Consider the following 281,042-nt stretch of genomic DNA (forward strand, 5'->3'; position numbering starts at 1 on the left):
GCAGAAAGGGGTCTCGCAGTGACCTACAAGCATGAAGGGATGTCAGTGACCCTCGAGCCCGGCCTCCCCATCATGGAGGGGGCAGGGACATCCAGCCAGGGGAACCGAGGCAGTGCGGGTCAGCTAGCTGACCACAGAAGCAGAAGGCAAGGAAAGCTCAGCCCCTGCCTCCCCCCTAAGAACCCAGAGGGCCCATGTGCCCCCCCAGCCAGAAGGCCCCACCATGCCCCTCCAGCTTTCCATCCTTGTGGGACGTTCCCGAACCCACCATATGGGGGATTGTCCAGCCCCGACAGCCCCTCAGCAGGCCGGGAGAGGGGAGCAAACAGCCGGCCCCCCGCTAGCTGGGCGCTCTGGGCTGTGGGCGGTCTGGGACCAGGCTGCCATTAAGGCGGCTGTTCCTCCTTTCTCTAGGACACGCTTTCTCATTATATTCAGGCCAATGGGTCCCAGAGACCCAGAGGCGACACGTGGCCTGGAAAGGCTGTTCCCAGAAGGACCAGAGCCAGCGGGCTGCTGGGGGCACTTCCTGGGGCAACGGGGAGGAGCCCCAACGAGGGTCACAAGTCCTTGTCCACATCTGGCCTTTCGTGGTGTCAGATGCTGCCAGGCCACAGGACCAGAACGCCCGTCCCAGGCCTCTCGGGCTCCCCGGGAGCTGCTGCCTCAGTGGGAAGAAGGAGAGCTGCCATTGAGCCTGGGGGAGGGAACGGAGCCCACTTGGCACTTGGTTAGGCTGTGCTGCCCGGCAGGGGTCTCATGCCCTCTCCTCCCCCTCCCACCTCACCGTGGCACGCCACCAGAACAACTGAGAGGAGGACGGCTGGGACTTGGGAGAACCTCAAGCACTCTGAGTCTGGGATGGGCCTGCAGTCCGCAGAGAGGGGCCCTGGGAAAGGGAGGGGGCAGGAAAGGAGGTCAGAGGATGCCCAAGAGGAAGAGCGGTTTCATCCCCCTGAGGTCTGGCCCCCCTGCCCACACACACACACAGTCCTGTGCCCCTTGGCACCACTGCCCCCATGCCCATTGTCCTCTACCAAGCAGTCCCAGCCCTATGTGTCAACTCTAATGCTCTGATAGTTCAGGGGGTTTAGGGGCCTGGGAACCCAACAGAGTTTCTATGGGAAAATGGGTTCTGAAGATCAAGAAACTGACTTCCAAACAAACCTTAGGAACGAGGCTGGTTCATGAGACGAACCAGCTTGTAGAGTAAAGGGGAGGGGAATGAGGAGGAAGAAGAGGAGAAGGAGGAAGAGAAGGAATAGGGGGAGGAGGAGGAGGAGGAAGGGGAGGAAGAAGAAGAGGAAGAGAAGGAGAAGGAGGAGGACAAGAAAGAAGAGAAGGAGGAGGAAAGGAAGAGAAGGGGGAAGAATAAGAGAAGGAAGAGGAGGAAAAGGAGGAGGTGAGGGGGAGGAGGAAGAAGAGGAGGGAGGGGGAAGGAGGCAGCAGACTTCAGGGAGGGGCCGGGGGGCCTCAGCAGCCAGATCCTGGGCAGGGGGTCATCTGGGCTCTGCCAGTGAGCCTGACTTGAAGTCCTGGGAAAGTCCTAGAAGAGATCTCTGGAGAGGCAGTAGGGGAACGTCTGGGAAGCTAGCTCAGCTCCGTCCCAAAGAGACGGCGCCTTCTTTCCCCTTTGGATGGGGAAGGGCACCGACTGCTCAAAGTCTCCAGGTGTTCGTTTAGTCTCTCATGCTAGGGGATGAGTCGAATCCAAATGGACTTGGACCTGGTTAAATGAGAAGGGAAGGAAGAGGAGGGGAGTTGTGGTGACCGCGTTAGCCCCCTGGATACCTTAGAATCAGCCGGAGTCAGGATAAGCCAAAGTCCTTATTCCTGGTCTTTAGTGGTAGAAGTCAAGGGGAACGAGTAGGATCTCCCCGACCTCACCTCTTCCTCTCCCGCCCAGAAGTGACCCTGGCTAGTCCTCCCTGCCCCTCCTAGTCCCTCCCACAATTCTTGTATACACCAAACAATTGGGCCAGCACAGGATTGTGGGAAGGGCCATTTTCCAAGCATATTCTTATAGAGTGTTGTCCTATCGGTAATTAGCCTCAAGTCCTCGATTGTCCATCCCCAGTGCATTGACGCAAGAGTTTCAGTCCTTCACAGGAAGTAGAATTTATGAAGTGCCTACTGTGTGCCAGGCACTGTGCTAGGGGGGCACAAACACCATCTCATGTGTTCCTTACAGCAACTCAGGTCTGGGGTCACTGAGCAATGTCCAAGGCTAGATCTGAACTCAGGTCCGTGCTCCCTGCTGCCCCTAGGTGATGGCTGCCCTTTCCTCGTGGAGCACTCATTGTCAGCATGGAAGGAGGTCTCCAGGGAAACGCCCCCAGACCTGTGAGATGCCCTGGTCGGTGATGGGAGCAAAAGCACCGAGGGCATGGTTGTCAAACTGGCAGGTGATGTAGGCAAGAAGGAGGGCTGTGTTCTGGGTCCCCTGTATCCCCCCCCCTTCAGTTCCCTGGCTCCTTCCCAAGTTCAGCTCAGGAGAGCCACTGCCCCCATCTTCCCCAGGCCCGGCACCCCAGGTCCTTCCAGCAGCCTTCATGTGGCCTGGCCGAGGCCCTTCACCCTTCTGACTTCCTTTGGCTACTCAGCAGCTCCCTAAAGATTGGCCACAGGCATCCAGACGTGCTGTGGCCAAGGCCGAGAGCAGAGAGACCATCACTTCCCTGTTTCTGGACCCTGTGCCTCTGAATAGAGACCCAAGCAGCCTTTTGGGGCTGCTACTTTATAGTGCTGACTCCTGCTGAGCTGGGGTCCATTCAGACCCCCAGGTCTTTCTGAAATCAAATGCTGTCTAGTGACCTCGCGGACATTTTGTTCTGTACTTGTAAAACTGGGTGTTTTCCACTTAAAGGTAAGCTTTTCCATTCATCCCCGGTTGATTGCTTTGTGTTCCATGTTGCCTGATGCTTTTAGGGACTTCTAGGCCAGCCGGTTGGCCAGCATGGGAGAGCCAGTTGGAGGCCAGGCCTCCCAGCTCCGTTGTCCCCAGATCCAAGAAACGCTTTTGTCCCTTAGCCAAGTGGCGGGGACAAGGGCTGACCGGAGGAGTCACGGGAAGTCAGGCGCACGAGCGAGTTGGTTATCCCCCAAACTAGTCTAGCTGTCCTGAAAAACAATGGCGAGAGTGTGAGCGGACTGCCATCCAGAAACCCTCTCCCCTCCCCCCCCCCCTGAATCAGGGAAAAATCCCTGAGATTCCCACACTGTTTGTGTGGGAGCCCTTGCGCGGAGGAATGGCTAACGGTGTATGAATACAATGGGTCTGATGATGGTGGTAATGGCTAGTGACTGATAAAGCATGGGAAAGCAGGAGTGGATGCAAAGTGAAAGAGCCAGGAAGGTCCCGTGGGAGAACAAGGGAAGAGAAAGAGCCCGGGGGAGAACCAAGAAGGCCCCTCACGAAGACGCCACAAATGACAGCTAATGTCTGAGGGGGATTCAGGGCCCGGAGGAGAGCCCCTCCCTTGTTTGCGGGGCAGCTGAGGGCCACGAGCACGGAGCCCACCTGAGACACTCCTCCTTTGGATGAACTAGTTTCTGTGGCGCCCTGTCTCTTTTCTCTTTGTTTAGTGACAGCTCCGAGGGGGCGGGAGCTATCCTGAGGAATGTAGGTGATACAGATGGGGACCAGATCGCGGCTAGGATTTCATTAGCACGAGGCTCTCCCAGGTGAGGGAACTGTATCTGCCCAAACAGGTCAGCCTCCTCTCTGGGGGAGGGGGCGCCATCACTCGCCAAGGATGCGCAGCCAGCGCTTGTCTCGCGAGCGCCATCTCCGCTGCATCAGAGGCAGCTCTCCGCTCCGGGATATAAATACAGAGGACCGATCACCGACATTTAAATGGTGAAACACCTCGTGGCCGAGCAGCGGCCCCTTTACTGGAGGCCGCTCCGCTCCCGTCCCGGCCTCCCTCCCTGTTCTCCCTCCCTCCCTCTCTTCTCTCCTCCTCACGTGGCGTCAGAGCCTGGCTGGCAGCTGCCTCTCAGCCCTGTTCCGGAGGGGGCCGGCGGAGGGGGCCGGGCCGAGCCAAACAGCCTTCCCTGTATTATGGGAGCTCCACAGAGGCCGCGCTGCTCCACTTATAAGTAGGTAATTCACATTTCAATTTGGAAGAGATATTAAAAAACTTCCCTGGAGAGACTTTCAAAAGCTTCACTGGCAAAAGAATAAACGCGGTCCGTGGAGCCTTCCCTGCCAAAGAGAGCATGGGCAGAGGGGGTTGCTCAGTGACCCAGATTCCGCAGAGAGCCCCCCCATAATCACACGGCCCCTCACACTCAGGCGCCCTTGCTCCACGGCCATCTCCCAGATAGCCCCAGGCTGGGAGGGGAGGGGGAAGGGGGAGACTCCATGTCCATGTCCCGCAGCTGCAATGATCCTGGGTAGGGGACTGGGAGGGCAGCGATCGGCCCTCAAGGAGCGTCCGCTCTAATGGTGTTTGGAGTGTGGGCCTGGGGCAGGGATTGACGTAAGCCACGTGCCCCGCCTCAGTCAGGCTCCTTCTGACAAGCCATCCAGGCTGCTAAGGAGCCGGCGGGCCCCAACGGGCCTGAGAAAGGGAGGGGGAGGCATTTCACCCTTAAAGATGGGCCAGCCCCTGGAAGCTCGGTCCTGCGGCTTTGGGCGCATTGGCCCCCGCGGGCCAACTTGATCAGCTTCATAACGGTGGGCAGCTAAAAAGACTGGGGCCATCAGAGAATCAAACCCGTGCATCCCTTCTGTGTGCGAGCACTGTGCCGGCTTCCGGGAACGTGAGGTCGGACCAACGTGGGCCGGGCCTTGCCCTCACCCAGCTTGCGTTCTCAGGAAAGATTCATGCAACGCTTCCTGTGGACGGGACACCTGAGCCGGGTGGCCAGCCCCTGGCTGCTTCTGATGGGTGACATGTAGCGGGTGGGTGCTTGGGGCAAGAACCCCTCCGCCTGGCCACGCGGGATCCAGCAGCCAGAGCAAGCTGCGGTCGCGTTCTCATCTGGGGGGAGGGGACAGGCCGCATGTCCCTGGGATTAGCCGGAAGAGAATGGAAATTTGTTTGGATTTGGGGATGTGTCAGAGAGCTTAAGAGAGAGGAACACGGTGAGAAGGACATGGGGAAATCAGCAAATGTCCAGGGGTTCTGTGGAAAACAACAGCCAGATGCTGCCTTTTGGAAATGCGGTAAAGTAAACATCTGGGCAGATGGTGAAAATGCTGGGAAGAGGAAACTGTCAAGTCTTGGGGAAAGCTACTAGAATAATGAGAGTCATTAGGAAAAGGAAAAGCTCTTTTTTCTGGGTTTGGCTCTCCAAGTCTGAAAGTCTGGGAGAACACTACATACAAGAAAGAAAACGCTTTCAGTCAAGAAGACGTCTCGGAGGGCACTCGGAGACCCGTGTGTGCCCTCTTCAGGAGGGGGCTCCCGAACGCGCCCTGGGCCAGAATCGTGCTCTCGTGAAGGGGACGGTGTGTGAGCCCTGCTAGAAACGTGGCCTGGAGAAAGGCTGGCCGTGGCATCTCCTCAAACTACAGCCAGTCCTCCCTTGCCGTCCGGTGGCCAGGACAGAGTGGGCAGTGACACTCGCTGGGGGATGGGGAGCTTCATGACGAAGACCCCGCCTCCCTGGTCTCCACTAGGGCTCCACACTGTATCTGAACCGGACCCCATCCACTGGAGATTCTCCTGGTGAATGGTGCCAATGGCGTCACTACCATCCCACAGATGAGCGTCAGCCTTGGCTTGTGCGGTGAGGTGGCCCCTGGGAGCCACAGGCTCAGGGCGCCATAGGCTGTTCTCTCTTCCTTGACCGGGGGCACTCTCAGGAGTGATGCAGGTCAAAGCGCTGTGCTGCTGAAAGGTCACTCTGAGTTCCAAGACTCAGGTGCTCTCATGCATCGTATCCCTCATACAGTCAGAAGCTGATGCATCCCTAGAGCATCCACAAGCCCTTAGGAAGCAGTGACGCTGTGCCAGGTAACGTGCCAGGCAGGGATGCTCTCCAGATAAAAATCCAGGGCATGCTGTTCTGTCAGGAGGCCATATGTGCTCCTGGAAAGCTTATATAAAGACTATAAAAAGACAAATGGCAGGACAAGAACAGCTGGGGGATCAGCTAGGGTGTCACATGGCCATCATTTGCACACTTTTGTTTTTCCATTGATTTTGGGTTTCCCCATGCCTTTTCTTTTTTAAATTCAAAGTCAATTCTATTTTATAATTGGTTCCAAGTTCTCTCTCTCTCTCTCACAACTTCCCTTCCCCCACTGAGAAGGCAATACAAACAAAACCTGTCACAAATAAGTATCCTCATTGCACACCTTATTCTCACATTAGCCATGTCAAGAAGGAAAGAAGGGAGGAGAGAGGGAGTGAGGGTGAGGAAGGAAGGAGAGAGGAAGGAAGAAGGGAAGGAAGAAGAAAGGAAGGAAGGAAGGAAAGGAGGAAGGAAAGAGGGAAGGAAGGAAGGAAGGAAGGAAGGAAGGAAGGAAGGAAGGAAGGAAGGAAGGAAGGAAGGAAGGAAGGAAGGAAGGAAGGAAGGAAGGAAGGAAGGAAGGGAAGAAACAAGAAAATCTCCCGACCTGCCATTCTATGATAGTGGAAGAGACAGGAGAATATTATCTGAAGATCATTTCCCAAAGGAAGACAGGGGAATGGTTCATCAATGAGAATAACAATGAAAGTACCTTCCTTCCTTCCTTCCTTCCTTCCTTCCTTCCTTCCTTCCTTCCTTCCTTCCTTCCTTCCTTCCTTCCTCCCTCCCTCCCTCCCTCCCTCCCTCTCTCCCTCCCTGCCTCTCTCTCTCTCTCTTTCTCTCTTTCTCTCTTTCTCTCTTTCTCTCTCTCTCTCTCTCTCTCTTTCTCTCTTTCTTTCTTTCTTTCTTTCTTTCTTTCTTTCTTTCTTTCTTTCTTTCTTTCTTTCTTTCTTTCTTTCTTTCTTTCTTTCTTTCTTTCTTTCTTTCTTTCTTTCTCTTCTTCCTTCCTTCCTTCCTTCCTTCCTTCCTTCCTTTCTTTCTTCCCTCCTTCCTTCCTTCCTTTCTTTCTTCCCTCCTTCCTTCCTTCCTTCCTTCCCTCCCTCCCTCCCTCCTTCCCTCCCTCCCTCCCTCCCTCCCTCCCTCCCTCCCTCCCTCCCTCCTTCCTTCCTTCCTTCCTTCCTTCCTTCCTTCCTTCCTTCCTTCCTTCCTTCCTTCCTTCCTTCCTTCCTTCCTTCCTTCCTTCCTTCCTTCCTTCCATATCATATCAGACCGTACAGAGTGAAGGAACTCTCCCTTTGGGAGCAAGGGAACTCAGCCAAAGCAAGAGAAAGCGTCCCAGATCTCACGGAAGGGAAAATGAACTCCCCAAAGTTTCTCCTGGGGATGGAGCCCTCATGGAGACCGCCGCTTCTTCCCAGACTGCTTTCCTTCCGCACCTGAGGTCAGGCTGGCATCCGCGTCTCTTAATGTTGGCCGCCTGAAGTCTGAAGGGAGCCTGGAGATGCCCCAAAGGCCTCCTGTCTCCCTCCCCTCGGGAAGGGCAGATTGGTAGAAACTATGGTGGGAAATGCTGCTCCTGCACCGGGGAGGGGTTGGGGAATGCATAAGTGAGAACCCGCTTGTAAACGCCCACTTGACAGAGAACCCACGACTAGTTATGGGGAACTATGACCAAATAAGGTGAAGGCCAACGGGCCGTGTCATGGGGCAGATTCTCACACTCCCTGGGGGGCTCCACGTGTATCCTCAGCCGATGGGGAATCCAGGGAAGGTTTGGGTTTGGGGCAGGGCACAGAGTCAGGGTGCTTTAAGGGATGTGCCTCTCTGTGACACTCATTCTAGCAAAATCATGAAGAGAAATCTTCTCAGTGAGTTCGGAGCTCCTGGTAAGATGCTGGCTCTTATATCAGCAGCCGTCCCGCCGAGGGGCTTTGGAGATGGGTAACGCCCCGTGGAGCCCGCCCCGCTCCCTCCTCCCCTTTGACCCAGTGGAGCCCGCCTCGCTCCCTCCTCCCCCTTGCAGTCCCCAGCAAAGATCAGGGAGGCAGGACCCGAACCTGTAACTCCACCAGGCAGAGGTGAACTTCAGCACTCCACAGGGGGTTTCCTGGCTCCCAACTCTTTGTGCTGGGGAAATGTAAACAAAACTAACAGCCCCTCCCTCCCTCCTCCTTCCCTCGCCGCCTTTTGTATGTTGCCTTTCTTTATTCAAATACAAGCTGCTTGGGGAGCAGGAACCGTTCTTCCTTTTTCTTGAAAATGTATTCCTAGGACCCAGCAGGGACCAGCACATGGAGAGTTCTCAGGAACTTTCCCTCTGTCTGCTGCCTGCCTGTCTGTCTCTGTCTGTCTCTGATTTTCTCAACAAGGCTCCATTTCTCAGGAATATAGCTTTGGAGGCGAACGCAAGCATTCACTGCGCCCCAGGCCTCCTGGCACCTACAGTTGAACTGGTGGGGAGGTGACTGCCTGGGGAGGCGGCTAAGTGGCGGATGGATGGAGAGGCTGTGCGCACAAATGGTATTCTCTGGATCACCAGATACAAGACTCTCTGAAGCCATTTCCAGAAGCCATTTCTGTTTTTGGTTTTTGTTTTTGCTGAGGCAATGAGGATTAAGTGACTTTCACACAGTCAGGAAGTGTTAAGCGTCTGTGGCTAGATTTGAACTCAGGTCCTCCTGACTTCAGAGCGGTGCTCTATCCACTGAGCCCCCTAGCTGCCCCCCAGGAGCCATTTCTTCAGACTCGCCAGGCCCCTATGCTGATGTCTTCCCAATTAGATCTACCTCCCCCTATGGGGCCTGCTGATCCAAGAAACAAGAGGAAAGTCACAAAAATGTGGCTTCCTGGCCCTGACTCAAGGGTGAGCTGTGTGTAGTTTCAGGGTTTTCTTTTAAAAGTCCCAATTAAATTTTGAACCCCCTTGTTCAGGGAACACCAGTCAGAGTCTGGGGTCTGCGTGCCAGTCTCTGCTTTGCCATTATTGAGGTTATGAGATACAGTCACACTCTCCCCCTATCAGTCCTCTAAAATGATGGGGTTAGTCCGCTATCATAGGGCACAGGGTGATACCCCAAAGGCATATTGGGGTAACTGGCCAGTATCCTGGGTTTTCTAAAAAAGAATTTGTAGGATTCCACTTCCTCCAAATCAAGGGACAAAGATTTTATGATGCTGTCAGGGTGGGCTGTATCCATAAGGATCTTTAACAAGGAAAAGGAGTTTTAGCAATTTACAAGGGATAGACAAGTTCTCTAGCAGAGATGGCATCAAGATACGGCCAGCAAGGGGGCACAGGACGAACTCTAAAAGGAATTTAGGGTCCTAATAGGTGTTATTGTTGTGATGCTTAGTGAGTGACCTAACCCCAAAAAGGAGCTGGAGGGAGGGGGGTTACGCTAACCTTAAAAGAGATTTAGCCCTAAAAAAGTTATCTCTATCAAGGAGAAAGATGCCCTAAAGAGGGGTGGTCAACTAAAGAGAAGTTGGCAAAGAACCTACAGGAGAGTAGGTCTTTTATAGGGGAAATATATCCCTGGGATTGGCTTTCTGACTGGAGAGCATCACTGGAGTTATGTGGGTCTGTCCATACAATGTAAGAATTCTTCCAGAGACCTCCACCTGGGGTCGGGCTGGATTAAAGTCCACTTAACACAAGGCCTGATCAAAATCAAAACATCCATTTACAATCCTATTGGTGTTCCTCCTTCTAGCCTGAGGGAGCAACTAGGCTTCCAGACTGCAGTAATTCAGGCTCTCTCTATTCACTCCCATCTGACAGGGCTCTTCCTACTTTTCTCTGTGGCCCCGGACTTCACTTTCCTCTTCCACTAATTCCAGCAGTTTTTGTCATTCAGCTGACAATTTCTGTGGGCCTACTATGTGCACGGTTACCACTATAGCTCATCTCACTCCTAAGAAATACTTCCTCCATCTTCTCACCCTTGGCCACCGCGCTCCCCTGGTGAAGAGGTCGCCATCCCTGCAGTCCATCTTCCCTGCCGATGGACCTTCCTCAGAACCTTCATTCTCCATTTCTTTGAAAGATTGACCCAGGCCAAGATCTAATTAGACAGTACAAGGAGTTCTACGCTTGGGCTAATGTTCCCGCTCATCATGTTTGCTTGGACATGTTATCAAAGGACCCAGAGGAACTCAGCAGTGTCGGGGAGGAAGCCTGGGACAAGCTGCCCCTGCCGGCTGTTTCCCCAACTGCAAACCAGTTCAGGATCAGGGTTACAACCAGTGCTCTCTTAGAGGAGGGAGAGAAGAATCTTTTATTCCTCAATTCTCGCGAGTGTGCTCCCTGGTGAGACTAATGAATCCCAGCGAGCTTTCTCCTGGGAGGGTGCTTCCCTCCCTTCCTTGTTGGGTTTGGTCCTATTTACAATCAGGGTGAGTTACAATTGGCCAGTTTTGAGGTGAGAGTGAGTTACAATTCCTTGGATTTACAATGGGTCAGATTTACAGTCTCTTTCTTTGCCCATATTCCCTAAATCAAAAGCTTGCTCCATCACCGACCCCGGTGGGCGTGGGCTGGTATAGACGTGGGCCCTTTGTCAGAACTTGGTGGTTCAGCCAGTTCCTTGCCTCCCACGGTGAATGGTCGGAGACATCTTAACAAGGTATTTCAGCACTCCCTCTTCCTGTTCCGATGCTCTCTGGAAACTCAGCTTCTCAGTCTCCCCACAGACAGGTCTGGGTTAAAGTTGATCCTCTTATCAGGAGGAGTCATATGAACACTGATGTGCCTTTGACCAAGATTTGAGAGACCTGAGTCACGGACCCCCAAACCTTCATTTACATAGAGTCCCCGCCTCTCATTGAGCCAGCCAATCAGAGCTGACTGCCATCCCTGGACGCCTCCTCTCAGAAGAGAATGTAATCTGTGACCCACCCCCTGAGGACCTTTGGTCTGAGAAAGAGTCCTCCTGGCCATCCTTTCATTACTCTCTGGTCTTATCCATTAACTGATTAAGTTACCTAGAAATATATCAAACCTTTTCTTTTTCTTTTAAATTATTTTATCTTCCAAATACAGGCGGGTCTTCTCCCCCTCTGTTGCTTTTGGGTTGGGGAGAAGAGACTTCTGGGTTTTTTTGGTCTCCTCAGAGGAGCTAGGCGACAAATAAAAGAATGGCCAGAGCTTCCAGAGTGTTGAGGCTCACTAAGTGCTGCACAATGCGCGGGGCCCTCCCTGCAGCCCCCCCAGGTGGGAGGTCACGCACCCAGATGTCCTCTGCAGCTGCATTTGAACCCTGGCCCTTTGCTAGCCCCCAGTGGACTGACCGATCTCTTGACTTTAACCGTAAGCATGGTTTAAGTTGCGTTGCGGTTCAGAGACAGTGGGGGCCACCCGGAGAGCTCCAGCAAGGCCCCTGGACCGGGCTGGGGGCGCACAGTAGGTGCTTAATCAGCCTCTGAGCTGGGCCTTCTCCTGTCCCCAGGGGCTGGTTATCCTGGGCCCTTGGAGGCCCTTCCAACTCTAGGAAGAGTTAGCCAGCCCCAGGAAGTCCTTCTCTCCAGGGCAAATGGCAGCTATCCCCTTTGTGCCCACAGGGCAGCGGGAGGCACTGGGAAGCAGATGGGCCTGAGAGACAGACCCTGGCTTCCCATCTACCTGCGACACTCACATCTGTCACCCTCCAATCCTCAGGTCCAAAGGGACCTGTCTGAGTAAGACCACTACCCTGGCGTGGTTGGGAGGCAGCAGTTTCTTTTCGCCCCAGTCTGGGGGGGGTGGAGGGGAGGGGGCTTCTCGGGCTTGGGGCAGACTCCCCCCAACTCACAGATGGGCCTGAGGCCTGAGGTCACCCTCCACCTGAGTTAGCGCGTCTGCCAAAAAGACTTCCCATGGACTGCTACTACAGCCCTTGGAGCCAAGGTGAGAGCGACCAGGCTCCCGGAACGGAGGGAAATATCCTCAAACCTCCGTGTTTTATTTGTTTGTTTCTCAGATCTGTGTGAAGCTGGTGGTCCACTGAGGCCTCGGGGTCACAGAGTTGTCTAAGAGACTGAGAACTTCAAAGACTTGTCCAGGGTTCCAATGGGTTCCCTTGCCGGGTTCCCCAACTGGCAGCCTCCTCAGGCTGCCTCTCCTAAGCTGTGGGAGTTTGCCTCTTACAGTCTGGAGCATGAGCCAGGCAATAAGCATATATTAATCACCTACTGTATGCCAGGCACTGCGCTAAGTGCTGGGGATGCAAAGAAAAACCACCGCCAGGGCAGGGAGAACTATGGTCAAGGGAATGAAAATGGAAGCGCCGGCCATGTATTGGGTGGGGAAGGAAAGGGCATTTCGGTGGCTGGGGCCGGACTGGAGCACTTGGCTTGTCCCGGGAGGAGATACGGGCTCTGCTGGGAAGGGTCTGCCCCCAAAGGCAGGCAGGCATGGAGGTGCTGCCCGGGGTCCCTCTGCCTCTGGGCCAGAAACGCCCTCCGAGTTCTGCTCCCCCCCCGCGCCCGGCTCCCCCAACCGAAACCGCCCTTCTTTCTGGATTCTAATCAGCACTGGAGAGAGGCTCTTAAAGCAGCCAGGGCTAAGGCTGGAGTAGAAGCTCTCCCAGAGCAGCCACATTTTCCCGCCCGGGGGAGAGGGCAAAGCCAGGCTGAGATTTCAAAGCTGGCAGCGGGAAGGGGGAGAGATGGGGGTCCTCCGCAAAAGCCTCTCATTCCCACTGTCTGGGGCCGGACCTGTGAAACGTCCAGAATTCAGCAGGGGGGGGGGGGGGGGAGGGCGCGCTCCTGCTGGCCCAGTGACTCATGGCCCCTCACAGGCGAGGCCTGGGGGGGGGCTTTTCCATTCTAATGGCGGAGACCAGGAAAGCCCCCAGAGCTGGCTGGGAAGCCAAGTTCTCTGCGTTTCCTCCGGGGCTTGGGACACCGGACAGGACCCAGGAGTCCCGGCTGTCATGGAACCCTCCTGGCCGCTATAGCGTGGGGCCAGTGGGGCCATTTTCAGCAGCTACCCCAAAGGCGGCGCCCCGTCTGCCCGGCGTGCCCAAAAGCCTCCGGGCCTTCCCCCAGGACCCCCCCCCCCCCCCGCCCTTCCTCGCACCACTCATCTTGTAGGCCCGGTGTCTGCGGCCCGGGCGTCTCTGCCCCTCGCGCTCTTCTCAGGACCCTGAGCAGCCTCTGGCCCCGCTGAGTGATGGGTACAGCCCCCAGCACTAGCGCCTCCCACTGTGCAGGAAACGCCCTTGCAATCGCGCCTCTCACCCTTCCCTTCCTGGGCGCTGAGTTCCAAGGAAACAGGCTCGCCCTCCTGCCTGGCCCAGGTCCCTCTGCTGTTGGGGGGCTCCCGAGTCAGCTCTGGGCCCCTGCTGGGCTCGCACTCGGCCTCTGGGAGAGGAGAGGGGGCGCCTTCAAGGGGCCCTTGCGCTCATCTTTGCACTCTGAGCCTTGCGGACAGACCTCACATGGAGTCAGGACCGGACTTCGGCGCTCAATTCTCAGCACCTCTCTGCGAGCTCTTGGGAGGATTCTGGGAGGTCTCCTCATCCTAGCTGGCCTGGACCACCCTCCCTCTGGCATCCCCAGCACACAGTCCCGGGTTGGAGAGCTCCAGGAGGGGAGCTGGGGGGCCCTCAGGGGGAGCTCGGGCCCAGGGCAGCATGAAGGGTGCCCTGAGCAGAAACCTGCCTCTGCCAGCGCCCCTTGTTGCCCCAAGGCAAGCAAGATGAGGTCAGGACAAGGCCCCTCAAACACTTGAGCACCACTCGCAGACCCCACTCTTCCCTTCTCCGGGTTAAACGTCCCTGCTTCTTTCTATCCATCCTTACATGTCTCCGACTCAAGCCTTTCCCATCTTGGCCGAGCTGGATACCCCCAGCTTGGGAGAGTCCTCGCTAAACCCCGGACTGGATCCCAGAGTCCTCTGCCACACGGGCGAGAAAGCAGGACTGTTACCTCGGTAACCCCGGGGCTCTGCCTTTCTGAAAGCAGTCTAACCCTTGGAGTGGTAGGACCTCCCCTCCCTCCCTCCCTCCTTCCTTCCTTCCTTCCTTCCTTCCTCCCTCCCTCCCTCCCTCCTCCCTCCCTCCTTCCCTCCCTCCCTCCCTCCCTCCCTCTCCCTCCTCCCCTCCCTCCCTCCCTCCTTCCTTCCTTCCTCCTCCCTCCCTCCCTCCATCTTTCCTTCCTTCCTCCTGCCTTATATCACATCATGAAGCCCATTTTCTATCAGACTGACTGTGAGGTACACCCAGCACCCTGTACTTCCTCTGCACACCTGTTGCCCCTGATTTCTGAAGCCTCGGCCGGCCCCTCTGTTTAGCCGTGAGTGGCACGGTGCATTGCGGTGGGGGGGCGGCAGAGACGAGGGGGCTGGGGCAGCCCCCCACGCCGTCTCCCCGGGTCCCTGCTGCGTCTCCCGACAGAGCAGATGGACGGGATGGCCGCTTCTCACAAGCCTGCTTGCCGATGACATCAGCCGCTCTGTTCCCCATCAGCCGGTGTCAGCCTTGGGGGGTCGGGTCAGAGGCTCTGCAGGGGGGCGTGGCGAGCAGCCTCCCTTTTCCTCCGTCCCTTTGGGGCTCCCAGGCCCATCTCCGGCTCTGAGTGGCTCCCGGTGGGGTCGCCGTCCCCCGTGGGGCCACGCTCCTGCTATTTTTGCCGAGCTCTGAGTGGGCTTGGCTGCAGCAGGATTGGGGTCAGAGTGCACATACTTGTCAGAGGCTGGAACGCCTACCTCACTTTTTCCATTGCTCGGCTTCCATGTGCCGGGCCAGCTCTCGTCTCCTGGGGGAGAGCGGCCGAATTTCCCCAGAGTGGAGATGTGCCCGCTCTCAGGCCCAGGAGCCGTCCCTGAGGGGTGGGGGCCCCAGCTGGCTTCAGGCTGTGGGGGATGAGGCAAGGAGGGGTCTCCTCTCCCACCCCTCTCCGAGGGATGCAGGTCCCCCCCCCCCTCCTGCTCTCTATGTGTGGCCTCTCTGATTGGCTGTCCTGCGGCTTAGGGTTAAAGGGGGCTTTAAAAATAGCCCACCACAGTGTGTGGTGAGTTCATATTTGGAAGCTGTTATTAGGGAGAGCCAAAATCCCAGCTTCCCAAAGTCTGCGCTGCCTCCGCCCCTGCCTGGCGGCCTGCCCCCTCCCTGGCCTCCTGTCAAGAAGCCGCCCCTCCCAGCTCCCCGCTGCTGGGACGCCGGAGAGGGCCGAGCTCTGGGCCCCGGCTTAGCCAGAGACGGAGCCATCGTTCTCGGGGCACTTAGGGAGCTCAGGCCAGCTTGAGCTCGTAGACTCAGGGACCCCAGAGCCTTTGGGGCCGGGCGACATCAAGGGCTCCCACTGGGCAAGTGGTCCTCCGGGTCTGTCCAGGCCCTGACGGTCACCGATGTGCTGTCCTGGAGGCGAGACTCAGACCACCTGCCGCTGAACCCCAAAGCTGCTACCCCTTATTCTTCTCTGGCCGTCCTTGGCCGAGCCCCCGAGGTGCTGGGCGGAGCTCGGTCTTGGCCGAGGTTCTGGGGGCCCCTCCAATAATCAGCCACAGACTCATAACCTCTTAAGGCTCATGGACTTGGTGAAGCCAGCATTAGCTGGAAGGTGATGATGGCAAGCCCAGCACTGTCCACTAAAGCAGCCATGAGGACCCCGAGGGCACCCGCTGCTGAGTCTGCAGACGTCCCATCATCCTGGACCTCTGTGCATTTGGCCTGGTCCGGCCTGGCCCATGGGGCCGTGGGCTGCATCTCTGCCCCAGGACTCCTTCGGAGTTCCCACAGCTGGTCCCCTGCTTTAGGGGAGCCGATGGAAGTCCACGGCTCGGCATCAGCTCACGTGCCGCGGTGCTCACAGAGGCACAAAGGCTGGAAGTGATTTGCCCTAAAGTAATACAATTTGCTGGGCTGGGGACCTCCATCAGTACTAGTTTTGCTTCCCACCCGCCATGGAGGAGAGCTCCCTTCCCCAAACTCTTCACCAAGAGCAGTGTGGCCGTGGGAGGCGGCTGAGCTTGCAAGAGGAGAGCTCTGGAGACGGGGTGGCGGGCTCATAACGCCCGAGAACAGGAGCTCTACCCCCCAGGTCTGCTTATGACCAGGGGCAGGGTGACCCTTCCCCCCTGGGGCCCCCACCAGGGACGTTGTGACCCTTCCCCCCTGGGGCCCCCACCAGGGACGTTGTGACCCTTCCCCCTGGGGCCCCCACCAGGGACATTGTGACCCTTCCCCCCTGGGGCCCTCACCAGGGACGTTGTGACCCTTCCCCCTTGGGGCCCCGGTTTCTCTTCTGATTTGACCAGATGACTCCCTCCTATGTCTTAGAAACCAGGAAGGCAGAGCACAGAGAAGACTTGCATTTTTTCATAGTCAAATATATATATGTGGAGGTGCTTTGAGGGCCGCTCACACGGGCAGACAGTCCCCCACCTACTCACAACCCGTCACGCCTCGCACCGGCACAAGCCGTGTGGTCACTGAAGTCCCAGGTCACTGTGCGGTCTGAACGGGGCCTGCTCACACAGGCTGCTAACCCAGTCTCAGAGAATGGGAAGGAGGAAAGGGCCGGGCGGGACTGAGCTTAGCTGGGCCCCGGGGCTCGGGCTCTGCCTCCCTTTTGGCATCAGAAGGGATGGGACTCCCCGGCTCAGCCTCTTCAGGGAGTCTCGAGTCTGCCTCCCCCACCCATTCACTGAGGCAGTTTTGTTTCCTCTCTGCAGAGGCGTCAATAAAGGCCTTGTCTCCCTGATAAAACTGTTGGGGGAGAAAAGGCTTTCTTTGTGAGGGGACTGACAAGATCTGGAACATCCCGGGGTTCTGGCGAGACCTGGAACATCCCGGGGTTCTGGCGAGACCTGGAACATCCCGGGGTTCTGGCGAGACCTGGAACATCCCAGGGTTCTGGTGAGACCTGGAACATCCCGGGGTTCTGGCGAGACCTGGAACATCCCGGGGTTCTGGCGAGACCTGGAACATCCCGGGGTTCTGGTGAGACTGGAACGTCCCGGGGCTCCTCCAGTGAGAAGAGGGGACTGTGAGTCTGGAATTCCATCTCCAGAGAGCCCCCGGAGGGTTCCCCAGATCTGGAGAACCGGAGCCTGCCTCACCCTTCCCCGAGGGTGCCGGGCCCAGGGGGGACGAGGGACTGTTCCCAGACTCCCAACCAGAGCCCTGCCCAGTCCCAGGCTGATCTTGTGGCAGCCAGCCGGCCCACGACAAAGCCATTTGTCAGCACTGGAACTCGGGGGCTGCCTCGAGTCTTTGGCCAAGGGCCAGCGGGTTTGCCCCCAGCAGGGCTGTCACTGGGGCTGCCACTGCTGCAGCTGAGTGCCCTCCCTAAAGCCTTTTGCTTATTTGGAGAAAAATGGGAAAAGCCCAAACTAAGAGGTTCCATGTGCTCTCCGGCCCCCGGCCTTTCTCCCCCAGTGTTCTGGGGCCTTCTTCCCCAGGGAGGACCAGGTGGCAAAGGCAGTTGCCGGGCACAACCCAGACCGGGGGCGCACATTCATTCTGGGAAGAGGCTTAAGGTCCAGTGCTCTCATTCTGTGGGGGAAGAGCCCGAGCCCTGCAAGGGGCAGTGATTTATTCAAGGTCACAAGGCCACAAAGGGCAGAGCTGGGAGGAGCCGGGCAGCCCACAGGCCAGCTCTTCCCACCCCAGCACCCTGCCCCTGTTTGTGCAGCATGTGCGCCTTGCCTGAAGGAGAGCTTAGCCATCAAAGAGGCAGGAAAACGGGGTGGGGGACCCCAAGCTCTGGTTTGGAAAGTGAAGTGTCTCTTGAAGGAGAGAAGCTCTTCTCAGGGAGCACCTTCTCCCTGCTCTGCCTGGTGTGGCCCACAATGCAAGGAGCTCCAGGGCTCCCCAGGCCAGCTGACCCCTCCTCTCCGACAGCCCTGCATAAGTCCCCCAGTGCTGAACCCCAACATACAGCTGGCAAAGCCCCCCAAATCAGAGAAAAGATTAGTTAGGTAGCTTTGAGCCCCTCTCACAAAGTGCCCAGGAGCCACGTGGGAGTCTCCCTTGGTCTTCCACATTCACCATCAGACGGGCCTGCAGCCTCCCTCCCCTGAACCTGACCCCAGGTAGGGAAGAGCATCCTCAGGGACTCGGGAAGGGGTCGGACCCCAGAACAGATGCCAGCCTTAGGTGAAGCTCCTGCGGTCTAAAGAGAGGAAGGGAGGACAGGGCCGGGGAGAACGAGGGGGGAGACGCGGCCTTTGTTATCTCTCCATCTTGCACACTCTAGCCATGTGGTCTAAGTTTGAGCCTGCTCGTCCCTCGGGTGCTATGGATGCTGGGAGGATGGCGTGGCCCAGATTTCAGCAGGGAGGGGCTGAAATTCTCTTCTCTCCATGTCATCCTCGTAAATGTCTTTGCTGAGAGCTCATTAAGTGTACTGGCTGATTGTTAAGAGAAAGCTCACCACTGGGGATTCGGAGCTGCAGTAACAGGAGTTGTTGTTTGTCCTTCATGCCCAGGGAGGCCTCGGACGATCTCACTCTGTCAGGGTCCGGGTCTGTCAGGGTCCGGGTCTGTCAGGGTCCGGGTCTGTCAGGGTCAGGGTCCGGGTCTGTCAGGGTCAGGGTCCGGGTCTGTCAGGGTCCGGGTCTGTCAGGGTCAGGGTCTGGGTCTGTCAGAGTCAGGGTCCGGGTCTGTCAGGGTCCGGGTCTGTCAGGGTCAGGGTCCGGGTCTGTCAGGGTCAGGGTCTGGGTCTGTCAGAGTCAGGGTCAGGGTCTGTCAGGGTCCGGGTCTGTCAGAGTCAGGGTCCGGGTCTGTCAGGGTCTGGGTCTGTCAGAGTCAGGGTCCGGGTCTGTCAGGGTCCGGGTCTGTCAGGGTCCGGGTCTGTCAGGGTCAGGGTCTGGGTCTGTCAGAGTCAGGGTCCGGGTCTGTCAGGGTCCGGGTCTGTCAGGGTCAGGGTCCGGGTCTGTCAGGGTCAGGGTCTGGGTCTGTCAGAGTCAGGGTCAGGGTCTGTCAGGGTCTGGGTCTGTCAGAGTCAGGGTCCGGGTCTGTCAGGGTCCGGGTCTGTCAGGGTCCGGGTCTGTCAGGGTCCGGGTCTGTCAGAGTCAGGGTCCGGGTCTGTCAGGGTCCGGGTCTGTCAGAGTCAGGGTCCGGGTCTGTCAGGGTCAGGGTCTGGGTCTGTCAGAGTCAGGGTCAGGGTCTGTCAGGGTCCGGGTCTGTCAGAGTCAGGGTCCGGGTCTGTCAGGGTCTGGGTCTGTCAGAGTCAGGGTCCGGGTCTGTCAGGGTCCGGGTCTGTCAGGGTCCGGGTCTGTCAGGGTCAGGGTCAGCTGATCCGACCCATGCAAGCTCAGGGCAGCAAGAATAGTCCATAAGGCCATTGGAGTGGAGATGGCTCCGAGCTCCTCCCGTTTCTTTGGAGCTAGTGCAATTCTTTGCTCAGGGAGCACGGTGCCTTCTTTTTTAAAATTACTTAATTGGTTTTCAACATTTACTTTTATATTTGGGTTTCCATTTTTCCCTCCCTCTTTCCCACCAGAGAAATAACGAAACCGTGAGATGGTTCGGGCGATGCCTTCTGCCTCACTCGTAAATCGGATTCAAGTGGGCACAAAGTCACGGGGCTCACTCGGTCTTCCTGAGTCAGCAAAGCCCAGAGGGGGGCAAAAGTCAAGACAAGGGGCGATGGTCTAGGCTGCGGGGACCGCCTCGGGATCTCTGATGTCTGGCCAGGCTCCAGCACTCCACAACACTCGCTCCGTGACCGCTGGAACAAATTGTCCTCCTTTGTCCATTCCTCTGGAGTGGTTCACGTGTCTGTGATGCGGTTTGAGTGGTCGCAAATTGAGTGGATATAAAGCAGTTGCTACATAGCACTGAGGAAGGGGGGGCCCTTATCCAGATCTTACCGCTCCCCTTCCTGCTCACAGTTCCTGGGGAGCTCGGAGAGGCTTTCTGCAGGAGAGGAGACGTGGGCTAATTGAGGGCAGCATGGGGCTTAATGGAGGCACTGAACAGCCAGAGGTGGCCAACTCACTGGGAGGGGAAAAGGTCTGAGGAAGGAGCAGAAGTGCATCAGACTTCAAGGGAAACAATAAAGAAGAAAGAAAGAAAGGTTGTAGCAGATTGGGAGAACCTTGGGCGCCAGGCAGGGGAGGCAAAGCCTTCTGATGGGAGAGCGGGGAAGGACCTTACGTCCATCTTGCCTGATCTGTCCTTGAGAAGAATCCTCGAGATCACCTCTGAAAGGACCCTCAGAAAGGGAGGCTCCTCCCCTGCAAAGGTCACCTCCGATTGTTAGGAAGCTTCGGCCAAAACAAACCCAAGTTTATCTCTTGGAAAGACCCAAGCAGTGCTCCTGGCGCTTTCCTTTTGTGCGAATCTACACCCTCTTGCCTGTGACAGGTCTCAAAATACTCTGAGGCAGCTGCCATTTGCCTGTGAGTATTGAACTGTTCAAGTTCAAGATTCTTCAAGAGACCCTGATCTTGAGCGCGGATGCAAAATTCTTCCTCTTTCTGGTCACTCTCGTCTCCCAGTTAGTTACCCAACACCTTCCTGACCTGTGGGACCCCGATGTAAGTTCTGATGCGGGTAGAGGCTGCCACGATCCCCCTTGCCTCCTTCTAGAGGTTGCCTGGGAATAACTAGAATTGCACCGGCCTTTCTGCAGCCGTAGGGCTCCATTCACTCAGGCTGAGATTGTAGCCCACCCAACTCCCGGGTCTTTTCCCAGCATTCTGCTCCGTGGCCACATCTTTCCTGGCTGATTCCGGGACGAGCCTCGGTAGGTTTTGCACGTTAACTTGCTGGGTTTCCTCCTGTGTGATTTAGCCGTAATCTGCAGTGTTATCTAGCCCTAGGTCACGTGCCAATCTGATAAATGGACTCTCATTACAATTGTTCATAAAAACAGGTAGCAGAAGGCCCGCATTCCCAGGTTCCTGGGGGGCTCCCTAGAGAGCATCTGATGCGGGAACAAGGTATCATCGGTCAGCAAGACCCAGGCGCCTCTCTAGGGGAGCATTTTCTTTTTTTTTTTTTTTTTTCTTTTTTTTTTTTTTTTTTAATTTTTTTATTTTATTTTATAATTATAACATTTTTTGACAGTACATATGCATGGGTAATTTTTTTTTACAACATTATCCCTTGCACTTACTTCTATTCAGATTTTTTCCCTTCCTCCCCCAACCCCCTCCCCCTGATGGCAAGCAGTCTTATATATGTTAAATATATTACAGTATAATTTAGATACAATATATGTGTGTAGAACCGAATTTTTTGTTGCACAGGAAGAATTGGATTCAGAAGGTAAAAATAACAGTTTACATTCATTTCCCAGTCCTTTTCTGGATGTAGCTGGTTCTGTCCATCATTAATCAATTGGAATTGGATTAGCTCTTCTCTATGTTGAAGAAATCCACTTCCATCATCATACATCCTCGTACAGTATCATTGTTGAAGTGTATAATGATCTTCTGGTTCTGCTCGTTTCACTCAGCATCAGTTGATGTAAGTCTCTCCAAGCCTCTCTGTATTTCTCCTGTTGGTCATTTCTTATAGAACAGTAATATTCCATAACATTCATATACCATAGTTTACCCAACCATTCTCCAATTGATGGACATCCATTCATCTTCCAGCTTCTAGCCACTATGAAAAGGGCTGCCACAAACATTTTGGCACATACAGGACCCTTTCCCTTCTCTAGTAGTTCCTTGGGGTATAAGCCCAGTAGTAGTATGGCTGGGTCAAAGGGTATGCACATTTTGATAACTTTTTGGGCATAATTCCAGATTGCTCTCCAGAATGGTTGGATTCTTTCACAACTCCACCAACAATGCATCAGTGTCCCAGTTTTCCCACAGCCCCTCCAACATTCATCGTTATTTGTTCCTGTCATTTTAGCCAATCTGACAGGTGTGTAATGATACCTCAGAGTTGTCTTAATTTGCATTTCTCTGATCAATAGTGATTTGGAACACTCTTTCATATGAGTGGAAATAGTTTTAATTTCATCATCTGAAAATTGTCTGTTCATATCCTTTGACCATTTATCAATTGGAGAATGGCTTGATTTCTTATAAATTAAAGTCAATTCTCTGTATATTTTGGAGATGAGGCCTTTATCAGAACCTTTAACTGTAAAAATTTTTTCCCAATTTGTTACTTCCCTTCTAATCTTGTTTGCATTAGTTTTGTTTGTGCAGAAACTTTTTAATTTGGTGTAATCAAAATGTTCTATTTTGTGATCAATAATGGTCTCTAGTTCTCCCTTGGACACAAACTCCTTCCTCCTCCACAAGTCTGAGAGGTAAACCATCCCATGTTCCTCCAATTTATTTATGATTTCGTTCTTTATGCCTAAATCTTGGACCCATTTTGATCTAATCTTAGTATGTGGTGTTAAATGTGGGTCCATGCCTAGTTTCTGCCATACTAATTTCCAGTTTTCCCAGCAGTTTTTGTCAAATAATGAATTCTTATCCCAAAATTGGGGATCTTTGGGTTTGTCAAAGATTAGATTGCTATTTTTATTCACTATCTTGTCCTGTGAACCTAACCTATGCCACTGATCAACTAGTCTATTTCTTAGCCAATACCAAATGGTTTTGGTGACTGTTGCTTTATAATATAGCTTTAAATCAGGTACACTTAGACCACCTTCCTCTGACTTTTTTTTCATTAGTTCTCTAGGGGAGCATTTTCTAATCCAGGTCTCTCCATATTTTTGATAAAGGCAAGAGAGGAAGGGAAGGAGAAAGAGAGGGAGGGAAGGAAGGAAGGAAGGAAGGAAGGAAGGAAGGAAGGAAGGAAGGAAGGAAGGAAGGAAGGAAGGAAGGAAGGAAGGAAGGAAGGGAGGGAGGGAGGGAGGGAGGGAGGGAGGGAGGGAGGGAGGGAGGAAGGAAGGAAGGGAGGGAGGGAGGGAGGGAGGGAGGGAGGGAGGGAGGGAGGGAGGGAGGGAGGGAGGGAGGGAGGAAGGAAGGAAGGAAGGGAGAGAGGGAAGGAGGGAGGGAGGGAGGGAGGGAGGGAAGTCCATAATCTGCACAGTTCAAGAGCATGCTCAAGTCTGTGTGATCCCAGATCCTAGGAGGTCTTACATTAGGGATGTGTTGTGAATTTTACTGGGGGTGCCCTCATTCCCTGCCCAGGCCTCCCTACATACTGAAGGGCGGGGGGGGGCAGTGGTAAGGATTGATTCAAAGGCCGTTCTGAGAAGCACACAGTGTTCCTGTGAAATGCCCCCGGGATGCCCTTCCTCTCCAAGGGGGACTGGGGAGAGGAGTGGCTCCCCAAAGCTCCCGACCCCCCTCTACTTCCCTTCAGAGCTGAATCCTTTTAGGAGATTCTTTTGAAAATGCCAAGTCTTCTGAATCTAAAGATCTTCTCCCCCCCCTCCCCAGATTTGTGGCACTGGGTGAAAATTAACCCGGGCGAAGACTGAAGCGTGCAAGGCTCCGTGTGGTCCCTGTGGCGCGTTTGCCATCCAGCCTTGGCAGAACTCGGACCCTGGGCCACTCAGAGTCAATGCCCTGGTGGCCAGGAGCAGCCCATGGCTTTGTCCACCTGCTGTGTGCCACCCATCAACCAATGTGAATTCATAAAAGGCTCACGAAACACCAAGCGCTGAGCTAGACAGAAGGACCCAAATACAAAGCAAGAAAGAATCCCTGGAGCCCCCAAAGATAGAGACAAAGATGTCCAGTTGCGACCTGATCCTGACCCCATTTGGGGTTTTCTTGGCAGATACCAGAGGGCTTGGTTATTTCCTTCTTTAGCTCATTTTACACATGAGGAAACTGAGGCAAACAGGGTGACTCTCTCAGGTCACACAGGTAGTGAGTGTCTGAGGCTAGACTGGAACTCAGGTTCTTCTGGCTCCAGAGCGAATACACTATCCACGCACCACCTAACTGCCCACATGTGGCGCATGGGAGGTGCTTACTAAATGTTCACTGAATTCGATCAGGAAAATCACTTTCACCATAGAACAGAGATTAGTTGGAGTGCGGAAAGACTTGAGGCAGGCAGACCTCAAGCAATAATTAAGACAACTAACTAAATGTTTAATAAATAAAAGATGGAAGAGGTTGAAACAAAATTTGGTTGAATGCACAAGAGGAAGAAGGAGGAGCTTGGATAACGCCAAAGTTATGAGTCTGGGTCTCCCAGAAATCGAGGAAGCCTAATGGAAGGGAGAGCCAGCGGGAAGAACAGGCTCCTCTTTGTTAGAATTCTTACAAGGTGCTGAGTCGCTTGTCTAATTTAGCATGGCACTTAACAGTTCCCTAGGTCAGAGTTCACACCTTTGAAAGAGCATATAAAAGGACAAGCCCACTGGAAACTCCAGAGCCAGGATTCAGCCAGGAGTTAAAGTCCGGATCCTTTATTGTGTCCTTCAAAGTCCTGAATCTTTTCCTGGGCCCGGTTAACATTCTTAGAGGCCTCTCTCTCTTCTTGGTTCCCCGAGAACTCCCTCTGAATCTCTCCAGCCAGCACAAAGGTGGAAGTTGGAATGAATCAGACTCCGCCTCTGAGAGTGTGGGATTGTGGGTTTCTGTGGGCTTGTGAATCTCCCAGAAGTCAATCCTGGAAGTCCATGCGTGGGCTTGAATCCTGGCTCTGAATCTCCTGGAGCTTCCAGTGGGTTTGTCCTTTTATATGCTCTTTTAAAGGTGTGAACTCTGAAAGGTGTGAACTCCGAACTAGAGAACTGTTAAGTACCATGCTAAATTAGACAACCGACTTAGCACCTTGTAAAAATCCCAACCGTCTTAGAGATATTTATTTCTACAACATCCCGGCGACAATTGGTGCTGAAGCTTCTGGGGAGCCTGGGACTGGACACGGACACCAGAGGTCACCAAGAGGGGCAGAGAAAGGGCACATAAGATCAAGCACAGAACACTGGGGAAGAACGAGGCAGGACACAGCGGACTGAGAAGGAGCGGTCCGACAGGCAGGGGAGAGCTGGGAGAAAGCAAAGCTCTAAATACCAAAGGGGAGAGAGTATGGGAGAAGAGCGTAGAGCACAGTTCCAGAAGACTGAAGATTGACCAGAGGATGCTGAACTTGGCTACAAGAGATCATTGGCCACTGCAAAAAGACTAGTTTCAATCAAGAAATAAACACGAAGCACCTACTATGTGTCAGATGCTGTGCTAATTGGTGGAGATATCAAAAAATTCCAAGTACAAAAATAGCAGAGACACAGAGACAGAGAGACACAGAGACAGAGATAAAGATAGCCACAGAGAGAGACAGAGAGAAAGGGAGAAAACACAGATAGAAAAATAGAAAGAGACGATGAGACAGACAGAGAGACTCAGATAAACAGAGACACACACAGAGTCCCGACCTCAAGGAGCTTACAGTCTAAAGGGAGAAGACCACGCAAAAGAAGGCAGAAAAGTGGGGGAGAGAAGGAATGGGAAGGGGCGTGAGGGAGAGGCCCCAAAGCAGCGCGGCCAAGTGAGAAGAGTTTCTGGGTGAGGAGGATGCTCCCTCCCTCCCTCCCTCCTTCCTTCCTCCCTCCCTCCTTCCTTCCTTTTTAATACACATTGCTTTTGGGATCATGTTGAGAGAGAAAAATCAGAACAAAAGGGAAAAACCAGGGGAGAGAGAAAAGAGCAGAAAGAAGAAGTGAGCATAGCTTGTGTTGGTTCCCCTTCACTCTCCATTGTTCCCTGTCTGGATGAGGATGGTGTTTTCCACCCCCCCAAAGTCCAGGGGATTGTCTCAGGTCACTAAACCACGGAAAAGCTTTTCCATCGCTGATGGTCGCACAGTCTTGCTGTCACTGTATACGCTGCATCCCTGGTTCGGCTTCTTCAGATCCAACCTTGCTGAATGTTCGGGTCCTCCCTTGGGCGCCGTGGGGCATTTGCACCCAGAAGCGCTGGCGGCATTGGCTTTGCCTGGGCAGCACCGGCTCCAGGGCCAAGGGGACGCCCGTCTTATCCCCAATCTTGAGGTCTGTCGGGAGGGGGATGCAGAAAAAGCTAACGGCATCTTTTGAGGGTATTGATGTCATGGTTGTGCCGGAGAATGAGGCCTTGGTCGCCCCTGACTCAGCCCACATCTACCAGGCAGAGCCCAGACCAAACGATGGCAGCAACCAGGAAACAGAAGCTTTGGAAGAAAGAGTGGGAGCGTTTCCGTGAACCACAGAGGGCCTGCCCTCACTGGGAGGCTGGAGCCCTTCACCAATGAAGGCATTGGACCAGCGTATGAGAGCCTGCTCGGGCTCCAGCCTTCCTCCGGTTTAGGTCTGACTCTGTCACCCCTCTTGCTCAAGGACTTTCAGTAGCTCCCTCTTGCCTTCCAGATCAACATAAACTCCTGTTTGGCACTAATATTCTTCATCATCTGTTCTTTCCGACTTCTCCAGTCTTTTTTCCCTTCCTTTTATTTTTCCAAATACATGTAAAGATTTCAAGATTCATATTTGTAAGAGTCTGTGTTCCCAATTTTTCTCTCCCTCCCCGGGACAATAAGCAATCTGGCATATGTTATACAATACAATCCTTTTAAACATATTTCCATATTTTTTATGTTGTGCAAAAGGGCAAAAACCACGAGAAAGAAGAAGCAAACAACAACCAAACGAAAACACTCCGCTTTTCTCCACGTCGGTCCCTGTTGTTCTCTGGGTGCAGATGGCATCCTCCATCCCACATCTTCTGGAATCGTCCCAAGCGCCTCCTTGCTGAGCTAAGTCTGTCGTGGCTGGCCAGCACCTGATTGTCCTGTTCCCGTGTCCAACGTTCTCATGGTTCTGCTCACTGTGCTCTTCCTCACGCTGCATTCCTTCCCTGCGTCTTCAATCCAGGAACTCTGGCCTCCTTGCCGGTCCTGGGACAAGACATTCCACCTCCCAACTTCGGGTGAATTCTCTGGCTGTCCCCCTCAAGTCCCCAAATGCCTGAGTTACTCCCCCTTCCTCCTCCCTGCCTCGACTTCTCCAGCTGCCTTCAGGTGCAGCTAAAATCCCTCCTTCTACAAGGACCCTTGACTCCTCCTCAGGTTCTAGGAGGTCTTGTTTCCTCTCACTCTTGCTTTTTGCACATGTCCTCCCCCTTCCCCTCCCCCCGTCATGCTGGGAGCTCTTTGAGAGAAGGGACTATTTGGGAGAGGGGGAGTTCCTTGATTTTGCCTCCTTTTGTGTCCTTAGGATTCAGCCTGGCACACTGGGGGGCTTCCTAAGGATTTGTTGACTGGAAAGTCCTGAGCCCCATCCCGGGCTCCAGCTGGGTCCCTGGTCTGGGCTAAATGGCCAGGCTCGGGCTAGAGCCTGGTGGGGAAGGGAGAGTTCGGGCCAGTCTTCCTGAGAACTGGCCGGGGCCGAGTGTCTCTGGGGCAGACCACTGCCCCGAGCTGTTTTCAGCCTTTCCGCTCCATGCACGCCCACGCTGGACCAGGCGCTTGGTGCCCGCGTGAGGCCTTGGAGAGGGCAGCGTCTCCATTGCTCGTCGCTTGGTCACCGTCCCTCCCCCCTCCTCGGCTCTTTTTGAGACCACTCTTCTCCCTCCCTGGACGAAATGGCCATTTCCCAAGTGCTCTCCAGGGCACCGCAGCCAGCTTTGTCAGGGGGAGAGCAAGCTTACGCCCGCCATTTTGTTGGAACCTGGCTCTCTGGCTTTGCTCATGATTCTGGGGGAGAGACACATCCCCTCATGTATCACAACAGCAACTGGGAGAAGCCCACCCCCAGCCCACCCCCCCTGGGATGCAGCCTGTGGTCCACGGGATGCCCCTCTGGCCCTGTATCAAGGACTGCCCAGGGGGATGTTACAAGAAGGATGGGAGAGCGCCGCTCTTCTTCATTATCTTCCAGCTCCATTCTAAGGGAGACTGGGAGGGGGCAGGATTCAGGCTCCACAAGGGCCCGACTTGAGCCAGCGGGACAAGCTCTTCACGGCATCCTCAAGAGCACTCGTGCCCCTCACGCTGCTGGGATTGGCAGGCTGGATGTGCCAGCCCACTCAGGGCAGCCTGGCTTTCCTTCCCAAACATCTGTGTCCCACTCAGGAATATAATTGGCCCGCTAGAACTGGCTTTCTCTCCCCTCCTTCCCCCAGGCTCTGCCAGCAGGCAGGCAATGGGAGCTTCCCATGGTAAAGGCTGGACACCTGGCACCCGGGTTTGGGTCTGTCCCTTCTCCTTGCCCCAGGCTAGTGCCCACCCAGCCCCACTGCACACCAGGGAGCGGCTGGAGACAGCCCCAGCTCCCACACGGGCTGGCTGGGGCACTGGGCCAGCCCCTTCCCCTCCCTGGGTCTGAATTTCCTCTGTCTGTCTTCCCCTTCCAGTGAATGTAAGTTCCTGAGGTCAGGTGGCCCCTCAGGGGTTGCTGGGTAATAAGGGGAAGGGATCTGGGCAGGGCGGACCCCCTGTGACTCCTGAAGAACTTTCTTCTCTTGCTGGACCGGAATCCTGCTTCCTCATCACAAGGCAGGGAAGGAGTCTCCTCACCACGTTCCCTTCATCTGTGAGAGAGCATCCTGAAAGCAAGAGCCTGTGTTCCCCGACCTTACAACGGGCCTTGGAGCTTCCCAGCAACCTCATCGTAAGCTTTGCTGGCCCCATTGCCCAGAGGAGAAAACTGAGGCTGAGAAAACTCCTATAATTTGCTCAGGGACAAACCCGAGTCTCTCCCCATTGCTCCGGAGCGGCTTCTCTCCTTTCCCAGGCAGGACGGGGTGAGGAGGGCGGCCTTCTCACTGTCCAGTGGAGACAGGCAGGCGCCCCTGGAGAGGGACTGTACCCGGAGCCCGGGGGAATGCTGGGAGCAGAGCAGGGAGGAGACTCTTGAAGGGACTTGCTTCCTTCGGAGGGGCCGGACCATGGGAAGCAGCTTTGGGCTCCCTCCCAGCTCTGGTCCCCTCTGTCCTGTGCCCTCACATGGGAGGTGGAGAGTCAGGACCAGGGCTGGACACGTTTGGGTGACCTTGGCCTCTGGTCACTCTCCCTTCAGAAAAATGTGAACGTGACAGACTCTTCCAGCTCCACATCCATGCGCCAGGGCTCCTCCTCTGGACCTCAGCCTATCCATCTGTAAAATGAGTCAGAACGAGCCCCGAGGTCCCGTGTGACTCTGGGGTCCTACTCCCTACCACCCTCCCTCTGAGCAGTCGGAGCTCAGACTGGCTGGGTTCCTGGCCTGCCCAGGGGCGGGCAGGCAGGCAGGGCACCGGTGCCCAGGAGGTGCCCAGAGCACCCCTGAATGCTCTCTGCACCGGGGTAACAAGGTCGCCACAGAAAAAGGCTTCTTTTCTTCTCCTCAAGTCTAAGCTCATAAAGATTTTATTTTTGGCTTGGGGAGTATTTCATGTCAAGCTTAATTAGCTTCAGTCCTTCCTTTGCTTCTAGTCCAAAAAAAAAATCTGTGTTTTGTATTTCATAGGAATCCATTTCACTTGTCTCTTCCTCCCCCCGCCCCCCATCCTCTGTGTTTAGTTTATTTATAACGGTTAACGTGTTTATCATATCAAACAATTGGCTTGGGAGCAGCAGGAAGGCCGATCTTGGGAGCGGATCCCAGAGCTGGGGAGCCCTGGAGTGCAACCTTTGTCCAGGCCTGGAGCTTCTGGCCCTCTCCACTTGTCCCCCAACTCCTGGCCTTCTCCTCTTGACCTCAAAGGGCCTCCCAGCTGCTGGCAGCAGGCCCAGTCACTGTTTGCAGCGAAGCCCAGTAAGACGGTCCCGCCAGCCCAACTGAGAGGATTCATTCGTGGGGAGTTCTAACTCATTCTGGGGCCCAGGCACAGAACGTGAAGGGAGTCTCCTCCCTGGCTCTGTAATTAGCTGGTCCCCCAGTTACTGGTCAGGCCAGTGCTGAAGGGGCAGCACATTGACAGGCTTTCTTATGTTGGACAGAAGGGCTTATCTGAGTCATGTGAAAAAGCCTCTAAATCAGAGAAATTAAGACAACTCTGAGGCACCACTACACACCTGTCAGATTGGCTCAAATGACAGGGAAAGATAATGATGATGGTGGAGGGGACGTGGGAAAACTGGGACGCTGATGCATTGTGTGTTGGTGGAACTGTGAACGGATCTAACCATTCTGGATTGCAGTTTGGAACTCTGCCCAAAGGGCTAAAACTGTGCATCCCCTTTGATCCAGCACTCTCATTATTAGGGCTGTATCTCAAAGAGATCATAAAGGAGGAAGAGAGAGCCACATGTGCAGCTCTCTTTATAGTAGCAAGGAACTGGAAAACTAGTGGATGCCCTTCAGTGGTGAATGGCTGAACAAGTTGTGGTATATGACGGTAATGAATATTATTGTTCTATAAAAATGAATTTTAGGAAGCCCTGGAAAGATTGACATGAACTGATGCTGAGTGAAACAAGCAGAACCAGGAACACATTGTACCCAATAACAGCAAAATTGTGCGATGGCCAACTAAGAAAGACTCGGTTCTTCTCAGTAGTTCAGTGACCTAAGGCAATTCCAATAAACTGTGGATAGAAAATTCCTTCTGCATCCAGAAAAAGAGCTAAGGAGACTCAACGTATGGGTGTGTGTGTGTGTGTGTGTGTGTGTGTGTGTGTGTGTGTGTGTGTGAGAGAGAGAGAGAGAGAGAGAGAGAGAGAGAGAGAGAGAGAGAGAGAGTGTGTGTGTGAGAGAGAGAGACAGAGAGACAGAGAGACAGAGAGAGACAGAGAGAGACAGAGAGACAGAGAGAGACAGAGATAGAGAGAAAGAGGGAGAGACAGAGAGAAAGGCCTTCTGCTCTCTGCAGGGTCTGAGAGTTGTAATGAAGACTAGGAGCCACAGATATGTTGGGAAAGGGGAGATAGAAACAATCCCAGGGAGGAAGCAGGTAATGCTAAGGTCTTGAGCAGTCATAAGTGTGAGCTTTTGCTCTCCAGTGAGATGCAGATTGTGCAGCAGGTACATTTTAGCCAGGCACCGCTGTTATCAGGAGAAGAAGTATCATTCTCTGAATCTGGGTCACGAAAGGAGTGGAGATGAGGGGCAGTTATGGTCATTAACTTCTTCCAGTCCTGGCTGAAGGAAATCGGTACTATGGTCTGCAACAAATAAAGCGCAGTAAGTACTTTGAGGAAACCAGTGGGCGACAGTAAGACATTAGTAACACAGCATTAAGTGGAGCCATCCTCACCCCACCATAAGTGAGACCAACGCCAAGCGGCCCGGCGGCCTGGTCTCCACCAGGTGAGCCCCTTGAAAGCCGAGGTGTTTGGGCCAGACCAAGAAAAGCAACAGCTCTAACGGTGCTGGTGATCTGATCGAGCCCAGCCCCTTGCTTCACATCGTCAGCAGAGAAGCTCTGCCATTGCTCCACACTCATTCATTCAAGGTTGATGGCCTCAGGAAAGTTCTTCTTGCAATAGTTCCAGTTCTAGTCCTTTTCCTGGAGTTCCAAGGATGGCCTGCTTCGGTACCTTCTAGAAAACAGAAAATGGCAGTGGACCCTCTGCTGGTCTATGTTTCACTGTCGTGTACGATGGAACTTGAAGTCTGGCCGGGATTAGTCAGGATTTTCCAGAAGGCAACCAAGCTGGTGATCCAGTTGCCAAGAAATCAAATTTGGCTCCTGCCTGAGAGAATGCTACTTATGCTAGCCTGCCTCTGCTTCCTGAGAATTACCCACAGGAAGGACTATATTTTCCTATCAAGTTGTTCCCTTTTGCAAATTGTTTTTATAGGAAAGTATGCTCTGAACTCTCTCTCAGAGTCAGTCTGGCAACATAATCTGTGTGTGTGTGTGTGTGTGTGTGTGTGTGTGAGATATAACATACTATGTTATAGCTTGTATGCATACATGAATATCTTGTACGTACATACATAAAACTTGGTCATTTACACAAATATAGCACAGGTAACATTTACACACATCATAGTTGTTTGCCTAGTGGAATGTTGTCTCCTCCAATAGAATGCACAGTCCTTGAGGGGATGACCATTTTTGCCTTTGTTTGTTTCTTCAGCCCATAGCATCATAAATGGCATACAGTAAGCATCCAATAAATGCTTTTTGACCAACTGGCTTTGCTTAAAGACGATCAGTGAGGACGGTTTACCTCCTGAAACATTCTTTTCTACTTGAAGATCATTCAAATTACTAGAGTTTTTCCTTACATCAAATCCCAAATTCAGCTTTTTGCCTTTTCAGACTCAAAATGCCTACATCCTTTCCCCAGTCCTCATCGGGTAAAATCTTCAATGTTCTCTAGGGGTTCTCAAGCTCATCTGCATCCTTCTTAAAGGATGGCACTCCCCACTGAACACAATTCAGGAGGCAATCTATTCAGGAAAGAATAAAAGTGGGTGGCTGGTGCACTGGTCTCCCTCCAAGACTTGGAACAAGGAATTTTTGCATTTGCATTTGAATGCTGTCTCCCTAAGTGGGTGATCTTGGGCAAGTTAGTGTCTATATTCCTTAGTTTCCTCATTAGATTATAACAGCACCTCATCCCAGGGTTGTCATTAAAAAAAAGAGTTAGCAAATGTAAAGGACTTTGTAAACAACCTTGAGCACTATATAAGTCTAGCTGTTAATAATATTCAGCTGAAGTCTTTCTATGAGATACACATGGTCCTAGATCCCCAAATCTGGGAAGGATAAAGCAGATAAAAATAATGGTAGACTAATATGACTAAGGATGGTTCAAAAAACATCAAATATAATATTGGCAAAGAGATCATAGTGATATATTCCAAAATCTTGAGTATGACCAAGTTTTATGTGACACACACATACTTATCAACATTCCAACATGCAAATAACTACATCTATATACAAGATATCTTTTTACAATGCATTTCTGTTTTATATTATTGTTATATTTATGCTGAATATGCTTCTAAGTGTACACTTGTGTTTTATATATAACTTATCTTAAAAGTACATAGCTTTTGTCATATAGGGACATATATTTAACCTATATACATACATTCATAGAATACACATACATATGTCCATGTATATTTATATATGTGGGAATGAAATATCTAGATTTCTCTATATATCATGTAAATGAAAGTTTATCTCAGAGGGAAGGCATGAGGAAAGCCTGAGAACCCAATTATTGATTAATCGAGTGTGTTCCGATTTGAGAGCTTGTTGAATTCAATAGCCTGTGAGACCTTCTGACTCTGAGATTCGGTGATTTTATGTAGTAATAGGAATGCCTTGTGCAGACTCAAGGGGAACTGGGATGTCATGAGAATATATTCCAGTTGGGAAGATCCATTCTTGGCTCCTCTCTTTCATACTCGTCCAACATGCCCAATCTATTGGCAAGTCCCATGTTTTCCACCTTTGCAGTATCCTCCCTCTTATCTCCACCTCCTTATTCTATCTGTATATCTGACCTTTGTAACTTTAGTCCCATACAAGGGATGATTCTTTAGGGAGATTGTGCCTCTGTCCCAATTCTGTGCTGTCCCCCAGCTTCCAACTTCTACGTCATCCTCCTGAAGGGGATCCCTGGTTTCTAACCTAGCCAAGCTTTGGCTTTAGCTTTCCAGACTCCATGATCCCACCCCTTCCTTTTTTCTGGAAGAAAGGGCTCCCAGCTCAAGGACCGCCCTAGGGGGAAACTCCAGTCAGAACTGAGAGTTCAAAGTCATTACCCTGAATGAGGCAAGAATCCCAGACCAAATGGGAGCCTGGAGTTCTGTTTCTGTGAATCTACAGAGCTTTCCAACTAGCTGAGAGGGAGCAAATCCAGCAGCGTATATTGTTGTTCTGACCCAAACCCGGTCAGGAACTTGCAGAGCTCAGAACAGGAGAGCAACGATCAGACACTGCCCCAGATCAGATCACATTGGGAACGATGAAGGCTTGCAGTTACCTAAAGTCCTGAAATAACATGATTCATTATCTTAAGAAAGCAGCAACAGGACCTAGCAGACTTTCCCTCTAAAAGTGTAAAAAGCCCAGCCCTAACATCAAGTCCAAAGTCAAGAAATAGACTGGAGGGATGGGCAACCAGCCAAACAAAAAGTATCCTTCCATAAAACATTATTATAGCGGCAGGGAAGCTCAAGATACAACCCAGGAAAAAAAACCGATTCCAAAGTTTGTACAAACAAAGCCTTAGAGAAAAAACATGGGCAAAAAATGGGCAAAAACTACACTACAATTCCCTGAAGAAGTAGAGCAAGGATTTTTAAGAATTTAAAGCCATTTTAATAAGTGATTTAATAAGTGAAATGAGGCACTCGCAGAGAAAAATGAGAGCCATGGAGAAAAAAATGAGAAAGAATGGTTTGGTATCAGAGGTACAAAAATGACTCAACATTAAACTCCCTGAAAATTAAAATGGACCATATGGATTCCATCAGGCAACAAGAAATACTAAAGCAAAACAAAAGGATTGAAACTATAAAAGAATGTGTACGTTTTTTTTTTTTTTTGTTTTTTTTTGTTTTTGTTTTTTAGTGAAAACAACCTGGATAACAGATCAAGGAGAAAATAATTAGGAATTATTTGACTATCTGAACACCACAGAGTCTAGAAATCTTAAAAGAGAACTAATCAGATTGCTTAGTACTGGAGGGCAAGGTAGAAATAGAAAAAAAAGTCTGCTGGCACCTTCTGAAAAAAAGAAAAAGTTCTTAACAAAGCCTCCCAGGAACATCGTAGTAGAAATCCAGAGCTTTGGGTCAAAGCAAAAATGTTCCAAGCAGTCAGCAAGAAAGACTTCAGGTACTAAGGAGCCACAGTCTAGATCATCAATGACTTTGCAGAAACAGAGAACTTGGAATGTGATATTCTAGAAAGCAAAAAATATGAACTTACAAACAAAAATAATTTATTCTGCAAAACTGAGTGTGCAGAGGGGAAATGGACCTTTAGTGAAATGGATGACTTCTAAACACTGATGGTGAAAAAAAGAACATTGAAGACAAATTTTGAAGTTTAAGCACCGAAGAAACATAAAAACAAAATGTGAATGAATTGTGCTAAAGGATTAAATAAGGATAAGCTGCTTATACTCCAAGTATATTTCTGAATCCCATTATCTTCACGGGTCATAGAGGCAGTCTAAGCAGACATGGGCTTGAAGGAGCTTTGTTATGTTTTACTGATCTTAAGAGAAGAATGGAAAGAGAGAGGAAGAAGAATATTTGGGGGGAGGCCCAGGGAAAGGAAAGGGAGGGGAAGTTATTTCAGAAAATGAGGATGTGGGAGCATTATATAGGCAAGGTAGAGGGGATGGGGAGGACAAGCTGACCCTTGAATCTGAATTGATCAAGGGAAGAAAGAATATGGACAAAGAGTGGGGATAGAAAATATATTTTGCTCAACAGGGAAATGCTAGAAAAAAGGAAGAAGGGGGAGAGGTAATTAGAGGGAGGATAGATTAATGGAGGTATGAACAAACCATAAGGATACACAAAAATATTTATAGGTCTTTGTGAGGTGGGAGAGAATGGAAATCTGATGAAGTGCACCGATATTGGGGGATTAGGAACTCTTTATCGATGTAATGACTAACCACAATTGCAGAGGACTAAGGATAGCATAGGATACCTTCCTTCTCATAGAGAAATGGAAAACTCAGAGGGCAGAATGAAACTTTTTGTTTTGGACATGGCCAACATTAGAAATGTTGAAATGTTGAAATGTTGAAATTTATTTCAATCGACTATATATGTTTTTGCGTATAGTCTTTCTTCCAAGATTTTGTTTTTAATTTGGGGACTGACGAAGATTTTTGCTTTGTGTGTGTGTGTGTGTGTGTGTGTGTGTGTGTGTGTGTGTGTGAGAGAGAGAGAGAGAGAGAGAGAAAGAGAGAGAGCATTTAATAGTATTTTTCCAATTATACACAAAGACAATTTCTAGCATTCATTTTACATAAGATTTTGAGTTCCATATTTTTCTCCCTCCCTTCCTTTCTTCCCAAAATGGCAAGCGATTTGATGTAGGTTATATATGTGCAATCATGTAAAACACATTTCCATATTAGTCACAGTTGTGAAAGAAGAAACAGACCAAAAGGGGGAAAAACATGGAAAAAATAAAGTTAAGTAAAAACAATTATGCTTTAATCTGCATTCAAAGTCCATCAGTTCTTTAACTGGATGTGAATAACATTTTCCATCATGAGTCTTTTGTAATAAATAAAATATATTTTTAAAGGAATTGTTACTAAAAAAAAACTTGTTCCTTATCAGACACATTTTAAGAAATGGCTAAATCAAAGCTGTTACTCCACAAGTGGTTTATCTAACAATAACCTGGGAAGTGGGAGGGCAGGTTCTGGGCCAGAATCTTTTTTGGCATAAAGGGTGTAAGGAGCAAGTTAGATAGAATTGAGACCCCAAAGGTTCAGACTATGGTCATGGAAGGCCCCAGGAAATGGGAGCCTTGCAGAGTGCCCCACTGGGCCATCCCTGATTCTGGGGCCAGGCCCTACACTCACCAAAGAGATTCACCACTTTCCTTTTTAAGTTTATTTGGCTGTAGAGACTTCTTTTAAAATGTGTTTGCAGTAAAACTTTCAGCATGGTGACAGTCCCCTTGTTGCGTCTTAGAAGGGAGGGCACATAAAGGGCATGACTTGGCTCTCCCACTGAGCTCCGTTTCTCTCTAGTGGCTTGTGTCCCATGAGTGCAGGTTGGAGGCTTGGTCTGGATTCAACGTGGTTTTTAGGAAAGGTGCTTTCCGAGCCGAGGCCAGCTGGAACTGCTGCTGCCTGCCTCACTTGTTCAGGAGGTGAAGCTCCTTCTGGGCTCCAGTCACAGCACAAGGCACCTCAGCCCCTGTGGAGGTTAGACCTATGGTCCTTGCCTCTGCAGAGCTTCAGAAGATGTGGCCGGGATGACCCTGGCTCGGTCCCTAATTTCTCCAGCCCTCTGCTTCCTGCTTTGCAGAATGGAGTGTGGAAGGTCCCTATCTCACACCCGTGAGGTGGGTGATATTATGATTCCTGTTTTACAGAGAAGGAAACTAAGACACAAAGATCTAAGTGACTTGGTCAGAAGCCCAGAGCTAGTAATTCTGGAGGCAAGATTTGAACCCCTAGCCATCTGACTTCAAGCCCCACCCTCTCCTCACTTTGCCCTCTAGCTGCCCATGAGCTCTATAGTATCCTCCAGCTCTGTGCTAGCCCCAGGGAGGGCAGACAAGGAGTGCTCATGTGGATGAGCAGGATGATGTCAGAGAGGCCTGGAGAGAGTTACATGAACTGATGCTGAGTGAAATGAGCAGGACCAGGAAATCATTGCACATGATAAGACTATACAACGATCAGTTGTGATGGATGTGGCTCTCTTCAACAATGAGATATTCAAACCAATTTCAATTGTTCAGGGATGAAGAGAACCATATACACGCAGAGAGAGGACTGTGGGGACTGAGTGTGGAACCCATCATAGCATTCTCACTCTCTCTGCTGTTATTTGCTTGCATTTTATTTTGCTTCTCTTTTTTTTTTTCTTTTGTGGCACAACAATTGTATAAATATGTATGCATATATTGGATTTAACATATATTTCTACCATGTTTAACATATATTGGACTACTTGCCATCTAGAGGAGGGAGTGGGAGAATAGGGGGAAATTGGAACACAGGGTTTTGCAGGGCTAATGTTGAAGAACTGTCCACATATATGTTTTGAAAAATAAAAAGATTTCATAATTAAAAAAGAATCCATGTTCTTTCCATAGCCACGAGAGCTATATAATGTTTCTTTCCTAATTTTTAAAATGCTGTGATCTTTGATATTAAAACCAAATGTCCATTTTGAGTTTATTGTGGAATATGATGTAGGATTTTGATCTAAGCCTAACTTCTGTTTTCCAGTTTTCCTGCAGTTTTTAAAAAAGCAAATATGGAATTTTTAACTGAGTCATTTTTTTTAAACATTGGATTATTATGTTTCATGGTTTCTAACTTTCCTTTGTCTAGTCTGTTTCATTGACTTGCTTCTCATTTAAAAACAATTTCAAATAGGTTTGATAACTGACTATATATACAAATTATGTATAACATAGTTTGAAGCTATTCTTTCTTCATCTCAACTTCTTTTCATTATTTCTATTATCTTCTAGAACTTTGTTTCTCCAAAAGCATTCTCTTGTTATTTGATCAAGTTCCATAATGTATCACTTTAATACTTTTATTGGTATAACATTAAAACTATAAATTAACTTTGGGAATATTGTAATTTAAAAAATTACATTAGCATAGATCCACCATGAGCATTGCATATTTCTCCAGCTATTTATGTAGTTTTTTATTTCTTTAATGATCACTTTTAAATTGAATCTTTAATGGTATTTTTTGAGCCTTAGTAGAGTAATGCCTAGATATTTTATGCATTTTGTAGATGTTCGGAATGGTATTTTTCTCTCTTGGATTTTATTATTATATAGAAATATTATTTATTTTTGTGGGCTTATTTTGTATCCTACAGCTTTGGTCCAGCTATTAATTTGCCTTGCTCAGTATCTTTGTTGATTTCCTAAGTTAACACTTATATCTTCAGCAAATGGGAAATCATTCTCTCTTGCCTATCTTTATTATTATTTTCTTCTTTTATTTTTCTTGCTATCATATCTATAAATATGTTAAACAGTACTTGAGAGAGTGACATCCTTGCTTTACTCTGTATTTATTGAGAAAGCTTCTAGGAAATCTCTATTGAATATTGTGCTTGCTCTTAGTTTCATGATCTCTTTTATGATGCTATAAAATGTTTCTCTTTGCCTATAGCTTTGGATTTTAAAGAATTAGCTAACCTTATTTTCACTTCTCCCTTTGGAGAAGTATTGACACATTATCAAGGAATGTTTGGATTTTTGGATTTATTCATTCAAAATCCGATTAGATTTCCTATTTTCTTGTTTAGCCTTTCCACTTCCTAAACATGACATTTGTCTCTAAATCCTTTTCTCATGACATTTTTCAGTGACACAATGTCATTAGACTTCCATGGAACCAAACAAACTTCTTGGTTACTGTATGGTATGTTTTTTACTCTTAGCATAGTACCAATAAAGAAACAGGATACTATAAAGGAAAATGAATAGTAAGAAAATATCTATCAAGTAGTTGTCTAGCTCTCTAATTTCTAGATATGAGAAGCTCCTCAAATGGTAGAATTGATGTTTTAAATCATCACATTTGAAAGGGATTTGGTCCACATTTTGGAAAAAGACAGGTGGAGGTGGATGAGAAGCTTGGAAAAAGACAGGTGGAGGTGGATGAGAAGCTGGGACAGTAATCCCTACCTGGTATCTCACTGGTCTACTTAGTGTTTGAAACAAAGAATCTTCTATAAATAAAACTACAAAATACTTTCCACACAAATAAAGTCAGATCTAATCAACTGGAAAAATATCAAGTGCTTATGGGTAGACCAAGTGAATATAATAAAAATGACGATAATACCTAAATTAAATAAATATATAAAGAACTGTGTCAAATTTATAAGAATACAAGCCATTCTCCAATTGATAAATGGTCAAAGAATATGAACATAAATTTTTCATATGAAGAAATTGAAATTATTTCTGGTCATATGAAAGGGTGCTCTAAATCACTATTGATCAGAAAAATGCAAATTAAGACAACTCTGAGATACCATTACATACCTGTCAGATTGGCTAAAATGAAAGGAAAAGAGAGTGACAAATGTTGGAGGAAATGTGGGAGAACTGGGACACTGATACATTGTTGCTGGAGTTGTGAACTGATTCAACCATTCCAGAGAGCAATTTGGATCTATGCCCAAAGGGCTATCAAACTGTGTATACCCTTTGATCCAGCAGTGTTTCTACTGGGCCTGTATCCCAAAGAGAGGTTAAAGGGAGGAAAGGGACCCATATGTGCAAAAATATTTGTGGTAGACCTTTTTGAAGTGGCAAGAAACTGGAAACTGGGTAGATGCCCATTAATCAAGGAATAGCTGAATGTTATGGAATATTATTGTTCTATAAGAAATGATCAACAGGTGAAATGAGCAGAACCAGGAGATCATTATATATGGCAACAACAAGATTATACAATGATCAATTCTGATGGACGTGGCTCGTTTCAACAATAAGATGATTCAGGCCAGTTCCAAAGATCTTGTGTTGAAGAGAGCTATCTGCCCCCAGAGAGAGGGCTGTGGGAACTGAGAATGGATCACTCTTTTTTTTCTCACTTTTCCTTTTTGATTTGATTTTTCTTGTGCAGAAGATAATTGTATGCATATGTTGGATTTAACATATATTTTTCACCATGTTTAAAAAAACAAACAAAGAATCTTGAGCAAATTCTTGAACCTCAGTGTTGACACATGGGATGCTTAATGGTGACTCATATATAAGAATTTTAGAGATTGATAAATGATCCCAAAGCAATTTATAGCTAGGAAGGACTTTGTAAAGGCTTGTAAACATGTCTGCAGGTTTATTTGAGGAATTTAGACTTTATGCCACTAAAGGATGCCCATAAATGCTGATCTCCCTAGTTGTTAATCTTCTCTCCCCCTTTCCTAATTATCATGTATTTATACAACATGTAGAAGAACTCTGAAAAATAAAAACTTGGTAAAAAACCAATATCTCATTATCTCATTAGCACTTAGTAAGAACCTAACAGCTAAGGGTTTTCTTAAACGACTATAAAACAAAAAGAGAATATGGACTGGCCACCAGCCAGAATTGATGGGTGGATGGTGTGAGGGCTTCCTATTGGGTGGATGCCCTAAAGGGAACTTGGAGAAAAGTATAGGTGAAAGTTTAGCAATATTGGCAGGGTTGAAAAATCCCATATCAAGGAGATCACAGACCTATTGGAGTATTTGTGAGTGTGCATGCTGTAGTGTTAGGATTACTAAGTGAGAACTCAGGTTGTCTGGACAGTGACAAGGTGAGAATTCAGGTTTTCTGGACAATTACAAGGTGAGAACTCAGGTTGACTTGATAGAGGGGGCAAGCTCATTGGCTGGGGTGGTTCTTCCCAGAAGCCCTTGCATTATCCCACGCCCATTCTCTGGGAGGATAAAAGACACAATATTGGGCCCAGAGAGCAGATCGGCCTGGAGAAGGATAAGAGCTGGAGGAGATTCAAGAAGAAGACTTTGCATTACATCTGGCTTGACGGGGCTCTCTGCAGGAAGGGAAGTCACTTCTAAGGACAAGAGTTAACAGCAACTGCCTGGAGACAACGGTTTACTACAGGAAGAAGAATCTGTCTTAAAGATTTGAGTAGACACAGCAGATCTCTTCCCAGAGAGCGATCCGGCAGCTTCTAGAGACGACAGCTTGCTACACTGTAGCTTCCCAGGAAACTGGAAGCTTCTTGAGGGCAAAAAAACCATTTTGTTTTTTTCTATATATCCCTTCCTCCTAAAAGCCATGTGCCCAATATATAATGTGCTTAATAAAAGTTTGCTGGCTTGAGTTCGATAATCCCATCTCATTACCATTTTAAACTAGACAGGAGTCTGATTATTCCTGGGCTAATGGACTGTTTCTTTTTAGAGACATTACGACATGCTGCTGTTTAACAAACAGAATGGGCCAAATTCTCCCCAAGGGAGCCTTGAGACCATCTAAATAAATTGCCTGGCTCAGAAGTGGGCTGCCTCTGGCTGAGATATCAGTGTCAGAGCAAGAGATAAAGCATTGAGTTGGATCTGGCTGAGTTCCATGCTCCCTCTCTGGTGTCTCAGTTTGGAATGGCACTCCTTGCCCTGAAGACCGTGGCTGTGGCCCAGCTCTTTCCCTGGACATGGCTGCCCACCAGGGGCAAGCCTTCCACAGCAACCCCTGGACGCGGGTTCCATGGCCTCTGCTTAAGGGGAGCCCCCTCCTGAATGTTAGGATAACTCAGACTGTGACTTGCTGCCCTTGCATCTGAATCTGTGCTGTTGCTGTGCCCCCAGCTCGTCTTCTTCGGAGGTATCCCCTCCAAGGCCAAGTTGAAATACTTATAGCCAACCAGCCTTTGATGTCCTGCTCCTCTCCTAGGGAAGCAGATTTCCATGCAGCAGTGATCTATACAGGCAAGCCAGACCACCCCCGCGACATCTGTAGGAAATCGAGTCTCCTTTAGGGAAAAAGGAAAATAGCGATTACTTAGCAAATAACTAGCCTCTTTTCAACGCCCTCCTGAACTCTTGGGCCTTTACCTCTGAGGTGCGCACCTGCTCCAGAAATGAACAGTTTCAAAATGAAAGTGAATTAAAATGACTTTTTGTGGGGATTTCCTGAGCCTCCCTTGAAATCCTCCGGACCATTAAAAACAAGCTAGACAACCTTAAAAATACACTGAGGGAAACAAAAAGCAACAATCCCTAATGGTTGCCACAACAGCAGCAGCAAAAGATACAATAACAACAACAGCAACCAGCACAACATCAACAACCTCAGCAGCAGCAAGAGATACATGAGCAACAGCAGCAGCAGCAGCAAACCCAGCCTGGGAAGGGGTGCTCAAAAGCCTGCCTCTTCCAAGGAGCCTTCCCAGCCCCTCTTTGTTCTTGGGCCTTCTCTCTGCTAATTATTTGCCATTTATATTTTACGAGGCTTGTTTATATGCATTTGTTTGCATTCTGTTTCCTTGTTAGACTGGGAGCTTCTTGAGGACAGGGATTATTCTCTTTTGCCTCTTTTTGTATCCCCAGTACTTTGCACAGTGCCGTATCATAGGGGGCACCTAATAAGGGTTTTTGGGGGGCTGGCTAACTGATCTTCTGTCTCTTGTAGTCCACAAGCTCTCAATGGAGCCCCCTTACTATCCATAGCTGCTTCTTTCTGTGATATGAAAGGGAAGCTCCCTCCCCCATTTATGTTTAAAAGCAAGTAGAGAGGATTGGCCAGCATCCCTCAGATGAACTTTTATTTTATTTTATAAGGCTGGGGTTAAGTGACTTACCCAGGATCACGCAGCTAGGAAGTGTTAAGTGTCTGAGACCAGTTTTGAACTCTGGTCCTCCTGAATTCAAGGCTGGTGCTCTATCCACTGCTCCACCCAGCTGCCCCCAGATGAACTTTTAAAAAAAAAAGTTATTTGAGCTACAAGGCAAAGATGGCACAGATGGGGACAAACCGGGAGAATCTGGTTCCTTGTAGAAAGCTGACTCTCTTGGGGGGATCTGCTAGTATCAGATGGAAATATCTCTGTAGGTAAATAGTGAGCTAATAAGCTGGCATCTCCTTTAGAAAACTGTCTCAGACCCTTGCTTTAGTAGTTTTTAATTTATTGGCTGGAAGATTGCAAACCCTCAACAAAAAACCCTCAAACCCTCCTTCAAACTCCCAAATCAAAACAATTAAGAGAGACTCCTGTGAGATGGAAGAGTGGAAGCAGAACAGAACACAACACCCGGGGCAGCTGCCATATTGTTTTTGCTTTATAATTTTTGAAATAATTTTTTTAGTTCTTTAGTGTTCCTTTCCAAAGTTTTATCATTCTTTTCACTTTCTAATCCAGGTGAGTCCTCCAAGACTCTATCCTGGGCTTCTCACTTTCCTTTGCCCCTCTCCCCCTCCTCTTCTCTTTCTTTCTCTCTTTTAATGTCTTCCCTCCTTCCCTCCCTGCCTCTCCCCGATTCTCCCAGAATCTCCGAGTCGGAAGGAACTCAGAAGTCCTTCGGCCCAGGTCGCTCAGCCATCCCTCCCTCATCCTGTACTTGTGAGATTCATTTTTGGAGTCCAAAGGTAAGACTCATGCTTATGGGAGCACAAGCCAGTGACTTCCCTAGTGTGGGTGATGCTTTGCTTAGGAACCTCTATTTCTCTTTAACCTGAAGTCTTTCCAAGTTGCTTCAGGCTCAGAGGTTAAGGGATGCATCTATGGCCCCCTGGGTGCTTTCCTGACTCCATATCAGCTCACTAAGCTGCTCCCTCAGGCCTCCCATTCCTGTGGTCAAATCTGCCCCCAGGGGCTGGGGTCCCCACTCTGTCCTCCAGGGTCTTTGTTCTGCCTTCCTTGACTTCTGTGACTCAAATGCCTCTAGCCCCAAGGCATGTGCTCAGACTTAGAGGATCATGGGTTAGAGCTCAGAGTCCTTCTTCATTTTATTACCAAAAACCTGAGGCCCATCAAGCAGCTAAGAGGTACCAGAGTTCTGGACCGAGTCTGGACGATGAGGTTCAAATCCAGCCTCAGACACTGGGATTCTGGGTAAGTCACTTAACTTCTGTTAGCTTCCATTCCACATCTGTGAAATGGAGATAGGATAACTCTCCCTTCCAGGCCTGAGAAAAAAGTGAGATGAATTTTTGTACAGGCTCCGTGGATGTCAGCTTTTGGCTATATGGATCAAATGGCTTGCCTGAGCTCATGGAGACACAAGTATGGAAGGCAGGCTTTGAACCCAGCTTCGCCAACTACAAAGCCGGCAACCAGTCTGTCCCCTTCACCTAGCTCCTTCTGTCCTGCTCTGTCCTTTGTTCCTACTTTGTAGAGGCTATGAGTGTGTGTGTGTGTGTGTGTGTGTGTGTGTGTGCTCCAGTGCTCCAGCAAGCATTGTCTTTCCAGAGAGAAGGTGGGCTCTGGAAGTACAAGGGCTTTTAATCATCTCCCTAGGGTCTAGCACACAGCAGGTACCTAATTACTGCTTGTCGGGTGACTTGTTCAGGCCATCGATAAGTGCAGAGCCAACGTCCAGATCCCCGGGGCGCTCTCAGAGAGAGCTGCTCCGGGCCAGCCTGGCCCCGGTCCCGCGTGTTCTCTGGAAGCAGACTTGCAACATGGTGAGAATGCCCGCCCTGTGCGGCCTTCTACCCACAGTCTCCCATCTTTCCACTGGATACTTCTCTATTAATGGCCAGTGCTGTACAAGGAAATTAATCAACCAGTCAGTCAGCTTTTTTGGGTCCCGGCTCTCTGAGAGTAATCCACTCCGAATGGGAGATAACAAAAGTGATCTGCAACATAAATACAGAGGCAGCGATTGCAAAGAAGGCAGTTTGGGAGGGAGGGCCAGGACTAAGGGACTGGGGAAAAGGCTTCCTGAGCAAGATGGGGGTGGGAGTGGGGGAGCCTAAACTACATCTTGAAGAGGGGGACTCCACGAGGTAGAAAAAGGAGAATGCTTATTCTAGGGGTGAGGAGCAGGAGAAAGGAGGGGAGTAAGGTTTCTATAGCATCTGCTACAATATACTCTCACTGGAGACTCCCAACCCCTGAGACGTAGGTGACGTTATTTTCCCCATTTTACTGTTGGGAAGACTGAGGCAGCCAGCAGTTAAGTGATTTGCCCACGGTCACCCAGCTAGTGTCTGAGGCTAGTTTTGAACTTAAATATTCCTGATTGGAGGGTCAGCTCTTGGGCGCCGTGGCGCCACCTAGTTGTCTCTTTGCACAAGCAAAGGCATGAAGGTGGAAGACGGGAGTCCAGAGAGAAGGATGGGGGGGAGAACATCCGGGGACTGGCCCAGCTGTCAGAGGAGCTCACGTTGCAAACTGGTGACCCTTTGATCGGGGCTGGGATTACTCGGAGGAAGGCCCCAGAGCAGCTCTCAATGACCTTCCTTCCTGTCCTGGATACAATGTATACAGAGACAAGTAGCTACAATATATCTAAAAAAGGGACACAAAGTAATTTCAAGAGAGAGACAGAGTCTGTGACTGAGGGGGTCAAGGAGAGCCCCAGCAAGGAGTTGCTGAGCTCTCGCGGAAGCTCCGGCTTGGGGGAACTGAGTACCGCCATTTGGGGCAAGGACGGAGGGGCATGGCTGCGAGGGGTGCTGGGAAAAGCCCAGTTTTGGCACCTGATTGGGTGTGAGGCCAATGGAGTGTAGGGAGTGGGACCAAAAGCACCAACGTCACCAAAAGGGCTCGCTTTGTTCTGAATGTACTGAAATCAGATTCCGCCATGATGTGGGGGTGATTTCCTGGGGGATATAGATAAGTCAATACTGGGGTTCGGAGCCATGTGAGGTGGAGATCTAGGGGTCCCGTCCATAACAAAGCCAGCAGGAGACATTATCAAAAATACTGACAACTAAGGTTGAGATAAGCTCTATCTACTGTATTCCCCATGGACAAGGTGAGTAAGCCCAAAAAGGGCACAGAGTGATTTGGGTGGGACTTAAGGAAGCCCTGCTAACAATCTACAACCCGCACTTCTTAGGTGGGCTGCTCTCTGTCCCTTTAACACATTCTCAGGTCTTAGCAAGAATGCTCACGTCCAACACCCTCTAATCTGCAAGTTCAATTCTCTTCCCACTTTTAGGAAACTGGACTCCGTGGACACTTCTTTAGATCAGAGGCACTTTTCCTCACGTTCCACAGTTCCTCAAACACCACTGTTGGTGGCTTCCCAAGTCCAGGACTTTGGGTAGCTCATTTGGGCCTGCTCACTTGAGCTCAACAGCTACAGTGAAGTTTTCTCCCTAATTACCCTTGGGGACCCATTAAAAGCTGTTTGTCCTGCCCTTTCCAATCACTCTGCTCCCTCTCCTTGGGAAGGGAGAGACAGAAGAAGCCTGAAAACTGGGCAGCTCCGGTTTCTCCCTGGGTTCAGGTCTCCCTGTCCCATCCAAGCCAAGTGGGCTCCCCCAAACCAAACCACAACTGCTTTTCTTGGTTTTTCTGAATCATTCTCTACTTTTTAAAAAATTGCAATTAACATTTTATTTTCCCCCAATTACATATGAACATATGTATATATTGATGAAGAAAAATGAACAACTTTTAACTTCTTTTTAAATGTTGAGTTCCAAATTCTATTTCTCCCCCCTCTCATGAAACAGTAAGCAATTTGATACAAGTTATATATGTACAGTCGTGTAAATCATCTTCACATTACTCATTTTGCGGAAGAAAACTCAAACTTAAAAAAATACATAAAAGAAAACCATAAAGTGAAAAATAATATGCTTCAGTCTGTGTTTGGAAGATACCAGTTCTTTCTCTGTAGGGAGATAGCATTTTTCATCGCGAGCCCTATGGGATCATCGTGGATTTTTGGGTTGATGAGAAGAGCTAAGTCATTCAGTTGCTCAGTTTCACAACGCTGCTATTACTGTGTACACTGATGTGCTGGTCTTGCTCACTTCCCTCTACAGCAATTGTGCAAATCTTTCTAGGTTTTTCTGAAGCCATCCTGCTCACTGACATTATTCCCAAGCCTCACTTTTGCATTCATCTTGTAACTTTTTCTTACTTCCCTTTTTAGTCCACGTAAAGCTCCAGATCCCATTGTCTATCCTGATTAAAAAAAAACCTCATAGACCCTAACATACGAACCCAACCACACTACCCTTTCTGGTTTGTCTAATACTGTCCTCTATGTTGTTCTACTCTCAGAATCAAAACCAAAATGGAGACTTCTGATAGCAATCAGGCACCTGTAGTTAGATCACCCAAGAATGAGGCTAGATCTCTCGATATGAAGAACTAGACAGTCAGGCCTCGGAGCCCACACAAATCTGGGACAATTCTCCCCCTTTCCTCCAAAATGCCTTCTGTATGTTATTTTCAAGAATTTCCCTTCCCTTCCAGGCTGCTGTTCTCTGAATAATAGTGAGCATTTATGGAGCTTTTAGATTTGAGTGCTATTATCATCCTGATTTTACAGAAGAGAAACCTGGGGCTGAAAGAAGGCAGTAGATTTGCTCAGACGTATACAACTAAGTAAACAACTGAGGTGAGACTGGAAGCCATGTTTTCTGTCTCTGAGCTCAGCACTCTATCCATTGTCCCATCCATGGGGGGAATTCTACTTAGCTATCTGGGAGATCTTTTCATTCTGCTCCCCGCCAACAAGGGTGCCCCCCGGACTGCCTGCTTTCCTTTTCCTGCTTCAGTGGCTCCAGAAAAGATTATTCCTTGTAAGGTTCTCGTCATCTCTTCTCCGAGGACTAATTTCTTTTTGATAGTGAGAATCAGATCCAGATTAGAATTCTGTCTGGTCTCCGCCACCTTTGGAAAAAACACTACTCTGCCCAGCCAGGGAGAAGCGTCGTGTGTTAGGATAACGGAAGTTACCCTCCCTGGAGTAACATGCCACTTTGGGATCTGCCTGTGTATGTCCTCTGCCTCTTTGAGTGGACTGAGATCTGCTACAAGAACATACTCTTGATTCTTCCATTGATCTTCTCGAATGATTCTAGTTCTGGGAGGGGAGATAACCAGATCTTTTTAAAATACAAAGACAACAACAAACCAAAAATGCTTGATCCCCTCCTGCAGATGGTGTGTTGGGGGCAGGAATGACCCATGGAAAGCCGGCATAATTTGTTGTTATTGTGACCCTGTGGGCCAGATCATCCGTGCTTGTTGTTTTTATTTTGGTAGGGATGCTGGAATGGCTTGCCATTAAGGCAAAGTGGGTTATGAGTCTTGCCCAGAGTCACGTGGCTATTCGTGTGTGAGGCTGGATTTGAGTCCCCTGACTCCAGACCAAGCCTCCTAGCAGTGGGGTGCTCCCTGGGTAATTTGTTGGTATTCCCACAATCCAGTTGTTTAGAGGATACCGCTCAGCACGCTGGGTGAAGAAGACACAAATGGAAATATTGCTGGATGGAAAGGCTTGGGGAGAGCCAGCCTGGGAAGGGGGTGGGGAGTCAGGGCCCCGGCAGCTCCCATGGGTTGGGGACTGAACTTCTCGGGTGGTGACAGGCAGAGGAAAGAACCTCCCGGGAAATCTCCCCGGCCCAGTAGCTGGCCTTGTCTCCGCTTCATTTAACCAGAAGGCATCTCTTTCCCAACTTTCCCCACCTTCATTTTGTCCCCTGGGGCAAAGCTGGAGCCTCTGGGTTGGGGCTTTAGAAGGGATACACGAAACACACTGACCCAGACCCGTATTTACTCCCCACCGCATCCATTTATATCCAGACACACACCCTCATATTTACACCTACATCCCCCAACACATGTATTTAGACCCTCATACACGGCCCCCCACAATACAAATCTATCCCCACACACTTACACCTAGCCATGCACAAACACATGCAGCAACAGGACACACATTCACACCCACAGCACAAGTGTTTACACAGACGCGTCCATTGGCACTGAGACGCCCAAAGCCCACTTACCCTCTCCACAAACACACGCATACAGGTACACTCACTTTTACACCCCCTCACGTACTTCCACCCCGACACAAATGCAGACACGCATCTACACCCGGTCTACACCCCCCCCACTTCCACGTCCACACCGAAACATTCCCAAGCAGCCACAAACACGCATTTACACCCTGCCCCACATATACACAAACCCACATTCACAATCCCACGCACACCCAGACCCGCGAACACGCATTAACCGACTCACATCACAAAGGCGCACGGAACACTTTGCCCCCTCCCGCCACCCCCGTCACGCATTTCCCCTCAGACACTTGCACACAAACACGCTCCCCGCCGGCCTTCTTCCTTTATTCGCCTCCCCCCCCCTCCAGCAGGCAGCCGGGAGGCAGTGGCGGGGGAGGGGCCGGCCATTCCTCCTCTCCCCCTCCTCTCCCCGCCCCCGGCCGTGGGGTTGGTGGCGTGGCCCCTTTAAGAGCGCCGCAGCGGTCTCAGACCGGCCGTGACGTCACGGGGCGCAGAGCCGAGCGGAGCCGAGCGGAGCCGAGGAGCCCCGGAGCCCCGAAGGCCGGGACGCCCCCCGCCGCGATCGCTGCAGCCGAGGAGCCGAGGCGCGAGCACGGGAGGAGGGGGCGGCGGGGCGGTGGCCCACGCGCGGCCGGCCGGACCGGAGGCCCCACGCAGGAAGGCCGTACGTACGCACGCACGGCCGGCCCGGGCCGCTGGGCCTCCAGCGCCCCCCCCCCGCCCCCCCACCCGGAGCTGCCGGCCCCGCCTCTCGAAGACCCCGCCCACTCCGGGCCCCGCCCCCGCCCCGCCCCTGCCTCCTCCCCCTCCTCCTGCAGGAACTTGCCAAGAGCAGGGACACGGCGGCGGCCGCGGCGGCAGCGGGAACTTTCCTGGCAGGCACCGAATGGCTGCGGACCGGGAGCGCTGAAGCAGGCCGGGAGTGTCGAGTCCGGCCGGGCGGGAGGCTCCGGGACGGGCCAGGAGGGCCAGGGAGCCGAAACCCGGGAGCGGAGCGGGCCCAGCCGGACGCGCGATCCCGCAGCCCGCGGGCCGGCCCGCCCCGTCCGAGGGCCCTGTCCGTTCTCCCGCCGCCGCCGCCCCGGTCCCAGCCCCGAGCGGGAACCTGAGCGCGGCCCCGAGCCGCCCGCGATGCGCCCGGGGCGCAGTCCCCGGCTCCGCCGCCGCCGCCGCCGCTGCTGCCACCGGCGCTGCCCGCTGCCCGCCGCCTCCGCCCGCCCCGTCGGGGCCGCCTCCGCCTGAGCTTGCTCTCCAGCCCCGGCCTGGGCCCCGAGCTCGCGGCCCCGCGGACCAGAGTCAGCCTTCCGGGCGCCCCCCGGCCGAGCCCGGGGCTCCGGGCCGCTCGGCGCCCCCCGCCGTCGGGCACAGCTTCCTCCGACCGCCTGCACGTCCCACGGCCGCCCCGCCCGCCCGGCGACCACCCGGCCCGGCGCGATGGCCGGGAAAGCGGCGGGAGCCGGCGGCACCGGGATCCTTCTCGTCACGGCCAACGTGGGCTCGCTCTTCGACGACGTAAGTGGGCGCGGGGGGCAGCGGGGCGGGCGGGCGCTGTCCGGGCGCCGGGGGCCGCCGCTCCACACCTGGGGCAGCGGAGGCCCCGCCCCGAGACCGGACGGTGGCGAAGGGGGGTGGGTGGGGCGGAGCTGGGGAGGGGACGCGCCTGAGCCCCCTCCCACCCCGCCCCCGGGAGGCTTTCCTGCGTCTGGGGGATCCTTGGGAATGACAGCCCTGTCTTCCTGGGGCTCGGCCCGTGCGCCAGGCCGCTTGGCCCGGTCCGGCGCTGGGCAAGATGTGGCCGCCCCTTCCCGGGCCGGCCCGGCCCCGCCCCGCCCCGCCTTGCCCGGCGTTTGTGCCAGGGAGCGGCCCCTCCCTCCCGGCTCCCCCCGTCCCTCCCTCCGGAGTGGGGCCCGGCCGCGCTGCCGGGGGGGGGGGGGGGGGGGGGGGGGGCCGGGGTCCGCTTCCCCCGGACCGCCCCCTGCCCCCGCCGTTCCCGGCCCGCCGACCTTTGCCTAGGCTCGCGCCAGCTTGGGAGGGGCGGGCCTCACCCCAACTTCCCTCTCCCCGGCTCTCCCTTAACGGAGAGCCCCAAAAGCTGCAGCAAAGCTGGGCTCGGGGAGGGCGGCCCGCTCCCTCCCGCTCCCCCCCAGCCAATTAGCCGCCGCGGCCGAGGCAGCCCCCGCCCCTCCCTCCCTCCAGCTGGCCCAGGCCTCGGGCTGGCCAGGCCTGCCTTCCTGCCCGCTCCCAAGGAGCGCATCCCCCTGGGATCCGGGGAGCACTCGGCCCTTTCTGCTGCCCAAGCGCAGGGCCCTCCCCTCTCGCGACCCCTCCCTCCCTCCCCGACAACCTCAGCGCCCCCACCCCCAAGCAGAAGCCTGCTGCGGCTCTCCCGCGCTGAGCTTGCCCCACTGCTCTGGCAGAAAAGGGAAACCGAGGCTTTCCTGTAGAGCCCTGCCCGGAGCCCCCGCCATCTCCTGGCTCTGGGGGTGCCCACTTGCTCGGATCCTCCTAAAGCCTTCCCCGCTCTGGTTCCTGAGGGGCCCCACCCCCACCCAGCTCAGCCGCCTCCTTCTGGGCCCAAAAACTTGCCTTTTACTTTGAAAGGTGCCTCATGGTGGGGGGAGGGGCGGGCTGCTGCCTCCCCCTCCACAGCCATCCTCCGAGGCTAGGATCTGGGCATTTCAGAACGGGGGCATGTGGGGGGTTTGACCTGGCCCCATGGCCCAGCATGGCCCGGCCTGTGAGTGCGCGCTTAGGTCCTGGGAAATGTTGGAGGGGAGGGGGCGGCTTCTCCGTCCCCCTCCCTGCCCCTCTCCGTCCCAGCCAGCACCCCCTGTGCCAGCCCGCCGGTAGATTGGGGCTCTCTGGGCCTCCCCTCCCCCTGGTCTCTAGTCCCGTTCCAAAGGGAAATGGGACATTTTGCACCGTTGTGTCTGAAAGAAACTTTGAAGCATTTTTGCCTGGAGAAACATTTGCCTTGTCCGGAAGCCAGTTGGAGGTGAATGGGCTCCTGAATGGGCCGGCCGGGGCCAAGGCTGGGGCCAAGGCCGGGGCCTCCGCTGAGGACCGAAGTTCTGGGTCAGGGCCGGGGCCTCTGCTGAGAGCCGAAGTTCTAGGTCAGGGCCAGGGCCTCCACTGAAGGCTGAAGCTCTAGGTCAGGGCCAGGGCCTCCGCTGAAGGCTGAAGCTCTAGGTCAGGGCCGGGGCCTCCACTGAGGGCTGAAACTCTAGATCAGGGCCCCATGCCGGCCCCGCTTGCGCCCAAGCAAAATGAGTTTGTGTCTGAGAAACTGGAATGCCAGTCTGACTTTGAGACCCTCAGCCCTTTGTGACCTTTGCAAAGGGAAGGGAGGCAAGCAGCGGGCCGGGGCAGGCCGGGCTGGCACTCCGGATGCCACAGGCTTTCTTCTGTTTTCTTGTGATTCGTTGGGGTCCCTCCCAGGTGCCCCTGCCCCCTCTCCCCTCCTGTCTCCCGAAGAGCTTGCAGGGGCCTCTGCCCGCCAGCCTCCTCATTTCCCAGAGAATAGGCAGTGCTGAGCCCCGAGCCCCAACACGAGCTGGTCCCCGCTGCTGCGGCGGCTTCCCCATGGGCTTCTGGGAATCCAGGCTTGTTGTTGAATGAAAGCCTCTGGCTCTCCTGGGTTAATGGCAGGGCAGAGAAAGGGTGTCTACACAGCTGAAGATGTGGGGGCTGGAAGAGCCAAATCTCAAATGTGGAGGCCCATGGGTGGGACCTTGGGAGCCTAGGCTTGTCCCATGTCTGACTTGTCTTTGGGGTGGCCCTCAGGCTGAGGCTTGGTGAGAGGACCGGGGAAGCTGGGAAATTCTATCTGAGAGTGGCCTAGAACAGCACCAGGTGCCTCCTGGGCCTCTGCTCGCTGGTGCCCGGCGACCGAGTGCCCTTCTCCTGTGAGATGGGCGGCACTCCGGGTGGGATGGCGACAGCGTAGACATGTTCAAATATCCCTGACTGTTGTCTGTCTCGTGTGGGGGCTGCTGATGGAAAGGCTTCTGAGGGAAAGCCTCGAGGCCTGGGAAAGGAAGACTTCCTGAGGCTGGAGCCTCCCCAGGGAGGCCTGCGCTGGGGAGGATGCTGGCAGCAGCCAGAGGGCGGCTCTCTGTCGTCAGTCTGGCAGCACTTATTAAGTGCCTGCTGTATGCCAGGCAGGGGGGGGGAGGGGGGAGGGGGGAAGCTGGGGAGGCAGGCTGCTGCTGCAGGCTGTAAGTCAGTGAACCACTTATCGAGACCTTGCTTAAATGGAAAGCTGGCCCCAGGGAGGCGGGGCTGGGCGAGGACACGGGCCTGACTCAGGGCAGACAGGGCACCTGAGCTGGGGGAGGCTCCGTCCTGGGGAGCAGGGAATGAAGAAGCTGGGACTCCAGCGTGGCCCCTCATCACCTGAGAATCCCTGGTGCTTCCTCTGGCACTAATGGCAGGGCTGGAGGAGGGGAAGCCTGATAGCAGGGGGATGGAGGCCCTGGGGTGGTGGAGACCCTGGGGCCATCGAGGCCTTGGGGCAGTACTCGGACTGGAGTAGGAGATTCCCGATGCCAGTGAGAGAGGCCGGTAAAACTTGGCTGCGGCCCACCGGGCCCTCAGTGAGGATGGCCTCCTAGGGCGAAGCCTCCTTTGTGGCGTCCAGTCTGGATTTTGGCTCCATCCAAAATGGGGGGGGGAGGCCAAAGTTCATATGTTTGTGTCTCTGTGGGCTGGGCAGACCCCAATTTTGCAGGCCCCCTAATTTTATAGGGGGTCAGTATCTGGAGGGGATTGAGGACATCCTCTTGCTCACAGTCATTCAAATCCCCTTCAGTCAGCGCGAGCCGGTGGAGGCTGGATTTCTGTCCTTAGGAACGACGTCAAAGCTTTTCTACCTTGTTGGGAGACTGGCAGGCGTGGCCTGGGGGGCAGCATAATTAGAGTCCGCAGGGGGTTGGGACTCCCCGCTTCGTGCTTTCTCCTCAGCCTCCCCATTGTTTCTATGCTGGGGTCCAGGGCTCCCCTCTTTGGTGCTTTCCCCTCAGGGATGTCCAGTGTCAGTAGCTGGCCTTGGGAGGTGATTGGACATGTTGGGGAAACTAAGTCAGTCTGGGCTTTATAGCCCTTTCCCGTCGCACTGTGGGGCACAGGAGCTACTCGGGATCTTCTGCCTCTGCGGGGGTTTTCCCCCTGAGACCCAGGATCTCGGATGCCATCGGGGGCCCCTTCCTCCCATTTGTCAGTGAGTGCTGGTGTGCCAGCTCCCAAAGCTGACCCAGGGTCGCCGGCCGCTCGGCGTCCCCACAGAGCTCTTCATGGGCAGTGCGGCTCACGGGGAACAGGTCTCTCCTCGCAGGGCTGGCCAGCGAGTGAACTGTGTGCTTGTGCAACCCAGGTGTGCTTGCAGGCTTTCGTGCGTGCTGATGCGTGTACTGCACACACGTGCACAATCTGCTTGTGCAGCACATATATGTCTGTGTGCTCACGTGCGTGTTGATGCAGGGATGCATTATACACAGTACAGTCTGCTCGTGCATGCACACATATGTTTGTGCTCACACAGTTCGTGCAGGAGTGTGTGCTGTACACACGTACCATGTGCTTGTATGGCACAGGTGTGTTTACATGCTTTCATGCATGCTGTGTGCATGTGCTCGAACCCGGGGCCGGGCCGTCCTTCCCTGCTCCACAGGCACATCCTGCCTCCCCGGAGGGGGCTCACCACTTCCCCGCTCCGGACCCGCTTGTGGCCAGGCCCTCTGACCATCCCCAGCCGCCTCTGGGCTCCCCTCTCTGAGTGCAGATGACCCTCTGGAGGAGGCGGCTCTCCTGCTCCATCATTCACCCTCAAGGCGGGTTGGGTCGGGCTCCTCCAGTCCCTCCTTCCACGGCATGAACTTCCGTGGGGAGCCAGGCTTTCTCCCGGAGAGGCAATTCTTAGTCTCCCAGACCCTGCCCTTGTGGCGTGGGAGGCGGGCTGAACGTCCAGGTCACCAAGCCCATGACCTCGAATCCAGGCCTTCTTGGCCCTCGGGCTGGCCCTTCCTCCCTCTCCCTCCTCGGGGTCCCCGCATGGCCGCTCCCTCAGGCCCCGCGGACAGCACCCGTCCGACCTCCCTTTGGAGACGCAGCCCCCTTGGGGGTGCTCTGACTTCCGAAGCCCCGGGACGCTCGGCAGGGGAAGGCTTGACTTGGGGCAGCCGGACCGGTGTGGGGCCAGGGCGGCCGCCTCCCGCTTTAGTCTGCTTCTGCGGGGGCTCGGCCTGGGATCAGAAGGGTTAGCAGCGTCCCTGTGAGGGGTGAAGTGTCATACTGGCTCTCCCGGCTCCCGGCTGGCCCGGCCAGGCCCAAGCTCTTCCTTCCCTCCCTGGGCGGGGCTGGGCGGCTCAGGGGGAGATGCCACGGGAAGCCTTGCGGGAGGCCTCCTGCTTCCAGGAAGGGGACGTTGTGTGTGTGGGGGTGAGAGCTGCCACTCGGCTGCCACTGCCGCTCCTGTCCAGGGGGCAAGTTCCCCCCAGGTTTTTTTTTGTTTTGTTTTTTTAAATAATAATAGTTTTTATTTACCAGATATATGCATAGGTAATTTTACAGCGTTGACAATTGCCAATTTTTCCCCTCCAACCCTCCCCGCCAATGGCAGGTCGACCAATACATGTTAAATATGTTAGAGTATAAATTAAATACAATAAATGTCTTCATGTCCAAACAGTTGTTCACCCCCAGGTTTTAAAGGATCCCCCCAGCATCTTGTGACTGTTGGAGTTTGGCCAACGCCAGGTGACAGGGACGGCCTCCCAGGAGGCTCTTGGGATTAAGTGACTTGCCCAGGGTCACACAACTAGGAAGTATTAAGTGTCTGAGGCAGGATTTGAACTCATGTCCTCTGGGAGGTTCTTTTTTAGGTCTCTTGGAGTGTGGGGAAGCAGGTCAAAGGTGGGCGTCTGCACACGCTCAGCCCCATTTGAAAACGTGGTGGGAACCTTGGCTGCATGGGCTCCTCTCAGGCAGGGAGCGGGACCTCGCTGCAGACGGCTCTGCTGTGTTGTGGCCCCGGGTGGGCAGGGAGGGCCCCGGGCCTGGCCCTTGGAGGAGTCCCCGCACCCGCCAGAGTCTCTTGTGAAGCTTCCCTGCTCCCTTTCTCTCCTGCGGGGTGGGTGGGAAGCTGACCAGAGAACCGGCCGAAAGTGCGCGCTCGAGGCGGGGGTTCTCGTGGGGAGGCGCCATTCCTGCCCCCAAAGGCCTCACGAGTCCAGGAGCCTTCTGGGAGACCCAGTGGCTTCCCTTGTGCTGGACTGCTTCCTGGACCAGGAAGGGAGGAAGGAGGGAGGGAGAGAGAGGCAGAGGCAGAGGCAGAGGCAGAGACAGAGACAGAGACAGAGGCAGAGGCAGAGACCGAGAGGCAGAGGCAGAGGCAGAGGCAGAGGCAGAGGCAGAGGCAGAGACCGAGAGGCAGAGGCAGAGGCAGAGGCAGAGACACAGAAACATGCATTTGCACACATAGGAAGATAGACAGGGAGACTGACAGAAACAGAGACAGAGACAGAGCGAGACACACACACACAGAAAGACAGAAAAAGACAGTGAGATGGAGACAGGCACATGCACACTCTCTGCCTCCCTCCCGAGCAGCTTGTTAGCAGGTTCTGGGTGTGTTATCCCACCAAACAGCCCCCAGCTGGAGACCACCTCCCGCCCGCTGGAGCACCCCCTGGCCTCTTCCTTGTCCCTCCTCAGGGATGGGCGATACCCACAGGACCGAGCCCTCTTCCTGCCCGCTGCTCCCTGTGGATGTGGCCAGAGCTCCCAGGCACCCAGCGCCCGGTTCAATTAGGAAGGCCCCAGCCTGAGGTGCGGGGGCCGGGTGGGGCGTCACGGGGGCACTTAGGGAACTTCTGGGTTTTTTCCTCCGTTATCACCAGGTTACGGTTTTTGAGTCTGTTACAACTTCCTGTTTTTGACAGAACCCCGCTGCAGGAGGGCCAGGGCAGCCAGGACCCCAGCTGGCAGGCAGGTGGGTGGCTCCCCTGGGGCCCGCTGGCAGAGCCCCTTGAGGCAGCTCGGGCAGTCGTGTCTCTGGGAGCCAGGCTGTTCTTGGCCCGTGGCCCTGGGGGGGTTCTGTGGAGGCAGCGGGTTCACAACCAGCCCCCACCGGGCCTGACTCCTCTGGTTGGGGCCGGGCCAGAAGGCGGGATCCTTCCGTCTGCAGATCCCGCCTTTGCTCGGGAGCCGCTCGGCGCTTTGGGCTTTCCCTGGGGAGCGCTGTTCCCTTGTTTCAGTTGGGCACCCCTTGGGGTTTTCTGCACAGAGACGCTGGCGCCCTTGGCCACTGCCTTCTCTAGCAGATGGGGAAACTGAGTCACACAGGGAGGAAGTTTCTGAGGCTGGATTTGAACTCTGGTCTCCCTGACTCCAGACCCGGAGCTCCACCCACGGTCCACCTAGCTGCCTTTCTGTAATGCTAGCTTTGAGATGGCGCAATGCAGTGCACTCGATCTCAGCGGGCTCTCACAGGAAGGCAGGCGGCTTGGCCGGAGTCTCTTGACTCCAGTCCGGGGTGGTCCCACCTTGCTTCCCCTCGGGCACAGATTGGGAGAATTGGACATTGCCTCCTATATCTGTTAGTGTTGTGTCCTTGGCCAAGCCTTTTGATTGCTGCCTGCCTCAGTTTCCCTTTCTGTGAAATGGGGATACCTACTTCCTAGTGGTTGTGAAGCTAAACTGAGATTCCCCCCTCTGCAAACTGCGTGTTCTTGTTGTTGTTAGCTGTTTCCGGGAGCTCCTGCCCTCTCCAGGAAATGCATGTATCTGATCCCCAGCAAGGGCTGCTGGGGCTGCAGGGGGGCGGGGGGGGGGGGAAACAGGGCACTGGGGCTGTGGGGGATTATGGGGTTGGAGGGGGTCACAGGGCATGGCTGCAGGGGATTATGGGGTTGGAGGGGTCACAGGGCACTGGGTATGCAGGGCATTATGGGGTATAGGGGGTCACAGGGCACTGGGGCTGCGGGAGCCCGTCTGTGATGATTTTCCTTTGCTATACCAGACTCTAATGTTAGTGAGTTTGCTGGACCTGCTGGGCTCAGTGACAGAGACTGAACCAAAGTGCCCCCCAGGAAGGCCGGGAGCTGCGGGCTCCTGCTTTGCCCCCTTTGGCCTTACATCTGGGCCAGCCTTGGCGCAGGGTCCCTGCTGGGAAGTGGAGGCAGAGCCGTGAGCTCCGGGGAGCGCTGGTCCCTTCCGTCCCTAAGCATCGGCTCATTGTCTGCTAATGCGCCGGGTGGTCAGGCCAGAAGGAGCGAGGCTGGCCGTGATGGCAAGGCCGGTGGGAAGGGGAAGAAAAGCCTGCAGTCTCCGTGGTCCCTGGGGACTGGGAGACATCAGCCATGTTCTGTCAGTCGCCCCAAGGTCTCCTTAGGCCCCTGAGGACGGCAAAGCTGAGACAGACTTTGGGACTTGGGGGCGACCTCTGGAGCTGCTGGCCCTTCTTGGGGAGCCTCTTCAGGCCGAGCCCGGGAATCGGTTGGGGCGGTTATGGTGGGGGGGAGGGCAGCTAGGTGAGCTCTAAGGCCCCTCCCGGCGTCCTTGGATCCCTCTGGCTTGCCAGCGGGACATTAACTCAGCTGGATTTTCTAGGCTAACCCCCCTTCACCCCCATGACTTCTGAGGCCCAGCATGGAAGGGGCTACCCACAGCATCTCATCCAGCCCATGCCTGAAAAAGACACCCCTTATTCCCCACTGGAGATGGGGGATGGGAAGGGGTTCCCCTACCCCCGGCTTAGGGTTCTTGGGCAGTCTGGTTGAGCCTAGGAACCCTTCTCGGAATTGTGGGGATTTGATTTTTATTTTAAAATTATTTTTAAAATTGCCATGTAAACATAAGAGCAGATTCAATATAAAACAATATACTTCCACATAGTAAATCCTCATTGTTTTCAAAACTGCTCCGCTTTTCTTTGCTCCCTTCTAGGTTTTCTTTTGTTCGATTGGGTACTTTTGACTTTTCTTTTTCCCCAGAGAAGGTTAAAATATACAAAGATACACCTAGATCTCCATCTCCATGCACACTTATACACATGCACTCCTGTGCTTAGTGCCTTCTTTCACTTGTTTCTCTGAAAGCGGACGACAGCATCCTGCACCACGAGTCCAGATCTCCCCGTGTTTTTCTGAATCAGCCGGCTCCCCGTTTCCCATAGCACAGCCACGTTCCTTTCTGGATTGCAGCAGCATCTGTCTCCATAGGATCTCTGATAATCTGGGCATTTATCATAGTCAGAATGACTTAATTGCTCAGAGTTCTTAAAATACTCCTGCTGTTACTATATACGGTAACAATGCCGTGGTTCTGCTCGGTTCACTCTTCATTAATTAATTATTTATTATTATTTATTTTGTCTCTCCGTGCTTTTCTAAAATCACCGAGCTCATTTCCTATAGCAGTGATGTTCCATCGGGAACATACACCACGTTTTGTCTAGCCGATCCTCAGCTGACTGACATCCCCACAATTTCCAGTTCTTCGCCACCACGAGAGCTGCTATAAATCTTTGAGAATTTGTAGATCTTTTCTATTTTCCCTAATCATCTTGGGAAACAAATCTAATAGTGGGAATGCTGGGGCACAGGGTTAGGCAGTTGAATAAGTCTTTGGGCATGATTTCCCATTGCTCTCCAAAATATTTGATCCTCTCACAGAGCTATCACCAGTGAATGAGTCACGATGTTTCCGGTCCCCTCCAACATTCTTTCAGGTTAATCAGCCTTATAAGTGTCAAATGGTGTCACAGAGTTGTTTTAATTTGCATTTCTCTAGTCAATAATGACTTAGAGCATTTTTTTTTTCCATGTGAGTGCACATTGTTTTGGTTTCTTCATTGGGTAACTGCCTGCTCATGTCCTTTGAGGCTTTATCAATTGGGGAATGGCTCATAGTTTTACATATTATATACTTATATATTTAGATCTTTTTCTGAAGCATGTCAATTCTTCACGCCCCCCCAATTTTTGCTTTCTTTTTGATCTTGCCTAATTTGTTTTATTTTCATCTTTTTAATTTAATGTAATCTAAAGTATCCATTTTATATGTTCTGGTTTGTTCATAAATTGCCCACCTGTCCAGAAGTCTTCTATGCTCATCAAATTTTCTCATAAAACCCCTCTTTGTAGCTGAGTCTTGTATCTCATTTTGACTTTATCTTAGTAAATCGTGTAAGATATTGGTCCGTAGCCAATTCTGTCAAACTGCTTTCCAGCTCTCCCAACAATTTTATTTATTTTTCTAACCAAATGAGTTCTTATCCCCCAAACTTGTCTTTGTTCCTCTCAAACACTGGGTAACTGTATTCATTTGCTGCTGGATATTGTATACCTGCTCTTTTCCACTGATCCACCTTTCTGTTTCTTAGCCGGCACCAGTTAGTTGTGATAATTACAGTTTTATAACATAGTTTCTAAGCTCTGGGATTGCTAAACTTCCTTCCTTTTCATTTCCTTCCCATTAGTTCCTTTGACATTTTTGCTTTTTTGTTCTTCCAAATGAATTTTGTTATTTTTTCTAGCTCATAAAATTACTTTTTGGTAATTTAATTGGGATAGCATTGAATATTATCTTGATTGATTTTGTTAAAACTCATTTTTAGTATATTGGCCCTGCCTACCCATGAACAATCAACATTTATTTATATCAGATTCTATTTGTCTATAAAGTTTTTTATGATCCTGTGTTTTTTAGGGTAAGCTTATTCCATGGTATTTTATACTATCTAGAGTTATTTTAAATGGAGTATCTATAGCTATCTTTCTGAAATATCCTGTTGGTAATATACAGACATGCTGATGACTTAGATGGGCTTATTGTATATTTTGCTACTTTGCTAAAATTATGAATTTTTTCATTGTGGGTTTTTTTGATAGAAGGAAATGGGGCCTTTCAGTTAAAGGTCAGTGCAAGGTTTCTCCATCCCAGTTCCCAGAGCCTTTTGGGCAGGGCTGGTGCTTGGGCTTAGGTGCTGTTTCCCCTTCTTGCTCTGATTCTTTGCCTTGAGGCTAGGCAGGAGAAGTCTCACCCTTTTTGGCTCCAGATGGGCCTGCAAGGACTTGAAGACCACCTGAGACCTGAGTGGGCGCTCTCTTCTCTTGGCTCCATTGCTCAGTTTTCTGCCCATCTCTTCTGTTTCCTTCACTATGTGTCTGATTTTTTCGTGCCCTGGGTTGTTCCATTTACCACTTTCTCGGTGTCTCTGAGCTTGATGCTTTTCTGAAATGGAATGAAGGGGATTTTTCCAAGCTTTTCTGATGGAGGAAGAAAATGGACAACAGTTGTGCACGTGCTCTGTATGTGGCCTGCGTTTCATGGATAACACAGTCCAAAAAGGACTTTACGCTTTGTTAGATTTGGCCCCAGATGGTGCTGAGTGGTCTTGGAAGTCAGGAGAAGTGGTGGGCCAGGCAGCCTTAGGGAGCTTCCCAAGACATTTTGGGGGATCCCTGAGCCTTGGTCTCAGTGCTTGAGCTCTGCTTCTCTGCTTGGCAATCAGGCGTCTCTGCAGGTGTAGCAGGAGTAGGCTGGGGAGATGCTCACTCCCATCTACATGTACATCCAGCTTCCTTGGGGTTGCCCTGTGGCCCGGACAATCCTGGTACTCTGGCCAAGCCCCCCGGGCTCCTTTTCTAGACCACTGGTTTATGAACCAGTGAATGTGCCCAGGGAAGATTGGAGGGGGCTCTCTGAAGACACTCAATTGTAAGACTAGATCTTCCTTAGGAACCAAGAGCTCTTGGGCTCCACTGAGGTGCAGCTGACTCTGCCAAAGTGTCTGGTTGTCCACTTGGGTTCTTATAAGCAGTTGTGTTCAGATGTTGATGTAGAACTTCAGGTTGGTGAAACACCTGCCCCTTGAGAATCCTGAGGAGGAAGCTAGTATTGCAGTCTCCCCACTCCCATTTTACAGAGAAGGAGATGGAGACTTGGAGGCATCCCAAGATCACCCAGGGGTGGAATTCTTTTTTTTTCCTGTCAATTTAAAAAAATATATATATTTTAAAGTTTCGAGTTCCAAATTCTCTCTCTCCCCTCTCCTCTCCCTGAGACAGTAAGCAATGAGACATGGGTTATTCATAAACAATTATGTAAAAATTTTCCCTATTAATCATTTTGTACAAGAAAATTTGAATAAAAGAAAAAAGTGAAAGTGAAAAATAGCACGCTTCCCTCTATATTCAGTTAATAACCCATCTTTCTCTGAAGGCAGATAGCTTCTTCATCATCAGCCTTTTGGGATTGTCTCGGATCATTGTATTGCCAAGAAGAGCCAAGTCATTTGTGGTTCTTCGTCGAACAATATGGCTGTTACTGTGTGCAGTGGTTCTGTTCCCTTCACCGTGCATCAGTTCAGGTTTTCCTGAAATCATCCTGCTGGTCGTTTCTTAGAGCACAATGGTATTCCAGTGCAATCAGCCATACCCCATTAATGGGCATCCATTTGCTGTCCAGTTCTTGGCCACTACAAAAAAGAGCTGCAAGAACTAGACACAAATAGGCCTTTTCCCTTTTCTAGATGTTTTCAGGCTGTAGAGTTAGTAGTGTTATCGCTGGATCAAAGGGTGTGCAGAGTTTTATAGTCCTTTGGGCTAGTTCCAAGTCTCTTCTCTCCAGAAAGCTCAGATCAGCCCAGAGCTCCACCAGCCCTGCGTCAGTGCTCCAGTTTCCCCACCCCCCCTTCGACATCCAGCGTTTTCCTTTCTTGTCGTACTTGCCACTCTGATGGACGTGTGATGGTGTCTCCGAATTGTTTTCATTTGCATTTCTCTGGTCTACAGTGATTTAGAGCATTTTTTTCATATGACTGTAGATAGTTTTGATTTGACCCTTTATCAATTGGGGGATGACTTGTATTACAAATTTGACGTACCTCTCTATATATTTGAGAAAGGAGGCCTTTATTCCCCCCTGCTTTTCTTATAATTTTGGTTGCATTGGTTTTGTTTGTATAAAAACTTTTTAATCTTCTATAATCAAAATTCAAAATTCACTGTTTCATATTTTGGGATGCCTTCTGTATTTGCTTTGGTCCTGAATTCTTCCCTTATCCATAACCCCGACAGATAAACTATTCCCTGCTCAGTCAAGCTTTCAAATGAAAGGGAATTCTGTCAACTCTTTGTAAAGGCTGGAAGTCCGGGCCTGCTGCCGCTGACACTATTTGTGGGCCCTCCCTGAGCTGCTGTCGCCCCAGAAGCGTCCTCAGTGCCCCCCTGGCCCGCACCACTCCCAGAACCTCCATGTTGAGGAAGGGCCCAGGCTAGTCCTTCTCACTTCCCCCTGCCCCTGCCCCAGGGCCTCATTAGAATGAAAGCTCCTTTGGGCCTCTTACCCATAAGGGCTTCATTTCCCTCTGAATTTGGAGGTCCCCATGATCTTGTGGGGTGGGAAGAGGCCCCTCACCCGCAGCTTCACACCAAAGCCATGAGACTACTCAGCGGGCCTTCTCTGGGGTCAGAGGTTCACAGAGATGAAGGGGCTTTCTTTTGCCCTCTGTCCACATTTCATCGCCGAGCTGGCTCTCTTCTTGTCTGGGGATGAGACTACTATAGACTTAGAAGCCTGTGGTGGGCTGAGCGGCCTGGGTGCACTCTACCTGGCCAGGCAGCCAGAGGGATCCCCAGCTGTTTGCTCCAAAGGGAAGTGGATCAAGACTAGGATGGCTGGAGCCCCAGCCAAGAAGTGTGAGCCCCTTGTCCTTCTGGGGGCAGCCAGGGAGACTCTGGGAGAGACTCTCCAGGGTATTTGAGCCAGCTTTCCACAACTGCCCAAAAGGCCTAGATAAAAGAATCCCCCAGAGGTCAGGTGCTTCTATGGAAAGCCCCCTTACTATTTGGGCCAAGATGGGGTCTTGACCTCTAGAAGCCTCTACCAGATGAGAAGGCTCAGCTGGCCTGGGCCCCCTTTCCTTGGCATAGGGGAAGGGCACTGGGGCCTGTGTCCTCAGGGTGTTGGAAAATGAGCCCCCATGACCCCCAACAGCTAGGGAGAGGGAGCAGTTACAGTTGGGAGTCTGCTTCCTCAGCCATCTTAGGTTAATAGGTGTTGGCTTAGGAGAAGGCCCCCTGGTCAAGATCCCTTGGACCCCTAGGCTCGGTACAGTGGAGCCCTGGGTTGAGCTTGGCCCAGTTCTCCTTCCTGGCTGTGTCTCTGCATTCTCCCATCTGCCCTGCCCTGTCCTCGCTCTGCCACAACTTGGGCCCGTTCTGGGTTCCCAGCCCAGATGCCGCCACAGCCATGGAGCCTCCCTTCATAAGGGCCTTTCACCCTTGCCTCACAATGAGCCTCGCTTTTCTGTACACGCATATTTCCATGGCTTTGCTCTAGGATCTCACTTGGGTGGCCTCTGGTACTACTGGCTCTGGTGCCACGGGCCTGGGTCACAGCCAGTTCCTTCCCTCTGTTCCTGGGGGACTTGTCAGAAGAAGGGAGCCAGAGCCCCTTAGCCATCCTTCCTTTAGATTCTGGCTTTCCCTGCAGCATGGCCTTCTCCCGTGGACATCCTTCCCTTGAAATCCTTCCCCACCTCCCTTTCCATCATCAGGCCCATCCACAAACATTTCCTAATGGGCCCCCACTCTGCTGGGTGATGAAACAGAACAATCACTGGCTGTCCGGAGGCTACAAGCAAAGGAGTCGAGATGGGCTTGGAGGCTCCTCATTAATTAACGAGCCTTGTTGGGATGGTGGGTAAGGCTGGAAGGAATAACATTCAATGCCAAAGGAAGTGATTGGCTTGTGGGCATCTCTTTGGAGTGGGGGGGGTGCCTTCCTTTCCTCCCTCCCTCCTTCCTTCCCTCCTTCCTTTCCTCCCTCCCTTTCTTCATTTCTTTCCTTTTATACTTAATATTATTTTTTTCAATTACATATAAAGGTAGCTTTCAGTCTTCATTTTGTTAAGATTTAGGGTTCCAAATTTTCTTCTCCCTGCTTCCTTCCCCTCCCTTCTATCCAGGACAGTGCGCAATCTGGTATAGGTCATAGTCATACATTCATTTTAAACATTTCCATATTAGTTATGTTCATTTCCCTATAACATGTTTTGTTGATTATTTAGCAAATATTTGAAGGCTACTTATGTGCAAAGTAGCCCGGTGGGTGCCCTGGAAAAATGCCGAGAGATACCAAGAAACAGTAACAATGGTCTCTGTTTAAGAGAGGAGATAATGGAACTGTCTCAGGGGCTTGTTTCTTTGTGGAAAATAAGAGTTCCTGGAATCACCCCTCTTGGATTGGAGGACGTAGCTGCTTCACTCTTCAGCTGTAATTTATTCTCTCCCTCTCCCTTCCTCCCTTTGCTTCTCCCTTCCCCTCCTCTCCTTCCTTTCCTTTTTCTCCTCTTTCACAAAGTGAAGAGGACATAAAGTAAGCTTAACTCACTTAATTCACTTTACAGAGCATCCCGACCCCCAAACAAGTATCCCAAGCAGGTTTTACACCCCGCTCCCCGACTCCAAGGTCAGCACTTGGTCCAGCAAAGCTCTTTTGACCGCACTTCGTTTGGACTGCGGCTCCAGGCCGTCCTTCCGTTGACAGGGAAATCTGTTGCTTACCTTGCCGATTCTGCTCAGGAAAGGGGTCTGTGGATAGGGATGTGTGCTAGAAAGAAGAGGACTCGGTGGTGATGACTGGAAAAATTGCTGCCCATACTTCGTGAACTGTAAAATCTTGTAAACAATCAAGCTCCCTCTTCCTCATCTCCTGTCACTTAAATGCTTTCCACCACTACCGCTTCCTTCCCTGGCTCACATGCCAAGGCAAACCCTTCTCCATATACAAGTGATTCCATTCCCTCCGATCTTCTTGACTAGGCTATCACCTCTGTCCACACTTTCTTCCCACTGACTAGCTACAAATATGTCCAGATCTCCGCTCTTCTCAAAAAAGGCAGCTGAGTGTTCTAGGAAGTAGAGAGAACACTGAGCCTGGAGTCAGCGGGAGCTGAGTTCGAGTCCAGCTTCCTTCTAGCTGTGTGATCCTGAGCAATTTATCTCCAATTTAGAGCTGAGGAAATTGAGGCAGAGATCTTACTAGTGACTTCTCAAGGTTGTTAAGAGAAGGAAACAAGATTATATTTATTGAGGACTCGGCACAGTGTCTTGGTACATGGCAGGCTAAATGTTTGTTTCTTTTCTCAAAAAAATCCTAACTCGTTACATCCATCCATGCTAGCTCTCATCCCACATCTCTCCACCCTTTGTGTCTACTCTTGAGCAGGCTTGGCTCCCTTTCCACTCAGTCTCCTTTTAACTCTGAGACCTTCCAGTCTGCAGGGGGCCGTTCTCCCAGGGGCAGGAACTAGGCTGGGATGTAATTGGAAAAATATTTAATAATAAATGAGTGAATAAATGCAATAACAAAAACTAACCAAAACAGCATGAATAATGTTAAGCTGCAGTTTTCTTTTTTTTTTTTTTGGCTGGGATTAAGTGACTTGCCCAGGGTCACACAGCTAAGAAGTGTTAAGTGTCTGAGACTCGGGTCCTCTTGAATTCAAGGTTGGTGCTCTATCCACTGCGCCACCTAGCTGCCCCTAAGTTGCAGTTTTCTGACCATATTTGACCACCAGGAATCCTTTTACAGTTTAGTGGTTTCACTTTGACACCCCTGATTGACAATCTGGATTCTGACTTCATCCTTCCAGTTTTCCCACCAAAGTTACCCACGATTCCTCGTTGCCTGATCTGATGCCCCTTTCTCTATCCTTTCTCTGAGATCTCCGTGGGCTCCGGCCCCCCTCCTCAGGCTGCTTTCTTCTCTTGGGGTTTGGGATGTTGCTTTCTCCTGGTTCGCCTCCCCTTTCTCTGATCATTCATTTTCAGTCTCCTTTGCTGAGTCCTCATCTAGGTCACGCTGTGGTGCCGGCCCCTATCTTGGGGCCTCTTTACTCTGTAGACTCTTTGGTGATCTCATCAGCTCTCATGGATTCAATTATTGTCTCTATGGAGATGGTTCTCAGATCTTGTGGCTCAGCCCCAACCTCTTTTCTGATCTCCATTCTCTTGTGTCCAGTTGCCTTTTAGGCATGTGTTATTCTAGAGACATCAGATCCAGCATGCCCAGAACTGAATTCATTCTCCTTCTCTCAACCCTCCCCCTTTCCTAACTTTCCTATTATGTTAAAGGTTCCTTTTTCCTCTCAGTCACTCAGGCTTGAAATCTTGGTCATCCTGGACTCCTCACTCTTACCTGCCAGAACCGGGGCCAAGATCTGGTGATTTCACTTCCTGCAGCATCTCTGGTCCTGTTCACCTCTTGTTGATTTTACTTGTTCATCTCTTGTCCGTTTCACTTTTTGTTTGTCTTATCTCTGCAGCATCTTTTGTCCATTTCACTTCCTGCAACATCTCCAGTCCCCTTTCACTTCTTGCTGATTTCACCTGTGCATCTCTTGTCCTTTTCACATTTTGTTCATTTCACTTCAGCATCTTTTGTCCATTTCACTTCCTGAAGCATCTCTCCTTTAATTTCACTTCTTTGTTGATTTCACTTGTTCATCTCTTATTCATTTCACCCCTGCAGCATCCCTAGTCAGCTTCTGCAGCATCTTTCAAATATGCCTCCTCTTCTCCCCTGACCCTGGTGTAGACCATCCCAGTGTAGACCCTCATCATCTCACACCCGAGTCTCTCTGTCTCAAATATTTTCTCCGTGCCAATTCGTCCTCAGCTGTTAAACTAATATCTATACTCTTATGAGGTTATTCATCTCTAATGACTCCCTGTTGTCTCCAAGAACAAACAGAAAAGCTTCTGGCTAGATTTGAACTCGGTCCCTGACTCCCAGCTGTGCTCCCTACCCCTTCTGTGGCTCCTCTCGTCCTGTCTCCGGTTGATCTTTGGGCTTCTCTGCGTGGAGCTGCTGCACGGGCCTCTCCCAGTGGACCCTGAGCGTGGCACTGGTTTTTGCCCTTTGTGGTGGCGCTTACTACATTCTCACTGTCTGGAGGTCGGGCAGCTAAGCCCAGGGGAGGAGGACGCTGCTTGAGCGCGGCCATGACAGAGAGGGTGCGGGTGGTTGTGGTCCTCCCTCGGTGCTCAGGTGCTTGGGAGAGCCGTGATGGGAACAAGAGCGAGGTCCTTCCTCAGGGCTTATTTACTCACCAAACAGACTTCCCGGCCCAGGGCCTGCTTTGTTTGTGTACAGTAGAAGCCTGATTTTTTTCGTGATGTCATAAAACAGATCCCAAGGACCATGTGTGAAGTTTTACAACCACGATAATATATGATAAATAGTGTGGAGGATTTCCTGAAGAACCAACCAGGAGAACTATCGGGACTGAGGAGAGGGCGGGCCTGGCCTCCCGACTGGGTGCGGTGGCCCCGCTTCCCTCCCTCCCTGCGTCTCTTCTTCCCCGTGGCCAGAGCGCTGCTCTCCAGGCCGTGGCTCTGGTCCCCTCAGGTCAGTGAGGTCACTCTTGCCCAAGAGCCGTCCCCTGACTTTCTGAAGGTGCGCCTCTTTCAGAAATGAGGGTGCCTGTTCTCACCGGCTCCCAGCAGACTCGGGGTATTCCGGGTGCTGCTGCCTCACTCACCCGCCCGCCTTGTATAGATCCCAGGAAACGGAGGGGCCTGACCCAGAGAACTGTGCCCTTGACCTTTTGACCTACAGGTGGCAGGGCCGGGTTATGTGATCCCCAGTAAAGGCAACGGGTACTTAGTGTCTGGGGCCGCCCCCCAGGCCTGTTCTGGAAGAAGCCAGTCCTCTTTGGAGGAAAACGGATGCCTGGGAGGAAGAAAGCATGTTTCTCAGGGGCATCAGAAAGGTCTGGCTTTGGGTATTTGCACCCTGATGTAGGTGGCTGGGGGGCGCCACGGGGGGATAGAGTGCCAGGCCCAGAGCCAGGAAGAAAGTCTTCCTGGGTTCAAGTCTGGACTCAGACCGCTGTGTGACCCTGAGCCAGTCTGCAAAGTGAACGGGAGCTGGGAGTCTCCGCCAAGGAAGGCCATGGGTCCCGAGGAGTCAGAGCTGGCTGCCGGAGGCCGGTCGGCAGGCACAGGACCCCTGCTGAGCCCCTCCCCAACCCTCGTTCCCCAACCCTCGTCCTTCAGCTCCGCGGCCCCATCGACATCCTCAGCTTCTCCGCCACTGATCAGTGGCCCTCCCCCCCTCCACTCCCGGCCCGGCCTCGCTGCCGGAGCCTTCCTGTGGGTCTCCCTGCCCCCAGGCTGCCTTCTCTCCCCCCTCACCCGACAGCTGTGGAGTAGTGGTCCCGGGCCCGAGTGTGACTCTCAGCCTGGCTCCGAAGCTCCCGGGCTCACTGCTGCTCCTCAGATCGGCCTCGTGCTTCTGCCCTTTCAGTCTGCCTTCCTCTTGGGACAGACCTGGCACGTTGTTGGAGGAGAGTGCTCTGGGGGAGCGCCCTCGGGTCCTGTCCCCGTAGAGTGTCCCCTGGGTGGGCGAGCTGGCCCGGGCACCCCGCGGGGGCCTCGAGTCTCCTGGATCCAAGGCCAGCTTCTCCTCGACTGCTCCTTGTTGCCTCCCGCTGTGGGAGGGAAAAGCTGGACGTAAAGGGGGAATTATTGGGGAATTGGAGTGTTCATAAGAGACAGTGACTGCGCCGTAGGCAGGACAGAGGCTGCCCGTGCTCTGTCGGACGCTCCTGCCCCGGGTCGTTGTGTTCTGTGCGGCTGTGGAGCCGGACTTAGACAAGGGCTCCAAGTGTGCGGGGCAGGGCCCAGAAGCGTCTGCTCCATCCTCCTCCTTCCCCATCCCCCCATGGCGGCCGGACCCTGGCCAGGCTCGGGGGGCTGCCGGGCGGACGCCAGGCACAGAGGCGGGCACGGGGAGGCTGCTTCGGCTTTAAGAACAGAAAAACTCTGATCGGGCTGGGGTCCGCTCGCTTGGCAACGGTCGTGCGAGCGAGGCTTCCTGCCCCAGAGGGAAACAGGGTCACCGACCTTGGGACAGTTTGGGGCTTGTTACCAGGCCCCCAGCCAGGCAGTGATGGCCCCCCTTCCCGGGCCCTAGGGGGCAGCGTCAGGGGGTGATGGCAGAGCCTCCTTTCTTGCTGCTGCTGCTCTGGATCAGATGAGGAGGAGGAGGCCCGCCCTGCCCCCACCTTGTGGCAGCCATTTGGAAGAACTGGAACACGGAGAGTCCCCAGCCAGGCTCAGGCCTTCCTTGCGCCGGCCCTTTGTGCTTTCCTGGAGTGAAGGCTCTTCTGGGCCGTGTCCATCGGTGCTGCTGCCCTTGTTCCCTTCCTGCGTCTGGCCCCCCCAGGGTGTGTGTGTGTGAGTGTGTGTGTGTGTGAGAGTGTGTGTGGTGTGTGTGTCTGTGTGTGTGGTGTGTGTGTCTGTGTGTGTGTGGTGGGTGTGTGAGTGTGTGTGGTGTGTGTGTCTGTGTGTGTGTGTGTGTGAGTGTGTGTGTGTGTATGTGTGTATGTGTCTGTGTGTGTCTGTGTATGTGTCTGTGTGTGTGTGTGTGTGAGTGTGTGGTGTGTGTGTGTGTGTGTGTGTGTGTGTGTGAGTGTGTGTGTGTATGTGTGTATGTGTCTGTGTGTGTCTGTGTATGTGTGTGTGTGTGTGTGTGTGTGTGTGTGTGAGTGTGTGTGGTGTGTGTGTATGTGTGTGTGAGTGTGTGTGTGTGTATGTGTGTATGTGTCTGTGTGTGTCTGTGTATGTGTCTGTGTGTGTGTGTGTATGTGTGTGTCTGTGTGTGTATGTGTGTGTGAGTGTCTCTGTGTGTGTCTCTCTGTGTGTGTCTCTGTGTGTGTGTCTCTGTGTCTGTGTGTGTGTGTGTCTGTGTGTCTCTGTGTCTGTGTGTGTGTATGTGTCTCCGTGTGTGTGTCTCTGTGTGTGTGAGTGTGTGTCTCTGTGTGTGTATGTGTCTGTGTGTATCTGTATGTGTGTCTGTGTGTGTGTCTGTGTGTATGTGTCTCCGTGTGTGTGCCTCTGTGTATGTGTGTGTATGTGTGTGTCTGTGTGTGTATGTGTGTGTGAGTGTCTCTGTGTGTGTCTCTCTGTGTGTGTCTCTGTGTGTGTGTCTCTGTGTCTGTGTGTGTGTGTGTCTGTGTGTCTCTGTGTCTGTGTGTGTGTATGTGTCTCCGTGTGTGTGTCTCTGTGTGTGTGAGTGTGTGTCTCTGTGTGTGTATGTGTCTGTGTGTATCTGTATGTGTGTCTGTGTGTGTGTCTGTGTGTATGTGTCTCCGTGTGTGTGCCTCTGTGTATGTGTGTGTATGTGTGTGTCTGTGTGTGTATGTGTGTGTGAGTGTCTCTGTGTGTGTCTCTCTGTGTGTGTCTCTGTGTGTGTGTCTCTGTGTCTGTGTGTGTGTGTGTCTGTGTGTCTCTGTGTCTGTGTGTGTGTATGTGTCTCCGTGTGTGTGTCTCTATGTGTGTGAGTGTGTGTCTCTGTGTGTGTATGTGTCTGTGTGTATCTGTATGTGTGTCTGTGTGTGTGTGTCTCGTGTGTGTGCCTCTGTGTATGTGTGTGTCTGTGTGTATCTGTGTGTGTGTGTGTGTATGTGTCTGTGTGTGTATGTGTGTGTCTCTGTGTATGTGTGTGTCTGTGTGTCTGTGTGTGTATGTGTGTGTCTCTGTGTGTGTGTATGTGTCTGTGTGTATCTGTGTGTGTGTGTGTGGGGGAGAGACCTCCCTTGCTGAACCTGCCCGGCCCCGGTGTCTCTTGACTTCTGGGAATGGGCTCGGTGGGGAACTTTCCCCCGGCCCCTTCCGCACACTTGCGGCGGGCCCCCTGAAGCTCCCGCCCGGGAGCTCTCCCATCTGGGTGCCAGGGCCAGTCTCCTCGTACCCCTGGCTTTGGGGTGTGGCCGGGTAGGAAGGGGCCCGATGGGAGCGAGCCGCGGTCTGCCGGCCTGGTGAGAAGAGTCATAGAGGAAGCCAGCGGGCCGAGGGGCGCGAGGTCGCCGGCTGACAACGCGCTGACGCTCAGCCTTCTGCCCGCCCGGAGGCCGCGTCCAACAGCCTTCCTGTTCCCTCCCTCCTTCAGAAAGCTTTTAACATCTTTTGGGGGTGGCAGAGGAGGAGGCCGCCGCTGCTGTTTGGGGAGCCCGGCCTGAGGCGCCCCGCTCTCTCCTGATGGGTGGTCTCGGAGGCCCGAGATCCGAAGGTCCCAGCCCCGCTCCCCGGGGCATGGCTGGTGTGAGCCCTAGTGCTGCTCTGCGCTCTGTCCCCTGCGGTGGGTGCCCCGGAGCGGGCAGACGTCCTGAGCTGCCGAGGACCTGGGAGTGAGGGGTGGGGAGGGCGGTCTGCAGGGTGGGGACTCGTCCTGGCTCGGGAGCGCGGACCCTCAGCTTTGACAGTGGGACTGATTTCTTTTTGAATGGGCGGGACGGGGCTGCGACTGTCCCCTCTGCCCTCCCGAGTTGTGTCGACCTGTTGGAGAAGGTGGCGCGCTGTGGCATCGCGCACAGGGTCTCCCGGCCTTCTCTGAGGGGCCCTGCCATCCTGCCGGCTCATTCCGTGCCCTCCCTGGCTTAGCCGCAAGCTGGGGGATGGGCACCGGGGGGTCAGTTGCTGGCCTGCAGACGGCCCTTTCCGTGTGTGTCTCATCTCTGGGGGGGACAGGCCCGGACATGGGCCCCTAGGCCAGAGGGAGGCCCGGATGGACGTGGGCAGAGCCCCAGAAAGGTGGGGCCACTTCCCAGCTCTCCTCGGGCCGAGTGCAGGTCTCGCCGGGGGGTCGCAGGCCCGAGGCTCCCCGGCTCCCTCTGCGTGGCTCCAGGCTGGGGCCTCCACGGGCAGCATTTGGGGAGTCATTGCCCGGGGCAGATCGGAACTGGCGCTTTAAGGGCCCTCCTGGACTATCTGGGCCAACCCCTTATTTGATGGATGGGGGACGGAGGGATGAGGCAAACAGGGGGCTGTGGCTTGCGCAGGATCACAGGGTAGCAAGCTCCGGGGCCAGGCCCCAGGTGTTCCCCGTTCTGGCCTGGAGGCCGGTGGCCTCTTTGTCAGCGGAACAGCCGAGTCTTCAAGAAAGGAAGTGGCTCTCCCCGCGTCACGCTGGCGTCCCCTGCATGGGACACAGGACTCTGCCACTGGAAACCTGCACTTGGGCCTTGTCTGTGTGCCAGCCAGAGCCTGCCCAGCCCCCCCAGGCCTCTCTCCATGATGAGTCTGGGCAGAGGCTCCCGGGGCTGGGGGCAGGGGCACCACCCCAGAGCGCTCGGCGCCCAGCACCGAATAACGGGCACCCCGGGCTCTCTTTGGTTTGGGTTTGGAAGTGGTCGTGGAGGGTCCCATTTCCCTGAAGGAGTTAGGAGAGCTCAGCTGGGGCATTGCTGGCGACAGGACCTGAACCCGCCACTGCGGGTTTTCCCGGGCTCGGTGACGAGCCAGGGAGGGAGGAAGGCTGGCTGCCAGGGTGCGGCGCAGAGCGCCCGAGCGAGGCGGCCCTGCCCTGGGGTGCCGAGCACGGCCTCGGCCACTCACTCCTTGAAGCTTCGGGCCCTTCGGAACCACGTGGCGATGGTGTCCAAAAGCAGCCCCCTCGGCCAGGCTGCCGCTCCAACGCTCCGTCCTTAGTCATGGGATTTTGCCTGTAAGGGCATTCTTCCGGGGCGAGCGGCTGAATCCTCCTGGGAGGCGGCGGCCCCTCAGCTCCCAAAGGGCCTGAGTCGGCATGTTTTACCCCCAGAGTTCAAGACCGCGGCTGTTGTTGAGGTCTGGGCTGGCCAAATAAGGCCACTGTCCTGCTCCCTCGTCCAGGGGGGTGCTGGGCTATTTGTGCCTTGGCCCAGTGCCTCCCTGAGGTACACGATGGTGCGGAAGCCAAATGGAGGGGCCGTGATGGGAGCTGGGAAGCTGGCCGGCTGGCCGCTCCGGGCACTCGGGCCTCCTCCTCTGCCGCCCCTCTGTGGCACGGTGTCCACTTCCCCAGGTGTCCCGTCCGAATCCCCTGTGCTCGAGCTCTGTGGGTGCAATGGTGGGGGGCTGGGGCCGCAGACTCTGGTATGAGAGAGTGTGTGTGTGTGTGTGTGTGTGTGTGTGTGTGTGTGCGCGCGTGTGTGTGTGCGCACTGATTGGGGGTGGGCAGCTGCCTCATCACCTTCCCCTGAGCGAGTACCAAGGCTTGCAATGGCTGACATGGTCAGCTGCACCCCGACAGGTCTGCAGGCAGCCTTCCTTCTTCCGATCTCATGTTGGTGCCGGCACTTCTCCCTCGCTGATTCCCCCAACCCGCATGGACGTAATTTGGGAATCATCGTGATGCGAGCCCTCCAGAGTTACTGTGGCGGCCCAGTGCCCCGCTCCCAGTTCCTGTCTGTGCCACCCCTGCCTGGCCACTGACCGCACCATCCCTGCTGTGGCCACTGACTGCACCATCCCTGCTGTGGCCACTGACCACACCATCTCTGTGTGGCCGCTGACCACGCCACCCCTGCGGTGGCCGCCTCCCACGCCGCCTCGGCCGTGGCCACTGACCGCACCATCCCTGCCGTGGCCACTGACCACGCCACCCCTGCGGTGGCCGCCTCCCACGCCGCCTCGGCCGTGGCCACTGACCGCACCATCCCTGCCGTGGCCACTGACCACGCCACCCCTGCGGTGGCCGCCTCCCACGCCGCATCGGCCGTGGCCGCCTCCCCACCAGAAGCTTGGGCTCCGTCCTGGACTCAAATCAGTGACCTGTCCTGTCCGAGGAGATGTCAAGGGAGGGGCAGACCTCCCCATCGTGGGGAGGGGGCCCCATCATCTGTCAGACGCAAGGACGCATGCGTTACTCACGGTGGCGAGGAAGCAAGGGGGTGAGAGCACTGGACTTGGATTTGGGAAGGACCCGAGTTCAAATTCTCCACCAGACTCTTAGTGAGCCCTTCCTGTGTGCCATGTACGGTCCCAAGTGCCAGGGATGCAAGAAGAGGGAAAAGCCAGCCCCTGCTGTGCCACAAGCCGCTGACTCCAGTTTCCTCATCTGTAAAACGGGGACATTCGCCGTCCCTCTGGGGTGAGCTTATGTTTGCTAGCTGGAAGGGTTCTTGGGTGCCCGTTGTGTGGATCAGAAAAGTGAGGACCTGCCCACTTACGGGATCCCCCATGAAGCTGGGATTGGGATCCGGAAGCAAGGCGATGGCCGGCGACCTTGGGGTGTCCTTCAGGGACGGGAGGGCACGGAGATCCCCTTGGCCCCTTCCTCGGGCCCGGGAGCGCCGTCCCGGTGGGGGGAGGCGGCGTTGTGCCGGGATGTGCCTGCCCTCCTAGCCGCGGACTTCCAAGTGGGGGACAGCCGGGTTGGAGCCCGGCCCCGGCCCCTCCAGGCCTCCATTTCCTCAGCGGGGAAATGGGATCAGACCCGCCTGGTGGCCTCGGCCGGGGTCCAAGTCAGGAGATGGCCTTGGCTTCCGGGGGGGTCGGGCCCTGCCAGCTATTCTCCATGGCGACAATTTAAAGCCCTGAATAAATACTGTCGGGCCCACTCTGTTTTACCTGTTTGTTTTCATTAGCAACTGAATCCCAGCCCGGACAGACCCAGGTCTTGTGACTTGGGAGCCGGCCCGGCCTTTCAGGGCGATGGGAGAAGGCGGCCGTGGGGAGCCGGTTCCTCTGCCTGGTAGTTGTGGAGCAGGTTGGGCTTTGGGGAGGGTATCCCGGAAGGTATGAGGGAGGAGGGGTGCCCCGGGGGAGGGGGAATGCCTGGGGGGGGAGGGTGTCCTGGCGGGGAGGGTGCCGTGGGGGGGGTATCACAGGGGAAGGGCTGTTGTCTCATTGGCGCCTTTTGGTTTGGTAGCTCTGGCTTCCCCCGCGTGGTACCCCCTCGCTAGTGAACCCCCTGTCATAACGAGGGTGGGGCAGGCTCCCCCAGACTTTCTCCCACCGCGTCGTCGTGGCGGAGGCAGACCGCTTCCCGGGGCTTTCCAGGCCTGGCGGGCCGTGGTCCGGGAGCCCGGGCACTGCCCTGGGCACTTTTGGGGCACCCCCGACTGTGTTCCTTTTTTCCTCCAGCCTTCAGGGCGTCGCTCCATGATTTCCCTTTGGGCAGGGAGCTCACATCTGCTTTTGTTTCCTTCTGGCGGGAGCACCAGATCTGGGGGGGCTCTAGCCTCTCTTCTGAGCTTTCTGCTTCGGAAGCCTCAGAAATTCGGCTGAGGCTGGTGCCGCCTTCGCCGCTTCTCCCTGCTCCTGTGGCCACGTGGCAGAGGGAGCATCCGGCCTCGCTGCCCCTTCTTTCAGCTAGGAAGCCGCTAGCTGGGGCAGGGTATTCCCCGTGCCGTCCCGGGAGGGCGCCACCTCTCTGCTCTTCAGGCTCTGCCCGTTGCCGCGTGGGTGGCCCCCGCTGGCTTGGTCCCCCTCAGCTCAGCACTCTTCGGTTGAATTGCCCGGGCTCCAGCCCCCAAGTCCCCGGGCTCTGTCAGCGGGCACATTTACCAGCTTGGCTCAGTAAGATCAGCTCCCGAGAGGAGAGGCTCACTGCTGCAAACGCCCACAGTCTCTGCCCCGGCAGGGCGCACACCCACACACGGAGCAGGAACGGGTTTGCCCGGACGGGGCAGTGCCCACCTAGCAGGACCTGACTCCCTTTGGCTGACTGGAGGCTGGAGCCTCCACTGCAGAGGCTGCCCGGCCACCAACCTGCCCTCTGCTGGGCTTCTGTCTTTTTAACACTCCCAGGTTGTAGCATGGTACACAGGAGGTGCTTAATAAATGTTGGCTGGGTGCCCTGGGGGGTCTTTGCTGGATGAGGTGGTATCTCCATCAGAGAAAGTCCCGCTTCCTGAAGGGGTCATGGCGTGGTGCTGCTCTTGGAGGCTCCCGCCCGGGCTCCCGGGACGTCGCGCGGCACATGCGCCTTTTTGCCAGTGATACGGTGTTAGGCGCCCACCCAGCCCCCCCGCCAAGGGCCGGGGAAGCCTGGAGAACCGCTCCGGCTCTAACGGAAGGAGCTAAGAAGTGGGGACGGGGGAGGCGGGGGCCTGGCCGGGAGGACCCCAGGATGGCTGAGTGAGGGCCGCGTGCAGAGAGTGCAGGAGGCCATCCTGGAGGCAGCGGCCCCTCCCTGGGGGCTGCGGCTCCCTTCCCTCAGCTCAGTTTTCCCTTTCTTTCCATTTCTCCTGGTTCGGGCTGATCTCCTCCAAAAAGGCACGAGTGCGAGTGAGAGTGAGCATGCGGCTGTGAGGGACTCCTCAGCTGCTTAATCACCACCGGCCAAGGGGATCCTTGGGGAATGAGGGGCTTGGGGGCTTCCATGCGGGGCGCGGGCATGAGCCAGCACGGCAGAAGCGGACCCGAGATTCCGAGCGCGGGTCTGGGATCTCCGCCTCCGGCCCCAAGCAGAGGTTTGGGCCGTTGCAGGGAGTCCAGAGCGTTTCCGTACAGCCTTTTGGGGGGCTCCGTGGTCCCTCCTGTGGGGCGCCTCTAGAGCCGAGGCGGGGGCTGGTGCCCGTGTCCTCCGAGCCCCTTCCCTGCTGCTTCTGGGCCCCAGCCCCTTCAGGGCCAGCTTTCGGGGAAGCCGCGGGACGCCAGGCCCGAGGATGGCTTTCGGCGTCCCCAGGTGACCGACCGCCTGCCCTCCCAGTCGCCCCGCTCACTTGCAGCGTTTTCTTGCTTGTACCAGCGGCCCCCCAAGGGGGGTGGGCGGCTCTTGGCAGTTCCAGAAGCGCAATGTCTGCAGGGTGGGTTTGGAAATCCGGCCAATTCAAGAGAGTGGGCCTCAGGGGGGCTTTTCCCCAGCTCAGGGAGCTTTTCCCTAACTTGGGGGCTTTTCTTTGGTTTGTGGGGCTTTTCTTCAGCTCGGGGGGGCGTTTCCCCGGCTTAGGGGGAGCTTTTCCCCAGCTCATAGGAAGCTTTTCCCCGGCTCGGCGCCTTCCCCCCAGCTCAGGGCTCCTTTGGAGAAGCTGTGGACAAGGCCCCTCACGATCCTGGTCCCGAGCTCCCCAGCGCCCTGCCCGCAGCGGGTGTTGGAAGCAGAACCATGGCTCTGCCCATCAGTGGTCACTGTGAAGTGCCCTCCCCGTACCGGGCCTGCGCCAAGCCCTGGGGGTTCGGAAAGGGGCAGGAGGCAGCCTCCGGCCTCAGACGGGAAGGCCCCGCGCAGGTCTGTATAAAACGAGCTCTTTGCCGGATAAGTGGGAGTGGGCGCTGGGGAGGCTCTGTCCGGAGTCTGGGAGGCGGTCCGGGGGTGGGGCTTGCCCACCAGGAGCCCAGGGATGGAGGGTTTTGCTCATGGAAGCACAGAGATCGCTGGGGATGGAGGCGTAAAGAGCCTGGAGAGGCTGCAGGGGAGGTAATGAAGGGCTCCGGGGGCCCCCAGTGAGCTCGGGCCCGTGCCGGGGATGACCCCTCGGGTGGCTACTGGAGCAGGGAAGGGGGGGCCGACAGAGGCTGGGGCCGCCGCCCGAAGGCTCACCCAGCGGGCAGTGACGGGCACGGGGATGTGCCGGGGCAGGGTGGGCAGCGAGAGGCCGCTGAGGGCCGGAGGCGAGGGCCTGGGGGGGTGGAACGGGCTGACGCCCTTAGCAGGAAGGGGGCAAGCCTCCAGCGTGGCCACAGCACGGTCCCCCTGGGCCCCCCCACTCCCCGCTCCAGAGGAACCCACAGTAGCCGAGCCATCGTCCGGGCCCTGGACACCATTTGGCCCGTCATCCAGCGCGGCGAGCGGCCCATCCGTGCCCGTGGCTGGAAGGCGGAGCATGTTGGCGGCGTTGTGGGGAGGCTCACGTGGGGTCTCCCGGGACCTTCCGGAAGTCAGTGGGAAGCGAGACCCACGTTTCGGACCGGGGGAGGACAGACGGGCTCCTCTCGGACCCGGCAGATGTCCGGCCCCTACTTCTGGGCTTCCCACCTGGTCCCAAGCTCTTCCGGGAGGCCGGGGCCGGGGCCCCCACCTTGCCCTTTCCCCTCCAAGCAGGCGTTCCCGGGCAGTTCCTGGATGGATCCAGTGGGGCAGGGGGGGGGGGCTTCCTCAGGAGGGCCGTGGGGAAATGGCCTTAACTTGCTTCCAAACAGGATATCTCAGAATAGCCGGGGCCTCTTCCCCGGCTCTGCCCGAGGCCCAGGAAGCCCAGCCCCCGGAGGGGGTGCCGGCCTGTTTTGGGGTGTTCTCCTTTCCGAGGAGGCCATTTTCCCTGCAGTCCCTGGGGCAGACGCTCCTCCTCCTGTGTCACCCCATGGGGGTGGGGAAGCCCTCAAGCGGGGGACCCTGCTTGGGCCTTGGGGTGCAGGGGGTGGGGAAGCTGGGGCGGGGGTGCACGGAGAGGGCCGGTGCGGGGGAAGCGGCTTTGGTTCCCTAGGAAGGAGGGTCCCCTTCGAGCGACCCTGGGGTGAGGGAGAGGGGCGGGAGCTCGAGTCCCGGACACGGGGGCTGGGTCAGCCCGGTTCGTGCTCAGGCCAGGCCCTTCCGCCCATGTGGGGTCAGTAGTCCCGGCCACATCTCCCCCCCCCCCGGGACTGCAGACCGGACCCTTCATCTTCCCTTCCACGTGCCCCTTTGCTACCAAACTTTGACCTCCGCGTTGTCCTGGTCTCCTCCCTCCCCCTTAGCCCCCACACATAGTCTGTAATCAGGCTGCTCTATTTCAGCATTTATTAAGCACCTACTGTATGCTGGGCATTTCCTGCCAGTTGTGTACTGTGCGTTGCCATAAATAATGAGTCGCCACATAACGCACTAATGTCGCTCTTCAGTTTGCAAAGTCCCTTGTGAGTGCTCCCCGGCTTTGTCCTCACGACTGGCACGGAGAAGGAACCGGAGGCAGCAGAGGCTGAGCGGCCGGCGCAGAGTCTCCGGCGGTGTCTGTGGCTGGACTTCACTCAGGGTTCCTTGCTGCGGGTGTCCCCTGGCCTGAGGAGGCCGGATGCGGGCCCGTCCTCACGGTCTGGCTCCGGCCAGCGGGGCCGCGGCGCCCTGGGCAGACGCCCGGCTCTTCCCGCCTTCCATCGGCTCCTTTACCGCCCCGGTCTCCCCGTGGCCGCCCGGTTTCGTCCAAGCCCTGACGCTCGTGGCTGCTGGGGTTTGCCAGGCTTCTCTGCCCGGTGCCCCCTCAGCAAGGGGCCCCGCCCGAGGTGGGCGATGGAGCCGAGTTACCCCGAAATCCCGGGCTCTCCCGACCCTCGCCCTCAGGGGCCGGTGATGGGGAAGGATCGGGCCGCCCAGGTCGTCCGCCGGCGGGTCCTTGATGACTTGGCCCGGGAGCTGCAGGGACCCCCTGGCAAAGGGGCCGGCGACCGAGCTGGGGGGAGTTTGGGCCCCCTCCTCCCTCCGCCTGTGCCCCTCTGCTCTGCCCCAGCCCCGCCCAGCTCTGGAATTCCTCCCGGGGCTGGGGGTGAGCGCGGGGGCACGCCCGCCTGGGCACACCTGCCTGGGCACGCCCGGCCGGCCGCTGGGCTCCTCCTGCTCCGGGGGCCCAAACTCAGCCCTTCCAGCTCCAGGCAGGCTGGACCTGGGTTTCCTCCGGGTGTGTGAGCGTGTGTGCATGTGTGTGTGCGGCAGCCTTGGGGCTCGTGCCCCCCCCAGCTCGGGGCGCTCACGGCACTGCCGGCCCGCGGGTGAGAGGGGTCAGCCTTGCACCAGAGGTCAGCAGGACGCCCTCTGCTGGCCGGGGAGCCCCGCCGCCCCTCCCCGTCCTGAGGTGGGGGCCCCGTGGACGGCTGTCTCCCGGCCCTTTTGGTGTAACGAGGATCCGTCTCCTTGGGAGGACCGTCTCCTTGGGAGGACCGTCTCCTTGGGAGGACCGTCTCCTTGGGAGGACCGCCCCCGGCCCAGCCCTCGTGCCCAGCCGGGGAGGGCGCCCTTCTCGGGGCGTGCTGGGGCCCGGCTCCCTGTGCCTCGCTCTGGCCCAGACGGTCTGAGGCCCGGGTGCTGAGTCTGTGTAAGGAGCTCACTGGGACGGGAAGGGGAGCAGGGTCCCTGCACCCGACTTGTGCTCACGCTGCGCTCTCCCTGCAGCCCCGCCCCCGCCCCTGGGGCCCGGGCAGAACGGCTCTGTCTATATGGCCCCCACTGTGGAGAGCCCGGCCCCGGGGGGCGGCCCGAAGTCCCCGCTGCAGTCTGGCCCAGAAGGCTTGGCCAGAGCCCCGTCCTGGGGCCGGCTTCGCTCCGCGTGAGGCGGGATGTGTGCTCCGGATAGGAAGGGAGGTGGGGGGCTCCCCAGGACCCCTGGGCGGGCGGAGTGTGGGTGCACAGGGTGCGTACGTGGCTGTGCCCACGTGAGGATGCGCGTTTGCCCACATACGTGTGCGCGCCCTCAGCTCTGCTCCCATTTTAGAGGGAAGGAGGGCGTGTCCGCGGACATTGATTCTGAGCGGGGGCGGGCCCGGCCCCCCGGAGCCCCCGGCCCCCCGGAGCCCCCGGCCCTGCCCAGCCTCGGTGGGGGACAAGGACCGGCCCGGAGGCTGCTCCGTGAGGGGTGGGGGACGACCGTGGCCTCCCCGCTGTTCCAAGAATGAGACCCTCCCTGTCTGGGCTCCAGGGGCTCCTCCGCCTGCTCCCTGCCCCCTGAAGTCATTAGGGTTATTTCTAGATGTTCCTGCGCGCATGAGACCCGCCTGGGTGGCTGCGGCAGCGCCCGAGGCTTTCCTCCTCTCCGGGGGCCTCGGTCCCATTTGGGGAGCCCCTGCCCGAGGCCTTTGCCCTAATTTAAGGGAGTCTCCCCGGCGTCTTCCCCGCGTTTGCTTTTGCAGTTTTCCGGGGTGGGGGTGGGGGGACAGGCCTGGCCCTGGCCCCGTGTCCGAGGCGCCCCGGCCCCCGTGCAGGCCCTTTCCAGCCGGGCCGTGTGGGTGAACAAGCCTCTGTTTCCTTCCTCCAAAGACTATTTTTAGCCCGGAAGGCCCCGGGCCCGCCGGCTCTCCAAAGGAAGCGTCCTCGGCCGGGATAAGCGGGAGCCGGGGCAGGATTTCCTGTGGAAACTTGTGTTCATCTTCCAGGACGGCGGCCCCAGACGGTGGCAGCCGGTGCCCGAGGGAGCGCCAGGGAGAGCGCCAGGGGCGGCTGCCGAGCCTGGCGGAGGAGTGGGGGATTCCCTGCGCCCACTTTAGGCCCCAGCCCCATGTCTCCCCCGGGGGCTCCTCTGGTCCCTGCCCTGGTCCCTCCGGGGCATCTCAGGCCGGGCAGCAGCTTGTCCCTGGGGGGGGGGCTGGTCACCGGGGGATCTCTTCACTTCCCTCCCGGCTCTCACTCCCTAATGTGTGGGAAACAGAGTGATGGGTGGATTGGGGGCGCAGTGGGGAGGGAGAAACCTGGCCGTCTGATCTTTGCCCTACGCCCTGCCTGGCCACGTCCTGAGGAGGAGGATGACCCGGACTCAGGCCCTCCCTCACGTGGGAAGCTGGGGACATCAGAGCCTGGCCAGCCCGGACGGCATGGGGGCTTCCCTTTCTGACTGCGAGGGGCAGTTACTGCAGGCCGGGGGGGGTGTGACAGGGGGCAGTTATTGCAGGCCAGGGGGGGTGACAGGGGGAAGTTACTGCAGGCCGGGGGGGGGTGACAGGGGGCAGTTACTGCAGGCCGGGGGGGGGGGGTGACAGGGGGCAGTTACTGCAGGCCGGGGGGGGTGACAGGGGGAAGTTACTGCAGGCCGGGGGGGGGTGACAGGGGGCAGTTACTGCAGGCCGAGGGGGGGGGGTGACAGGGGGCAGTTACTGCAGGCTGATGGGGGGGGTGGCGACCTGCCCGTGGCCGTGGACCTGGGCCTCCTCCAGCCAAGGCCACCTGGAGCAGATGGGGCCAAGGGAGATGGGGGGGATCCTCCGGCCGAGGGCCTCTCTCAGGCTAGAGCCACCAAGAGCGGCTGCTTTGGTGGGAATAAAGATCCTCCAGGTTCCACTGCCTCCTTTTAGCTCAGCCCTCAAGGGCCCCGCCTCCCGCTGCTCTCTTCCTGATGGTCCTCCCTACGGTCCTCCAGCTCTCCCTGTGGCGACTTAATGGTCGGCACAACCCCTTGGACCACCTGGAGCTTGGCAGAACCTCCCCCCGCCCCCCAGGAGGCCTGGGATAAATGGCACGTTTGAATTTGAATTCGGTTATTTCTACTTAAGGCAGAAGAGTTTGGGGGTCTCTCGTCCACGGCCCAAGCTCGCAGGCTGGCTCCCCTCGGGAATCCCAGTGGCCAGGCTGGGCGGCCGGGCTGGTGAGGGGCCGGGGGGCCCCGGGGGGGGGGAATCTTTGCTGCTCGGGGGACTCGTGAGCCCCGCTGCGTCTGAAGAGCACGGAGAGCGCGGGGGACAGGAGGGGGGCAGCGGGCAGAGTGAGCTCAAAGCCAACCCCATCCACGAGCCGGCTGGGAGGCCTCCGGCAGGGCCCTGCACCTGTTTGATCAGTGGCGTCTGCCCATGACAGGAGTCTAATGAGTGCTGGTTCCCTCCTCCCTCCTCCCTCCTCCCTCCTCCCTCCTCCCTCCTCCCTCCTCCCTCGCTGGTGGGTCTGCGTTTGTGCTTCTGAGAAGGCCGGTGAGTGGAGCCAGCTCCTGCAGGGGTAATGGAGAAGGATCTTCAAATGAAAGTCCTCGAGGGAGGATTTATCCAGCCAGTCAATCAGCAGACATTGATTAAGCACTTGCTGTGTGCCAGTCAGGGGCTGGGGCTGGGCCAGAGATGGATCCTTCTGCCGCATCCTGGAGACCACTCCCCACAGCCTGCCAGGGCCACCCTCCGGTCTGCCCCTGAGGTCTCTCAGGAGCCAGAGCCAGAACTGGAATCAGAACCTGAGCTGGAGCCAGAGCTGGAGCCAGAACTGAAGCCGGAGCCAGAACCGGAGCCAGAACTGGAGCTGGAAACTGAGCTGAAGCCAGAGCTGGAGCCAGAGCCGGAACCAGAACTAGAACCAGAGCTGGAGCCAGAACCAGAGCCAGAACTGGAGCCGGAGCCAGAGCTGGAGCTAGAACTGGAGCTGGAGCCAGAACCGGAGCCAGAACTGGAGCCGGAAACTGAGCTGAAGCCAGAGCTGGAGCCAGAGCTGCAACCAGAACTAGAACCGGAGCTGGAGCCAGAACCAGAGCCAGAACTGGAGCTGGAACCTGAGCTGGAGCCAGAGCTGGAACCAGAACTAGAACCGGAGCTGGAGCCAGAACTGGAGCCGGAAACTGAGCTGAAGCCAGAGCTGGAGCCAGAGCCGCAACCAGAACTAGAACCAGAGCTGGAGCCAGAACCAGAGCCAGAACTGGAGCCGGAACTGAAGCTGGAGCCAGAACCGGAGCCAGAACTGGAACCAGAACCTGAGCTGAAGCCAGAGCTGGAGCCAGAGCCGCAACCAGAACTAGAACCGGAGCTGGAGCCAGAACCAGAGCCAGAACTGGAGCCGGAACCTGAGCTGGAGCCAGAGCTGGAACCAGAACTAGAACCGGAGCTGGAGCCAGAACTGGAGTTGGAGCCAGAACTGGAGCCAGAACCTGAGCTAGAGCCGGAACCTGAGCCAGCCGGGCTGAGGCCGTGGTCTCCCCGAGGCTCCTCACTGAGGGGGAGGCCGGCTTAGGGGCCCGCGAGCTTTCTGCAGCTCAGATTCGTCGTGGGCCCTGGATGAGGCCTCGGGAGCCCGGGCTCCCTCATGGGCCAGCGGTGGTGGCCAAACCCTGGGTGCTCCTGCACCGCAGCCTGGTCCGGGCCTCTGGAAGCGGTGACAATGCTCAGGGAAGGGGCTCCCGGGGCAGGGGCTGCCCAGGCCGCCCTGTGCTATGGGGAGCCCCGGGGACCAAGGCCTGACTCGGTGTCCCAGAGAAGCCTCAGTGCGCCTCTTGTATTTCTCCCCAAGCTGAGGGTGACTTTTCCAAGGGCGCCGAGCCCGTGGCAGTGAGTGCCCCTTCGCAGCTTCTGCCGCCTTTGAGGGCAGCGGCCACTGAACTTCCTGGTCCTTGTTTCCTCCCAAGGGAGACGAGGGGGATCGGGGTCTTCTGAGGTCCTCAGTGCTGTAGGTCAGTCTCCTTGCCCCGCCCCTCCCCCGGCACTTCCCGAGCCGCCCTGTGCCCCCCAGAGGCCTTGGGACGCCCCAAGAGCAGAGGGCCGGACGCCTGCCCTGTGGCCAGCCCTTCCTTCTCCCTCCTCTTCACCAACGTCCACGGGCGGGCCGACTCGGGCCCCTTCGCAGATAGCCGCCTTTATTTACTGGCATCTGGGGCAGAGCAGAGCAGGCCGGCTGGGTCTGAGCCACGCGCCCCCCGTGAGCGCGGTGACGACCGTGGCAGTGTGGGGGGCCTTGGCGGAGAGGGGCACGAGGCTGGCCAGGACCCGCCTGGGAGAGCAGGCCTTGGGGAGGGCCCGAGGCGGTGTCTTGCAAGACGCTCCTGCGCTGGGGAAGCCTGAATTTCTGCGCGGAGGGTGGGCGCACTCCGCCGTGCTGTTAGACGGAGCTGACGCCCTCCCAGTGAGACCTGATGTGTCGGGCTTGGAGCCGGACTGAGAGACTTGGAAGTCGCGGGCGAGTTATCACTGCTCAGCTGGAAAAGAATTCACCATTCCTCTGCGTGTATTTGTGAGTGTGTGAGTTTGTGTGTGTGGGGGAGAGACGGAGAGACACAGAGACAGAGTGAGACAGAGACAGAGACAGAGTGAGATAGCCACAGAGAGTCCCCTTTTCTTCACCTCTCTGCTCTGGGGGCGGGTCCCAATTTGTTATTCTTGATAACGACCCACCCTAGGGGACGGTAATAGCTTCCAGTGGGAACTCTGCCGAGGAAGAGCCCTTTGGGCTGGGCCCTGCACCTCCAGGGAGCCAGAAGAAATGGCCTCTGGTTGCTTAGCGGGAGGGGGGGAGCGCCTCTCTCTCCCCTTTGGGCCGAGGATTGTTGGGGGAAAAAGCGGCGTCTCCTGGTCCTCCAGAGCTCCAAGGCGATCTCTTGGTTTCTTACAAACATGGGCCACGGGTTGGGCCAGGACCGGAACCGCCACTAACTTGGAGTTGCTTCCTGGAGTCAGCAATCGTGAAAGCCCACCCTGGATCTGAGACTGTGACAGGAGTGCCCCTTTGCTGGGAGTGTTGGGGTTCTGCCCATTTTCCAGATGAGGAAGCCCGAGGCAGGAGCCATTGAGTCTGGCCCTTGGTCTAAGATCCATGGCCAGCCAGAAGTTCCAGTTGCCTTTCCTTTGGTAGAATAAGGGACCGGGGGTCCTTTGTCCAGGCTTGCGTGTGGAATAATCTGGGGCTGGTGGTCCATGACTCAGGCCGTCCGTGGCTCAGGCTGTCTGTGGCTCAGGCTATCCGTGGCTCAGGACATCTGTGGCTCAGGCCGTCCGTGGCTCAGGCCGTCTGTGGCTCAGGCTATCCGTGGCTCAGGACATCTGTGGCTCAGGCCGTCTGTGGCTCAGGCCGTCCGTGGGTCAGAACGTCTGTGGCTCAGGCCGTCCGTGGGTCAGAACGTCTGTGACTCAGGCCGTCTGTGGCTCAGGCCGTCCGTGGCTCAGGCCGTCTGTCGTTCAGGCTGGTGAGGCGAGCAGACCCTCCTCAGGACCACCTTTCAGAGAGTTAAAGCAGATGGTAGATGTGGCTCAGAACAGTGGACCGGGCCAGTCTCCCTCCCCCCTTCCCCGCTGTCCCAGGTGAGGGACCCCCAGCAGGCTCCTGCCTCCTCCAGTCCCTGAACCCAGGTTACACTTTCCTTTCTCCTGGGACCCACGGAATGAGTATCAACATTGTATCCTGAGCCAGGCCGGGCTGTGGCAGGGAGGCCTGGAGAGGCCGCCTCCTCTTCCCGGCTGCAGGAGCCTCCGTCTCCTGTAGTGGATGTGGGGAGGTGAGCGCCAAATCTCTAGAACCAAGTGTTCCAGGCGGCGGGGGAGAGAGCTTTGGCTGAGGCTCCTGGCTGGAGGAGGGCAGGGGGAGGGGCGGGACAGGGGCGGGGCGGGGGAGGGGCAGGGGCAGAGTGCCGGGCCTCCAGGAGCCCAGGTTGGTTGGTTCAGTGGCCCCACTTTGGATCTGAAGACTTGAGTGTGAGTCTGGCTTCATTCACTCAACAGCTTATGACCCTGGGCAGGGGATCCAAGCCTGTCCGCCTCCGTTTCCTCAGCTGGGAAATGGGGGTACGAGCACCTACCTTGAGGCGGGAATCCGCTGAGAGACTGGTCCGTGCTGGGCACACAGTGGGTGCCACATAAGTGCCCCCCCCAGTGTCCAACAGCCCGAGGCCCTTTTCTTCACAACATTCCTTCCGTTTAAAAATAGCCCGGGCAGAAATGGTCTCCCGAGGACGCACCTCCTCCGGGTGTGGCAGGAGGCCCGCCTGTCAGGAGCGGGAAGGTGCCCGGCCGCCGAGGCCGGACGAGCCAGTCAGTGTTTCTGTCCCGGCCCGGCTGCTTCCGGCCGCCTTTCTTAGGATTAGAGAAAGGACACGGCTCTGTGTGTGAGAGAGACGGAGACAGAGACGCACAGAGAGACCCAGAGAGACCGTCAGAGAGAGAGACAGACACACAGCAACAGACGGAGAGATAGAGAGAGACAGAGACAGAGACAGAGAGAGACAGAGAGAGAGACAGAGACACAGAGCAACAGATGGAGAGATAGAGAGAGACAGAGACAGAGACAGAGAGAGACAGAGAGAGAGACAGAGACACAGAGCAACAGATGGAGAGATAGAGAGAGACAGAGACAGAGAGAGACAGAGAGAGACAGAGAGAGAGACAGACACACAGAGCAACAGATGGAGAGATAGAGAGAGACAGAGACAGAGAGAGACAGAGAGAGAGACAGACACACAGAGCAACAGACGGAGAGATAGAGAGAGACACAGAGAAGCAGAGAGAGACAGAGAGAGAGACAGAGACACAGAGCAACAGATGGAGAGATAGAGAGAGACACAGAGAAGCAGAGAGAGACAGAGAGAGAGACAGAGACACAGAGCAACAGATGGAGAGATAGAGACACAGAGAGACAGAGACACAGAGCAACAGATGGAGAGATAGAGAGAGACAGACAGAGAGGGAGACAGAGAGATAGACACAGAGACAGAGACAGAGCAACAGATGGAAAGATAGAGAGAGACACAGAGAAACAGAGAGAGAGACAGAGACACAGAGCAACAGATGGAGAGATAGAGAGAGACAGAGACAGAGAGAGACAGAGAGAGACAGAGAGAGAGACAGACACACAGAGCAACAGATGGAGAGATAGAGAGAGACAGAGACAGAGACAGAGAGAGACAGACACACAGAGCAACAGACGGAGAGATAGAGAGAGACACAGAGAAGCAGAGAGAGACAGAGAGAGAGACAGAGACACAGAGCAACAGATGGAGAGATAGAGAGAGACACAGAGAAGCAGAGAGAGACAGAGAGAGAGACAGAGACACAGAGCAACAGATGGAGAGATAGAGACACAGAGAGACAGAGACACAGAGCAACAGATGGAGAGATAGAGAGAGACAGACAGAGAGGGAGACAGAGAGATAGACACAGAGACAGAGACAGAGCAACAGATGGAAAGATAGAGAGAGACACAGAGAAACAGAGAGAGAGACAGAGACACAGAGCAACAGATGGAGAGAGAGAGACACAGAGAGACAGAGACACAGAGCAACAGATGGAGAGATAGAGACAGACAGAGAGGGAGACAGAGAGAGACAGAGAGACAGAGACACAGAGCAACAGATGGAGAGATAGAGAGAGACAGACAGAGAGACAGACACAGAGCAACAGATGGAGAGATAGAGACAGAGAGAGACAGAGACACAGAGCAACAGATGGAGAGATAGAGAGAGGGAGACAGAGAGAGACAGGGACAGAGACAGGAGAAGAGAGACACAGAGAGTGGACACAGAGAAGTCGTGGACAGAAATGACTCTCCAGCCTCATTTCTCTGAATAAGAACATAGCGAGCCAGCAAAGCTTTAGGAGGCTGGTGCCGGCCCAGTCCAGCAAACATTAAGCTCCTCGGGAGGTGATGGAGCGGGGTCCGGCCCCAGGGGCTTCTGTCCCCCTGAAAGGGCAGCCTGTGCTGGGGTACGGGGGAGGGAGCCTCTGTTGCTCCTGGGGCCGCCAGGCAGGGCTCCCGCACACAAAGGGAGGCCACGTTCACTTTGGGTTCTTGGAGCTGCCTCCGAATGAATCCGGAGGAGAGACTTGAGCCTGCCCGCTGCCTCTGTGTGGAGGGAGGGCGCAGGCGGGCAGTGTGGGGGGCGTGCTTGGGGGAGGGGGAACTGGGCCTTGCCTGTGAGAGTCCGGGCGCCTCTGGGTCCTTCCCGTGCCTGGCACTTCCCCCCGCATTTCTGAGGGTCTCACCCAGACGTTGGATGCTCCGGAGACCAGCAAGCCTTGGGCTTTGCCCCAGAGGAAGGGTCCCGGCCTCGAGCCCCTTTCTGCTCCGGGGTCTGGGGAGGAGCTGGGAGCCTGGGAAGCCCCGAGGGAGCCCCGGACGCCAGTCCAGCAGGGTTTCCTGGCCCTGGACCTACTGAACCGGTGTCAGGACTCTGGAGATTCTTGAGGTGCAGGGTCGGAGGTTGGCAGGAGAGCGTGGGTCCCGCTGGGCCTCCCCCTCCCACAACTTCTTTTAACCTTTTTATTTTAAAGTTCTGAGTTCCACGTTCTATCCCTCCCTCCCCTTCCCCCCCTCGAGATGATCCAAGTTGACAGACGCAGAACATTTGTGAAGCAGTCGTTTTGTACGAGAAGACTCGAAGAAAGGGAAAAATGAAAGAAAAAAGGAAACCCGCCTGCGTCAGCCTGTCCTCAGTCAGGGGAGGTGGAGGGTGCGCTCGAGGCCGGGATGGGCTCAGCTCCCTGTGCGGCTGAGAAGAGTCACTCAGCTCGTCCTCCGGCGGTCACCGGTGCCGCCTTGTCCCGGTTCTCGGCACCCACGGCGCGCGGTTCATGTCAGTCTCTCCGGCTTTTCCCCAGTCGTCCTGCTCGGCACTCTCCTGGCGCAGCGGCGGCCCAGCACGCTCCTCTAGCCAGTGACGGGCCTCCCTTCGCTTTCCGATGCTTTATCCAGCACACAAAGAGCCGCTGTCCACAGCTTTGTACAAACAGGTCCTTTTTCCATTTTTGGATGCCTTTGGAAATAGACTTAGCAGAGGTATCAAAAGGTCTGGGACCAAAGCTGGATCAAAGGGTCTGCGCAGTTTTAAAGCTCTTTGGGCATAGCTCCAAATTGCTCTTTGAAATGGTTGGATCAGTTCGCAACTCCACCAACAATGCACCAGCATCCCCCTTTTCCCACATCCCCTGCGGCAGTCAACTTTTTTCTTTCTTGTCATATTAGCCATTCTGACAGGAGTGAGGTGCTGCTGGAGCTGCTTTAATTTGAATTTCTTTGATCAGCAGTGGTTTAGGACTTTGTTTTTCTTTTTTTAAGGAGACTATTGATAACTGGGTTTTTTCTTTTTTCTTTTTTTTTTTTTGGTCTGAAAATTGCCTCCTTGTATCCTTTGATCATTTATCAATTGGAAATGACTTGTATTCTTATACATTTGACTCAGTTCTTTATATATTTGAGAAATGAGGCCTTTATCAGAGATACTAGTTTCAAATTCTACCCTGTCCTTACCTCCAGCACTTTTGTGTTTTCCTTATAATTTTGATTGGCTTTGTTTATACTAAAGCTTTTTACATTTTATGTAATCAAAGTGATCTATTTTACATTTTCTAAAGTTCTTTATATCTTCTTTGGTACTAAATTCTTCTGTCTATAAATCTGACAAATTATTCCATGCTTTCTTAATTTATGGTATCACCCTTCATCACACCCAGTTTGACCTTTTCTTGTTATACAGTGTGAGATATTAGCCCATAACTGGTTTCTGCCATAGTTTTCTAGTTTTCCTAGCAATTTTTGTCAAATAATGAGTTTGTATTCCAAAAGGTTGGCTCTTTGGGTTTATCATATACTTGATTACTATGGTCATTTACTATCATGTATTTCATATTTCATCTATTTCATTGATTTATCAGTCTGTTTCTTAACCAGTACCAGATTGTTTAGATAATTACACTTTTATAATGCAGTTTGAGATCTAGTATGGCTAGATCACATTCTTTTGCCTCTTTTTTTTTTTTTCTAGTTGATTCCCTTGATTTCCTTGAGCTTTTGTTCTTCCAAATGAATTTTTCATTTTTCCTAGCTTTATAAAATAATTTTTGATAATTTTATTAGCATGGCACTGAATAAATGAATTTAGGTAGAATTGTAATTTTCATTATATTGGCTTGGCCTACCATGAGCAACGAATGACTTTGTGTGAAAAGTGTTTTGTAAATGTATTCATAGAGATCCCAGGTTTGTCATGGCAGGTAGATTCTCAAATACTTTTTATTGTCTTTCTAATTTCTTTCTATTTCTTGCTGTTTGAGTTTGTTGATAATATATATAGAAAGGCTGATGATTCATGCGGGTTTATTTTGTCTCTTGCAACTTGGCCAAAGTTGTTAATAATATCAAGTATTTTTTAGTTGATTCTCCAGGATTTTCTAAGCTTAATATATCATCTGAAAAAAAAAGTTTTCTTTCCTCATTGCCTATTCTAATTCCTTTAATTTCTTTTTCTTATTGCTAAAGATAACATTTTAATACAATATTAAATAATAGAGATGATAATGGACATTTTTGCTTTACCTCTGATTTTATTGGGAAGGCTAATTTTAGCTTATTCTAACTATTAGAGATAATGCTTTCTGATGGTTTTAGGTAAGTATTACTTATTTTAAGGAAAGCTCCATTTATTTCGATTTATTGTTTTTAATAAGAATGGATGCCTGTATTTGGTCAAAGTCTTTTTCTACATCTATTGATGCTGTTAGTTTTGTTATTGATATAGTCAATTATGCTGGTAGTTTTCCTGGTGTGGAACCAGCCCTGCATTCTTGTTATAGATCACAAAGATCATAATGTATGATTTTTGTGATATATTCCTATAATCTCATTGCTAGTATTTTTTTTAAATTGCATTAATATTCATTAGGGAAATTATTTTATAATTTTCTTTTTCTCTTTTGGCTTTTTCTGGTTTAGGCAACAGTATCATATTTATGTTATAAAAAGAATTTGGTGGGACTCCTTATTTGCCTATTTTTCTAAATAGTTTATATAGTATTAGGATTTTTTGTTCTTTAAGAGTTTAGTAGAATTTGATTTTGAATCCATCTGGTCCTGAAGATTTTTTCTTAGGAAGTTCATCGATGGCTTGTTCAATTTATCTAATTTTGGGTTAAGTGTTTCTACTTCTGTTGAACTGGGTTATTTATATTTTCGTATGTATTCATCCATTTCATTTAGACTGTCAAATTTATTAGTATATAATTTGGCAAAATAATTCCTAACAATTGTCTTAATTTCCGCTTTATTGATGAATTCATTCCTTTCATTTTTAATGCCACTAACTTGGTTTTCTTCTTTCCTTTTTTAAATGAGATTAACCAGTGGTTTATCTAAAAAAAAAAACAACAAACCCAACCCAATTAGTTTTGTTATTTCAGTGGGGTTTTTTTTTAGTTTTGAAATATCTCTTTTGATTTTTTTTGATTTCTAATTTAGTGTTTAATTGGGGATTTTTAATATTTTAGTTGCATGACCAATTTGTTCTGCTTTTTTCCTCTATTTTATTGATGTAAGCAATTACATTATATATATATATATATATATATATATATATATATATATATATACATTTCCTTTAAGTACCTCTTTGGATGTTTCCCATAAATTTTGGTTTGTTGTCTTATTTCTGATCTTTGACCCACTTGTTTTTTTAGGATTAGATTATTTAAATTCCAATTTTTAATCTCTTTCCATTGTTCATTATTGAATTTTTTTTTTTTTTTGCAGTTATGACCCACAAAGGATGCGTTACGTATTTCTGTTTTTCTGCATTTGGTTGTGAAGTTTTTATGTCCTAATGTAGCGTTTATTTTTGTGTAGGTACCACATAATGCTGAGAAAAAGGAATGTTCCTTTCTATTCAATTTTCTCCAGATAATTTTATTCACTTAACTTCTTTCTTGTTTATTTTTTGGTTAGACCTAACTAGTTCTTAGGAAAGTTGAGGTCTCACACTTATATAGTTTTATCTAATTCTCCCTGTACCTTGTTCAACTCCTTCAAAAATTTAGATGCATTTTCCTTAGGTGAACATGTGTTTAGTATTGTCAGTGATACTTTTCAATGAGATATAGTTTCATTTTTTTTATCTCTTCTAATTTTTGGGTTTTGCTTTGTCTGAGGTGATTGCTAACCCTGCCCTTTTTTGCTACAGTTGAAACATAATAAACTCTGCTTGAGCCTCTTACCTTTACCCTGTGTGTACCTCTCTCCTTCAGAAGTGTTTCTTATAAATAACATATTATAGAAATCTAATATTTAATCCATTCTGCTAATTGTTTCCATTTTGTGAGTTTATTCTATTCACATTTATAGTTATAATTGTGTATTTCCATCCATGATATTTTTCACTTATCTCTTTGTCTCTTATTCTATCCCACCCTTTCCCTCCTCAGTAGTTTCCACTTCTGACCCCACCTTCCCTAATATACCTTCCTTTTTGTCAGTCATCTCTCCCCCTTCTGTTATCCCTGTCCCTTTTTTACTTCCTTATTGTGTAAGACAGATTTTTCTATCCAACTGAATGTGTCTGTTATACCCATTTTGAATCAATTTTACTTTGCCAGTAAACTCCTTTCTTTTCCATCTTCTTATTTTAATAATTTTCTTGTGTCTTTTGTGTAAGATAATTTATCCTATTCATTATCCCCCTTCTTAATTCCAGTGCATTTTTCTTTCTATTTTTTTTTTTTTTGGAGTGGAGTATAGTCACCTTTTATCCACACCCTCTATGTTCATAATACTTCTGATTGCTCATATGATAATAAAATTCTTAAGAATTACAAATATTATCTTGCCCTATAGAAATATAAAGTTTAACCTTATTGGATTTCTTATGTTTTTCCTTTCTTGTTTCTTTTTGACCCTTTATATTTTCCCTGAGTCTTGTATTTGGAAGTCAGCATTTTTATTCGGCTTTGTTCTTTTAATCTGAAAAGCTTGAAAGTCCCTTAATTTTGTTTCCCTCTTGAAAGATTACATTTAATTTTTATTAGGTAGGTGATTCTTGGTTGTAATTCTAAAAATTTGCCTTCCAGTATATTGTATTACAAATCTTCCATTTCTATAATGTGGAAACGGTCAAATTCTGTGTAATCCTGAATGGCTCTATGACATTTTATTTTTATTTATTTTGGGGCAACTTGCAATACTTTCTCCTTGATCTGTGAGCTCTGGAATTTGACTGTAATGTTCCTGGTAGTTTTCATTTTGGCATCTCTTTCAGGCAGTGATCGGTGAATTATTTCATTTTCTATTTTTCTCTCTGGTTCTAATATATCACCACAATTTTCTTTGACAACTTTTTGAAAGATGTCCAGACTTTCAGGAAGTCTAGTAATTCTTATATTATCTCTTCCGAATTGGTTTTAAATGTTTTTTTTTTCTTTTAGTCCTGTTTTTGTAGCGAGAAATTTTGCATTTTCTTCTTTTTAAACTTTTGAGTTTCTTTTTATCATATCTTGATGTCCCATAGAGTCATTAGTTTCTTGTTCAATAATGATTTTTAAGGACTTATTTTCTTCAGTGAACTTTTGTACTTCCTGCTCCATTTGGCCAATTCTATTTTTAGGAAATTATTTTCCTTGGCAAATTTTTGTGTATCATTTATTGTGTCATTGACTTTTTTCATGTTTTGTTATGTTTTTCACTGCTCTCATTTTTTCACAGTTTTCCTTCTACTTCTTTAACTTGCTTTTTTTTTTTTTTAATTAAAGCTTTTTATTTACAAAGCATATGCATGGGTAATTTTTCCAATATTGACTCTTGCAAAATCTTTTGTTCCAGATTTTTCCCTCCTTCCCCCACCCCTTCCCCTAGCTGGCAGGTAGTCCAACAAATGTTAAATATGTTGAAATACATGTTAAATCCAATATATGTATACATATTTATACAGTTATCTTGCTGCACAAGAAAAATTAGATCAAGAAGGAAGAAAAAGAAAAACTGAGAAAGAAAATAAAATGCAAGCAAATAACAAGAGAAAGAGTGAGAATGCTACATTTTGTTTTACACTCTGGGTGTAGATGGCTCTCTTCACCATTGAACAAGTGGAACTGATTTGGTTCATCTCATTGTTGAAGAGGGCCCCGTCCATCAGAATTGATCTTCCTATAGTCTTGTTGCCATGTATAATAATCTCCTTCCTGCTTCTGCTCATTTCATTCAGTATCAGATTCTGTCAGTCTCTCCAGGCCTCTCTATATTCACCCTGCTGATCATTTCTTACAGAACAATAATATTCCATAATATTCGTATGCCACAATTTATTCAGCCATATTCCAATTGATGGGCATCCACTCGGTTTCCAGTTTTTTGCACTAAAAAGGGGTGTCGCAAACATTCTTGCAATGTGGGTCCCTTTCCCTCTTTTAAGATCTCTTTGGAATATAAGCCCAGTAGAGACACTGCTGGATCAAAGGGTATGCACAGTTTGGTAACTTTTTGAGCGTAGTTCCAAATTGTTCTCCAGAATGGCTGGATTCTTTCACAACTCCACCAACAATGTATCAGTGTTCCACTTTTCCCACATCCATTCCAACATTTGTCATCATCTTTTCCTTTCATCTTAGCCAATCTGAGAGGTACCTCAGAGTTGTTTTAATTTTCATTTCTCTGATCAATAGTGATTTAGAACACCTTTTCATGTGACTACAAATAGTTTCAATTTCTTCATCTGAAAATTGTCTGTTCATATCCTTTGACCATTCATCAATTGGAGAATAGCTTGAACTATTATAAATTTGAGTCAATTCTCTATTTATTTTGGAAATGAGGCTTTTATCCGATCATTTGGATGTAAAAATGTTTTCCCAATTTATTGCTTCCCTTTTAATTTTTGTCTGCATTAGTTTTGTTTGTACAAAAACTTTTTAACTTAATTTAATCAAAATTATCTATTTTGTGATCAATAATGATTCCAGTTCTTTGGTCACAAATTCCTGCCTTCTCCACAGATCTGAGAGGTAAATTATCCTATGTTCTTCCAATTTTCTTATAAATTTGCACTCTATGTCTAAATCATAAACCCATTTCTACCTTATTTTGTTTCCGGTATTAGCTGTGGGTCTATGCCTACTTTCTGCCATACTTCTTTCCAATTTTCCCAGCAGTTTTTGTCAAATAGTGAGTCCTTATCCCAAAAGCTGAGGTCTTTGGGTTTGTCAAACACTAGATTGTTAGAGTGATTATTTTGTTCTGTCAATCAAACGGATTCCACTGATTGACTACTGTACTTCTTAGATAGTAGCAAATAGTTTTGGTGACCGTTGCTTTATGATATAGTTCTAGATCAGGTATAGCTAGGCCACCTTCATTTGCTTTTCTCTTCATTAATTCCCTTGAAATTCTCGACCTTTTCTTCTTCCAGATGAATTTTGTTGCTATTTTTTCTAGGTCATGAAAATAGTTTCTTGGGAGTCTGATTGGTATAGCACTAAATAAATAGATTAGTTTAGGGAGTATTGTCATCTTTATTATATTGGCTCGGCCTGTCCACGAGCACTGAATGTTTTCCCAGTTGGTTAGATCTGACTTTGTGTGGAAAGTGTTTTATAGTTTTGCTTGTATAGTTTCTGACTTTCCTTTGGCAGATGAATTCCCAAATATTTTATGCTACCAACAGTTATTTTGAATGGAGTTTCTCTTTGTATCTCTTGCTGTTGGATTTTATTAGTGATGTATAAAAATGCTGAGGATTTATCTGGGTTTATTTTGTGTCCTGCAACTTTGCTGAAGGTGTGGATTATTTCTAATAGCTTTTTAGTAGAATCTCTGGGGTTCTCTCAGTATATATATATCATCTGCAGAGTGATACCGTGGTTTCCTCATGCCCCACTCTAATTCCTTCTTTAACTTGCTTTTTAAAATCCTTTAAAAGTTCTTCCAGGTTCTTTTTTGGGCCTTAACCATTTGGACACCATTGTCCTGTTCTAAGCGAGTTCTCGGTTCTCCCCTCTCTGTAATAATTTTATGTGGTCAAGTTCTTTTTTGCTTATTGTTTGCTCATTTGATGTGAGGGGAGGGCTCTGGTCCGCAGTCCCAAGCTTTTGTCTCCGCTGGCTCACCGGCTGGGAGGTGCAGCTGCTGGCTTTCTCCGTGGGCTCCCCATTGGTCCCCCCTGGGCTTCAGCTGCTGGTCTGCCCCGAGGCGGGAAGGGGGGGCTTGCTGTGGAGCCGGTCTCTGCTGGGGACAGGGGTGGGGGTCCAGGTGGGCCTTCGCTGCTGGTGGGATGGGGGCCCTAGGGTGTGCCTGGGGGCTCTGAGTCACAGGAGGGGGGGCCTCATTGGGGGATCCCCGGGCTTCAGCCCCTCCCTCCGCTCCCGGGCCAGCCCTGGGTGGTTTTCTGGAGTTGTCTGGAGGGGGTCTGAGAGGCTTCGGAGGGGTTTTCTCAGGAAGTCCCCAGGAAGCCATCTCCAGAGAGGGCCCGAGGCTGGGGGGGGGAGGGAGAGGCTGGAAGTGGAGGGATAGAAAGAAAGGCCATGGGCAGGCCCGGGCCCTGGGAGGTGTCTCCCCCCCCCTTCTCAGGAACTGCTCCAACCGGGGTCCGCCCCCGCCCCTCCCCCTCCCGGATTTCATCACCTGCCAGTACCGAGAACTCAGGGGCTTCGGGCCGGATGACGCCCTTTTTCCACTGAGCTCCGGCCCAGACCTGAGCGCTCCGAGTTGGCAGCTCCGGGGACTATTTTTAGCTTTTGATTAACATTTAACTCCTGAAGTTCACGTATTCCCTGCTGGGAGCAGATGCTCTGGGGGGTGAGGGGGGAGCGCCGCATCCCCCCCAGGCCAAGAGAGGGGGGCTTGCCCAGCCCCCCTCCCTTCTCACTGCGAACTTCTCAGGACCCTGAGCCTTTCCCTCCCTTGATGTCAGAGCCGGGGACAAGGGCGGTGCTCCGGCCCTTCCCAGGCCCGAGGAGCTGCCCCCCCCCACCGCGGTCTTCTGGGGGGGCCCTGGGGGAAACTGAGGAATGGGGTGGGCAGAGCCAGCCCGGCTCCCCCCCTCCCCTCTCCTGTGCCCTCCCTCCATTCCTTGTCTCCCCTCCTTTCTGCCTCCCTCCCCTCCCCCCTTTCCTTCGTTGTGGTGGCTGACAGTGGGTCCGGCCTGGGGGCCAGGTGAGAACTTTGCCAGAGCGAGACTGGCCCCGGCTTGCCCAGAGCGGGCTCCCCGCTTCCCACTGACTCAGACCGGTTGGACTGGTTCTCACTGGTCCCCACGGGGCCCACGCTCCATACTGCTTTGGCCTTGGTCCTGCTCGGAGATGGGGAGCCCCCAGTTCTCGGGGCTGAGACCCGTCCTCTGGCCCGGCCGCTTCTCTCGGTGGCTTGTTGGTCAGAAGAGGAGCGGGCAGAGTGATGGCCCCGCCCCCGCTCAAGTCTGCAGTGGCCCCCAAGGGCCCCCGGCCCCCATTACCCTGCTGGGCTCAGGAGAGCAGAGGCTAGGGGAGAGGAGCCTCCCTGCCCTGGGCCTCTTCCTCCTGGGCCTCCCCGCCCTGGGCCTCCTCCTCCTGGGCCTCCCCGCCCTGGGCCTCCTCCTCCTGGGCCTCCCTGCCCTGGGCCTCCCCTCCCTGGGCCTCCTCCTCCTGGGCCTCCCCGCCCTGGGCCGCCTCCCCCTGGGCTTTCTCAGCCTGGGTCCCCTTCTCTCCCTTCCATGTTCCGCGCCTGTCTCATCTCAGGACCGGGGACCATCCCAAGGTGGGGGACTGGGGGGGCGGGGCCAGCCGCTCCTGACCTCGAGGCTTCCCAACAAGCGCTTGGGGTGGGGGGCCGTGCTGGGGGGTAGGGCTGGGGAAGCCTGCAGGCCTTGGGTGGGGGGCCAGGCCCTCCCTCCCTCCTTCCCAAGGGATGTGCCCCGTCTCAGGGTGGGGGGCGTCTCCCTCCCCCCTCCCCTATCCTGTCCACCCCGTGACCTCTCCCCGGGCCGCCTCGGTCTGACGCTTCTTTCTTTTTGATTTGCAGCCTGAGAACTTGCAGAAGAATTGGCTTCGAGAATTCTACCAGGTAAGTGGAGGCTCAGCCTGAGCCCGGGATCCGCGGGGGGTGGGGGGCTTCCCCAGAGAGGGGTGGGCGCTGAGCCCCCCGCACAGGGCTGCTGGTGCTGGGCTGGGGGGGGGGCTGGGTCGGGCCCTGCCTTTGATTGGGCTTTTCTAGGGGGCTTTAAGGAGCCCCCCGGCCCGGGGCCAGAGCCTGAGCGGGGGACAGCGGGCCTGTGTGGGCCGGAGCCGCTCATGGCCTTGTTGGGGAAGCCTCTGGCTGAGCCTCGGGACGCTGTCCTAGCAGGTCATTGGGGGGTCCCTAGGTGGGCTGCGGTGCTCCGTCCTCGCCTCGGTCCTCGCCTCCATCCTTGTCCCCAGTTTTAATTTAGACCAAGAAGCTCAGGATGAGGGAGCCCAGGGACAGGGAGGCCCAGGATAGGGAGGCCCAGGATGGGGAGGCCCAGGATGGGGAGGCCCAGGATGGGGAGGCCCAGGATGAAGAGGCCCAGGATGGGGAGGCCCAGGATGGGGAGGCCCAGGATGGGGAGGCCCAGGATGAAGAGGCCCAGGATGGGGAGGCCCAGGATGGGGAGGCCCAGGGACGGGGAGGCCCAGGATGGGGAGGCCCAGGACGGGGAGGCCCAGGATGGGGAGGCCCAGGATGGGGAGGCCCAGGATGAGGAGGCCCGGGATGGGGAGGCCCAGGATGGGGAGGCCCAGGACGGGGAGGCCCAGGATGAAGAGGCCCGGGATGGGGAGGCCCGGGATGGGGAGGCCCGGGATGAAGAGGCCCGGGATGGGGAGGCCCAGGTTGAGGAGGCCCAGGATGGGGAGGCCCAGGATGGGGAGGCCCAGGATGAAGAGGCCCAGGATGGGGAGGCCCAGGATGGGGAGGCCCAGGATGAGGAGGCCCAGGATGGGGAGGCCCAGGATGAAGAGGCCCAGGATGGGGAGGCCCAGGATGGGGAGGCCCAGGATGGGGAGGCCCAGGTTGAGGAGGCTTGTCAGATTTTCAGCCTGTCACGGACTTGACCTAGCCGTGCTGTGCAGGGTCCACCCTGGGAGGGACGCCCCCGGAGCCGGGTATTTGGGTTTGTTTTCCCCCTCCCCCAGTGAAGCCAAGAAGAGACCCTTCCTCTGCTCGTGGGGGCTCGTGGGCGCTGACTGACATCTGGGGCGGCCTCCTCCTGCGCCACCCCCTCCCCCCACGGGGCTTTCTCTTTCTTCCCCTGGGGCTCTCCCTGTAGTGAGAGCTCCTTCGTTGGTCATGGGGAGATGGGGGGGCAGTGCCATCTTGGGCCCAGTCTGGGGTGTAGCCAGTTCATCTGGCAAATTCTCCAAAACTTGCCAAGCTCTGTCGGGAGCCAGGAGGCTGAGCCGGGCAGGGGAGCGGCTTCCAGGGGACCACAGGCATTTTACATAGGAGGAGACAGATGGGGGAAATAAGTGGGCTTGACCAGGGTCCCTCAGCTCACAGTCAGAGGCAGTATCTGACGGGTCAGTCCTGGGAGGACTGAGAGTGACCCAAGCCTGGAGTGCCGGGTGCCCGGCGGTCATGGAGAGCAGAGGCTGGAAACGAAGGGGCCCCGAGTGCGGGCTGGGGGGCCCGGGCCCAGAGTGGGAGCCGGCAGGCTCTGAGGGGCTCCGGGTGTGGGCAGCGAGTGAGAGCTGCCGTTGGGTAGTGGCGGAGGTCCCTCCCAGCTTGGTAGTCTCCCCCCTCATATTTCCGGGCCAGGCGCTGCATTGTATACAGTAGGCATCTTATAAATGCTTCTTCCTCACTTCTGTCCTCCTTTTGAGGTTACTGCCATCCCTGTCCTGACCCTCCACTTCTTTCCCCCACTCCCTCCCTCTCCCCTGTTCTCCTAAGATCCACCTCGTTGGGGGGCTTTGGCGATCCCCAGGTGGGTTTTCAGCATTTTCTCCAGCTCCCCATCTCCCATTGCCTGGCCTTTGTAGTGGCCGTCTCCCAGCCTAGTCTCTCATCCTTCTGCCTCAGGGCCCCCTCCCCATAACCCATACAGACTCCTTTGGCGGAGAGATATGCTCTTCGTGGGCCTGGCATACAGTAAGTGCTTAATAACTTCATGTGCAGGGCGGCCAGGTGGCGCAGGGCCCAGAGCACCAGCCCTGAAGACAGAAAGGACCCGAGTTCAAATGCTGCCATGTAACACTTGCTAGCCGTGTGACCTTGGACGGCCTTAGAGGATTATCTGTGGAGAGAGCAGGGGGAGAGTGCTGGAGCCGTTGCAGGGAGGCGGGCACAAGAGCTGGCCCAGCAGAATGTGCCCCGAGGGCCGAGACTTTATGTGAACGGGGCATCAGCCCAGGCCCTGTGGTTTGGGAACCTTCTCCAGCTGTGGTCAGGAGCTTGAGAAGAGGCCAGTGAATGGGCCCAATGCGGGCGGTTAGGAAAGGGGGAGCTTTGGAAACGCAGCTGTCTGTGGTCCATGAAAGGACCTGTCATGTTCCTAAAGAAAAAATGCCCCAGGGTCGCAGAGAGAAGGGAGGGGGGAGGGGGGGAGGAGAGAGAGAGAGAGAGAGACAGAGAGAGAGACAGAGAGAGAGAGAGAGAGAGAGAGAGAGAGAGAGAGAGAGAGAGAGAGAGAGAGAGAGACAGAGACAGAGACAGAGAGAGAGAGAGAGAGAGAGAGAGAGAGAGAGAGAGACAGAGAGAGAGAGACAGAGAGAGAGAGAGAGAGAGAGAGAGAGAGAGACAGAGAGAGAGAGAGACAGAGAGAGAGAGAGAGAGAGAGAGAGAGAGAGAGAGAGAGAGAGAGAGAGAGAGCGAGCACAGAGACAGGAGAGAAACAGAAAGAGTGAGTGTGAGCACAGGAGAGGCGAGCACTTGGCAAGTGTCCACAGAACTGCACTAAATAGGTCCTGGGAAGCCTAACCCAGCAGAACTGGGCCTCCCCCTGTCTGAAGGACCCATCACTATTTTGGAGAAGACGGCGTGTGCAAGAGGGCTCAGAAGGGGCTCGTGAGGCAGGAGTGGGAATGCCAGGAAGTGGTCAGTTCTCATGAGGTGAGGGGCTCAAAGGCCCTGGAGGTGGCCCCTGTGCAGAGGCCCTTCCCCACCCACATCCCTCCTTCCTGCCACCCTCCTAAAGAAGCCCAAGCTCCATCACCTGCAGCTCTGCTGTCCTCCCGGGGCTGCTGAGGGATCTTTTGTTATTTCCACCTGGATACCAGCTGCGGGTTTAGAGAGCTGCGCAATGTGGTCCCCTGCCCACCCTTTGAGGGAAGTGATTTTATTGTTCCTATTTTACAAACAAGGAAACGGAGGCTGAGACACTTTGTGGAGAGAGCAGAGGTTCGATGACTGACTAGGAAAGCTGGACAGAGGGAAAAGTCAAATCCAAGCCCAGGGCTTTGGCGGGGGGAGCCCAGGAGGAGTGAGCGGCGGCCCCACAGGCAGCTGGAGTGAATCAGAAAAGGACCGAGGTTTGGAGGGCGAGGTACAGCCTCAGCCTGGGGTGGGGTGCGGGGCCAGGTGAGAGCAGGGCTGAAGAAGGGGCATCACTGTTCAAAGGCCATAGAGGAAGCCTTGTGCAGATGAGCTCTAGGATAAATGGGAGATAAATGGGGCATCTCCCATAGGGGAGGCCTGGAATTTGGGGGATCAGAAGGAAGGAGACTCAACTAGAGTCCTGAAAAAAGTTTGCGAGAGTGGAGGTGTGGAGGGAGAGCTCATGGCCTGGGAGCTTCAGAGAGAAAGCCTGGAGAGATGGACACAGCTCGAGGAGCTGGGATCACGGAATTGGGAAGCTCTAGGGTACACGAGGGCTGGAAAGGCAGGAAGAGCGGATGAGAAAGGGTGTTGAAGGCCAAAGAGAACTTTTGTATTTAACCCCAGAGGTGACAGCGAGCCTCTGGAATTTATAGAGTATGTGGTGAGTGGAGGCTGTACTGCAGTCAGGGAGACCCAGGGGGCCCTTCTCCCCAGGTGATGAGGACTTGTCTCAGGGTGGGGGTGGGGTCAGAGAAGAGAGGGAGTCTTGGTGGAAAGAGTCTGCAAAGGTGAAACCAACTAGAGATGTTACAAAGGTGAAACGAATCAGGGATGTTACAGAGGTGAAATGGACCAGGGGTGCAATGGACCAGGGGTGTTGTAGAGGTGAAATGGATCAGGGGTGTTACAGAGGTGAAATGGACCAGGGATCCTGCAGAGGTGAAATGGAACAGGGATGTTACAGAGGTGAAATGGATCAGGGATGTTACAGAGGTGAAATGGACCAGGGGTGCAATGGACCAGGGGTGTTGTAGAGGTGAAATGGATCAGGGGTGTTACAGAGGTGAAATGGACCAGGGATGCTGCAGAGGTGAAATGGATCAGGGATGTTACAGAGGTGAAATGGATCAGGGATGTTACAGAGGTGAAATGGATCAGGAATGTTACAGAGGTGAAATGGACCCAGATGCTGCAGAGGTGAAATGGACAAGGGATGCTACAGAGGTGAAACTGACCAGAGATGTTACAGAGGTGCCATAGATCAGGGATGTTACAGAGGTGAAATGGACCAGGGATGTTACAGAGGTGAAATGGACCAGGGATGTTAGAGGTGAAATAGACCAGGGATGTTACAGAGGTGAAACTGACCAGAGATGCAGAGGTGCAATAGATCAGGGATGCTGCAAAAGTGAATTGGACCAGGAATGTTACAGAGGTGAAAACTGATCAGAGATGATAAGAGGTGAAATGGACAGATCAGAGAGGGTCAGGAAGACACCTAGCTTACAAGCCTTTTCCCCTCATTCTCCCTTCCTATTGAGCAGGGCCTGGACTCAGGAGGACCTTAGACACCTACTAGCTGTGTTACCCTAGATAAATCATTTCACCCCAAGCAGCTTCAGTTTCAATAATGGCATCTACAAACCAGCATTGTTATGAGGAACAAATGAGAATGTAAAGTTTCTTGCATAGTACCTGGCACATCCCAGGAATTAGCTCCATGTTTCTTTCTTTTTTCCTCTTCCTTCCCCTCTTCCCTTAAGTACAGAAGGCAGGGAGGCTCTCCTTTCCTCTCCTCCTGTCCTTTCTTCCCCTTCCTCTTCCTCTTCCCCTTCTCCTTTTCTTTCTCTCTCCTAAGTTAATTAATTAAAGCCTTTTATTTTCAAAGCATATTCATAGGTAATTTTCAACATTCATCCTTGGAAAATCTTGCATTCCAAATTTTTTCCCTCCTTTTCCCCTGCCCCCTCCCTTAGATGGCAAGTAATCCAATATATGTTGAATATGTTCAATTCTTCTATACGTGTTTCCACAAATATCATGCTGCACAAGAAAAATCAGATCAAAAAGGAAAAAAATGAGAAAGAAAACAAAACAAAAGTGAACAACAATAAAAGAAAATACTATGTTGTGATCCACACTCAGTCCCCACAGTCTCTCTCTGGGTGTAGATAGCTCTCTCCATCACAAGACCATTGTAACTGCTCAGAACCATCTCATTATTGGAGACAGCCCCTTGCATCAGAGTTGATCACCATATAATCTTCTTGTTGCCGGGTACAATGATCTCCTGGTTCTGCTCATTTCACTCAGCCTCAGTTCCTGTCAGTCTCTCCGGGCCTCTCTGAAATCAGCCTGTTGGTCATTTCTTATAGAACAATAATATTCCATAATATTAATATACTACGCTTCAGCCATTCTCCAGCTGGGGGGCATCCACTTACTTTCTAGCTTTTTCTCTACATCTGGCTAATTACTGACCAGTCACTCAAGAAGCATTTATTAAGCACTTTCTATCTGCCAGGAACTGGTTAAGAGCTCAGGAGATGAGGAAAAGCTCTTGTCCCTGGCCACGAGGAGCTCCCAGTTTGATTCAGGAGACACCAGGCACCCAATTCTGCTTGGATAGGACCAGTGGGTATTGGTCAGTAGAGGAGAGGCCAAGGTGAGGGGGAAGGGGCCAGTGGTCTGCTTCTTTAGGACTTTGGCTGACTGAACGTCACCGGGTGTGGGGAGCAGGGTGGTGATATTAGAATTTAAATTCTAGAAGGACGGTCCCAAGACAAGGGAGGCAGCCCGGCCCACGACGGCCCCGAAGGGCAGAAGCCACGGCATTTTGGGTCACAGGGCTCTCAGAGCTCTCGGGCATCTTATCCCAGATCCTAGGGCTTAGTCAGATCACTTGCTCATTGTGCCGCAGGTTGTGAGTCTCGGGGGCCTCCAGATCCCTGGCAGGAAGGGATCTGAAGCCGGGTTGCAGGGGCCAGACTGGACTGCTTGCCTTGGGGTGTGCTCTCCGGGCTGATTTACCATGACCTCTCCCAGGGAGGCTGCTGCCTTTCAGCCGCGGGGGAGTTTCCAAGGGAGACCTGCTGGCCCCTTGATCAGCAGGCTAGGAGCCGGAGTCTGGCTTGGCCCGGGCGGCTGCTGAGGGCCCTTTGGACTCTGTGCGAGGGCCGACCTTTTGCCAGCGCCCGACATCCAGGCGAGGTGTGGCCCGGGCATGTGGCGGCCTACAACGTGGGCTGGGGCCACGGGGGGGGGGGGGGGGGGGGTCCTGCTTTCGGGAGTCGGGTCGCTCCTCAGGCGGGCGGGCTGGGATTTTCCATGGACGCCGACTGGGATTCCCTCGGCTTTTTCCTGCCTGGCCCTGACAGTTGGTTGACCTTCAGGCCGTGGGGGGAGAGGAGGGGCCTTCGCACGTTTGTTTGCCTTGGCCAGCGCTCTGGTCCCATTTCTGAAGTTTGATTAATTCCTTATTGTTTGTGTGTCAGGGAGTATCTGCCCGGGGCCTCAGACATTTCCAACACGGGTGGGTATTTCAGCCTCTCTTGAAAAAAGTTATTATTAAACCATAAAAAAAGCCTCCCCGGGAGGCCCCGTGTGGGAAGGCTCGGGGCCATGTTTCCATCAGCGCCACTGGCAGGAGGCTGTATTTTTAGCCTCTTCGGAGCAAGGGCGGCCTTCGCTGCCTTGTTTGGTTGGGTAGCGCCGGAGGGACGCTGCCTTCCTGCTCCCCGTGAGGGGGCCGAGCCAGACTTTCCAGCTCGCCAGGACGTCACAGAGAGAGCCCCGGGTCTGCTGGTCTCTGCCCCCCCCCCCCCCCATGGATCGGGCCACTGCCTCATGCCCAGTGGGAGCAGGAGCGAGCCTGAGCGGGGCCAGGGAGCCGTGGTGGCTCCCCAAGCCAGAGCAGGGCCCCGGCAAAGGCTGTGGAAGTCCGGTGGGCCTCTAGCTTGGGAAGGAAGGGCTGGGAAGGCTGATGGTGAGCTGACCTGGGCTTGGAGGGGGCTTGGAGATCGTGGAGGTCAGCCCCTCTCTTTACAGATTTAGAAGCTGAGGTGATTTCCCCAAAGCTTCTCAGCTCTTAAGTAGCAGAACAGGGGGTGAAGAACCCCCAGCCTGAGCCCTGCCCCTCCCCCTGTGTCACCAGCTGGCTCTGGGAGTCGGGAGTCGCGGGGCGGTTCAGGTGGGGGGCCTGTTGTTCCAATTCAGAATCAAGGAAGCCCAGTCCTTGCACACGTAGCTGTGGATGCTGCCTCGGTGGTTCCCTGGAGCCCCCCTCGGGGTCCCAGCACGGGAGGGCCCAGACCGCCCGGCCCCGGCCCTTTGGAGGCTCGTCCTAGGGCAGGTCCCATTGAGGTCTCCCCTGAACTGTGGGGTCATGGCTGGGCGAGGTCACTAATGGGACCCCGGCCCGGGACAGCTTGTTGGGTGAGGGCCTCAGTCCCCGGTGAGACCCTGGTGGTCCCGGAGGCCGAGCAGCCCCTGGCCCTCAGGGGAGCTCTTCTTCCCTTTGCCCTCCTCAGCCTCTTTGCAGCTTTGCCCCATTGACCCCAGGTCCCTCCTGGGGCCAGACAGCAGCCCCAGAGCGGCTCTCGTGTGCCCGCCGGCCCTCTGGCTCACTGGGTCCTTGGGCAGCGCTGGCGCCGAGCTTTTCCGCAGTAGCTCGGATGCCCTCCTTACCCTGTTCACTTTCTTTGGCCCTGGAGGGGCGACCAGAAGCTCGGTGAGGGCCTTTTCCAGTGTGGCAGAGGCAGCAGCGGTCCCAGAACTTTGCTGTGCCCGGCTGGGGATGGGCCAGTGGTCCCGGGCCAGGGCTGCTCTCCCACCGGACACACCGCCTCTGCGGCACTCCCTGGAGGGGGAGCAGCTGGTGGTCTCCGACCGGGGCTGGGCCCCAAGTGAGCCTCAGCAGGCTGAGATGGAGGAAAGCAGCATTTTGTGGCAAGTTCTTTACAAATATCACCTCACTTGATCCCCACCTTGGGGGGCTGAGCTCTTGATGTTCCCATTTTACTGTGGGGGTAGACTGAGACCCAGAAAGATTCAGGGACTTGCCCTGGATCTTCCAGTTAGTGAGTGTGTGAGGTCAGATTTGAACTCAGGCCTCCCCTCCCTTCCTCCCCCCCTTCTCTCTGTCCCGCCCCTCCCCCCTTTTCCTCCCTTCCTTTCCCTGCTGTCCCGTCCTCCTCAGAGGCAAACAGCCAGGGCTCAGGCTTTTCCTCTGGCCTTTCTCCATCCCCTCTGAGGCAGGGCAGGCTCTGCCCGGCGCTGAGGATGGATCAGGGACTGTGAGGCCGTGGGGGAGAGCTGGGGAGAGGGGGGATAGCAGTGCCCGGCAAGCGCGCCGCCCCGGAGCCGAGGCTCAGGCCGAGGGAGGCCCAGAGGGTCTCTTAGTGTGCGACGCCCCACCCTTCACGTCATCTTTAAGAAATAGTCTACATGAACAAAACAGGCGGCCCCCCTTCCCCCAAGTCCCGACCCCTTCGGAAAGCTGAAGTCTCCCATCTAAGTTGTGGCACAATTCCCCCATTCTAACTTTGTTTCTAGAGGAAGAGGGTGGGTGGGAGCCTCTCCGTTACCACCCGCCGCTTGAGCGGGCGCCCTTCCCCTCTTGTGCCCGTTCTGGACCAGCTGGGGCACACTGAGGTGGCGGGGCCGCTCCCTCCATGGCTTCCCACCTTGGAAGGCGGGATTTCCCTCGTCTCTTTTGCTTCATGCTCACAGCAGGACACAAATTTCCATTTTCGGTGGGTGGGCCCCGAGCCTCTGTCGGGAGCCTGGGCGCCAGACACGGGAGGGGGCCGGCTGTCCGGACCGTGTCTACGGGCACCAGATGAGGCCTGTGGGATGTGGGCCGTCAGGGAGGCTGAGAAGGGGAGACTTTCAGGGAGGCTGAGAAGGGGAGGCTTTTAGAGCTCCCCCCGTTGTTAGTAGAAGTGGTTTGTAAATTCTTCCGGTTGTGCTCATGCTGCTCTGCCCTGCACTGGCCACATGTGTCTGTCCGGGCTTCTTGGGGCCCTTTCTGCGTGCCAGCTGTGGGCACATGTGTGCCAGCTGCTGGCACACTGGCGGATCCGCCGCCTTCAGGCGCCGTGAGTCTTCCAGCCGTGGAGAGGAACTTGCTTTGATTCCAAGTATCTGCTGCAACCAGAAGTGTTGCTGGGAATATTTTTGTGCGTCTCGATCATTTCTGTGGCATTTTGTGTTATAAAAGGATGAATGGGTGATGAAAGAGCATTTAATAAATATTTATAGCATCCAAAGCACTGGGATTAAGTAGAAAAGGAAGACGGTTCTCACTTTAGAGCGCTCCCATACTAAGCAAAGAACTGGCGCGAGGGCTGGCAGCTTCAGGTCAGCTGGAAAGGCCCCGTGGACCCTGGACATAATTTTTAATGGCATTTATGTGGATGAAAGCATAGATAGTACTGATGTGGCACAGTTTAGAAAGGGTTGGCTCAGAGAAGAAATAACCTCAGTGGGGTCTCCACAGCTCCACCAACAATGCATGAGTGTGATTGTCCTCCCACAGTCCCTGCCTCTCTATTGGCAGCCGCGGGAACGGAGTTTTATTTGATCTGTTTTGATTTTTAGAAAGCTCTCTTTGGGGGACTTGATTTGTTTCATCCTCTCCTATAATTCTGGGGTCCTGGCTATTCGGCCAAATTTGTCATTCCGAGAGAGGGAACAGGCTTCCCACGCTGCTCCTTTTTGGAGTCGAGGGCTTGTCAGTGTGGAGACGGCCCAGAACCTCCCAGGCCCATGTGGCATTTTAGGCTGGGATCCCACTGGCTGGGAGAGAGCAGGTCATTAGCAGGGATGGCAACATGAGTGAAGAGCAGGAGGAAACAAGTGAACCAAAATGTTACCTCCAAGAAAGGAGACACTTTCCCTTCCACCCTCCCTGACATCAGAGGAACAGCACGATTCCCTCCCTCTGTCCCCCTCCCCCTTCCTTGCCCTCCCCTCTTCACCCTTTCCCTTCTTTCTTTCTTTTTCTTTCCCTTCTTTCTCTTTCTTTCTTTCTTTCTTTTTTTTTCTTTCTTTTTTCTTTCTTTCTTTCTTTCTTTCTTTCTTTCTTTCTTTCTTTCTTTCTTTCTTTCTTTCTTTCTTTCTCTCTTTCTCTTTCTCTTTTTCTCTTTCTCTCTCTTTCTTTCCCTCTCTCCCTACTTCTCTCTCTGTCCTTCCTTCCTTCCTTCCTTCCTTCCTTCCTTCCTTCCTTCCTTCCTTCCTTCCTTCCTTCCTTCCTTCCTTCCTTCCTTCCTTCCTTCCTTCCTTCCTTCCTTCCTTCCCTCCTTCCCTCCTTCCCTCCCTCCCTCCCTCTCTCCTTTCCTTCCTCCCTCTTTTCCTTTTTACTTTTTCCTTTTTGCCTCTTTCTTCTTTCTGAATTCTCTGTTGTAAGGGATAGCTCTATTCCAGAAGGAAAGGCGACAAAGGGAAATCTGGGAAGGATGAAGACCAAAGATAACAATTAAATTTTGTAAAAAATACTTTTCCTTGAACACAGACATCAAATGACTTATTTGCGGTCATGGGGAAAGTGCTTGAATCCACATTCCTCTGACTTGGGGGGACCCTCTGCTCTCTCTGCCACAGGGCCCAGCATGCAGAAGGTGCCCAATAACTGCTCCGGTCATCCACCCCCTCCGATCATTGTGCCTCGGGTGTGCCCAGGGCCCAGGACAGTGCCTGGCATGCAGAAGGTGCCCAATAATTGCTGCTGTGGGTGTGCGTTGTTGTTCATCCCTCCCATGTCCGCGTGTTGCGCCACTGCTTCCAGAACAGAGTTCTCCTGGGGTCTCCCCACCAGGCCGGAGACAGAAGTTTCTCTCCTTCATTTTCCGGGAGGTGACACGGGGCTGACGGGCGGGAGTCATCCCCCTGCCTCGGCCGCCCCCTCTGGCCGATGGCCCGGCTCCCTTCCCCGTTTCTGCTTTGGAGAAGAAGCAGACTGAGCTAGGCCGGCCCGCTTTCTGAGCCCGGCTGGTGTTTTGGGGGCCCCTGCCTTTGGGGGAGCTGGGCCCTCCCCAGGGCATTCCCCGTCCTCGGCGCTCGGAGCTCCCCGGGCCCGGGCGGCCTGCTTTGCTGCGCCCGTGGCGGGGCTGGCTGGGCTCTGCTCAGAGCTGGGCCCCAGCCAGGCCTGCCAGTGATGTCATGGAAACTGCGGCATCCTGTGTGGAGAGAGCTGGCTGCCCACAGAGCTGGCGCCGGGCCACCCTCCGTGTGGCAGGACTGGGCGGGCCCGGCCGGGAGCACGCCCCCAGATCCTGGTGTTTGGTGAGGGAGGCGGCGTTCGTCCGGCCTGTGGGAGGGGGCACGGCACTCCGGTCCTGTCTGAGGGGCCTGCCGGCCAGGGCAAAGCTGCTCACGGTCAGCGTCTGCCCCTGAGGGTGCCAGGGCTTCTCTGGGCCAGAGAAAGGCCTCCAGGAGCCTGAGGAAGGAAGGCTCTCAGCCTGTGGAGAATGGGAAAGGGCCTGGGCTGTGTCCGGGACGGGGGCGCCCGGGAGGGGTCTGCAGGGGTCCCTCCGCCTCCTGCGGCTGCCAGAAGGGGGATGGAGGGGGCGCTCTCCGCTGTGTCTTCTTCATGAATATGAAGGCCCGGCTCAGCCCGGTGCTTCTCCGCTGATGCGGAGGGGCGGCCCCCCCCCCCCCCCCGCAGGGGGCTCCACCCACACCTGCCCAGGCGGGGAAGAGGCGGCCAGGGAAGGGTCTTGTTGCCCCCCCCCTCCTGAGCCAGCCCTGGAGTCGCGCACACACACGTGCGCACACACATGTACACATGTACACACGCACACATGCACGCACACACGCACACATGCACACGCACATGTACACACACTCATGCACGCACGCGTGCACACGCACACACACGCACACGCACACATGCACGCACAGCTCTTCCGAAGAGCTTTTCCTGACCAAGGGGGTGCATGTGCTTTGCCCGGTAGCGTCACATTCGCGCCGCTGGGACAGAGCCGTGCGTGCAGACACGCGGCTCGGAGCAGGAAGACGGACGTGTGCTGTGAGGGCAGCCTGTGTGCTCCATGTGTGCGCGCGCACGAGGTGCGTGGGCGGCTGTTGGGCACACGATGCATTGCCCGGCGCTGTGGGGCTCGTGTGCCATCTGGCAGCGGCTGCGGGGGGCGCTCGCCCACCCCCGGCCTCGCGGTCCTGAGTCCAAAGCAGCAGCTCCCCCAGGATGTTGGCGGAGGGAGGGGGGGCAGGAGTTGCCCCTCCAGGCCCACGGGCTCTCCCGGAGCCCAGAGCGCCTGTAGGCCGAGCCGGGACAAGGAGCCCCGTGCCGCAGCCCCCGGCCAGGCCCTCGGGTTCTCGGCCTGCCTGCCTCGGGATTGCTCGCCCCCCCCCAGGGCTTTTCAGAGGGGGGAGGGGACGCAGCTTCTGCCGCCAGGTCACGCCCTCCTGTGGGCCCCTGGCGGCGGAGCCCGCACCTTTGTGCTTCTCCCGCCCTTGTCATCCCTCTCTCCCGCCCTCACTACTTGTGCCTCAGAGCCCGGGGAGCCCCCCTCCCCCTCCCACGGGGACCTCTCTTCCCTCCTCGTGCCCCCCAGCCCGCAGGCAGCCTGTGGCCCTTTCCAGGGAAATTCTTTGGAACCCTTAAAATGCATCGGATTATTAGAGGGAGCCAGTTTCCATAGAAATACAGGCATGAACAAAGAGCCGCGGACCCCAGCTAGGAGCCCCTGCTCCAGTCCCTTCTCTGCCCTCCGGAATCATCTCCCGAAGCCCCCCGGCCTCCTGCTCGGCCTTTCCCAGGCTCCTTTGCTTTAAGCCTCCCCGAGGCCCGGATCCCTTGCATTTGCTCTGGGGAAGGGGCCTCCAGGCTGGCTTGGAACTTTCCCTGAAGTTTAGCCCGGGCCTCCTCTTGGGGAGCACTCCCCCCCAGCCGTGTCCATTTACTGATCTGGGTGCCTCCCCCCAAGCTCTTTGAGCCCAGGGCATCTCCCTTTGTTTTCTGTGCCCTGGGGGGGGAGCTCCCCCTCCGGAACCGGGCATCCTGCTCCGGGCCTTCCCAGCAGCCACTTCCCTGCGGCCCAGGAAGAAGAGAAAGGCCTTCCCCCAGGAGCCCCAGGTCCCCATGGCTGGCTGTAGCCCAGGGGCCCTGAGCCCGGGCTGGTGGGGAGACCTCCAGGGCGGGGCTGGGGCTGCAGGGGGGGGGGGGAACCTCCAGGGCGGGGCTGGGGGAGACCTCCAGGGCGGGGCTGGGCTGGGAGGGGGGAACCTCCAGGGCGGGGCTGGGCTGGGAGAGGAGACCTCCAGGGCGGGGCTGGGGCTAGGGGGGCCTCCCAGGGCTGGAGTCCTTGGGGGGGCCATGTACTTCGGGGTATGCAAAGACCACTTTGGCAAAAGGGATGCAAAGCCCCTGGGTTTTCTTGGGTACAGCGAGCCTTGGGACAGAAATAGGGGAGCCGGGGACTCGCTGTCCAGCCCCATATTGCGCCCCCTGCTCCCTCTTGCAGGGCTGCAGAGCTGAGGCGGCCCCCCCCTGGGAGCAGGGTGAGGGCGGCTTCCAGGGGCATCGTCCTTCCTGTGCCCCCCCCCCCCCGCCCGCACAGAGGGCCCCCCCCCCCCCCCCCCCCCCCCCCCCCCCCCGGGCCCCCGCTGTCCCGGCGCCTCTGTCTGCTAGCTGTAGAAGGGGCCGGCCCCGCTGGGCTGTCTCCAACCTCTGGGAGTGGGGGGGCTCCTGGAGGTGGCCTCGGGGCATCCACCTGTGTCCTTGGGGGGTCCCCCCCACTGTCGGGGACCAGGGTGGCGGGAGCATCCGGTGACAAGCTCTCAGGGCTTGCTTCTCTTTGGGGGGCCAGCAGCTTCCCCCCCTCCCCCAGCAGAAGCCTGCCTGTAGCAGACCGGGGGCGGCTCTCCACTGGCCTGAGCTAGTCCCTGAGCTGTCTGTGTCCCTGCCAGTGATTTCCCCTTCCCAGAACCCTCCCCTCTCTTTGGCCTTCGGGGCATGGAGATTCTAAGGCTGGGGAGGATGGGGGGGGGGCAGGGGGGGAGGGGCTCCTTACCTCAGCACCCCTGCTTTTCTTGCCTTGTCCCTGCTGTGCCCCTGGCTCTCCCTGGGGCAGAGAGCACCCGAGGGTCTCTCCTGGGGGGGGGCGCTTTTCCTGGGCCTCCCTCTCTCTGCTGCAGGTCTTGCTGCAGGTGGGCTGGGGTGCAGACACGGGAGGAGGGCCAGGCCCTTGCTGTGGGACACAGCCAGTGTAGAGCAAACCTGGAGTCAGAAGGGCCTGAGTTCAAATCCAGCCTCAGACATTTACTACTGTGTGACCCTGGCTGGGTCGCATCACCTCTCTCAGCCTTAGTTTCCTCATCTGTAAAATGGGTTGATACTAACCCAAAGTGCCTCCTGTGAGACCCCGAAGCCCTCTGGGAGCACTGGGTGAATGCACACCCTTGGCAGCTGCTTCTCTGGGTGTGGAGGGGATTCAAACTCAGGTTCTGCCTCCTGGGAAAGCCCGGGGATGCCAGGATTGGGGGGCGCTGGACACGGGAGGGGAGAGGGCAGCGAGCGGGAGAGTCGGGGAGGGGGCCAGGAAGCTCAGGGGCCTCCACTAAGGAAGAAGTGACTGGCAGCTAGGCGGTGACCTCACAGGCATCCCCCACGTGGGATCTGGGGCCCTTAACCCCATTTTGCGGATGAGAAAATCAAAGTTTGGCACGCTGAAATGCTTTCTCCCGGGTCACGCTGCCAGTGAGTGCGAGGCTTGAGCCTCAAGTGAATGGCTGTGCCATGTGCCCTCTCCGGAAAGCTAGGTGGGGACAGGAGGATGTGGGCGCGCCCCGCCCCCTCGGGACCCCTTTCTTTCCAAGTCTCTGTAGCCAGATTCCTCGGCTGGCGTTTCTCTGGTTCTTTGTGCTTTTGTGGCAGTGGTGGCGGTGGGGGGCTGGTGGGGAGGGGGGGCTGCACGGCATTGTGGGTAATTAGGGTCTGCACCACCCCACCCCACCCCAATATTCTTCTGCTTCTTAGCATCCAAGCCTGCTGACTCCAGTGCAGGAGGGCCTGTCCTGGACAATCTAAAATGTCTCCTAAGCCACCGAGGAGAACGAGACCGTCCAGGGGCACTTGAGTCCTGGGGGGCGCCTGGGCAGGAAGCACTGGGGTGGGGGCAGGGAAGGAGCCGACCCAGATCTGTGTCTGCTCCTCAGGGACCGGCCGCATTTTAGACAAACCCCTGCAGGGAACAGCATGAAGGCCATCGGGATCCGGGTCATTGGGATCTGGGCCATCAGGATCCGGGTCATTGGGATCTGGGCTGTGAGGATCCAGGCCATCAGGATCCGGGCCATTGGGATCCGGGCCATCGGGATTTGGGTTGAGCACTCAGAATTCAGGGCGGGCTTTGTCCCTTCTGTCTCTCTGTTGGGATGGCTGCTAACCCCAGGGACACGGGGAGCACCTGGAAGGCGGGACTGTGAGGTCGGGGTCTGTGCATTTCTGGGGCCTCCCTCTTAGGCCCGGAACGCGGATGGCCAGCTCCATTTGGGGAGCACGAATCAGCAGCAACCAGGAGCCGGGTTCTGGGTTAGGCCCGGGGATCCAGACTCAAGGACCCAAACAGTCCTAGAACAGATGGGATGGAGGACAGCCTCTGTGAGCAAGTAAATACCAGAACCCAGCGCGATTTCTGGCAGGAGAGAGCAGGGAGGCGGCTTGGAGGAGGTGGGTCCTGAGCCGCGCCGAAGGAAGCTGGAGACCTTGGAGGTGGGAGCGGGAGCCGGGCCTGGCCAGTCCTGTGAAGGGCACAGACTGACTGGAGAGGCGGGCAGGAGCCTCTGGGCGCAGAGGCGAGTGGGAACTCTGGAAGTCAAGCAGAGCGGGCCAAAAGGGGCTGCTGTGGAGGAGACCCGGAACCCTGGAGCCAACCGGGGAGAGGGAGCTGAGAGGGGCGGAGGCCGGCCCACGGCCGGGTCTCGGTGTTTGTGGATCGGGCCTCCGGGGTCCATCCCAGGATGGAGACTGGAGGCCGGCTTCCTATAGCCTGCCAGAGGCTCGCGGTGGCGCCACGGGCGTGCCCCCAGACACAGAGACGGGAGCCGGGGCCACATTTCTTGTCCCTTGGGGCCTCTGCGGCCGTCCTGGGTTATCACTAGGGCTGCGGGCAGACCGACCGTCGGACTTGGGATCAGATGGGCCTGGGCTGCTGGGCTGAGGGAGACGGCAGGGATCCCCCAAACTCGCCAGGCGCAGTGGCCGTATAGGAGTCCCAGTGCCGTGCTGGTCCCTGGGTGCTCGAGCTCCCTCTCGGGGGAGCGGAGGCAGAGCTGTGTGCGTGAATCTTGTGCCTTGGAGCATTTGCCCGTGCCGCCACCAGCAGCCTCGGTCCTGCTGGTCCCGAAGAGGCAGCTGGCTCTGCAGGGCCACGTCCTGAGCTCCAGGCCCCCCGCAGGGGCTGGCCTGTTGGGGGGGGGTGACCCTCAGCTTCCTCATCTGTAACGTTGGGGGTGCCTTCCTCGGGGGCGGGTGCTTTATAAAGCTTGCCCCGGCTAAAGCAGTCAGAGGTCTGGCCGGCCCTGGGGAAGGGTTATAGGGTGGCCACAGGGCAGGGCTGAGAGCTTGTGGCCTCCCGGGCCGGTTAGCCTCCGGCCTGAGGGCAGCGGCCAGCCGACTATTTTTAGTCCTTCTCATGTGATGGAAAAGTCTTGGACCTAGGCGGGAACGTGAACATTTGCAAGGCAGTCGATGCTGCCGGGCCCCCTTGGAGCTCAGTGGGCCCAGGTCCGGCTAAGAAAGGACCAGGGACCTTCCCAGAGCTTCTCTGAGAGGGACCAGGCCTGTTCTGCTGACCCTCACCCAGCGCTCACAGCGCGCCTCCTCCTCGCACGTGGTCCTTGGTTCCCTCAGGAAGCCATGATCAGAAGCCCACTGGGCTGGGGGTCCCCGCGAGGCTGGGGGTCCCTGTGAGGCTGGGCCTCCCCGCGAGGCTGGGGTTCCCCATGGGACTGGGCTGCTTCTCTGGTTTGGAAGGGTTTTCTGCGATTCATGCACAAAGGCTTGGAAAGGGGCCGTGAAGGCCTCGGGCTTCTGGTCACTCTCCGGCTCTCCTTCCTCAGAGCCTCATCTTCCCCAGCCACGTTTCCTTTGGGAGTGCCCTGGGACGGGCTGGCACTGATTTGGCCTTCGACTTCGGGGCTCTCCCACACCCTCGTCGCCTCCTCCTTTTGTGGCCCTTCCCTCTGGCACTTGCTTTTTGTTCCCCATGTGTCCAGGGAAAGGCCACATGACCTTTCTGGGCCCCCATTTCCCCACGTAGACTCCATCTTCCACGCCATGGCCGGCGAGGGGTCCCGGGCTCTCCTTGAAGCTCCCTGTTGTAGCTGGGGCTTTCCTGGGCCTCCTTCCCCCCTGGCTGCCGCCCTTCAAGGTGGTGTCCCCCGAGCCCAGCATGACGGGCACACACTGGGGAGCTTACATTGGTTGTAGGTGGCCCCGCCACTCCAGACGCCCGGCTCCTTGGCTGGGCTCATCTGCTTGGGCGCGATCGTGTGGCGGGTCTAGATTCAGGGTCGTCGGCCCGTCCCAGGTCAGGTTCTGACGGTCGTGTCCTCGCTTTTCCAGATCGTGCACACGCACAAGCCGCACTTCATGGCCCTCCACTGCCAGGAGTTTGGCGGAAAGAACTACGAGGCGTCCATGTCCCACGTCGACAAATTTGTCAAGTAAGTAGCTGGGGGCTGAGACCTCAAGTGGGAATCCTTGGTGTAAGGGGGGAGTCCAATAGTCACAAGTCTGCTTTTCAGGGCCCGGCTGGCAGACGCCCGCCCCTCTATATCAGGCAGACCCCCTCTATATCCCAGTCAGCAGAAATCCCCCGCCTGGGGCCCAGTCAGACCCCCCCCCGCATATTCCAGCCAGCAGAGGACCCTCCTCTCCTCAGGGCTGGCCTCCTGGGGACCTTCCTGCCCCTAGAGGGATGGGGCCAGTTCAGGTACCAGAGAGATGATGTGGCAAGCACTTGGCCGGCCTGGATACCCTCCTCGTCCTCACATTGCTCACCCCACCGTAGCCTGACTCCGTCTCGGAGCAGCACTGAGGGACACGTCTCCTCTTTCACCCTCTCCACTTCAGACAAACCAAGCCAGGCGTGGGCACCTTCCGGCGGGTGTGTCAGCCCTTGAGGCCAGCCCTCCCTTCTGCCAGGGGGCGCCTGTGGGATCTGAGGGTGGTGATCCGGGCTGCACAGCCAGGACCGACCTCCCTAACGGCATTAGTGGCTCATGCGCTTTCTGGGAAAGGAGGGGTTTCTTGGTGAGAGCCACGTCTTCGGGGACCTTGTTCTCCATCTTGTGGTCTGGGGAGCTGGACCCGTTCCCAGTGTGGCTGCCCATACCCTAGGGTGGTGGCCGGCAGGGTGTGGTGAGCAGCAGCTGCAGCTGTGGGGCCACGCTGACCTGACCAGGTGTCAGCTTGTCTGGTCGGAAGGGGAGTATGGGCCAGGCTTGCCCACAATCCCTGCAGGTCTCTTGATGGGGGTCATTCTCACCTTTTGTACCCTTCAGGTAGGGGCATTTTTTTCTCTGGTCCAAAGCTCCAGGCAGATTTTCTAGGCTCAGGGTCCATGCTCTGCCCCCCTCCTTCAGCAGGCACGGAGCAGGTCCCTGTAGCAACTTGTGTCTTGTGGCTGCTTTAGGAGGCAAGCCCAACAATCTCTTGTTTATGACTTATTTGAAAAAATTTTATTTCATTTTGAGTGCCAAATTCTATCCCTCTCTCACTTTCCTCCTTCCTCCCCCAAAAGGGTGAGCAATCAAGGGTTTTAGAGCCATTTATTTAGGCTTGCTCTCCAGAATATTTGGATGAGTTCACAACTCCACCAACAGTACATTAGGATCTCACTTTTCCCACATCTCGGTCCACATCCAACATTTTCCTTTTTTGTCATATTTTTGGACACTTAGCTGTCAGATTGCCCTCATTTGCATTTCTCTGATCGGTAGTGATTTAGAATCTTTTTTTATATGAGTATAGTTTTGATTTTTTTGTCTGAAAACTTTCTGTTCATGTTCTTTGACCATTTATCAGTTGGGGAATGACTTGTATTTTTGTAAATCTGACTCAGTTCTCTCTATTTTAAAGAAACGAGACCTTTATTAGAAATAATTGTTGCAGAGAACTGTATAAATATGTACATATATATTGTATTTAAGATATACTTTAACATGTTTCCAACATGTATGGGACTGCCTGCCATCTAGGGGAGGGGGTGGAGGGAGGGAGAGGAAAAGTTGGAACAGAAGTGATTGCAAGGGACAATGCTGAAAAATTACCCAGGCATATGTTCTGTCTATAACAACAACAAAAAATTCCAGGGCTACCAAAACAGAAAAGAAAGAAAGAAAGAATTGTTGCAAATTTTCTGCCCCCCCCCACAATTCTGCTTTCTTTATAATTTTGGTTGTACAAGTTTTCTTTCTATAAAACTTTTTTGATTTAATATCATCAAAATGATCTATTTTACATTTTGTAATGCGCTCTCTCTCTTCTTTGGTCCTAAATTCTTCCTTTATCCATGAATCCAACAGATAAAGTGTTCTGGATTCTCTTAATTTATCGAATCACCCTTTATGAAACTCATTTAAAAATTTTTTTGAGTTTCAAATTCTCTCCCTCCCTTCTAAATCTCTCCACTCACTGAGAAAGCAACTACTTTCATTTCTGGTACACATGTAGGGTCATGCAGAACATGTTTCCATATTTGCCATGTTGCAAAAGAATTCATGCATGTGCACACATACGCACCTCCTCCAATAAAAATACAGTAAGTAAAGGTTTGCTTCAACATGCATTAAGACTGTAATTCTTTCTAGCACTGCTGTATCAAAGGGTCTGCACCGTTTTATAGCCCTTGGCCGTGGTTCCAAATTGCTCTCCAGAATGGTTGAATTTGTTCACAACTCTACCAACAGTGCATTAATGTCCCAGTTTTTTCACATCCCCTCCAATATTTGTCAATTTTCTTTTCTGACATATTAGTCTATCTGATAGGTATGAGACAGAATCTTAAAATTGTCTTTATTTACATTTATTTACATTTCTCCGATCAATAGTAATTTAGGGCAAATTTTTGTGGCTTATTGATAGCTTTGATTTCTTCATCTGAAAAACTGCCTATTCATATCCTTTTACCACTTATCAGCTGGGAAATGACTCACTTTTATAAATTTGGCTCAGTTCCCTTATATTTGAGAAATGAGGCCTTTATCAGAGAAAACTTGCTGTAAATTTCTTCCCAGTTTCCTGTTTCCCTTCTAATTTTGGCTGCATTAGTTTTGTTGCAAGCACACCAGTTTTTGATGATGGAGTTGGAAAAGATGAGCGGACTTTGCCATGTTGCCTAATAGCCGGGGTTAGTGAGACTGCCTGGGCAGGCACAGAACAGTAAAGAGAATGCTGCAATTGGAATTAGAACTTGTGCTCAAATCCTGCTGTTGACTGTGGGCTTTGTGTGCTCTCCTAGGTCTCAGTCTCCTTTTCTGTAAGGATACTGGATTAGATGGCTCTGTTCCTGAATCCTAATGGAGCCATATGGGAACTTAATGAATTCACCTTATGATCCATTCTACCCCAGTCATAGAGAACGAGGCAGGGGAAGAAGTTTTCCCCAGGTGAGGAAATGGGATGCAGAGTCCAGTTGCTCTCTCCCCTGAGCCGGCATCTCTGGGGACCACTCACTGCGTGGCCCGTTCTAAATTTCGTACTTTCAGAGTATTCAGAAGCAAGGTGAGGACATGGACTACTCTGGAGCCTGGCCACTTTTCATTTGGGACAGGGTTTGAGAAGAGATAAAAGGTAGTTCATTGATGGGTTGCCTTGGTTGGGGTCCAGCCCTTTAATGTCAGAGCCAGGAGGGTCTTTGCCGATTGTTGGGTCCAACCGACTCATCCTACAAATAAGGAAACTGAGGCCCAGAGGGAGTCAGGGATGGGGCCACTTTTGGTTCCCTGTGCCTTTAGTTGGAGACTAGAAGCCTCTTGCTAAAAGCCCAAGGGTTGGTCCTGAGAAGCATTCACTGACCAACCCTTCGGCCTTCCTGGGTGATGCAGGCACTGCCACTGGCCCTCCTTTCGTCCTTCCTGGGTGATGCAGGCACTGCCACTGGCCCTCCTTTCATCCTTCCTGGGTGATGCAGGCACTGCCACTGGCCCTCCTTTCGTCCTTCCTGGGTGATGCAGGCACTGCCACTTTGGCCTTCCCGGGTAATGCAAACACTGTTACTGACCCTCCAGTTATCCTTCCCGAGTGATGCCGGCACAGCCCCCTGTAGCCTTCCTGGGTGATGCCAGCACTGCCTCTAAGTGGGATCTTTACTCTTTGCCTTAGACCTGGGTGAGCAACTTCACACTTCTCTCTCTGGGATTAGGCTCCTCCTATGCGAGCTTCTGACTCCAATGGTAGTGAAACATCGCCACCTGCTGCTTATAGCTCGCTAGTACTTGATGAAGCCTACAGTCTCCTGCCATCAGCAGAGCAATAGCTAACCAGGGCATCCAGAGAACCAAGGGGTGACTCTGGGTCTTCCTTCAGACTGTGCAAAGAGAAGGCCTTACAGCCAGGATTGTAGCTCTTCCTTCTCTGCGGTCCTGGGAAGCGGACATCCAGAGATGCTTAGTATTGGACCCAGTAGATGTTGCAGCATTAAGGTGGGAGTTCAAGACCCCATCCCCTGACTGTGGGACCAGTGTGATCCACAGGAAGCAGTGAGGTGTGGGTGGACCCTCTGAGTCCTTCTCTTGAACCTCCCTGACTTCAAGCTCTTCTTCTTTCCAGTTCAAGATCAGGGAGGTGATGATCACTCCATACATTCAGAGTATCACGTTCAGTTTTAGGAAGGACTTTGCCTTACCACTGAGTGGCTGGAGAAGGGTGATGATGAGGATAGAAGGGGACCACTTAAAAGAACTGGAGAAGTATTGCCCAGGCGACGAGATACCAGCATTATATGCAAGGCTTTGAATGGCTGCCTTGCTAGGTAAAGGATTGGATTTGCTCTATTTGGGCCCAATCCAGATCCTATTCACGTCCTAGGATATGAGGCTGATATCCTGGAGACAATTCTGCAGCTGGGAAAACAGCTGGGATCCAGCCTGCAGGAAGAAAAGTAGGAAGAAATAGACCCAGGAAGATCTGTCTCCTGGAAAAAAAAAAAAAAAAAAAAAAAGACTTATTCTGTTTGGCCTCCCAGCAGGTTACAGTGAGTGAGTGAGAGAGAGAGTGTGTGCGTGTGTGTGTGTGTGTGTGTGTGTGTGTGTGTGTGATGTTTGGGTCTGACCTAAGGAAAACCTTCCTGTCATCTTTCATTAAGATTCTGCTCTTCCTCCATGGGGCCAGGCAGCCCATCAGTAAGCAGTTAGCAAGCTCTGCCAGAGTGATATAAAGACAGGTAAAAACACAGTATCTGCCCACAAGGAGAATATATTCTAATAGGGAGACAACCCTTAAGGAACTAGGTACATTCAAGATTTTGTCTAGCGTACAAACGCTGATAATCTGAAAGGAAAAGGCACTAGGAGCTAGGGAACTGTGAAAGGCTTCCTGCTGACGGTGGGATGTGACCGGAGGTGAGGAGGGAGAGCCTTCTGGTCAAAGCAAATGCTCTGGAGTCTGGAGATAAAGTGTTGTTTGTGGGGAACAGCCAGGATATTAGAACTGTTTGACCATATCATATAGAGACGTGGGAAAAGCTGAAAAATGGTCAAAGAACATGAACAGAAAGTTTTCAGACAAAAAAATCAAAACTATACTCATATAAAAAAAATATTCTAAATCACTACCGATCAGAGAAATGCAAATTAGGGCAATCTGACACCTAAGTGTCCAAAAATATGACAAAAAAGGAAAATGTTGGATGTGGACCGAGATGTGGGAAAAGTGGGGCAGTTTATGAAAGGTTTTAAAGTCAAGCAGAAGGCTGCATTGGATCCTGGAGACTCATGATGAAAGCTGCCATTTACATAGTGCCAACTGTGGATCAGGAACTAGAATAAACACTTTACAAATATGATCTCATTTAATGGGGAGTCACTGGAGCTTATTGAATAGGGGGTGATGTGGTCAGATTTTTGCAGTCAAATGGAGAATGGGCTGGATAGGGAAGAGACTTGAGACAGATAGAACTCCTAGAGACTATTGCAATAATCTAGGTATGAGGTGATGAGGGTCTGCCCTAGGATAGAGGCATTGGCAGAGGAGAAAAGGGAGTGTATTGGAGAGATGTTAGAGAGGTGAGATGGAGGAGAGATTTGGGAGAGGTGAAATATACAAGAGATGCTGGAGAGGTGAAATACACAAGAGATGCTGGAAAGGTGAAATATATAAGAGGTGCTAGAGAGGTGAAATACACAAGAGATGCTGGAGAGGTGAAATACACAAGAGATGGTAGGGAGGTGAAATACACAAGAGATGGTGGAGAGGTGAAATTGACAGGTCTCAGCATCATAGTGGTTCTTGGGGTTGAGTGAGAAGCCTGGGAGGATGGGGGTGCCTTTAGCACCAGGGAAATCTGGGAAGACTCAGGTTTTTTGAGGAAGGGAAGGGGAGACAGTGATTGGTTGGGGCCGTATTCAGCTGGAGATGCCTTTGGGATGTTCGCTTGGGGTGTTCAGGAGGCAGTTGCAGATGGGTGCTTAGAGGCCAGCAGAGAAGTTGGAGATGGATATCTGGAACCATCTTCCCCGGCGGGATAGCTGAAGCGCTGGAGCCGAGGCCCGGCTGCTCCCCAGGGCTGGCGGGCACATCTAGCCAAGGAGGCAGAAGGAGGGGCTGAAGAGGTGGGAGGAGACCCAGGCGGGACAATGATGTCCTGAAAGCCGAGAGAGGAGTCGTGAGGACTCCCAGTGTCCAAGCTGCAGAGACCACGGAGAGTGAAAAGTGAGAAAAGGCCGTTGGGTTTGACAAGTTAGACGGCCAGGGGAAAGTGGAGACTCGGGGGCAGCCGGGCCCGACGTCAGGAAGGCTCATCCTCTCGAGTTCAAATCTGGACTAAACTGCTTACTGGCTGTGTGACCCCGAGCAAGTCACTGCCCCCTATTTGCCTCAGTTTCCCCATCTGTAAAATGAGCTGGAGAAGGACACGGCGGCCATGCCAGTGACTGCTAAAACCGCAGTCGGGTCACAGAGTGGGCCGTGATTGAAGTGACTGAACGTACCATCCGAGGTACCGCCCGGGGGCGGGTGCAGGGGGCGGAGGAGAGGTCGAGGAGGGAGTCTCGCGGCCAGTGCCCAGGCTGTACTGGGCCGGGAGCTGGGGTTGGCAGCAACCTTGTTCCACGAGGGAGAGGAGAGAGATGCGAGGAAGCTGACGCCTTTCTAAAACTCCTCGCTCCCTGGTGCTGGGGGATGACCCTTCCTCCCCAGCACTTCTTCAACTACTGCTAGAAAGTTCCCTTCAGTGACAGAAAGGCAAAAAAGGGCGTCCTAAAAGCCCTCAGCACGCGGGCAGGGTGGCTACATGCGTGTAAGTCTGCACACACCTGCTTGTACGCCCGCGGACGCGTGTGTCGTGCACTGTGTGCTTGTGTTGCCTTGCTGCACTGGGCACACAAGTGCATGTGTAGTGATTTTTTGTTGCAAAGCCAGAGATTAAATGTGATTTCCTTCCAGTAGCTTCTTCATTTCTTCATATTAGAAAAAAGAAAATAATTTTTAGTGGGCTTCTTGGGGAGGGGTGCTCCTAAGGGAGCGAGCGTCTGGCACAGGCATCCTCCCCCTTTCTTTTTCTCCCCACTCACAGTGGGGGGGCATGAGTCAGGAGGCTTCGGGGTTCTTAGGGAACAGGGTCAGTGCATCGTCCATCCCTCTCCTCTCACAAACCTATTCTCCAGTGCGCATTTATTAAGCACCCACAGTATGTACTTTTGCCTGAGATGACATGTACACATGGTAGCCATGGTGACTTTGCCCAGCTGCCTTCTCCCCAGTTCCCGCAGACTGGGCCGCATCTGCCCACCAGGAGCCCGGAGTTGTGCTTTCTCTCGGTTTTTACCAGTCATGGGCAACCCCCCGAACCTCCGCTTTCCGCTGCTTTGGGCCTCAGCTGAGAGGGCCAGACTCGCCCGGGCCCGCCTGCCCCCTGGAGACATGCCCACGTACGGGCCGGGCCTGGCCCGGGTGCGGCCCCGCTCGATGCCCCTCCCTGGCTTCCCCTGGGTTAACGCAATCCCTCTCGCCTTGCAGAGAGCTGCTGTCCAGTGATGCGATGAAGGAATATAACCGGGCCCGCGTGTACCTGGATGAGAACTATAAGTCCCAAGAGCACTTCACGGTAAGTGCCAGCCGGGATGTGACTCTGGCTGGTGCCTGTGGCCTGGGAGTCTCAGGAGGTGATGGGGGAGGAGGTGAGGGGCAGGCGGAGCCTGCTGTCCCGAGGCCCCACCCTAAGTGCCCAGTGCTGGACGCTCCCTCCCCGACACATCCCGAGCCCTGCTTCTATGGGATGGTGCCATCTTGCTGTGGTTTCCTTATGGAGGGGGCAGCTGGGCAAGGTCGCCGTCAGCAGAATTGGGTCACGCCTGGGAGTCTGGGCCCGGGGTGGCCTGGTTGGGTTCCATGAGCATTTCCCCCCCCCCCCCCCCCCCGTGAGACCGAACTGCTGGTCGGAATCCTGCTGCCCGTCGTGGGTGATCTGGAGGAGTGGCCTAGCTGCTTCTGCTTCAGTTTCCATAGCTGTGAAATGGGTGCCTTGGACTCGGGGGCCTCGGGCTAAATCCAAATCTTGGGTCCTTTGGTCCTGTCGGTTTTGTGGGAGGGGCCAGTCTGAGAGGAGCCCCCCAGCGCAGCCTCCTGTCGCTGCGTCATTCCAAGGAAAGGACAGGCTGCACCTCTAAGATCAGAATAAATGTTGGAAAAGAATTAGGTGCAGTTTTACAGGGATGTTGTGGGGCCGGACGGCCAGGCAGATGGTGCGGGAATGGACTGGCTGCCTCCTGGCTCCTTCCTCGGCCCCGTTCTGCCAGGGGACCGTCTGGAGCTCCTCGGAGGGCCACATCGGGGCCCCCAAGGCAGCCCTGGAGACGCCGGCCGGGTGCCTGGGGCTCGGCCCAGATGGGCTCTCCGGAGGCTCCAGCCGGGAAGGGTCCGGGCGACCAGAGTCTAGCTGGCCTGTCAGGGGAAGCTCAGGTTCGCAGCCTTCCTGAAAGCCCAAGGGGGCTGGGAGCACAATTTCATGTTACAGCTTGGGCCAGGCCACACCCCCTCTCCAAAAGGATTCTCTGCACATCCCCTCCCCCCACTGCCTCCAGGACAAGTCCTTCCCCCTTTTCCCTGCTGTGTTATTTCTTCTTCGTGCCCCTTCCCTCTCCCCTCCCTCACCAGAGCCTTTTTGTCCCATTCCAAGATGCATCCTTACATCTCCTCTGCTCTTGCCACCAGGAATCTCTCCCTCCTCGTCTCTCCCTGCTAGAATTCTGCCCTTTCAAAGCCCCGGGGGAGCCCGGCACCCAGGCCTGGTCCGGGGAGAGCCCGGCACCCAGACCCGGCCCGGGGGGAGACCGGCACCCTGCCCCAGCCTGGGGAGAGCCCAGTACCCAGGCCCTGTCCGGGGGGAGCCCAGTACCCAGGCCCTGTCCGGGGGGAGCCCAGTACCCAGGCCCGGTCCGGGGAGAGCCCGGCACCCCGCCCCAGCCCAGGGGGAGCCCAGTACCCAGGCCCAGTCCGGGGAGAGCCCAGTACCCAGGCCCGGTCGGGGGGAGCCCGGCACCCCACCCCAGCCCAGGGGGAGCCCGGCACCCAGGCCCTGTCCGGGGGGAGCCCAGTACCCAGGCCCGGCCCGGGGGGAAACCGGCACCCTGCCCCAGCCTGGGGAGAGCCCAGTACCCAGGCCCGGTCGGGGGGAGCCCGGCACCCCACCCCAGCCCAGGGGGAGCCCGCTACCTCTGGCTTTCTAAGCATGTCTAGTCCCAGAGTGGGCTCCCCATCAGATTCCTTTGAGGATAATATGCTTGAATCTCCCAGCTCCTGGGGCACTGTGATAGCTGCTCAAGGTGCCCGGCGGGATGGGCGTCCCCACAGAGGGCTGGCTTGGAAGGGCACACTTGGAAGTTTGGGATGAGCTGCAGACTGGGCGGGCCGTGCCGCAAAGGCATATGGCCCCACTGGAACATGGTGGCTGGGCATCTTGCCCTGTCTGGAGCCCTCCAGGCCCTAGGAGCCGTCTCTTGAGCTTTGGCCTTGAGCCTCCTGTGGCTTCATTCTTCTTGCAGAAACTTCATGCTGCCCTCGACAGAGGCCACTTTTGCTGTGTCCCTCATAGGCCGCGCACAGCTCTCTGTGTGGCCTCCAGGGCCCTGTCCAGCCTCGGGCGATGGCTGACAATTGCATCGGTCATTTGCCTTGTGGGCCCGTCCCGGAGGGATTGGGGTGGAGGAACAGCCCTGAGCGGAGGACATTTTGGCACAAAATGCCCTTTGCTTCTTGTCCCTCGAACACAAAACTGCTCTGCAGCCGCTTGTCCCGACCTTCGAGTCTAACTGGTGAAATTCGCCTCGGATGGGATCACCATGCCATGTCTTTGCCCAGTGACAGTGAGCAGCTTGGAAGAAGGGGTGAAGCCGGGGTGCAAAGGGCTGGGGGACAGCCGTCCATCGCCTCTGTCCATCGGATCAGACCATTGTCTTTGTCCATCGACTCGGTCCATCCGCCCGGGCCGTTGTCTTTGTCCCTTGGCTTGGCCCAGTACCTTTCATTGCCTTGATCCATCGGCTCGGTCCGTCGGCTCTGCTCGCCTTTCCCTGCACAAGCATCCTAAGCCCGGAGCCCGGCGTCGCGGCCACGACAAAGGGCTGGCTTGGGGGAAACGATGCCCCGGCACTGAGAGAAAAGCCGAGTTAACTCCTGCTGGGGCAGCGATCTCTGAGCACTGTTTTGGGTGGAGTGGACGTGAGATAATTGGTCACTAGTTGAAAAAGGACGCTGAATGGGCTTTCTCGGGGCCCGGGTGGGGCCCGGTTCCGCAGGGAGGCGGCCCTGGCTGCGGGGGGTGAGCGGATCCTTCTGCCTCTCCGAGCCCGGATGCCTGGGACTGAGCAAGTTGGAAGGAAAGGCGGCAGGGGGACTTCATCTGCGCCTCCTCAGCATCCGCGCCTCTGAGGCGGCCGTGGCGCTTTTTCGCCAGGAGGTGGAGCCAGATCCGCACGGAGGAAACGCTCCCATCTGGCTCCCGCCTCTTTGCGGATGAGCAGGGGCTGGGCTCGGCCGGCAGAGGCGCTCCGACATCCCAGGGGTCCCCACGCCAAAACCTCCGAGACGCCGGGGACCCTGAAACTTCCCGGACTGAGCCGGCTTTGGAGCAGAGATGGGGCCCCCAGGGCCACGACGAGGGGGCGGGTTTGGAGACCAAGGGTGGGCAGGGGAGAAGCGAGGCCGCTGACCGGAGCAGGAGCACGAGCCGGGGAGGCCCCTCCAGCTCCCTCCAAGGTCAGTGCGGGACAAGCCCCCCATCTGGCGTCGGCCTGGCTCCTGCTGCCGGCCCCAGCCTTCCTTCTCTTGGGCAGCCTCCGATGGGCTCCCCTCCCCCGCTCAAACCCTCCCAGCCAGGCCTTTTTTCCTTCCAGTCCCTGGCACACGTTGGCTGGGTGCTCTCCCTGGCTGCCCGAGGGCCCGTGTCAGGTGGTGATTAGGTGCCTGTGTCTCCCCGGAGGGCCTCACTCTGGTGGTGACTTAGGAATCCCTCTGGCCTGGCACAGCCCTGCTTTCAGACTCTCGTCTGAATCCCGAGTTCAAATCTAACCGCAGACACTTGCTGGGGGCCCGGGCAAGCCATTTAATCTTGGTTTGCCTGTTTCCTCAGCTGGAAAACGGGGCTAATGCTAGCAGTGACCTCAAAGGGCTGTGATGGGATCAAACTTTGCTTACAACAGCTTAGATACATGGCAGGGGCCGGGTAAATGTGGATTCTCTTCCTTTCCTCTGGGCAGCTTGATGGGGAGAGAGAAGGAAGTCCTGAGCCAAATCCAACCTCTTCTACATAAGCATGTCTTGTGGCAAGTCTCATCAGCTCTGTCTGCCTCAGTTCCCGGGTTTGGAGAAGCTCCATAAGGCACTTTGAAACCCCAAAGCAGAGGCACAGCAGTGGGGCGGGCTTGGCAGCAGGTCAGGCGTGGGGGCATCCAGGCCCAGAGCTGCGGCGGGGGCACGGGCCTCCTCGGCCCCATCTGGTGCCAGTCGTAGCCAGGAGCTCTGGTGAGTCTTCGTGTGGTGGGGAGAGCCCCCGGGCTTCCTTTGTGCCCATCCCAACATGGCGTCAGGAGCGTCATCGCGAGGTCCAAGGCCAGCTAAGAGCCTCCTGCAGTCATTGGGGGGAGGCGGGCGGGGGCCTGGGCAAGGTGCTGTGTGGGAAACTGACCTTTAGTTGGTGTCCTCCTTTCTCCCCTGGCCCCTTAGTTGTCCCGGAGCCTGAAGATGCCCCCCCCCCAGCCTGAGGATGTCCCCGAGCCTGAGGATGTCCCCAGGTCTGAGGATGCCCCCGAGCCTGAGGATGCCCCCCCCCAGCCTGAGGATGCCCCCGGGCCTGAGGATGCCCCCGAGCCTGAGGATGCCCCCGGGCCTGTGGATGCCCCCCGGCCTGAGGATGCCCCCGAGCCTGAGGATGCCCCCGGGCCTGAGGATGCCCCCGAGCCTGAGGATGCCCCCCGGCCTGAGGATGCCCCCCGGCCTGAGGATGTCCCCAGGTCTGAGGATGCCCCCGGGCCTGAGGATGCCCCCCAAGCCTGTGGATGCCCCCGGGCCTGTGGATGCCCCCCCCAGCCTGTGGATGCCCCCGGGCCTGAGGATGCCCTCCAGCCTGAGGATGTCCCCAGGTCTGAGGATGCCCCCGGGCCTGAGGATGCCCCCCAAGCCTGTGGATGCCCCCGGGCCTGTGGATGCCCCCCCCAGCCTGTGGATGCCCCCGGGCCTGAGGATGCCCTCCAGCCTGAGGATGTCCCCAGGTCTGAGGATGCCCCAGGTCTGAGGATGCCCCCGAGCCTGTGGATGCCCCTGGGCCTGAGGATGCCCCCGGGCCTGTGGATGCCCCCGGGCCTGAGGATGTCCCCGAGCCTGTGGATGCCCCCCAGCCTGAGGATGCCCCCCAGCCTGAGGATGCCCCCTAGCCTGAGGATGTTCCCCCCCAGCCTGAGGATGTCCCCGAGCCTGAGGATGCCCCCGGGCCTGAGGATGCCCCCCAGCCTGAGGGTGCCCCCCGGCCTGAGGATGCCCCCGGGCCTGAGGATGCCCTCCAGCCTGAGGATGTCCCCTGATCCTGAGGATGCCCCCCAGCCTGAGGATGTCCCCTGATCCTGAGGATGCCCCCCAGCCTGAGGATGCCCCCGAGCCTGAGGATGCCCCCGAGCCTGAGGATGCCCCCGGGCCTGAGGATGTCCCCTTGGCTTCATGTTGTGCCTGGCTCAGAAATGGAGAAGGAACAGTGAGGGGAGAACTTCCCCCAGAGCCCCATGGTTAGGTGATGGATGAGGTGGCCCCCTGGTGGGCGTTGCTTCCATTTCTCTATAGAAAGGTGGTCTAAAACCGCTGTCCAGCTCCAGGGAGGCTGCAGGCCAGCGGGCAATGCTGTGTCCATCCGTGGGATTCCAGTCCCGGGACACGCCTCCTCCCTCCCACAGGGTCTCCGAGCCCTCACCCGCTGTCCTGGCTCCGCAGGTTCTCAGACAGCCCGTGAGGCGCTTCCTGTCGCCGCTTCTCGTGGGCAGGAGTGGCCGTGCAGCTGGCAGACCGGGGTGCTGGTTCAAATGAGGCCCGTGCACCAGAAGCTGGGGAGGGTCCCTGGAGCATGTGGCCCCAGGGCCCAGGGCATCCTTTCCTGGGCCTCCCCCCGCTGACTGAGGGGAAGCTGGAGCCGCTGGAGGGCTGGTTTGCCTTCACTTTCAAACTCAGCGTTCCATTTTCTCAATTTGTGAGTTTCCTCCTTGGACAAGGGGCTCGGACCCAGGGTGACATATGATGGCCCTCTTTGAGTCCCCTTGGAAGTAGTTATGGACAAAATACCGGGATGGACACCGTGGAAGGAGCCTGCTCTTTGCCCAGGGTCCGCAGCCGGCTGGAAAACCCCCATGAAACCAACTTAGAGCTCAGCCAGCCACCTCCTCTCTGGCCGAGACTTGCCGCCTAATACAGCTTTGGGTGCGGGCAGGGCATGCCGTGCCCGTTAAAATCGGGCAGAAATCCTTCAGCCCCCTCCTCTCCATCGGGAAGATGCTCGACATCTCATTCTCGGGAGTCAGAAAATCAGGGTGCCTGTCACCTTTGGATGTGGGAGTTTGTCCTGGGTGAAAAAAGCACCCAATTCTCCTGGGCCCCCTCTTTCTCCAGGAGTGGTTTTCCTCTTTCCCTTCACGCCTGTAGCTGACTGAGTGCCCCTGCCACTATCAGATGGTAATCTCTGGAAAACATAACTACCCTCAAGATGTTTTTAATCTATCTGCAGTCAGTAACAAGCATTGATTGAGCACCTACTGCATGCTAAGTTGTGTACTCGGAACTGGAGATTCAACTGGAAGCTTTCCTGGCCATCAGAAGTTTATGTTCTGTCAGGGAAGTCAAGACAGATAGGTAGAAGTGGGCTACAAGAAAGTTACTCAAGGACCACATTAATGAGGGGGAGGGAGGGCACTGGCGCTGAGGGCCATGCGCCACACGCTGGGCTGAGCACTGGGGGCTCAGGGAAAGCGTTAGGGGGTGTTTTGTTGGTGGGGCCGTGAGAGACACCGTGTCCCTCGTGGCTGCCTTGTGGTTTATTCGGTTTCCTGTCTCGGAAACTCTCTTTGGCTCATTAATTTTGCGCTGTGTTCTCGGTGTCTTCCCCTTTTCCAGTGATTCACTTCAGGGTATTGAGGGAGATTCTCACTTCACAGTCTCAGGGCTGGCACGTGTGGGCGCCATGGGTGTTCTCAGAAGCTGGCTGGGCTGGGGGAGCTTAGCCCCCTTTGCCTCTCTTTCCAATGGAATCCTCTACCTGCCATTACAGAAGTCTGGAAAGAGGGCGGAGCTGCCCCCCCCCCCCCCAGTAAAGGAGCAAGGAAATTCACCTCCTGGGCTGCTTGTTAGTTCTAGAAGCAAGTTCTCATGTGTTTTCCAAGGTCAGTGCTCCTACCTTTGAGAGGCAAGCATGAGTGTTGTGGGGTTCTCGCTGCCCCTGCATATGTGTCCACGTAAATGAGAACGGGGCACTCGTCCCTGGCCTCTGGGCATCGGCTCAACCTTGCTCCCGCTCAGCTTGAAGATGACCCATCCCAGCTCTGCAGTGAGCCCGCAATGGGCCCGGGAACCCCGACCGTACTAAAGAGGATGCCCAGCTCGCTGAGTAGGCCGTATGCCTTTCGTGCCCACCTTTCTCAAAGGGCCTTTCAGATTGCGGCCCACAGCTCGGGCCCATTCCATTCTCACTGCGGCCGAGTTTTTTATTGAAAAATTTTTCCAGATTGTTACTTCCACCTTCCCCTAAAATGTAATTTAGTTGTTTTAAACTTGACATAAAAAAGTGTACTTAACTCATTTCCGATGTTTCAATCTTATTGATGATTTTTTTAAGTTCATAATTTAAAAGTAAGATAAAATATCAATTTCTGGGTGAATTCCCCGTGCATCTACCAGACCCTTAGGCAGTACACCTCTTCTGCTTTGCCCAAGTTGTTTCCTGTGGTTTCTTCAGAATATGATTCTTCCCATTGCTTCCAGGCTGATTTTTGAGTCCATGGCGCTCTGTTGACCTTGCTCTAGACCAGGCGATCTCAAACTATGGCCCGCAGGCCATGGGGCGCGCTGAGGATGTTTATGCGCCCACCGGGTTATGGCAAATGGGCTGAGGGGCGGAGACAGAGGGTGAGCTTTTGTTTTACTATAGTCTGGCCCTCCCACAGTCTGAGGGACAGTGAACTGGCCTCCTGTTTAAAAAGTTTGAGGACCCCTGCTCTAGACCCTTTGAAATCTATTCTCTGAAAATCTAGCATACAGATCAGACCGTGTGTGCCCAGTTTTCCTTTTTTCTTTCACAAACCCTTAAATGGAAAGGTCTTTTCTCCCTAGATTATTATTTCTACTCTAATTATAGTAATCATTATCATCATTATATTTACATATGCCATATAACATTACATATATTTTACATATAAAATATTAGTATCGTATAGTACGTGTAATAGATTGAATCTAATAATTTTCTTTTTTTCTTCATTTGTCATAACTTTCATTTACGATATTAACAATTTAATTTTCTTCTCTTTTGAAGAGGAATAGGGAGCGCAAGATTGAATTATCTAATAGTCTATTAGACCCTCCCCCCAAAACATCTCTCCTAGATTTATTTATCATTTCAATAGGTTTCTTTGCTGTTGGTAGTGGTGTTTTGAATTTTGTTGACTTCTTTGATTTTCAGAATTTCTATTTTTGTGCTTAGGGTTTTTTCTTTTTTTAATTTTTGCTTTTTTAATCTCTTTAGCTATTTATTGGTCTGTTCTTTCTTTTGTTAATGATTCTGTTTAGGGAGAAAATTTTCCCTTAAGGACTACTTTGGTTTAATTTCAGAAGATTTAATATTTTGTAAACTATTGCCATTTTCTTTCATGAAATTATCTGTTTCTGTGATTTGTCTTCTGTCATACCAATTCTTGAGACTGAAATTGTAAAGTCTTCATTTAATTTTGATCCTTTCTTTTGGGACCTTTTATTATAATTTCTATTGCATTGTAGTCAGTGTTTTAGATTTATTCTTTTTGGTATTTTGATGAAGTTTTTTGCCCTACCATAGGTCAGGTTTTGTAAAAATGCTGTGCGGAGCTGAGAAATAAGTCTTTCTTCTCTTCCTTTTAGTAATTGCCAAATATTTATTGTGTCTAACTACTGTTCTGGTCTGATGTTTCTTTCTCATTTGACTTCTTATTACCTAACTTTAGGTCTTAGAGGAGAACACTTTCATTCTCCTGCTGCCAGAGGCTTGCCATTGCTCTCTCCCCGTCGTACAGTTAGTTAACTTTGCTTTCAGGTCTCTAACTCCTTTGCTACCCGCAGGAAGAGGCCTGGACGATGCGCCAGGCTAAGCCAAGGGCTTGAGGTTACCTCGGTTGGTCCTTTGGCTAGGACCTCATGTTCTGTGGCGTTTTTAAGTTGTTTCTCCACTTATCTCCTTATGCCAAATGTCTTTTCTTCCACACCTGTGCCGTCTCCTGGTTAAATCCTTGAGCATCTTATTGATAAATTTGCCAGGGATAGTTCAGCTGGATGAGGCTAAGCCAGAAGGAGAGCGCTTGCGATCTGGCCCCCATGGAACTGCGGGGACTCTGGGGATCCCTCCCTGCTCGGCACCCCCCTGATCCCCTGGGCCTTGCCGCTTCCTCCTCTTGTTTCTCTTTTTCACCTCTCCCTGCAGCGTGCTCTGTGAGGGTGGGGACAGCCTTCCCTCTTCCCCAACAGGACAAAGTGCCTCAAACGGGTTAAGGGAGAGAGTGCATAGTCATGGAAATTTAGCTGGCTTGGGATGGACCTTATAGATTCCCATGTTCCAGCCTTACAGGGGAGTCTGAGGCCCAGAGGGGGCAGGAAGTAGCCGAAGCAAAGCGAGTACCGGGCTCTGAATGAGAGCCTCGGCGCCGGTCAGTCAGTCAGCGTTGATTAAGCACCTGCTCTGCGTCCGGCACTGTGCCGAGCCCGGGATGCAAAAAGAGGCAGCCTTCAGTCCCTGCCCTCACGCAGCTCTCGGCTTATGGGGCGGGGGTGCGCACAAACGTAGACAAAGCAAGCTCTCTGGGATCAGTGGGAGAGAAGGAGGGCACCGGAGTGGAGAAGGGGAGAAGAAGCTGGGCTTGCCGGGGGCTGGGGAGAGGGGGGCAGAGCTATGCTGGGAGCTGAGGCAGGGGGGGGTCTTGTGCGTGCGGTCAGGAGGCCGGGGTCGCTGGACTAGGAGAACATGTTGGGGATGAGATGCAAGAAGACTGAAGGGGGGGGGCAGGTTCTGGGATCCCAGGGGCAACAGGAGCCGCCGGAGTTGATTAAGTCAGAGGTGACCTGGTCAGCTGGGAGCCTTGGTGGCTGAAAGGAGGATGGGCCGCAGAGACCTGAGGCAGGCCCCTCGTCAGCCACTTGTGGTCATCAGGGTGGAAGCAGAGGAAGACCTGGGCCGGGGCGGGGGCAGGAGCAGGTGGAGCCCAACGGACGGCCCCGGGCTGAAGCTCCTGGTGGGAGCCGCGGGGGGGGGGGGGGGGGGGGGGGGGGGGGCTGGGGCGGGCTGAGGGGCTGTGGACACGGGGAGGCGAGACCGAGGCTGGGCTTCTTGTGTGGCAAAACTCTTCCTCCTCCCCGTGCGGGTCATTAAATCGAGTGCTCCCCGTGGCTTTATTTCTCTCCAGTTTAACAGTGACCAGAAACTGAAACGCACACCAATCAATAGGCCACATCAACCCCTTTTAAGGATGCTTTATGGCGGCCGTAATCGGATACAGCCCTGGGCGGGGGCGGCCCATCCGCGGCTCCTTCTCCTGGGCTCGGCAGAGAGCGCACAGAGGCACCGGGCGCGGCCACGGGCGCGGCCCCAGTGGCACGGCCCCGAGGCACGGCCCGAGACACAGCCCTGAGGCACGGCACTGGGCGTGGCCATGGGCACGGCCCCGAGGCACTGCCCCAGCGGCACGGCCCCAGCAGGCCCAGAGCCCGTGCCCGGTCACAGCCTCCCTCCTCTCTGGAGGCGCCAGCTCATTTCTCAGAGTGAGGACGAGGGGTCCTGAAGTCCAGAAGGTTCTTTGTTGGTTTGGGGGCTCCCCGCCTAGGATCCTCCTCTCTGCCAGGGACTCAGGCAGAAGGCACCGTGGAAGCTGCCCGGAGCCCCACCGCTACCCCATGTGTGGTACCCTGGCCCTGCCGCAGCCTCCGTCGGACACCCCGAGATCTCCCCTCCTCCTTCGCGCTTTGGCTGCAGGGCTCTGCTTGGAGAAGTTTGTGGGACCATTGGGGGGCTCACCGTGGGGGGAGTAGCCTTCTGCTGCCTTCTGGCGCCCTTGGTGTGCTGGCAGGAAGCGGTGTGGGGTCGGTGGAAGGACTGCCCTCGTGATGGCCTTGGGCTGACCCTCGGGGGCTCTGACTGCCTGTGGGCCCTCCCCCTGCCTGAAAGAGCCTTACTAGGCTCTGGGTCCGAGTCCGGGGGCCGGGGCCGAGGCGGGGGCCGGGGCCGAGGCCGGGGGCTCCGGGGCGGGGGGCTCCGAGGCCGGGGGCTGGGGGCTCCGAGGCCGGGGTCTCCGAGGCCGGGGGCTGGGGGCTCCGAGGCCGGGGGCTCCGAGGCCGGGGGCTGGGGGCTCCGAGGCCGGGGTCTCCGAGGCCGGGGGCTGGGGGCTCCGAGGCCGGGGGCTCCGAGGCCGGGGGCTCCGAGGCCGGGGTCTCCGAGGCCGGGGGCCGGGGCCGAGGCCGGGGGCTCCGAGGCCGGGGGCTCCGAGGCCGAGGCCGGGGGCTCTGGGGCCGAGGCCGAGGCCGGGGCCGAGGCGGGGGGCTGGGCCCGAGGCTCTATGGATCCCACGCACGGAGAGAATGTGTCTAATTTCGCCGGCCCGTAGAGGACTATGGAAAAGGCATCACTTCTCCCTCCCAAGGCCCAGGACGTCAATAGAGGACAGAGCGTTAACGACTCTGCCGCCGCCGCCTCCGAGGGCGCTAAACGAGGAAGAGATCACAGATTTATTTTCGGATAATTTCCACACTTGTCTTGTTTTACTGCGGCAGTAACGCTGCGGTGCCGCTCCGAGCGCCGGAGGAGGGGCGTCTGGGCGGGGGAGGGTCTGGCGAGGAGGCGCCCGGCAGAGCCCCCCCCCCCCCCCCCCCCCAGGGCTGCACACACGCTGCTGGCCCTCACCAGGGCCAGGCCTTGAGCTCAAGGGGGGAGGGGAGGAAAGGGCAGCCTCCCCCTCCCCCTTCCCCTGGTCCCACTCTGCCCTCCTGTGGCCATCAGGAGGAGGGCTCCAACCCGCAGCTCGTTCTTGGGGGCATCGCTCGGCCCCTTGAGCGGCCCCCAGGCCGGAGTTCTGTGCCTGCTGCATTGGGGGAATGATGCCATGCACTTGGTCATCCCTAACTCCCATCTCTGCCTCCTCCTCGCCCCCAGGATGTCCTGTGGCAGAGCAGGGCCATGCAGGATGGCGCGGAGGGAGGCGGGGCCCCGGGGAGGGAGGCGGGGCCCCGGGGAGGGAGGCGGGGCCAAGGAGAGAAGACGCCCGCTGGAGAGCGCCGCCTTCTGATGGGGAGGACCTGGAAAGGCTCCCCAACAGCTGGGAGTGGGGGGGGGGCACTTGGGTGTGTACATGTGTGCAGGGGGAGGGGGAGACAGGAGGAGAGAAAAGGAGCTGGGGGGGGGTCGGGAATCGATGCCAGCTTGCCTAAGTCCCTGCTGGCTGCCAGGCCCCGAGTGCCAGGCACGGGCCGGGGCAGATGGGGGAGGTCACCGCTTCCCGGCAGCCCCTGTCCGCAGGCTCCACGAGGATGCCCTTCAGCCCCGTGTCCTGGCCGGCCGGGTCGGGTGGGGGGACACGCCCAAACATCTGGTGGCGTCCTCCCGCCCCGGCTTCCGGGCCTCCGGGCCTCCGTCTCAGGCGTCATGGCCGTCAGTCCCCAGGCCTCCGGGCCTCCGGGCCTCCGGGCCTCCGTCTCAGGCGTCATGGCCGTCAGTGCCCAGGCCTCCGGGCCTCCGGGCCTCCGGGCCTCCGTCTCAGGCGGCTCTGTGCGGTGGACGTCTCAGGCGTCATGGCCGTCAGTCCCCGGGCCTCCGGGCCTCCGGGCCTCCGGGCCTGGCGGTGACGGGAGGTCCTTGGCTATTTTCTCTCCTCCTCGGCCTTCACCGACTGATCAGAATTTAGACCCGGGGAGGTGAGGGGACTTCAGAGGAGACTGTGGCAGAGCTCCCGGTGCCCACTCCAAGGTGGCCCGTGCCCGGCTCTGGGTCCGTGCGGGATGGCAGGACGGGGGGCTCTCAGAACACCGTACTCCCGGGGACTGGGCCTGGAGCCCATTGGCAGAGTGGGCCTCCTCCAGCAGGACTTAGACAAGTCCTTGTAGGCCCCGGAGCGGCGCATCCGATGCCCGTGAAGATGCCCTCCACCGGCCATTGGCGGCCAGGCTGGTCTTGCTTTGGTTGGGAATCGGCACCGGAAGCCCACGTTGGGCTGAGAGGGGGAGAGAAGGGAGCGAGTGGGAGGGGGAGGCTCTGAGGGCGGCATCCGGACTGGCGAGCGGCCCCCGCGAGGCCTTCCCTCCCTGCCCGGGTCAGTGGCTCCTTTCCAAAAAGCGGCAGGTCCCGTCGTGGATCCCCCCGAGGATACAAAGCTGGCGAGCGTCCTCAGCCCGAGGCTCCGGCCGCTTCTTCCCTTGGCGGTGAGTCGGGCCGCCCCTCTCGGCCGACCTGACGGCTTCATAACTCAGAGGCGGTGGCCACGATCGATAGAGCCCCTAGGACTCCAGAGGGATGCATTCTCTTCCCAGGGACCCTACCCTGCTTGTTCCTGGCCTCCTCCTCCTCGCCCTCCCCTCCCCCTGCTCTGAGTAGGATTTGGGGAGGGGGAGTTATGGAAAATTAATGGAATTTCCTGGTGTTCTTTGATTGTAGGCACGAGAAGGAAAAATAGATGTATTTCTGATGAGAGAACTAATCCGCCTCTGGAGCCAGCCCCCTCCCTTGGCAAGTTCTGTTCCCTCTCCCCCTCCCGCCCCCATCTCTCCATACTTGTGGGTAAGAGACAGGCCTGATAAAGTGAGAGAAGCAAGATTGGTTTTCTAAGGGCACGGGGCCCTTCCTGACCAGCTAAATCATGGGCTGTCTGACTCCCTGGCTGGGTAATGACCTGCCCCCCCGGCCGGGCCCCGCGCCCCCCGTGGGACGCCCTGATGTGCGGCCAGGCAGCTGCCGAGGCTGCGGCGAAGGTGAAACTGTCATATCGATCTTTTTAGCACTAAAATATGGGCCACTTTAGCCTGCTCCCCGATGCTGTGATGTGAAAAATAATAACTCGGATCCAAATTAAAAATATTGATCTCTGGAAGGTGTTGAAAGTAAATAAACACCTTCCGAAGTTTTCGGGTCAGCCGAGAAATGGTATTCAGCGATAAATGTGTCGGCGTGTCAGAATCCCGAGTTCTTGATCTGTTTTTCCTTTGAATTGATTTTTCATTATTTACTTCCTAAAAGTGTTGGAATTTGGTCCTCCACTGTTAAATCCCAGTGTTTGGGCAAATTATTTCTGGGGGCTCATGAGGTGCTCCTAATCCACTCGCTCATTGATCGATCGATTTTTGACTCAATAAGCTTGCATTTGCCACGCTTTATTTCGGGCTTCCATCATCATTTTTTGTGCATTTAGGCCAGACTTTTTTATTTCTCCTTAACAGATGAGCTGACACAGGTCCATCAAACATGTGGGGAAACAATCGCACCGGGTTAATTTGGTTGCTGCCCCGTGCATTTTAAGTAGACACCAGGTATTCTCCCCTCCCTGCTGATCAATTGTGCTAAACTGCTAAAGCATAAGAATGAACGAAGGCTCCTGCTGCATCTCTCAGCTGGGAGAGGGAACAAACAAAGCATGTCTCCCCTTCTTGAGAGGGGAAAATGCGCCCCATCCCTACTCCGCCCCCAGGCTTCGGGCCCACTAAGCCAGGACAGATCCCAGAGGTGGCTCCTGCCTTGATGAAGCTCCCCAAGGGTGCAGGGGGGCAGCGGGGGGGATGGGTGGAGAATTTGCCAGCCACAAGGGTGCCGGGGGGCGGGGGGGGGTAATTTGCCAGCCACAATGCTTGGACCAAATGGATACCCAATGGACCAGGAAACCTCGCTGTGAATCCACGCTTTTCTCTGTTAACGAGATAACTGGCTCGGCCAGGAGGTTGTTTGCAGGAACATTACTTGTAGCAGGAACTGGGTTGACCTTGACAACTCATGGGCTCTAATATCTGCAGTCAGAATTCTCTCTGGCTGCTTCTGAGGGGGAGAAAGGAAGGACCAGGATGACTGATTGGAGGGGCAAGGAAGCCTCTTTTTTTCTCCCCTTAATGTTAACTGGCATTTGTAGAGCACCCAACATTAGAAAACACTTTCTTCCCTTTATGTTCTTTGATCTTCCACTAAAACAATCCAGGAAAGCAAGCAAGGATTCAGTAAGTGCCCATTACAGAATGGTCTTTGTCCTTAGAGCTCCTGAATTTCGGGCTTGCCCCACAGCAGTCCTGTGAGAGAGCTACTTGGAGGTAGCCTGATCTTCATCAGGAGCCTCAGAAAACTGACCGAAGGCCCTGGAAAGAACTACTGAGCGATCGAATGCAGCATTCGGTCCCAGCTCTCTCCTGCATTCTCCTCTCCTACACAGAGGACTCTAGCGTTCTCTCCCCATTCCCACTGTATAAAGAGATGGCAGGAGCTGGGATGAATCTTCAAGGTCATCTCGCCCGACCTCCCAGCCATTTGCCATGGGAAGAAACTGTGAGGCGGAGGCCGAGTTCCCCCAGCCCCCCGATTCCAGCCGGCACCCTTGGGTTCCATCCCATGTCCTTGGGGATGGGTGCCTGTACATCGCTCTCTGCAGCTACTTGTGAGATGAAATTTCATTTTTCTCCGGAGCTAAATGGCGCTGCTCTCCCTTGCCAAGTGTGGGCACAGTCCCCCTGCAAAACTTCCCCTCTCTCTGTGTCTCTGCCTGGAGCCCGCTCCAGCCGACCTCCAACTTGTGCCAAGGAGTCCATTAAAATGGCTGGGGTTGGAACGGGCCCTGATTTGTAAACTGGCTGACCCACAAATAGCTTTGCAGAAGAGGTTGGAGACCTCCTCTTGGTGGCACTAGAAGCTGTCCACGGGACTAGTGCTGATCTCTCTGGAGATCTCAGAGATCTCCCTTTTTAATGACTCTGTTTGGTGACTGACTTCCCTGGGGCACGAGTAGCTGTCCGCCCCCGTGGTGCTGATCTCTCCTTCAGCTCCATCATCTTCATTCTCTTCCCTCTTCCTCCTCCCCATTTTTTCCAGACCTAGGGAGCCATTGCCTGAATACAAAGGGAGGTGGCAGCTCTTGTCAGCACTACATCAATACCCAGCACTCACCAGGGAGAGGTCCCATAGCAGCTATACAACCCCCTCCTGCCGTGGTGGTGTGTTCCCTGGATCTGGGAATCGGGGGAAGAGCTGGAAGGGCAGACCCAGGCTGTCGGGGCCGAGGGCAATGGCAGTCTCCTCTCAGGCCCGCCTCAGATTGTGGCTCAGCCATTTTGGCATTTCAGGAAGTGCTGAGGGAGGCTCTGCCTTTCCCCTCCCCCTGCCTCCATTTGGATTCCTCAGCGGCGTCTTTAACCCCTGCACGACATGTTAAGCTCTTGCAGCACCATTTGTGGCCACAAATTATGTCCGTGGGACCTAGGGAGCACAAGCTAGGCCTGCATTCATCCCAAGTGAATTGCAGTCTTTCACAGAACGAGCAGCTGACGATGCCGTGGCGTTAAGACCGGATGCGTGGGTTCCAAGAGGTCGGTGCTTCTGCTTTGGTGGAGGAAGAGCTGCACACAGCCCACTTTTGATCCAGGAGCTTATTCATTGATCTCCACCTGGCCATTCTCCATCATATTTGCAAGTTGGTATTACTAACATGATTGAACAGAATTGAGGTTGAAGTTGCTTAGTTCATGGTCCTAAATCTCCGGGGACCCTCAGTGTGGCACAGAATCTGGCCCCTTTCCGGTGTCTCCCGACCCGACGGGGAGCTCAGCACCAAATTCAGCGGATTCCAGGAAGGGATTGGCCACTCATTTTGGAATTTTTTTTTTAAACATTTTGGAATTGTTAAATGACCTCCCACGCCATGTCATGTGACTAAAATGGACATGAAAACAAACTCAAACTTTTAGTGTTTGTAGCCTCACCCCTGCAATTGCAAGCTTTCCCCCCTTTTCTTTAAAGCCACAGATAGCTTTCCCAGACTGCAAAAGGGCTTGAAAGAAAAAACACAGAAGAGCTAATTCCTTGAGTTCCTCCCAACCCATTTCTCCTGGGCCGGCAGCATTGTTCTTAAACTAAATCCATGCCCAGTGGCCCCAAATAGGAGACTATGAATTAGGTCCAATGTAGGGGGAAAAACCTCAACCTCTTTTTTCTCTTAAAAATGAAATGATTGTGAAATTTTAAACCTCTAAGTAGACTCCACAACACTTTGGTGTATGTTCTCATTTTCAAACTTCTTATTTATAATTTAAGTCTTTTCTCCTCCTCCCTTCACCCCTCCCCTCCCCATTGAGAAGGCAAGCAATATGCTGTCAGTTATACATGTGGAATTATGCAAAACCTGGTTCCATATTTAACCATCTTGCAACAACAATGAAAAAAAGCAAGAAAAAATGTAAAAAGTGAAAACAAAGGATGCTTCAGTCTCTGTTAGTTCTCGGTCTGGAGAAGGATGGTATTTTCCACCCTGAGTCTTTTAGAATCGTTTTGGATCACCGTATTGCCATGATGGCGAAGTCAGTCATGGTTCTTCGCTGCATAAGTCGCTGTTACCGTGCGCCACGTTCTCCTGGTTCTGCTCGTTTCACTTCACTTTATGTCAGTTCACGTAAGGCTTCCCGGGTTTTTCTGAAAGCACCCCCTTTGTCATTTCTTCACTTAGCACAATAATGTTCCATCACAATCCTAGACCCCAACTTGTTCGGCCATTCCCCACTTGATGGGCGTCCTCTCAATTTCCAATTCTTCGCCATCACGAAAGAGCTGCTGTTAATGATTTTCCACATGGGAGTCTTTTCCCCTTTTTTATGGCTCTTTGGGATGCAGAGCTAGCAGAGGGATTGCCGGGCCAAAGGGTACACACGGTTTTATCGGACATTGGGCTGGTTGCAAATCGCTCTCCAGAGCGGCTGGATCAGTTCACGACGCCACCGACATTAGTGTCCTCCTTCCCACATCCAACATTTTCCTTTTCTGTCATATTAGCCTGTCTGGCAGATGTGAAATGGAGCCTCGGCGCTATTGGAGTTGGCATTTCTCTAACCATTGGTGAGTTAGACCTTTTTTTCCAACGTGACTCAAGGGCTTAAAAGTGGATTGCAGAGGGCCTGGTGGGAGAGGCAGAGAAGAGGGAGGAGGGGCTTGTTCTGAAGGGTCCCGGAGGCCACGGGATGGCCTTGAGCCTTACTCTGTCACACCTCGGAGGGGGCTCTACTTCAGGGCAGTCCCTGTGAAGATCACCCCCTGTTATTATTAGGGCTCTGTCAGGGCGGCGAGAGCCTCTCCCTAGGAGGCCTTCCCTCCTTGCCTCTTTCCTCCACAGCCCATCTCACCCCTGACTTCCCCCATCATCCCCTCCTGCCTGGTCTAGGCAGTGGCTGTCAGGGGGCGGAGAGGTCTGCCTGCCTCAGTCCCAATCACTCCCTATTCAGTAAGCTCCAGTGGCTCTCCCGGCTGCAAGGCTGCTGCCCCTTCCCTGCTGTCTCCCCAAAAGGGACAGGGACTTGGGACATTCGCTCAGTATCATCCCCTCCTTGAGCTAATGAGAGACTAGGTTCCAAGTGTCCCGTGAATTGCGTCCCCTCGCGCCCGGCCTTCCCAGCTCTCGCTGACCCCCTTGGGCTGCCGCGTGCTTCCTCGGGGGACTTGGGCCTCCCCGGTTCTCTCCACACCTCCGTTTCTCCTCTGTGACTTGGAGATCATCACACTTGTGTCCCCTCTCATGGTTTTCCTGCCTAAAGCAGCTTCACAGGCCCCTGAGGGAGTGTTCAAGGGGCCCTGCCTGAGAGTGCGTGCACAGGGCTGAGGCTGGGAGAGGGATGGAATGGCGTCGCCTTCCCTGCGGACACCCAAGGAGCAGTCATCCGGACACTCGACAAGCAGTCATCCGGCGCTTTCTGTATGTCGGGCCCTGCGCTGGGATCCGGCCTCGGTGGAGGTCGGGCCCCTTGGGGGGATCCCGGCAGGAAAGCCGCGGGCGCCGGCCCGAGAGGGTCGGGCAGCATCCCAGGCCAGGAGGGCCAGCAGCAGGCCGCGCAGGAGCCGCCCACCGGGCTCGCTTCTCAGTCACTTGTCACGGGCAATCTTCAACTGTGACGAATCTGTAACGGACTCGTTGGCAAAGGTCTGGCCCGGTGGCGCTCGGGCGGCCCATCCATCAGCCGCGGAGACAAGCGTGATTGAGCTTGTGTCATATCGCGGTGCGAGGGAAACAAATATTCCGGAAGAAATGTGCTGGGAACTAACTGAAAAATTGTAAAGCTTTTAAAAGCCGGTGGCTTGTTAGCGGCCTTTGACAGGAAATCGCTGGAGCCGCCGCGGCCAAGGGGCTCGGGGCTGCTACCCGGGCTCCGGGCTTGTTCCGTGCCGGGACCCCCCCCATATCTGCTCCTCACCTGCCCCAGCATTCTGGCTGCTGCCCACTGCCTCCAGGCTGCCCCTTTGGGGTCCCCACTGGCAGCCGGCCCTGCAGGAGCTTGTTCCTGAAGTCATGAGGCTTGCCCTGCAGCTTCCCTCCTCAGCTCACTTAGAGATGGGGAGCGGGGTGTGGTCTCCCCAGCTGAGCCCGGGTCATTGTTCTTCCCCACGGGGATAGCGGCCCAGGCAAGGAACCCCCCCATGCCGTGGCTCTGAGGGGCCCCGGCCTTTGGCCTGAGCACAGCTCCCGCGGTGCCCTGGGTTTCATTGGCAGAGCTTGGCTGGCTTTCCCTGGCTGGGCCGCCGCCTCCGGCCTAACTAATAAGCTCCGTTCATCAGATCCCCGCGGCCAATAGAGCCGAGTCCAAGGAGAAGCAATTAGCCGCGGCCCCGTTGGCCACGGCGGGACCTGCCCTTTGGGTCTCCGAGGTTTGGATAAATTTGGGGTGGCCCCTCATGGAAAGAGGACTGGGGCGGCCCTCGCCCTGTCCTGGGGGGTCTTTCTGCACGTGCAGAGGGCTCCGCTCCTGGAAGCCGGCCGGGCGTGTCCGGGGACCCCGCTGTCCTGGAGGTCACTGGGGAGGTCGTTCTGTTGGGGGGCGGCAGAGTGTGGGCCGGGTTGTTTGCAGAGGTGGCGCTGTGTCCCGTGCACGGGCATTGGGAGAAGGGAGCCGTCGGGGCCGTGGGTGCAGGAGCGGGTCCTGGACAAGGGCGGCGTCCGTGCCGGCCCTCCCTGGGTGAGAAGCTCGGGGGCTCCTGCTCAGGGGCCTCCTCTCAAGGGCAGCCCGGGAATCCCCGGATCCTGGAGGCCGTGACTGGCTCCCTTGTTTGTGGGGCGGAGATCATGAGCCCCCGCCAGTGAGGGGGCCGGAGAGCCCAGTGAGACCTAAGCCTGGCTCAGAGATTTCAGCAAGAGCTCGGCGGGAGCACCGTCCAGAACGCGGCCCTCCCTGGCCAGGCCCCCTGGAAAAGCAAAAGCCGGGTCTCTGCCCTCAGAGCCGGCCCCGAGCTGCAGGAGCTGGGCCCAAAGTTCAGGGATTCAGGAGAGGGGGTTTAAGAGGCTCGACAGTGGCCCCAGGAGCCACAGACCCCCAATTGCCCTCCCCCCCGGCTCTCTCCAAGAGCCCCTCCTATACATGCGGCCTTTCTGCCCAGGAGGGGGTCTTGGTGACAACCTGGGGACGAATGACTTCCCTGCCCCCAGCTGGCCTCACCCGTGCCCTCACTGGCAGAGCCTTGTGCCGGCAGGAGCCCGCAAACATAGCCTTGCCCAGCCTGGCCTTCAGGATATCCTCTGGCTGCCTCAAGCAATGGCTCTGGGCCCCATCTCCCCACTTGCCCATTTCCTCTCTCCCAAGGGCTGAGAGGAAGAGAGTGTCCCCCCCAGCACTGACTGTTGGCTCCCCTTGTGGCTTTCTTCTGTGTTCTTTGTGGATGGGGCAGGGGGGAGGGGTCGGGGGGGGGGAGGGGAATGAAAGGGCCCCCCCCCCAGGCTTTGTCTCTGGGAGGTTGTGTGGGCACTGGCCCTCCCCCCATATCAGGAGGGCTTGGGGTCGGTCTTGGGCTCTGTTACGTGTGCCCTCAGCTGGCGGGTGCTGGTACTTGAGCCACGGGGGGCATCCCCCCACCCTTGGGGAATCTTGGGCAGAAGTATCTGCAGAGTGGGACTGGCAGCCTCTGGGTGAATAGATTGCTGCCCCTGAGCCCTGAGCCCCCAGCCCCTCCCTAGTCTAGCTGCAGCCTCTCCTACTGCCCAGCAGACTCGGGCGGGGGGTCTTGAGTTTTTTGCACCCTTTCCACACAGGAGAGCCGGGTAAGGAGGGTCTCTGAGCCCTGGGGAGCCGGTGGATAGCTGTGCCGGCTCTCCTGGAGGGTGGGCTCTGGACATGCAGCCTGCTGGGAACGCCCGAGCGCCAGACGGGGCAGGGCGTGGTCGCTGCCCAATGTTCCATAGTGCGGGGAGGTGGCGCTCGGGCGGCCTCCGGCCAGCCAGGCCCATTTAATAAATGCCCGCCGCTCCAGCAACAATCACAATTATGGGAAGGGTCTTCAGAAGGGAGTGAGCGGGCGGCAGCGGCAAATCCAATCAGCCCATTAGGCGGCTCTGGGCGAAGGGAAGGCTGGCTTTTTCTGCGGCCTCTTTGGAGTCTCCTCCCAGTTTTCATCCATTATCACAATAATTGAGTTTGTAGCTGGAATTAAATTTCTCAAATCGCGTTATCCTCTTTGGAAATTGGATCGGGATCCCGGCGAGGGGAGCCAGGAGTTAATCTGCTTTGCCCGGCCTCCCGTGGCCGGGCGGCCTCAGGATTGAGAAGGCTCCGAAGGCTCCCCCTGTCACCCTGGACACGATGTAATTTCTCCTCAATCCCTTGTACAAATAATGACATTTGAATCGAGCATTAACAGGCTTAATTACTTTAAAATTGTCGTTTTAATTTACACTGATATAGTATTGATCACACAGTCAGAGATTAAGCTGTTCAGCAGAGCGGATGATGGGGAATTAAACATTAGCGGAGCCTCCTGGGGCGCGGGGGCCGCCCGGCCTGCTCCGGGAGAGAGATGAGACCTCCTGGTAATGAACTGGCTGCATGCAGGGACATGAATCTCGGGGCTCCGGGAGGAAGGGAAATAATGTGGCCGGGAAGCGGCGGCCGCTTATTCATTCGCCGACATGCCCCAATTCTCCGGTGCTTCCTCCGCCCCCCGCGGTTATTTATCGAGCGGAACCGCGAGCTGTGACCTTTCTGCTAAGTACATTTGCCATAAGTCTGTCCGAGCCGGCAGGTGTAACTTTTCCTAAGTGCCGCTGATTGTTTCTGACGCAAGGGCCACATCACGGAGGTGAATGGATCTCCCAGACGGACTGGGCTCCCCAGCCTCGCTTCTGGAGGAACGAGCCGGGCCCGGGCACCAGGGGGCCGCCGTCCCCCGACAGGGCCTCTGCCTTCCTCCGGCTCCCACTCAGGGAGACGGGGCGCCAACCTCTCCGGGCACAGAGGCTGTGTCCTTCTCCTTCCAGCTCCACGCTTAGAAACCTGGCGTACACTGCCAGTCTGTCGGGCCTTGAGGGCGGCTGCCTTCTTCCCAGGATGGCAGATCCTCACCCAGCCTTGTCACGTGCCAGGGGCTCCTGGCACAGGCAGCTTTTGTCTGCCTGCTCTTCCTCCTTCCACATTTTGGTCCGCTTTCCTCCTGCTCATCTGTGTCGTTGGGACCCTCCCCAGCACACCTCGCTTCCTGCACCATCATTGGACGTTTCCATCCCTCCTGAGCCGGACCTGGCAGTCCTGTCTGGAGAACAGGCTGGCACACGGTACATCCTCAGGTCCGTGTGCCAGGGAGCAGCACGTGGCGTCCAGAGGCAGGCCTGGGCCCGGGACCGAGCTCTCTGTCCAGTGGGGGGGGGGCTGTCAGCCAGAGATGTCCGGCAAGGCCGGCTGGGCAGGCTCCCCATGCGGTGGCAGGGCCACATCTCAAGTTCAGATGGGCATCGAGCTGGCACACAGGCAGAGCACCAAGGCCCAGCCTGGGCAAGTCACTTCACTCTCTTGACCTCAGTTTCCCTGTCTGTCGGAGGAGCAGCAGAAGGAAGTGGCCAAGCCTGGCCGTGTCTTCCCAGAAGCCCCAGAGGGCCAGGGAACCAGCCCACTCGAGGGTGCTTCTGGCTCCTCAGCAGCTCCCGCTGCTTGTAGTGAAAGGGGACGGTGCCAGAAAGGGTAAGGTCTCCTGAGCTTTCCTGTGCACACGTGTGGGGGATGTGCACGCGGGGCGGTCTGCCTGTCTCTGGGCTCCAGGCCCATGTGCCCCAAGGGCTAATATGGTCCTGGACCAAAAGCTGGCTCTGAGCAAGCGGACCGGGCCGCTGGGGTGGCGGGCACGGGCGATTGGCCGAGGGGGGCAAGGCTGGGAGGCGGCCGGGCTTGGCCAGGAGGCCTCTCTGGGTCCATGTGCCAGGATGACCCCTCAATAGCAGATGCCTGTTTGGAGAGGCTGGTGGTCTTCGCCTCCGAGCTGATTGAGCACCCCCCATGTGGCAGGGTTGGCCCCTGGGCAATCAGAACCAGTTCAGGTGAGCCTGGTAAATTCCCCTGCGCCTGCCTCCTTCAGAGTTTGTGAGGACGGCGGGGGGCCAGGAGGAAGACCCCGCAATGGGGCTGTGGCAGTGGGATGGCCGCTGACCCTCGCTGGGGTGCTGGGGGGGCCGCCCGGGCTCCTCCGCAACCTGGCTGCTGACCACAGTCCTTGCGTTCCCTCCCTTCCCGTTGTTACCATGGAGTGAGCAAGAAGTAAGCTTTTATGTGACACCTACTTTGTGGCATCGGGCAGTAAGCACATAGAGAGCGCCAGTGGTTTCCTAGCTCTGTGCTAAGTGCTGGGGAGGCAAAGGAAAAAAAGAAGGGCCTCTGTGCTCAGAGAGCTCGTGGGGGTGGCGGGGCAGGGGCAGGACTGGGTCAGCGGGCCCCACTTGGGGCACGGGCCAGCTCCACCTGCAGCCCCTGTTAAAGGGGCCTCCCTGTCTGGGCAGCTCCCTGTTTACTGCAGCTTTGGGAGGTGTGCTGCCTTTCCGGGGCCGAAGGCACAGGCCAGGTCCCAGTTCTGGCCCCTGGGCTCTCCCACGCCCAGATTCCGGCCCTGGAAGTTGCCCGCAGAGCTTTGTCCCGGGCTGAGCCTGGAGGGCACCAGGTGCCGCCGAGGAGCTTGGATCCCCTCGGCCTGTGAAGGAGCCAGGGCTATCTGATGGGTCACTGGAAGGGGGACTGGGCCTGCGCCGTTGGTCCCAAAGGAGAGAAACGGGGGCTACAGGTCGAAAACCCAGTTTGGTGTCTGTAAAAGCTCCCCCTCCCCATTATCCCAAGGTGCAGTGGGCGCTTTAGCAAGTAGTGAGCTCCCGGTTACCAGAGGTCTGCAAGCTAGGACTGTCCAGCATTGCCCTCTGTGGATGCTCCAGAACGTTCAAGGCTGGGGTCGCGGTCAGCACCGTGCACCTCTGCCGCCAAGTCTGGGCCCCTGCCCGGGGGGCAGAAGGCCGGCCAGGGAGGGTGACCTCTCCCTTCAGGCCTGGCTCCAGCCCCTCTGCCCGAGCTGCCAACCCGAGGGAGCGGGCGTCCGATGGGCACGTTCTTTCTACTCAAGCTGGCAGGCGGGCGTTATGTGTTGACCCATTCTCGGGCTCGCGCCAAGGGCGGCCCTTTCTGGGTGGGATCGCGGCTTGTGCCCCGGCTGGGAGGGACGGGGCATCCAGGCTGCTCCAGGCTTGGCTCTGCCCCATCCTGGCACTGCCACGGGGTGCCCGCCCTTCTTGGTCCCTGCTTCCCACCCTCCTCCTCTCCCCCTCCAGGGTGGTTCCCCTTCCTCACGAAGCCTTTCCCCATCTTCCCCCACTCCAGTCACCAGCTGCTGCCCTCCTCCCCAGCGCAGAAGCCCGCGGCCAGGGGCCTGCTGCCCGGGCAGCCACTAAGCGGGCAGGGCCTGCCCCTCGGCCCGGGGCCTTGGGCCAGCGTGGGCAGCGGGGAGGGCCCGGCCACGTCCTGCTCTGGCTTCCTCATCTGCAGCAGGGTCAGCCTGGCACCGGCCGGGCCGGGCGGCTCCTCCAAGACACTGCTTGCGGGCCTTCTTTGCGCTGCTGTGCTTCCAGCCGGGCCGCTCTGGCTTGGCCCCATGGGACACCCGGCCTTGGGGTCCGGGTTAGACCCGAGCGGCTTCCAGCCACCCCGCCCTCCCCTCCCGCTCTTTTCCAGCCCCAGGGCTGGGGGGGGGGGCAGCCACCTGGGGTCGGTCCGATAGAACCGCACCGCCATGTCCTTCCTGGCGCTGTGCGTGCGGGCGTGGGGGGGGCTGACTCCCCCTCCTGCCCGGCGGGGGTCTGCACACGCCCTGCCGCCGCCTCTCCCCCCCCCCCCCCCGGCCCGTTTCAGACTCAGGAGGGGCCCCGCCCGCCCCGAGCCCGGAGAACGGGGGACACCGAGTCCCCTTTCCGCAGCGGAGGCGGTCCCTGGCGGAGGAGCCCGGCCTCCTGCGCCCGGAGATGGCGCGTGCCCAGCGTAATTGCCATTTTAAAATCAATTAGAGCTGCGGGGCACTTGGTATTCCCCGCCTGTCCCTGCGGGGGCGAGTTTGTAACCGCCGCCCTCCCCCCAGTGCATTTTACCTTAATTATCTCATATCCATAATGCGCTTCTTTTCTCCATTGGAGGAACCGAATGGTGATTGAAAGCTAATGATTTCCAAAAGACAAAGGCCCCAAGCAGGGGGGGAGGGGGCTTTAATCGGGCTTCAGATGCTCCGCATGATTTAATTGGCCTGAAAGGATTGATTTTCTGTTAGAGCCATTTAGAGATCTGATTTTTAAGCTAATGACACTAAAAGTAAAATTTGTAATTAAAAGGGAGACCGAGATGAAGATAAATATTGTTCTCTCCCACTTTTCTGGGCCTATTAATGATTAAAATTGAATCGGAAATGCCGGACCTGGACTAGTTTGCATAACTGCGGCCCATCCGGAAAAGCGCTTGTGCCCCGAGAGCGCGTGTGCCCCAAGAGCGCGTGTGCCCCGAGAGCGCGTGTGCCCGGAGAACGCGTGTGCCCCGAGAGCGCGTGTGCCCCAAGAGCGCGTGTGCCCCGGGAGCGCGTGTGCCCGGAGAACGCGTGTGCCCCGAGAAAGAGTGTGCCCCGAGAGCGCGTGTGCCCCGAGAGCGCGTGTGCCCGGAGAACGCGTGTGCCCCGAGAGCGCGTGTGCCCCGGGAGCGCCTGTGCCCGGAGATTGCGTGTGCCCGGAGAGCGCGTGTGCCCCGAGAGCGCGTGTGCCCCGAGAGCGCGTGTGCCCCGGGAGCGCGTGTGCCCGGAGAACGTGTGTGCCCGGAGAACGCGTGTGCCCCGAGAGCGCGTGTGCCCCGAGAGCGCGTGTGCCCCGAGAGCGCGTGTGCCCGGAGAACGCGTGTGCCCCGAGAGCGCGTGTGCCCCAAGAGCGCGTGTGCCCCGGGAGCGCCTGTGCCCGGAGAGCGCGTGTGCCCCAAGAGCGCGTGTGCCCCGAGAGCGCGTGTGCCCGGAGAACGCGTGTGCCCCGAGAGCGCGTGTGCCCCGGGAGCGCGTGTGCCCGGAGAACGTGTGTGCCCGGAGAACGCGTGTGCCCCGAGAGCGTGTGTGCCCCGGGAGCGCGTGTGCCTCGAGAGCGCGTGTGCCCCGAGAGCAGGTGTGCCCGGAGAGCGCGTGTGCCCCGGGAGCGCGTGTGCCCGGAGAACGCGTCCTCAGCCGCGCTGTAACGGGGTTCCCTCCATTAACGTGGTGATCGAGGTGCTGGCCGAGATCCCCGGTCCCTCTTTCAAGATGCCCGATTTGGGGAAATCCCGGGAGAAGCGGCCTGGTGGGGCCCGGGCCCAGCAAAGGGAGCCGGGCCCTGCAGCTTCCTGAAAGCCGCTCCCGCAAAGTCTGTTTTCACTCCCTTGTATCCATGATATTGCTCCTACGGGGCGGGGGCTGCCCTTTGGCACTGCGGCCCCCCCCCCAAGAATCCCCAGCGCCTACCACCGCTCCGCCCCCATGTCTCATCCGCCGTCGGAGGGGCCGCCGGCCGGCCCTCGGCGCTTCACGAGCACTTTGTGCACGCGTTGGTTCAGGCCGGCCTTCCTCGCTGAACCAGCCGGCCGGCTGCTCCCCCAGCGCCAGGCCTCGCACGGCGGCAGCTTTCCCCTTGGGCGTCGGGGCCCGGCCGGCCACAGGGGTCCGGTCGCTGCGCCCACTGCCGGCCTCCCTCCTCCACACGGGCCTTCCCTCTGCAGTCAGGCTGCCCTTAGGCCCTCCGAGCCCCGAAGGCTCCTCCGGCCTCCCCTCCCCCAGGTCCCTCGGACCCCTCGAGGCCAGCGCCGGGGCAGGCTCTCACCCCCGCGGCTCTGGGTGCGGGGTGGGGGGGTGGGGCGGCTCTGAGAGGGGGGGGCGGCTCTGAGAGGCCGGGGCAGGCTCTCACCCCCGCGGCTCTGGGTGCGGGGTGGGGGGGTGGGGCGGCTCTGAGAGGGGGGGGGCGGCTCTGAGTGGCCGGGGCAGGCTCTCACCCCGCCGCGGCTCTGGGTGCGGGGGGGGGGGGGGGGGGGGCGGCTCTGAGAGGCCGGGGCAGGCTCTCACCCCGCCGCGGCTCTGGGTGCGGGGGGGGGAGGGTCTGAGAGGGGGGGGGGCGGCTCTGAGAGGCCGGGGCAGGCTCTCACCCCCGCGGCTCTGGGTGCGGGGTGGGGGGGTGGGGCGGCTCTGAGAGGGGGGGGGCGGCTCTGAGAGGCCGGGGCAGGCTCTCACCCCGCCGCGGCTCTGGGTGCGGGGGGGGGGGGGGAGGGTCTGAGAGGGGGGGGGCGGCTCTGAGAGGCCGGGGCAGGCTCTCACCCCCGCGGCTCTGGGTGCGGGGTGGGGGGGGGGGGGCGGCTCTGAGAGGCCGGGGCAGGCTCTCACCCCGCCGCGGCTCTGGGTGCGGGGGGGGGGGGGTCTGAGAGGGGGGGGGCGGCTCTGGGTGCGGGGGGGGGGGGCCCTGAGAGGCCGGGGCAGGCTCTCACCCCCGCGGCTCAGGGTGTCCGCTGGCATGCAGTAGGGGGGGGGCGGCTCTGGGCGCCTTGGGCAGGTTCTGGGGCGGGGCTCTGGGCGGGGCCGTGTCCGGCGGCCTCTCCTTTCCTCAGCCTCCCCAGCTGTCATCTCCCCCGACCCCAGTTCTCCCTCCATTACGGTAATGCAGCATTTCAGCGAGAATTTCCGGGAGCCCGGCGGGAGGGAGCCCGGGCCCTCTTGGCGCCCCCCCCCCCCAGCCACGGCCACATCCACTTGGCCTCCTAGTTAGGGCGGCCCCGCATGAGCTCTGACAGGGTTCAGCCCCCCCCCTGCGCCTGCGCCAGCCGGGGTGGGGGGGCCTTTATAAAATTTCCTTTCATTCAGGAGCAGAATGTCATTAACTTTGGAGTGGATGAATACAATGGACGGCAATTTGATTAACTTGTGGGGCGGGGAGCTCGGCCGGAGCGGGAGCGCCCTCCCCTCCACTGCCGGTCTGGAAAAGGCTCTGATTGGGCTGGGGCAGACGGGGGTGGGGGGGTGAGCAGCCCGGTCATGGCGGCGGCCCTCCCGTCTGCGCCCTTCGGGGTCTGACCGCTGCCCGGTGGGAGGCCGCCACAAGGGTTTGGGGGCGCTGGCGGGGCCCCGCCCACCCCGACTGGGAGCCCCCAGTGCGCCTCTTGGGACAAGCCTAAAAGCCTGGCATCGGAAAATAGAGCCTCAGCTTTGCTTCTGAAGTCAAGGGGACGCCTCCGGGGTGAGAGAGGGGCCTCGGACCCGATCCCAGGCCCCAGGGGCTTGGTCCTGCCCTTGGGGGCTTCAGCTCCCCCCAAGTCGGTCTGCTAAGCTCTCCCCTCCCCCAGCCACCAACTCTCTGTTTTCTATATAATCCAGTGGAAGGCCTAAAAGCCCCCTGTTAGGGCCCCAGACTCCAGGCTGGCCTCCAGCCTCCTTCCGGTATCGCCAGGCACAGAGCAGGCACTTCTGAAGGTGCCCGTTGGACGTTTGGCAGGTGGGCGGCGCTGCTGGCAGGACTGAGCCCTTCTCCTTCCTGGCGAGGGCCGGAAAGCCCCAGGGAGCTGGCCCCTGGCCCTGGCTCCGGCCTCCGGCGCCACTTCAGCTTCCCAGTGGCCTTCTGCTCCTCTTGCCCAGGACCGGAGTCAGAGCCGGCTGGTGCAGCCCAGGCCGGGGCCTGGCCGCTGGGGCCCTTGCGGGTGCTGCCCTGGGGGGGCGGGCAGGAAGGAGTTAAAGAGTCCCGCTCCTTCCTATCTCCCGGAGGCTGGGGATGGGAGGCTAATGGTGTGTACTCTGGGAGATAAGCCTAATTCAGGAAGTGATAAATTACCCACACCCCCTTTGTTTGCAAACTCAGCCTGATGGAGGATTTTTTAATGGGGTAATCTGGGCTCCCTTTCCCACCTCCGTGAGTCATGGGCCCGGCCCAGGCGGCTGAAGGGGCTCAGGCCCCGGGGCCCCGCCCGGACCGCTAAGGGGGCTCAGGCCCCGGGCCCCGCCCGGACCGCTAAGGGGGCTCAGGCCCCGGGCCCCGCCCGGACCGCTAAGGGGGCTCAGGCCCTGGCCCCCAGGGTGTCCACAGGCCATCCCTGCCTGTGGGAGGAGAGTGACTGTGGGAGCCATTCCTGCCAGCGGTGCCAGGAGCCAAGGAAAGCAGAGGGGGCCCTGCCGGGAGGGCCTCCAGGACAGTGGCCTTCCTCCTGGAGCACACCCAGAGGTGTCACAAGCCCCCTTGGGGGGGGTCTGGAAGCCTGGGTCAGACGGGGACCTGGGAGAGGCCGGGGCTGGGCCGGGCAGTTCAGTGGTGAGCTCAGCCCATGCTGTGTGCCCCAGGCTCCTGAGGCCTTGTACGCTGCGTGCAAGGGCTCGGCCAGGGGAGCTCCGGGGGGCGGGGCCTCCTCACCCCACAATTTCCGGGCTTCTGGAAGAATTCTGAGAAGCAAGGGCCTCCAGGACTTCTCTTTCTGCCGAAATATGGCCGCTAATAGACTGCTTTTTGCTCATGGAAAATTAATAAGCAGGCCGGGACAGTGAGGTTTCTAAATATGCAAAGATGGTTTTAATTGTTTTCAGGCCGGCAGGCAGGTGATCAATAATCCCAGCCCTGACAAACACACTGTTGACACGCGGGGAAAGGCCGGCTGGAGATAGGGGCTTCCTGTCGGCGCGCGGCTAATTCATATTCAGACGTTGTCATGTGCCATGATAAATGGATGCCTTGAACTGTATTGATAGAGTTGGTTAAACATTGAAAAAGTTGGGTTGAACTTTGACTTAAAATATTCATTAGTGCTAATTATGGATTTTATGACTACATGAATTACCGTTTCTGTGCCCTCATTGACCATTTTATTTTCAATTTATTTATTGCAATCTCCATAATATTATATTAGCCTTATTGGGCTCAGTGAGGTCATGCAGGCCGCCTGCCCTGCCCCCTGTGTTCCTTGTTGGGGGGGTACACTTGAGGCCAGTGACAGGCTCTCGGGGCAGCCTGCAAGGCCCATACACTGTCCCTGTGTCCCTGCCCCTCTGTCCTTGTCTGTCTGTCTCTCTCTTTGTCCCTCTGTCTCTGTCTCTCCCTCTTCCTCTTCCACTCTCTGTGTCTCTCTCTTTCTCCCTCTCCTTCCTCTGTCTGTCTGTCTCTGTCTCTGTCTCTTTGTCTCTCTCCTTTCTGTCTCTCTCTCTTTCTCCTCCTTCTTCCTCTATCTCTCCCTCTTCCTCTCCCACTCTCTGTCTCTGTCTCTGATGATGGATCCCAGGCTGTAGACGTCCCTCAGTCTTCCTTATTTCTCTTCATTTCAACCCTTTGATTTCTCTCTTTTGTGGGGCTAGCTCATGCTTTATAGATGCTCGTCTTCCAAAGCAGATCAGAATTTTGTCAGTTTGGTCCTTATTTTCAAGGTCCTCCATTTCTGTTTCCCGATCTTGATGGGAGTTTCTCTCTTTTTACTTGCATATTCATTTATTTATCCCTCCCTCCATTTTGTGAACAGAGATTTTTGGAGCCGGAAGTTTGCCTCTGGGGTCTGTAGATCTGGGCCTTGTAGCCATTTCCCCCAACCTCATGACTTTGGTTTCCACGATCTGTTCCTCAGCCACCAGGGATTCAGAGTATGGTTGCCAATCCGTGTATTTTTCTGGCCTTTCTTTGTTAATATTTTGTGGGACAATGCAGTTCGGAGAGGGCTGAGCCAACCTGAGAGCTGGGGAGCTAGGACTGGCTGGCAGACCCTGGCCACACCAGCCCTGGTAGCTCTAACCCACAAGTTGCATGGCAGGTGTGCTCTGCTTGGGAGGAGAGGAAGTTTTCTCGCAAGAGAGCCCACAACTGTGGCATCCTAGGTCTAGTTCAAACTGAACTCACCAGAAGAGCTCGTGAGCCCCGGGCGACCCTGGCACAGGGCCGCCCGGCATGGCGTGCCCACATCAAAGAAGGAGCTGGCTCTGTGAGCAAAGCAGAACTTCAGGCCCAAATTCCGAGCCAGCTCCGTCCCAGGTGTTTGGGAGCCATGTCCAACCTGCGGCAGAGCCTTCGGAGGCCTTTGCCCCTGATCCAGTGATGATGTCATTTTGGTCCACAGCTGACCTACCAGCCAAACACAAAGCAAAGCCAAAGGTCTGGAAAGGGTCCCTACCTCAAAGGGGCATGGATAGTCATAAAGTGGGGAAGAAAATGTACAAAGATCTCCTGGGAACCAAGTTACAGTGAAGCAGAACCGGGGAAAGTGGTCACAATGGACCAAATGGAAGGAGGGGAGACCTGTGCTGGAGGCCGCTGAGGGACCCATAGGGAAGGCATCTGAAGGGAGGAGAGGGGAAAAATCCTGACCCCTATAGTCACCCCGAAGGCCCTGAAAGAGCTGCTCACTACTGAGCTTCTCTCCCATTTACATCTCCAGCCAGGTGGAGAGTGACCTCGATGAGGATGTCAGCGGCCTTACCCCACAATGACCATGTCTTTTGCCATCTCACGAGGGTTTGAAAGGTGTAGGGAATACACCGCTTGTTGATAAAGACACAGCTGCCTGCCGCAGTCGACTTTCGAACGAACATCACTCACCCACGAATCGTTGGGATTCCATGAAAAATGGGACCGCAGAAATCAGTCTGTTCAGTGACCCTCTGATCATAAGGGCCATGCAAGGCTAACAGGGAGACGTGGAGGAGCTCTGGGGCCGTCGGGCTGGGCAGGGCCGCTCCGGAGGGATGCCGCTGCAGCGAGCCCAGAAAGGCCGGGTTTCCCAGTGCATCTGAACAGACACTCTTGTATTTCTGTATGTTTGTCTGGATCGAACCACGAGCAGAGCCCCGACTTGAATAGGAGGAGGAGGAGAATGATATAGTGACTTCGGCAAAGTCAGTTTAATACCCTCCAACTTTGCGTGGAAGCCGAGACCCATCTTTGCAACATTAACATTTTACGGAGAGAATTGTATGGCAACGAGACTGGGAGCATTTCGGAGAAGTGCACGGAGGCGGTGAGCAATCAGCCATGGCATACGGGCAGCAAAACCATGGAGAAAATCAGGAATAAGGGCTCTCACCTAGTAGTCATGTGACAAGAGCCAGGGGAGATGGAGGGACCATGCCCATCTTGCAGCTTGCCCGGCTGCACCCCCAGGACAGGCAAGGGGGAGTGGTCTGTGAATGCGCTATTGGAATCATTCCCAAATTGCCTGTGTAATAAGTAACGGCATGCGTGTTATTTCTGCCTTTTTACATTTGCTTAGGATTCCCTTTGCCTTTGCCTGGGATTATCTCTAAAGGTACTCCTCCATCCTAAGAAATATGTGCAGTTAATGTTGCCTGGCAGAATCTGTTTCCAAGTCTTTGGGGTTTACATTTTTCTTGTCTACCTTTCTGTTGGATTTATCCAGCTCTGAGAGAATACTATTAGTCTCCTATTATTGTGAACAGTTTTTTCAGTCAACATAAGGTTTGCCATTCAGTGTCCACACACACACGCCACTGTTGTGGTGATTACCTTTGAGTCCCCGCGGAGGAACAGAAAGGCTGCGGGCATTTTCAGTGCAGTTTGATTGAGGCGCCGCTCACACCCAGCGTCTCCTTGTATAACCAGGAGCACCTATGGGGTCCGCAGATAAGGAGGGCGGCTAACGCTGGGAAAAACCATTGTGTTTGAAGTGACGCAGCTCTGCCTCCCTCCCAGTGGCTCCCAGCTGCCCCATCATGCTGAGGTCCTGGCAGCGCGCATTTGGCTTGAGAAATGGCAGGGGGACCGCTCAGGGGGAGGGCTCTTGTGGATTGCAGACCGGAGGGTCCCTAGTGCTTGGAAGTCCGCCGGGGCTCCCCGAGCACCAGCCGCAGAGCCCGCCGTGCAGGCCGTGCAGGGGCTGGCCAGGCAGGGGCAGTGGACGCCCAGCCCCAGAGGCTACATGGACCCGGGTCCTCAGTGTGGGGGGTGTCTTAGGAAGGGAAGAGCTACCCCTGATGTGGCTCCCAAGGCTTTCCTCTCACCTTGCTGAGCCTGGGCTCCTCAGGGGCTGGGGGGAGTCCTCCCAAGGACCCTTCTCCTGTCCCCCGGTCCTGCCTACTGCTCACAGCGGACATTTGAGGAGCTCAGGGGAGCCAGTGAGGGCTGAACTGTCTGCCCAGCCAGCCAGCGTCTGCCCACCAGGAGTCTTAGAGGTCAGAGAAACAGCTGTCCCCTCAGTTTTGTCTCTAAAATTGCCCCCCCTTCTCTCCCATGGGAGAGAGCTTCAAGCTCCTTCATCCCGATCCCAGGTGGCACTTTGGCTTTTGTCCTTCCCACGTTTGTGGGCCTCCACATTATGGTGCCCTTGGGCAAGAAGGGCATTTCAGAATGGTGGCCCCCGGTTCAAGAGCAGCAGGGAAATGTCTCCCTAAAGTCTTACAGCAGCATCGCAAAGACCATGTGAATTCAGGGTTTCCTAAGTCAGTTTGGGGCCCATGGTGGTCTTGAGGGATGACTTGATACCCCCTCCCCTTTTCCTTTGGGTCTGACCCCTGATCTAGGGGAAGCAGGAAAGGGTCTGGCTCCCAGCCAGGAAAGGTGGTCCAGCCTCTAAAATGAGGGGTCTGGGCGTGGTTAACTGTGGATGGGTCTGGCGGCTCAGGAGTGAGCGCAGTTGTAGGCTGGAAGGCTGGGGGGCCGCTTCCCCTGGGAGAATGTGTGGCCATGACCCCAGAAGGATGTATCTCCTTGGGAAGGACCAGTGGAGGAAGAGCAATGGCCGCCATCTCTATTGGTTTCCTTAAGCTTGTGCCCCCCAGCCCCTCCTTCCTGTGTTCTCCATAACATGGGGGACGGCTTTGAGGGACAGGCCCCGGTCCTCCAGCCCCTGCCTCCTGTAGCGTCCCACTACCGTACGAGGGAGGGCTTTGTGCCAGGGCCATAGAAGTGGTCCCCAAAAAGAGGGTCCCCAAGTCCCCTTTGAGGGTGGTCCCACCTCCAGTTCCCTAACTGATTCCTGTTGGTTTTCTTCCCTAGGCACTAGGAAGCTTCTATTTCCTTCATGAGTCTTTGAAAAATATCTATCAGTTCGACTTTAAGGGTAAGTCTGGCATCCACCCCTCTGGGTCGGGGGTCTGTGCAACTCTTGGGGCTGCAAAGAGGCCCGGGTCCCTTCGGGGCCATTGGGGTACAGTGGGTGCCCAGTGGGGGAGCAGGATCCCTCATGGGCGGCCCTCCAGCCCACCAGGCTTCTCAGCCACCGAGCCTTGGGAACTTGGGTTGGGGGTAGGGAGGGTGGCCAGCAATTAATGAGTGCCTACTGTGTGCAGGTCACTGTGCTGTGTCCCCAGGATACAGGGAGAGAGCAGGGAGCATCCTGATGTGGGGGTTGGGGGAAAGGGTAAGGGGCAGAAGAACCACCCTGGAGAATGTCACAACATTCATGGCCACTGGGATAAAATAGCTCAAGTTTATATAAGCAGAAGACATCAGTCACACTCGCACAAATCCACACATGCTCAGATACACACACAGTCACGCTCGGGTACACAATCACAATCACACATAGACACACTCATGTACACAGTCACACAACCACAGTCACACACAGACACAATCACACAGCCTCAGTCACACTGACACACAGACACAATCACCCATAGACACGCTTGTGTACACATTCACAGTCACACTGACACACAGACACAATCGCACACTGTCACGCTCATGTACACAATCACAGTCACACAGACACAATCACACAGCCACAGTCACACACAGACACAATCACACAGCCTCAGTCACACTGACACACAGACACAATCACCCATAGACACGCTTGTGTACACATTCACAGTCACACTGACACACAGACACAATTGCACACTGTCACGCTCATGTACACAATCACAGTCACACTGACACAGACACAATCACACATAGACACACTCATGTACACAGTCACACAACCACAGTCACACACAGACACAATCACACAGCCTCAGTCACACTGACACACAGACACAATTGCACACTGTCACACTCATGTACACAATCACAGTCACACTGACACAGACACAATCACACATAGACACACTCATGTACACAGTCACACAACCACAGTCACACACAGACACAATCACACAGCCTCAGTCACACTGACACACAGACACAATTGCACACTGTCACGCTCATGTACACAATCACAGTCACACTGACACAGACACAATCACACATAGACACACTCATGTACACAGTCACACAACCACAGTCACACACAGACACAATCACACAGCCTCAGTCACACTGACACACAGACACAATCGCACACTGTCACGCTCATGTACACAATCACAGTCACACAATCACACTGATACGCAGACACAGTCACACACAGACACACTCGTATACACAGTCACACAGACACAATCACACTGACACGCAGACACAGTCACACACAGACACACTTGTATACACAGTCGCACAGCCACAATCACACTGACACGCAGACACAATCACACACAGACACACTCGTATACACACAGTCACACAGACACAATCATACTGACACGCAGACACAGTCACACACAGACACACTCGTATACACAGTCACACAGACACAATCACACTGACACGCAGACACAGTCACACACAGACACACTCGTATACACAGTCACACAGACACAATCACACTGACACGCAGACACAGTCACACACAGACACACTCGTATACACAGTCACACAGACACAATCACACTGACACGCAGACACAATCACACACAGACACACTCGTATACACACAGTCACACAGACACAATCACACTGACACGCAGACACAGTCACACACAGACACACTCGTATACACAGTCACACAGACACAATCACACTGACACGCAGACACAGTCACACACAGACACACTCGTATACACACAGTCGCACAGCCACAATCACACTGACACGCAGACACAATCACACACAGACACACTCGTATACACACAGTCGCACAGACACAATCACACTGACACGCAGACACAATCACACACAGACACACTCGTATACACAGTCGCACAGCCACAATCACACTGACACGCAGACACAATCACACACAGACACACTCGTATACACACAGTCACACAGACACAATCACACTGACACGCAGACACAGTCACACACAGACACTCGTATACACAGTCACACAGACACAATCACACTGACACGCAGACACAGTCACACACAGACACACTCGTATACACACAGTCACACAGCCACAATCACACTGACACGCAGACACAATCACACACAGACACACTCGTATACACACAGTCGCACAGACACAATCACACTGACACGCAGACACAATCACACACAGACACACTCGTATACACAGTCGCACAGCCACAATCACACTGACACGCAGACACAATCACACACAGACACACTCGTATACACATAGTCACACAGACACAATCACACTGACACGCAGACACAGTCACACACAGACACACTCGTATACACAGTCACACAGACACAATCACACTGACACGCAGACACAGTCACACACAGACACACTCGTATACACACAGTCGCACAGCCACAATCACACTGACACGCAGACACAGTCACACACAGACACACTCGTATACACACAGTCGCACAGCCACAATCACACTGACACGCAGACACAGTCACACACAGACACACTCGTATACACACAGTCGCACAGCCACAATCACACTGACACGCAGACACAGTCACACACAGACACACTCGTATACACACAGTCGCACAGACACAATCACACTGACACGCAGACACAATCACACACAGACACACTCGTATACACAGTCGCACAGCCACAATCACACTGACACGCAGACACAATCACACACAGACACACTCGTATACACACAGTCACACAGACACAATCACACTGACACGCAGACACAGTCACACACAGACACACTCGTATACACAGTCACACAGACACAATCACACTGACACGCAGACACAGTCACACACAGACACACTCGTATACACACAGTCACACAGACACAATCACACTGACACGCAGACACAGTCACACACAGACACACTCGTATACACAGTCACACAGACACAATCACACTGACACGCAGACACAATCACACACAGACACACTCGTATACACACAGTCACACAGACACAATCACACTGACACGCAGACACAGTCACACACAGACACACTCGTATACACAGTCACACAGACACAATCACACTGACACGCAGACACAATCACACACAGACACACTCGTATACACACAGTCACACAGACACAATCACACTGACACGCAGACACAGTCACACACAGACACACTCGTATACACAGTCACACAGACACAATCACACTGACACGCAGACACAGTCACACACAGACACACTCGTATACACACAGTCGCACAGCCACAGTCATACTGACACACAGACACAATCACACACAGTCACACCATCTCAGAACCCTTTGGGAAGCCGCCCGTGTGGCAGCCCCCTGTGGCCCCGAGCATTCCTGCAGGAAGAACAAATCAGGGACCCCCAGGGGCCTGAAGTGAACTGGTGCAAAGTGCATTAAGGGGACCCCTGTGACCCCGGGGAATGCAAAGGACGATTAATGAAGCAGAAATCTGTCATCCTAACGACTGCCCATGACCCGGTGCACCTCCTTCTTCCTGGGTTGCTGCTCCCGTATGGCGCGTGGTGCACCCTCAAAGACCGCGCTGGACTTGGGGGGCCCCTCCCTCCCTGGGGACCCGGTGGTCCTCGAACGAGTGGGTGATTTACGCAGGCCCTTGGCAGGCAGCGGACCTGGGCAGCAGGCGATGCTCTCGGGAGGGCGGCTCGGCGCGGCCAGCCGAGCGTTCAGAAGACTGGGATGTGGAGCAAGTCGCTGAAGCCCTGCTCAGTCTCCCCATCTGTAGAATGGGGCCTTGGCCTGGAGGCTCAATGAGAGAGGAGATAAAGGGAGAGTGCTGGGGGCCGGCTGGGCCCTGCGCTGTCCTTTCCTGATGCTCATCTCCCCTCCTGGACAGGTCACAGAGAGACGCCCTCCCCTCCCCCGTCCCCCCTCACTCGCGGTTTTCTTTTCTTAGCAAAGAAATACAAGAAAGTGACGGGCAAAGAAATCTACTCGGACACGCTGGAGAGCACGCCCATGCTGGAGAAGGAGAAGTTTCCTCAGGACTACTTCCCAGAGGTGGGTGAGGGCCCTGCCCCGGCCGAGGGAGGGAAGGGGGGCAGCTCTCTGGGCTCAGACCCCCACCTCGCTCCGCCCGTTCAACTTCTGTTGTTCATTTAGTCAAGTTGGTCAGCACTGATTAAGCACCTGCTGTGTACTCTGTGCCATGTGGGCACAGCCCCAGCCCGCTGTAGCCCATGGGGGGGGGTCCTCCCAAAAGGAGGCGGGGGTGAAGGGGAAGGCTGCTGCCTGAGGAGGACGGCTTGGAGCTGGAAGCGGGAGGGGAAGACAGACCACAAAGAGTGGGGGGGACAGGAGGAGCCGGCAAGCCGGGGTTGCCCCCCAGAAAAGGGGGGGTAGAGACAAGCAGGTGACGGCCCCCCACGTAGGAAGCCCGGCAGGAGCTGCATCTGAGGAGAATCTTGGCGGGGCGGGCCGGAGGCCCGGAGACCCCAGCAGCTCCCGCACAGTCCAGGGATGGCTGGGTGCCGCTGAGGAGGGAGGGGGCGGGGGGGGGGGGGGGGGGGCAGGGACTCCCAGGTCTACACGGGCTCGCCGCTCCCAGCTGAGTTTAGTGCCTGTGGAGCCGCGACCCCCGGACCCAGGGCCAGAGCCCGCTTCGAGCCGTGAGGCTGGCGCAGGAGCCCCCAGTTTGCCAGAAGGCCCGCCCCTTCCTGAGCCCCTTCTCGCCCCCCCACATCCTGGAGCACGTGGCCAGAGCCCGGTGTGGAGTGGGGTCGCCCCTCCGGCGGAGGCGCAGATGGGCGGGGCGGCTGGGACAAAGGGGACAAAGAGGAGACAACTGGGGCCCTTGAAGGGTGGAATGGCCGGGGGGGGGGGGGGGGGGGGGGGGGGGGGGGGGGCGGGTGGTGTCCGGGAGGGGCCAGGCGCTTCCCAGTGTGCTGGGGGGGGGCGGGGTGGTGTCTGGGAGGGGCGGGGCGCTTCCCAGTGTGCTGTGACGGGGTCCGGAGGGGGGTGTCCGCGCCTCCCCGCCGGGGACAGATGACCAGCCCCGACAGTGTCCTTCAGCGTTTGGCAGATTGATGAGGATGATTTCATTAAGCCTGCGGCCGCCGGCCCCCTCCCTTTTTTGCCCCCGCCTCCCCCCCCTCCCAGCCTGGGGCACCCCCTCTCGGAGGGCGCCTGCGCAGATCCCTCAGATTGGCCGCTCCTCGAGGCCCGCCCGGTCTTCGGCTCCTCGGCAGCGCCTGGCCCCGCGGGGGCGGGGCTCCGGCCCCTCCTCTCCTCAGCTCTGGCCTCCAGGCCCTCGGGGCTCCCCGGGGTGGGCGGCTCGGGCGCCTTTTTTGGGGCTTTTATGAGCACGCTTAAGGGCGCTCTAAAAGTAATTACGGGATGGCCGCGGGGACTCCCCGGAGTCCGGCCTGATTTACGCACCCAACGACGCCTTGGGGAGCCGCACTCCACATGATGGGGGGGCGGCCATTTTCCCGGGCGGGAGTGAGAAATGGGTTGTTATCATAGATCACGCTCCCGCCCGGCTCTTGTGAAAGATGGATTCATCCCACTAATGCTCTAATGCAGACCTGGGAGAGGAGCGCAGCCTCCCCGCCGTGATTTATGGGCTCTTTTAGGAGATGAAGCTGCGCGCTCCCATCCATCTACGGGCCGCAGGAATCCTATTAGGCGGCCGAGGGCCGCGGGGAGGATGGCGCCCCCGGGCGGAGCCCCCTGGGCACATTCAGAGCAGCTGACCCCCGGGGGGCGGGATCTGCCGGGATCTTGCTTTTCGGCCGCAGGGTTACTAAAGGGGACGCCCCTAGGACCCAGTGACGGGCTGGGAGGGGCTGACCGCTTTGTGGCAGGAGGGGGGCTCCTCATTATGGAGCCCAGGCCCTCCTCTGCCCGGGTAACTGACTCCGCCCGCCTCCTTTCCCCCCTTTCCCCCCATGAGGACTGGAAGGACGCGCAGGGGGGTCACTTGGGGTCACTGCCGCACTCAGCAGGCCTGGGGGGGCCCTGCGACCCTGAGGATGTTGTCAGGCGGCCTGGGCGGCCATCAGGCCCGGAGCTTCGCGGGCCGAGGTCCCTTTCCCCACCTTGGGTCCATTTGGACTCCCACCAGCCAAGCCAAAAACGCACCAAAGGCCGGACGGCTGGTCTTAGGGACGCTCAGTGGCTCTCCAGGTCGCGGACACGGGGGGCGCCCGGGGGCCCCATCACTAGAGGTCCGGGGCAGGGCCCAGCGTCTTCATTAAGGTGAATGACGAGGCGCGGGGCCGCTCTGCTCGGAGCAGGGGAGAGGGAGCCCGGCCGGCCGGCCCTGCCCCAGCCAGACCTCAGGCCACGGGCGGCAGCCTCCCCTGCCCCAAAGGGCTCCATCCCGAAGCCTTCACCTGGACGGGCCGAGGGAGCGGCCCAGGAGTCAGAAACGAACAAACGCATTTTCTAAAGCCAGAAAGGGAAGAACAAAAGATGGCTTTGGCGATCGGCCCGCCACTCCCCAACACGACTGACAGACGTGGGCAGCTGGCGCTCCTGGGGGTGAGGGCATGGGCCAGGGGCCCTGGACATGGGCGCGCCGCCCTTGGCGGATGGGGTCTGAGACCAGGGAAAAGGCTCTAGTGCCCCCTGCCCAACAGACCAAGATGGCGGCTCTCATTGTCTAGAGCCCAGAGCCCTAGCGTCAGGTCTAGAGGGAAGCCTGTCAGTTATAGGTCTCTGGTGCCAGAGAGACGGGCCTTAGCTCCAAACCCTTCTCATCGAGGCTGCTTGTTCTGTCTCTGTCTGTCATACTTTCTCTCTGTCCCGCTGTCTGTGTGTGTGTGTGTGTGTGTGTGTGTGTCCATCTATCAGTCTGTCTCCATCTCCATTTCTCTATGTCTGTTTCTGTCATTCTGTCTCTCAGTGTCTGTCTACCTCTGTCTTTGTCTCTGTGTCTGTCTCCATCTCTGTCTCTGTCTCTGTGTCTCTGTCCTTCTCCCCCTCTCCCCCCAACCCATTTCACTCCTAGGAACTTCTTTTTAGCCCCTGAGAAGGCAGGTGCGACCTCCCCGTGTCTGTCCTTGCTCAGGAAGTGTCTCCACCACGGCGCGGTCCCCTGCAGAGCAGTTTTGGTGTTGGCTCTGGCTTTGGGGCTCGGGCTCAGCGGGGGGTCTGGCTCTTCTGCCCTCCTGTGAACCGACTGTGTTTGCTTTTCAGTGCAAGTGGTCCAGGAAAGGCTTTCTTCGGACCAGGTGGTGCATCTCGGACTGGTAGGTCATCGCGGGTTCCAGGGGTGCGGGGTTCTGGGAGTGCAAACTGTGGGGCTCCCACGCGTGTTCAGCCCACCAGAAATGCGCTCTCATCTCTTGGCAGAGGAAGGGTTTTGGTCACTCCTTGAGACAGGGACAGGACCCCTTTCTTCCTGCTCTGAAAGGGACAGAATCTTCCATCGGGACAGAGGGGACGCCCTAGGGGATGGGACAGGCAGAACGGCTCAGTCACCCCAGCCCGGGAAGGGCATTGGGTCCCCAAGTCCACGTCGCCTCATGTCCAGGGCGCCCCACTCTCCCAGTGGGCGTGACCGAGCTTCCGTCCCAGGTCCACCAGCAGGTGGCTGTGTCCCACCATTCCTCTCCTTGCCTTGGCAGTCGCCCCTTGTTCTGCCTATGGCCTGCCTGGCTCCCCAGTGCTCGGGAGTCAAGAGTAGAGGAGGGGGTGGGAGGAGCCTCCCACTGCCCAGCTCCATCCCCTCTCTCACTCTGGGTCCCACAGGGGAACTCTGACTCCCCTCTGGCTCCTTCCAGTCCACATCCTTGGCAGTTGTCAGCTCTTTTGTTCTTGATTTTTGCAGCTATAAAATGGGGCCAAGACGAATGCCAGGGCCCTCCCCGCTCAGGGAAGGTCTCTGCCTCTGGCCCTGACTCCCCAGAGTCTGCCTGGTGCTATTCCCAGAGGTCCCCTCCCCACGAGAACCACTGGGGGGGGGGATGTCCCGGGCACGTGGGTGTAGCATGGGGTAAAGCCCGTGCTTGCACAGTCTGGCAGGCTCTGCTAGTGTGCCCTCCTGGGGCCGGCTCAGGCTGAGACCGTCCGGGGCCACGGCCCCCAGGGGCCCCCTCGCTCACCCCTTCTCTGCCTTGTCCTGCAGTGCCTTCGACCTGGTGAACATCCACCTCTTCCACGACGCTTCCAATTTAATTGCCTGGGAGACGAGCCCGTCGGTTTATTCCGGGATTCGGCACAAGGCCCTGGGTTACGTGCTTGACCGGTAGGTGGCGACAGCTGTAGGCCCTCCTTGTCCCCCACCCCCTCCTGGGGCCTCCTTAAACGTGGTGTCTCACACTGGCAGATGAGGGGGAGGTGGACTCCCCGCTCCCAGGGCCCCTCAGGCCACAGGTTCCTGGCTTCCACGGGGCTGGGGAAGGGGCAGCCTGGGAGGGAGGGGGAGCTCTGTGCCAGTCCTGGCCAGGGCTCTTGGCCAGCTGACCGCCCTTCTCTCTGGGCTTCTTTCTGCTTTGTGCCCCTCCGTGCCACCTCCTCCCCAGAGTGGGCCCTCCCCGTGCCCATGAGGTTCCACTGCCCCAGAAGTTGTCCCTCCTGGGTACAGTGCGTGCCCTGCACCCTCATTCCTGACCCCCAGGGAGCAGCCGAGAGCCTCTGAGGGCCCGTGGCCCCTCCCCCTTGCATCCTCCTCCCAAGGAGCCAATCCCGGTCCCCCTCCCCCCATAGTGACCGCCAGGGGCTGGGCGGGTGCCCCAGCAGCATGACTCTGGGAGCCAGCTCCCCCTCCCCCGGCAGGGCCCCCCCTGTCCCGGCCAGAGAGCCCTCCCCCACCTGCCCTTCTCCCGCTGGACCTGGGGCCCAGGTCACTGATGGGCAGTGCCCAACCCCAGGCCAGCAATTCAGCGGAAGCCTCCGGGTGCCCAGCCTGGGGCTCAGAGTGGCTGGAAAGGGGAGAAGGGGCGGGACCTCACCATGTCCTGGCGCCTGCGGAGGGGGAGAGTGCTGGTCCGGACTGAGGGACACAGGGAGGGGCAGGGGCAGCCTGGAATGGGGGCAGCTGTTGTAACGGGGGGGGGGGGGGGGGGGAGGGGGGGCATTAATGTGATAGGGGGAGGGGCTTCCCTGGTATGGGGACAGCTGTTGTAGTAAGGGGGAGGGGCAGAGGCATCCCTGGTATGAGGGGCAGCTGCTGTAATAAGGGGGGAGGGGCAGGGGCATCCCTGGTGGAGGAAGCCCCCTCCCCCGCTGTTGCAGCAACTGGGGGAGGGGCAGTTCCCCCTAGGCAGCCAGTCTGGATGGGAAGTGTTCTCTGTCCTCCCCCTCCCCTCCTCTGACCCCCGCAGACCCTGGACGTTGAGTCAGCCCCCCTCCCCCTCCCCGTACTCCCCTCGTTTCCCTGGGTCCTTCTGTGTTCACGGCCGCCGTGGGCGGGCCGCAGCGGGGCCTGGCACACAGGAGGCGGTGCTGGGAGGTGGAGTGCCCGCTGGCCTCCGAGGGCTCCTTTGGAGGGTCCTGAATCGGGGGCCTCTTTTTCTCGCCTCCTGGGGGCCGTTTTGGCTCCATCTTCCCGGCCCAGACTGTCTTCTGGCAAAAGAAAGACTCCATGGGGGGGCGCCCCTCGCTCTTTCCGGCCGGGCCCGGAGGGGTCTCTGCGCAGAACGCCGGGGTGGGGAGCGGGTCCCGCCCCCCGCGCTTCTTCCCTGGGCCGAGGGGGGAGGCGAGCGAGCTCGGAGCGGCCGGGCCAGACCCCCCACGACGCCGCGGGGAGCGCTCGCTGTGGGGCCGTATCATTCAGATGTGACCCCTGGCGAGAGGGGCGCGGGCTCCGGCGCGAGCTGGGCTTTGCATTCCCCTGAATTGGCCCTTTGAGAGCTCAGCCGGCCGGAGCCGGCGACCCCCGGAGCGCAGCGCGGGCCTCGCACAAAGGGGGCGTCGCAGGCGGTGAATAATGGGCAGCCCCTTTCAGCAGCCACCGCGGGGGCTTTTCTGCTCGGCTGATGGGGGAGGACAATGCCGAGGAGGCCCTTTGACGCCGCGCCGCCACCAACAGTGTCCCCATTCAGAGGCTTTGGGAACCCGCGGGCCATTGTGCCGTCACTCCTGCAGGACGGGAGAGGGAGGCCGGCCGGAGGGGACGGCCCAGGCCCTGCTGCCGCCGAGCGCCCTCTGGCTCCTCACCGGCCAGGCGGCTGTGGCCCCAGAGCCCGGAAGGGCTCCCCGGGAGTCCGGCCCCCCAGCACGGTCCCCCCATGGCCCCTCATCACAGCTCCCCTTACCGGGGCTCCCCCTACTTTACTCCCCATCACGGCCCCCCCACCACAATCCTCCTCTCCTCTCGGCACAGGACAAGAGAAGGAAGGGAGCCAGTCTCTTGTGTGGTCAGCCTGGGCCCCTGAGCTTAGGCCGCAGGTGGATGGGCAAGGGAGGGGCTCAGCCAGGCCCTCTGAGCAAGGGGGGGGGGCGCTCAGAGACAGACGGGGAAGGTGGGCCCCCCCCACACACACACACGCGTGCGTATGGGTGCCACGCCCTCTCGAGGTTAAGGAGCAGGATGGGGCCCCTGAGGCTGGAGGGGGCCCCCGGGAGCTTCCTGAGCCCTCTGTGCTGTTCAGATCCATGAAATGGGCCTTCCCCCACCCCATGACGGGGTCCCGCCGTTCCCCTCTGGAAACAGGGCGGGGGCGCGTCCGGCAGAACCCCCGGCGTGAAGCGCCCTTTGTGCCCGTCATCGTTTTCTCACAAATATAGTCCTTTGTCAGCTCGCCGGAGTTAATTTGATCAACATTGGAGCATTTAACTTTTGTGCCCGCTCAAAGGGGCTGTTTCATGCCCATTTGGGGCATTCAAAAGGGATGATTACCAGAAAAATAATGTGCCCGCGCACAATTGGGAGCAATTAGTTTCCCAGGGAGCGGCGAGTGATGCACGGCCTCCACACAGCTCCCCTTTGTCGCCGCGGGGACGGTCATCAGTCAGCTGTCAGCGCGGCTCAAAGGGCCCTCCGGCCCCGGCCTTCTCTCGGGGCTTTTCCCAGAACGGGCGGATGAATGGGCTAAAGAAAAGCACCGCGGTCTCCAGGCAAAGGGGAGCTCAGCCCGAAGGATGCAGGTCATCCCTGGAGCCCCCGGAGTCACCGCAGCGTCCCGAGCGCCTCCCGCGGAATGTGGGTGTGAGTGTGAGAGGCAGAGACAGAGTCAGAGACAGAGAGACAGTGAGAGAGAAACAGAGACAGAGAGAGAGAAACAGACAGAGACAGAGAGAGAGAAACAGACAGAGACAGGGAGAGAAAGAGAGAAACAGAGACAGAGAGACAGGGACAGGGAAAGAGAAAGAGACAAAGAGACAGGGAAAGAGAGAGAGACAGAGAGAGAGAAACAGAGACAGGGAGAGAAAGAGAGAAACAGAGACAGAGAGACAGGGAGAGAGAGAGAAAGAGACAAAGAGACAGGGAAAGAGAGAGAGACAGAGACAGGGAGAGAAAGAGAAACAGAGACAGGGAGAGAAAGAGAGACAGAGACAGGGAGAGAAAGAGAAACAGAGACAGGGAGAGAAAGAGAGACAGAGACAGAGAGACAAAGAGACAGGGAAAGAGAAAGAGACAAAAAGACAGGGAAAGAGAGAGAGACAGAGAGAGAGAAACAGAGACAGGGAGAGAAAGAGAGAAACAGAGACAGAGAGACAGGGAGAGAGAGAGAAAGAGACAAAGAGACAGGGAAAGAGAGAGAGACAGGGAGAGAAAGAGAAACAGAGACAGGGAGAGAAAGAGAGACAGAGACAGAGAGACAAAGAGACAGGGAAAGAGAAAGAGACAAAGAGACAGGGAAAGAGAGAGAGAAAAAGACAGAGACAGAGACAGGGAGAGAAAGAGAGACAGAGACAGGGAGAGAAAGAGAAACAGAGACAGAGACAGAGAGAGACAGGGAGAGAGAGAAACAGAGACAGGGAGAGAAAGAGAGAAACAGAGACAGAGACAGAGAGACAGGGAGAGAGAGAGAGACAGAGAGAGAGAAACAGAGACAGGGAGAGAAAGAGAGAAACAGAGACAGAGACAGAGAGACAGGGAGAGAGAGAGAGACAGAGAGAGAGAAACAGAGACAGGGAGAGAAAGAGAGAAACAGAGACAGAGACAGAGAGACAGGGAGAGAGAGAGAGACAGAGAGAGAGAAACAGAGACAGGGAGAGAAAGAGAGAAACAGAGACAGAGAGACAGGGAGAGAGAGAGAAAGAGACAAAGAGACAGGGAAAGAGAGAGAGACAGAGACAGGGAGAGAAAGAGACAGACAGACAGAGAGAAACAGACAGAGACAGGGAGAGAAAGAGACAGACAGACAGAGAGAAACAGACAGAGACAGGGAGAGAAAGAGAGAAACAGAGACAGGGAGAGAAAGAGAGAAACAGAGACAGAGAGACAGGGAGAGAGAGAGACAGAGAGAGAGAAACAGAGACAGGGAGAGAAAGAGACAGAGAGATAGAGAGAGAGAAACAGACAGAGACAGGGAGAGAAAGAGAGAGACAGGGAGAGAGAGAGAGACAGAGACAGAGACAGAGAAAGACAGAGAGAGAGAGAGAGAAAGAGAGAGAGACAGAGACAAAGAGACAGGGAAAGAGAGAGACAGGGAGAGAAAGAGAAACAGAGACAGGGAGAGAAAGAGAGAAACAGAGACAGGGAGAGAAAGAGAGAAACAGAGACAGAGACAGAGAGACAGGGAGAGAGAGAGAGACAGAGAGAGAGAAACAGAGACAGGGAGAGAAAGAGAGAAACAGAGACAGAGAGACAGGGAGAGAGAGAGAAACAGAGACAGGGAGAGAAAGAGAGACAGAGACAGAGAGACAAAGAGACAGGGAAAGAGAAAGAGACAAAGAGACAGGGAAAGAGAGAGAGAAAGAGACAGAGACAGAGACAGGGAGAGAAAGAGAGACAGAGACAGGGAGAGAAAGAGAGACAGAGACAGGGAGAGAAAGAGAAACAGAGACAGAGACAGAGAGAGACAGGGAGAGAAAGAGAGACAGAGACAGGGAGAGAAAGAGAAACAGAGACAGAGAGAGACAGGGAGAGAAAGAGACAGAGACAAAACGATGGAGAGAGAAAGAAGAAAGAAAAACAAGACATACAGAAAAAGAGACACTAAGAGAGAGAACAAGAGACACAGAGACAGAGATGGAGAGAAAGAGGAGAGACAGACAGAGGTAGGAGAGCGAGACACAAAGACAGAGATAGGAGAGAGACACAGAGATGGAGACAGAGGGATAGAGACAGCGTGGGGGGGGGGTGTCCGGAGCCTGGGCCAGCGTGCTGCCGTCAGAAGTTGGCGAACAACATGGTGCCCAGTGGACACTTTCTCTGTGTCCGTCATGGCGGCTCCTCTCCCACGCCGTACGTGTCAGGGTCCCGGAGCGCGCCGCCTCTCTGGCTCCCTCCTCCAGGGGAGGCTCTTTTGCCCAAAGCCCCAGGAAAGTCTCCCCCCCCCCAACTGACTTGCTGGGTCTTTTATGCGGTTATGATCAGTGAGGGAGATGAGAGATGACATCATCCTCCCCCTCCCCCCCGTGCCCCCTTTCCCTCTGAGCGTCTCCCGCTGTCATTGGGCTGGTTGGGAAGGAATCGAGAACAAGGGAGTTTAAGGAAAGAGAAGGCAGAGAGTGTGGGAGAGCCCCCCGCCCCCCATGTCAGGGAAGTGCGCTGGTTGGAGGGCAGGTCCTGGGGCCGGAGGGCTGCTCGAGACCTCGGCCTTGGAGATCAGACTGGAGGCCAGCCTAGCTGGAGTTCTTTCCCATGGAGCCCTGGGCGAGCACCGACGACCCCCAGGCCCCTCAGGGCCCCGCCTGGCCTCTTCAGGGCCGCTCTGGTGCCGTTCCCGGGCCTGCTGCGCTGCTTGGGTCCAGCCCGTGGCCGGGGTGCCCAGAGGACGCCCTGCCCAAGAGAGCCTGGCTCAGGCTCTGCTGCTGTCAGGACCCCGGATTCTCCAGCGACATCTCCGGAGCGCTCCCCTCGGGCTGATTAATTTGCCCACAAATGGAGATGGACCGGGCAGTGTCTTTGGAGATCTATTAGCGAGTCTCGGAATCCGGAGCACTTGGGCGGCGGCTTCGCCCACAGGGTCCCCGCTCAGGAGGGCCTCACGAGGTTACCGCGGAACCCGGCTGAACCCGGCCCCCAGCGTTGTTCGCATCATCCAACCTAACGTGACAACGTGGCGAAATCTGCAGGGTCCTGCTGGCGAGTCGCCGTAACTCGGGGAGTTCGGGGCCCAGATGCTCGCCTGGCTGCCATCCCATCCCTGGGCCCAGACCCAGCCTCCGTATCCTGGACGTGGCCATTGCTCCAGAAAGTCTGCGACAGAGAAGGGGACTTCAGGAAATACAGGCAGGAGGGCCTGCTGGTCGACCCTGGCCTGGGCTCAGCACGGCTGCCACCAGCCTGGCCCGACCTTGCCGAGCCCGAGAGCCCCGGGCTCTGTCTCGCCTCCAGGAGGGTCTGCTTCTCGTCACCCCGATGGGGACTGTCACAGAGATAGACGACTCGGGGCCCCCTCAGGAGGACACCAGAGGCCTTCCGTGGCTCCCTGAGAGCCACCAGGACGAGGGCCCCTGGCCGTGGGCTTGCCCTTAGGCCCCTGAGGAACATTGGGAGGCTCTGCTCAGACTCACCCTCAGGACAAGGGGCCCCTGAAGGCCTCCAGGAGGGGCCTGGGCCTGGCCTTGCCCACAGGGCCCTTGGGGGCCGCCTCTCCCTTTCCCAAGGCCAGGCTGTGGGGCGCGGAAGGCCCTGGGGCCCACGCCCGCCCCGAGCCCCCACGCTGCAGCCTCCCCTGCCCGCAGGCACTGACAGGTCCTTCCATCATCAGGCCGGGCTCCCATTCCATTAGGCGGCCGTCAGTGTCGCAGAGCCGTCAAGCCAGAGCGAGGCAGTTTCCAAGGGCTAAAAAATTGATTTTTATGGCTCTTCTTGTGTATTAGGTATATGATATTGATGCGGGCCTTCTTTTAGCCTTAATAGCTCCTGACAAGGGAATTAATTTAAAAAAACACAGCATTTTCCCCGCCACGGCACCGGAGTGGAATTAAAAATGACCGCGGCCGGCGAGCGAGGCAGCTGTGGCGGGCCGAGGCTTTCTGACAACGGTCTCCATCTTGCCGCCCGACCTGAGATCACTGGCTGTTATTAATGGCCGCCGGCTATTCCAGCGGAGCGCGGGGCGATATGATGAAGTTTAGCCTTTTAATGACGGGATTGCGGCGTTTGAGCCACGCCACTGGAAACACTTACATCAGGCCATTCCGGGCCCACTTAGCCTGTCATGAGCAAGTTTTCCCTGGAACTGATTGTTCTTCCCGGATTCCAGAAGCCCGGACCCGGGCGGGAGCCTGGCCACAGGGCAGACCCTGCGAGGGGGAGGGGGCAGCAGAGCTTCTCCCCAGCAGGGCGTTGTCTTGGGGGACCCCCCCCGGCTCCCCCATCTGCTACCTGTCGTCAGCCCCAAAGCTTCTGCATTGGCTCCCGGCTCTGGGGCCAGGGCCCCCTCCTCCCAGGCCGCTGGCTCTGCGCTTCCCTGCTGTGCTGGGTAAATGCAGATGCCCGTGGGCAGGGGGCTGCCGCCTGAGAACCGTGGCGGAGCTCCCCGTCTTGGAGACCCCTGTCCCCACGGTAACCTTCCCCTCGCTTGCAGAGACACGGCAGGGCTTCCCATGGGGAGCACCCGGCCTTCGTTGTCTCGGCTTCTGAGCCACTCGTAGAATGCTTCGGTGACCTCACAAAATGCCGGAGGGCCGAGCCGGCGGGACCGCAGAGACCCAGGGAGCCCTCGCCTGCACGGGCCGGGCCAGGATCTCCTGGGAAAGTGCCAAGTGGGGCTGGTGGTGCGGCCGGACACTGCGGGCCTGGTCAGGGGGAGGCCGAGGCCGGTCCCACCCTCCTCTTCCTCCGCCGCGAGAGCCATCCCCATTCAGCAGCCTGACAGAGGGAGGGAGGGGGTGGGCTCTGTTTTGTTTTGTTTTTAAAGGGAAAAAAGGCCTTTTCAGGAGCTTCGCGTTGGGATGAATGGGCCGGGGAAGCATGTTTATAGACTGAGCTTGGAACTTTGTCTTTGTGTGGGAATGTCGGTGACACTGTCACGGTCTGCCTGAATGAGCGGGGAGGCCGGGGCTAATAGGGAGCCCCGCTGGGGGCCGGGGCAGGGCCAGCCCAGACCTCCCACCGCCGCCATTCAGCGCCAGCTCCCCGCGGCTAATTGTTCCATCCCCTCAATGCCTTCCGCCCCCCTTACAAGCAGCCGAGTCAACGTCGCACCGAAGGCCCGAGGAAATCGTCGTGTAAATAGAAGGTTCCCTTCTGACCCGCTGCCGGCACCTCGGCTCGCCACAAAACCCGCCGGCGGTCGCATTAGGCACGGCTATTAGCGGGATAATGGGGCCGACCCGCTACAAAGCGCCCGCGGGACTGGGTCAGGCCCGCCCACCGAGGTTCCCTCACATGAGCGCCACACGTGGGCTCGGCCCGGGCCATGTCCGAGGTGCCCCCGGTTCCGGCCATGTCCGAGGTGCCCCCAGCCCGGGCCATGTCCGAGGTGCCCCCGGCTCCGGCCATGTCCGAGGTGCCCCCGGCCCGGGCCATGTCCGAGGTGCCCCCGGCTCCGGCCATGTCCGAGGTGCCCCCGGCCCGGGCCATGTCCGAGGTGCCCCCGGCTCCGGCCATGTCCGAGGTGCCCCCGGCCCGGGCCATGTCCGAGGTGCCCCCGGCTCCGGCCATGTCCGAGGTGCCCCCGGCTCCGGCCATGTCCGAGGTGCCCCCGGCTCCGGCCATGTCCGAGGTGCCCCCTCCAGCCATGTCCGAGGTGCCCCCAGCTCCAGCCATGTCCGAGGTGCCCCCAGCTCCAGCCATGTCCGAGGTGCCCCCGGCTCCGGCCATGTCCGAGGTGCCCCCGGCTCCGGCCATGTCCGAGGTGCCCCCGGCCCGGGCCATGTCCGAGGTGCCCCCAGCTCCGGCCATGTCCGAGGTGCCCACTCCAGCCATGTCCGAGGTGCCCCCGGCCCGGGCCATGTCCGAGGTGCCCCCTCCAGCCATGTCCGAGGTGCCCCCGGCCTGGGCCATGTCCGAGGTGTCCCCGGCTCCGGCCATGTCCGAGGTGCCCCCGGCTCCGGCCATGTCTGAGGTGCCCCCGGCTCCGGCCATGTCCGAGGTGCCCGTGCCACACCCTTTTGCTTGTGACTGTGTGCCCCTCCTCCCTTCCCCAGCCCAGAGAAAGTGAGCTCCCTGAAAGCTTGTGTCTAAGACTCCAGCCTCTAGCAGGTATTGGGCCCATAGCGGGCCTGGACCCGTTTGTCCTGTTTCTTTCTGGCAGTCTGCCTGTCTCTGTCCGTGTGTCTGTCAGTCACCTCCCAGGCCTTCCTGCCCTGCGGCTCCCTTTGTCAGCAGCTGACCCGGCCTTCCCCGGGCATTTCCCGGCAGTGTTGGCTCCTTTTCCTCCCGAGGCCCAGAGCTGGGGGGGCTTGTCGCCATGTTCGCTTTCGCTGTCTTGGGGAGCCTGGAGCTTGGGGCCGGGCTCAGTGTGCAGCACATCCCAACTGGCCCACATCCCTGCAGGCATCAAGCCTCCTCCATTAAGCACCTACTGTTTGCCATCCCTCTTCCGCCCCCAGGCCCTGCTTCCAGCAGGGCCCGCCCCATGCTCCCTCCTTCCTGTCCCTCAGATCAGTCACCATCCCGGCTAACACTGGCGTATTCTAAGAGATCCACTAATGATGGGGGGGGGGCGGAGCTCCTGGAGCAGGGTGGGCAAGGAAAAGCCCAACCTCATCAAAGAGCAGCTGGTCTGATGCTGGCAGCGTCTCTGCCCCCCCCCCCAGTTTGGGTCTCTGGCCCGTCCTCCTGGGTGCCCACCGGGGAGAACTGCAGAAGCCCTGGTGCCCGCTGACTGCCCTGTTCCCTATTGCGGGAGAAGCTGGCGTGCAATTTCCCGTGGTTTTTAGTCTGTGGGGATCCCATTGTGCTGAGCGTCCCGTGGGGGGGGCTCTGGGCCCTGAGACACCCCCCGTGGGGCAGCAGCAGGGGCTCTGAACAAGGCCTGATGGGCCTAGAACCACAGGGAACGGCTGCGGGGACAACTGGGGCCTGAGGGGGGGTCTCCCCCGCCCGGAGCTGAGCCTCTCTCTGCCAGAAGGGTCCCAGGCCCTTCTTCCTGGCAGGCGCTGCCCCGGGACTCGTGGGGGGTTCCAGGGGAGCCTCAGCCCGGTGCTGGCCCAGAGGGGGACCCAGCTTCCTCCCATCTCTCGCCCTGACCCAGCACGGGCCGCTTGGGGCAAGGCGCAGGACGGTGCGGTCCACACACAGCTGGCGCCTCGTGGATGCGCGCCCACCGCGCCTTTGGGCCCCACGTGGGTAACAGAGTTGTCTTCTCTTCCAGAATCATCGACCAGCGGTTTGAGAAGGTGGCGTACTTTGTCTTCGGAGACTTCAACTTCCGACTGGACTCCCGCTCCGTGGTCGAGGTGGGCTTGTCCGTTCCCTGCTGGGGTTGGGGGCTGCGGCGTGTGCCGAGTGGTGGGGAGGCTTGGGGGGCACAGCGTGTGCCCGAGCGGCGGACGTCCCTCGGGGGGGCTCAGGCTGCTGCTTCAGCGGGCTAAGTTGTTGGCTCGGTTCCTGCTGGGCCTCTGCTGTGGGCAAGGGGAATCCTGAGTCTCAGGGCCTCAGGCTGCTGGGGGGGCTCTGAGGCCCCTGGAAATGACCCGCTGCCGGGACGGGGTCAGTGCTTTGGAAACCACCGATCATCCTTGGCTTCTGTAGTCACCACTTCCTCACGTGTGTGTGGGTATGAGAGAGACAGAGACAAGAGACAGAGCAGAGACTTATCGAGACAGAGGAGAGACAGAGAGATCCCGTTTGCGCTGCTCCGTGTTGCAGAGGGGCCGCGGGTGCTGCATCCCCTCCCTGGCTTGCTGAGAGGACCCCAGCCCTAGTGTGCGATGCCGTGTCTGCCTCCCCTCTGTCCCAGGCCTCCGTCCCTCCCAGGGGTTGTCGAGGAGGCCCCGGGTGAGGTCTGGGGGGGCTCTCCCCCACGGGCCTGCAAGGGCAAGGAGGATGGGGGGGCAGGACAGAAGGGCGTGGGCGTGGCCTGCGTCGCTGGGCAGGGAAAGGTGTTGGGAGTGGCTAGCTGGGTACCGTGATCCTGCCTCAGCCACGGCCTGGGCTTCGAGTCCTGCCCCTGGCCCTCACCTGCTGGGGGTGGGGTGGGGTCAAAGGTCCGTTTGGGAACCCGGAGATTGCATCCCATTGGGAGTCACAAGGAGAGTCTCCCCCGCGCCTCAGCCCTCCCCCCTCCTCGGACTCCAAGGTCCAGCCCCTTGACCTGTGGCGCTCACTCCCCAGAGGTTGGGCGGCCCGACCCTGCGTCAGTAGCACTCGGTGCACTCGGTGCGCGCACTCGGTCGCCCCAAATCCTCGGACACGGCCTTCCAGCCTCCCACAGAAGTGAGGAGAAAGAGGAGCTGGCGGCTGTGGTCAGAAGTCCCGCCCACGGTCAGGGCAGAAGGGCTCTGGGTGCGCTTGCCCAGGGACGTTGGGTGGCGAGACGACGCCTGTGAGATAATACAGAATATGGGGGAGCCAGCGAGAAGGACCAGCCTGTTACTCATGGCGACGTCCCGAGTTCTCCGAGCAGGGCGGCCGGCGGCTGTCTCTGTGCCTCTTCATTGATCAACTCAAGGAACAGCTAGGGCGGGCCATCCCGGGCAAAGGCTGGCTACGGTTCCGGGGACCCCCAAACGATCTCCAGATGTGGGACGCTGGCTGAGGCCGGCCTCCAGAGACGTAAAGGAAGCTGCCTTCCTGGAGTTCCTTCCCCCTCCCCAAGCACCCCAGTGGGACGCCCCGGGCTTGCTCCCTGTCCCCATCATACAGATCGCCTGACTCGTGGCCCAGCTCATTGGAACCGCCCCCGCCCTCCGGCTGGAGAAGCACGGAGGGCTCCCTGAGCGGCTGAAGTGGCTCTGTCAGGCCCCGGGAGCCCCCCTCGCTCACGGAGCAAGATGGAGAAGGGGGGACGGGGCTGCCAGCGAGCCCGAGATGGCCCGCCCTAACTCTTCCTCGTTGGCTTGTTTCACACTGGACCAAAAACAGGAACAGAGAATGATGGATCTGAGGAAGAATTTCCATCGTAGCTTGTCTAGATGGAGTGGGGGGGAGAAGGAGCTAGGGCCGGCGGTGCCCTCAGGCTGCGGTCCCCGGGCACTGCCTTCTCCCAGGGGCACCCGGACCTGGGCGGCAGATGTCTGAGCACCCCACTGGGCGTGACCACCAGAGGGATGGCTCCAAGTGCAGGTGGTACCACTGGGCCCGGGCAGAAGCAGCCCTCTCCTCCCTAGCCCCACCCTGGGCTGGCTCTCAGCCTGGGCCAGGGTCCCGCGCTGACTTCCTACCATCATCCCGGGATCCTTCACTGAAGGCTCCGGGACTCTTGCCCGTCCCTCCTGCAGAGGAGGCTCCGGCTGGCATGACTGGGCCCCCTGAGCCAGCGGCCCCACCAAGCCCCTCCTGGGGGGCCCTCGACCAGCGTGGGACTCTGCGTGGCAGGAAACCGGGTGAGCTTTCGCTCCGTCTGCCTGACTTTCACTTGCCAGAACCACTGGGCCGGCCTCACCTGGTCTTCCCGGCCCAGGCCAAGATCTAGAGGCCAGAGATCTGGGGGCGTTTCCACCGAGGAGCCCCAGTCTGTCCGGAGCCCGGGACATTGGAAAGGCAAGTGGCGCTGCTCCAGCCTTAATTGAAGATAAAAACCATAATCAGCAGCGCCTGTTTATAGAGTCCCGTCCTCCCCGCGGGTCAATTAAGAGAAGATCAATCATTAGCATTCTGTATATTCAACATTTTTATGGGAGCCTTAATCTCCACTCGATCGATGGCTCCATGAGTAAATTCTCCTTTGGCAATGGGGGGACATCGAGGAGGGATAATGCCCCCGGGCTCCCCGAGTCACAGCCTGCCCGTGCCCAGAGAGGAGAAGGCGGGATGGCCCCTGGCCCCTCACCTGTGGGGGCCGGTGCAGCCCTAGACTGGAGCGCGCAGGACCACAACAGGGCGGCTTCCCCGGGAGCCGGAGCCGGACGCTTCGAGTCTGGACAAAGGGAGACAGGAATCGAGGAAGCCCGGCAGCGGAAGGGACCCTCCCCTGTCCAAGAGCCCAGATGCTCCCACTTCCTTCTGTGGGGCAGATGGAGGCCCAGTGCGCCGAGCCCGGGGGTCCCGAGGAGGGTCCAGGCTTTGCTGGCCTGGGTGCCCCCCGACAGACAGCATTCTCCCTTCTGGGCTGGTGCCCCCAGCTGGAGGGGGCGGGAGCCCCAGCTCCCAGGAGTCCCACTGAGGGCTCGTGCTGACGGCCGGGAGCTGGTGGGTCACACCGTGCCAGGATGATGTTGTGTGGAAGAGCTCTCACCGAGCCCCGTTTTATGTCCTCCCCCCCGAGTGGCGCTGGCGTTCTCCCAAGAGGGGAAGAAGAACCAGTGCTGCGTAATTGCCTTGTTTGCTCCAGAAACCTATAACTGTGTGGGGAGCGCGCCTCGAGGGGCGCTTGTTCTGGGCCGTCTCCTCCGCCGCCATGGGGGCAGCAGAACTGTGGTTCTTGCACACGCTTGTGCTAGAAGGAGGCAAACACTTTTGAAAGAAAGTGAAATCCATCTTTGGACCCGGCCTCCTGCACGGCGGGCTCTGAGGGCTCCCCGGGCGGCCTCCTGCACGGCGGGCTCTGGGCGCTCCCCGGGCTGCCTCCTGCACGGCGGGCTCTGGGCGCTCCCCGGGCTGCCTCCTGCACGGCGGGCTCTGGGCGCTCCCCGGGCGGCCTCCTGCACGGCGGGCTCTGGGCGCTCCCCGGGCGGCCTCCTGCACGGCGGGCTCTGGGGGCTCCCCGGGCGGCCTCCTGTGGGCTCCGGGTGCTCCCCAGGCGGCCTCCTGCACGGCGGGCTCCGGGCGCTCCCCGGGCAGTCTCCTGCACGGCGGGCTCTGAGGGCTCCCCAGGCGGCCTCCTGCACGGCGGGCTCTGAGGGCTCCCCGGGCGGCCTCCTGTGGGCTCCGGGCGCTCCCCGGGCAGTCTCCTGCACGGCGGGCCCCGGGCGCTCCCTGGGCGCCAGGTCCCAGCCCAGCCACTTAACCAGCCCCATCTCATCGGAGCCCCCATGGCCGCCCGGGGGGGGGGCGCACTGTCATCATGCCCATTTTCCATTAAAAAACAGACTCGGACGACCCAGCTGGCAAGCGTGCTCCCCGGAGGGTCTGCCCCAACCAGTCGCATATTCGCTGCTTCTTGCGCCCCCTTCCTCCCTCCGCTATTTCGCAGAGTTGGGATGGGAGGTTCCAGGCGGGGGCAGGGCTGGGAGCCCTGGGGGCCCTGGGTGGATAGAAGGTGGGGAATGGAGGTACACAGGGTGAGGGGGTGAGTGTGGGGAGGTGGGGGATGGGGCTCCGGGTGAGCCTGAGGTTTGGGGGAGACACTGGCAGAGATGGGACTGTAAGTTCAAGAGGAAAGAGGGGTTCCACGGGGGAAGCCCCAGGAGATGCCAGCAGACGATCAGCGATGCTCAGGGGAGCCCTGGGGAGTAGATGGGGGTCTGGGGCATCTGCCAGGGGGCCCAGGAGAGACACAGCCCCACCCAGAGTGAGGAGCCGGCCCTGCAGGGCGGAAGGCGCCCAGCAGCCCCCGGGCCTCGGCTCCGTAGCTGCCCGTCGGGCGGCTCCTCAGCAGACGTCCCTGCGCCGGGCCGCGCGGCCACATTCATTGGAGGTTAATTAAATCCATCTTCAAAACTCGCGGCCTGGTCAGTGAAGGACCGCCCGGTCCCGTTTGTGGCTGCGCGAGCCCGGCCCTGGGGGCGCGGCGGGGGCGGGGCTCCCGCGGGCGAGCGGGCGGACCCGCCCCAGAGGAGAGGCCGTGACGCGGCGAGCTCCCATAGGCGCCCGGGCCGGCCCCAGTCCCACGATGGAACCGGCAGCTGGAGCCTCAGCTGGCCCCGGTGACAGAGAGTGACGGCCGTACCAGCGGCCCCCGGCGCCGCGCGCCCCGGCCGGCCCCGCCCGCCATCCATCACCTGGCTGACAGCGGGTGGGCCGGGCGCCAGGCGGCCGCCCCGAGGGACCGCGGGAGGGACGCCCTGGGACGTTGGGCCGGCCCTCCTGCAGCTCCCCGGGGCACTTCCCGGCTCCTCCCCGCCCCCACTCTTCCTTCCCCTTCCCCTCTGGCCTTTCCTCCGCTTTCTCCTTCCTCTCCCGTCTTCCCCTCCCCTCCTCTTTGTCTCTCCCCTCCCCTTCTCTGCTCTCTCCCCTTCTTTCCTTTCCCTTTCCCTCCCCCTCCCCTTTCCCCTTTTCTTCTCCCCCTTTCTCCCCTCCCCTTTCTCTCCTTTCCCCTCCTGTCCCCTCCCCTCCCTTCTTCATCTCTTTTCCTCTCCCCCCTCCCTTTTTTCTTTTCTCTCCCCCCCCTCCCCCTCCCCCACCTCACACTCAGGTACATAGCATCCCAAGGCAGCCATGTCCACTAGGGGCAGGCCTGGGGATCCCCACTTGCCCCACCCCCGAAACCGCCTGTCCAATGCCCCCCCAGGCTCCATACAAGCTCAGGCCCCCGGGGGCTGCACTGGCAGGCCTACTGAGGGGCCACAGCTGCTCCAGGAGCACTGAGTGCTCGCGGCGGGGTCAGCACGGGCAGAGGCCTCCCGGAGGGGCCTTTGCCGAGTGGCAGAGCCGGCGGGGGAGGACGCCGAGGCGGCATGTGCCCAGCCGAAGGCATCTCCTGGCGGGCAAGGACTGGTGCGGCCCCGGGGGCAGAGATGGAGGCCTGCTTGCTCCCGGAGGGCCCTGCGAGGGTGGAGGTTGTGGCCAGCTCCATGGGAGGCGCTGAGCTGCCCCGCAGAGCTCTGCCCAGAAGGCTGCCAGCCCCGGGGCCTGCCTGCCGCCCCCTCCCGCCCCGGCATCCACACCCCCTCAAAGCCTGGCTCGGGCAGGCCCCCTGCCAGGCTCCCAGGTGAAAGCTGTGGGCCGGGGAGGCCGGGCCCCTCCCGAAGCCTCCCGCCGGTGTCTTTTGGGAGGAGGGTCTTGATCACATGTTGTTTTTCGGAGCCGCGGTTAACAGTCCGGAGGCGAGAAGGCCGGTTTGTTACGGAGCCTGACATAAACATCTCCTCATAATGGGGCCTTTTCATTGACTGTGGCCCCGCGGCCGTCCCAGCAGCTTGAGCACACAGGCGCTCCTTTGTGGGCCCGGATAATGGCTGCACAGTGATGTCAGCCCCGCAGGAGCCCCCCAGGTCTGGCTCGCCCTCCCCAGTCAGGCCGAGGCCCCCGAGGCAGAGATCGCCCACACAGCCCTGGGCTCGCTCTGGGGCACGTTTGGAGGACCTGGAGCCTGGGGTGGCGGGGACCTGGGGGCGGTGGGGGCTGGACTGGTAAACTTCCTGGGGAGAGGGGGGAGGGGGTCGATGGCTGTGCTGTGGGGGTGGGATGGATGAGGCTTTTATGGAAATGGCTCCGCGCTCCCAATCCCCAGATTGCTTTTATTGATAGCCGTCAGGGCTGTGATGCTGGGGGTGATCCATGATCCCCAGGGGGAGGGGGGACTTGTAGCAGGGACATCTATCCTGTGGGCAGGCAGCCAGGGACAAGCTTCCCTGGATCCTCCGAGGACGCCCGCCAGAACTCGCCTCCACCCGAGTCTCTTGCCCACATCCCAGAAGCCTCGGCAAGCGGCCATCTTGGTCCGGAAATGGCGTCCCCCTCTGGTCAGTCTGCTGGCATTTTGTGAGGGCCGGCGCCCCGTGCCAAACTCGGCCCCTCTCGCATCTCGCCCTCTTCCCTTCCTCCCATACGCGCCATCTACTCAGTTCCCAGTGCCCGAGGCGTCGGGCCTGGAATGGGGGAAACTTCCCGAGTTCAGATCTGGCCCTGGGCACGCTACCCCGTCGGCCTCAGTTTCCTCATCTGTAAATTGCACCGGAGAAGGAAATGGCCAAGCCCTCCAGTATCTCTGCCAAGGAAGCCTCAGATGGGGTCCCTAAGAGTCACGTGAACAGGTGGCTGCTGTGTATGGTGTCATGGGGGGAGGGAGCTGCAGTCAGGTCCCCATTTTACAGTGGAAGGCCCGGGCCGTCAGCCCTTTGCGCCCACAGGATTCCCCCGATCCTTGGAACTGGAGCCCCCGGCTCGCTCCCCAGCCCGACGGCCTTCTTGTCCTTTTGGAACCTGACACTTAGCTGGTCCCGCCGGCTGGTGGGCTGGAAGGTTTTGTCGTGGAAGTCTGAGTTTGGGGAGCTGCCCTCGGGGCTCCGGGCAGGGGGGCGGCAGCGGGCAGGGCAGGAAGGGCACTGGGCATCTGATGAGCAGAAACGGACTCCTTCCTAGTTCCCTCCCAGGAGGCAGACGCCCCAGCCCCGGCCAGGGTCCCCTTCCGCATTAGGCAGCGGCCTCGGTGCACGTGGAACAATTGGGTGCTTGGGAGTCGCTTTCTGGGTAACAAGGTGGAGGGCGGGGTGCCCTGAACCCCCAAACTTTTAGCAGGGAGGGAGGAGGCGACCGAGCCAGTCCGGGGCCCGCGCCGGTGTGAGCTGCTGCGGGTGACCCTGCTCCTTCGAGGCTTGGGGGTCCCCACTCCTTGCCCCCCGGGGCCCGGGAAGCAGGCGCGGGGACCTGTGGGGAGCCGGGCTTGCTTGACCCGCCATCTTTTCCGGTGCTTGGGGGTTCCCAGCCCTTTGGCTTAAAATGAAACTCCTCCTTCCGCCGGATCCCCGGGAGCGTCCGCCTGGGCCTGGGAGGGAGCCGCCGCCAGCGCCCCTCTTCTCCCGGGCTCGGGGCAGGGTCTGAGGGAGGGCTTGCCTGGGGGAACACACGCCCCCACCCCCACACTGCGTGCTGGGCACCGGAGCATGGCCGGGGAGAGCCTCCCAAAGGCCCGGCTCCCTTTTGTGCTGCTGGCGGGGCCGGCGCTCTCCGGCCCCTTGGTTCTGAAATAAAGCGGGTGGGAAGGTGGAGCTCCTGGCCCGGTTCCGCTCCCGGGCCTAAGCCATTCTTTTTCACGGCTCTGGGGATGGAGGGAACCGCCTTTGGGCCATGAAGACTCCTGAGGGGGAGGGGGAGCCCCGGGGGGGGGATGGGGGGGACGGGCTAAGGAAGCAAACAAGTGCGCGCCGGAAATGCGGGCGAGCCGAGAGGGGCCGGCCCTGCGGCTGAGCGCCGCCGCCTCATTGACATTCATGGGCGCGCGGTTTCTTTGCGGAGATTTATGGCTGACAGCGGGGCCGCGCCCCTTTCCCTCCAGGCCGCTTTCAGGCCTGGCCCTCGTGGGGGATCGGCCCGAGCGGAACATCTGTGGGGCCGGGAGCGGCCCCCGCCGGGCCTTTGTCCCCGATTTCACGCTATCACGGGGCCTGCATGTTTTCCTGCGTGAAGTTGTCAGGGGCATAAAAGCCCGGAGCAGGGTCACATTTAGAGGGACGGGCGTGAAAAATTGGTGGAGTGTATTTGGGAGCCCACCCACCCACCCACCGCGGCCGCTCTCCCGGGGCCCACGAGCCCGCCGGCAGAGGCGCGAGCCGCTTGGAGCCGCGGGGGCTGCCGGGCCGGAGCCGGCTCTCCCCCGCGGCTGGCGGGCAACAAGTGGGTACGGCCAAGGATTCCCGCCGCCTCTGGCGAGAGCCCGGCGGCGGCGCGAGGGGGCTGGGGAGCAGCTGGCCCGAGGGCCTCTTCATTAACTTAATGGGATGTTCTCCCGCAGTGGTGCGCTGGGGGAGGGGAGGACCCAGGCCACACCCCCTCCCGGCTATCCCCCCTCCCCCCGTTTCTTTTTAAGGTGATTGTGCTCCTTGCTGGGGTCAGCTGGGGAAAAGCCCTCCCCCCCTTCCTGTTCGAGAAGAGCCTGTGTGCTCTGTGGGAACCCACCCCATCCTTGGGATGCCCCTGGAACGGCTGCTCGCTTCTCAAGTGGAGGCTTCCCGGCCTCGGGCTGGTTGGTGTCTGGGGGAGGCCTTGCCCCCCCCACTCCCTCCTCACCCCCCATTTCCCGGATGGTCAAAGCCACGGGAAATGCTCCTTTGAGTTAGGTTGGAGTGGGGGTGGGGGCCCGAGCAGCCGAGCTCCTGAGGGTTCTGGGCCAGAGGCTTACAGAGCACACGTTCCTGTGCGGCCCCCCTGCCCCCAGCGCGCTCCCTGTGCCCCCCCCCCAGCGCGTTCCCTCTGCTCCCCCCCAGTGCGCTCCCTCTGCCCCCCCCAGCGCGCTCCCTCTGCCCCTCCCCAGCACGTTCCCTCTGCCCCACCCAGCGCGCTCCCTGTGCCCCCCCCCAGCGCGTTCCCTCTGCTCCCCCCCAGTGCGCTCCCTCTGCCCCCCCCCAGTGCGCTCCCTCTGCCCCTCCCCAGCACGTTCCCTCTGGGGCCCCCCCCCAGCACGTTCCCTCTGCCCCCCCCCAGCGCGTTCCCTCTGCCCCCCCCCAGCGCGTTCCCTCTGGGCCCCCCCCCCAGCGCGCTCCCTCTGGTCCCCCCAGCGCGCTCCCTTTGCGCCCCCCCCTCGCATGCTCCCTCTGGCCCCCCCCAGCTAGCTCCCTCTGGCCCCCCCCCAGCGCGCTCCCTCTGGGCCCCCCAGCGCGCTCCCTTTGCGGCCCCGCACGCTCCCTCTGGCCCCCCCCAGCTAGCTCCCTCTGGCCCCCCCCCAGCGCGCTCCCTCTGGGCCCCCCCCCCCAGCGCGCTCCCTCTGGTCCCCGGCAGCTCCAGCGGCTCTGGCTGGTGCTGCGGCATTGGGTTCTGGGTCCCAGGATTAAGCCCAGCTTGCCAGGAGGCCCGGGCGTTCGGGCCCCTCTCTCCTGTGCCGCTGGCTGCTGCCCGGGTGCCCAGGACTTATTAGGGGGCAGTCCTGGCCCTCTGGCTGGGAGGGGGGGCGATGGCACCTGGGCCCCCCTGACTCGGGTGGTTGGAAAAGGGGCAAAGCCGGCCTGGCCCCTGTCTTGCTCCCAGCCCCACGAGCCCCCTGTGCTGCCTGGAGCTCGGCGCACTCTATGTTAAACAGCCTGGGGCCAGCTGGCCCACGGTTTTAATCTGCTGGCTAAAAGTCAGCATCCACCTCTTTGTCCCGAGGCCCAGCGACAGAGCTGCCCGGAAACAATGACCGGCCTTATTCCCGTGCGGCCCTGCCCGCGTCTCCCCTGAGACAGCGCAGCATCTGGGCCGCCCTGAGCTGAAGGCCGGACCCCGGCCGGGCGGTGCCAGCCTGTGCATCCGGGCCTCCCAAGGCCACAGGCTGACCTGCACCCCCCCCCACCCCTGCGGGTCCTTGGGCAGATGGAGCGGACAAACAAACTATTGGGGACAAACAGGAAATGATTAGGAGACTTTGGAAGGCCCCCGATGAGGAGGGGGCAGGGAGGGAGCTTTGAGGGAGACTGGGCACGGCAGTGGTGGGAGCAGACGAGGGAGGGTGGTCAGAGGAGGTTCCGGGAGTGCGCGACTGAGGAGCCTGGACCTGGGCCAGTCACGAGGCCGGGCTTCCGGCTCCAAGAGGATGTGGCGGGAGTGAGAAGCTGCCTGGGCAGGGCCAGGTGAGGGAGGGCCTGGAGGCCCCCAGAGCACGTGGGGTTTGCTCCCAGAGGCCCCCAGAGCACGTGGGGTTTGCTCCCAGAGGCCCCCAGAGCGCGTGGGGTTTGCTCCCAGAGGCCCCCAGAGCGCGTGGGGTTTGCTCCCAGAGGCCCCCAGAGCGCGTGGGGTTTGCTCCCAGAGGCCCCCAGAGCACGTGGGGTTTGCCCCGGAGGCTCATAGAGTGTATGGGGTTTGCCCCGGAGGCTCTGGGAGCTGCTGGAGCGGAGTGGTGGGGACAAAATCAGGACTTTTGGAAGACTCTTGGGTGGCAGAGTGAGGACTGAGGCAGGCAGACCCAGCCCTGCCCCACCCAGGCCAGGCAGGAGCGGGGAGTCCATCCCTTGCCGCGGCCTCGGTACTAGCTTGGGTCGGGGGCAGACAGCATGAGGGTCCAGGAGGCTTCCTCAGGAGGTCCTGCGGGGATGGCGACGCCTCCAATCAAGGAGAGGGGAGGACTGGGGGCACGATGGTCACGGGACATTCAGCCGGGGCGGCAGAGGGCGAGAGCTTGGCTGGGGAAGGTCTCTGCGGGCGGCCGCCTGCGAGTAAGCTGGGCAGGCTTTTGGAGGTCCCCCACCCCCGCTCCAGAACCTTCCGTCTTCCTCCTAGACAGTCCAGGCTAGAGTGCGAGTGACTGTCTGCAGCGCTGGGTGCGTGGCGATCTAAGCCTGCTGGGAGCTTGCGGGTGTGCGGGCGTCCTGTGCACACACACGTATTGTGTGTACATGTGTGTTCACGTGCACAAGGTGCCCTATGCATGTGGTGTATGTATGTGCTTGTGTGCCCGGCATGTGTACATACGTGTGGGTCTGGCTCCATTCAGCCTTTGCGCACGCACGCACGTGTGTGTGGCTCCCTTTGCCGAACACTGTCCCGCCAGAGCCTGCGGGCGGCCTCGGATGCCCCCTCACGAGCCCGGCGCCCCGGCTCTGTCTCGGGGAAACCGAGTCTGCTCCTCGGCTCTCACAAGCCGCTTGCCTGCCTGGCCTGGGCCTTTCTCTCCAGGACCCCCCCCCCCATGCAGTCTCTCCCATGCAGTCCTCCCTCTGCCCTCTGGGCCTGTGCTCTGGCCCCCCTCTGGGCTAGGAGTGCGCCTCCTCGGGCCCCTCCCTGGGGCAGCCCCGCCTGCCGAGCTCCGTGAGCGCCAGCTCTCCCGCCTGGCCTTGCGCCTGCTGCCCTCCCGCCCCAGGGACTCTGTGCCCACCCGTGGCATACATACACGTGCATATACACGTGTGCTGCACGGGCAGCGCAGCTGGCCCTCAGTCCTCGTCTCCCGGCTTTCTGCAGAAGCCACAGCCTGCCCCAGGGATGCCGGAGAGAGGGCGGCCCCCTCCGGGCAGTCGCCGAACCCGTCTCGGCTGGGGCCGGCCGGGCCTCTGGGGTCAGCCCTCCTGCCCTCCCTTGCCAAATGAGGAAGCCGGGCCCCCCGGCAGTGACCCGGGCCGGGAAGGCGGGCTCGGGGATGAAAAGCTCGTTGCTTTAAGTGAAAAGCGGAGCTGCGCGCGCGGCCTCCCCCTTGCCGGGTCCCCTTCCTCGAACACTGCTCCGCTGGCTTTTCATCCCGAGAAACCAAAGACCTGGGAAAGGACGGACGCTGTGACAGCATTTTAATTTTTTCCCTTAAGAGACAAAAAACGGAAATCCCTCGCTAAGCCCGGAAGGTTTCTGCATGGCTGCCTCCGGCTTGGGGAAGGGGCCGGCCCCAGCTGGGATGCCAAAGAAGGGGCCGGGGCTTGGCAGCTCAGGCTGGGTGTGGGAATGCAGTGAGTGACTGCGCGTGGGTCTGGCTGTGTGAGGGGGTACGTGTGCGTGCGTGGGGGATCCGTGTGGGGGGGTGAGCACGTGGGAGTCCACGTGTGTGCACCGAGTGCTGTGTTCTGTGCAAAGGATGGGGTGACTCCTTGTGTACATGGGCAGTGTATACATGGGGCGTGGAGATGCGAGCGTGAGGGGTGTGGGCGAGTGCGTGTGTCCGTGTGGCGGCTCCTCCAGAGCGGAGCCGGTTCCCACTGCCTGAGCGGGCCTGGGTGCGGAGATAAAGCCGCAGAGCAGAAAGTGCTCTCACACAGATGCTGGGGGGGGCTGGGGGCGGGGCGGCCTTGTCTGGGGAGCCCCTTCCCCAGGCCATTCACTCCCAAAGCTGCTTAAGCCACTTAAGCCCATTAGCATTTGGATGCTGGCCTTGGAGGGGGGACCCCATTGACCCTCACTGGGAAGGCAGCCTGAGTGAAGGGCAGCGGCTTTAAGCGGGAGGCCGGCTTCCGCTTTGCTACGGGTTCTAATCTGCTGCGCGCTTAAAGGCGCCCAGACTGATTTGTGACACATGAGTCCAAAGGCGCTCTTTAGGGGCTTGCCCCGATTAGCTGGGCCGTGCCTGGAATTTCAATGCCTGCCGGGGAGGGTTAGGTTGGGGGGCCGCAGGTGACCTCAGTGGCGGCTGACCGCCCTCGCAGGCAGAGGGGAGGTGATTCCTGGGCCCGAGAGCCGAACCGGGGCTCCAGACAGATCCGGGGAGGGCTGGGGGACTTCCAGGGATGCCGGGAGGATACGGCGCAAGCCAAAATAAATCCTTGCTCTCTGCTGGGATGCCAGCATCCCTTCCCTCCCCAGTGGAGTCCTCCTGTTTTCATGTTCTTCCCTTCACCCGTCCCCGGGCCCTGCTGCCTGGACCAGGAGGCCGGGGGTGGTGCTTTGGGCACCGGGCTTCCTCCCTAATGCCAACCGCAAGGCTGCATCCCTGCCGGATGCTGTAACAGATAAATGTCGTCTGTGAATAGATAGACGTGGATTGCCCGAACGGATGGAGACAGTTTTCAAAGGCCGCCCCCTTCTTGTCGTTCCGTATCAAGTTGGGCGCAGCCTGTTCCGGGGGCCTCCAGGAGAGTCCGTGTCCCCTGGCTCGGGTGAATGGCTCCTTCGGGTCTGGAGGACCTTGGCCTTCACGAGGAGCCACAGGCCTACGGGGGCAGATGGCCCCGCTCCCCAAAAGGGAGGAGAGTGGAGGGAGACCCGTGAAATTTGGGTTTGCTTCCTGGGAAATTCTAGGATGCCCATTAAAGGAAGCTTAGTGACTACATCAGAAATGAAGCAGCGACAGGAGCCTGCCCAGTGTCAGCAAGCACGGGTTGGGCCGGAACCACACAAGGAGACCAGCTGGCTATATCCGGAGCGCCTGCCCGGTGTCAGCAAGCACGGGTTGGGCCGGAACCACACAAGGAGACCAGCTGGCTATATCCGGAGCGCCTGCCCGGTGTCAGCAAGCACGGGTTGGGCCGGAACCACACAAGGAGACCAGCTGGCTATATCCGGAGCGCCTGCCCGGTGTCAGCAAGCACGGGTTGGGCCGGAACCACACAAGGAGACCAGCTGGCTATATCCGGAGCGCCTGCCCGGTGTCAGCAAGCACGGGTTGGGCCGGAACCACACAAGGAGACCAGCTGGCTATATCCGGAGCGCCTGCCCGGTGTCAGCAAGCACGGGTTGGGCCGGAACCACACAAGGAGACCAGCTGGCTATATCCGGAGCGCCTGCCCGGTGTCAGCAAGCACGGGTTGGGCCGGAACCACACAAGGAGACCAGCTGGCTATATCCGGAGCGCCTGCCCGGTGTCAGCAAGCACGGGTTGGGCCGGAACCACACAAGGAGACCAGCTGGCTATATCCGGAACGCCTGCCCGGTGTCAGCAAGCACGGGTTGGGCCGGAACCACACAAGGAGACCAGCTGGCTATATCCGGAGCGCCTGCCCGGTGTCAGCAAGCACGGGTTGGGCCGGAACCACACAAGGCCGGCCGGCTGGATGGGGAGTGCCATAGATCTCGGCACAGGGCTGAACAGAGAGGATTCGACAGGAGATGGGATCGAGGGGCTGCACTGAGTCCGCAGTCTCCGAGGGGTAGACAGCGCTGGGCCGTCGGGCTTTCTTTAAGGAGTGATAGTCCCACGGACCTCCACCCGTCTGAGGGGCTTTAGGCAGCTGATGAGCACAATGGAGAGAACATTGGTCTAGGGTTCAGGGACACCTGAGTTCACGTTAATAGCTCCATGAGTGAGGCCCAGAACCTGCTCGGCCTTTATTTTCCAACCAATAGAACAGAAATATTAATGGTTCTTGCCTCATAGGCTTTGGGGGGGGTCACATAAAAGAAAATAAGGGGAACTTAGCTGGAAATGTGGGCTGAAATGAATGCTCTTTAGGGAGGAGGACAAGAAGGGGCTCAGGATTAGCCTGAGTGTTGGAGAAAAGTGATGCTCCCTCCACCCGTTCCTTTTGGCCCCTTCTCTGCAGATGCCCAGGCCCCACAGCCAGGATTTCAACCTACGCTTTAGCCCCTTCCTCGACACCCAGCTTCTGCCTCCCTGGGCTATTGTCATTGTTTCCGTAGTTAGAGAGCCCCAGAGGAGCACTGGGAGCATGGGGAGGATTTGGGTGCCCAAATTCACGGAGGGCCATTAGGTCATTTAGGTCAAGAAGAAAAGACTTATGGGGGGTAGAAATGATGGGGAAGGAGTCAGGACCCGTCTTCAGAGATTTGAGGGTTGTCTTGTGGAAGGAGGATCGGGCTTGGCCCTGGTGAGCAGAACCAAGAGTGGGAGTTAGAGGGAGGAAGGACGAGTGAAAAGATTTAGGTTCAATGTGAGAAAAAATGAGAGCTGTTCTAATTGTCCCGTAGGAGGCAAATTAATGAAGGAAGAAGGATTTATGAAGCACCTGCTGTAAACATGAGCTCTGCTAATCCCTGGAGTTACACATTTTTTAAAATGAGATGTCCCTTGTCTGAAGGAGCTCATATTGATCGGGGAGGTAGCGTGCATGGAAGCAGCGTGAGGTCATCAGACCAAGGGCAGGGGATTCTCATCCGCTTTCCCAGCCTTCCTCCCGTTTAGTCCTTTCCCCAGCTCTGCCTCCCAGACATCCCCAAGTCTCTACTCCCAAAGCCATTCACATATTCCTCTTCTGAGTCTCTGAGATCTGGGCCGCGCGGGAGGTGTCCGGAGTCAGCCGAGACCTGGAAACCCGGCTTGCCCCAGACACTTAAAGAGCAGCCGTGGCCAGAGGGGAGCACATGGGGCACGCGTTAAGGGGAGGGTGGGCCTGCAGGTTTGATAGAGGCAGAGGCTAGTGCATCAAGGGTATCGGGGTCTGTGCCGTTTCCTCAACGCCCTGAGCATGTGGGGCATGAGAGCGGAGTGCTTCGCTGCCACAGGAACAAGGACTCCGTGAGCATCAGGGGCCACCGTCAAACTGGGACAACTCGGGTTTTCCATGAGGTCTTTTGCCTTTTCTTCCATGCTCCCTCTATTACTGAGGCTGGGGGTGGCCGGGAAGTGACCCCACTTCTCTCCTCCCCACTTTGCTGACCTGACTTCCGTCTCTGTCTCTGCAGACACTTTGTACAAAAGCCACGATGCAGACCATCCGGGCAGCTGACACAAACGAAGTCGTCAAGTTAATATTCCGCGAATCTGACAATGACCGGAAGGTAGGCGTCCTGAGGGGCACCGGATCTCAGCAAGTAGGTAGGGGATCCCGGGCCCCGTGGGGCAGCCCAGTGACTGGCACCTTCTCAGAGCTGTGGGGACCCTCACTCCCCATCTATGAACCTATTCTCCCTCCCTTCCTTTCTTCTTCCCTCCCTCACCAAGCTCAGGAGCCTCCTGGACTCCACGCTGGCCCAGCTTTGTGGATGATTCGCCCATGGCCTTCTGTCCATCTGCCTCTCCTCCCAAACTGGGCGTGCTTGAAGGCCTTGGAAGCCGGGGAATAGGGGAGACTTGTGGGCCACCCCATGGCTGCCCCGCCCCTGTCCGGAGCCGGCATTCCCTGACATGTGCCGTTGCTTTCCCTCTAGGTCATGCTGCAGCTAGAAAAGAAGTTGTTTGATTATTTCAATCAAGAAGTGTTTCGAGACAACAATGGGACAGCGGTAAGTGCCCCCTCCCCCTCCGCCGGCTTCCACGTCACCCTCCCTGCTTACGCGTCTCCCACCAGCAGCGCAGGCCAGCCCCTCCTGCCCACCGGCAGGGACAGTGTGCCGAGTCCCGGTCCCTCTGCGCGAGGCGGGCTCTGGAATCCGCTCCCGTTCATGTGCTTGGTGCCCGCCGGGTCCCAGGACAGAAGCACACACAAGCCAGGGATGAGCGGGCCAGGAGCACTGTGTCTGGGAGCCCGTGGGCGCCCATCAGGCATCTGGAACTCTCTTCTGTATAAACCAGGAGAACCAGCTTAGGGTGAGCCTCCGTGTGTGACCATCACGTGGACCCTGACGGCCCATCGGGCGCCTGCCTGGCCCGGTCGGAGAAAACGGGAGGGCCGCCCTGGCGGCGGGCGGGATGGCTCGGGATGGGCCCCGCTTGTCTATCCCGTGCGCCTCCAGTCTGGCCTGTTGGCCGGGCCTGAGAAATGCAACCACTAGAGCAAGGCCACGTCCTGGAGCCCAAACCAGGGCTCCCCGAGGCTCCTCCCTGATACACAGGGCAGGAAGTCCCAGAGTTCTGCCAGGGCAGCGTCTGGGATCTCAGCAGAGGCTCGGAGAGCCTGACGTGTCTCGGCCCTTAAGTCTTTGCCAGAATTTCTCTGAGCCGTCGCTGTATGTGTATCTCCCCAGGTGTTTGTGCCCACATGTGTGCACGTGCATGTGTGTCTGTGTCCAGTGTGTGCAGCTGTGCCCGCATGTGTGTACATGGATGTGTTTGTGTGTGTCTAGCCACATGTATGCGATTGTGCCCATGTGTGCTTGTGTCCACGTGTGTGTGTGGTTGTACCCACGTGTACGTTCTGTGTATCTGTGTCTACGTGGATTGTGACTGTGCCCACATGTATGTGCCTGTGTCCATGTGTGTCTGTATCTGTGTGTGATTGTGCCCCATATGTATGTGCCCATATCCACGTGTGTGTGATGGTGCCCACATGTGCATGTGTCTGTGTCCGCGTGTGTGTGCATCTCCGTGTTAGCCCCTGAGTCTTTCTGACGCCTCCTCCCCGGCCCTCGAGGGCTCGCCTCCCGAGCTGGACCTGCGGCCATCACGGAGCCGTGACAAAGCTTCAGGACGGGAGGGCCACCTTGGAGCGATTCGGGGCTGGGCTCGGCATTTGCACCCGGAAGGAGACGCGGCCCCCGGCGCTGGCGCTTGGTGTCTGACACACAGCAGGGACAAAATCAGTCAGACCGAGGGACAGACGCCACCCCCTGGCTCCGGGCTCTTGGATGAGGATGTGCTGAGCCGAGGAAGCTCGCCCTCATTTGGGCGCTGACCCCCGCACCGTGCCGGCTGGTTGTGGACTTTGGAGACCGTCCCCGACCGTTTTCTCCCGGGGCCAAGAAGCCCCAGGTGTTCTCCTGCAACGTCTCCCATGCTTCACCCCAATAATTAGCGTGTTTTTCCAAGCGCCACATTTTGTGGTTACATGGCTTCCCTGAGTTTAATTTTATAAGGGGGCTGATGATAAAATAGCAGAGATGGAGCTCCAGAAGCCAGGCCGGCCCCATGGGGCGCTGCCAGCCGGCCATCTACCTTCCCAGCGATCTGGCAGGGCGATGACTTCTGTGCTGCCCTCGCCCTCGTGTGCCCACCCAGATGCCCCACTGCTGCCCACCCGTCTGCTTCGGAGGAAGCAGGAGATCTCCCCGATCCATGGTGGCGGGCCAAGATAAATGGCATAATGAGCCGCTGGAGATCATCTCATCTTCATGGTCTAGTTAAACACGCACACCACGGTCGCCAAGAACAAACTACCTCTCGGTGAGGATAAATGTCCCTGGGCCCGAGTCGGCCCCCAAAATCCATCGCATCCTTCATCAACCACCGGGCTTGTACCAGCCTGACAGAAATTTAATTCAAGCTGGCTCCTGAAAATAATTATTGTATTTTAAGAGCAGTAATCATTGGTCGGGACATGATTGAATGTGTCCATGCCTATTGACTTTTTCTATGATTTATAGCTTTGTTTAGTCGATATTCCCATCGAAATTGTATAATTAATTATAAGTGGGGCTGTCAGGGCTGCAGGATGGAGAAGCCTGATGAGTATTTGGGAAGATTAAATTTTCCTTAGCTGCGCCGATGCCAGGCTTGGGAATTTCCACAGCCCTCTGGCTGCTGGATGAAGATGTTTTCTGTGTGTTTAGCAACTGCTCGAGCTCCCGAGCATTGATTTTTCCGGCCCTTTTCTGCTCCGTGCACCGTCTCTTCAGTAACCGTGGAATTTGTGCAGATGTGCCGGTCCCTGACAAATATTTATTATCCCGAGGCCGCTTCATCATTGTCCCCGGACCGGCTTTCCCCACCCCCACGTCTTCTTCTTCTTCTTTTTTTTAACATTGTAATCAAGGAGAATGCTGGTGATCCATGTGAAAACCGTTGGTGGCTCTTGAGAAATCACAAATAGATACAAATTAAAGATGCAGCAGTTGTCTCCTCAGAAGCGTTTGCAAACCGCGCATTTTCGGCCAGTGCCCCAGGAACGGTTTCCCTTCTGGGGAATCCGTCCCAATCTGGAGGTGCGCCATTGAGATCAGACCTAGAGACCCTGGGAAACCGGGTTCCCCAGTCCCCAAGCACTCTTTAATCTCACTGCAGAAAGCATGAAATAAGCCACCGATTCACTGGTAGCAAGCAGGGTTCCCAGGGCTGCAAGGCAGCCAGAGGCTCCAGGAGCAGCCAGCAGGAGGGACCCCAGGAGCCTGATGGGATCTGCTGCAGGGGAGCAACGTGGCACGCTTGGGCTTCCTCTGCTCTCCTCTCTCTCCCACATCAGCTTTACCTTTCCGGCCTGACAAGCGTGAAGCGGGCAGTGACGCCAAAGGCCTGCCGAGGTGTCGTTACATCTTTCTGCTTCTTAAAACGGCTGTTTATGCAGCACTGAAGCAACATGGATTTTTCAGACGTCCACGGGATGGGGCCAGAATATCCCCCACCCCTCCTCCAACCTCCCAGTAGGCTGGCCACGGAGGTCCAGGCCCAGGGCCCAAAGGCTCCAGACCCCTTCGCCCTCCCAAACCTCAGTGTCCTTTCTCGTGATCGCCCCCATCTCTTCTCTACAGGATCCAGGTGCACAGTCCTGCCTTTGTTTAGGGTCACAGACCTAGAATTTGGAGTTGCTTTGTCATTGCTGGGTTTATAAAGATCTCACGTTTCTGACCAAGACTGCAGTGCTGACTCTGAGCTGGTCTAAGTCACCCGGGGCGGATACCGTGCTGGGCCAGCTGCCCTGGGCCGTCCCCGATGGATTCCCCGATCCTTTTTCTGGGAATGACATAGAATGAAAACACACTTGAACTTCCCTGGTGTCGACAAGTGCCATTCACTTGATAATGGGCCACCGTGCCTTCCCACAGCCACCTGTGCCCCAGGGGCTCCTGCCAGCTTTCCAAGAAGGCTTTGGTGGTCTTCGGGCCACTTTTCCGGATAACTAGGAGCTATGCTTGTGTAACTCGGAATTAATTTTACTCTGTCCATTTGGTACTTAATTAAATAGAGAGTGCACGAGTAAAAGTTAATAATGACTTATGTGAAAATGATTGAATCATTTAAAATTACTCTGATTTTATAATCTCAGCAGAGTCCAAAATGAAAAATGATAATTAGCTCATTTCCTATCATTTGGCGCTCCGTGCCGGCGGGCACTGCCGAGAATGGATGGCCATAGCCTGGGTCCAGTCCAGAAGTTTGCTCCGGCAGGATTCATTTACGAGGTCCCGAGGGGGATTCATGTACTTCCTGCCCTCTCTGGAAATCCATTCCCACGAGGATCAGGGAATCCTAGTGCTCAGAGGGAGGTGCTGCGATTACCAGAGGGCTCCTCATGTCTTCCCAGTGCCCCTCGTGGCTGAGCACAGGCCCCTCGTGTTCCCACCGTACTTTTTATCTGCGCACCATGGCTCACTGCACTTGCTGCCTTCTGTTTCATCCTGGCAGTGAAGTGAAGAGAGGGACTCCTGGGGGGTGGGGGGGATGGAGCTGTGAAAGCTGGCCCTTTGTGACAGCTAGTTCTTCCATAGGACTTTAAGGTCCGCCAAGTTCTTCGTAATATTATGTCATTTGATGCCATTATTATCCCCATTTTACAGATAAGGCAAATAGAGAAGTTAAAGATCAAATAGTTAGGAAGTGTCTGGGACAGGATTTCAACTGAGGGCTTCCTCACTTCAAGGCCGAGTTCAGCTGTCCCAGAGAGCTACCTCCTCTTTTCTGCCTGTCTTTGTAGCTCCAATGCTAAGCACACTTCCTGGTACCCGTAAATGCTATTTGACTGACTGACTGATATGCTTATTTATTCAACTCTAAATGAATTTTTAAAAAGCAGGACTGACAATATTGACTGATATGCTTAAGGACAAATCTAAAAATCGATCCAGACTGACCATCTCATGCATGGGTGTGGGAGGAGACAGAGCCTGGCCCCCCCAAAAGAGTTATTTTGCTCCATTTACAGCACAGTCTCACAGACTTCATGAATTTTACTGGTACATGGAAGAAATCAACCAAGACAAGAAGAGGAGGAGGAGGAGGAGAAGGAAGGGAAGCAAGGGAGGAAGAAAGAAAGAAAAAGCAATTACAAATGAAATAAGCAGTGTTATTGGCTGCCTTCACAAGGATAAAAAATGCTGGAAATATTGTGCTAGAAAAGCATAGGAGCGAGCACACAACCCTGGAAAGCATGAGAAAAAGTTCCATTATTCAGAACTTGGCAAACACGCCCCCATGGGATAAGTCTACCCTACTGACGAACTTCTTGGCAACCAGATTTTGCCATAATTTTCCACAAACCCTTATGACTGATAGTATCAAAAGCCAGGGTCAGATCAACAAATGTGTCCAGACCTCTTTTGTGAAAATTAGCTATCTTAAAAGAAAAAAACTGATCAAAGAGAGATCATTTAAGAATTCCAGGAATCCCAGAAAAACATAGTCAAAAAATACAATCACTCTATTTCTTGGGAGTGAAAGCTAGCCAGATCTAACAGGAAAAGGGAATTAGGAAGAATCCACTAATGATCTCCTGAAGGAAGCCCTGAAATACAGACTCCCTGGAATGCCCTAGCCAAAATTTAGGGCTTCCAGGTCAAAGAAAAAATACTCCAAGCTGCCAGAACAATATCAGATATCTAGAGACTGCAACAAAGTTCACAGAGAAAGAAAATCCTTGAACATGATATTTCAAAATATAAAAGATAAATGTTTATAATCCCAAATAACAGTGTATAAGGCTGACTAATTCCTCAGGGGGGAAAAAAGGAATCTCTAATGATATAGAAGTTATTCAAGTAGTGGTAAAAATTATTGGAGAGGAGTAAATACTTTGAAATTGAAATACAAAGGTAAATTCATTTGAACAGTTGAAAAGAGCTAAACACTGATAAAATATCCAAGAGGGGAAGAAATGTCCCTTCTAAGCAATAGTATTTTCAAGGGTCATGGAGAGGATACAGCAGCACAATGGGCCTGGGGCTCATTATTCTCTGTTTAGAAAATCTTGAGAGGAAAGGAAAGGGAAGAAAGTCAGAAGGGATAGAATTTAATTGTTTTCATAGTTGAGGGGCATAAGAAGAAAATACAACCCTGGGTCAAGAGGCAAAACAAATCCACATCAGGAAAGCCAAATATGCCCAGGCCTAATGCTTGGTACCAAAGTTTATTAAACCAAACAGAGGGATGGAAGGGAAGGGGGAGAGAGAGAGAAAGAAGAAGAAAGGAAAGTGGGGTTTAAGAGGGGAATCATTTAAAGGAAGGAAGAGCTATCAGCAAAACAAACTTTAGCTTCAGAGCCTGGTTCATAGGTAGCAATTAGAAGAATAGGAAGAAAATAATGTCAGTGAATGGAATCTGGACAAGAGGAATAAAGGAAGAAGAGCAGTATAAAAGCTCAAAACTTCAAGGACAAAAGTAGAATACATCCCTTCTCTTTTTCTACTTTCTTCTTCATAGGGGGAGGTTGGAGACAATAAATAGTATAAGGAAGTAGTATAAAAGAATGTGGTGGAGTGAAATATAGAATTAACAATCATAACTGTGATCGTGAATGGGAGAAATTCACCCTTAAAATGGAATAAGTTAACAATATGTACTTTAAAGCAGATTCCAATAATATGTTGTTTACTTAAAACATAAATTGTACAGAATGAAAATGACCTCACGGAGAAGAATTTATTAAACTCTTAAGTGAATTTTTAAAAAGCAGGACCAACAATATTGACCTAACACAAAGTGATAGTATGTTTAATGAAGGTAAAAAGGAAACTGCATTATACTTAAAGGCAGTGTAGACAATAAAGTAATAATACTTAATAAAATGCACTGAATTGTAAAGAAAAAATGATTATAGAAATAGCCAACAAAATTTTAATTTTTGAAACCTCCACGTACACCTTTTAAACTTAGAAAAATATAACAATAATAATAACAAAAACAAAACTCAAAAATAAAGGAGTTAAAAACCTGAATAGAATCTTAGAAGATTTTTTAAAAGTTAAATATAGTTGCTGTCTGGAGAATATTGATTGAAAATAGAAAGAAATATACTTGCATTTTTTAGCTAAGCATGACACCTTTACAAAAAAGTAATCATTTGTTAGGATATATAAAATGAATAAAACAGATGGGGGAAAAAGTATAAATATTAAACACATCAGTTACTGGCCATGATGCAATAAAAATTATAATCCACAAAGTGCTTTTTCAGAAACATTCAATCACAGAGTCTAAATAATTTTGTCCTAGAGAACTGGTATCTAAAAGAACAAATTATGTCAGACAAAATAATAGCAATAAGATAATATAACAAAACATTTACAATACAACCAAAACATTAGTTAAAATTATATAAACATATATATGTATATTGCTATATATGAAGGTTTATATTTTTAACTTTTAACATGTAACAATGAAAGAATGGATCAATGAATTGGGTGTGGAACTGAAAAAATATTTGAAAATCAATAATTTTTTAAAATTTCAATTGCACAACAAAAGAGAACTATTGAAATGATCGATAGATGTAGGAACTATTCCTAAAACTATTGAACAATTTGCGACTCTGATGAAAATGAGAAGAAAACCAAATTACCAGCAACAAAATTTTAAAGAAATTCACAGAAAATAAAGAAATTATTAATATCAGTTTGCTCAATTATTTAGTTTATTATGATTGTGACATATAATTCATATGTGACATTATAATGGATGATTTAAATATATGAAAGTCTACAAAAATATGAAATATCCAGACGAATGGAACAAGAAATATAGAATTAAAATAACAGTATCAGAAAAAAAAACAAATTGAACAAGTCTATAAAGTAACTGCTAACTTGGAGGAAAAGAACCTAGAAAAGATAGAATTATTTACAAGTGAATTATATTAAACAGTTCATAGAACATTTATCTCCACTATTCATAGATTATTTATAAAAATATGAAACAAAAGGATACTAGCAAATATCTAATGTGATGGTCCTGATTTCTAAATCGGGGGAGACAAAGTAGAAAAATTAAAATAAGGATCTGAAAGGAAGATCTATGCAAAATAATGATGAAAATGTTAACAAAGGCAATAGATCGTCACAATATAAAGATTGTACACTATGATCAGGTAGCTTTATACTGCACATTCAGTGTCAGTTAAATATTAAACTATAAACGCAATAAACCATATCAATAACAAACTCTAAGAAAACCATTATTGTGTCATTAAATGTGGAATGACTTTTAACAAAATACACACTATTCCTTTTTTTAAAAAAAATGTTAAATCACAGGAAGAAATTAATTAGTTATTATATAAACAGTATCTATCTCCATCCAAGAGCTAGCGTTATCTGCAATTGAGAAACACTTTTCCAATAAGATCAGGAATAACTTTTGATAACTGTTTCCACCAATATTCTCAGATATCTCTAAAAATGCTAACTGAAGCAATCAAACAAGAAAAGTAAATTGAGGGTTTAGGCCGGGGCAAAATGGAAACGAAATTACTATTTATTTTAACTGAATATAGTGAGATGGAACTCCCTAGAGATTCACCTCATCATTGATTGATACAATATCTTTCACAAGGTAGCAGGATATACAATATATCCATGGAAATCACTAGCCCTTCTAAATATTCCCAACAAAATGTAGCAAAACGAGATAGGATGAGATCCATTCAATGGCTACACAGTATATAAAATTAATGGGAGATTGGATGAGATCCATTCAAAATGGCTACATAGTATATACATTTATTGGGTGTCCATCTGCTAAGACACTCACAAAAACTATATGAATTCAGCTAACCTAGAAGCAGTTGGAAGGCACAATGTATAGATTATAGGATCTGGAGTCAGGAATCCCCGAGTTCAAATCCAGCATCAAACACTTTCTTGCTATGTGACCTTGGACAAATCACAGATGAATTTCGATAAGAGTTAATAATAGGACCTATATACCCCAGGGTTCTTATAAGGATTAAATGAGATAGTATTTTTAAAGTGTTTGCAAACCTTAAAGTGATATAGAAATGCTATTGTTGTTATTATTAACTAAGAAATTCTTTAAGGAAATGAAGACAAACCTAAATAATTGGAGGAATTAATTGTACAAACATGGGTCAAGCCATTTCCCCAAAGAGTTCACTGCATTGTGCTAGCGTGTTCCCCAAAGAGCCTGTTGATAGAAGAGCATTCTAGTATAAGAACAAAAGAGACAGATTCAGAGAAACTGGAGAAGACCTGTGTGAACGGATGCAGGCTGAAGTGACAGAATCAAGAACACATTTTACAGACTAAAACAGCATTTTAAAGAACTGGGAACAACTCAGAACAATAATCAATGGAATGACAACCCATGACTCCAGGGCACAGATGATGGCACCTGCTCCCACAGAGTAGGGGATAGAGGTGCCAGGTAAAACCTTGTCCAGACAGGGGGAAACCTGTGTTCAGGGTGACAGAAATAAAGGGAAAGGCAGTCACTGAAGCAATCCAAAACTGCACCAAAATCAGCCCAGAGGAGTCAGAGACAAGATAGCTCGGAGACTTTATGGTTAGCTTTTCTTTTCCTTTTTTAATAGTTTTTTATTCTTTCAATAAATGCAAAGACAGATTGCAACATTCTCCCTGGCAAAACCTTGTGTTCCAAATTTTTGTCCCGCTCCCCTCTCCTCCCCCCCTCCCAGACAGCAAGTAATCCAATATAGATTAAGCATGTGCGATTCTCCTAAGCATATTTTTATATTTATCATGCTGTGCAAGAAAAATCAGATCAAAAGGAAAAAAAGAAAAACCACAAACAAATAACAAAGGTGGAAATGCTGTGATCCGATCCACACTCAGTCCGCCCAGTCCTCTCTCTGCATGCCGCTGGCTCTCTCCATCCCACACTGCCAGAATGGTCCTGAAAAGAGCTGCGTCCATCACTGTTGATCTTTGCGTGATCTTGTTGCCGTGTATGGTGATCTCCTGCTTCCTCTCACTTCCCTTAGCACCACTTCCTGTCAGTCCCTCCAGGCCTCTGACATGATCCTGCCGGCCGTTTCTTACGGGACAGTAATTCTCCATGACATTTGGAGACCACCACTATTCAGCCATCCCCCCCAATGGCCACTGTGTAGCCTTTCACACGGGCTGTAGGTGAAGGAAGTTTGCCTTTCCTCCCTTCTGTGTGCTCCTCTTTGCTTGTGTAACAAAAATGAGCATTAAAAACGGCCCTACGAGGGAGTCGATTCTGAGGCGCACTGGTAGTACCTGCTCTTAGGGGTCACGGCTGGAACCTCCACGATGAGAGCGGACAGCAAGATCGAAGTTCCCCGAGCTTGGTGCTGGGAGGCCTGCTGTTTGTCACCAGGCCGGCTGCCTGCTGGCGGCTGCTGCCGCTTGTCCCACCCGCCTGCCCTGGATCTCGCCCACCCGTTTGGCTGGCATGATCTCAGGGCCAGAGTACGTCCGTCGCTCCGAGTTCCACCTTCCCTCTGGTCAGATGGGCCTCCCTCCCAACTTGAAGAAGATGTCGTTCACCTGTTTGAACCTGCATTTTATCTTCAGCGGAGAGCCCCGTCGAGCGGTCCAAAGCCCCCCAAGTTTGGGGCCACACTTTTCATGAAGAAGGGACCCCCAGGCTTTATGTCCTGGGAATGGGGGTGGGGAGCCAGATTCATTTCAGGCTGTGGTATCCCTGAAGGGGGGGATAAGTCATTGTGCAGGGTCATTCGCCGAACCACTCGCACTCGCCTCCAGGGTGTCCACCGCCAAAAGGGCCTGGCACTGTCCCCGTCCCTCCCCTGGGGGCCAGAAGCAGCGTTCCCTTTCGGCAGCATGACCACAGGGAGCTCTGCCCTCCCCTCCCAGCGTGGCCGGACCTGGGCTCTAGGAAGGATGGCTGTGGGCCTTCTCTGGCATCGCGATGAAATGGAGCGGGTCCATTCTCTAACGACTGGGCCGAGCGCATCCCAGGGAAAGGACTGTGGAGCGAGCTCCCTCGCCTGTGCCTGAAGCAGCCGGAGGAGGTGAAAATCAGTGCCCCCTCCCCCCCACAAAAAAGCACTTGGATTTTCTTAAACTTCTTGGAGGACCGGGAAGGGCCCCGCTGAGCAGTGGGGGATGGCCAGGGACGGCCAGCTTCTCCTCCCAGAATTCTGCAGAGAGGGCCAAGGCCCCGCCAGCCAGAGAAACCTCGGACGGTCTCACTTGCCCCAGAGGGAGAGGAGCTGTCCCTCCAGAGTGGAGGCAGTGCCAGTGGCCTGGCCCAGGATGGAGGCCCGAGGGCCTCGAGGCCGTCCCCAGCCACTGGTGGCCCCCATGGGGCTGAGCCCAGCTTGTCTCCACGCCAAACTCAAGGCCCAGCCTCGGGCCCCCGTGAGGTCCACAGGAGGGCGGACGGACCGACCTTCATTGGGGGCAGCAGCGCTCCACACCCGTGGCCTCCCACCTCTGCCTTGGCCAGTGGGGGGGCACCAAGCATGCCGAGCCTCCTCTTCGCGGGCGCACCGTGCCAGGGAAACGGCGTTAGGGGCGGCAGCCCCCAAGCCGGGCCTCCCTGGGGAGCCTCGCCCTCAGTGCAGGTGGCTCAGGTAGGGGCCTTTCCCACAAATAATTAACGTGGGCAAGTAGCTGCTAATTGCACATTTCAGGAATGATTTATGAGGCAGAGGAGGGGAGGGGGGCGCGCGGCGGTATCAGCACAGCTGTGAGATGAGACATGATTAATGAACGCAGGCAAACATGGAGGAGCCGCCGGAACGCTGGGGCATGGATGGGCAGTGGGGGTGGGGCGCCCCCCCCCCCCCCGGCCACACGTGCCCGGCAGAAGCTCTGCGCCGGGGTCATGGGGCATCCGATTCACCCAGAGTGAGCCCCGCCGCTCCCAGACCTTCTCCCTTTAGAACCTCGGGCCAGTCGAGGAGCCTTTCAAAAGCACTGCACCCGCCGCCACCCTGCACGTGGACGGCCTTCCTCGGCTCAGGCGCTTTCTTGGTGCCCCTTCGGGCGGTTTGGTCCACGCCGGTCTGGGGGCTTCTTGGGCTCTGCTTGGCTGGAAGGTCAGGGCAGCCCCCGTGTGTCTGCTGGGGAGGGCGGGAGGGGTGGCTTATGGGGCAGGCGGGCCAGGCCCCGGCTGTGGTGCTCCGCAGGGGGAGGGCCGCCCGAGGGTCCTGGGCCCGGGGCCCGGAGAAGCAGAGCTGCCAGGCCCTTCTTGGTCGGCCTCCCCGGCCCGCTCATTCGCTGCCTCTGCCTTTTTCTGCAGCTCCTGGAGTTCGACAAAGAGCTGGCCGTCTTTAAAGACAAGTTGTACGAGCTGGACATCTCATTCCCTCCCAGGTAAGCGAGCGCGTCTGGCCTTGGCTGGGCTCCCGGCTGTGCGGGCCTGGGAGGGGAGCCGGAGAGCGGGGGCCCCCTGGGAGGGGAGCCGGAGAGCGGGGGCCCCGGGGGGGAGGTCTCTGCCAAGATGGACTGTGAAAATCGGGGATCATCGGGCCCGAAGGGTCGGCTTTCCTTTTAATTCTGGGCATGAGGCTGAGAAGAGCGTCCGGAGCCACCCCGGCTGCTCCAGGGCCATTGCCCCCTCCCCTCAAAAACGGGCCGAGGACCTGGAACCGGGGGTGTCTTTGGGAAGCACAGTGAGTGCTTCTCTGCTCTGGATCATAAGATGTCCGTGCGCTCTAGTCCGTGTGTCTGTGGCTCAGCCCCCCCACACACACGCACACACAGCGGAAGGCCGGGGGCAGACAGAGGAGAAAAGAGAGATGGGGGCCTGCTGGATGGTGGGCTTTGGAGCCGGGTTCTAGTCTAAGTAGATCTTTTTTAATCAAAGAGGGAAGCAGAAAACCCCTGAGAAAATGGCATGGGGCCCTCTTCCTGAAGGAGAGCCAACTACTTACCCAGTCACACAGATGTTAAGACCTAAACCAGCGGTAGGGTAAACTGAGTCCTGAGTCACTCATCTGGAGGAGCCGCCTCCTCCAGGGGAAGGACCCCAGAATTGGAAGGGCCACGTGGCGGCCGAGGGCTGGCGGGTCTGTCCTGTGGCCGAGGGATTCGAGGCCTTTGGCCAGTGAGGGCAGTCCCAGCAGGGAGCTCCCCCAGCAGAGCCTGTGGCCCCCCCAAGGCTCTCTGTGGGAGTGGTGCCTCCGAGGGCCTTTGGGGTTCTGGGACAGCCCTGGGGGACAGGGCGTGGAAGGGACCGGGAAGGTGGCTCGAGCCCAGGTGGGAGCCCCGCTGTCGGGTGCGGGACCCGGACCTCTGGCCTCTGGGCCAGGCGAACACTTTCTAGGACAGGCTCTTCTCTAACCTCAGGGGCACCTCCCCTCCCCCCGGGGGCTGACTTTGTACTGACCGTGTCCATTAAATACGCTCAGAGACGGATTGGAAAGTGCGTGTGGAGCACCTGCTCTGCGCCGCGGCAAGAAATGGCCCGAGACACAAGCGGGGCGTCCCAAAGGGGGCGAATCCATGTGAGAGAGCGGGGGCAGGGGCACAGGCCAGGCAAAGGCTGGGTGCCGGGAAGGGGGGCCTGGGATTAATGTCCGTGAAGATGGTGGCCGCGAGGAGTGGGCTGGGGGCTCCGGGCCCACCTTCTGCTTTCCCCAACTCTCTGGGGGGCTGCCTTCTGTTACCTCGGGTACCCGAGTCTGTCTGCAGCCGCGTGGACCCTGAGGGGACAGTTCTGTGCCTCTGGGTTTCCAATGTTTACATCGTAGGTGCTTAATAAATGCTTGTTGACCCCCTCATTTTAGAAACATTCTCTGTATGTCTGTCTGTCCCTCTCTCTCTCTCTGTCTCTGCCTCTGTCTCTGTCTCTGTCTCTCTCTCTCTCTCTCTCTCTCTCTCTCTCTCTCTCTCTCTCTCTCTCTCTCTTTCTCTCTTTCTCTCTCTGTCTGTCTCTCTGTCTCTCTGTCTCTGTCTCTCTCTCTCTCTCTCTCTCTCTCTCTTTCTCTCTGTCTCTCTCTGTCTCTGCCTCTGTCTCTGTCTCTCTCTGTCTGTCTCTCTCTGTCTCTGTCTGTCTCTGTCTCTCTGTCTCTGTCTCTCTCTGTCTCTGCCTCTGTCTCTCTGTCTCTGTCTCTGTCTCTGCCTCTGTCTTTGTCTCTCTCTCTCTCTCTCTCTCTCTCTCTCTCTCTCTCTCTCTCTCTCTCTCTCTCTCTGTCTCTCTCTCTGTCTCTCTCTCTCTCTCTGTCTCTCTCTGTCTCTGTCTCTGTCTCTCTCTCTCTCTCTGTCTCTCTCTGTCTCTCTCTGTCTCTGTCTCTGTCTCTCTCTGTCTCTCTCTCTCTCTGTCTCTCTCTCTCTGTCTCTCTCTGTCTCTGCCTCTGTCTCTCTGTCTCTGTCTCTCTCTGTCTCTGCCTCTGTCTCTGTCTCTGTCTCTCTCTCTCTCTCTGTCTCTCTCTCTGCCTCTGCCTCTGTCTGTCTGTCTCTGTCTCTCTCTCTGCCTCTGTCTCTGTCTGTCTCTCTCTCTGTGTCTCTGTTTCTGTCTCTGTCTCTCTCTTCTTCCTCCTCTCTGTCCTCCTTTCTCCCCCTCCTCTCCTGCTCCCCTTCCTCTTCCTTCCTTCTCCTCTCTCTCTCCCTTCTCTCCTCCCCTTCCTCCTCCTCTCTTTCTTCCTTTTCTCTTGCTCCTTTTCCTCCTCTTCTCTCCCCTTTTCTCCTTTCCACCCTCCCCCTGCTCTCCCTCTGGGCTGGGAACCTTGTGCTTGGCTCCTTTCTGCCAGTCCCTTGGAAACCCTTTGGGTCGACCATCAGAAGCATTGTGTCTTTGCTCAGGCCTCTGGGAACCCTGCTGCCCTCCTTGGGGCCAAAGCGGGGGGCCGCTTTTTCCCGCCGGACATGTGGCGCTCCCACTGCCCAGCACGGCTGCTGGCTGTGAGGGGGCCATCGTGGTCACCTCGCTGGGGGGATGCTCTCGTTTCTCTGTGGGGGTCAGTGTCATTGGCTGCCCCGGGATCACCCGTGACCTCTGCTTTCCCGAGCGGTTCGGGGCTGGGCACGCCGGGAAGTGCCGCGTGTCCCACGCTTTCTCTCCCCCTTTTCCACTCCATGTGTGGCCCTTGCCACCCAGAGGGGACTCCCGCGACAGGGGGACTCGCACAAGCCCCTCGAGCCACTAAAGGCGGGCTGGGTCTGGCCCGAGGGAGCGGGCCGCAGCCACGACTGCCACAGAGCACCTGGCCCTGGGCTTGCCAGCCGCAGGTGGGCGATCGTTGGGTTTATCGCCGCTCCCCAATGACGGCGATTACCCGGGAGCTGCCGCCCAGCGAGATAGGCCGGACGGCACCCCCGCTCACGCCCCGCTTGGGTTTGCTTTCAGATAAGCCCCCTCGGTAATCTCCCATATTAATCATTCTCTTAAAGGGCCTCGCGCTGTTAATCAGGCCGCAGGCTGTCAGGCGGCTTCCTGGCCGGATGTATTTTTGTGTCCCTGGCATCTCCACGCCCCCAGTGCCCCCCGCGCCCGCTCTCTCCGCCCCGAGGGGCCTTGTTCTGTACAGCCTGCCCTGTCTGCCTCGGGAGCAGTCCCCGGTCTCGGCTCCCCCCAGGCCCATGGCCCGTATCCCCACGGGCGTCTCTGACAGCCTAGGGAATAACGCCCCCTCCTGCTCCTCTCGCCCTGTGGCCCCTCCTGCTTCCTTCACCCTGCAGCCCCCTCCCCCTCTCCTTGCCCTCTGGCCCCCTCCCACTCCCCTTCCCCTGCAGCCCTCTCCCTCTCCCCTCTCCCTGTGGCCCCCTCCCACTCCCCTCACCCGTGAGTCGCCCACCCTGGCCACCATTTCCTCCTCCTGAGGCCAGCTGAGGAGTAACAAGTCAGGGAGGCTGCCGTGCTCCCCCCGTGCCGTCTCCTGTAGCTCCTGCCCCCTGCCAGGCTCCCGTGATCGGCCCTGAGAGCACCGCCCTGGCAGAGGCTCTGCACGCTGCCGGGCACCATGGGGGCCAGCGAGAGGCCGGGCTACAGGGCCAGACTCGGGGGCCGAGGAGCCGGAGAGGCCCTGGAGGAGATGGGCCAGTCTGAGGGCCGCGAGGAGATCCAAGATCTGCCCCCAGAGGTGCTGACCCACGTCTCCCACCCCGGCCCGCCCCAGCAGCAGCCCTCCTCCCTCAGTCCCAGCCCAAACGCTGCCTTGGACCCCATGCCGCCCGGCTCCCCTTGGCCCTCGGTGCCCCGGGAGGGCGGTGTCATCCCGTCCTAGAAGCCTTTTCCTTCAAAGTCCTCCCCCGTAGTGCCTGGGGCAGGTGACCTGGCCAAGGACTCCGCTGCAGGGAGAGCTTTGGCCATGGGGCCCTGACGTCTGTTCTCCTGCGGGACTTGGGCCCAAGCGGGGACGCTGCCATTGGCCCGGCCACCCGGAGAGGGCGCGGTCCCTCCGAGGAGCTGGCCGGAGGCACGGGCCCGACCTCGGTTCGGCCGTGGGAGATTCGTCCGAGGGGATCCCGGGGCCGGAGGCTGAGGAGCGTTTCCTGCAGCAGGGATGGAGCGGGTGTCTGTAGGGTGTCGAGGCCACCACCTGAAGGAGGCTGGGCAAGGGGCTGAGTCAGGGGAGCTGTGTGCGAGTCCCGGGATCAGGGGGAGGGCTCGGGGCCTGCCGAGTGCTGCTCGCTGCCAGCTTCCAAAGGGGCACTCCATGGGCCATCGCCCAGCTCCCGGCAGCATGAGCACCTTCGATGGCACCCTGCCCCCCGCCTCCTGCTCCCCGCCAGTCACGGCCTGTGTGACAGGCACCTGGGAGCCCGCCAGGATGCTCCAAATTGAGCCGTCCTTGCTCGTGGCGGTGGAGCGGCAAATTGAGTTCTCGTTCTGAGAATGCGTGTGGCCGGACCGACGAGCTGGAAAACGGCTCTTCTCGCAGGTGGGCCGGCCGCTCGGTGGGCAGTGCCGAGTCTCGGGCGTTCCCCGGCAGACCCTGAGCTGGGCCACGGGGCAGCTCCTTTCCAGACCTCAGTTTCCTCCCCTGTCAGCCAGGGCTCGGGGCCGTGGCAGGCCCCCCCCCCCCCCGCTCTGGCTCCCCGATGGTCTCAGGGTGGGAGCCAAGTCTGTCCGCCCCCAGGCAGCTGCTCCCTGGCTCCTCCAGCATCCCCTGGCTCTGGGCCCTTCCTTCGAGAGCTCGGCTTGTACGCGCCATGTCCTGCCTCGGACACTGGGCCTAACAGCCGGTGGGTGCTTGTAACTGCGTGGGAAGGGGGGGGCAGACCAGGATTCCGAGGCAGAGCTTCCTGGTTGTCTTCTTCCTCCAAGGAGGCTCCTTCTTGGGGTTCCCTGTGCGTCAGTGCGCAAGCGTTTTCTGAGTACCTACTGTGTGCTCTGGAACAGCTCCCGTCCCCGGGGGCTCGGGCAGCCAGGCTGCCTCCATGGGAGTTCATGTGAAACGGTCAGAGACAACACGAGCTAATTTGGTGAGAGCCGCCACTGGCAGCTGGGGGGCATGAGGGGGAAGTCAGGGGAGGCTTCCTGGAGGAAGGTGTCCTGGGGCTGGACTCTGATGAAATGGGGGGGGGGGCTAAGAGCTGGAATTGAGGCAGGAGAGCAGTCCCAGCAGGGGGACACAGCCAAGGCAAAAGCAGGGTGGTGGGAAATCCTGTTGGAGCAGCCAGAAGGCTGATGTGGCTGGGCCAGGGTAGGTGTAAAGGAACATAGTGTAGGGAGCCGGGATCTGGGCAGGAAGGACCCTGAGTGCCCAGCACAAAGGCTTATCTTTTCTCTGAGAGACAGTAGGGACACATGGCACTTTATTGAGCAACAGAGTGACCGCTTGGGCCCTTTGGTGGTTCCATGGAGGATGGACCTGGGAGAAAGGTCAAGAGCACTTGGGGTTGGTCAGTGACCCAAAGAATGAATGAGAGAGTGACTGACTGCAAAATGGCCGACTGACTGAAAGACCACCTCCTGATGGGCGCAGGGAGGTGCAGGGCAGCCCAGACAGGGACTGAGGCAGCAGGCAGTGACCCGAGAGCCCCGAAGCCATGGGAACCGGTGAGCTCACAGTGACCTGCATTGTAGAGGGAGCCGGGAGGGGGGGCCCGGCCAGAGTCTTGTGGGCACAGCCACAGCGAGCGGCCACAGATGGATAACGAGCCCACAAAGAAGATGGGGGAGCAGCCAAATAGGTGGGAGAAGCAGGAGGGGGCAGAGCCCCAGAATCCCCAAGAAGAGAGCACTTCAGGGGGGTCAGTGAGCAGTTCCAAGGTCAAGGAGGGAGGGAGGGGAGGGAGAAAGGGAAAAATAAAGGGAGGAAGGGAAAAGTGGAGGGAAGGGAAAGAAGAGGGAAGGAAGGAAGGAAGAATGTATGGATGGAGGGAAGGAGGGAGGGAAGGAATGAAGGAAAAATGGAAAAAGCAAAGGGAAAGGAGGAAGAGAGGGAGGAAGGAAAGGAAAAGAAGAATGGAGGGGTAAAAAGGTAAAAGAATGGAGGGGAGGAGAAAGGAAAAGAGGGAGGAAAGAAGGAAGGATGGAGGAAGGGAGGAAGAGAAGGAAGGAAGAATGGATAGGCAAAGGGAAGAAGAGAGGGAAGAGGGATAGAGGAAGAGAGAAAGAAGGGAAGGATGGATGGATGAATGGAGGAAAGGAGGGAGGGAGGGAAGGAAGAAGAAAAGGAAAGAAATGTGGATGAATGGAAGGAGAGGAGGGAGAGGACAAAAGATGGATGGATGAAGGAAGGATGGAAGAATGGAGAGAGGGAGAAAGGGAGAAAAGGATAGAAGAATGGATGGAGGGAGGGAAGGATGGATGAAAGGTAGAGAGAAGGAAGGACGGATGGATGAATGGCTAAGTAAATGGACCAGGTTCTCTGACACTGAGGCAGGCCTTGGTGCCGTGTATATGTAGGCGTGCACGTCCTGGGTGCGAGTCATACCTCCCACAAGCTGGAGCAAGGACATCCCCACGTTTCGGGGATGCTGCTGTGACTGACGGCTCCTCTCTTGGTTTCCCTTGGGGCTCCCCCAAAGCTTCCCGGATTGCCCCTCCACCTTGGGGCCGCTCAGGGAAGCCACCTCCTGCCACATGAGCCCGAGGAGGAGGAAGCTGTGGGCGCTCAGGGAGCGCCAGGGCAGAGGCAGAGGGGGAGGGGGATGCCCCAAAGGGGGCCGTTCTTGGGCAGGTGGGGGGGCAGGAGCCCTGGGGGGGCCCAGAGGCTCCATGGTGACCACGCTCTCTGCTCTCCCTCCAGTTATCCGTACAGTGAAGACTCGAGCCAAGGGAAGCAGTACATGAATACCCGGTGTCCGGCCTGGTGCGACCGGATCCTCATGTCCCCGTCAGCCAAGGAGCTGATCCTGAGAGTGAGTGTCCGGGGCCTCCTGGGAGTCTGTGGGCGGCGGGGGGGCCTGCATGACCAGGCAGGAGTACACACATGCACGCTCACAGCCCCCCTCCCGCAGTGGGAGCAGACCAGCTTAGAGCCCCTCCCTGCCTGGCACAGCTGGCCGGTTCCGCGCCCATTGCTCAGGGAGCCAGGCCGGTGTCGTTCAGCGCCCGTTTTGGGGTCCCCAAGGTTCAGAGCTGCCTGCTGACACCCCCCACCCCCAACAGGGAAAAAAGCCGAGTCCGGATGGATGGGAAGTTTCTGAACGGGCCGGGGATGCCCCTCGGTGCTGGCAGGCTTGCAGGGCCCGGGCACCCAGACTCCCACGGGGGCGTCAGGGCCCCCTCCCCAAAGCCAGGCCCTAGTTTGCTCTGCTCGCTGCTGTGCCTCAGGGTAAGGTCTGGGAGCAGGAGCCCCAGGCTGGCCTGCATACCTGTGACTCAGCGGGGGGTCCTGGGCCCCCCCCTCCTCACATGGAGAACAGGGAAGAAGAGAATCTCGTCCCTGCCTCTGACAGCCCATGGGACCGTGGCCGTCATTCCGCCGGTTTGTGCCTCAGTTTCCCCATCTGTAGCACGATGTTCCCGAGGAGCAGACGGGAGTGGTGGGCATAAGTGCCCTACAATAGGGCAGGGCCTCTGTCTGTCTGCCTGTCCCTCGCTCCCTCTCCTGGCACAGGGCAAGGGCCACGCCCAGAGCTCGAGCTCTAATCCAAGTCACAAATGAGTCATTCTTGGGGCTAAGGACTTTTTTCACATAAAGCGTCATTTGGAGAAAATTGCCCGATGATTGAATGCAGTGGATTCTGGGAAATGCCCCGCTTTCCTGCTCCCTGCTGCCAGGTCTGGACGGGCCCCACTTTAACCTGGAGGGAATGTTTGTCGTGCAGCCCTCCCAGACAATCAATACCTGGATTGGTTTTGTCAGCGCCGCCTTGAAAAAATCCTAATTAAATGCCTCGATTCATCACGGACAGAGCAGTCTGACACCGGTCGGGAGCAAGAGCTTTTCGAAAAGCCTCGCTGAAGCTCCCCGGCTGGGGCGTCCCGCTTCTCCCTGGGGATCCTCCGAGCTCCCCACCCCGGCGGAAGCCAGAGGGGCAGCACGGGAGCGCAGAGCCGGCCTGCCACATCGGCCCCGAGTTCCAGTCCGGCCGGAGCCCTGAGCCAAGGGGTTCAGACGGGAGGGGGAGCTGCTCTGCTCCAATTAGCCCGAGCACCGGCTGGCACGTGGCCGCCGGCCCCCTCCCCGCGCACCCCCTCCCCGCACGCCCACGTGCACCAGGCGTTACAGATTGTACAGACACGGGCCCTCATCGATCATAGCACGCTCGGTTACCTCGCCATCATGTTGCGTTCTGCTTCCTGAGCCCTAACACACCAAAGGTTGCCCGCTGCGCGGGAGCGGCGCGATGCCTGAGAGCGCGCGGTAATGAATGCTCACTGGAGTGGCCGCCGTCGCTGCTGTGATTTGTTTATCTGTCGAAAGATTATGCAGTCGGAAATCCACCCTCCCGGCTGCCTCGCTAAATTATCAAGTTGCTTTTGACGAATGTTTCCCCACTTGTGACGGCGGCGGGGGCCGGAAGGCGCCCAAGCATCCCCTGCGTAAGGTTAGCTCGGCCCCCGGGGCACCGTCGAGGAACCCTGACCTTCAGCTCACGGCCGCATCGAATGCAGTTCGGTTTTAACCCGACCGTCGTAAACGCTGCCGTTGGTGTCTGCTCTCGCCGAGTCAGAGCCGAGCGGTCGCAGCCAAGACGGGCCTCGGACGTCTCCCCTCAAACGGCGGCGTCCGGGCCGTGCGAGCCCGCCTGGATCCGGGAGCCTCCGGGCCGGCGCACCTTCCCCCATGTAATTAACGTGGACAAATTGCTTTGTGTAGCGGGACGCGGCCCCCGTCCTCCGGCAGGCTCCGGCTGCCGCCGTCAAAACCAGATCAGAGAGAAAATGACAAAAAGATGAGGCGCCTCAATTACACGAGTCGGGGCTTCGCCAGCCGGGAGGGGAAGGAAGCAAAATGTTTGCAGAGAAAGCCCCACGGGAGCGGCGGGTTTGTCTAAGTCAGACTCTGGAATCCGGCTCAGATGTGCCGGGGCTGCCGGACCTGGCCAACTCCCCGGATCCCCAGCGGCTCGGACCCTCCCCGGGCCCCCCAGCCGCGTACATCAGGCTTTGGCCAAGGAGGGGGGCCTCGCACGGTCCACGGCTCCCAGTGGGCAGGCAGGAGCTCTGTGGGGGGAGTGCTGAAGGCAGCTGGTTAAGGGATGTGGGAGGGGCCGGGCCTCTCAGGGACCCCCCCGGAGCAGCTGCACCCCTTGTTCTGCCCGAGCTCCCTTGCACTCTCGGGACCAGGCTCAGATTTAGAGCCTGAGCCCAGAGACCCAGCATTCTCAGTTGCCCATTCACACCTAGAAATGAGGTTTTGAAAATCACTTTAACTGTTCTGTGAGGTAAGTCCCGAAGTCTCTTGCTGGTGGGCCCTAAGATGGGCCCAGGGGGCTCTTGTCCCAGCCCGGGCCCAGGGGGCTCTCATTTTATATTAAAGCCCCCATGTGTTCATTGGAACGAGGCGGGGGGACCGCTCTTCGGTGGGAGAATAATTGTTCCCGTGTTTGCTGCAGTTTCCACTTCATTTATGAAGCTCCTGTCAGGTGGCCAGCGCAGTGGCCGCAGGGACACAAAGCCTTTGGCTGGAGCGAGCGGGTCCCCTGGCCACGGGAGGGAGATGTCCAGGCCCATCCAGAGGGGGGAGGCTAGTGGGGTGCTCCCGGACCTTTCTGGGGGGTCGTTCCTCAGGAGCGCCAGCCTCGTTCCGGAGGTCTTGGCGGTGACACCGGGGGGGCTCGGCGACCTTGGCCGCCATCTCTGTGACTGCCATTGTAGCGTCCCCTCCCCCAGACTCACCTCCCCCTTCTCCTTTTGTCTTTTCCTAGTCTGAAAACGACGAGAAGATTGTGACATACGACAACATCGGGCCCAATGTCTGCATGGGGGATCACAAGGTATTTAAGACCGCCACCCAGAAGGCAGCTCGGGTTCCGCTCTTAGCTCGCTGGGCCCCGGGAGCGGAGGGAGGGGGCAGGGGGGCATGTTGCCCAGACCGAAGCCGAGCCCCCCGAGGATTTTTGTTCCCCGTTTCCCCCCGATGTGAAGGCGCTGCCTTCTCTGGCCCCGTTTCTGGGTGACCTTGCTGACAGTGTTAGGCCCAGAGCCCCCAGGCCAGGCCGAGGCCCACAGGGAGCAGGCCCCAAATCAGGGAGACGAGCGGGTGGGGCCGGCTTCTCCCCACCTTTGTCCCAAAGCCCGAAGCAGCGCCCTCCTGCATTAATGGGTTCTCTATGAGCAGCGCGCTGGGGGCAGACAAGGGAGATTTCATTAGAACCCTCCTGTGCCATTATCTGGGAATTAAGTGGAAATTCTGAAGTTGGGGTTTCTTCCCTTTGGATGTGGCACTGGGCCCTTTGTTACAGAAGAGGCCGGTCCCTACCCGGCAGCCCTTTGGCCGCAGATTAAACATTAACCTCCCGGAGGCCGGGCCGGAGGTGAGCCTCGCCCCTGCCCGGCTGATTGGCAGGCAGCCGCCCCGCGGGATCAGAGGAAGGCCCTCCCGGGGACGGAAGGGAAGGGGAGCCGGGGGACAGAAGGGAAGGGGAGCCGGGGACGGAGCGGAGCGTGTGGCGGCTCGCGCCCGGCCCTAATGAGCTTTTTCTTCTTCCCCCCACGGCAGCCGGTGTTCCTGTCCTTTCGCATCACTCCCGGGGCAGGTAAACCCAGTGCACATATGCACAAGTGTTGTGTCGTGCAGTGACGTGTCGGTAAATATGCCTTTATTACCGTTCCCCTTTGCGCTGCAGCCTTTGTCCGGGCCCGGCCCCCGGCTAACAGCTGCTCCTTCTGCCAGGGAGAAGATGCCAGCGGACCGAGAAGATCTTTCGGGAGACTGCCTTGTAACCTGCCAGGAGGAGGAGGAGGAGGAGGAGGAGGAGGAGGAGGAGGAGGAGGAGGAGGAGGAGGAGGAGGAGGAAGGGATAAGCAGTATACTGAAACCCATTATATTTAACAGCTGTATTGATAAACCAGTCCTGAGTGCCACCTTTGTACACTGCTGGCCATACACTCTGCTTCCGCACCAGGGCCCCGTCCACGGAGAGCCTCACATACCTCACTGTCTTGTATGTTCCTGTGACGTCGAGTAGAAACGTGGCGCTTTCCAGTCCGTCACGGTCCTGTTGCCAAAACGCTAATAGACGGCAGAAGTAGTCTGCATTGTAGATCTCACCGTTTCCACTCTTCCCGATTGTGGCCCACGTGGAGAAGCTGCTCCTGTCTCCCCAGAGCCGGCGGCGAGTCCGTCCACTGGACCGTGTAGATAGATAGCAATACTTAGCGACGGCGCGTCCTCGGCCCGCCTTAGGTGGTCCGTCGTCGTGGTCGCCCCGTTGTGATTTTTACCCATAGGCCTCGTGTCCCCCCGTTTCATGTCATTTACTCTACTGCCATGGTCCATGGTTTTTTGAATCACACTGCAGCTGCTTTCCATTTTTATATATATATATATATACATATATATATATAAATATATATACTTTTTAAAGATAATTTATAAACCTTTACCAAAACCTATGCTAACTATACTTTCCAGTCTGAACGCCTGAGCGAGGCGGAAGCCGCTTGTGTTGGAGCCCGAGGTTTAGTTAGTCCCCTGCGCACCAGCCGCCAGAACCTTTAGATGAAGCCCCGTGAACCCCCGTGCCCGGATGGCTAAGGAGGGCCCCTCCCCCAGCCCGGGATAGTCACCCCCTCCCCCCCAATCCTGAGGAGCGGCATGATGGCGGGGCGGGTGGGCGCGGGTCCCCTTTGGGAATTTTGTGCCCCGCTCCAGCTTTGTCACTGTCCTTGGTGCCAAGTAGTCTCGGTGACAGGAGAAGCATCCCGGGAGAAATCAGAGCAGCCCCTCTGCTTCCCATAGAACAGCTTCTCCCCGTGGCGGGCCGAGGCTTCAGGAAGCGCCCGGCCCGTGCCCTAGGGCAGCCGCCCCCGAGCTCGCCTTCTGTCGCCAGAGGTCTCCCCAGCCCCTCACCCCCCCCAAGCTCAGTACAACATTAAAAGGCGATTAGCGAGTCTGTTGGCGAAACACAAGCGTGGGTTTTATCGATTGCATTTAGAACACTACAGAGTTCACGGACTGGGTGAGGGCATGCGGCAGGCGCCGGAGGGGGCATAAATCACTACGAGGCCGGGCGGCGTCTGCCCGTGGGGGCTGTGCGGCCGGGTTCTGCTCCGTGGCGCGCTCGGCCACGGTTTCAACGCGGGTCATTCTCTTGATCGTGAATTTCACTTATGAAATAACTTGGAAGGCCTTGAGAAATGAGAACTCTGTTCTCGAGCAATAAAACTGATCTTGGTGACAGTGTTTCTCTCCGTGTTTTGTTTTGCTGCTTTCCCAGGAGGCCCATTGGGCAGCCGGAGCCGTCGGCGTTTCACCTCAATGAAAGAGCAACATCGATCTGCCCTTTTTATGGCCGGGGTGGGCCCAGGGCCCCCGATTGACATTGGGGGACAGCTGTGGCCCGGGGAGAACGCCTTGGAGGCCTGGGCAGCAGTAGCCCCAGGCGCAGCTGACCACTCTAGCCCAAGTCCTTTCCCTCCTTCGATCCCAGCAGCCCCGGATGGAGCCCAGAGCCTCCCCTGGGAAGCCAGGTCTTGCTCAGGACCCTCCTATTCTAGGGCCTGCTCAACACCTCCAAAGCCTTTTAATTCCTGTGCCCTAAACCCTTGATTTGGAGGGGTGCTGCTAGGACCCTAGGGACCGCAGGGCGTACACAAGAAACAAACCCACTTGGGACAGAATCACCCCATTTTTTGACTCGGCCTCAGAGCACTCCAGAGGGAATCGGTTTTCTGGTTTCCGACTTTCTCGGCTTTATCTCCTGGGTGGGGGCATCTCCCCCCACCCCCCTTCGTGGGGGGGTGCACACCTCCTATGGTCTGCTCCCCGATCATCACCCTCAGTCCTGCAAGCCTTCCCAAGCCCCTCCAAACTCAGCCAGGCCGGACCATGGATGAGCGACCGACACCGGGCCGATTCAATCTAGTGCTGACGTGGCCGTCATGGAGAGTGGGCTTGGACTCCTCCTCAGGGCCTTCTCCCTCCTTTGTCCTCCCCTCTGGGCCCTGCTTGGAGCCGTGCTCAGTGCGGCCTCCAGAAGCCGAGCTGCCAGAGGACACGGGAGGAGAGATCTGGGCTTCCCCAGACCCGCTCCTCAGCCTTGAGTCCTCGGGGTGTAAAGGCAGCCTCCCCAGAGTAATTAACAGCAGGTAAAAGATGGGAATCGATCAGCCCACAAGTGCCCCCCCAGGCAGCTGTGGCTGGGCGACCTGTATCCCCCATGACACTGGCAGAGGCTTCTAAGAATGGTTAGGGACCCTCAGGTCCATCATCCCCAAACTGCCGGACAGGAGGCCCTTGGAGGTTGGGATGCTGGTCGCCAGTTGTGCAAGTGAACGGGTGCCCGGCTCCCCTGATCCTCAAGGTTCCCTTCCCATGAACTAGCCTGACTCTACAAAGGGATGGGCTCTAAGACTGGGGCCTTTAAGTGAGGAAGGAAAGGAAGTTTAAATCTTGTCCCTTTGATCTTCGGGTCTGAAAGTATGGAACATTGCATTTGGAATCTGCTCAGTCCTCCCCTTCTCCCTGTTGGGAGCTGGGTTTGGGGGAGTACAAGCCTCTCTCCCATCTTGAGGACTATGACCCAGGCCCTCCCCCTCACCGGGGACAAGCTGGAGGCCCCTCCCACAAACCCCCAGCCCTTCCCCTTACCTCCCCCCCAGACCCGGAAAGGTCAACAAACCTCAGCCAAATGAGCTGGATGGCCAACCTGCATTCTAACCCCGCCTCTCCGGAACGGGGGCAGCCACATCTTCCCTCGAACCTCGCTTTGCTTGTCTGTGAAATGGAGCTAATGGTGCTGCCGCAGGTTCCCAGAGGCTCCAGCGAGATGGTGCACGAGTGGATCAAACCCTTGGCAAATTGGGCGCGGACCTCAGAATTCCCCTTGATGGGGTGGGTGAATGGGGCACGGGCAGGGAAGTGGGGGCAACGAATGCCAGCCTGGCCCAGGTCTCGTGCCCGGTTGTTAGGCTGGGCCAGAGAAAAGCTAGAAAAGCGCACTGGAGAATCCCAGCTGGAAAACTAGGCGGTCGAGAGGTAGACTAGTGGGCAATGGCGTGATCCTTCTGGGGCATGTCGCGGCTGTCAGGGATGACCTTCCAGCCAAGGGCCCGAGGGAATCTGCCCATCACAGCCCGAGCCCTTTTCCCGGGAACTTTTGGGGCCTCGAGGGAAGAACCGCCGCCCCTCCTCCCCACTTCTCCCTCGGCTCATGTATGTCTGGAGGCTTTTGGACAAAATAAGTTAGAATTCATCACCAACGCGCCGGGACAACCTCCTATTTGGAGGACGGGTCACCTGGCGACCCCCAGAGTCCTGATGCTCCCGCCCCCCACTTCAGGCAATCATTTGGTCCCCTGTAGACCCCCAGACATGGTCAATGCTCCATAAAGGTTTAGAGACTCTAATTGATGAGTTCTGGATTAGCATTAATGTCACTTGTAGAGGGAAGGGAGGAGAAATCCTTTTGAAACCTGGCACGGCTCCTCCCAGCCACCATGGGAGGTAGGGACCGCAGTCATCATTCCCCTTTTACATTTGGGGAAACTGAGCCCCGGCTCTCCCTTCCTTGGCAGCCCACTCCGAGCCAAGCAGATGGGGGCAGAGGAGCGGGGTGCCAGGCGCGGCTCCCCTCCGGAGGGGGCTTCCTTCGCGTTGTTCCTGTGGGACCGGAGCCAACTTCTTCTGCTGGCCCCCCCCCCCCCCCCGCCCCCGGTGACTCGGGCCCAAGCGCTGGGCCTGGAGTCGGGAACGTCAGTCACAGCGGACTCTCTGACCCCAGGTAGGTTTGGGGGCAAAGATGCTGGAGTGGTTTGCATTTCCTTCACACACCAGGAAACTGAGGCAAACTAGCCCCAAGTCAGCCACCGCCTACGGCTCCTCGGCCAGTTTTGAACGCAGGAGGATGAGTCTCCCAGACTCAAGGACAGGCTCCCCGCCGGGGCCAATGGAGATCAAACTGGCCTCAGGCGATTCCTAGCTGCGGGGACTGGGCAAGTCCCTTCACCCCACTGGCTGCGCCTGGCACAGGAACGCCTCAGTGGGCCCAAGCCCGGGCTTTTCTGGACTCCTCACCCAGAGGCGAGGGCGAGGGAGACCCCAGGCCTGTCTCTGAGCGAGTCAGGGGAAATCTACACGGAAACCTGGGATAGGGAGCAAAAGGGGCCCGCGGAGCTGCTGGGACCTCCAAGCCGGAGCCCTCCCCCAAAGACTGGGCTCTCCAGAGAAGTCCAGCTAACCCGCCGGGGGAAGCTCAGCCTTCTGGGAACTCTGGCCAAGCGGGCTCACTCACAGCTGCAAGGGATCCGCCGGACTCTGCCTTTCACTTGAGTGGGGGGAGGGGAGCTGCCTGTCCTTTGAAATGTCCTTCCGTGTCAGAGGCCAGCCTGGGGAGCACCCCTCCCCCTTCTCTGCCAGGTAGTAGCCTGCTGGATGAGAAGGCGAGGCTGCTGGGGCCCCGAGGTTAAACGGGGAGCCCAGAAGTCGGACCCTTGCCTGCGGGGCACTGACCTCAGGGGCTGCTGCTTTCCCAGGGCAGGGCTGGGGAGGAAGGCACTGCCAGGACACGGGCCTTCCCTGCCCCGATGGCACAGGGGAAAAAGGGCAGCCCAGGGACAGCGGGGCGTTCAGGGGAGGGCCCTCCTTTCCAGCCGGGGCTGTGGTGGGGGAGGGGGATGTCTACAGAAAGCCAGAAAGCCGGGCTGTGTCCAGGGACGCAGGGGGGGCTGCAGAGTGGGGGGGGGGGACAGGGACAGAGAGCACAGCCTCCCTCCATCTGGGCAGCCCCTGCAAGGGCTTCTCCGAGGGGGGGGATGGGCTCCCGGTCGGCTGCCCCTCCCTCCCCTGTTCTGGGAGGCCAAGGACGCCTCCAGGCGTTTCCCTGCTTGGGAAGGGGCGATGGGAGGAGCCGGAGAGAAGTCCAGTGAAAGCTTGGAGAAGGGGGGGGGGGGGGGCTGGTCCAGGAGGGAATAGATGGGGGGGCAAAGGGAGTTAAGCATCCGACCTCCAAAGCCTCGGTCTCCCCTTGCAGGCGCCAGCCAACAGGAGAGAGAATGGAGTATGGGGGAGGGGCGGGGAACCCCCAACTCTGGGACCCACAGCCGGGGGATGGGGTGGGTGGGGTGGGGAGGGGGGACTGAGGAGCCGGACGCTGCGGAAAGGCCGGCTAGCGGAAGCGCCTCTGAAGAGAGCCCCTGAAGCCCGGCTCTGGGCTCGTCCCGGCTGGGACTGGCCGCCACCGGCCCAAAGGACCCACGGGAGGTGGCTCGCCCGGATCCCGCGTAGACCGAGTCCGCCCAGAGCGGGGCCCCCTCGGGCCGCCAGCCTGGCGCAGACTGGGGGGGGGGCAGGGAAGGCTGGGGAGAGAGCTCCAGGAAGCTGTGGCCAGGCCGGAGGGGTCGCCCGAGGCCCGGCTGGGGGAGCCCAGGCAGAGGGAGCCCAGCGATGCTTGCGCGTTGCCGGAGGCTCCAGGGGCAGCAGGACCTCCTCTCCGGTTCTGACTCCGCATTCTCGGTTAGGGGGATTTCTGACGGCTCCTGTCTGCCTGTCGGTCTCCCTGTCTGCCTGTCTGCCTGCGTATTTGTCTGTCAGTCTGTCTCCTCTGTCTGCCTGCCCAGCTCTCTGCCTGTGTGTCTGTCTGCCGGTGACTCTGTCTGCCTGTCTTTAAACCTCTCTGCCTGTGTGTGTGTCTCTCTCTGCCTACCTATCTGCCCATCTCTGTCTGCCTGCCTGTTTCTCAGCCTGTCAGCCTGTCTCTGTCTCTCTCCCTGTCTATCTGTCAGCCTGTCTCTCTGTCTGCCTATCAGCCTGTCTCTCTCCCTTTCTGTCAGCCGCTCTCCCTGTCTGTCTGTCTGCCTGCCTCTCCCTGTCTGTCTGCCTGTCTCTCTCCCTGTCAGCCTGTCTCTGTCTGTCAACCTGTCTCTCTGTCTGCCTGTCTCTGTCAGCCTGTCTCTCTCCCTTTCTGTCAGCCTCTCTCCCTGTCTATCAGCCTGTCTCTCTCTCCCTGTCTGTCAGCCTCTCTCCCAGTCTGTCTGTCTGCCTGTCTCTCCCTGTCTGTCTGCCTGTCTCTCTCCCTGTCAGCCTGTCTCTGTCAACCTGTCTCTCTGTCAACCTGTCTCTGTCTGTCTGCCTGTCTCTCTCCCCGTCTGTCTGTCAGCCTGTCTCTCTCCCTGTCTATCAGCCTGTCTCTCTGTCTGTCTGTCTGTCAGCCTCTCTCCCTGTCTATCAGCCTGTCTCTCTGTCTGCCTGTCTCTCTCCCCGTCTATCTGTCAGCCTGTCTCTCTCCCTATCAGCCTGTCTCTGTCTGTCTGTCAGCCTCTCTCCCTATCAGCCTGTCTCTCTGTCTGTCTCTCTGTCAGCCTCTCTCCCTGTCTGTCAGCCTGTCACTGTCTGTCTGTCTGTCAGCCTCTCTCCCTGTCTGTCAGCCTGTCTCTCTCCCTGTCTATCAGCCTGTCTCTCTCCCTGTCTGTCTGGCTCTCTCGTGGGTCTCCTTCCCTCTCTCCTCTCTCCTTTGGTTTGTCGGTTTCCCAATCAGATCTGCGTCCAGGACGAGCCCAGGTCGCAGAGAGGCGGGACGGGAGGCGGAGTCCCCACAGCCGGCTGTCCCGCCAGGGGGCTGGGCACCCCGGCCGACCCCGCATCCCCAGAACCCCAGCCCCCCCGTGGCCCAGCGCCCCTGCCCCAACCGGCCCGCAGACAGGAAGGAGGCTCAGAGGGTTTCATAACTTATTCTGTAAAAAATATATACATCCCACATACATCTCGGCCGGACAGCCACGCGCGACAGACAAGTGACGATCGGACACGCTTGGTGACACACGAACCTGCTGAGGCCGTCGGGAGGGGGGCCAGGCGGGGGAGGGGCGACCGAGCCAGTCCTGGGGGAGGCGGCGGGCGGGGGAGGGGCGGCCGGGGCCTCCCTCCCCCCGAGCCGCGCCCCTCACAAAGCGTCCGAGCTGTTGCTGCACGGGCTGACCAGCGCCAAGTTTGTGGATTTGTGCTTTTTCAACAAGCGCGTGATTTTCTCGTCGTCCGAGTTGGGGTCCAGGGGCTTATTGTACTCGTCGTCGTCCTCGTTGTCCGAGCTCTCCTTAAGCTTCTCGGTCTCCGTGTCGTGCTTCTTTTTGGCCGACGCCATCTCGGCCGCGTGCCGCTTTCGCCACTTGGTCCGCCGGTTCTGGAACCACACCTGGGCCGAGACAGAAGGACACGTGGGTGGGGGGCCGGGGGAAGACTGGAGGAGGAGGGGAGGCAAGAGACCACTGAGACCCTGTGCACCTCCCCTGCGCGCGCGCACACACACACACACACACACACACACACACACACACACACACTCACACACGCACACGCTCACGCACAGCCCGCACACACACACACACACACACACACACACTCACACACGCACACGCTCACGCACAGCCTCACACACGCACACACGCACACACGTGAGCGCGCGGATCTGGTGGCCTTTCTCACGCCGGGACTTGGGGGTTTTGTGGCTCCCAGCCGGCACTCTAATCCTCACCCGAATTCTTTGCCCAAGGAAAGTTCCCTCTTCCTGGCAGCGGGAAGGCGCCCCCCTTCCTTCCCAGGAAGCGGCCGCCCTGCGAAATTCGCCCATCCGCCGACTCCTCGGGCAAGCCCGTCAGGTCTCGGCGCCCGGGGCGGGGGGAGCGTTCCCGGGTCACCAGAAGGCCGGTAACACAAGCGAGCCCGGGCCCTGGACCGAGGCAGCCCGGGAGCAGGGGCTGCGGCCGCCCCCACGAAGCCTTATTTGATCCCAAGGGCATTCCAGAGTTCTTTTCAAAACAATCACGTTTAAGAGAAGAAGAGGGAGGGGGCAAAGGCAGATGGAGCGGGGAAAAGCAGGGAAAGCGTCCTCCCCGAGCTCCTCCTTAAACTCCCGCAACTTCCCGGGTCCCGGAAAACCCGCTTCGGCCGGCCCGCGAGGGCCTTGCACTTGGACGCGGAGTGCGCCAGCCACAGTTGTGCTCCCGATCCTCCCCCTGCCCCTCCGGCGCTCGCCCAAATCACTGAAACGAGAACAGGGAACTCGGGCCTGAGGAGACCTGCCTTGGCCCAACTGGACCCACTTCAGCCTTCGGCCGGAACTGCCGGCGTCGGGCAGGAAAGCGGGCGGCCGCACGATTGACAATTCGCGGACACTGACTGGGGACAGGATTCGGGGAGAGACAGAGACAGACAGAGACAGATGGAGACACAGAGACATAGACAGAGACAGACAGAGACAGAGAGTCCTAGAAATTCGAAAAGAAAAGCAAGTCTTGGGAGGAAGAAATCCCGCGGCTAAGCGGTGCGTCAGTCAGCCCGCCGGCATTTCCCGAGCCGGAGGTGTCCGGCACTGTGCTAAGCCTCGGGCAGGATGTCCACACGCAGACCATCCGCACAGGTACGAGGCGTCCCCGAGAAATCAGGCGCCCAGCAGCTGTGTACTGGGCAGGCAGCTGGAGCTCCATCTCGTAGCGGAGAAATGCGAACATGTTCTGGAAGAAACGGCCCCCACCCAGCCAATCCACGGGGCGGTTAGTGCAAATTCCATGTGGACGAGCAAGTGCATTCCCAGAGAAAGAGAACCGCCGGTGAGAGACGGAAACAGGCTGAGAGACGGAAAAAAGAGCGGACTTCCGACTGAACGTTTATGTTCTCGGAGAAACAGACAATCCCATTCAGTGAGACTGCACTCTGTTACATGCTCTCAGAGACACAGAACTGTGTGAGAGACACACGCAGAGATAAAAAGGAGAGACAGAAAAGAGACAGAGAATATTGAAAGTTGTTGATAACATGAACATTTACGTTCTTGGAGGCAGAGATAGTGACAACCCATGAATCTACACTGGAATAATCTAATCTACATGTGGGCAGGCAAGTTTGCGCTCAGAGAAACAGAACTGCGTGCGAGACGTATACAGAGACAAAGAGGAGAGACTGACAGAAAAGAGACAGAGTGCATTTTCAATGTGGACGTTTATACTCTTGGAGAAATAATACACTCTCAAATAATATAATTTAAATCTGGATAGACAAACATTTTCTCCAAAGTCCAAGATCTAATGTGTGTGGAAGGCAGATAGACTCAAAGAGACAGACATACAAGGAGGGAGACAGAACATTTTCAATGTGAACATTTATGTTCTTGGAGAAATGGACCACCATCCAGGAAAGGCACGTGCAAATACGTGTGAGCAGGAAAGCATATTCTCGGGACAGAGGCAGAGAGAATAATTACCAACAGGAATGGATGTTCTAAGTCCATCCTCTGTGACACTAGCACACTCACGGACCTGATCTGCTTAACACGGAGCGAGCGGAAAATAAGTTCTGGGGGAAATAGCCTCAATGATACACATGCAGAGACAGCTTATGAATCTTACTGGGAACACACACACACACACACACACCAACACACACACATACACACACACACACACACACACACACACACAATTAAAATGTGGATGAGAAGCAGGTTCTCAAGAAAATGGAATCCAATATTAGACATGGCCAGAGATCGAAGGGAAAATATACTCTAAATGCAGACAGGAAAGTATGGTTTTTTTTTTTAAAGAAATAGAAGCGGTTGTTCTACACACACACACACACACACACACACACACACACACACAATTAAAATGTGGATGAGAAGTAGGTTCTCAAGAAAATGGAATCCAATATTAGACATGGCCAGATCGAAGGGAAAATATACTCTAAATGCAGACAGGAAAGTATGGGTTTTTTTTTGTTTGTTTGTTTGTTTTTTGTTGTTGTTGTTGTTGTTTTTTTAGAGAACTAGACACGATTGTTCTACACACGCTCCAACCACATAATTTGAATGAGGAAGGAAAGTGCGGTTTTTTTTTTTTAACTTTATGAAATTGATCCGTGCTTTATACACTCACAGCGAAACATAATTGAACTTCATCTACTTGAGATGGGAAGTCGGCTGAGTTTGGAGCCATAAAGCCCGCAGAGTGAGCCCTCCTCGATTCCCCAGCAGCGGATCCCGCCCGAAGAGACCTTTTCCGCCCCGCATTTCAGGTCCCCGGCTCGCGGAAAGCCGCGCTCCCCGGCCGCGCTCGCGTTCGGCTTTTAGCCGAGTTTCGGTGAAACTCAGCGAAGATGCGGAACTTTGTAAGGCCGCTCCGTGCCGGATGGAAAAGAGCTCTCTCGGGGGGAGTTAGTTCATTTGTTTCTCCCCACCCTCGAGGGCGGCCTGGGCTCGCGACCTCCTGGCTACATCCACTCACGGACGAAAATGGGGAGAGGAGAGTCAGCGGCCTCGCCTCCGCTGCCTGAGGGGCCCAAACATACTGGTCCCCACTTAAAAGGATTTTTGGAGAAAAAATCCTGCTCAAAAAGGAGGGGCGACTGGCGTCCCGCGGGAGAAGGGCACCCGAAAGTGACAGCCGCGCACACACGGAGCGCGATTTCACTTTGGGGCTCCTTGGGGTTTCGCTTCCTGCCCGCCCTCTGCCCCGTCCTTGCCCGGACACTCCACCCAAGGGCGCGCGCACATCTTGGGGTCCCTCGCCCCAGCTCGCCGTAGCCCTGTCTACTTAAAACGGAGTCCTTCTTTGAGGACATTCCCTAGAAGCACCGGCGGCCCCTAACAGGAGCTAAGGCAGCCCAGGAAGAGCTCCCCAAGGAAACCGTAAGTCCCTCCGCTCTTCCCTGCTCGCACGAACTGTTCGCTCCTTTCTCGAAGCGGGCCCCGGCCTCCCCGCTCCGATCTCTGCCCCAGGGGCGTGGCGCCCCCAGCCCCCGCTCACCTTTACTTGGCTCTCGGTCATGCCCAGCGAGTAGGCGAGCCTGGCCCTCTCGGGGCCCGCCAGGTACTTGGTCTGCTCAAAGGTCTTCTCCAGGGCAAAGATCTGCTGACCCGAGAAGGTGGGCCGCGAATGCTTCTTCTTGCCGTCCTTGTCCAGCGCCAGGCCGCCCTGAGCTGCGGGAGGGGTGACAAAAGCACGGTGGATGCTCGGGCTCCCGCCTGCGCAGCCCCTCTCCTCCCCGCCCGGCCGCCGGGGCTCAGGCCCGGCTCAGAGTGGCCGGGACGCCCTCCTCCTGCAGCCCGCGGAAGGCCGGCGCAGGATCTGGGCCCCGCGGCCGGCCGGGAGGAGCCCGAGAGCCGGGACCGCCGGCGGGCAAGCGGGCGGCCGGGGACTTCGGGAGCTGGCGGGCCTGGGGCGGCGGGGCTGAACCTCCGCCCTCCCGCTCTCCCAGCTCTGTCCCGGACCCCCCACTACATGCACGTGCACGGAGAGGCGGCCGGACACACTCCCGGGGCTCAGATTCGTTGTCCCCGCGCCGCAGGCAGAGTCGGTCTGCCAGCCCACGCAGCCGGTAGCGAGCGCCCGGCTCGGCTCCTACGGCCCTAAGAAGCGGACGGACTTGCGCCGTGCTTGCACCAGGGAGGACTGCTGGGCAGAGCTTGCAGAGGGGCGGAAGCTCCCTCCCCGGGAGACCGCGGACTTAACAGGATTCGCGGGACACTGAGTAAAACTGTTACTGGAATGGAGCTCTGGCTTCTGAGTGAATGCGTGTGCATGAGTATGTGTGTGCAAGGTGTGTGTATGTGTGTAGTGTGTGTGAAGTGTTTGTGTGTAGAGTGTGTGTGCATGTTGTGTGTATGTGTGTAGTGTGTGTGAGTGTGTGTGTGTAGTGTTTGTGCATGGTGTGTGTATGTGTGTAGTGTGTATGAGTGTGTGTGTAGTGTTTGTGTGTAGTGTGTGTGCATGGTGTGTCTATGTGTGTAGTGTGTGTGTGCATGGTGTGTGTATGTGTGTAGTGTGTGTGTGTGTGTAGTGTGTGTGTGTGAGTGTGCACTTTGCAAAGTCCCTGGAACTTCAGAAAGCACAACGATGTCGGTGGCTCGGGCGTAACTAAGACTCCTCTTCCACAAAACGGAAAACGGAGTCTGAAAGGGTCCCCGGGCTTTGCCCCCAACCCCGCGGGCCGTCCCCGGCCGGGGGTCGGGTGGGGGGCTGCGCTGGGCCGAGCCCCCGCCGGATCCCGCTCCGCCGCCTTTCTCCCCGCTTCCCCCAAGCCCTCTCCCTTCCCGGCAGCCGCACTTACTGGGGCACGCGATCCGCGGGTCCCTCCACGGGGAGCTCTGCATGACTCCGGGCCAGAAGATGGGAGGGCGGCCCGGCAGCTCGGCGAGGGGCTTGGGGTACCTGGAGGCCGCGGCCGCCGCGGCCGCGGCGGGGTTGAAGTACATGCCGGCCGACGTGGCCAGCCCGCCGATCCTCGGCAGGCCGCCCAGGAGGTTGCTGCTGGCGCCCACGGGCCGGCCCAGGATGTCGCTGATGCCGTGCGGAGTGCCGAGGGGCATCTGGGCGCCGAGGCCGCTCAGGGCAGGGGCCTTGAAGGTGGACGGGTTCTGCAGAGCGTAGGGGAACAGCGACGTCTTCATCTCGGCCATGTTATGGAGAGCAGCCAGAGGCGTGCTGCTCAGCACGAAGGCGCTCTGCCGCGGGTTCGCATCCATGGGCCCCACCGCTAACATTGGTCACCATCAACGGCGAGGGAGCGGGCCCAGAGGCGCCCCTGCCCGCTCGCCGGGCCGCCCGCCCCCTCGAGCCGCCGCCCAGGCTGAGCCGGGCCCGGCTTCGATACGGAACGCCCCGGGGAAGGAGGGCTCTACGGCAGCATAGACCCGCGGCGCCCGGGGTGCCGCGGCAAAAGTTCGGCTGCCGGCGGAGCCCGCCACACGCAGAGCTCTCCGCGGCCGCGGAGGATGGGAGCAGGCTGCCGCGCCGCCGGACACACGAGCGGATACGCGGCCGGCTGGCCGGCCGGGCCGCTCGCGAAGCTCCTCGCTCCGGCCTTGGCCAAGCCCTCGGCCCGTCCCCGGCGGCCGGGCGCCCGGGGAAATCCAACAGCGGAGCCGGGGAGCGGGCGGCCGCTGCCCGAGGCGAGAGGGTGGGAGTGGCGGCCGCAGCGAGCCGGCCAGCTGCGGCGAAGGAGAGAAGGCGGCCGGGCTCCCGCGAGGCTCCGGGCGCTGTCCGCGAGCTCCCCCTCGCTCTGCTCCCTCTTTCCGCAGCCTCGCCTTCTGGCGTCCCCGCGTCCCAGACTGTCTCGCTGCCTCCTGGCGGGTCGAACAGCTCGGAGCTGAGCGGCGCGCGCCACTGGAGGCGCTGATAACCGTCCGGCCACCTGCGCGGCGCGCGCCCTGATTGGCCGGACCTCGGCCGGGGCCGGCACCCATTGGCCGAGGCGCCAGGCCAGCGCCCACTTTGCATGCGCGTCACGAGCTGGGCCCCTCCACGAGGTGCGACGGGGAGGGCTGGCCGCCAGGTGCCCCCGGCCCGGATCGTAAATCGGCGGCTGCCGGGGCCCGGCGCAGCTCCAGCCCTCCCGACTCGGGCCGTTGGGCTGGGCCCAGGCCGGACGAAGAACTCGGAACCACGGCGATAGCGGCTTTGCCCCTGGCAGCCGGCGGGCTTCTGGAGCAGGAGTGGGAACCTGCGGACTCCAGAAAACAGTGTCCATCGGCGGGTGAAAAGCGGGCGGTGGAGACACCGGGAGCAGCGGGGCGACGAGACAGGGGAGGGAGACCCGAGGGAAGGGCAGGGAGAATGGGCCGCGGGATCGTAAAAGCGGGACGCGCCGAGAGCTGAGGGGGCGGGGGCCACTGGAGGACGAAATACGGGGCCGCGCAGTCAAGCCCTGGATCTCCTCCTGTGCTGAAGGAAAAGGTCCGTGCTCCCGGAAGCTCGCCCGGAGATGCTACGAAAGGTGGCGGGGAGCGGCTCGGGGAGGAACTGGGGCAGCTCAGGCCAGGCCGGGCCAGGTTCCCGGAGCCCTGACCTCGACCCCATTCGAGGGGGAAGCGAGAGGACGAGCGGAGGCTGGCACCGTGTGCGCGGCCCCCCCAGCCGCTGGCTGGGCCTTGGGCAATGTTTGCCATCCCCGAGTGGCCGCAGGCCCTGAGCTTTCCAGAGGGCTGGGCCCAAAGAAAGGACGAACGATCTTCCTCTGGCGGCCCTAGAACGTGCACTTAAGGGTTTTCTCCACGAACCTGAGCTCTGGCGGCCAGGGTGCGCCTGCTCAGGGTGAAGCCGCACTGGGCTGGGCCCCCGCAGACCCTGCTCTCCTCCGCAGACGGGCTGGAAGCCCCGGGACCCGTGAATTTTCCAAGTGGGGGCCAGGCCCGGAGACCTGCCCGCTGTCAGTCTCGGTCGGGATGCTCGAGGTGACGCCGGCCCCTTCTCCCTCCCAGAGCGTTTATTCCGAAGATGGTGGGGAGCCCGCCTTGGGGAATGGAAACAGCCTCCCGTCCTTTGGGGGTCGAGGCCGGAAATTTCCCCGAAGGAGCCCTAGTGACTCCCGTAGCTGGGCTCTGCCAGGCCTTCCCTCCCGGACCATCCCGCCATCCCAAGGCCCTGGGGCCCTGCGGCATCGCTCTGGGCGGCGAGGGCCAGGGGAAGTCCCGGCAGACAAACGCCTCGGACCTCTGTTCAGACTGGAGGGGGAGGGAGGAGCCGCAGGCAGGGACAAGGAAGAGAGAAGGAGAGGCCTCCGCCCAGGCCCTTCCCTGAGCAAAAGCCGACGTCCGAGGGACCACATTGCAGGTCTGCTGGGGCCCGGGATCTGGGAAGTGGGGACAGCTGCCCTCCCCCGGGGGCTCGGCCTCTGGAAATTGCCAACCTGCAAATGCAGATTAAGCGCCTACTATGTGCCAGGTCCTTAACGGCCAGTCGCGTTCTCCCCCACCTCCTCTAGAGGGACCTAGGAGGGAGGGACGGCTCTTGCTTGCTTGGCTTAGGGATTGTGGGCCTCGCGCCCGCCGAGCCGCTGCCTTCACCCTGCAGCCAGCCCCCCTCCTCCCCCCGGAGCCCTGCAGGGGCCCGGGGCCTCCAGACTGTGCCTTCCCCACAGGTGGAAGCACCTGGTGAAGGCCGGAAGGCCGGGAGAAGAAACCGTGGTGACTTGGGGGATGTGCCCGACCTCCGGGACGGTTCCCGGGCCAGCACTAGTCACTGCCCGCGGCTGAAGGGCGTGCGGCCGCCGCCACGCATCCCCCGCCACGCATCCCCCGCCACGCATCCCCCGCCACGCATCCCCCGCCACGCATCCCCCGCCACGCATCCCCCGCCACGCATCCGTATGTGCGCGTGCAGTGTGCACAGGAGCGCGTCCGGGTGCCTTGTGTACACATCGAAGTTGTTAACTGTACCCGGGCTTCGGGAGCACCTCGCTGTTCCCTGTATACACACAGTGGGGAATATATACATACATATGTGTGAGAGAGACAGACACAGAGGGGAATAGGAGGGCCGAGGGAAAAGAACTAGAGGCACGGGACGCTCCATGTGGCCGCTGCTCCGCTGCCTTGCTCAGATCTTCTCCTCTGAGTCCCCCATCGAGGGCCGGGTGGGGCCCAGAGGGAAGAAGGGGCCCCCGGGAGGGGCTCGGAGAGACCTTGGCTCACGAATGAGGTTCGTTCAGGTGTCCGGGAAGCGCCGCGGGCTTTAGAAACAGGGTGGGGATATTTCTCCTCCGTCCTGCGCTTTCTCCCCACCAGGAGCTGTCAGAAACGGAGGCCAGCCCCCCCCTTCTGAGTTTCCCGGAGATGTGCCCAGTCTCTCCGGGTGGCAGGGAAGGGAGTGTGAGGAAGCCAGGGTTTGGGGACCGCGGGAAGGGAATGAAGGTGGAGGCGGGGTGGAGGCTAGCCCGAGAGCGGAAGGCACCCTGGGGCATCCAGGCCTGGGCGTAGCGGGGACCCGGCTCTGCCGCCTTCGGGGGTAGAATAGCCAGCCTGGGCCTGTGGGTTTGAAACGCGTTGTTGGGGGGGAGGGGAGGGGCTGGCTTCTGGGGGGGGCGCTCCTGAGGGAGCCGACGTGTGTGCCGCTTCCGCCCAGGTTCCGTGTGAGCGGCCCGCCAGCCCGCTCTGCGGCTCCTTCCCAGCGGCCTGAGGGCCGGGGCCGGCCGCGCGTGTCCCTCGCTTGGACAGCTCCGTTGGAGCTCGACACCAAGGGGAGGTGGGAATCCCTCCTGGGCCGGGGCTGTGGCGCTTCGGCTGCGGGGGTGGCGCGGCCCCCGAACAGGGGAGATCCGCCCGGCCCGCCCTCCTCTGCCCCGCCCCCCGCACTTAAACCTGCGCTTGGCGCGTAGTAGGCGTTTAATAAATGTTTATTCCCTGCCTGACTGGGAGAAGGCTGGCGTAGCTCTCTCCCCACTCCCCACTCTCCACTCCCTCCCTCGAAGCACGGCGTGCCCAGGGGCTCTTGGGGCTCCTGCCCCTGCTGGCAGCGTCGAGCTTGGGGTCAGGGAGGCTCCGGACGGGGGCGCTGCAGCTTTGGGGTTCGTGGGAACAGAGGCTGTGCTGCGCCAGCGGCAGGGCGCCCACGGGGTGGCCGGTCCCTGCAGAACCCTGCCGGAGCTCGAGGCCCCGACTTCGCGGCCGAAAAGCGAGCGGGGAGCGGGCCTGCGGCCCCCACCTGGGAAGCCGCGGCTTCTCCCAAGCTGCCCTTGGATCCAGGCTCTGCGGGGAGAGGCAGGAGCTGCGTTCAGAGACATGGGCGCCCCAGCTCTTCCCCGCATCCCTCCCTCTCTTGCTTCCTTTGTCTCTTCCGGTCCCCCAGTCCAGACTGAGGGGCCTCTAGGAAGAGCTGCCGTCAGAGGCCTGGGGCCCGCGAACAAGCACGCCGCCCCCGCGGGTCCCTCTTTAAGCTGGCTGCTCCCGGAGCCTCCCGGTGCACCGGCGTGCGCAGACACCCCCATGTGGGCGGCACTCACGGGTACACACACACACACACACACACACACACACACACACACACACACACGGGCTCACACTCGGGGCACACCCTCCCCACGCGGGCACACCCAAGCAGACACACGGCCCACACATGGGCACGCGCGCACACCGGCTCAAAGTCACGGGCACACAGGCGCACGCTCGTCCCCCAGCAGAGCAGCCGGCAGGAGCCACTTCTTCGGAGGCTCGGAGGGTCTTCAGCTCTGCCCCCCGGGGCAGGGATCCGCGATCACCTGCTCCAGTGATTTTCCAGGGCCGGCTCCCTGATCTCTAGCAGGTGTCAGACCTCCCGACTATGCGCGCAATCTAACTTTCACCGCCCCAGGGCAAATCGGCCGCGGCCTCCAGCGGGCTCGGTCTGACTAGCCCCCTGAAGCACCTTGCTCCGGCCCGCGGCCTCCTCTGCTTTGCGCTCTCCCCTGTCTCCTCCCGCGGCCTCCCGGGGCTTTGCTAGTGGTGGTAGCCTCGGCACCGGTTCTCTGCCTCTTACACAGCGAGGGAGGGATATGGACCCCTTGTATTTGTTGGCTCTACTTCCCCGCCCAAGAACCCATTCGCTGGGTGGGGGTGGGGCAGGCTGAAGGGTGGCCCTTCCTTTGGACTCCACTGGAGGAAAAGAGGAGGAAGCCGGTGGAGGGAAGACCCTGCCTTCCTACTTGCATTGCATCCTTCCCAAACTCACTCAGCCCCGGAAACTGCTTTGTCACTGAAAAGACAAACTAAACAGCGTCCCCTTTGACCCAGCAGGGCCATTATCAGGTCTGGGCTCTAAGGAACTCTTAGAGGAGGAGAAAGGACCAGAGTGTGCAGAGGCCTGCAGCGGCTCCGGGCAGCAGGGGATTGGAGGACGGGTGGTGCCCGTCAACGGGCGGGCGGCAGGGCAAGCTGCGGCACATCAAGCAACGGGGATCGTTGCTCCGTTAAAAAAACGATGCCCGGGCTGAGTATAGAAAGGCCTGGAACGATTTACATGAACTGATGCTGAGGGAACCGAGCACAGCCGGGAACACTTTGTGCACAGTAACAACCGGGGGAAAGACGCCCTTCTTCTCAGCGGGTGGGTGATCCAACGCAGTCCCACAGACTTTGCACAGAAAATGCCCCCCCCCCCCCCCCGCATCCAGAAAAGGAGCTGAGGAGACTGCATGTGAATCAGCACAGGCTCTGGTCACTTCTTTTTTTCTGTTAGTTTTTTGTTTTTGTTTTTTTAATCTCTCCCATGGTTTTTCCTTTTGCTCTGATTTTTCTTTCTCAAGAGAAATAAACTAATTCATAAACTAATATGTAATAAAAATAAACTTACTGCAATATAAAAAAGAAAAGACACATCCTTTCTCCATACTTTTGTCTTGGTCTCACCCATGTCCATACAATGGCCAGGCCCTCCGGAGGCCTAGCTGGCCACGACAGAGAGCTCAAGACAGTTTCCGTGGTCATTCTAACCTCCTTGGACTGTTTGTCCAGACGATCCATTTTCACAACCTATCAGAGAAGCTTTCTGGAGGAAAAAAGGCTCATCTTCTGTCTCCTTGGCCTGTTAACCTAGCATTTTTTGGTGGGGGAGGCATTACTTCTCTATAAAGGCTCCATGTAAATACTAGCTTTTCATTTGTTTCCTTGCTATTATCAGGCAACATCCCAAAAAGAGGCAAGCTCAACATATCCAAAGCAGTTACCATCACCTTTCCCCCAACACTATTCCCTTTCCAGATTATTATTTTTTTTACAACTTCCAATAAGTCACTCTCTTTCCTTCCTTCCTTCCTTCCTTCCTTCCTTCCTTCCTTCCTTCCTTCCTTCCTTCCTTCCTTCCTTCCTTCCTTCCTTCCTTCCTTCCTTCCTTCCTTCCCTTCCTCCCCCCTCTCCTTTCCTGCTTCCCTTCTTTCTTTCTTTCTTTCTTTCTTTCTTTCTTTCTTTCTTTCTTTCTTTCTTTCTTTCTTTCTTTCTTTCTTTCTTTCTTTCTTTCTTTCTTTCTTTCTTTCTTTCTTTCTTTCTCTCTCTTCCTTCCTTTCTTTCCAAATTACTCTCCAGAATGGTTGAATCAGTCCACAACTCCAACAACAGCACCAGAAATCAGGAGAGTCAGAAGGAGTCTTGTGTGCAAGACCATGTAGGCTGAGTGTGGAAGGAAACATGGACTTACCTCAGCTGAGGTTAGGAGGGAGGCATAGGAAACAAGCAGTGCAAAGTCAGGGAGATGGGAGATGGCCAAGGGGATGAAGTGTAATGAATCTGAAGAGGAATCATGGATGTGACCCCAGAAATGTTGGGACCAGGTTATGAAAGTTGTCACAGACCAAACAGAAGAGATTGGATTTGATTCTCCCTTTGATAGCTCCCTTTGTGGAGCTTATTGAGAAGGAGAGTGTCATGGTCTGACCTGGGCTTTGGGATGGTCACTTTGGTGAGGGTGTGGAGGATGGACTGGAGAGAGAAGGGATTGGACACACCAGCTGAGAGAGATAAGCCATTGCAATGATGCAGCTGAGAGGTGCCAAGATATGAACCAGAATGGGGCCAGTGAGAGGAGAGAAGAGATAGGAAGACAATGAGGGATTTAGTGTCCCTCTCTGCTTTTCCCTCTCCCCCAATCCTGATCAATCACTAAATCAGGTCATTTTGATCAGCATAGCATCTCCCACGGAACTCCTTCTCTTCCTAAACTGGCACTCCCCTCCCTGCCTCCTGGAGATTGAGGGGACAGTAAAGCAGTGGGTGAGAACAACGGCAACAGATGGCAATCAGATAAGGCAATTTCAGAGTTCTCGAGCATGGAGCTGGCATATTTGTGGTGAAGGAAAGACCAGGAATATACCATCTGCTATTTTAGCCTAGATTTAGATGGAAAAGATCATGAAGAATGAACATGGAAAAGGGATATCAGTTTACTTGCTGGCTATTCATGGGAAAGACACCTTGAAGACTCAGGAGGAATCATCTACAGAGTTGCACCTAGAACCTGATGTAGCAGTTCCCCTCTAGCAAGTTGGTTTTCTCCTTTTTCATTTGATCATCTTCCTTAAGAGATGATGAAATTAAGTTTTCCATTTGAATACACTTTAGTATTTTTGTTTTTTTTTTTTTCATCTTTCCATTTTTGTTGATCTTTGCTGATCACATTTATATATTGTGGAGGTTTGAGTTGGTGTTCCTTTTCCAGTTCTTTTTAGTCGTATTGTCCATTGATTTGTTATTTTTATCTTTCACTAATGAGAATGTTTAGGGATAGACATTTGGGGTCATCCCCAAAGTTTCCATCTGCCTTCTCATCATGACCATTTTCCTGAATGAAATTCTCCATTGTTTCGATGGTTCTTTAATGTGCTCTAGCGCTTCATAGGACAGATTGACTGTTTTTACTTTCATCTGAACACTCCCTTTAAATGTCTGTTGAGTATGATTGTTATTGCATTCTGCTCAGCAATAATGGGCACTTTTAATATTTCTATTTTCCCCCATTTTCAGCACATATTTACAGTTTTTCTTATATATATTCTTTTCTATTCTTAATTGAAAATTGCCAGAAAGCTATCCCTCACAAGACCTTGTCTGGTGTGTTCCCCTAGTGTTATTTACTCAGTCTATATCTTCCCAACATTATTAATTACTATTAGCTTTTTCAAAAGTATATTTCTTTAAAAGATACAGTAAACACCAGGCAGCTAAGTGGTGCCGTAGTGCACAGAGCACCAGATCTGGAGACAGGAAGACCTGAATTCAAATCCAGCCTCAGACACTTACTGGCTTTCTGATGTTGGGCAAGTCACTTAACCCTGCTTGCCTCAGTTTCCCCATCTGTAAAATGAGCTGGAGAAGAAAATGACAAAGAACTCTTATCTCTGTCAAAAATCCCAGATGGGGTCACCAGAGTCAGACATGACTGAACACCGACATATGAGGCACTGAAGTATGATGTCCCCTCCCTCTCCCACACACAAACCCACCCAAGCCTGGCTGCGCTCTCCCTTACACCCTCCTGGTCCAGGTGGTACAGGTACTCCCCTTCCCACCCTGGGATGAGGAGCCCCCTGGCCCTGGCAGTCTCTTTCTCTTTTCCTTGAGTTTCTGGGTGCTCCTGGCCTCGGCTGGGCTGGTTCCTGGCTAAGCCATGAGACGCGTGGCTTGTCCGGTGGCTGCTTCTGCTCTGGCTGCTCCGGTCTCAGAAGGCTTCGGGAGAGACCTCTCCTTCTCAGCAGCCACCACACTGCCCCCCCCCCCCCCCCGGCACTGGATACTTGTTCAATTAAGGTCTGGAAAGAAAGACGGGAGACTCCAGGGTCAGAAGCACTCCCCCAGGGAGGGAGGGAGGGAGCCTCTGCTCAGTTCTGCCTGCACTCTCCCTTCGGCCCAGCAGGAGGTTAGGGCCCAGGGAGCCTGATGGACACAGTCAGAGGGTACCTGCTCCAAAGTGAGGCTGGGGCTGGGGGGCTAGGCACATCAAGAATGTTCCCGGCACTGGGTCTTCGCTGGCTGCTTTCCCCTGGGGTGTCTCCATCCTCTCCCCCCTTGGAGCCATTTCTCTCAGGCTGCTCTTCTGCCACTTTCCAGATTTCCCCGCTCTCTCAGGTCCGGCAGGTTCAGGAGGGGGTGCGCGCCTGAGCCCACAGCTCCCCCATGCTTCCCCTCTTCCCTCCCTCCCCTACATCCCAGAGGATTGCAGGGCCATCTGTTCCTCAGCTCGCCCTGGACCACCACCCTGGCACCGAGACCACAGGCTCAGACCCGGGGCCTCCCCAGGGACAAGATCCCATTCATGAGACCGGAGCCTCGCCTCTCCAGGGTGGTGAATGCCCCGGGTTCTGGGGGCCGTGTGCCCCCACCCAGGGTTCTCTGATCCTCTGCCTGGGGAGGCCCCGTTCAGGGGTGAGACCTCCCCTGCCTCCACACCAGCTACCCCCGAGCTCTCCCAGCATCTCCCTCCGAGCAACTCCACTCAAATTCGGGAAGGACGGAGCCAGCCGAGGGTCAGGGGGACCTCTTTCAGCTCAAGACAAGCTGGGAGTGAGGAGAGGTCTGTGACCACAAGGTGGGGGCTGGGCTGGCGCCCATGCAGCAGCAGCGCCCTCTCGTGGGCCTTGGGGGCGGCTGCATCTTGGGAGCTCTCAGCCCCGAGATAGGGCAAGGGCCCTGAACAACTGGTCAGAAAGGGCTCCTGGGAGCCTGGGAAGATTTCCACGAAGCTGAGGGAAACCCACAGAGACAACCCAGTGGGCCCTGGCGCAACAAGAACGGGCGCTGAGCAGCCGAGGAGTGCTGAACCTTGTCCCGGGCCCTTGTGATCCAGGGCAGTCCCACAGGCTTTGGACAGAAAATGCAGCCAGAGCCGAGCTCGGGAGCCCGAGCGGCACCAGCACGGCCCTGCCCGCTTCTGTCTCCTCTCCCGTGGTTTCCCTTTTGCTCTGATTTTCCTCTCCCCACATGATTCATAAAACACGCGTATTAGAAATGAATAGATTGAATAAAACCCCGAAGTGCTTCCAGCACGCCCTCTTCAGCTCAGAGGCAGGTGTAGACGCTGCCTGGCAGATCTGCTGCCCTCCCGGCTCCAGGCCAGGGCTCCGGGCAGAGAGCACTGTCTGCGGTGGCCCCTTGCCCCAGCCCGCTTCCCTGTGTGATTGACAGCCGGTCACTTGTCTTCTCCACGGGTGGGAGCGAGGCCGGAGGAAGGGAGAGAAGCACTTTAAGAAGGGATGTTCAGAATAAATGAAGAACTAAAACAAATGTGCGCCTTATTTGCCGCTGGACAACAGTTCATCATCTCTGTGGCAGCGGGGAGGTCGGACGCCTTGGCCCTGTGCCGTCCATCACAGGGGGCAGCTCTGTGGCCTGGGCTTGTGGCTCATAGATCACCGGAACACAGACCTTCATTTTCATCCTGTGCTTGAGAAAGCCTTAAATAACCCGTCGGGCCGAGAGCCCCCCGCACAGGCTTCCCGCTGAGGTGGGCAAGGGCAGGGGCCGGCCCTGGGGGGGAGCTTGGATATCTCTGCTGTTTCTTCTGCCCTTTCCTATTGCACCGTCCCCTCCCAGAGAGGGCACACCTTCCGTTTGGAAGCCATCTGTGAGCCGGGGGCTCCCGGCGTTTGTCCCTCCCTTCTCCTATTTTCCGGGGGTCTCTGAGCCGTGTCCCAGTCTGCAAGCTACAGGCTGGGGAAAAGAGTCCCAGGTAACTGAATGAGGAGACTTCTCAGGGCCCCAGGATCTCCCCAGCATCTGAAAAGGAGTGCTTAGAGCGCTGGAAGAAAATGTCCCTCATCTTGGGGAGACAGGAGGCCCAGCCTCTTCCTCTGGCCCCCTCCAACCCCTGGCTCCCTGACGCAGGAGCGCACATGACATTATTTTGAACTGTCCAATCTAATCTTCTGAAGCGTGTGCACCTGAAGGCCCCGGGGACCGTGCTTCTCTCACCCAGGTCTCCACCTGCTGTACCATGAGGCTTGGCACGGGCAGATGATGGATGGCTGTTTGCTCAAGTAGGGCCGGCCTTGAGCTTAGTGTTAGAATGAGCCCCCCGGAGGGAAGCGGATTCTTTTGTGATTTGCCAGGGGAACATGGGTGGGGCCTCCCTGCTGGAGTCCCACGGATGTGGGGCCACTTGGGAAGCAGTCTGGGTTCCTCTCCTGCCCGAAGAGGGGAGCCTCGGGCACTACGTGTCCTTGAGTAGCGAGACCACTGGAAGGAGCAGCTGAGCTGTGGCCATCTTCACTTTTCATTTAACGCAACACCCCGAGACAGGAAGAGGCCGCAGCTCAGTGGTTGAGACCCTTTCATTGGGCCCCCAAAGGAGCAAGAAGCACCACTTCATGGAAGCATTTTCATGACAAGTATTTCCCAGAAGAGCTCTGAGACAGCTCGCATGCAGAGAGCATGTGGCAAAGGTCCCCTTGCCCACTGCGCCCCCTGCAGGTGAAGGACCCGAGGCAAACAGCAGCTCAGCAGGGTCTGAGTCTAGATTTGAACTAGTCCTCCCAACTCCAGCTCTAGTGCTCTCGCCACTGAACCACTGAGCCGCCTCGTGACACACTGATGATCCAAGATACGCACGCCATCCACTGAGGATCCCGGGGGAACGAGGCAGGGCTGGACTCCTCCTCCACCACAGGCCTGGAAGGATCCGGGCCCTCCTGCCTGGACTCCCAATGATCCTGGGTCCTCACTCACTGCGAGGAAGCAAGCGTCCTGATCCAGCTGTTCTCGGGCTGACCGGGCCAGCAGAGCTGGACCTGTTCCTCTGAAGCAGCTCCTTAGCAGCGGCACTCCCCTAGACTCCAAGCTGCCCATCCTCTGAGGGGCCCAGGGTGAGCCTGGAGGGCTCTGCTGACAGAGACCACCCAAGCTGCCCCCGGGAGCCTCAGAGAGGAGGAGTTCCCTATGCAAACACTCCCTCTGGTGGCCAGAGTTGTAGCAGCATCTCAGAGTAGCCGCTTAGGAGAAGGTGCAAAGAAAGGCCCTGGGGGGTTGCTCTGGGGCGTCCTGGAAGCCTCCTTGCCAGGGCCTAGGGGGCAAACTCAGAGGCAGCTGGAGCAATTATCCCTGAGAGCCCTGGCTTAGGAGGAGTGTGTGAGTGTGAGTGAGTGTGTGTGAATATGATTGTGTGTGTGTTTGTGTGAGTTGTGAGTGTGTGTGTCTGGGTGTGAGTTTGTGTTGTGTGTGTGTGTGTGTGAGAGCAGTCTCCCCAAAGTTCTGGGCTCCTAGAAATGGGAAAGAAGGGCACATTTAGGCTTTTCATGGAGTGGGAGGACAGTGGCTGGAAAAAAGAAAAGTTAGGAACAACCTGGGGGAGAGGATAACCCAGTCGGAAGGGCCTGTAGGCTCCTCCTTCCATGTCCCCAAGTGACCATCCTGCGGACAACAAGATAGTGTCCCATCATCTCTGAGCCCCAGCTCCGTTAGCCTTTCCCCAAGTAAGGGGCATTTAATTCGCTGCCTTTTCCAGTTCTTGGCAGCACAAGGGGCTGCAGTGGAGAATTCTGAGTCCGTGGAACCACCTTTTCTGTCCTTTTCTGTAAGGATGCGGTTCCCGCAAAACAAGAGAAGGGAATTGTAAGAGCCCTTACAATTCCCTTCTAAGAGCCCTTACAATTCCCTTCTCTTATTTTGCGGGAACCACATCCTCCGCTATCCATCAGCTTGGCTTGGCTCAGCTATCCCAGGTTAGGGAGCCAGGTTAAAGAGAGTGACTGCTGTCTGCAGTGGGCTTATAAAGGGCCTGTGAGGTCACACACACAGCCAACCAGTGAGAGAGCTGTCACCCATTACAAAGCTATCTCAGTATGGCCAGGATCCCACCCACAGGGAAGTCCTCTATCCACAGAGATTACTTCTGGGCCACTTAAATCTCCTGTTGTGCTGTGGCGCCTCCCATTTAAAGGGCCCTTACACTTTTCTGTCCTCTGACCTCTTTGAGACACTTAGCCAGCGGGGGGGCACCTTTGGCCAAAGGCAATGACTGAGAGACTGAGGCTGGGATTGTTACCAGGACCTGCCTCCTTCCAGCCACAGGTAGGCTGGCTGGGCTGGACCTGGAGATACCAGCTCTGAAAATAAAAAAAAAAAGCCACTGAAGTGCTATTTGTCTCAGTCTACTCATGTGAAATGGGGATGATAATAGCATCTCTCAGAGTTGTAGAAAAAATAAACAAATATTTGCTATTGGAAAAGCATTTTGCACACATGGAAGTGTTATAAAAATGCTTGTCGTCATCGTCGTCGTCGTCGTCGTCCTCCTCCTCCTCCTCCTCCTCCTCCTCCTCCTCCTCCTCCTCCTCCTCCTCCTCCTCCTCCTCCTTGTCTGCAAACATGTTAGGCTGCTGCTGAGAAACACGCTGCTGTTGATCCTGTGATGTCCTGACTCACTGACAGGAGTTAGCGTGGCCCTTGGGAGAATGCCAGTTGCTGACATTTCCAAAGGTCTTTGAGGATTGCAACACTCTTCCCACAAATTATCTCATCTGATCCTTGAACCAGTTCTGAGAGGGGGGTGCTGCCATTGTCACAAATTTTCAGATGGGGACGTGGAGGAGCCAAAGGGTGAATCACATAGGAAAGCACCCCTCCCCACTCCTCTGAATGCCGGGGACTTGGGGGGTGCAGTCTGATCACTCTCAGTGGTCAGTGGGATGCCCTCCACCCTCCACACCTTTCCCCTGATAAAGATGCCAGCCACAGGGCTGACCAGTCACGTCTTCTGTTCATTTGTCATTTTTTAAAATAATTCCAAGACTGAGTCTCATTTGAGCTGTTAAAAGGACTAAAGCTTGCCGTCTTGGAATATGGGGGTTGGAACTGCAAGCCCATTTATTTAGTGAGATTTCTTTTTCTAGTGGGATCTAGAAAGATCCCATTCTGAACACGTAGACAAATCTGTGTTTACTCACGTCAGCTCCCAATCTGTCCAAATGTGCAGCCATATGAACAACCCACCGAAGAGGTGCTCAAGACCACGAACAACTAGAGAAAAGCAATTTAGCACCGTGCCCTGGCACACAGTAAGTGTTTAACAAATACTTATCGATTGATTGACATATGCACTTTGAGCTCAGATCCTTCTTCTTGACCAAAATAGTAAAAGAACGAGTCAGTGTTGGAGGGGTCAGGTGAATGGGTCCAAGCATTTTGGAAGACAAATTGGAATAAAACAAAACAAAACAAAACAATACAAATTCCTGGCTTTTTCCTAGTTTCTGTGATTCTACCACTAGGCTTATGCCCATGGAGATTTCTGAGAGCCAGAAAAGACTTATTGGTCCAAAAATATGGAAAGCAGCAGCATTTTCCATACCCAAAGTTGGAGTACAAAATTCTATTCATGTCACTGGGGAGAGCAGCTGAACAAATCGTGGCACGTGAATGAGATGCCATGGGACCGAGTCACCTGCTGCCAATGGTGCCCAATTTCCACTTGTTGGGTGTGTTGTTCTGGAGACTCTTGTGGGGCATGAGTTGGATTAGCCCACTGAGGTTCTCCCAACTTCCAAATTCTGTTATTCTTTGAATGATGAATGTGAAAAACTTAGAGCATAGAGATGAGTGCTTGTTGACTGGTTGCCATGATATGACTTGTAGGAAGTGATGTATGTTGGGGAGGAAGGGGTCAAAGAAGCAGTAATGACAATTATTATACTAAAATGTAAAAGGGGGTGATATTAAACAGTCCCGGTGCTTGAGATTTGCAATAGAGAACATGTATATGACTTTGTAAAAGTTAAAGTGATTTTTTCCATTGGATTCAACAAACAGGAAAACCCAGATGGATAAGGTAACGGAGACAATGATCCCGCCCTTAGGTTGTTTGGATAGCTCTCTTCCATCAATGATCTTTGTATCTGATTTGATTGCAAATATGTGGAAGGGTGGGAGTTGTTTGAATCAACTCCTCCCTCTCCCCACTCTGCTTGGTTCTGATATCTTGATCAGGTAAGGACACATCAGGGCTGAATCAATTAATTGGACTGTGAATCCACGAACCTCCCCTGAACCCAGCAATCAAAGACAATGAGCTGGAAAGAAAGACTGTTTGAGGGACTGGTTGGAGTTCACATAAAACCAAGAATCTAATGCAGAACTGAAGATTCCATGCTGTTTGATGACAGAAGCCTTCCAGCAAAGCCTCTGAGAAGCAGTCGCTCCAGGGGTGAAGCGGTGAACCCCCCTTTCCTTACCCCACTCTTCCTTTCTCGTTGGAATCCTCTCAGAGTCCCAGGGAGAGCAGCAGTGGGTGGCAATGACGGAACTGGGAGATGAGGACGAGCTAGACACATGGAAGAAAAGCCATTTCAAGACTCTGGAGGAAATCTCTGATGCCTAGGGAAACGATAGGAGGTCCCCTAAGAAAGGGAGAAAGGAGTTCCCAGCAGCTGGGGGCTTTGAGTTGCCTTTTTCCATTTGAAATCTCCAATTTCGAGTGGGTTTTCTTCTGAACTCCACCTGTACTCAAAGGAGAATATCCCACAGACCTTTAAAGGAAATTTTTTTGGTATCACCTTTCAGTATCTTAGCTAAATCTACTTGGTTCTATCCAACTGCTATTAGTGGGGAAGCCCACTAGTAGGGACTTTTGAGACACAGCACTACAAAAATACAGCCTCCCCGCAATGTCTCCCGGAGGTCTCTGAGAACCCTGAGGTGAAATGCGATAGACGTCTTCTGGAGGTTCGGCGTTGGGTGTAAGGGAGGAGTGGGCTAGTGGGTCTAGAGCTCCGTGTTTCTTTCTTTTTTTTTTTTCTGCCAACAAAAGTGAATTATGTTGATTACTAAGAGGCAGCCAGGATCTTCACTTGTTTCCTTTTATTCCTAAGAAGAAAGAGATGAAATTTCTCAAATAAAAGGCTGAAAAGTTAGATTTTAAATAACTGAAACCAAACCCACCTCACTTCAGTGCATTTCTCTCTTCCCCACTCTCAGCCCCCCCAAAACCCCCACACTGAGTCGGTGTCGAGGGCTCAGTGGCTGGTTAGCTCTGAACCTTGGCCAAGTATATTCCTTTCTTCTAGTGAAGAAGGTGTTTGGCCACGTGGCATGGACCTCCTTTCTAGCTCTGACGGATGGAAATTCTTTGCTCTTCACTTCTCAGGACTCAGCATTTGAGTGTAGAACACTTCTTCTGAATAAAGGCTCCCCCTTGGTTGGGAAAAGCTCAGGCCTTCTCCCCGGCAGCAGAGGCCCGTCCCCAGGTGCAGCTTCAGTGGCTTTGTCTGGCTCTTGGGGGGAGCCTTTCACTGAGACCCGGCCCATAAACTAGCCTGGATGCTTTTTATTTTACAAGGTGAGTGTGAGGCCTTTCATTTCTCACACTTGGCCCGATTCCATCCTGAAGAAGGCCATGCGGCGCTGTCCGTCACAGTGGGCCCCCAATGGCCCAAGAGCAGAGCCATGGCCTGGGTCAGAGGGACAGCCCCAAATCGGGCACTTCCCCGGGCTCCTGGAGCCTCCACACCCGGCTTCACTCTCATGCCTTGTGGAAAGAGGGAGCCCTTGTGGTCACTGGTGGACCGCTGGTCTCACCGGTGTGGGGGATGTGGATTGATCCCCTTCTGCCTCCCTGGCTCTCTTCCATGTCTGGACATTCTCCCCAAGGGGTCCCCTGTATGAGCTGTGGGGGGGCTTCCTCCTCTTTATTCTGATGTGGACTCCAACGGACATGGGCTCTCCCCAGAGCCCGGGCCACCTTCCTGTTCACGTGCTCAGTCCTTTGGTGGCCTCCTTTGTGGTGATTGCTCATTGTATGTTCAGATGTGTCAGGAACCACTTCCTCGCCTTTGGAAGAGCCTCAGCTTTGATTCTTAGAGACTCCAGGCCACTAAACACCACCGGCCCAGCTCGCTGTGAGGATTCTTTTCTTGTGTACTCCTTGGTCGTGACCATGCTGAGCAGCCCCGGTGATTCCTGCTTTAGACTTCCTGGGGGTCGACAGCCAGGTGGCTGAGCCTGCTTAGCCCTGCTCTGTGCTCGAGGAAGCTCATGGTCGTCCCTCCCTGGCATGGTGTGGGCCAGTGCCAGCCCCCAGAGAAGAAGACCGCTCTTGCTCGGGGGAGATTGTCCCACGGTGTCCTCCATAGTCACCCTGAAGGCTTAACTCGGATGCAGGGGTCCTCCGGGGGGCCTTTGGTCGGCCTTGTGGTGCTAGGGAGCAGGATCTTGGGGGGGGCCTAGAGTGATCACAGCCTTTAACTTTCCTCTTCCCAAATGGCACCAGAGGCACCCAGAGCCCCGGGGGGCATTAAGAGACAGAGCCAAGGCTGCAGGTGAGTCCCCCAGGAATCGCTCCTAGGTCTGCCTGACATAGGATTGAGTCCCCCTCCCCCCTTGCAGGGACAAGTGCTTGTATGGCCTGCATGAGTCTTAGTGGCCCAAGCATTTCAGCCAGTCCTTCCTTTGGTTGGAAACACCCAACGAGCCCAAGGGACGCAGCTGCTCCGAAGGAGCCGGCCTGACAACTTTCTTACCAGCCGTGCCCATGTCCCTTCTCCAGACTGCTCCTTGGTGCAGTGACAAGAGACTGGGACTGGGCCAGAGGGCCCGACCCGTATGTCCTTGAATAAGTCACTCATCCGTCTGGCAGTCAATGAGAGGAAAGGAGGAAAGGATTGTGCCGAGGGGTCCGAGGTCACTCCAGCGGTAGGGGCCTGAGCTAGACCTTGTTTCTGCAGCCGCAGACCACCCGGGTCCGTGCCAGAGGGGGAGAGCCTCTGCCAAGACCGCAAAGGAAAGTCTTTGACCGTGAACGGGTCATCAAGACCCGCCAGCTCCTCTCGGAAGCAGTGGACGAACAAAGGCTTTCAGAGACAGGCTGGGAGCTGTCGGGAGCCCAGAAATCAGGAGGCTGCAGCAAGGTTAACGGGATGGTGCCGAGCCAAAATACCTGGTGCCCATTAAACTGCCCATTCCGTCCCATTCCAATAAGCAATTCAATTATACTTAATTGACATGTACTCGGTGACCTCGTTTCCAAACACATAACAAATTAATCGATAAGGCCTCGGAACTGAGAGCTTCAGTTTATCATCTCAGAGATTTCATTTTGTACTTTGCTGCAGACTTCATCATTTATAGAACTTGCTCTGCCCAAATGTAGTCACGTGACCGATTCCCGGCTATTACCTTCAGAAAGCTTCTTTCAAAATGTTTTCCCGACTTCTGGTTGATGTGTGAGTGCATCAACACGCGCCCTTCCCCCTTACCATCAGAACTCATCCCAACCTTCCCTTCTGGTCAATTCTCCAGCATGAAGGGTACTCCGGGCATTACCCTCGGTGTTGTCCAAACCCTTGCCACCCCACAGGACCATCCCACTGGTTTTGGCCAACAGCAGTCTTTTCATCACCTTTAGAGCACTCTCCAGTACCGCTTCTTCCCTAGATGATCTCAGGGGAGTCTGGTTGGAGGGGCTTCTGCTGAGCTCAGTGCAGACTTTAAAAATATGGATTTGTTTCAATCAACAAAAGTCTGTTTTCTCTTTCTCAGATTTTTTTTAATTGAAAGAAAAGGAAGGAAAAGAAAGAAAGAAAGAAAGAAAGAAAGAAAGAAAGAAAGAAAGAAAGAAAGAAAGAAAGAAAGAAAGAAAGAAAGAAAGAAAGAAAGAAAGAAAAAAGAAAGAAAGAAAGAAAGAAAGAGAGAAAGAAAGAAAGAAAAAAGAAAGAAAGAAAGAAAGAGAGAGAGAAAGAAAGAAAAAGAGAAAGAAAAAGAGAGAGAGAAAGAAAGAAAGAAAGGAGGGAGGGAGGGAGGAAAAGAATGACATATCATAAACACATATTATCCAAAAAAACAAAAGGTTTGTAGCGCTCAGAGCCTCCTGTTTGGATATTGTATACACAATATCTCAGGGCCTGGTTCCGGGGCTTCTCCTCCAGTCTGGGGAGGTAGCCTTGGCTGATCTAGCCCAAATTGGAGCAGGAACCTGGCACCTATTAGAAGTGTAAGAACCAGCCCCGACTCATTGCCTGATGGGCTGTGCCAATTCAGCAAGCATTTATGGAGCACCTGCTGTGTGCCAGATACTGTGCTATGGGCTTCACATAGCAAAACAAAAAGGAAAATGGTTCCCTCTTTCAAGGATTCTCCATTCTTGCCACACTTGCCACCTGTCTGGACTCAACTCTTTGGCTGGGCTTTATTAAGACTTTACTTACATGAAATGAGCAGGACCAGGAGATGATTATACACTTCAACAATGATACTGTAGGAGGATGGATTCTGATGGAAGTGGAGATCTTCGACATAGAGAAGAGCTAATCCAATTCCAATCGACCAAATTCGGTTCTGCACACATATATTGTATCTAGGATATACTGTAATACATTTAACATGTATGATCCTGCCTGCCGTCTAGGGGAAGGGGTGGAGGGAAGGAAGGGAAAAGTCGGAACAGAAGGGAGTGCAAGGGATAATGTTGTAAAAAATTACCCAGGCATATGTTCTGTCAATAAAAAGTTATAATTAAAAAAAACAAACAAAAAAACTTTACTTATAGAGCAGCTAGGTTGTGCAGTAGATAGAGCATGGGCCCTGAAGTCAGGAGAACCAGAGTGCAAATCCATCCTCAAGATCGACTAGCTGTGTGCCCCTGGGCAAGTCACAAGCCCCAAACCTCCTGCCATATAAGTTAGTCTAATTTTCCCCTGCTGGCTCTTGGAGCTAGGGGCCAAGGCTGCTGAATGCAAAGCAGGCAGGAGACGTGCCCTCTCCCTGAGCTGTGGCTGCTGGGACCCCCGTGAGTGAAAGCTCTGGGAGGGCCCCAGCCTCCTTCTCCTGCAGCAACAAGATAAACCCCTTTCAGTTCATTGTTGAATTTTCTGTTTACCATTTGGCTCCAGTCCTGGGCCTAACTGTCGCTGGGGCCGCTGAATGAACTCCCGTTTGGGTAGGACTTGGGGCTCCATTCTGCTTGACTGAAGATTTGGACAAAGGAGCACAGGCTTCCCCCGAAATTTTCAGGGGATAGTCACTGACCCTGTAGAGACTGGAATATGCTTGAGCCGCACTACCTGTGTGTGTGGGCTGAGCCCCCGAGGGAACATTCCCCAAGGGGCCGTTTGTGGGGACCAGTGACCGGGAGGAAGGCTCCCCTCCCGCAGCCGGGCCCCTGGGTGATGCTGGATGGAGCCTCTCCCTTTCTGGAGCTCAGCTTCCCCATCTGCCAAATTAGAGCTGCTTTGAGGCCGTCACTGGCCGTCTCCGGAACAGATTTCAGAAGGAGAGAAAGAACTGATGAGGCGCAAATCTAATTGGAAAGAGATGGGTCAGTGTTAACTGTCAGCACTGCCGGACGTGAGCCGACCTGGTATGGGGACGCATGAGAGGGCGAGGCCGGGGGCTTCCTGCACCTAGGGTCAGTCAGCGCCTTGTGAGCCCCGAGGAGGGGCCGACCGGGACTGGCTGTTCCTCCCGTGCAACCGATCCTCGGGCCCATCACAGCAGCTCGGCCGCAGCTTAGTTTCTAAGGGCAGAGAGAGGCTAATGGCAACCAAAAGAACTGACTTGGACAGAGCGCTTTCAAGTCACCAAGCTCACCAAGAGTATCAAGATAAGCTTCTCAAGATAAGCCTTGGAGGGAGCTATCATCGTCCCCATTTTATAGATCGGGAGACTGAGCCTTGCACATCTTCGCAGGACTTCAAGCCCAGGTATTTTGGCCGTCGATTCACAGCATCAAGCTCTGGTCCCTCAGCTTCCACAAAGACAGAAGTGTGAAAGGACCCAGAGACAAAGGAGCTCTGGTTTAAGTCTTGTGCGAGGTGGCCACATTCCCTGACAAAATCCCACCTGGAAAAGAGGGGCTGCGACTTCATCATTTTCTGGATGGGCTTAAAGGAAAGCCAGATTTGGGGCGCTGGGCAGACAAGGAGGGCATTGCTGCAGCAGCAGCTGCTGGCCTCCTTTCCCCCCTTACTGGACCCCCACAAGCAGGCTGCCCCAGCTGAGGGATGGCCACAAAAGGCGGCAGTACCTGCTCCAGCCGCTGCGTGGTGCTGCTCATGCCTTCAGCCACCCGAATGTCACTGCAGCGGCTTTCCCAGACCTGCAGCCTTCTTTTGCCTTCAAGCTCTGAGCCAGAACCTCTTCCACAGAGACGGCTCAAGGGATGAAGGTTCGGATCCGGCCCCAGCCCCTCCCTAGCTGTGTGACCCCGGGCACTTCTCCAGGCCTGTGGAACAGAGACAGCTCTAGCTCCCACTTCTCGGGACCCTGGGGAGGATCAGAGGAACTATCATGCTTGGCAAGTCTGAAAAAGCGGCCTAAATGCTTCTTGTTGGTTATTTTTCCTCACAGGAGTCTGGGCCGGGACTGCCACCGAAATGCTTGAAAACAAGAATGCCGGAGTGTCTGATCAGTGGAAACCTGCAAAGGAGAACCTCCCCTCCCAGTGGGAATCTCCTGCTCTGGGGGGTCCCAGCTCCTTCCCCAAGCTCAGGAAGTGGACTTTTTATTTCAGTGTCTGAAAGCTTTCGCACAATATTGTCTGCCTGATCCAAACCCTGTCTTAGCTGCTAAATGGAGGAATGAATAAGGGAAGAGCTTCACTGTGAGAGCTCACCGGCTCAGTGGACATGAGGGGAGCATCGGGCCAGTTTCGGAGTGGCTGAGCTTTCCTGGTCTGGCTCTTGGTTCATAGCACTGGGACCTCTCTGCTCCCCACTCTTTACAATGGCCTGGCTCTGTCTTCACCCCAGAAATCCATCTTTACTGCTGCTGCTCTCCAGATCTGTTCCAGGCCCCAGTTTGGGCCACAAAGGCAGCAGCCATGGCAGCTCCAACCAGCAGCAGGTTTCTAGCACTAAGGGCCTGGGCAATGACCCGTCACTCAAATAGCGGGGAAAGAATATTTGGGAGTATGCAAGAGCCCAAATCTCTTCTACAATGACAGAAGAAAATCAATTATGTCAGTGACCGCCCTTCAGTTCCTGTCTCTTCATTTGTTACCTCAGGAAGGTATCATGAACCCCAGCTACAAATGGTGCTTTGTAAATGCCTGCTGTATACAGGACTTCATGGCAGCCGCCCAGAGAGACGGAAAACTCAGGCCCTCCCCCACCCAGACAGTCTTGAATTTAAAAATGCAGACAAGATGATGAAGAAACACTAGGGAGAGCTCAGAGAGATGCTGATGAGAATAGGTGATGTTTACAAAGCACCTTCCCCATGTAATTTATCCTTCACAAGACCCAGGGAGGGCAGATGCTCTTGTCTCCATTTAACAGATAAGCTGAGGCTTATCTCAGGCTCCACGGGCAGTAAGTGCTTGAAGTAGGATCTGAACTCAGACTTTCCTGCGGACTCCAATCCGTTGTTCTGTCCACTGGGCCATCCAGTTGCCTAATCCAATTATCTGTGTCTGTTGGAAGGGAATCCTTGTCAGGAACTGTTGAGCTGGACGGCCTCCAACATTGGCCCTTCCAGCCCCGAGACTCTATAACCCCATGTTATCAATTTACTCATTAAAGGCATTGTTCATTTACTGGCAAAATAAGCACAGGGAGAGTTTAATCAGAAGCCGGAGCTCCTGGCAGCGGCCCATAAAACAAGATGAGCAGGTTGTCCGTTCCCTGCTTGGGGGTCACCGCCGGCCCCGGAGCTGTTGTTAAGGCTGATGATGAAGACGCCCGGCCCATGCTTTATTGCTTTTCCATTGGCTCTCAGCGATGGCAGAGCCAATGTCTAATAAAGCATTTGCAGGAGCCCCACTTCTCTCCCCCCTCCCATCACGAGCCTGCTTGCCACTCATGATTTGTGGGATAGGAGGTCTTTGTCTTTAACACCTGGAATAATTCTGGCGTGACCCCACTCTAGCGTCTTGTCAGAAGGATCTCAGTCTCGGTCTGCTCGTCCCCAGACACAGGACAAACTCCTCATAAATCTCTGGTAGCTCAAGATGCGCTGCCTCCGGAGGGGGAGGCATCCTGTTCCCCACAACTGGACTGCTGTGTGGGGGAGGCGGGCCACACCCAGCTTTATCCCTTCAGGCCCGGTGAAAACCTTTACTTTTTTTTTTTTTTTTTTTTTTTTTTTTTTTAATTTTTTATTTTATTTTATAATTATAACATTTTTTGACAGTACATATGCATGGGTAATTTTTTACAACATTATCCCTTGCACTTACTTCTATTCAGATTTTTTCCCTTCCTCCCCCAACCCCCTCCCCCAGATGGCAAGCAGTCTTATACATGTTAAATATATTACAGTATATTTTAGATACAATATATGTGTGTAGAACCGAATTTTTTGTTGCACAGGAAGAATTGGATTCAGAAGGTAAAAATAACAGTTTACATTCATTTCCCAGTGTTCCTTTTCTGGATGTAGCTGGTTCTGTCCATCATTAATCAATTGGAATTGGATTAGCTCTTCTTTATGTTGAAGAAATCCACTTCCATCAGCATACATCCTCATACAGTATCATTGTTGAAGTGTATAAAGATCTTCTGGTTCTGCTCGTTTCACTCAGCATCAGTTGATGTAAGTCTCTCCAAGCCTCTCTGTATTTCTCCTGTTGGTCATTTCTTATAGAACAATAATATTCCATAACATTCATATACCATAGTTTACCCAACCATTCTCCAATTGATGGACATCCATTCATTTTCCAGCTTCTAGCCACTATGAAAAGGGCTGCCACAAACATTTTGGCACATACAGGACCCTTTCCCTTCTCTAGTAGTTCCTTGGGGTATAAGCCCAGTAGTAGTATGGCTGGGTCAAAGGGTATGCACATTTTGATAACTTTTTGGGCATAATTCCAGATTGCTCTCCAGAATGGTTGGATTCTTTCACAACTCCACCAACAATGCATCAGTGTCCCAGTTTTCCCACAGCCCCTCCAACATTCATCGTTATTTGTTCCTGTCATCTTAGCCAATCTGACAGGTGTGTAATGATACCTCAGAGTTGTCTTAATTTGCATTTCTCTGATCAATAGTGATTTGGAACACTCTTTCATATGAGTGGAAATAGTTTTAATTTCATCATCTGAAAATTGTCTGTTCATATCCTTTGACCATTTATCAATTGGAGAATGGCTTGATTTCTTATAAATTAAAGTCAATTCTCTGTATATTTTGGAGATGAGGCCTTTATCAGAACCTTTAACTGTAAAATTTTTTTCCCAATTTGTTACTTCCCTTCTAATCTTGTTTGCATTAGTTTTGTTTGTGCAGAAACTTTTTAATTTGGTGTAATCAAAATGTTCTATTTTGTGATCAATAATGGTCTCTAGTTCTCCCTTGGACACAAACTCCTTCCTCCTCCACAAGTCTGAGAGGTAAACCATCCCATGTTCCTCCAATTTATTTATGATTTCGTTCTTTATGCCTAAATCTTGGACCCATTTTGATCTAATCTTAGTATGTGGTGTTAAATGTGGGTCCATGCCTAGTTTCTGCCATACTAATTTCCAGTTTTCCCAGCAGTTTTTGTCAAATAATGAATTCTTATCCCAAAATTTGGGATCTTTGGGTTTGTCAAAGATTAGATTGCTATTTTTATTCACTATCTTGTCCTGTGAACCTAAGAAAACCTTTACTTTTTAAAACAGATTTGCTTTCAAGGGGAAATTGAGGAAATAAGACATGAGGCTCCCAATCTGTGGGCTTTTAGGGCTGTTTTGCAACAGAAGCAGAGGAAGGGGCCTGTGAAATTTTCTTTTTTTTTTTTTTTATTATATATATATATATATATATATATATATATATATATTTTATAATATTATCCCTTGTATTCATTTTTCCAAATTACCCCCCCTCCCTCTATTCCCTCCCCCCGACGACAGGCAATCCCATACATTTTACATGTGTTACAATATAGTCTAGGTACAATACATGTGTGTGAATATCATTTTCTTGTTGCACAATAAACATTAGAATCCGAAGGTACATGCAACCTGGGCAGACAGATATTAGTGCTAACAATTTACATTCCCCTCCCAGTGTTTCTTCTCTGGGTGCAGCTACCCCTGTCCATCATTGATCAGCTGGAAGTGAGTTGGATCTTCTCTATGTTGAAGATTTCCACTTCCATCAGAATACATCCCCATACAGTATTGTTGTTGAAGTATACAGTGATCTTCTGGTTCTGCTCATTTCCCTCAGCATCAGTTGATTTAAGTCTCTCCAGGCCTCTCTATATTCCTCCTGCTGGTCATTTCTTACCGAGCAATAATATTCCATAACCTTCATATACCACAATTTACCCAACCATTCTCCAACTGATGGACATCCATTCATCTTCCAGTTTCTAGCTACAACAAAAAGAGCTGCCACAAACATTTTGGCACATATATGTCTCTTTCCGCTCTTTAGTATTTCTTTGGGATATAATCCCAGTAGTAGCGCTGCTGGGTCAAAGGGTATGCACAGTTTGATAACTTTTTGGGCATAATTCCAGATTGCTCTCCAGAATGGCTGGATTCTTTCGCAACTCCACCAGCAATGTATTAGTGTCCCAATTTCCCCACATCCCCTCCAACATTTATCATTATTTGTTCCTGTCATCTTAGCCAATCTGACAGGTGTGTAGTGGTATCTCAGAGTGGTCTTAATTTGCATTTCTCTGATCAGTAGTGATTTGGAAGCCTGTGAAATTTTCAAAAGGGCTCAGAATCAGTCACTTGTTACCAAGAAAGTGGCTATGTTGCAACCTCTAGGGATGGCCTGGGAGCATATTAAATGCATTTGTTTTTAAGATGATGGAGAACGCGTTGGTTCCTATTTACATATTTATTTGGTTCTTGATTGAGGAGCATAGTCAAGGCTGCCTGGTGCAGAGGGAGAGCGCCAAGTGGGGAGCTTGGAGGCTTGCATTCAACTCCTCCCCTGACACTTAATGGGTTTGTGATTCTAAGGGGGTCTTTTATCCACACTTTCTAAGTCTGTTCCTTCCTTTCTGAAACAGGAGTGATAGCCTTTGCCTTCTTTACCTAACAGAGGTATTGTGAGGAAATCCCTTTGTAAATCTCAGGGCAGAAGCGCTGTAAAACTTGCTGGTGATAGTGATATAAATGGACACCGAAATCCACAGCGCTGTTCGGGGGCTGCTAGTGTGGGGAGAGCCCAGGAGCCCCACACTATCCTGCTGTTGTCAGGAGAGAGTGAGGAGGCCCCCTGCCATGCTGGCTGGGCTGAGCCACAGGCTGGGCTGGCTCTGCTGTTCTGCATTAATGAGAGAAGAGGTTTTTGGGGGGATTTGTAGGTGGTGAAATGGGTAAAGTGTGGATGTTTGACCTCAGAAAGAATCACAGGGTGATCCTGAGTTAGCCCGTGTAACTACCAAGCTTTCAGTTGTGAAATCAGAAAAATATAACGAGTGACATAATGAGTGTAAGATCTAGGGCAGGCCCTAAGGGACCATAGTAATATCAGGACCTGGGTTTTATGTGATATTTACAATAACATTACAACAATAGGCACCGAGGTGACCCAGCACATAGAGCCTTAGTGAATATTCCAAAGGCCCCTGCTGTGTGCCAGGAACTGTGCCAAGCACTGAGGATAAAAAAAGTGTTCCCATCCTCAAGGAGCCTACGGTCTAACAGGGGAGGCAACATATGGACAATATCTACAAAGCAAGCTAGATACGGGACAGACAGGAAGCGATCAGAGATCAGCATTAAAGGGACTGGGGAAGGCTTCCGGGAGAAGATGAGATTTTAGAGGAGACCTGAAGGGAGCCAGACCACAGATATGGGTACAGAGATCATATGAGGCACAGAAAGGCAAGGCTCTGAGCCCTGGAGGTGCTTGCTGGAGGAAGGGCCTGGAGGTCGGGGTCACTGAATGAAAGAGTCCTCGGGAGTAAGGTATAAGAAGACTGGGAAGGTAGAGGGGGATATTTTAGGAAGGGCTTTAAATGCTGAACAGAGACTTTTGTATTTACTCCTGAGGCAGTAGGGAGCTACTGGAGGTTATTGAGTACTGGGGAGTAGAGGTGGATGGCAAGGTCAAACCAGTGTTTTGAGAAAATCACTTCATTGACTGAGGGAAGGATGGATTAGAGTGGGGAGAGACGTGGCTCTAAATGAAGTAGCTAAGTCAAGCACTAGCACAGAGCCTTCCACAATTATTGGTGTTATTCAGCGGTTGCCATTTCCTTTTCTTTCTTTCTTTCTTTCTTTCTTTCTTTCTTTCTTTCTTTCTTTCTTTCTTTCTTTCTTTCTTTCTTTCTTTCTTTCTTTCTTTCTTTCTTTCTTTCTTTCTTTCTTTCTTTCTTTCTTTCTTTCTTTCTTTCTTTCTTTCTTTCTTTCTTCTCTCTCTCTCTCTCTCTCTTTCTTTCTTTCTTTCTTTCTTTCTTTCTTTCTTTCTTTCTTTCTTTCTTTCTTTCTTTCTTTCTTTCTTTCTTTCTTTCTTTCTTTCTTTCTTTCTTTCTTTCTTTCTTTCTTTCTTTCTTTCTTTCTTTCTTTCTTTTTCTCTAAGGCTGGGGTTAAGTGACTTGCCCAGAGTCACACAGCCAGGAAGTGTTAAGTGTCTGAGACCAGATTTGAACTCGGGTCCTCCTGACTTCAAGGCTGGTGCTCTATCCACTGCACCACCTAGCTGCCCCCGCCATTTCCTTTTCCAGATTTTTACAGATGAGGAAACTGAGGGAAACAGAGTTATGTGACTTTCCCAGGGTCACACAGCTAGGGTTAAATATCCACTGCATTGCCTGGCTGACCTACATAAATATTAGCTATTAGAATTAAAATGGTCCTGGTCCCTTTAAGAGAAGCCGGTATGAATCCATAGCCAGTCTTCTAGGAGCTTTAGAGTGGAAGAGGGAACAAACAACTTTGAGACCCGCTTAGATTGGGGTAAGAAATCCAGGGGCGGATGGGGCCATCAGCACCATGGAGAGAGGAAAGAGAGTGTGGGAGCTGCCGCTGCTTTCCCACTTAGCAGGGGCTGTTCCTGCCCCCTCCTTGCACCCCAATTCCTTCTCCCATGCAGGCGCCAGCTTTCTGGGCTCCTGGGCCGAGACTCCTGGATCGCCCTGTTTCCCCCAAGGATACTGCTCCTGGACTTTGGGTCTCTCCACTATCCCACAAGACTGCAAGCACCCGGTCCTTCTCCCTTCTCTGTCCCCTCTGTCACCCTCACTGGCCCTCTCACGAGAGGCAAGGCTAAGGCTTAAGAAGGAGGCTCTCATCACTTCCCTCCAGCTGCTCCTGGATTCCCTGCCATTCCTCATCAGGACCTCCTCCCCTTCTTCTCCCCTTCCTTTTTAGCTTCCCTTTGGGTGTGGTCTTCCCTCCTTAGACTGATCCTGAGATCTGAGATTGTGGGTTTTAATTTACTAGTATTTAGATCCTTAGCAAGTTCCTGGCATATACATATTCAGGTGCTTAATAAATGTTTATTTACTGACCAACTGACTGACTGCAGGTACTTTAATTCGAGATTTGATCAGTGAGGCTATTCCTTGCTATGACTTTGCCCTTCCACAAATGTCTTCACCATTCATTGTTTCTCCAAGGACAGGATGAGGATGAAGGAGGGGAAATGTGTTATCTTTCATTCTTTCAATGCTTTCAGTATCCCAAGTCTTACCAAGGATTCCAACTCCACAGCTTCTTGTACCCCTCCTTTCCTTTGTTCCTTCAGTTGCTCAGTTCATCCGCTCTCACGGCCACCTGCCTAAGCAATTGCAAAGTTTTCTATTTGATCTGTCTGACTCTGGCTAATTGCTCACCCGCTTCCTTCTATTCTAATCCACAGCACCCAAGAAATCGTTAATTATGGGTCTGCTCATATCACAGCCCCCCAAGACCATAGACTTAATTCTTGATTACTGGGGAGTCGTGTTCCAATTCCTCATCCTGGCATTCAAGTTTCCCTCCCTATACCATATTGATAACTTTCACGTAAGTCTTTTTATAAAGTTGATCAAAGGCTTTTCATGTAACAGCCCTGGGAGGTCGAGAGAACATCAGAAAGGCACAGCGACTCCCCTTATTGGACAGCACTGACTTCCATGTGTGTCCACTTTAGTCCAACTGAGTAATTTGCTATTTCCTAATGACACCCTGCACACTGTCCTCCTGCTCTGCCTTTGCCATGATATTCCATGCACTCAGAATTCCTTCTTTCCCCCCTTCTTGATTGAGCTTTTTGAAGACTAAATACTCCCATCTTGCCCAACCTGAGTCACCAAGGTCACCGACTGGCACGGGTTCTTTGATCCACTCAGAAGTCAGTTCCTCTAAGTGTACTAAAGGAGAGAGGTGGCTTATGAATCAGTCAGTCACGAAGTCCAAGTCCCACTGACACGTGGGTATGGCTAACAGATATCATACTGTAGGATCAAAAACTTCCCTCTCTTCCTATATTTTTTCAAAGCAGGGAATTAGGTAAAGTAGAATAAATTTCTTTAGTTGAATAGTGCTGGATACCCATGCCTTCATCAGGGCTCAAAGACCATGTCTGCAAAAGTTGTGGGATTTGGGCCCATTAAGGCAGAAGATGTGGGATTTGGGCCAATGCCTCCCAGCTTCTTGCATCCCTCACAATGAATTTCTGTGAGAAGACCTGGAGGATTTATTTCTCTGATGGAGTGTGTCAATATGCTTAAGTCCCATGGTGTCCTTTGTAGTCTGGTGGGATGTAGCCCACCAAATGGATTGAAGGGGATACAGGGTGGCAGTTGGCAACCCTTGCAAACTCAAGGGGACTTTCTAATCTTGAACCGGAGGGAGACTCGGGACAGAGTTCTTGCTAGTGGAAGAAAGTGAGCTAGGGAATAGCGTCAGCCTTAGCTTGGGAGAAACCGTGCTTGGCTTTTGTTTGGTTTGGAGTTAAATAAGATACCTCATAGCTTTAACTCTGACTAAAGAGTAATCTCATCTTGGAGTAATTTTCTTTTTTTCTCGGGGGGGGGGGTGTAAGTGACTTACCCTCGGTCACACAGCTAAGATGTGTTAAGTGTCTGAGGACACATTTGAACTCAGGTCCTCCTGACTTCAGGCCTGTGCTGCTCCACTACGCCCCCTAGTTGCCCCATGAGATAGTTATTTTTAAAGTGTTTGCAAACTTCATGGTGCTATATAAATGTCAGGAGCAGCAGCAGCCCTACTACTATATGGAGTAATTTTCTAAACACTTTAGCTTAGTAAATGGGATAACATACAGTTTTAAAGAGCTGAAGCTTAGCCTCTGAGCTAAACGACTAAGGCTGTGTTTTTGACATAAAATCCCATTTCTAACCATATAATACCAGGTGGGGTCATCAGTGAAAAAAAGACCCTATAGATGATTGCAGAGAGGTCTGGAGAGGCTTACATGGACATGAGCAGAACCAGGAGCTCATTATACGTGGCAACAACAAGACTGTTCAACAATCAATTCTCGTGGATGTGGTTCTCTTCAACAATCAGATGACTGATGGCAATTCCAATGGTCTTGTGATGAAGAGAGCCATCTACACCCAGAGAGAGGACTGTGGGAACTGAGTGTGGATCACAATATAACATTCTCACTCTTTTTGTTGTTATTTGCTTGCATTTTGTTTTCTTACTCATTTTTTTCCTTTTTGATCTGATTTTTTTTTGTGCAGCAAGAGAATTGGATAAATGTATTTACACATATTGGATTTAACATATATTTTAACATGTCTAACAGAGATTGGATTGCTTGCCAACTAGGGGTGGGGGTGGGGGAAGGAGGGGAAAATCTGAAACACAAGGCTAGGCAAGGGTCAGTGCTGAAAAATTATCTGTGCAAATGTTTTGAAAATAAAAATCTTTAAAAAGACCCTATAGCGATGAAAATATCACAGTACTTCTTACGGTAGCAAAGAACTAACAACAAATAGATGCCCATTGGTGGGGAATGGCAAAATAAATTGTATACTATAATATAGAAGAAATTGTGAATATGACAACTACTGGATGTTATGGATAAACTTCTATGACTGCTGGAAAAAGGAAATAAGCAGAACCAGGAAGATAATATAAACAATGACAACAAAAGTTATGGAAATAACGACAATGAATCTGAAACCAGACCCTGAGTAATCAAGGAAAAAGGCTTGTCTTCCAATGTAGGGAAGAGAAAGTGTCCCTCCTCTCCTCCTCCCTCTTGACAAAGGTGAGAGGTGAGGATACAAAGCACTGCATATACTGTCAGAGACTGTCAAGGTACTGATTCATTTTGCTTCACAATTCCCTCCCTCCCCTTTCGTTTTTAGACTTTATTATAAGGGATGATTATCTGGATAGGGGAAGAGGGATGGAAGGTTACAGTTGAAACTGGAGGTGATAGAAATGTTTTAAAACAGAGTAGGGAAGACTCCTTTTCTGATGGCAAAGGGGTAGGTAGCCCCCTCAGCTTAGGACTCCATCTTAAAATCCAGGAAAGGGGAGCAAAGTGAGAAAGAGAAGAGGGGGAGCAGGACCAGGGAGAGCAGAGGGAAATCCTGGGTCGGAACACATGCTTGGACACATGTATTGCTTATATATGTGTCCATGTGCCCACTCTTCTCACTGGTGCGAATATGTGTGGATTAATGGGACCCAAGTTTTGAAGGCAAATACTCTATTGCTATCTTATTTCTTTAAATGCTTTCCCTCTGAACTAAGGCTGTCTACTGACTCAGGGGCCCAATGAATGCTGGTTTTAAGTTGATGTGGACCCTCAAAATAGCTAAAACCTGGGTTATGTGTCCTGGGGGCTGGAAGAGGGTGTGAGGGAAGGAACTGTAGACGTTCTAGCTTTTAGTGAGCAAGGTGTGCATGAGAGATCACTGGTGGTGCCGTCGGGAAGATGTGAATGCAAATCTGACCGAAGACTATCTCTAGTTGTGTGACCTTTGGGTGTCACTTAACCTTTGTCTGTTTCCTCATACCTAAAATGTGGATAATAATATCACCTATCTCCCAGGGCTGTTGTGAGGATAAAATAAAATATGAGGAGCTTCTCTTTGCCCGTGGCCCAGGCTGATCATCTCATTGATGCCTGTACATTAGTCCTGGGCAGAGCCAGGAAGACCTGAGTTCAAATGTGGCCTTGATATTATTGTTCTATAAGAAATGCTGAGCAGGATGCTCTTAGAAAAACCTGGAAAGTCTTCCATGAGCTGAAAAGGAAATGGATTGTGTGCATAGTAATAGCAAAGTTGTGAGATGATCAACTGGGAACAACTTTGCTACTCTCAACAATACAGCGATCCAAGACTACCCAGAGAAGAATGATTGTGTCTGAATACAGACTGAAGCACACCTTTTTTACATTTTTTTCTTGAGTTTTTTTTTTGGGGTGGAGGAATTGATGTTTTCTTTTGTAACATGATTTTATGGAAATGTTTTGCAAAAATTCACGTGGGCCTTCTCAATAGGGAGGCGTGGAGAGGAAGGAAACAAATGTAAAAATTATTTATATGTAACTGAGGAAAATAAAATATTAAAACAGAAAATAAAAACAAATCTGGCCTCAGACACTTAGTAGCTATGTGACCCTGGGCAAGTAACTTTACCTCTATTTGCCTTAGTTTCCCTACTATAAAATGGGGATCATAATAGCATCTCCCTCCCTTCTCCCAGGATTGTTGTGAAGGTCAAAGGAGATATCTGTAAAGCCCCTCGAAAGGTGCCTGGCACACAATAAGTGCTTAATAAATGCTTGTTCTCTTTCCCCCCCTGTGGCCTCTGCCATAGCCCCTTATTTCAGGAACAGAAGCCTCCCCATTGCAGGAAGCTGGGTGAAGCTTTTGTAGGCAGGATTCCTGGCAGGGCTTTTTGTAGACTTCCTGGCTCCAGAATCCGTTCCTGCTTTCAGATTTGGGGGATACCGGGGGTTTCACCCTAGACAGAGGCTCAGCTCATACAGTCAGTCATGTTCATACAAAGGAGCTTTGCCATTTGCCAAGGCCTTTTCTTGCCACATGGCAGGGATTGTACCTTGTCTCAATGGCCGCCTCAGGGAACATGCAGCTTCCTTAACCTCTCTCCAAAAAGGGGCCAGTCCTGGAGGGCTCTGGAGCCCAGGATGTTGGGGAAACCTCAGAGAGAGAGAGACAGAGAGCCCCAGGGACCCTGAAGTGCCACGCAGGAAGGAGACAAGAGACCCTTGGCTGACAGATTTTGTAAGTGGAAATGCTTGGTGCATTCTGGGAAGGCCGCAGCCAGGGAGTGGGCAAGGCAGGGCATTCTTTCTGACCCAGGAATGCCATAGTGCCCACACCAGAAACTTTCCTGTTGATGGCCCAGGAACTATTGTGGATAGAGCTGAAGGAGAGGAAACAGTGCTGAGACCAATGGTTGGTAGCCTCTGGGTGCTACCATGAGGTGCCAGGCCAGGCCCGTGCTGACTGGAGGGCACCGATAAATCAGTCAAGAATATTCATGCTCTACTTCAACAACAAGACTGTATGATGATCAATTCTGATGGACGAGGCCTCTTCAACACTGAGATGAACCAAATCAGTTCCAACAGAGCAGTCATGAACTGAACCAGCCACACCCACCCAAAGAACTCTGGGAGACGACTATGAACCACTACAGAGAATTCCCAGTCCCTCTAATTTTGTCCGCCTGCATTTTGGATTTCCTTCACAGGCTAATTGTGCACTATTTCAAAGTCCGATCCTTTTTGTACAGCAAAACAACTGTTTGGACATGTAGACATGTATTGTGTTTAACTTATCCTCTAACATATGTAACATGTATTGGCTAACCTGCCATCTGGGGGGGGGGAAGGAGGGGAAAATTAGAATAAAAGGTTTTGCAAATGTCAATGCTGAAAAATTACCCATGCATATAACTGGTAAATAAAAAAATATTCACGCTCTATCTTCCAGCCTCAGGTTAAGGACTCTTTTAAAGGAGAACAAAAAGAGAACAATAGTCTCTGCCCCTTGGATGCTCCTTTCTGTATTATTGTTCTGTAAGAAACGACCAGCAGGATGATTTCAGAGAGGCCGGAGGAGACCTACAGGAACTGGTGCTGAGGGAAGTGAGCGGAGCCAGGAGAGCATCGGACAGGGAGACAAGACGATAGGATTACTGCTGACTGACGGCCTCTTCTCCACACTGAGATGAGTGTGTGTGTGTGTGTGTGTGTATGTGCGTGTGTGTATGTGCGTGTGTGTATGTGTATGTGTGTGTGCGTGTATGTGTGTGTGTGTGTGTGTATGTGATAGAATGAGAGGGACAGAGACAGAGTGTGTGTGAGAGAGAGATAGGGAGAGACAGAGACAGAGAAAGAGACAGAGAAAGACGGACAGACAGACCCAGAGACAGTGAAATAGAGAGACTGAGCGAGATGGAGACAGAGACAGAGAGAAACAGAGAGAAAGGGATAAGAAATGGAAAGAAAAAGACCCAAAGAGAAAGAGATCATGGGACCATAGAGGGAGAGCTAGGAGGGAGTTTGCAGTTCAATGACCCAAACCTCACCTCCATAGGTGGGACACTGAGAGCACCAAGGCACCCAGGGAGTCAGAGGCCGAGCCAGAGTTTGGCCCCAGACTCCATTCTTTATCGCCACTCCGTGGCACTGCTGTTGGTCTTGGGTGCCACCAGGACCCCAAGTCTCTCTCTAGGTGAATCGCGGTTTAGCCGTGTCTTTGCAACTCCCACTTCCACTTATCCCGGGCATTCGCTCGTCCCTCCTGAACTTCACATTGTTAGTTCAGCCCATGCTTTTAGCCTGACCAGACCTTTGGATCCGACTCTGTCGTTTGGGATGGAGCTCCGCCTCCTGGCTCAGGGGCAGCTGCCCACTTGGGAGCATCTCATGGATCTGCCTGCATCCTGTGGCTTTGGTCCGGGGGAAAGGAGGAGGAGGGGGGTCTGAGGCTGCTCACATGCACCATGACTCACTGGTTTTTCCTCGGGGCAGTTGGGCTGGGTCAGAACCACTAAGCTTGCTGGGCCCATTCTCTTCCGGGGGCTCAACATGGGGAGAAACCCCCACACATCAGAGTTTCTTTTTCAGGGTCTGCTGAGCAGCATGGCTCATGGTTGGCCTTTGTAAGTACATCGATGTGTGCAAGGAGGGGAATATCCTGAGGCAAGATGTACACGGCTAGCCGTGTGTCCCATCATGGAAGGTCGGTGCGTATTGTGCCTTTTACTGGCCTCCCTCCTCAACTGCTGGGCCAGAGACCAGCCTGGGCTTTGAGCTGGCTCGTGTCTCCCCCAGCCGTGCCCTTCCTCGGCTCCCCGCCCTCTCAGTGAGGGTCTCATCCTTCCTCCTTTTCCCAAAGCCCAAGGGCCAGCCCTAGTTCCCAGTCTTTTTTTTTTTTATTTTTTTTATTCAATATAATTTTATTAAGCAATTTACATGCAGCACTGTTCTAGGTAGTAGAGACTTTTTCTTTTTGCTAACTTTGAGATAGATTTTTAAAATTAATTTTATAATTTTTTGGACATATATGCATGAGTAATTTTTTTTATACCATTATCCCTTGTATTCATTTTTCCAAATTATCCCCCCCTCTACTCCCTCCCCCCGATGGCAGGCAATCCCATACATGTTACATGTGTTACAGTATAACCTAGATACAATATATGTGTATAAATACCATTTTCTTGTTGCACGTTAAGAATTGGATTCTGACGGTACAAGTAACCTGGGTACTTAGACAGTAGTGCTAACAGTTTACATTCACTTCCCAGTGTTCCTTCTCTGGGTGTAGTTATTTCTGTCCATCATTGATCAACTGGAAGTGAGTTGGATCTTCTTTATGTTGAAGATTTCCACTTCCATCAGAATACATCCTCATACAACATTGAAGTGTACAGTGATCTTCTGGTTCTGCTCATTTCACTCAGCATCAGTTGATGTAAGTCTCTCCAGGCCTCTCTGTATTCCTCCTGTTGGTCATTTCTTACAGAACAATAATATTCCATAACATTCATATACCACAATTTACCCAACCATTCTCCAACTGATGGACATCCATTCATCCTCCAGTTTCTAGCTACAACAAAAAGGGCTGCCACAAACATTTTGGCACATACAGGTCCCTTTCCGCTCTTTAGTATTTCCTTGGGATATAAGCCCAACAGTAGCACTGCTGGATCAACTTTTTCCCAGTCTTTCTTGCTGCCGGTTTATCCTACCCCTGTGATCTGGCTGAAGGAAGGCCGATGACCGCTGCTTCTAGGCCTGCTGGCTGTGTCCCATGAGGGCTGCCCCACTCCCAGGTGACCCGGTGGGAGCCCTGGCGTCCCTCTATCACTATTCACCTCTTGGGGAGTCCCTGGCTGGATCGGCAAGCTAAAAGAGCCGACCTGAGAAGACGTTTATTCAAACCAACATTCAAAGGATCACAAGACCAGAGGCTTCTAGCCTTTAGGTTGGAGGAGCCGGGAGGGTCTTTCAGTCTGGTCCGGCACTTTTCTAGATGAGCCTGAGGGAGGTGGGGGACTGCACGGGCCCAGAACCAGTAACTGTCTGGAGCCAGATTTGAATGCAGGTCCCAGTTGTGTTCTCTTCTGCCCCTAAGTGGGATGTGGGCCGTCAAGGGCATGCTGTAATGGCGGTCCGGACTCCATGAGCTTACAGTCCAATGTAACTCAGAGGAAATGGGGCAGATTGGTGATAATACATAAAGGCAGCCCCCTGGAGAGCTGAGGAGCACGCATGGGCGTTTTGCAGCTGGCTGCACGGGGCTCCCCAGCTTGTTGGAAGGAGCCTGTTATCTCCTGGCTGCCTAGAGAGGTGGTCAGGCAGCTTTGGCTGTCTGCTTCAGAAACTCCGGCAGAGCTTGTTGGCCAGTGGGAGAGCAGGCATCCAGGGGTAAGGCCTTGGGACCCTCCCCTTCTGAGGTCATGGGGCCCCAAGAACAGGGCCTTCTGGGTCTTTTTCTTTGTTCTGTCCCGTTCTAGGTGTGGGCGTCAGAGTCTCTAAACAGGGACCAGCAGGTCACAGGAATCAGGAACCAGAATCCAGGCCCGGTGTTTCGGCCAGCCCAGCTTCAATGCCCAAGGAGGAAGCAGCCGCCTTCACGGGCAACGTGATCCGGCCCTCTGGGAAGGATCACCCAGCCGTCACTCCACCTGTACAGAGCCTAGGTGGGAATGGGCGACTTTGAGCCTGCTCTCCAGAGACTGAGACTGACAAATTGTGGGGATGTTGGTCCCTCTGCTCTGGCCGGACCTCCCGGGGACAGCAGTCAGTCCATCTGAGAGGTTAAACAGCCACAGGCCCTAATAATAATGGGAGCCACTGGGGGGGGGGAGCTTGACCTGTTTTCCCCCTTCTATTCCACATTATTTACCCTCCTTGTCCACACCGTCCTGTCTCCCGCCTGTGCCTTTGGCTAAGTCTGGGACTTGGCTGAAGGTCATTTGGAGCAGACATTCGAAGGGGTGTGCCTGAGGGGAGGCCGGCCAGAGGGGAGGCTGGCCCATGGTGGAGGGCCTGGGGCTGGCCAGAGGAGAGGTTGGTCCATGGTGGAGGGCCTGGGGGCCGGCCCATGGGACTTGCTTGGTCCCAAGGCTGGGCTGGCACGGGGTGGGAGGGGAGGCAGGGACATGAGCCACGTGGAGGTTCGAGCCGCTCTCTGCTTTTCGGGTTTTCTCGGCATTTGTCTTCCATTTCTGTTCATGCACTTGAGCTAATGAGGCTTGTGAGCAAAGGTGGCCAATGATGGAAATTAATTATCCATCAATAGATTTTTCATTTGCTCTTGGACCCAACTTGTTCCATCAGTTTTATGAAATCCAGGGACGGCTCGCTCGGCCTCCTCTCCCGGCTCAGTGGTGGGAGCTGTCTGCTTGTCAAACAGCAGAGGAGCCTGCGGGTCTTTGGGGGGAACACTAGGGTGGGGGATCCACTGCCGGGGTCTGGAGGCTTGGAGTGAGTGGGTCTGCCACCGGTGACTTTGGGGGAAAGGAAGCCTCTTCTCTCCCAATGCTTTTCGGAAGCTTTTGCGCCCTGGCGTGGTTCGTAGTCAGGAAATGAGTCTCCTGCCTCAGCCCCCAAGCTCTCAATCATGTCTCATGTCTCTTTTTTCCCTTTCCTCTTCTTTTTATTGAGGGAATCGGGGTTAGGTGACTGGCCCAGGGAGCACACAGCCAGTAAGCAGCTGAAGCTGGATTTGAACTCGGGCCCTCTCCGGGTCAATGTCTTCTAGATGCTCCGGCTCCCGTCTCTGATGAGTGGGTCCTCTCAGGGGCTCCTTACCTGAGAGTCAGCGCTTGCAGGGTCGCCATCCCCATTCCCAGCTCGCCCTTCCTCGGGATGAGCTTCTGGGAGCCGGAGCACGGGCTCCCACCAGGTCCAGCCGGCTCCTCTGGAGCACTGAGGCAGCTCCCGGTGCCCGACAGTCCGAGGGCCCTGACCTCAGGTGAATGAGAAGCCACAGGTGGATCTGATCCAAGACCTCAGCCGGGGCCCTCCCCACTCTCTAAACTCTCAAACCTCCGGATGTCCGCCCTCTTCCCCCCCCCCCCCCCCACCACCGACGTCTCTCCTCTTCCCGGATGTCTCTGCTAAGACTGGCCACACTTCTTGTTTCCTTGAGCTCATCAGCTCCTCCCTCCCCCCTGTGGCCACCCCCGAATTATTCCCTCCCCTCCACCAGGCCCGGGCTGCGGGACGTCCTCAGCAACAGGCTCACTGGCATTTGGGGCTTCCAGTCCAAGGGCGTGGTCCACCAGGAGAGACCCCCACAGAGGCCGCTGGGACAGTGGGCGGGCTGAGACCCCTAGAAGTGAACAGGAAGGGCCTGGGCGGCCCGGGCGTGTACGGAGGCAGAAAGAAGCGACGCCCATCTGGGCCCAAGAAGCAGCCGCACGTGCGCCAGCAGCAGGAGGGGTGCACCATGGTCTGTGCGGGGAGGGGAGGCCCTGGGGATCCCAGGGCCCAAACCGTTCAGAGCACCCCGGAAGTGCGGAAACCCATCGCTCCCCAGAAAAGCCTGGGGACCACGCTTGGGGCCGGACGGGGAGTCCCGCCTCTCATGGTCAGATGGAGGCTCCGCGATGGCGTCACGCTGCGCCCTGGAACACCGAGCTCCGGGCCGAGCTCGCGGGCCCACGTCTTCGTCTGGCCCAGGGGCTCGGGAGTCTGCGGAGTTGGCCCCGGGAGCATGGGTTTGCGCGAGGAGCCGATGGAGGGCGAGGGCCTCGAGGTCCAAGGAGGAAGAGCAGGTCACCCCGGGAAACGCGCAGCCTTCCCGAAGCTCTCCAGGGACCCTCCCCGCCATTCTCCCCACAATCTGCATGGAGTCCCCACGAGATTTCCCCGAGATCTCCCGGGCCCACGCGGGATGTGACCGGGTTTCGGCCGCGGCTCCCGGTGACTCGCACCCCGAGTGTGACACGATCCACCAGTGCGGTCAGAGGGGAGTGCGGGGGGGGGGGGGGGGGGGGGCAGAGACCGGCGGCCCCGCCCCCAGCAGTGACGAGGCTGGCTCCGTCCTGCGGTCCCCGGGCGGAGAACACGGCCGGCCGCCCCCGCATCCCGAGGCTGCTCCGACCCCTCCTCGCTCAGTCCGCGGTTTCGGGGTGTCTTCTTTCCGTCATTCAGCGTTTCCCCAACTTTTCCCTTTGCCCGATTCTGTCTTTTGTCGTCTCTAGGTCCTTCCTGGCCCTGCCCACTCCCCCCCTTCTCCACCCACGTGACCCAGATCCCGCCCCGCAGCATCGCCCCCCCCAGGGAGGGGGACTCCGGGTCCCATGAACACGTGATCGGGCCGCGGCCTCCCTGAGGGGCTTCTTGCCTTTTCCCTTCTCTGGGGGCTCTAAGCAGGTGAAGGCCCGCTCTGGCCGGTGGGTGAGTTAGTGGGGCGCCCACCCGAGACCTCCCGGGGCAGGGCCGCGGCCGGCCGGGCTGTTCTCTGGACTCTGTCTCGCCCCTGGACTCCAGGGGCTCTGGAAGGGAGAGCGAGGAACCACACCGGCCTCCCCCCCACGGTGCCCCGCATTGCCAGAGCCAGCTCTGGGGGCCCCGGAGGAAAATGGGAGAGCCTGGGCCGCCCGGATCGGAAGGCGGCTGGGCTGTGGCGCGGTCGGCCCCCGGCGCGCCGGGAAGTCTCCACCGGAATCGTCACTGGGCAGGAGGAGGCGGACACCGAGCCACCCGCCAGCGCCCCGCTCTCCCGCAGAGGGCGCAGTGACCTCCTCCGAGACTCTTACGGAGGAGCCGCAGGGGGCGCTGTCAGCTCAGGTCCCGCCCACCACGTGCTCTAGCCCGGACCTCACCCTCGCAGGGCGGGCAACATTTGTGGCAACATTCCGATCCACCTCTGCCTCCTTCAGCCAGAGCCGGCCTTGCCACGAGGTCACCGGAAGCAGCGGAAGAGGCTCCAGGACAGCCGTCTGTGAAGGCCGAAAACGTCCTCGGGAGGACAGCAGTGACGTCACCGCGTTAGAGTGGGGTGACGGGCAATGTGGACGCGGGGAGAAAGACCGCATTAAAAGGAGCCGAGGAGAAGGGCAGAGAGCACTCTCAAAAAGTCCCAAGCTGGGCAAGGAAGGAATCCGGCCTCCCCGCTCGGGCGCTTCCACGTTTTCTCTCCTCGTGCAGGGGGGCCGGAGCGCCCCTAGGCGGACTCCTTCGTGCTTCCGTCCCTTTGCGCTCTCCCGGGCTTCCGGGCGCCCTGTATCCGACGCTAGAACTGCCTGAATCCTCCGCACTTTTATCTGCAGGGAAATGAGCGCGCGGCGTCCGGGCTGCTGGGAAGGGGCGGAATGGCGGCGTCTACACCCGGACACATGCCGCTGTCCTAATGCACACACACACTAGTGTAGGGAGACACGTGCGCACTCAGCACAGAGCATCCGGGTCTATGTAATGTGCGGAACGCGCGGCACAGAGAGGAACAGCGCGGCCGGGACCAGATCGGGGCGTTTAAGCTAAAGCGAGGCTGTCGGGGATGAGACCGCGCCCCCTTCTCCGAGGTTCTCCCCAGGCCCGGGAGCGGCTCCGCACCTGAGAGGCCTCCTCTGCCGCCCGTGGGCGACTGCGCGTGTCCGGCCCTCGCGCTTCCGGCAGCAGCGCTCGCGGGGCCTCCCCCTTATTATATCAGAGCCATCTCTCTCGGCTTGTCACAAAGAATTAAAATCTATAATAAGAAAATTTAAGAGCTTCCCCGTAATTTGGCCCATCAGCCCCCTGCCAGCTATTAGCCAACGCGCCGCCGTGTTAATCCAGTCATCTTCCTTTCGCCTCAATGAATTGTGATAAAAATGTCAAACAATTAGATTATATTGGCCGCCGCGGCGTGTTTGATGGAGTGTGGATGGAGGCCGCGTCCCTTGAATCACCCTGACAAAGCGAGCCTGGCACGGTGCCGCCGTAAATTTCCTTGGGGAAACTATTTAGGGTTTTATTGTCACTCGGGCTGCGCTGGAGAATGCAAAACAAGCAGGTTCTGCCTGGGAAAGGTCAAGGTCACCCCCGCCAGGTGCACAGGAGAGAGCCGCCTTCCTGGATGGAGGCAGCGGGGAGAGAAGTTGTGGGGTGCCGGCCGGGGCACAGGGCCCGGGGCGCCACACCGGGAAGAGCAGCTAGAGGGCGCAGTTTCCCCATGTCCCCCCCCCAACGCACAACATCCAGGCCAGCGGCTCAAGCTTGACCCAGGACCAGTGGATCCTCCTGCGAAGGCAGGAAAGCTCACGCGATGCATCGACGCCCGCCACCAGGCGCCAGCCGCCGGTTCTAGCCTTGGGGCTTCCTTGGGCGGACTGGACGGGCTGAGGGCCAAGTGCTGGTCAGGGTTTCATGCCGCTGAGAATGGAGGAGCTTTGCATGACCTGACGTGCATAACGGGCGTGTCCCGCGCCTTCTCATCGGGTGTGAAAGGGACTGGCGGGAACTGGGCAACGAAATGCAGCTTTTAGAAAATGACTGAGGAGAACGTGTCGGGGGCGGCCGGCCCCTTCACTCCCTTAGCCGTGCACAGGGACGCCCAAGCCCGGGAGTCCGTGGGCGCCGAGGACCGGCCGCTCATCTCAGCAAGCCTCGTCCTGCGCCCACCGTGACCGGCCAGAGGGGACCTAACACGAAGCCGCCCTGGGCCTCAAGCAGCGGCCGGCTCCCGGCTCAGGCTCCCGGCTCAGGCTCCCGCTTACCCGCCAACCCTCCTCCCAAGCGCCGGCACTTTAAGACATTGACCAGAAGCACGCTGGGAGCCTGGTAGAATGGGGGTGAAGGGGGGACTCTTCCGGTGTGTGAGGGGACTCGCTGAGGGCCCCCAAGGGAAGGAATCAGGGGCCAAAAGGCAGCTGGTGATGGATAGATGGATATCCGGATTTCCTGGATAGATGGAAGGTTGAACTAGAAGGGGGAATCTTAGATGGGCGGGAGGGTGGGATTCTTGAGGGAGAGCGGAGAGGGCGGCAGGGTGGGAGCCTCTCTGGGGGAGCACGCACCCCCCCACGAGGGGGGCTTTGGATGGCACCTGCCCTCCTCTTCCTGGGGATGCAGGACTCCCAGCGGTCCCCTCCTCCATCAATCCGCCTGCCTCGGTGGGATGCTGAGCTCAGGCTGTTCAGAATCTATATTTACTCGGGGGCTTCAGGACTGATTTCAGGAGAATGATTTGTCTCCCTCCACTTCTCCGCCGAGCCATCAGTCACGGCCGAGGCCCTTTCTTGCAGGAGAGCCCCATCCCGGCCTGGCTTCCCTCCCGTCTGGGAGCAGGGCCTAATGGGGCCAAAATGCTACCAGGGCCCTAAACGCTCGCAGGTGCCGGGCCGGGCGCCGCCCGCTCAGCCCCGGCAGAAAGGAAGAGGGGAGAAGAAAGTCCGAGCGAGCGCAGGGTCAAGATGTATGGGAAATGGATTTCCCTGCTGGAAATGGGCTAATTAAACCGATCGTTTCTGCCTCCATCATCGTCAGGCTAAAATGGGAGGACAGAAAGGTTAGCTCCGGCATGAAGTCATAGCTCACATGGTAAGGAGAAGGAACATTAATTGCATACAAATGGCCCCGCGCAGCCGCCCGGTTATATTTCAGAGCTATGGGATAATGATTCCCTTTAATCATTTTTACAAGATAGAGAATCACAGGCTCCTCAAGGAAGATCATTAAGGAAAACAATGGCTCCAGCAGCTGGAAATAGACTTTTAATTAGTGAATGGAAACCCCAAATCCCCTGCTCCGGAGCCGCACCCGAGCCTCTGCGGGCAGGCCCGGTGCCGCCTCCGCTCCTCTCCTCCTGCTCCGCTGGATGCTTCTCTGCGGCTTCTCTGAGGCTCGGGCTGCTGACTGGGCTGGGAGGAAGGGGGCTGCGGGGCCAGAGGGACCGTGGGGACGTGGGAGGGACCATAAAGACTGTGGGGGCCACACGAGCCTATGGGGAGTGTGAGGAACCATGGAGAATCATGGGAACTGTGAGAACTGTGGGAACCATGAGGGACTATGGAGGACCATGGGAGACTGTGAGAACTGTGGGGACTATGGGGACCTGGGGATGGTTGTGACTGTGAGAGATCAAAAGGATCGTGGGGGACCATCAGGATTGTGAAGACCCATGGGGACCATGGAGGACCATGGGAGATTGTGGGGGCCATAAGGAATCAGAGGGATCGTGAGGAACATAAGGAGCCATGGGGACCATGGAGGACTATGGGAGATTGTGGGGGCCATAAGGAATCCGAGGGATCGTGAGGAACATAAGGAGCCATGGGGACCATGAGGACCATGGGAATCTTGGAGAATTGTAGGAACTGTGTGGATCATGGGGGACTGTGGGAACTATGAAGGACCATGGGAACCAAAGGGCCCAAGGGGAGGACTGTGGGAATCGTGTAGACCATAGGTGACTGCAGGAACTGGGGCAGACCATGGGGGAGGATTTGGGGGGGATTGTGAGGGAGAGGACTGCAGCTCCCTCCCACAATGAGACCTCCATGGCCAGGCTACATGAGCCAGGCTCCCCATCATCCAAAGGCACCTTCTTGCAGGGAAAAGCGAACTTCCTGCTCATGTTTTCTTCTGAAGAAGCCCTCCCAGAACCAGCTCTCAGTTCCCTCCATGCAGCTTGACTTGCTTTAATTCTCCCATGTTGCTCAGAGTCTTACATCCCACGTTCTCTGTGAATAGGGTTCTGAGCTGGCAAACAAAACAAGCCCTGCTGGGGGTGATGGCTGACGCTGGTCTCTGGTGGGCTCCCAGGAGAAACTTCTTGCCACATTCATCTGCTAAAAGCCCCCCCTGGGTGGACATTCCCTGCTGGTCCTGCTCTGGTAGGGCAAAAATCCCCAAACCGCCATTTGTCCCCACGAATCCTAGCGACTCCTGGCTGAAACCCACAGAAGAGGCTCCTCTACAATGGGTCTCACCTTGAGAACCCCCCAAGACACCTTACTCTCATTTGCCCAATTCCAATCATTTAATAATTATTCTGATTATTTTTCCTGACTTGGTGTTTGATTACTTACATCCAATGCCAAACAGAAAGAATCAAATTCAATTTTCCTATTAAAAACCATTTTTGGTTATCTAGCAAAGATTGCTTTCTTCTCCTCCGCCATCATTGTAAACAAAACCAAAAGCAAAAACAAAATTCCTTTTTCCAGAGAAGCAGTCAAAATTTCTGAACTACTAATGTTAAAACCGTCTCCTGCGTCAGGAGGGGTTCGGCCACTTTCATCCAGCCTTCTGGAATTGTGCGGGTCCCCAAGCTGATCAATGCTGCTTTTGGCCAGTGGTTCTCCCTGTATATCTGGGTTCCACTCCCTCAGACTTGTTCAGCCATCTCGAGGCTTCCCCTCTGCTTCCAATTCTTTGCTACCACAAAAAGGAGCTTCTCTCAATATTCTGGAACATCCTTACAGTTTGTTTTGTTTGGGATGTCAATCTTCCCTTGATATGTCCTTTCTCTTAATCCCTTTCCTCCCTTTCCTTCTTGCTCCCATTCCCTGGACAGTGAAGTGGATTCCTATGTCTGGCTCTCTCCACGTATATTCTTCCCTCTTTGGACTGGTATTCCAACCCCCCTGGTTTGCACAGATGTCACCCCAAGTGAGGGAGGTAAGTCCCCCTAAACTTCCTCTCCCTTTCTTTCCTGAGGCAGCTTTCCCTTCCTCCTCACCACTTTTTCTTTGAAGGTTAAGGCAGAGCAGAACGACTCCCAGGGCTTCTGGGAGTGATGATGGGTCCAAGGGAACACAGGCCCCATCTCCCCATTTTAGAAGCCCAGATTTCCCTTCTTCTGTTTCTTTTGTTGCCTGTATTTGCTACTTAGTGTCTGGGCAGCTTTGGCCTTCTCCTCAGGGATGGGTGGGTTCCTATATTCATCCAAGGTCCTCCTGTAGGACAAAAAACCAATTTGGCAAGCCCGGAGCCTTTGACTTTTCCACTTCATAAGCTCTCTGCCTCTTGAAGGAGAGGGTTGCCATCTTGTGGGATCCTGAGCGCGGCTCATTGGTTCAGGCAAACACTAAAGATGTGGGTTTGGTTCCAGACCACCACAATAAAGTGAATATTGTAATCAAGTGAGTCACATGAAATGAATACAGTTATGTTTATCCTATGCTGTAGTCTATGAAGTATCATGTCTAAAAAGCCAATGTATATACCTTAATGAAAAAGTTTATTGTTTTTTTTTTTTTTTTTTTTAATTTTTATTTTTTTAATTTTTTTATTTTATTTTATAATTATAACATTTTTTGACATTACATATGCATGGGTAATTTTTTACAACATTATCCCTTGCACTTACTTCTGTTCAGATTTTTTTCCCTTCCTCCCCCAACCCCCTCCCCCAGATGGCAAGCAGTCTTATATATGTTAAATATATTACAGTATATTCTAGATACAATAAATGTGTGTAGAACCGAATTTTTTGTTGCACAGGAAGAATTGGATTCAGAAGGTAAAAATAACAGTTTACATTCATTTCTCAGTGTTCCTTTTCTGGATGTAGCTGGTTCTGTCCATCATTAATCAATTGGAATTGGATTAGCTCTTCTCTATGTTGAAGAAATCCACTTCCATCAGCATACATCCTCATACAGTATCATTGTTGAAGTGTATAAAGATCTTCTGGTTCTGCTCGTTTCACTCAGCATCAGTTGATGTAAGTCTCTCCAAGCCTCTCTGTATTTCTCCTGTTGGTCATTTCTTATAGAACAATAATATTCCATAACATTCATATACCATAATTTACCCAACCATTCTCCAATTGATGGACATCCATTCATTTTCCAGCTTCTAGCCACTATGAAAAGGGCTGCCACAAACATTTTGGCACATACAGGACCCTTTCCCTTCTCTAGTAGTTCCTTGGGGTATAAGCCCAGTAGTAGCACTGCTGGGTCAAAGGGTATGCACATTTTGATAACTTTTTGGGCATAATTCCAGATTGCTCTCCAGAATGGTTGGATTCTTTCACAACTCCACCAACAATGCATCAGTGTCCCAGTTTTCCCACAGCCCCTCCAACATTCATCGTTATTTGTTCCTGTCATCTTAGCCAATCTGACAGGTGTGTAATGATACCTCAGAGTTGTCTTAATTTGCATTTCTCTGATCAATAGTGATTTGGAACACTCTTTCATATGAGTGGAAATAGTTTTAATTTCATCATCTGAAAATTGTCTGTTCATATCCTTTGACCATTTATCAATTGGAGAATGGCTTGATTTCTTATAAATTAAAGTCAATTCTCTGTATATTTTGGAGATGAGGCCTTTATCAGAACCTTTAACTGTAAAAATTTTTTCCCAATTTGTTACTTCCCTTCTAATCTTGTTTGCATTAGTTTTGTTTGTGCAGAAACTTTTTAATTTGGTGTAATCAAAATGTTCTATTTTGTGATCAATAATGGTCTCTAGTTCTCCCTTGGACACAAACTCCTTCCTCCTCCACAAGTCTGAGAGGTAAACCATCCCATGTTCCTCCAATTTATTTATGATTTCATTCTTTATGCCTAAATCTTGGACCCATTTTGATCTAATCTTAGTATGTGGTGTTAAATGTGGGTCCATGCCTAGTTTCTGCCATACTAATTTCCAGTTTTCCCAGCAGTTTTTGTCAAATAATGAATTCTTATCCCAAAATTTGGGATCTTTGGGTTTGTCAAAGATTAGATTGCTATTTTTATTCACTATCTTGTCCTGTGAACCTAACCTATGCCACTGATCAACTAGTCTATTTCTTAGCCAATACCAAATGGTTTTGGTGACTGTTGCTTTATAATATAGCTTTAAATCAGGTACACTTAGACCACCTTCCTCTGACTTTTTTTTCATTAGTTCCCTTGCAATTCTCGACCTTTTATTCTTCCATATGAATTTTGTTGTTATTTTTTCTAGGTCATTAAGATAGTTTCTTGGGAGTCTGATTGGTATAGCACTAAATAAATAGATTAGTTTGGGGAGTATTGTCATCTTAATTATATTCGCTCGTCCTATCCAAGAACATTGAATGTCTTTCCAATGATTTAAATCTGACTTTATTTTTGTGGCAAGTGTTTTGTAATTTTGCTCATATAATTCCTGACTCTCCTTTGGTAGATATATACCCAAATATTTGATACTATCGACTGTTATTTTGAATGGAATTTCTCTTTGTATCTCTTGCTGTTGGATTGTGTTGGTAATATATAAAAATCCTGAGGATTTATGTGGATTTATTTTGTATCCTGCGACTTTGCTAAAATTCTGAATTATTTCTAATAGCTTTTTAGCAGAGTCTTTGGGGTTCTCTAAGTATACCATCATGTCATCTGCGAAAAGTGACAATTTGATTTCTTCATTTCCTACTCTAATTCCTTGGATCTCTTTCTCGGCTCTTATTGCCAAGGCTAGAGTTTCTAGTACTATATTGAATAGTAATGGTGATAGTGGGCAACCTTGTTTCACTCCTGATCTTACAGGGAAAGGTTCTAGTTTATCACCATTACATATGATGTTTACTGAAGGTTTTAAATATATGCTCCTTATTATTTTAAGGAATAGTCCATTTATTCCTATACTCTCAAGCGTTTTTAGTAGGAATGGATGTTGGATTTTATCAAATGCCTTTTCTGCATCTATTGAGATGATCATATGGTTTTTATTAATTTGATTATTAATATGGTCAATTATACTAATAGTTTTCCTAATATTAAACCAGCCCTGCATTCCTGGTATAAATCCCACTTGGTCATAGTGTATTATCCTGGGGATGATTTTCTGAAGTCTATTTGCTAATATCTTATTTAAGATTTTAGCATCAATATTCATTAAGGAAATTGGTCTATAGTTTTCTTTCTCAGTTTTCGATCTACCTGGTTTAGGTATCAGTACCATGTCTGTGTCATAGAAGGAATTTGGTAGGACTCCTTCAATCCCTACTTTTTCAAATAGTTTACATAGCATTGGAGTTAGTTGTTCTTTAAATGTTTGGTAGAATTCACCTGTAAATCCATCTGGTCCTGGGGACTTTTTCTTAGGAAGTTGGTTAATAGCTTGGTCTATTTCTTTTTCTGAGATGGGACTATTTAGACTACTTACTTCTTCCTCTGTTAATCTGGGCAAGCTATATTTTTGAAGGTATTCTTCCATTTCATTTAAGTTATCGAATTTATCGGCATAAAGTTGAGCGAAGTAGCTCCTAACTATTGTTCTAATTTCCTCTTCATTAGTGGTGAGTTCACCCTTTTCATTTTCAAGACTATCAATTTGCTTTTTCTCTTTCCTTTTTTTAATCAGGTTTACTAAGGGTTTGTCTATTTTGTTGGTTTTTTCATAAAACCAACTCTTAGTTTTATTAATTAATTCAATAGTTTTTTTACTTTCAATTTTATTAATCTCACCTTTTATTTTTTGAATTTCAAGTTTTGTGTTTGTCTGAGGGTTTTTAATTTGTTCCTTTTCTAGCAATTTTAGTTGTAAACCCAATTCGTTGGCCCTCTCTTTCTCTATTTTATGCAAGTAGGCCTGTAGAGATATAAAACTTCCCCTAATTACTGCTTTGGCTGTATCCCACACATTTTGGTATGATGTCTCATTATTGTCATTTTCTTGGGTAAAGTTATTAATTATGTCTATGATTTGCTGTTTTACCCAATCATTCTTTAGTATAAGATTATTTAGTTTCCAATTATTTTTTGGTCTATTTTCCCCTGGCTTTTTATTGAATGTTATTTTGATTGCATTATGGTCTGAAAAGGATGCATTTACTATTTCTGCCTTACTGCATTTGATTTTGAGGTTTTTATGCCCTAGTATATGATCAATTTTTGTATAGGTTCCATGAACTGCTGAGAAGAAAGTATATTCCTTTCTGTCTCCATTTAGCTTTCGCCAAAGATCTATCATATCAAACTTTTCTAGTATTCTATTTACCTCTTTGACTTCTTTCTTATTTATTTTGTGGTTTGATTTATCTAATTCTGAGAGAGCAAGGTTGAGATCTCCCGCTATTATAGTTTTGCTATCTATTTCCTCTTGCAGCTCTCTTAATTTCTCTTTTAAGAATTTAGATGCTGCACCACTTGGTGCATACATGTTTAATATTGATACTGCTTCACTATTGATGCTTCCCTTTAGCAGGATATAATGCCCTTCCTTATCTCTTTTAATTAGATCAATTTTTGTTTTTGCTTGATCTGAGATGAGGATGGCTACTCCTGCTTTTTTGGTTTTGCCTGAAGCATAATAGATTCTGCTCCACCCTTTTACTTTTAGTTTGAATGTCTCATCCTGTTTCAGGTGTGTTTCCTGTAAACAACATATAGTAGGATTCTGACTTTTAATCCAGTCTGCTAACTGCTTCCTCTTTATGAGGCAGTTTGCCCCATTCACATTTATGGTTAGAAGGACTAATTCTATATTGCTTGCCATCCTATTAACCCCTGCTTATGCTTTTCCCCTTTCCTTCCCTTTTACCCTCCTATCCAGTATTAAACTGGTGAACACCACTTGCTTTTCACAGCCCTCCCTTTTTAGGATCCCTCCCCCACCTTAAAGATCCTCCCCTTATTTTACCCCTTTTCCTCGAAATTACTGTATTCCCTTCCCCTTAGCTTACTCCTTCCCTTTCACTTTTCAATGAAGTGGAAGAAGTTTCACCATAAATCGAATATGTCTATTGATACACGCTATGTTCATCTCCCTCCTTTCTTTCTCTCAGATATAATAGGTTACCTTTGCCTCTTCATGAGATGTAGTACCACCACTTTATACTTTTTTATGATATAATCTCCTTTCCACCTCTAGTTTCTAAGACAAATTGTACATATGTTCTTTACATATTTTTTGGCAGAAGTATAGTTCTCAAGATTTCTTTTTACCTTTTTTAGAAGTCTCTTGAGTTCTGTATTTGAAGATCAAACCTCTTATGTAGGTCTGGTTTTTTCATCAAAAATAGATGGAATTCATTTATTTCGTTAAATGTCCATCTTCTTCCCTGGAAAACGATGCTCATTCTTGCTGGGTAGAAAAAGTTTATTGTTTTAAAAACGCTAACATCACCTGAGTCTTCAGCAAATTAATTATTTTTTTTGCCAGTGGAGGGCCTTGCCTCACCATTCATGGCTGCTGAGTGATCAGAGTTGTGGAAGTCTCGTTTCCTCCCTTTTTTGATAGTAATTTATTTTTCCAAGATAGTTTTCAACATTCATTTCTGTGTTCCAACTTTTTTCTCCCTCTTTCTCCCCAACAAGCAATCTGATATAGGTTAAATATATACAATCCTTCTAGATATATTTCCATATTTGTCACGTTGTACAAAAAAAATCAGACCAAAAGGGGAAAAAAGCCCAAGAAAGAAAAAAGCAAACAAACAAAACAAAAAAAGCTGAAAGTAGTATGACATTCGGTCATAGATCCCCATTCCGTCTCCCTAGTTCTCTCTCTGATAAAGAAGGCATTTCCCATTCTAAGTGTCCTGGGATTGTTCCGGATCGCTGCACTGCTGGGAAGAGCCGAGTCCATTACTGTTGATTGTCACATAATCTTGTTGCCACATACAACGGTCTCCTGGTTCTGCTCCCTTCCCTCAGCATCAGTTCATGTGGGTCTTTCCAGGCTTCTCTGAAATCAGCTTGTTCATCATTTCTTATAGAGCAACAGTATTCCGCTACACTCATATTTCTTATTAATATTTCATACACAGACATGTATAATTTGTTCCTCTTTAAGGCCCAGAGTCCATGTTGGAGGCCAGGCCATGGGGGCTTTTAGGGTCCATGCTCTGAAGGGGCACATTTGGGATGCTCTGGGCAAGGGATGGCTTCCTCCACCAATAGCAGAGCCCAGCCCTTTCCCACGGGGACAGGGTCCCACAAGGGCCTGGGGGCTATAGCTTTAGCTGTGGATTCTCCCCAGATTCTCAGTGAACCTCTCCTCTCCTGAACCTCTCCTCTCAAGAGGCACTGTGTCCTTGGACAGTGACCGGGGGATTCGTGGCGGATTTATCACACAAGAAGGAGCATCCCGAGTGCACTGGCTCGTGCCGGGGCTCACCAGGGGTTCCAGAAAGCTGTTTGTCTCCCCTCTCCTTTCCACCAGCCCCCTCTCTTCTCCCTCTCAATCACCTTCAGTATGCTGATGTGGAAGTGGTACCTGCCAGGTGGAGAGACATTAGGGAAAATGATGGCCCACAGGCTTCCCATTTTCAAAAAGGATGGGGCTCTTCGATGGTGCGGTCCCGGTGCCGCAGTCCGGGCCTCTGCTGGCGTGTTTCTGCCCTCTTCCCTGGGTTGACCTGGAGCTCCACGAAGGTTCAGCCCTGCTTGGGCAAAATGGATAAAGAGAATATTTTTTTAAATGGCATGGGAGAGAATTCCAACAGATCTCGTGGATAAAACAACCCCAACCAAGGCCTCCCCCTTTCTGAAATGTTTCAGCTTTTAATTCAGGGCAGTAGTTTAGCGAGAATGCTAGACTTCCCCTGGCTCCAGTCACCTGGCACCTTTCATCTGTTCCCTCTCACCAGGGACCCTTCACCTGGCTCTTCTCACCTGGGTCCCTCTCACCAGGGTCCCCTCACCTGGCCGCCTTCACCTGCTCCCTCTCGCCTGGACCCTCCCCGCCTGTCTGCCTCAGGAGCAGAGCAGTGCCGCTTAAGGCAGACGCTGGAGGGGCTGCAGGGAGCCCAGAGCTCCCCCTCCCCCAGGCTCACCCAAGTGCCTTCCAGTTTCCGAGGCCCGAAGACCTACCTAATTCCTGGCCACCATCTCCAGCAGGTGCTCCTTTGCCCCCTCTCCTTGGACAGCTCCCCACCACTCAAATTATGGCCCCCCCTGCTATCCCCAATAAATTCCCGGGGATTTTTTCCTGCTTACCTTTTTTTAGGGTTACATAAATTTCCACAAAGCAATTTTTTCCTGCTTGAATATATTATGGGATGCCATTTCTGTTATAAAAGCTAATTGATAATGTGATTTGTTATGTTGCAGAGACATAACTCAGAAAGTTATTTTAACGCCCCTGCGCGAGGAATCCCAGGGACTGTTTCATATTTCTTGTGTGAATGGCCACAGTTTGAGGTAAAAAATGAGCCGCGGCTGCAGATGAAATATCTCCAGAAGCTTTTATTCCTGCTGCTTGGGCCCAGGCCAAGAGCCCTGAGCGCTGCTCATATTTCCTGAGCTCCTCCTCCGCTCCCGCCTGTCCCCCGGACATTAGTTAGTGGGTGCTGCTGGGGCCGGCCCCACTACAGATGGGAGCCTCTGAAACGCCCCATCTGGGCACAGGCTCTCATCTGGGATGGGAAAAGTATCCAGTCGGGGAAGAGCAATGGGCCGTGGCCCTCAAGGAAGGCTACACAGCTGCCACCCTCGGGGACAGTGGCAGGGCCTGGCCCCATGAACCACGGGAAGTTGCCCTTTCTTCTCCTCCCTCTGCCGGGGGCTCACTTTTCTGTGCTCTTGGGCTCTTCTGAGCCCCCCAGAAAGTGCTCTGACCTAGACCCCCA

The 281,042-nt window shown here is 55.4% G+C and overlaps 2 protein-coding genes across 2 annotated transcripts; one reads left to right on the forward strand and one right to left on the reverse strand.

The window, feature by feature from the left end:
* The first annotated feature begins 49,338 nt into the window (after nucleotides 1–49,338).
* INPP5A (inositol polyphosphate-5-phosphatase A) lies at nucleotides 49,339–215,917 on the forward strand. Its single transcript, XM_074297215.1, has 16 exons — nucleotides 49,339–50,365; nucleotides 98,723–98,764; nucleotides 116,562–116,662; nucleotides 124,176–124,263; nucleotides 158,366–158,429; nucleotides 162,451–162,554; nucleotides 165,696–165,748; nucleotides 166,627–166,746; nucleotides 176,882–176,966; nucleotides 192,457–192,552; nucleotides 192,922–192,996; nucleotides 204,791–204,864; nucleotides 211,689–211,800; nucleotides 214,759–214,827; nucleotides 215,553–215,640; nucleotides 215,727–215,917. Exons 1-15 carry the CDS (start codon nucleotides 50,288–50,290, stop codon nucleotides 215,631–215,633), a joined length of 1,242 nt encoding a protein of 413 aa, XP_074153316.1. The 5' UTR covers nucleotides 49,339–50,287; the 3' UTR covers nucleotides 215,634–215,640; nucleotides 215,727–215,917.
* A 6,933-nt stretch (nucleotides 215,918–222,850) lies between these two features.
* Nucleotides 222,851–228,522, reverse strand: NKX6-2 (NK6 homeobox 2). The gene is made up of 3 exons (XM_074285279.1): nucleotides 228,090–228,522; nucleotides 226,787–226,959; nucleotides 222,851–223,182 (listed from the first exon to the last, which is right to left on the reverse strand). The coding sequence occupies exons 1-3, from the start codon at nucleotides 228,520–228,522 to the stop codon at nucleotides 222,934–222,936; spliced, it is 855 nt and encodes a 284-aa protein (XP_074141380.1). The 3' UTR covers nucleotides 222,851–222,933.
* Nucleotides 228,523–281,042: the final 52,520 nt, after the last annotated feature.

The sequence above is a fragment of the Sminthopsis crassicaudata genome, chromosome 2 (genome assembly GCF_048593235.1).
Source record: "Sminthopsis crassicaudata isolate SCR6 chromosome 2, ASM4859323v1, whole genome shotgun sequence".
NCBI classification, from domain to species: Eukaryota; Metazoa; Chordata; class Mammalia; order Dasyuromorphia; family Dasyuridae; genus Sminthopsis; species Sminthopsis crassicaudata.

Coding starts and splice junctions, on each gene's coding strand:
- INPP5A (XM_074297215.1), top strand. CDS start 50,288: ATGGCCGGGAAAGCGGCGGGAGCCGGCGGCACCGGGATCCTTCTCGTC. Junction 158,430..162,450: donor CTATCAGTTCGACTTTAAGG/GTAAGTCTGGCA, acceptor TTCTTTTCTTAG/CAAAGAAATACAAGAAAGTG. Junction 166,747..176,881: donor CTGGGTTACGTGCTTGACCG/GTAGGTGGCGAC, acceptor CTTCTCTTCCAG/AATCATCGACCAGCGGTTTG.
- NKX6-2 (XM_074285279.1), bottom strand. CDS start 228,522: ATGTTAGCGGTGGGGCCCATGGATGCGAACCCGCGGCAGAGCGCCTTC. Junction 226,960..228,089: donor CCCGCGGATCGCGTGCCCCA/GTAAGTGCGGCT, acceptor CCCCTCCCGCAG/CTCAGGGCGGCCTGGCGCTG. Junction 223,183..226,786: donor TGACCGAGAGCCAAGTAAAG/GTGAGCGGGGGC, acceptor GTCTCGGCCCAG/GTGTGGTTCCAGAACCGGCG.